This window comes from Haemaphysalis longicornis, unplaced genomic scaffold, assembly GCF_048455015.1.
Source record: "Haemaphysalis longicornis isolate Haplotype H1 unplaced genomic scaffold, Haemaphysalis longicornis Haplotype H1 scaffold_34, whole genome shotgun sequence".
In the NCBI taxonomy this organism is placed as follows: domain Eukaryota; kingdom Metazoa; phylum Arthropoda; class Arachnida; order Ixodida; family Ixodidae; genus Haemaphysalis; species Haemaphysalis longicornis.
The window spans coordinates 2,273,277-2,561,634 of record NW_027526351.1 but is presented as its reverse complement, the minus strand read 5'-3'; the positions used below and the strand labels follow the sequence as shown (position 1 = coordinate 2,561,634).

At 46.9% G+C, this 288,358-nt stretch overlaps 1 non-coding gene and 1 pseudogene across 1 annotated transcript; one reads left to right on the top strand and one right to left on the bottom strand.

Moving 5' to 3' along the window:
• Positions 1-109,931: 109,931 nt before the first annotated feature.
• On the bottom strand, positions 109,932-110,004 carry Trnas-gcu (transfer RNA serine (anticodon GCU)). Its single transcript has one exon. It is a non-coding gene; the product is annotated as a tRNA-Ser (tRNA).
• Positions 110,005-282,864: 172,860 nt separating this feature from the next.
• LOC144177927 (uncharacterized) lies at positions 282,865-284,139 on the top strand (annotated as a pseudogene).
• The last annotated feature ends 4,219 nt before the right edge of the window (positions 284,140-288,358 follow it).

Genomic DNA, 288,358 nt, shown 5'->3' with positions numbered 1-288,358 from the left:
TACCTCAATTGCATTATAGATGTGCCTAATCGCTCTTGCGCAATTACAAAGACATGCCTATTTTCAGCGTTGCTAATACCGCGACAGCACAATTGCTGAATTGAATAGGAGAACGACTTATTTATGTCGAGTGCAGGTGGCATGTGCAGTAGACGATACTCGAGGACTTGTACGAAAACATACAGCGTTCAATCCTGCTGACAGGTCATCTGTCATTGCAAACATTTTGTGTTCTGTTTTCGCAATCACTAATGGTAGCCTCCAGCATGGGTTGCCTTCTCTGGACGAGTTGACATCAAGGCAAAGCCAACCAGCTAAATGCACTCCTTATAACCGATATGCTGTAAGCACTTCATGCCACTGACTTTATAGAACCTACCCACGCACGACTCACAAAAAAAGCCTTGCCAACTATTCCCCCAATGTAATTCACTTGTATCAATGCCTCCCTGCCGTGCTTCTTGATGGTTTATTGATGCTCCTGGTTGGTAGCGCAGATGTATCGCATCTTTTGGACTTTGCCACTAGCACCTACAATTCTGAAGCAAGTCTCGGCAGTGAATAAGGCGTGAGAACGCACGAGCCTAGCTTTGAAGCAAAGAGCACGCCCGATTTTTATGTCTGATGGGCCTCATCTCGTTAAAAACCACTCACAAAAGCGTACACCCTCCTAAATTTACTAACACATTATTATTGTTGTTAGCTCTAAAACTGTGACGCAGTACATCCACAAAACAAGTTTTACAATATGAAGATTGCCAGGGTGATAACTAATGCTAAATGTTGTTTGTAATCACACGTGTTGCGTATTGTTAGAGTGATTTAGAGGGAGGAGAACCGGATCGGGACCTGCATTGTCAAATCTTCTCATAACGTTCCAAAAAGGATCTTTTGCCTCGTGTATTTCGGAAGCTCGTGGGTACTAAGTGCAACACCTGAAACATAAAAAAACTTCAGTTGGACGTTTTTGTCAGGCGAACTGTGTACTCCCATTGGTGTACTTAGATCCACCTGTTATCAATGCAGTGTAAACTGACTATGATGTGAGGTGGTGCTTTTCTGGGCTCTTTGTTTTCAGGAGGACAGCTTGCAAATATACGCAGTGTGCATAGAATTTCCTCTTGAAAACAAATTGCACTCCCATTCTTTTTGGTAGCACTGGTTGCAACATTCACCCAGCTACCCCCCGAATTTCCGGCCCGGCTGCCGCCAAGACGGAGAAGGGAGAGGTTACGCTCCTAACTGTGCCTCTAATCACCTGCACTAGCATCCCAAGAGAAGAGTTCGCTGAAGAAGAACGACGAGACCCGACCATCCGATTTGGCTTCTGGATTTTAGGGAAGACTTTTTCATCCGAAAATGGACAGACGTACTGGCTCCTGCAATCAAACAACATATTATGCCCCCAATACCAGCTTGCCACCGCAAGAGCATTTACGCAGGTCGTTGTCCCCATGAAACTGCGTCAGCGGAGCCTTCGTGTGGCACATGAGAATAACATGGCGGGGCACCAGGGGGTGCGAAAAACTACTGATTCTCTGTCGCAAGTCTATTTCTGGCCAGCCCTGCGTCGAGACATACGACGTTTTGCCAGGGCATGCGACACCTGTTGGCGTAATTCACTGAAAAACTGGCAGAATTTTGCGGAGGAGGAGGAGTGCTACCAACCCGCCGGACCCAATGCCAGGACGTCCCTGATTTATAAGCATTTGAGTACTCAAAGCCAGCATGCGAAGGCCACTGGTCCCCTACCAAGCCGACGGTCCAACGACCAGAATGTGAACCCAGGTTCAACAAGTTATTCACTCAGTTGCCGGCGTTTTATAATAGCTTGCCTGGCTACCGGTCGACGTACCTAGAAGGCCTAAACGCGATCCGAAGGCTGAACGTCTGCAAAGATGTGAGAGGGGATGACAAAACTTTCTCAGCTCAATCAAGTGCGTTTTCGCCTCTAACGCGGAGACCAGACCGCAAACGACACCGTCTGACCAGCGATGAAACGATCGTCCACACCAGAGTCATCGTTAGCCAGTCAGAGGGCCACCCGCAGGAAACCGCTGGTGAATACAAGGGCACCGACAATTCAGGGGCTGACTACACGAGTAGTGTTTAATCCTCGCCGGTCACCCTCACTTTTTGTACATAGTTTGGTCTTCAGTGATTATTAACGCGTGATCTTCATGCTTCAGTTGTTTAACTCTATTTTCTTTTATAACCTTCGTACTTGTGCTTTGCGGTGAACTGGGCCGCTAGGATTTATTGTGGTCTTGTGGACTATGCGCAAAAACTTTTCCATTGGTACAGCGAACTTCTCTCAACTCCACCATACCTTTTTAATCCTTACAATAGTTGTTGCTCCCCAACAACATTCTTAAACCCGGGGTCATCGTGATCAGGTGCCGGTGGATGGCGAGGAAGAAGACGACAACGAGCGCGCAATTAAAGCGTTCTGAAAATCGAATTCGGTTGGGGTTCAGTTAACGCCTGTGATGCGCTGGGCTTGAGAGCGCGGCCCTGTGATAGTGGTCGGGTGAAAACCAGGTTCGCAACCCTGGCAGTGTTCGTGAGCCGTCCGCCGCTGACCACGACAACCCTTGGGCTGGTGAAGGTGGTGGTGGCCTCGTGAAGGAATTGTTTTGAATTGATGAAGGCCAACGCCAGACGCCGGGATTGTCGCTGAAGCTCCTATTTTGGAACGTCTCGTAAAACATGTGGATTGCACATAACGACGTCACCGCACTTTTTGATCGATCGCTGTCAGCTTCATCCGCGTTGCTCAAGATAAGAGCTGCAGATTTCCACTGTGCAACCAACCCACCAACACGGCAATACAGTGACGTCAGTGCAAGCTATCACGCCTCCGAAAAACGCGTCTACAAACTTTGTTCTCGAGTACACAAAGCACAGCAGAGCAGTTCTACGCTGCTGTAAGTAGCGGCAGCAACTGGGTGCACTGCGGCCCTCGACTGCGACCGATACCCTCTCCACGCCCCCCCCCCCCCGAACACACACACACACACACTGTTGGGACTGGGCCATTCTAGCTCAGTCACCACTGTTCGATTCACTTCACTTTATTTCCTTAAAGACCCCACAGGGGGTGTTACATAAGGGGCGCGTTGTACAACATAGATACAAAAGCCACAGGTTAACAATACAGATGCATAGACGTTGCGACGTTGCCCTGCTCAGCCCGTCATCGACGCGGCGCAGAGGAGAGCGATGAAGTTGTCGAGCCGACGGTGATTTTAAGTTGCATTCATAAACAATATATACAAAGGTAGCAAGAGGGTTACATGGCTCGCACAAAGGCACTTCTCAACTCAGTGCCTCCGATGAAATGCCGCCGCACAGCCGATGCTTCAGGGCTGGTTTTATACCCCCGGGGTTCCGCCGCAGCCGCGTGCATTCGAATCTTTCCAATCAGGACTATCACTGGCCGCAGTTTGACTCCGGCGAATGCAGGCGAAGTGATTGCGTCAGCCGAGCCACGAATGGGAAAGGGGACGCGACTCAGCGGCGCCGTCTCCAGAGTCTACTCGTCGCTGCGTGTCTTTTGCAGGCCGGTCGTCCCAAGCATGATTTGGTGCGGCCGTCTCGATGGGAAAAGGAGAGTAGACTCGGCGGCGCCGTGTGCCGCCAGTTGCGGCACGTCTGCCGCAGGCTGGCTGACCGAGGCGCGAATCGGGCCCACTGTCGGCGCGTCGCCAGGTGAAGCAAATTTGTGTCGGGCGCTGTGGTTAACCGCACACACACGCATAGAAAAATTAGTAAGATCAGACCCGTGTGGGTTTTGGCCTAGCTGTTAACGGAAATAGACACAACGACGCGTAGTGCCCGTCCTGTCCCTTTTTCGCGGCGGGACCTCCCTCTTTGGCTTTTCGCGCGCTAGCCGGTTTTCGTCTTTTTGTTTATCTCTTACTTTGCGGGCTGGCGGCGGTTGCGAGGGGTACGGTTGCGCAATGTTCGCAGAATTTGGAACAGCGGCGGCAGCGTCTCTTTCCAGATGGTTTTAAAGACGATAGTCTTTCTTTGGCCACTTGAGCGCGACAATGTTGGCCTGTCAGTCTGTCTGTCTGTGTCCGTCATAAAGATAATTCATTATTGCAACCTAATATCACGCCCCGCTGTACACATGGGAGCTACTGGGGTGACCGTTAAGTAGCTTCACGTACATAATGCGCCCTCTTTACAACTGGCCAACTGCCCCACGATTCAGCCGCGATTCAAAACGCGAGTGCGTACGTCTCGTTTCGCTCTCTCCCGTGTACGTGCCTTCGCGCAGTGGGAAGCCCTACGACAATGCACCGTGTAAGACGTTTTGTTCTCGGGCTCCTCTGTCCTGATGTATATGTAATCTCAGTATTTCTAATTATTTAACATTTTATTTTTTTCTGTTTAGCCTTTCATTCGAGCCACGACCTAGCTAAGATGTTTCAGTCGACAGGATCATGATTTAAGGCCATGGGAGGACGGACGGACGAACAACCTGGACGGACCGCACCACGACTACGAGAGTGCAGCCCGCAGACATGGGGCACCGATGCACTCCACGCCAGCGGTGGTCGACACAGTGCTGACTTCAACGGAACGCTACGTCCTATGCTCTACGAAGAAACAGCAGTTCGTGAGCGCACTACGATTACGAGGACTACCCTGCTCTGGCCATAAGGACGACATCATCTTGCGTCTTCTAGAGGACAACGAAGAACGTCGCCATCTCTCCAAACGAACGAATGTGCCAACGCTACTTCAGGCTGCCTCCGACAACAAACGGCAGATGACCCTGCAAGCGGCTCTGTTTGAGAGCAGAAGGCTGCGTGATGAACGAGAAAGTTTTCAGAGACAACTGGCGAGAGTCGGCCGCACGTTTTCCCCTTATACCATGGACTGCACGAGATCTGAGCACAGGCAGAATGCACGACGGCACGCACATGAACGAGACGACGCATGCAAAATTGTGATTGCGTGCTCACCGGACCTTTACCAGGTAGTCGCCATGATTACGGAGACGCATCGAAGGTCAGTGCATTTCTGGTGAGATCACGAACAGACGTTGCTCTGCTACATCGCCCACGAGCTACATCGCCCACGCGCAGGTCATTCCAGCAACGAGCAACGAGACGCGCAACGTACGCAGCGCGCACGAGCCAGAAGGCACCACGTTCCTTGCACCCGCTCTTCCGCTACAGACGTACATGAACGGAACGCCGAGAGCACGGAACGCAACGGAGCCGGTAGGTACATTTTCCGCACGTGCTGTCACGGCGCGGGTCGACGAAACCAACGACATCGCATCCGGATTGGTGGATATGGCCACGACAAGCGAGCAAGACGCACGGCGCCCGAAATGCACCATACGTGGCGAACGACCGCACCCCCATTATAGGGGAGTGTCTTAGATAAAACGAGACGCACAGCGCACGAAACGCACCAGTTCAGTTCAGTTCAGTTTATTTCCCAGAAGCATCTGGACGACTTCCTGGCTAAAAGCTGCTCGAGCAGCTTGACAAAGGCGCAGGAAGCCGTTACAAGGCATGGAGGACGGACCACGTAACACAGAATGCACGAGAAGTGACGAACGACATCCAACTTGAACCAGTGGAGCTGACCACGGAGAACTAAATGCACAACGCACGGAACGCCACGAAGCCGCAGCACACACGGAGAAAAGTGCTGTTGGCGACATCCACCGCTCCCACTGCAGGTGCTATCCGGACTTGGCCAGCGAATGTTACAACCGCAGAAATCACCTGGCCACAAGCAACAAAACTCCCAGCGCACGCGGTTCAACCCTACCGGAAAGTACGAGCTCTCCGACACCCGCTGCTCCCGCCCGAGTCCAGCGGACGAACGACATGACACTCGTGCAAGAAGGTCCGTCAACGAGCAAAGACACGGCCAGCGCACGCGGCCTGTCCGAGCCAGAATTAACAAGATCACCGGCACCCGCGCTCCGATCGAGACTCACACGACAAACACCATTTCGTACAAGAGGACGCAACCGCGAGCAAGCGGACTCGCGATAAACGGATCCTGCTTGTATGGGAGAGATAGCGATTATAGCATTCTCGAAACAACGGGCCAAAGACGAGGTCTTGAGCGACAACACGGACGCGGCAAGAACGGCAACGAATGAACCCGATCCAGACAAAGCATCGAATGCCCTGACGATGAAGTCACGCTTGCGACGCCGAGGAATGTGGGACCGAACGGGCGGCACGAACTACGCCCGCTTCCCCACCACAACGGTTTCGCTTCCGAAACAACCACGGCGACTGCGAGCACGGAGCCGCAACGACTTTGACCGATCAGCCATGCCACCCTACGAAAACGCCTCGCTACCACACACTAAATGAAAAGCCAAACGGCTCCCGCACCATACGCAACGCAGGCGTCAATTCAAGCAACGTCCTCAACGCGCCGAACTATGCCATCCCTACACAGCGCAGCTCGCCACCGGACAAACCAGACGACTACGCCCCCACATGCATGAAGCACGCGACGAGCTACACGAACACAATCGCCGACGGAAGCGGCGCAACCAACGCAACGCCGTAAACACTGTCAAGTTCAGGTCTGACGAAGTGAATCCCATGGCACACACAATAAAATCAAGCAGATTTAAAATTCACCGAAACTCAACGAGACGAACACCCTCTTAACAAAGTTTTTAGTATCTGGAACAACAAAAAACAAACGCCAGCATCGAGCATCTGTGAACAAGCGGACAGTGATCTGGATACGAACGGACGTCAATCTACGCGAACGCTTCATTGTGCCTGGGGGCAGGCGCATTTCGGATTCAGGGCACGATTAGGATACGTATCAGCGCGCCCGGAAACGAAAACGGATGACAAAAGCTGCCACCCGAAGACACGCAGAAAAACGCAGTTTGTGGCCACGGCCGCACCGACAAGCCCGAGCTCCCCCGAGCCCGACCCTGCCTGAGAACAAGACGAGACGCCAGGCGCAACGCGAGTGCTTACGTTCCGTTTCGCTTTCTCACATGTACAGTATACTTGCCTTCGGACAGTAAGTCGCCCAACGACAGTGCACCGCGTCAGACGTTTTCTTCCTCTATCCTGATTTATATGTAACCTGTGTTTTTCTAATCAATTAAACAATTTATTTTTTCTACTTTGTCTTTCATTCGAGCTACGACCTAGCTAACAGTGCAGATAAGTTGATTATTCGTGAGTAATACAAATTGAGTACTCATGAGTACTGATTGAGTACTCATGAGTGTAGAATGAGTAGTACTCATGAGTGCAGAATGAGTAGTACTCGTGAGTGCAGAATGAGTAGTACTCGCGAGTGCAGAATGAGTAGTACTCATGAGTAGTACTCATGAGCAGTAGTACTCATTGAGTACTCATGAGTACAGAGTGAGTACTCATGAGTACAGATTCAGTACTCATGAGTACAGATTGAGTACGAATACTCGTGAGGACAAATGAGTTTGAGTACAAGTGAGTACGATTACAAATGAGTATTTGATGAGCGAGTACGAGTGATTTTGTGAACAGACGAACTTTTTGAGTCTAAGTTTGATTGAGTACGGCGTAAATAAAAAAAATGTGATTGAGTTTGAGTGAGTTCTTTCTGTTTTGCCGACCTATGGTCGCCTTAGCTTATGTGAATCTGGAATCTGTCGCCATTGTTCAATACACAAGAAGCGGAAACTGCATGGTTTGTTTTGCAATATAATGTTCGCATTGGGTGCGAAATACGTTAATTTGTGTGCCTTGGTGACGCCTGGAACCTGTGGATTCGTCAAGTATACGAACCTAAAATGTCCTCGCCGGCCCATTGGCTTTACTGGGAAGGCAACGCTTTGGGAAGCTAACGCGACTTCTAGGAGAATTGCAGGCTTGCAAGGGCAAATAAAAAATCAATTTTTTTATTTAGCTTCAGGTTTTTGCCTTTAATTTCTAAACAAAGGGTGTTTCTGTACAAATACGGCTACTTTACGAGAGGAGATATACCTCACTTGGGTAATGAACATTTAAGCATGTCCATCAAGGCCTTTTGGTAAGCAGGGCACAAGTGTTCCCCTTTTTTCATCCTACTTGAAGAAATTTACACAGTAAAAATGTAATGTGCAAAATTGTGCTCATAAACACTCACGAGTGCACCGATGTCTATTTTTATTATGGGTGATATTCTTGTATAACTGCCACATGGCTGATTCTTTTCGATTCTGTGCGTTTTTGAATTAGATTGGAGGATGAATCTTATGTGTAGCTGTGGTGCCTCTACTTTATGTACGTGTTTTTATTCCTGGCAATCTTGTTTTCTTAAACTACTCGGTACTGTTTCCCTGCTGTGTTATATTACTCATTGTTTATTGTTGCGCGTTTATTGTAGAGACTGGCGGCACTTTTGACGTGATTGTGGCGTTTAGTACAGTAGACTCTCATTAAACGGAACCTCTAGGGAGCGGGTAAATATTTTCCGCTTATCAGGAGTTTCCTTTAGACAGAGAATGGATCCAGCATCGTAGAATGGTCTTCACGACGCCTGGTCCCGAATTGACGTGAAGAGGCGACCCTTCACAGCATGCAAAGCTGTCTATGCTGGGGTGAAGGACGAATTCTCCTTTCGCACGAATGAGTGGCCGGCTTACGAAGACGTTCACACTGCAGGCTCTTTATAGCCAAACAACGAAGCGCTTCTCAAATTCTTTGTGGTCAGACACTCGCAGTCTTTTTCCGTTCAGGACCAAAGCCTGACTTTTCGAAAGCCTCTCGGAGCTTGTTCTTGTCCAGTTTTTTCTGGTAAGGCTACTCCCGGGGACACCGTACTTCGTCGCGAGCGTCTTTTTTGTGAAGCGGCCACTCTCGAAGACATTGAATACCTCAATCTTCCTGGACCACACAAGCGTATTGCGCCGTCGTTTTTGCGCTGCCGTCGTATGCTGGCTTCGCGAAAAAATGTTGCATACGACATCGCACGAAGTCGTAAACCGACGCACAAAGACAGGTACACCGCACTAACTCAGACAAAATCAGAAATCGCCGGAGTCAGAAACCGGAAAATATCCCGGACGAGAGGGGAGGACAGTGATGCGTACAGCGCTTGCGCTGCTCTTGCAGAAATAGTTGCGGTTTCGAGTCCGTTTTCGGTTTCATTTATGCGGTGGTCGGAAAATTTGAGTTCCGATTAACGAAATGTTTTTTGCATTGACCTAATACAAAACCAACCAATTGAGAAACGTTTGTTCCGTTTAAAGGTTTGTTCCGTTTAACCGATTGTCGTTTATCGCGATTCCACTGTACTGTGCAGTTGATATTTCTTCTTTAGTGGCATATCATTTATGTGGCGCTACTAGATGTTGAACAAACAGTAGAACTATAAGTCATAGCCGTCTGTACACGATAGTTTCAAATCTCAATTCCACGTTTCATTGGTTTATTTTTTCTGTCCAAGGCATGCAGTCACCAATATGGGAATGTTATATTAAATAAGCGCTCTAACCAAGACATGAAAGCTTCGGACTACCGTTCATATGTCCGTCGCCGGGATCAGCGCTTTCCAGCCATTCAGAGTGCCCGCTGAAATCGGTGTCCACGAAACCGAACCTGAAAGTTAGCAGTTATTTCTTTGTCTAGCTGCTCGATGTGCTGCCGTCAATTTAGCCGCAGGGTCCTATGGGAGTTTCCTTTCTTATTAATATTTCGGTCTCTATGGTTGCAGTGAAAGTGCTATTTTTCCTGTCTTAGCGTTCCAAACGAAAGTGTGCCTTTTCTGAGCAAAAAAAAACAGATTCTCGTATTTGGGGAGGTAATTCTTGTTTTGTGCGCGTCTTTTCCGTGTTCATTGTACTCAATTTAGAAGGCATTTAGAAGCTTTTAAATCATTCCTTCTAGTATGTAATACCTGTCTTTAGCTATAAACTTCCGAAAAGAAGTGTATCCTAATGTCTACAACTCGAATGGTCCACCTATCGTTGAACTTTTTTTCTTATTTACTTTTGAATTTTGTTTATTGTTTGTATCAGAACGGTCTTCTAGGACGAACGAGTGTTGTGATACAGTTTGTACCATGGTGTTCAATGTATTGCGCGCCCGTGCACCCCTTTACAAATTCAAACCGCTTCGACCACGTCCAATTGGAATGATTGAATATATGCCAGCTTCATAACGCGAGTGACCCAGTTTTGATTCTGGCTACGGCAAGTGCTCTTCTCATTCACTTCACCCGTTTTGGCTACACACGCCATCAGTGAGAGTATTAAGGCTTCGCTTTAACACTAGAGGAAATGCATCAAGCGTGAGAACAAATGCCTGTATAGCTATTCAACGACAATATGACGTCTAATGCACGCCCACTGCCTGTCTGGCTGAGAATACTTAATATATATATATATATATATATATATATATATATATATAAATATATATATATATATATATATATATATATATATATATATATATATATCTATATATATATATATATATATATATATATATAGCGAATCAGAAATGGGAAATGAGGGGCTCAGGGAATTAAGACAGAATAAGGATTGGCGGTAGTCAAGAAAACCTCGGAAAGTAAAGGGGAGTATGCAGTAGGTCATAAAAAGAGATGAAGAATTTTTTGAGTCAGAAAGAAGGTGGTGAAAAAATTCCGGCCGAGTGGGATGCGAACCCACGACCTCCAAAATACCGGTGTGGTGCGATAACCACTACGCTACCGGTGGGGCTGTTTCCCCACCACTTTCTTGGGAATTTATGTCAAGGTATTTTTTGTTTCCGGCACTTGGGGGTGGTAGCCAGCGCCACTCATACTACTCGGGGTGAAGATTACCTTCTTTTTAACCACGTCTACGACATGTCGAGAGTGGTCGACCAGCGTTGAACCCTCTTAGGCTACCTTTGGCACCAAGACTGCCAGAACAGAGGCCCTCGCTATGCATGTAGTGAATCAGAAATGGGAAATGAGGAGCTCGGGGAATTAAGACAGAATAAGGGTTGGCAGTCAAGAAAACCACGGAAAGCAAAGGGGAGTACGCGGTAGGTCAAGAAACAGATGAAGAATTTTTTGAGTCAGAAAGAAAGTGGTGAAAAAATTGCCGTCGGGTGGGATCCGAACCCACGACCTCCAGAATACCGGTCTGGTGCAATAACCACTACGCTACCGACGGGGCTGTTCAATTGTGTGGAGGGGAAAGTGAGCGAGGAGGTACGAAGTTCATCGGACGTGCAAGAAAAAAAGGCCTGAATTGCATTGGCTGTGCAATATCAACAATGGAGGGCTGAACCGTTTTGACATGAACCGGTAACCTTTCATTCTTTTTTTGGTTCAGTTCCGGTTCGGGTTCAGAGTGTTCAAAAAATAACGGATCAGTTTCGGGTTCAGTTCCGGAAAATACCGGTTCAGTTCTGGTTTTCGGTTCAGTTATGTTCCGGTTGAACAGCCTGATATAAAGATATATTTATATCTATATTTATTTGTATATAAATAAACAGAAATAAGAGTTGGCAGTCCAGAAAACCTAGGAAAGCAAAGGGGAGGATGTGGTAGGTCATTGAAACAGATAAAGAATCTGGAAAGAAAGAAAGTGGAGAAAAAATGCCCGCCAGGTGGGATTCGAACCCACGAACTCCAGAACACCGGTCTGGTGCGATAACCACTAGGCTGCCGGCGGGGCGATTTTCCCAGCCACTTTATAGGGTATTAAGGTTAAGGTGTTTCTGTTTCCTGTGGTTGGGGTGGTAGCCAGCGGCACTCGGACTACTCGGGGTGAAGGGGACCTTCTTTTTAACCCCCGGGCCGTGACTCGAGTGTCTACGACATGTCAAGAGTGGTCGACCAGCGTTGAACCCTCTTAAGCTTCCTATGGCACCAAGACTGCCAGAACAGAGGCCCTCGCTATGCATGTAGCGAATCAGAATGGGAAATGAGGGGCTCGTTGAAAATACCACAGAAATAAGAGTTGGCAGTCAAGAAAACCTCGGAAAGCAAAGGGGAGGATGTGGCTGGTCATTGAAACAGATAAAGAATTTCGAAAGAAAGAAAGTGGAGAAACATTTCCGCCAGGTGGGATCCGAACCCAAGACCTCCAGAATACCAGTCTGGTGCAATAACCACTACGCTACAGGCGGGGCGATTTACCCCGCCGGTAGCGTAGTTGCATATACAGGGTGTCCCAGCTATCATGCACCAAGATTTAAAAAAAGAGTACAGGCGTAACTCGAAAGAAACCAGGTGCATAATGTTTGCAGTACTGTGAAGAAGCGGACAGTATTTTTTTCTTTAATGAGACTTAATTAACTAATTGTAATTAATTATCTAACTCGAGAAATACTGTCCTAATCACTAAAGTGTCACTGAGGCACTTGTAGGTAACCACGAGGGGCATCTAACTGCGGTATTTTCAGCGACGGACTAATTGCGTACACATTTATTTTGACTGATAAAGGAAGCCCGCGAAATATGAAAAATACCACGTGACGGCGTCTCCGCGCGCACCGTACAGCAACGCCCTCAAACAGGCTGCCTCTGAGTTAGCCAGAATGAAATAGACAAAAGAAAAAAGAAGAAATCGCGACCGAGTTTGTTCCTTATCTGCACACGCGTCCCGCGAATCTTGCTGCTGCTGCTCCTTTCATGCATGCTATTATCAAGGTGATGCGCTGTCTCTTCGGTCGGGTAACACGCGAAGCAGTTGCTTTCAATCAACTTTGTTTGGGGACGCTGCTTTACAATGCGCGCGTAAGTGTCGTCACGTGGTATTTTTCATATTTCGCGGGTTTCCTTTATCAGTCAGAATAAATGAGTACGCAATTAGTTCGTCGCTGAAAATAGCGCAGTTAGATGCCCCTCGTGGTTACCTACAAGTGCCTCATTCACACTTTAGGGATTAGGACAGTATTTCTCAAGTTAGATAATTAATTACAATTAATTAATTAAGTCTCATTAACGAAAAAACTACTCTCCGCTTCTTCACAGTACTGCAAACATTATGCACTAGGTTTTCTTCGAGTTACGCAATTTCTCTTTTTTTAAATCTTGGTGCATGATAGCTGGGACACCCTGTATATAAATAAATATACATATATTGTGGTACCGGGGTTCTTGCACCCGGCCGCGGTTCCCAAGAGAGATACTGAGCCCCCTCAATCACACCTTTTCTGGCTCCGCCAAGGTCCACTGCTCAGCCGATCCGGATGCGCACACCTAGCCCAGCCCAGTCCGCCAAGTTCTGACCTAGCTCGTGTCACGCCACATCTTCCTCTTCACCCGGCACAAGTCCATCCTTTGGGATTGTCGCCCGCCACTGTTGCCCAATTACCACACTCTCCCCCCTCCGAAGAAAAGGTTGAGATACAGTCTTCGAGGATTCCGAGAAAGAGCCGAGAGTAACTGGACGGATTAGATATTGGGACACCAAGATTATGACCTTGTCCACGAAAGAGGTGTGGAACAGCAATGTGGGAACTTGAAGATGTCCTCTGCGAAAGTAGCCACAGGAGGATGCCAGCACAGGTATTGTCAGGGAAGCGTCAGGGTCGCTGGCGTGGCTGGAAGAACCCATTACAGACGAGGGCCTTTCCGACAGCCTCAGAGTGAAAAGGTAGGGCCTCCAACCAGCCGGGCGCAGAGCCAGAGGGGAGCCAAGAGCAGCACCAAAAAATCCAGTTAGTAGACCAGAGCACGCCCGCCAAGGTAACAGCACAGATGAGAGGAGGGAGCAGTGACGGCCTGGAGCAAGTGCTGTGGTGCCGGGAAGGTGGTCCCAAGGCCAGGGAGTCAGGAGCCCAGGATGCCACCGGGGCATGCCAATGCGCATGTTGATGCGGCAGTGGTAAAAGTTCTCCAAACGGTGCGGCGGTGAATGCGGGCGCAGCCGTAGCGAATGCCAAAATGGATTCTGGACGTGAAACAAGCAAAAATTAACACCCTTAAACGAACAATTCTATCTGGGAAAAAAATGAAAAAATAAAGAAACGCATCACGTGGGACTGACCAATCATGAAATTCAGGGCCAAGAATAGGTAATCCGAAACAAAAAAATGCTTAAAAAGGATGCTCTAGATACATCCCATAGAAAGTTAACATGACGGGTGCGCAGACGCCATTGAGAAACAAGAGGCGTTGCGGCCAAAATCAGATCAGTCCACTTGGTACTGTCTAAGGTGTGCTATATTAACCGGGCTTGCATGTTCACCTGTACTGCTGTGGCGTAAAAGATACGTTATGGAAGACAGCTTCTCGCTTACGGTAAAAGGGCCCTCCCATTTAGGGGCAAGCGACGCGGCAAACTTGCGTGAGGCATCGCTCAGTGGATGAGTGCGCCGGAGAACCATGTCGCCAACCGCAAACTGAACTGAGCTTGACGTTGCTCGTCGCCTGCTGGAGACGAGCAACGTCAAGCTGCACCCGGGCAGCCGGTATCGCGTCACGCAGTCGCTAGCAGACGGCCACAGCATGGGGCGACAGACCAGAACCCGCCCCCGTTTCTGAAAGTGTCCTGTCAAGAGGAAATGGCATTTCCCGACCGTAGTTCAAATAAGCCGGCGTAAACCCGGTTGAACGATTCACCGTGGGGCGAGTGGCAAATGCAATCTCAGTCAGCTTAGCATCCCAATACTTGTGTTGCTCCGTATGAGCAATTAGCATCGCCTTGAGGTTGCGATTTACACGCTCAGTTATGTTTGCCTGAGGGTGATAGGTGGTCGTACGTTTATGTTTCACGCCTACAGCTCGGCAGTTGTGCTCAAACAATTTGCTCGTAAAATACGTAGCATTATCGGTTATGAGCTGTGCGGAGAACCCAAAGCGCGAAAACACTTCCATTAGGCACCTCCATACATTCAGTGTATTGACGGTACGTAGTGGGAACAGCTCTACCCACTTCGTGAAATGGTCCGTCACCACAAACAAATAACAATTACCACGCGGGCTGCGGGGGTAAGGGCCCATGATATCGCAAGTAACGATTTGCCAGGGGCTCTTACTCTCAACAGACTGCATCAATCCGGGCGGGCAACCGACTCGGGGTTTCGCTGCCTGACACTCGTGACAGCTCCTGGAATACCTCAGCACATCCTGCCTCATTCCCGGCCACGTGACAGTCCGACATAACATCTCATAAGTTTTGCTGCCAGAGCTGTGACCAGCCAGTGCTGAATCATGAAAGTAACCGATGAAAGCCCTCCGAAGCTTACGAGGTACAACAGCGCGGAATGGTGAATTAGCTTCGTCGTCTTCCTGCGGAATATACCGCAGCAGGAGACCGTCTTCCGCCAACACATATGCATCAAACTCACCGCTGTTGCTGGTGGGAGCAGCGCCCTGTGCCCCAACGTTCTCAATGATCTTACGGCACAGTCCGTCGGCACGTTGCGCCGCGAGAAGATCTGCCCTGCTCACCAGCGTACCCCAGCGTGCATCAGCATCCACTGCTGCCACCAGCGCCGGTGCTTCCGCGTCCGAAGATGGTGGCAGGGGCGCGCGCGATAGCGCGTCAGCGACTTGATTCTGCGATCCCTTCCTGTGCTGGATAGTAAAATCGTAGCGCTGAAGCGCAAGCACCCAGCGCGCAAGACAACCAGCAGGGTTCTGCAAACGCTGCAGCCACGTTAATGCCATGTGGTCTGTCTGAAGGGTGAAAGAGGCACCGTCAAGATACATGTGAAATTTCTTAAGTGCAAACGCAATTGCTAGACACTCAAGTTCTGTGACCGTGTAATTGCGCTCAGCCGGAGTGAGCGTATGGCTAGCAAATGCGACCGGACGGAGAACGCTCTGAAACTCCTGCATCAGCATTGCGCCCAGTCTGTAGTCGCTAGCATCCGTCTGCAAGACAAATTGTTTGTTAAGGTCCGGTATCCTTAACGCCGCTGTTTCCGCGATTGCGCGAGACAGTGCTTCAAAAGCTTGTTGTTCAGCCTCCTCCCATTGCCATTTTACGGCTTTCCGTAGTAGCTGGTTTAGCGGACGTGACAGCTCAGCACAATGAGGGATGAAGCTACGGTAAAAGGCTATTATGCCCAAGAAGCGCTGCAAGCTCTTAACGTCACGCGGGCACGGATACTCTGTAATTGCCTCCAGTTTGGCATCGTTAGGACGAAGCTCTCCCTTGTCCACGACAAAACCGAGCAAGTCAACTTTGCTTGTCGCGAGTTCGACCTTTTTAGGATTGATGGTGAGACCGGCGCGTTTCATGCGGTCAAGCACATCTCTGAGATGCACGAGATGCTCCTCAAAGGTACGCAAAAAGACGACAATGTCGTCCATATAGGCCATCGCGTACGTATAACGTGCGTCGTCAAGAACGATGTCCATTAAACTTTGAAACGATCTCGGGGAGTTCTTCAGCCCAAACGGCATGCGCACAAACTCGAAAAGACCCCTGTAGCATGTGAAGGCGGTTTTAGGAATATCATCAGGGTGCATTTCAATTGGCAAAAAGCCGCGTGAGCAATCTAGAATGGTAAACACGCGGGCACCACCAAGCGAGGAAATGATGGATTCTACGGCAGGAAAAGGATATGCGTCTCTTACCGTTACGTCGTTGAGACGACGGTAGTCCACGCAGGAACGCACACTGCCGTCTTTTTTGGCGCCAACACGACTGGTGATGCATGGGCACTCTGTGACGGCCGCACAACCCCCGTGTTCAGCATCTCTTCAAGGGCGACATCCAGTTTCGCCTTCTTCTGGATGCTGAGCGGCCATGGATTGCAGCTCCAAGGAGGGGCGTCTCCCGTGTCAATGCGATGTTGAAGGACGGTTGTCCGCCCAGGGCCCTCCGTGAACATTTCAGCAAACGGCTCCAGCACATAGGCGATCTTCTCCCTCTCATAGTCACTGCAAGGACACTCCTCAAGCAACTGCCTGATTCGCTCAGGCAACACGGATTTCGTTGCGACTGCGGCTGACCTTGGCACGGTAGATATGCGTTGACGCCAGAAAAGGTATCAATTCTGCGTAATTGCCAAATCTGTAACCACCTCCCGCCAAGTCAAGCAGTAGGCTCTCGCGAATAATAAAATCCCGGCCCAAAATCATGGGTACCGCCAAGCCAGGGCAGTAGGTAAAGCGCTGCCGACACCTTCTGCTTGCGTAATAAATGTGCAAGCGCACAGCCCCACGCGCTTCAACCACAGCACCATTGGCCACTTGCAACCGGGTGCTGCATTGGCGCAACTTAACACCACGTGCTCGGCAAAGTTCAAAGACGGTATCACCAATGAGCGACAAACTGCCGCTGGTATCAACCAATGCAGAAACATCCGTCCCAAGAACGTGAACACAAAGATGTGGTGCTATGGGCTGTGTGCGTGCTTCAACACGGCAAGCAGTATGTAAAAAGCACCAGTCCTCGCCACCAGCCAATTCTTTGCCACTCGGTGATGGGATAGTTGCCATCATTCCCTCGGGCTGCATTCCTTCATCTTGATGGCTATTTGTATTTCGGCGACCAGCCATCACACGCGGACACTCACGACGGATGTGTCCTGGCTGTCCACATTGGTAACAGCCGCCAGCTTTATTTACATCAGGCACGTAGCCTCGCGACCCTCCCGTCTCGGCAACTGGACGAGAAGGACCTCTGCAGTTCAGGGGATTTCGTTGCCGACCCCAAAGGGAGAGACTCGGGTCGGGGAGCGGTGAACCTGCCAGTAAAGAGGGCCTGTTTTCCCAACGCAGGAACCCTGGCTCAAACCGCTGCGGGGTGTTCCCGCCATGGGCTGCACCATCTAGTGGTCTTCCGTGCTCCAACTTCCTGTCGCCAAGGGCAGAAGGATCTAGTGCACGGGGGGAATTCAAGCCCGCCGCTGCATTACGCGGCTGTGGACTTCGCTCTGGCGAAGTCTCAAGGGTGTCTCTCCATGCACAAGCTGCCTCGATTGCTTCCCCTACTGGCGGAGGGGCTACATAATTCAGCTCCGATATGAGAGTTTCCTCGATTCACCGGCCTGATCGTGCCATCTCCTCCAGGCTCGAGTATTCACGACCACGTAAGTGTAGAAAGCGCGGATGGCATCTACGCAAGACGTGCCTCACGATTTCTGCATCAGACGCACCCGGGATAGCTCGTTTGAAGAGCTCCTGGATAGCGCGGATGTATTCGAGCAAGCCCTCGAGCAGGTGCTGCGTTCGTGCTTCCAACTCACCGCGGAAGCGGTAGTCGTAGTCCGGAGGGAGGAACTCCTCGCGGAAGCGGGCCACGAAGTCAGCCCAGGACGCGAACGGAGCCTGCAGGCGCCACCAGCGAGTGGCGGATCCCTCCAGAGCAACCGGAAGGATGCGGGCCAAGACGAACTCCTCCGAGGCACCCGACGCCGCCTTGTATACGGTGAGGTCGCCCAGGAAGTCCGCCACTGTCTTGCGGTCATCGTATCCCGCAAACCGTGGTACCTCAATGTTCGGCTGGAACGATGGCCCGTGCTCGGACCCATCGCGTTCTAGCCGGAGACCTGCCACCCGGTTCGTGAGGTTCTCGCAGAGGTCCATGATTGGGCGGAGCACGCCGACGAGCCCAGTGGCGTCCGCATCCCTTGCGGGTTCGCGCGAGCAACCAAGGGCCTCTGACGGGTTGCGGCTCCACGGACAGGCATGTCCCTGGGACGAAATGCTCTCGCGCGCCGTGAGGCGAACAGATGAAGAAAAAATGGTGATAAACAACACAAGCCACTAAAAACGCGCTTCAAAATACGAGAAGGACTACCATAATCCCGGCGGTCACGAAAAAAACGCCAATGTAATTAGCCGCACAAAACGCCCACCGCGGAACACCAGAACAAGGAAGAAGACCACAATGCACTTCACAGGAACCACGATCGGCCCCACGTTCAGGGCGCCAAATGTGGTACCAGGGTTCTTGCACCCGGCGGCGATTCCCCAGAGAGACACTGAGCCCCCTCAATCACACCTTTACTGGCTCCGCCAAGGTTCACTGCTCAGCCGATCCGGATGCGCACACCTAGCCCAGCCCAGTCCGCCATGTTCTAACCTAGCTCGTGTCGCGCCACATCTTCCTCCTCACACGGCACATGTCCATCCTTTAATTTGGCGAACGCGCAGACGCCTTTAATTTGGCGAACGCGCAGCCAAGCAGCACTCAGCACAAGCCTCAGGGATGATAACGGTCATGTACAGGTGACGAAGATGAAGCATTACTGAAAAGGATGACAGGTAATGATGAGTACACATATGATTGAAATCAGCGAAGTATTGTGCCGCCGAGAACTACAGTGCTTACACTAATCACCCGCCGCCCTCACCCCCCCCCCGAGAAAAGCGGCCGCCTGGCCGCTGGCATTTAGGATGTGCGAGAGTGGAACTTTTTGAGACGGGAGTAATGCAGAATGTCGGTTTCCCGACAGCGACAGTCCGTGCTGGGAGGCACAGGGGTGACCCTATAGTTGACGGGCGACGTCTGCTTCAGAACGGTATATAGGCCGATGAATCGCCTAAGAAACTTTTCGCATAGCCCAGGCAGACGAACGGGAGCCCAGAGTAGAACCTGGTCCTCTGGGCGGAACTGGATACACCGATGAGAATCGTCGTACTGGAGCTGCCGGTCCTGCTGGCAGGCTTGCGTGTTTTCACGGGCAATACCGGGACAGCAGTGAAGGCGAGACAGGAATTCGTCAAACCCGGGGACAAATCCCGTCCCAGGTGCCGAGAACCGACAGGTGTCTACGATGAAGGAGGGACCACGGCCATAAACAAGGAAAAACGGAGAGTAGCCAGTTCGTTGGCGTGGCGTATTATACGCAAACGTTAGGAATGGAAGGATGGCGTCCCAGTTATTATTGCTTGGTCCGACATACATGGAGATCATATCCGAAAGTGTACGATGGAAGCGTTGCGTGAGACCGTTTGTTTTGGGTTGGTATGAGGACGTAATTTTGTGGATGGTGTGCGATGCACGAAGCACGTCTGCAATGACGCTTGAAAGAAATGTTTTTCCACGGTCAATTAGTAGAACCCGGGGGTGCGCCATGACGTAAGATCACGTTATACAAGATGAATTAGGCGACTTCTTGGGAGCAGCCAGAGCGAAGAGGGGCGGTCTCTGCATAACGCCTCAGATGGTCGACCGCGGTCACGATCCAACGGTAGCCGGATGGGGTGGATGGTAAAGGGCCGTATCGATCAATACCCACCCCGTCAAAAGGATCCGCCGGACAAGGAATGGGTTGTAGAAGTCCAGCAGACACAATGCACATGAGCTGACATACTTAGCGACGCACCTTGACATGCCAGGCCAGAATAAGCGAGCTCGGTTCCTATCAAACGTTTTTAAGTGCGAATGCACTTCTTAAGCGACCCTGAATCACGCGTCCACCGCCGTCCGTCCGTCCGCACCACATACCCACTTAGGGCGATTGGCCAAGAAGAGTTCCTAATTTCTTTAGCACATACCCACTTAGGGCGATTGGCCAAGAATCGGGCGTGAGAAGGGCTAATGCACCCGCTTAAAGGAGTACTGACACGAAATTTCAAAGCTGAGATCCGCTCTAGCAATCAAGTACAACGACAACACAAATAGGTGTCCGTGAATAAATGCATCTTTCTTTCTTTGTAGTTGTGTGTGTGTGTGTGATCTCTATTTCGCGAACATTACCGAACCGCGCAAATTCAACTCCTGCATTCGCACTTTCACATTCTTCCCCTCGGGGAAATGCGGGGAAATTTTTTGAAAGCCGGGGTGGCCAGCACCTGGGTCATCGTGAAAGGCTTCTAAAAGCTCTGGCTGCAAAGCCCGAGGAGCTACAGCACCCATTTTTCTCCAGCAGGGTAATGGTTGACGCGGCAGAGCACACCGTTGCGGAGTGTGTACTTTGCAAGCTGGGGTAGTAAACGGCTGTTAGGTGGCTGCGCCACCCTAGACAGTTGGTCAGTTGCGGTTCGGCAGTGCGGGTCCGCCTGCTGGAAAGACACCAGTTCGGAGCACCCAACGGATGGTGCAGGGTCGATGGGAGCCAAGAATGTAGCTCGTGCAGCGGAGGAAACATCGCCAGCTGTGTTTGATGTCGACCCGAGGGAACAACGTGACAAGGCATCCGCATCACGGTGTTTTTTGCCGCATTTGTACTGTAAAGGGTAGTCGTACTCCTGTAATCGCCAACTCCACCGTCCGAGCTGGCCGGAAAGGTTCTTCAGCATCGATAACCAGCACGAGGTGTGATGATCTGTCACTATGGTGAAGTGGCAGCCGTATAAGTAGGGACGGAATTTACTTACCGACCAGACGACAGCCAGACATTCTTGTTCAGTAATGGAGTAGCTGTTTTCTGCGCAACTGAAAGTGCGACTAGGATAGGCCAAAACACGCTCTCTAGATTGGTTATCGCGCTAGAGAATAACAGCACCAATTGTACACCCGCTTGCATGCGTATGTAATAAGGTTGGCTTGGTATCGTCGAATTGTGTCAAGACAGGGTCATAGGTAAGCGTGTACTTTAAGGCTTGAAATGATTTTTCGCAGTCCTCAGACCATACGAAAGGCGTGCCAAAAAGAAGAAGCTGGTTTAGCGGAGACGCCAGGGTGGCGAAGTTGCGCACAAAACATCGAAAGTAGGAAGCCAGGCCAAGAAAGCTGCGGAGCGACTTCTGTTTCTGCGGGCGTGGAAAGCTCATGACTGCGATAATCTTCTCAGGGTCGGGTCGAACACCTTCTTTGCTCACAACATGGCCAAGAACCTTGATGTTCTTGCTGGCAAAATGACATTTTTTGTGTTGAGCTGTAGGCCGGCGTTAGCGATACAGGTAAGCACTTCATCCAGCCACCGCAGGTGCAGAGAGAAGGTAGGCGAGAAGACAACGATGTCATCCAGATATCACAAACAGGTCTTCCACTTTAGGCCACGCAGAACAGTGACTATGAGTTGCTCAAATGTTGCAGGCGCGTTACACAACCCGAACGGTATAACGTTAAACTCGTCTAAGCCATCGGGGTACAGAATGCTGTTTTCGCCTTATCGGCCTCGTACATTGGTATCTGCCAATATCCAGGCTTGAAAAATATTCAGCTCCTTGCAAACAATCCAAAGCATCGTCAATCCTTGGCATGTTGTAGACATTCTTCCTCGTAATTTTGTTGAGGGCTCGATAATCCACTCAAAAGCGAACTGACCCATCGTTCTTTCTCTCCAATACAACAGAAGACCAGGCACTCTCGCAGGGACGAAAAATGTCTCGGTTAAGCATATCCGAGACATTATCTTCATTTATTTTTTGTTCAGATGCCGACACGCCATACGGGCGGCGGCGTATGATGTGAGGACTGTCTATCTGTATGCGGTGTGCTGCGGCAGTAGTCTGGCCTAACGTTTTGGAAAAAGAGTCGAAAGACAAACGGTGCTTGTCCAGTAAGGCCAATAAGGACTGTGCCTCTGCCTGCGTGACGTCGGGGATAATGGTGGCGGTCAGCGCTGAAGTAGAAGTGTCCGAAAAACGGAACGTGGAAGAGCCGACAACAAGCCGATAGGAACAACATCAAGGGCCTCTCCCTGATCAGTCGAGGCCACTGTGGTGCCTTCATGCAGCTAGATCAGTTCGGGGCTAGCGTTGGTCAAGGGAAGGGTTGCGAACCCATTTCAGAAGCGTATGAGACACGTAGCTATAACGACTACTTTAGAGAGTAGGCTGGCACAAGGGACGACAAAAATGTCCCCCTCACTAATGTCGGCCGATTGAACTGTAAGGAGCGTATCCAGTCCTGGAGAAAGAACATAATCAGCAGCCACTATGAGGTTCACTTGAGGCATACTGCAAACACTCTTAACTTGCTCATGGGAGAGTTTAATGGTTGGGCTATCACAAGAGATGACGGCTGAGGCTGAAGAGAAAAAATCCCACCACAAAATTAGCGAATGAGCACACGACGCCAGCACCGCACACGGGATATGATTCCGAAAGCCATCGATAGGAATGCGTACCATGCAGTGTCCAGAGGGTTGAACCAAACATTATTTTCGCCACACAAGTTCGGGCCAGAGTAGAGCGTTTGCACTTTATGAAGTCGAGCACACAAGCCTGCATGTATAACTTAAATACTAGCGCAAGTGTCCACAAGAGCATCAACAATACTACCTTCGACGGCGACAGATAAAATGTTCGATGGCCGCTGCGGAGGAATTGCACGTTTACCAGGTATAGCAGTTTTCCCTCCAAAAACCTAAGAGCTTAGTTTTCCGGGCGGAGGTCAGAAGCGTGAGACGCGGGGCGAAGGGCCGATACCGAGCGGTTCCGGACGGGAGATGGTCAACGACGCCGTGATGGGAGGGAACTTCCAGAAATGTCCTGTGTGTCCGCTGTCGACGGAAAAGGTCGTGTAGCGGAATGATATGTCCATTGACGAAAGCCATATGGAGGTCCGTAGGTGTTGCGGTCCGGTATAAGGCCTGCACGTTTGCCTTGCTGTCGCTGTCGACAAAATCGGGCAATATGACCCCTGATACCACAGTAGAAGCAAGTGGGTCAGGGGGGTCGCCAAGGAGCATAGTACTGGCTGTACGGCTTAGGGAGTCTCGTAAAAAGGGCAGACAAATGACTATGAGCAGGCGCAGGATGCGGAAAGACTGGCTGTAGTGGGCTGATCTCGGCGTACTGAGCCACGTGCTGTGGAGCAGCGTGCTCGGTAGAGGGCCCGCTTTCCATGAGACGCAGATCTTCTTTAACCAGGTCATGCAAAGTGGCGCCGGATGAGAACTGGCAATAACCAGAGAGTCCAGAGGTCTTCTGCGCCTGAAGTTCTTCCCTAGTGATACTACGTATCAATGAGCGCAGCTCCGTGTCGGGTGGAAGGCAGGCTGGTGGGGTATCCTGCTGGATGGGAGCGCACGGCGCAACATTCAAGCGCTGGCAAATCATAACTAATTCGCGTACGGTGGTGGGATTCTGAGCGACGAGAGCATTCAAGGCAAATGTGCTAATGCCTTTCAGAAGGTGTCGGAGTTTGTCGTTGTCCGACATGTCTCGTTCGCCTTACGACAAAGCGCAAGCACATCCTCAATGTAAGACGTGTACGTCCACCTACATGTTTAACGTACTAGGAGAGTTTCTTCGTGGCGCTCTCACATCGGCTCGTCGATGTGCCAAAAATCTTGCGAATCTCCTTCGTAAACGTATTCATATGTCCTAGGTGATGTGCGTTGTTATAAAACCCCGTCCTAGCCACTTTGTCAATGAAGAACGGGACATTAAAGAGCTTCATAGAGTGATTCCACCTATTAAACGCACTCACTCTGTTGTAATAGTCGAGCCAATCGTCAACGTCTTCACCGCGAAGACCAGCGAAGGATCGGGGGTCCCGTTGGCGGCTGGTAACGGTCCACGCAGGAGGCGCAGATGCCGTTGCAGGAGCGTTGCGAGTCGGGAAGTCCTGTTTTATTGGCCCGGTTGGCATTTGAAGGCGTCTTTCTAAACGTAGCTCCAGCGGTGTGCTAGGAGAGCCACAGGGCGGGATCGAGGTGCACCTACCACGTGTAAGAGGCCTTCAAGGAGACGTCGCTCGCTGATAGAGCGGAGAAGATAGACGCCGTTTATTTGGCGAACGCGCAGCCCAACAGCACTAGCCTCAGGGATGATAATGGTTATGTACAGGTGACGAAGATGAACTATTACTGAAAAAGATGACAGGTGATGATTACACATAAGATTGAAATCAGCGAAATATTGTGCCGCGGAGAAATACACTGCTTACAATATATATATATATATATATATATATATATATATATATATATATATATATATATATATATATATATATATATATATATATATATATATTGTAGCGTTGATTGTGGACGCGATTGATGTAATCATCATAGGCGCTCGTGCAAGGACAATTCCCCGTTGGGGATATTCGGCTTGGTGCACGCCCGACGACGAGAAGGCAGACGCTTGGCGCACGGGCCGATCGAGTATCGCGTCGGACACAGCTTGCTTGGCACGAAGAACCTCGGCTTCTCCGCAGGTCTAACTGCTCGTTAGTGGTCCAGTAAACCACGCTTCAGTTTGGTGGAGTGTGCGGGTTCGTTCCCAGCGTGACTCTACCTTCGCATCGCAAGACTCCGATACCACATCCTGGAGTTACGAAGCAGGCGGCTGCAGCCCGTGATGCAGCTGAACACCGACCGGGACATGGCACCGCAGCCCATCATGTGTTCGGGTGTGCTTCGCCATTGCGACCCCCCTAACTTCGATGGAACGGATGACAACGACGTGGAGGAGTGGCTGTCGCAGTACGAACGAGTGAGCGCGCACAACAGATGGGACGATCGCATGAAGCTTAATGACGTTGTGTTCCATTTGGACCACCTAGCCAAGAAGTGGTTCCACAACAACGCCGCCACCATGGCTACCTGGGCTGAGTTCAAAAATCGTATTGTCGAGGTCTTCGGTCGTCCCGCCGTACGGAAGCTTCTTGCTGAGCAGCGTCTCCGCACACGAGCACAGCGTGCTGGAGAGACCTTCACAAGCTATATCGAGGATGTTGTGGACCTCTGCAACCGTGTTGATTCAGCTATGGCGGAAGCAGAAAAAATTAAGCACCTGATGAAAGGAATCGATGATGATGCTTTCCAGATGCTGTTAGCGAAAGATCTGCGAACCGTTGCTGACATCATCACCCACTGCCGAAGCTACGAAGAACTCCGCAGACAGAGGGCGCTTACCCGGAACTCTTCTGCCCAGGGAGAGCCGCTGTCGAGCTTGACAGAGCCGGGGGCCGATGCATCCTTGATGCGGCAGCTTCAGCAGTTTGTTCGCGAAGAAGTCGCTCGGCAAGTGTCCCTTCTTACCCTGGCGCCTGGATCAACGATGCCACCGTCTGTTCCTGGCCCATCTCCACGATACGCAGTGCCTCCGCAGCCTACCGAAGTGACTCCTTCCGTTGTCTCGCCGACGCTTCCAGCGCTTCGCCACATGATCAAGGAACAGGTGGCTGAGGCACTGCCACCCACTCTATACTATGCACCCCTCACGTATGCCGAAGCTATGGGGAGACCGGTACAGCCAGCTGGGACGTCTTTTCGGGCCATGCCACCAACCCCACCACGCTCTGCGGTATACAGAAATCCGCCACCGGTGAATCCGTGGCGCACGGCTGATAATCGCCCCATCTGTTTCGCCTGCCGACTTCCAGGCCATGTGGCCCGTTACTGCCGCCGCAGCGTGCCCGAGATGAATGATGACGTTGGAAACCACAGATTTGGCTTTGGCTCTCCACACGGGTCTCCGCAGCTAATGACAGACGTGTCACCCAGGTCGCCGTTGCCTGCCTCCGGTTACAACGATTTTAGCCGTCGTGACGCCGATAGCCGCCGTTCAAGCTCCCCACGTCGCCGCTCACTATCGCCGATGCGACGTCGTTCAAGCCCAACTGAACAGGAAAACTAGCCGCCGCAGTTCGAGGGGCAAGAGCTGCGCGACTTTCGAACTGCAAAAGGCCTACGAATGTAATCGACGTATCTGTTGAAGGTGTATGTACAGTGGCACTAGTCGATACAGGCGCAGCCGTCTCCGTCATTACCGCCGATATTTGCCGCTCGCTTAGAAAAGTTACGACGCCACTGCCGCAATTTTCATTATGTACCGCAACTGCGCAACCTGTAAAACCTTTGGCAGCCTGCACGGCGCGTGTCACGATCCAAGACGTCGTGTACCCCGTTGAGTTCCTCGTGCTGCCATCCTGCTCCCATGACGTCATTTTAGGCTGGGACTTTTTATCTCGCCATCGCGCAATAATCGACTGTGCGCGTGCGCAAGTAGAATTTGATTCTCCCTTGGACGCGCCTTACGACGACCTTCAGTCCGCTGCCCCAGCAAAGCTCACCATGGCTCACGAAACGGACATCCCTCCCCGCTCGGCTGCTCTCGTACCGCTCTGCTGCTGTTCAATTCCCGACGCACCTGTTCTTTTTACGCCGTCGCCCTTATTTCTCCATCGAAAATCGCTGTCCCTGCCATTCGCCCTACTGACAGTTAATGCTGGCACGAGCGCCATAGTCGTCACCAACGAGTCCTTGGAGCCCCTTCGTCTCCTGCACGGTGAGGTCCTTGGCTGCGTCGAAGTTGTTCGGCCACACCTTGTCACCGCCGTACCAGACGACTTTCCGTCATGGGTTCCAGTGGCTGGACTGAGTCCTGCCCCGTCAACACCAGACCTGTCGCCTCCGGACATTGGCGCTTCGATCGATCCTACACTCAGATCGGACCAACGAGTGAGGCTCCTCGCTCTGCTATATCGGTTCCGCTCTTCTTTTGACGGCGCAAAGGCACCGCTGGGCCGAACATCGGCAGTTGCCCACTCCATCGACACCGGCTCGCATGCACCCCTGCGCAAACGACCGTACCGTGTGTCGCCGAAAGAGCGCAGCACTATTGACGAACAGGTGAACGATATGCTCAAGCGGGGAGTAATTCGGCCCTCCAACAGTCCCTGGGCGTCTCCCGTGGTGCTTGTCACAAAAAAGGACGGCTCCATCCGCTTTTGCGTAGATTATCGCCGTCTGAACAGCATAACGCGGAAGGATGTCTATCCTTTACCACGGATCGACGATGCCCTTGACAGTTTACAAGGCGCCGAGTTTTTTTCTTCCCTTGCTCTGCGGTCTGGATATTGGCAGGTGCCCATGGCGGAGGCCGATCGCGCGAAAACGGCGTTCATCACTCCTGACGGCCTGTATGAATTTAACGTCATGCCGTTTGGCCTGTGCAACGCTCCTGCCACGTTCGAGAGAATGATGGACACTATTTTGCGCGGCCTGAAGTGGAAAACGTGTCTTTGTTATCTCGATGACATAGTCGTTTTTTCTCCCGACTTCGACACTCATTTGAGGCGCCTGGAGCAGGTTTTGACTTGCCTTGCCAATGCCAAATTGCAACTCAACATGAAGAAATGCCACTTTGCGGCGCGAAAGTTGACCATACTGGGCCACGTTGTGTCGAAGGAGGGAATTCTTCCCGACGCCACCAAACTTCGTGCGGTCGCCGAGTTTCCTAAACCGACCACCATGAAGGCTCTACGGAGCTTTATTGGTCTATGTTCTTATTTCCGCCGCTTCATTCGCAATTTTGCCGCCATAATTGCGCCCTTCACGGCGCTTCTCGGCAAGGAAAGCGGTATTGGCGCTTGGACGAGGGATTGCGATGAAGCCTTCGCGAAGTTACGGCGACTCCTTACTTCCCTGCCTATTCTGCGACACTTTGACCCGACCGCGCCAACAGAAATCCACACGGATGCCAGCGGCGCCGGAATCGGTGCAGTGCTTGCCCAACGCAAAGCTGGTTTTGACGATTATGTCGTCGCTTATGCCAGTCGTACGCTCACCAAAGCTGAGGTTAATTATTCGGTCACGGAAAAGGAGTGCTTGGCCATCGTATGGGCGCTTACAAAATTTCGGCTATATTTGTACGGTCGTCCTTTTGACGTTGTGACGGACCACCACGCATTGTGTTGGTTGTCGTCGCTCAAGGACCCGTCTGGCCGCCTTGGTCGCTGGGCTCTACGCCTTCAAGAGCATGACATACGTGTGCTGTACCGCTCCGGCCGGAAGCATTCAGACGCTGACGCTCTGTCCCGCTCCCCCCTACCGGCGGAAGACTCGTGTTCCGTTCTGTTGATGCCGGCCTGTCGTCCCTAGACATCATGGACATGCCGGCCGAGCAGCGCAAGGACCCCTGGATTGCCTCGCTTATTGCCTTCCTCTCAGGCGTGCCCTCTGCTCAAGAGTCGCGTGCGCTGCGCCGACAAGCTGCCCACTTTGCAATCCGCGACGATATGCTCTTCAAGCGCAACTACCAATCGGGAGGTCGCAAATGGTTACTGGTTATACCTCGCCATTTGCGCATGGGCATATGCGCATCCTTCCACGCTGACCCCAGCTGCGCGCACGCCGGTGTGTTAAAAACGTACGAGTGGCTTCGCCTACGGTATTACTGGCGGGGAATGTACACGTTCGTCCGCAAGTACATCCGGTCATGCATCAAATGTCAGCGGCGCAAATCCCCTCCTACTCCTGCGGTGGGCCCGCTGCAGCCATTGCCGTGCCCCGAAAGACCGTTCGACCGCATTGGGATAGACCTTTACGGACCCCTACCCTGCACAGCCGCTGGCAACCGTTGGGTCATTGTGGCGGTGGATCACCTAACGCGCTATGCAGAAACCGCTGCTCTAGCTACTGCCACGGCACGTGACGTCGCGTCCTTCCTGTTACGCCGCTTCATACTTCGCCATGGTGCTCCTCGAGAGCTGCTCAGTGACCGAGGTCGCGTCTTCCTCTCGGAAGTCATCGAAGCCCTCCTGCGGGAATGTCGAATTATTCACCGAACTACGTCGTCTTACCACCCGCAAACCAATGGACTCACAGAACGATTTAACCGCACTTTGAGTGATATGCTTTCGATGTACGGGGCGTCGGACCATTCTGACTGGGACGTGATACTTCCTTTTGCACGTACGCCTACAACACGGCCACGCAGACGACGACGGGATTCTGACCTTTTTTCCTGCTCTACGGACGGGAGCCAGCATGCACTCTTGACACAATTTTGCACTATCGCCCAGATCAGACCGAGTTCGCACCCATTTCGGAAATAGTCAAGCATGCCGAAGAGTGCCGTCAGCTCGCCCGCTCGCTCACATTGAACACCAGCAACACCAGAAGCATAATCTCGACGCTTCCACCGCGGTTCCAACCTATAGGCCTGATTCACTTGTCTGGCTTTGGGTCCCATGCCCTACACCTGGTCTCTCACCGAAGTTTGTTGCAAAATATCATGGACCCTACAGAGTCGTCAAGCAAACTTCACCAGTGAACTACCTCATCGAACCGGTTGCTCCCGCACCCGACCGTCGACACCGTGGACGCGAAATAGTTCACGCCAACCGGCTGAAAGATTATTACGATCCTGTGGTCTCCTCGTCACCTTGAGTCGCCAGGATGGCTCCTTTTCCACCGGGGGCGAATATTGTAGCGTTGATTGTGGACGCGATTGATGTAATCCTCATAGGCGCTCGTGCAAGGACAATTCCCCGTTGGGGATATTCGGCTTGGTGCACGCCCGACGACGAGAAGGCAGAAGTATCGCTTGGCGCACGGGCCGATCGAGTATCGCGTCGGACACAGCTTGCTTGGCACGAAGAACCTCGGCTTCTCCGCAGGTCTAACTGCTCGTTAGTGGTCCAATAAACCACGCTTCAATATATATATATATATATATATATATATATATATATATATATATATATATATATATATATCAGGGTGTCGAACCGAAAAAAATACCCGTTCGGTTACTGTTCGGGTTCGGGTGAAATAATTTCGTTCCGGTTCAGTTCCGGTTCGACAAAATCACGTACCAAACCGGTTCGCGAACCGGTTCGGGAGCTTGAACCGGTTCGCGAACCGGTTCGATTAGTTGAATTATCACTAAAATTATAAAAAAAACAGTTACTAGTTTAAAACGACCGTCAAATCAAAACACAAACTGACATTCAAAATGGTGCTGCTCCCCAAGGGCAGTGGCGCAATTGCAAAGGAAACTTTTAACAATTAGGAGATATTAGAAAAACACATGAAGTGGCGACGATTTACCACCTTCTTTATCGCTCAGACTTTCTGTTGTCCTAGCAACTATTCATAAAGCCAACGCCAAGAGATATGATGGTGGGATATATTTTCTGTCCTTTCCTTTTTTGTTGAAATCGCAATTGTCGCTATGTAATCGCCCATCACGCTAACCTTGAGGCCTTAAATTTAATCCTGCGTACGGGCGTGTTCAAATACCAGCGCTTAATAACAATGGCGCACATTTATTATATTTGTAACAAAACAGAAAAATTCTACAACAGGCACATAAATACTACCAATGAATTAGATTATTTGGTAACCCTGAATAATTTGTTAGCTGTCACCTTATCGAATGTGTTAGCCACACTTTTGTTAAAAGTAAGCTTTAGTTACGCTCAGTCACTGCATTATTGCTCTGACCACTGCAATTCCTTTTGCGATACCGAAAGTGTGCATTACAATCAGTATGTCATCGTACCGCCTGAACCCCTACCATCGTTCCGTGTGCTACATTGCGAAATCTTATAACAGATAATGCGGTTACAAAATGAAAGGGACATTTGACACGTGGAGCATGAGATGGGACTTTTTGGGTAGACGCTCTTTAATTCGTCCACAGCAGTACTCCCCTCCGGAACGAGTAGCAGTAGAAGCAATGTAGCGAGTTGGGCAAACGGCTTAGCAAACAGCTTAGCCACTGAGCAGCTCCTGCGGTCACACTTGTCAAGTATTAATAATTTGCAGGTGTCGGACCTTTTCAACAAATTATGAAATGCAAAAAGTTTGCACACATCGGGTGTGAGCTTTCGCTGTTGCGCAGTGGAGCACTCCTGCAGCCTGATTTCTCCAATGAAGTCGCAGCTAGGGAAGGGCAAAGTCGTTTTATATCACCTGCAAGCTGCCGAGAATGATATTTCGTTTGGTCAGCTTGCACTACGCTCGCGCCTCCAGCAGCAACAGACCAATGCTACATTGGTGCTCATTCATTTCCCCTGTTGTTACATAAAGCGTGATAGTGTTCAATTGTCTGGAGGGGAAAGTGTGCGAGCAAGTACGAAGTTGATGGTACGGGAAAGAAAAAAAGGCCTGAATTGCATTGACTGTGCAATATCAACAACAGAGGGTCGAACCGTTTCGGCATGAACCGGTAACCGTTATTTCTTTTTCCGGTTCAGTTCCGGTTCGGGTTCAGCGTGCTCAAAAAATAACGGTTCGGGTTCGGGTTCAGTTCTGGAAAAAATACCGGTTCGGTTCCGGTTTTCGGTTCGGTTCGGTTCCGGTTCGACACCCTGATATATATATAGGAGAAGGGCTGTCTTTGGTTGCCGTACCAAATAGTAAAAAATGGGTATGGGTAGCCATTTGTTACTATATATATATATATAAATATATCTGTATATATATATATATATATATATATATATATATATATATATATATATATATGTATATATATATATGTATATATATATATATATATATATATATGTATATATATATATATATATATATATATATATATATATATATATATATATATATATATATATAAAAATATATATATATATATATATATATATATAAATATATATATATATATATATATATATATATATATATATATATATATATATATATATATATATATATATATATATATTGTCACGTAGACAAAGACGAATAGGCCTAATCAAACTGATTTATTTGGGGCGCACTTGGGCCCGTAGACAAGAGAACAAAAAAGTGACCTTGCTCGCTGCTAAGCGTCTCACATCGCGACCAGCGTCTTCGTCAACCTCCGTCCCGCACGTCGCGGTCCAGTCTACTTGGTGATCATGCGAGGGGTGGCCGGGTGTATAATTGATGGTTCGCGCGTCGCGGTAACACCGGCGTGCGCCTGTGGGACGCGCTTAGCTCTGAGGCGTTTGGCGAGCATGCGGCATTATTCCCCTCTTAAGGAAAGCATCGACCAGATTCTCAACTAATAGGCACGTAATCAATGGAAAGTGAAGAACGGGGAAAAAATGTCCCGACAGTTACTTGAGGTCGATAGGTGGTTATGACACGGCACAAATCACAGTTTCAGGCGCACACGATGCTAGTTGCCACTACTACGTAGATTGCAATGTACGATACACCAGACGCACACGCGCACAAGCACATCACACCGCAGGTTGTTACGTTGTTACCGGCGAAAGTACGGCTTTAGGCGGACTATGTGCACTGTTTTGGTACGCGGTTGACGGCGTTGTCCCACTGTTCCATCCGGGATAACTTCGTAGGTGACATCGGAGAGGCGTTGCACTATCTTGTAAAGTCCCAAGTACCTGTCCAATAGTTTGTCTGACAATCCAGGCCGGCGTATCGGTGTCCACACCCACACTCTGTCGCCTGGGCGGTAGTACACTTCTCTATGGCGAATATTGTAGCGTGCGGCGTCCGATAGCTGTTGTCGTTGGATGTGAAGTCGGGCGAGTTGGCGGGTTTCTTCGGCGCGCCCGGCGAACTGCTCCGCGTCTGGCGTTGCCAGATGCTCTTCTTCGAAAGGTAGCATTGCGTCAAGCATAGTCTGCACTTCCCGTCCATACACCAAACGAAATGGTGTGAAGCGTGTGGTTTCCTGCGTCGCCGTGTTATAGGCAAACGTCACGTACGGCAGTATTTCGTCCCACGTTTTTTGTTGTACATCTACGTACATCGATAACATGTCGGCCAATGTTTTGTTGAGTCTTTCCGTCAACCCGTTGGTTTGCGGATGGTAGGCTGTTGTTTTCCTGTGCGTGGTACGGCTGAGTTCTAGCGTTTCTTGCATCAGATGGGCAGTGAATGGCGTTCCCCTATCTGTAACGATGCGCGACGGAGCACTGTGTCGTAAGACGATGTTTTCGATTAAGAATTTTGCCACTTCAGCTGCTGTTCCTCGCGATAGAGGTTTTGTCTCGGCGTAGCGAGTCAAGTAGTCCGTTGCCACTACGATCTATTTGTTTCCAGAAGCCGATAATGGGAAGGGTCCTAGCAGGTCCATGCCTATCTGCTCGAAAGGCTTGGCGGGTAGTTCTATAGGCTGAAGTAAGCCCGCTGGACTTAATGGCGGCGTTTTCCGGCGCTGACATTGACGACACGTTTGGACGTAGCGTTTGACGCTTGCGGTGAGCCTAGGCCAGTAGTATTTCTGACGCACTCTGGCCAAAGTCCGCGTAAAACCCAGGTGTCCCACTGTCGGCTCGTCGTGACACGCAAAGAGGATGTCGTCGCCGAGGTCTTGTGGTATGACAAGGGGATATGCCCTGTCGCTGGACTCGCCGTTTTTCTTGTATAGGACTCCGTTTTGTAAAACGAAAGATGACAGTGCTCTAGAAAGGTGCTGTGGTATGGTAGCGCTTCTACCCTCAAGGTGGTCGATGAGCGGTAGGAGATCCGAGTCAGCACGTTGTTTGGCCGAAAGTTCGGACGTGGTTATAGGACACAGAGAAGTTGTTTCGTCCTCGGCGTTTTCGCATGGCGATTCGACTGGGGCACGAGAAAGACTGTCGGCGTCATTGTGCTTGCGGCCTGATTTATAAGCTATGGTAACGTTGAACTCTTGCAGTCGCAAGCTCCAACGTGCGAGGCGCCCGGAAGGGTCTTTCAGGTTGGCTAACCAACACAGGGAATGGTGGTCGGTTATTACTTTAAAAGGGCGGCCGTAAGGGTACGGGCGGAATTTCGTTATTGCCCAGATCACAGCAAGGCATTCCCTTTCAGTGGTATGGTAATTCGTTTCCGCCCGCGAAAGCGCACGACTTGCGTATGCAATGACCTTCTCGGCTCCTTCTTGCCACTGAACTAGCACCGCGCCCAGTCCCATGCTGCTGGCGTCCGTGTGGAGCTCGGTTTCAGCCTCCTCGTTGAAATGAGCGAGCACGGGAGGCGACTGTAGGCGGTGATGCAGTTCTCTGAAGGCTTCCTCTTGTTCCTCGGTCCACAAAAATGGGACGTCCTCCCTGGTTAGGCGCGTGAGGGGTTGAGCGATTCTTGAATAGTTGCTGATGAAGCGGCGGTAATAGGCGCAAAGACCCAGAAAGCGTCGCATGCCTTTCTTATCTCGTGGGGCAGGATAGGAAGCCACGGCAGCTGTTTTTTCTGGGTCCGGTCGCACTCCGTCTGCGCTCACCACATGCCCTAGGAACTTCAATTCGGTGAACCCAAAGTGGCATTTTTCCGGCTTCAATGAGAGGCTAGCCGACTGAACCGCTTCCAATACCTTTTTCAGTTGCTGTAGGTGTTGTTCAAAAGTTTCGGAAAAAACGACGACGTCGTCTAAGTAGACGAGACACGTCTGCCATTTCAGACCGGTGAGGACGGTATCCATCATTCTCTGGAAAGTGGCTGGAGTCGAGCATAGACCGAAAGGGAGTACTTTGAATTCGTACAGTCCATCGGGGATGACAAACGCTGTCTTCTCCCGATCCCTTTGGTCTACTTCGATCAGCCAGTAGCCACTCCTGAGGTCGATGGAAGAAAAATACTTGGCTCGCCGAAGTCTGTTCAACGAGTCGTCTATGCGCGGCAGTGGATACGTGTCCTTTTTCGTCACGCTGTTCAATTTTCTGTAATCGACGCAGAAGCGCAGCGTTCCGTCCTTCTTTCTAACGAGAACCACTGGGGACGACCATGGGCTGCTTGACGGCTGGATGATGTCATCTTCAAGCATTTCCTTTACCTGTGTTTCGATTGCCTCCCGCTCCTTTGAGGAGACGCGGTAAGGCTGTTGTCGTATAGGACTTGCATCTTCTGTTATGATGCGATGTTTCGTAATAGGTTTTCGACGTAGTTTGGTGGATGAGGTGAAGCAATCTTGAAACTTGGACAGCAGTTCCCCGAGTCTTGTTTTTTGTTCTTCAGAAAGCTCAGGATTGATGTCGACGTTTTCGAGCGTATGCTTCCTATTGCAATAACCGCGATCTTCTTCGAATGCGAAGCATTCTACAACCTTAGTAATTTCGTCGACGTAAGCAACAGTGGTTCCGCGAAAGAGGCGTCTGTTTTCGTAGCCGAAATTGGTGACGAGTAATTCTGACCGACCATCACGAAGCTGCACAATGCCCCTCGCGACACAGATGTGTTCTGTGATCAAAAGCGAATGGTTGCCTTCCGCAATGACTTCACCAATTTTCATTTCAGCGCGCTCAACCTGAACGAGCACGCTCGTTCGTGGTGGCACGTTTACCCCTTCTTCGATGACGCGAAGTTTCCGTCTGCAACCATTGTTGTCACTTCTCTCAGCTGCCTGCTCAGTAGCAAACGCGATTCGCGTTCCCGAAGGTTTATCACCGCAGCATGTTCGCGGAGAAAGTCCATGCCCAGTATCAGGTCGCGAGAGCATTCGGGCATTATGAGGAATTTGGTGACGAGCGTGGATTCACGAATACTCACGCGGGCGGTGCACACACCGAGTGGGGTGACTATGTGCCCTCCAGCGGTTCGAATTTTCGGTCCCCACCATGGCGTCGTAACTTTTTTCAGTCCTCTAGTAAGCCTACCACTCATGATGGAATAGTCCGCTCCGGTATCCACCGACGCATTAACTGTATGACCGTCAATTAACACTGGTATATCTAACGACAACCGACCATTGTCATCAGGTTTCGCCGTCGCCGTTACTGCGTGCTGCGTTAGATCCATCGGTGGAAGCTGTTCAGCAACTCTTCCTTCAGCGACCTCGCCTTCAAAGGCCGCTACCCCTAGTTTTCCTGGACACGGCTTGGGGACCGTCCCCGTGGGGCACTTGTATAACTCGAACGCCTTGGAGAGACCCGGCGTGGAGACGGCGACCTTGATTGATGGCGTTGAGGTGAGAGTATGGGGCGCTGTTGTGCAATGCACTCTGCAATGGCCTGGGGTCTTTGGCCGGGACGCGGACGAGGAGAGTCGATGGCAAAGCCCCGCAGTCCGAGTCGTCAGTAATGACACTCCCTTTACAAGTGTCCGGCTTCGCCACAATGGTAGCAGAGAGGCAGCAAATCCGGAGTGCGCCACACATCCGTCTTCCTTCGTCGGTCCCCAACGTACGCAGCCGACTACGCCGACTGCAAAAGCATGCGGGGTCCAGGTACAGAGTACACAGAAGGAGCTGCTGCGAAGTGCGCCGACTGCACGGGGATGATGGGTCCGGAGTACACAAGAGGAGCTGCTGCGGTAGCAGGACGCCGGAGAGCGTCTGCATAGCTCATGTGCAGAGGGTCGGGAACCATCACTGGCGGATCAGCATGGACAGGAGGCGCTCGCAGGGCTTCTTGCACCTCGTCACGAACGACGCTAGCAATAGAACCAATCGAGGGTTGGCGGATGTCGCGGAGTTTTTGTAGTTCCTCGCTGACTATTGAGCGAATCAGCTCTCGAAGTGCATCAGGGTTCTCGAGCGCGTTGCCAAAGCCACCGGAGTGCGACGCGAAATTAGCCTGGCGCTCATACAGGCTTGCATGCTGCCGTAGCGTTCTTTCTATCATAGTAGCTTCGTTAATAAATTCCCCCACAGTCTTGGGCGGGCTTCAAACAAGGCCTCCGAACAGCTGTTCTTTTACCCAGCGCATGAGGTGTCGTACCTTTTTTTCTTCGGCCAGGGCGGGATCAGCTCTTCTGAAGAGGCGTTCCATGTGTCCCGCGTACATGGTCACGCTTTCGTTTGGGAGCTGAACCCGGGATTGCAGCTGGCACTCGGCGTTCTCTCGGCGGTCGCTATTTCCATGTGCTTGCAGAAACACGCTTCGAAATTCCGTCCATGTCTTTAACTTCCGTTCATTGTTCTCAAACCACGTGCGGGCACCATTTTCTAGGCTGAAGTACACGTGTCTTGACTTCGCCGCGTCGTCCCACTGATTAAAGGCAGCTACTCGTTCGAACTGGTCTAGCCAGTCTTCCGCGTCTTCGAATAGTTGGCCATGGAACGATTTCGGGTTCCGAGGGTTCTGGAAACTGATGACGGGGGTGGCCATACCTTGCTGCTGGGTTTGTGGTGCACCGGTCCTGGCTCTGGTTTCTTGGAGAAGTCTAAACTCCTGTCGACGCTCCTTGAAGCCGCCGGCTCGCCCGGTGAACGGGAGTTTCCACAAGAGAAAGCTTCGAAGGGCTCGCGTTGCGGCTCTTCGATGGCGTTCGAAGCATGGGATAGGAGTACCCCACACCTCCACCAGTTTGTCACGTAGACAAAGACGAATAGGCCTAATCACGCTGATTTATTTGGGGCGCACTTGGGCCCGTAGACAAGAGAACAAAAAAAGTGACCTTGCTCGCTGCTCAGCGTCTCACACCACCCGAGCGCCCAGCGTCTTCGTCAACCTCCGTCCCGCACGTCGTGGTCCAGTCCACTTGGTGATCATGCGAGGGGTGGCCGGGTGTACAATTGATGGTTCGCGCGTCGCGGCAACACCGGCGTGCGCCTGTGGGACGCGCTTAGCTCTGAGGCGTTTGGCGAGCATGCGGAAATATATATATATATATATATATATATATATATATATATATATATATATATATATATATATATATTTGGCGGGAACATTTACGTCACACATTGGCGACTTCAGCCTGGGTACAAGTGGCACAGTGTTACGTACCATGTGTAAATGGCAGCTATCGCGTGGGGAAAAGGTCCAAAATTTTATTGACCTTCGGCGCCGTGAAATCCCTGTGAATTTGGCGCAGGCGCAGATCCCCACAGCACGGAGTTTAAAAGTTGTATAGTGAATGAAACAATGGTTTCGAATGTTTACAATTCAGCACGAACAGGGGGATAAAAAACACCTCCCGCATCTTCCTATTATGCTTGGCAATAAAATAGCAATTTGTGTGCGTGATACCCATATACCAATGCAGTTCAAGCCTCTTTGTTACAAAGAACCCAACGCAAGCATTTGTACACACTCCGCATACTAATCTGGTGGGTCACACGATCGAATTCAAGAAAACGTAACAAGTAAAACTTACTGTTTGTTAATTACTGCGCATATTGAGATCAAGCTTGACAATCGGGTGAATCGGCTACTTTAGCACGCTCTGCCGCTATCAGGGGTGGCATTTTGCTCTCCTTACCGCATCATGCATTCAATGGTAACGACCGCATTCTTCTGAGGTCATGTTATAAACTTCTAACAGCAGCAGACGACAGGGTGGTGGCCGTGACGTTCGGGAAGGCGATAGCGGAACAAAATTTGCATCCAAAGAGATAGCACTTTTACTAAAAGCGATTGAAAGAAATAAATAGGTACAGTAACAAATATTATGTGTTGCTATTTACTTTAAACCTCGCCTTTCCCTCGCTCTCAGATAAACGTTACTAGATAGGTTTGTGGTGTTGCCGCCAAATTTAACCTAAAAAATATTTTTGGCTAGTCTCAGTTCGCATCTTAATTTTTGTAAGGTATGTCATGTGTTTTTATATTTTTACTCCCAATATCTGACAACTTTGTTGTGATCTCTATGAGCTAAACGTCAAAAACAGAATATCGTCATATAGGAACGTGTAGACTTGAGTGATTGGTTACTGTTTTCTTTCAGAAAAAACATGGCGAATTCACCTTGAATTTTTGAAGTCGCGAACGGGGCCGCAGTTGTCGTGCTTGATAGTTTACAACGACTGCCTTACGCATTCCCGGCACTACAGGTTAAGCTAGACCTCGGCTTCGCCAAAATCGCCGCTGCTTAGTTAATGCACCGCGGCTGCTCCGCAGCATACGCCCTACTGTAGGTTTATTTTACCTGACAATTTGTGCAATTCAAAAGACCGTAGCTTTGTTCAGTCCCACCTCAATATAACAAATCCCCGTAATTACCGAATATCGTTCGCTATTTTGAAATTTAGCTGTAATGAAAAACTGCGGTTATCCAGTGCTCGAATCTAGCAATAAAAATGACGTACGTCAGCAATTGAGGCGTGTTCAAACGGCAAACTCTCAAACAAAACTGTCGAGCTCACTTCAATTATGGCTTATTTGTAAACATCTGTTATTTTATTCCCGCACGCGCAACACTCACGACCAATTAGGAATGCCTCTACATATTCTACCTTGAACAACACCCCAATGCGTACGTGTTTTGCACCGAGAAAGGAAAGTGCGGAATTGTTTCATAGCACTAAAATGTTAATGTTAAACACGATTTTATATTCTGCTGTGTTCGGCCAACCACAGCGGTCTTACTTCGCGTCACTATCGTGACTAAAGATAATGACTGATCTCGCGTCTTCCTTGCTTGATCGCTAGCTGCATTCATCTTTACATTTCTCACAAAGTTCGCAGCAAAATCACCCACAACAAAGAAATACCTGCTCACCGCCGTGGTTACCATAAAGAACTACCCACCGGCCACCATCACCCCACACAAGAGAGAAAATGGGCAGACGCAGCTAGGTCTTGTAGCCTACTAGCACTCGACTAGATGATGATGGTAGCTTTTGCACTCAGGCAAAACACAACGGAACGGCGGTTTCTGTTTTATGAGAGAATGGCGACAATGGGTAATTTAAATGCGCAATAAGCATTATGATTTGCCCTGGCAATGTTGATTGTGCGGTTTTACAGTGGAGCTTCTCTAAGTCGAGCCTTTTTGTCCGGATACTGAAGATCGTGCGAACGCAGGGGTAATTGCAGGTTCCTAGCACAGCCAGCGGCCTCAATTGGCAGGTCTGAGAAATGTTGCGCCCATGGTTTTTATACGTAAACATAAAGGGCACTCTGGTCTCGGAAAGAGCAGAGCCTTCTGGGAGAGATCGGAGGGCATAGAGCGGGGTTTGGGAGCCTACAACTGCAGCCGTTGTTTTGCTGGCAGTCCCTTTGCACAAATAACTGAATTTGCGTGGTGATTGAGCTGTCGTTTCTCGACGACCACCCGTCGACGTTCAAACCGATACATGAGAAACAGAGCTCCGCTGTTTCCACAGATTTTACAAAGCTATGGTACGGGGTTTAACGTTTTCGCGGGATCTATAAGCGTGCTGGATTTAACGTATAAGAGAGCATATTGTGTTTAGTTAAAACGCCTTCGCCTAAACAATGTTGGCTTGATGTAAAAGCGCCAACAATTGGTTCAGCTTGACCTAGTTGTGCAAGGCTAGATAAACAGCCGAGATGGTGGCTCCTCTCCCTTCATCGAAGACCTGGCTGTTGCATCATCATCATCAAAAGCAGGAGCCCACTAGGTGCACTGAAGGTCGAAGGCCTGTCCCTGTAAACTCCAACAGCTCCTGCCCCGCGTGGCTTGAGTGTATGCTTTGCAAACGAATTTCGTTGTTTCATCCCTCCAGTAAGTAATTGGCCTTCCTCTTTATTCAGAGCCACGTTTCAGTGTCGGCTCTATCACTATGGTTGTCAACTGATTGTCATTTCGCTCAAGTACGTGGGCAGCCCACGTTCATTTTCTTTTCCTTATTGCAGCTATTGTCACGAAGCCAAAGATGACGCGGTTGGTTTGAAGGAAAAACAAGTTTATTGTAGTGAACTCGTGCTCCCCTAACAACTCAAAAATTACACAATCCATAAAGCAGCACTCAACAAAGTGACGTGCGCAGTCTAGTGTCGCCGAATGGAATACCGTGACGTATAGGTATATTTTCCCTTTTCCTTAACTAGTCCTTTTAGGTTCATCTGTTTGATTTTATCCCCATATTCTACGCGGAATTCCTGGCAATTGTGCTGGAACTACGAAAGCTGGATGCGTCAATTACATATTCAATCATAACTTGAGATTATTTTTCTGTATGTTTAGCCCTTTCTTCCCGTAAAGACAATCCTCTTGTGTGGGCGTATCGGTCACTTTTGCCACCTAACCTCACTGAAATTCATTTTCTTAGCGTTCCTGGTCCTGCGGGCATCCCATGCAACGAGACTGCAGACGCTCTCGCAATGATCGCATTTTCTGGGCCTGATGTAGACATTGTTGAACCGACACCTCTAATAACCGCTGCTAGTTACTGTAGGATGCTGAAACTCCAAGAACAGCAAGAATAAGTTTTATTGCAGTTACGCGATTTTAATCATCTGAAATTCTCATGAAAACCTGAATGGTGCCCTTCGCGCAACATAGACCTGATCATTACAGCCCTGCGTTGTTGAGTGCCCCAGTTGAATACGTACTTACACAGGTCTCGTCTGGCGCCAACAGCTCTTTGCAGCTATTCTAACGAAGGCGAGTCTTTAGCACACCAGGTCTTGACCTGTCGAAGTTTTTCAAGTCTTAGACGTCAGTTCCTGGAGGTGCCGCTTTGCAGTTTGGGGATAACCCTAACAGTACGGGCTCCACTATCATTCGGGGTTTCCGCTATTTGGTTCTGCCCCCGAGATATAGGCTCTGCCCTCCTGCACGTCATTGAAAACTCCAAAAAATTCACCTCATGATTGCGATTGGCCACTCCCGCCTGGATTTCTGTTTTTTCCTGTCGTTTATGAAACCAAAACTCCTTTCAGACGTTCGAAATTATCTTTTCTAAACGCCTCGTAATTAGTTAAGAATTCATTTTATTTCAACCGTCCTCTGTTGATTGGCCGATCCCGTGACTGTGTATGTGCCATATCTGAAGAACCAACAACAGCAACAACAACAGCTGTGTGCGGGGCACAGCCAGCCGTGACGCAAGGTGGGCCGCAAGTATATAGTCATCCACCATTATGTAAGTATCGCTCGCATCTTCCATCGGGCATTTCTGGTGTCATGCCACCACGTAACATATTTTGGTAAAGTATGCGGTTTCGTACGTATCCTGACTACCAACCTGGCATCGCAACCGCGTGGGCGCAAACGTCAAGAAAAAAAAAGCTGCACAGGGAAGCCCCAGCCCAGGCGAGACAAGAACACCACGATGTCCCCCAGCCTGTGTCCCCAACCACATACACCAGAAGCAACACCGGCAGAGACGATCCGTACCCAGAGAAGCCGATGATGTAGTGTCCCCACCCTACCATCCGACGCGGCACCAAGACCTTCGACGATCACTCCGTACTGAAGCCATCGTTGTTGCGGGATCAAATATCATTAACGTCATCATCGTCATCTGCGGAGGCACCCAATTTGTCACTGGATTTTTTCATCGCAACAGTCATTGAAATGGAATCGCCAGATTGTCTCGGCGTCGACCGGGACGTGGAGGATAATCCCTGTGGAGCCATCAAGGCCGATTACCACAAGAGACAAACTATGTGCGGTGCGCAGCCAGCCTGGGATCAGTTATAGCTGCATGTAAAAAGTTCTTCACCGGTATGTAAACACATTGCTTCATCGCTACGTGGATCGCCTCACTTACGACCACATTACACTAATGCAATTCAACCAAAAGTAAATTGCTTTGATTAAATAGGGACCGTCTAAGCCGCGAAATTTGAAGACTCAGTGTTGTAGAAGTTGATAAGCTATGTTACAAGCTCGGAGGTCGTTGTTAAAGAAAACAGAAAAGCTAAATCCGGCATTTGAACTTCAGTATTTCTTGTGGCCCACAAAAGGTTCTTGTACAAAAAGCAATTATGCCCACATCCACCTCCGCCTTGCAGTTGAAGTAATCATTGTTAACCATAGAAACATGGTACTATATCCTAGATCGAACTTGATGCACATACAAAGGTTGTCTGCTTAACATAATTTAGGGATTTAGCACAAGATGGCGCCCAGTAAAGATGTGTGTGTGTTGTGCTCTTGCGTTTTTTACGCAAAACAGAAGTTCTTTCGCTGCGGGGAATGCAATGAATGCGCTCACGCGAAATGCATGACTTTGCCGGACGACGACCTGCACCTTATCAAGTCCGGCGCGCGACGCTTCATTTGTAATTCGTGCAAGAGTGTATCGTCACAGCCTAACCCTAACGACGACCACGGCACTTCTTCGGCAGCAGAATCTTCGCCTGTTCCTTCGTCCACCCCTCCAGACGCAGCGGCCGCCACCCAGCCCGTTGACCTTGGCGTTGAGCTCGTCTCCCTCCGTGCCCTTCTCATGGACGCCTTGGAGGGCATTTCTTTTTTGTCCGACCAAGTCACTCAACTAGCGGAGAACAATGAGCAGCTCCGCCGGGAGAGTGCAACAAAGGCCGAGGCCCACGCTGTCGCAGGGAAATCGCTGCGCCAGGAGGTGCAGTCTCTCCGCGGTGATTTGGCTCGTCTGAAGGGGCCGCCACGGCTGGCTCGTTTCCCGCCGCTCCTAACCAGGACAGCCGCGGAAACGAAACCCGCTGCCCCGCAGACGCCCGGCTTTGCCCAGAATGTTGCGTTTCCCCTCCTTTCCTCTTCGTCGCCCACTCTTCAAGCCAACAATGAGGACGGCGAGCGTGTCTCTTCTGAAGCCGGGGGCGCACGGCATCGGCGGGCCTGCAGGAGCCAGGCGTTGCTTCCGGCTCGACAGGAAAGACCCAGCGGACTGCGCGTTTTGGTGTTTGTGTGACCAGCGAACTGTCGGTGGTGGCATCACGACCTCGGCGGAAGGCAATGTTTGTCTCGAAGCTGTCTCCGGCTACCACACCGGCCCAGCTCCATGAACACTTTTCCAGCCTTGGAGTACAGCCTCTGGCCTGTCGTCGACTGAAGACGCGCTATGCCTCATATTCGTCTTTCCACGTTGCTTTGGAAGACGAGGCATTCCAGCGCCTTCAGGATCCTAACCTGTGGCCCAAAAATTGTCTGTTCAAGCCGTTCGAGGGGACCCTACACGACCATCATCTGCACCCATCTGAAACCAGGCAAGCTGTACAGGATACTTAGCGTGCTATAAGTACTAATCTCAGGCAGAAAAAAAAATGTCATTTCAAAATGTCGATGACTTTCTCAAGGCTTTCCAACCATTATGTTCCAGCTCATGCACTGTTCTTCACGTAAATATTCGGAGCATTCGAAAACATTGGGATGAATTTGCCCTACTCTCGAACCTTCTCTCTTCCTTCTGTCTTCCTCTTTACAGCAAACACTTCCTCACCCGAAAAAACAGCAGGAGTGGTGGCCTTGCCGTGTTCATTAAGCACAGTTTGTTAGTTTGAAATATTAACATTGTATTTTCATCGGCAGAAGCTCTGGCTTTTCAGCTAACCAAAAATGATCTTGTATGCCGTTTACTAGTTGTTTATCGATGATTCTGATTGTGGGGTTTAACGCGCCGACGCAACGCAGGCGATGAGGCGCGCCGTAGTGGAGGGCTCCGGATTAATTTTGACCACCTGGGGATCTTTATCGTGCGCCGAAATCTCGTACACACGGGCGTTTTTGCTTTTCGCCTCCATCAGAAAAGCGGCCGCCGCGGCCGGGAATCGAACCCGCGACCTCGTGCTCAGCTAGTTGTTTATCGCCCTCCCTCCGAAAGTGCGCTTTGTTTTATAGAAGAACTGCGGGAGTTGTGCAAAAAAACTTTCAGCTCAGGCAACTTGTGCATAATCGGGGATTTCAACATCGACTTGCTCCGAAGCGAGCGGTCAGCTGTTGAACAATACTTGAACGCCCTTTCCGAATTCGGTATAGAGCCTCTTATCTGGGAACCCACAAGGGAGGAGTTCCTAAAGGATAATCTCACCCGTACATGTATTGATCATGTCAACGTGCGAGCATCCGACCTTTCTTGTGCGGCCGGGGCTGTAATTATGCAGAAACTAGCAGATCACTACTTCATAGTAGGTCAGTTAACCAAATCCAACTCTTTACAAACGGATCATTCTCATACTGTCACCATCTTAGATAAAAAGAAGTTTGACAAACAAATTGCTAGCTTTGACTGGAATGCTTTCATTCTAGGTAATAACAACGCCACTGCATATGACAATTTTGTTCGCACGTTAGGCCAGATGAAGGAGGCCTGTAAGAAAACGGTAGTAATGAAAAAACGGAGAGCTGAGCATCAATGGCTTACCCCTGGTGTTTTGGCACTGATAAAAGAAAAAAATATGCTTTGGGCAAGATGTCGCCGAGCCCCAGACAATACAGCGCTGCGCGACGAGTTCCGTACGGTGAGAAATAGAGTGACCGCGCAGATTCGTTTGTCAAAGAGGCAATTCTGTAGCGAACATTTCAAAGCGTCTAGTCGCAATATGACTAAAACTTGGTCCTTAGTAAATCAATTACAAGGTAACGAACGCCTGTCTACTAAAAGCACAATAGAACGCAACTTTGGTTCCGCTACTTCCGACCTGGCCAACCAATTCAATGAATCGATTTCATTGGAACAAAACGATCCAGTGCAGTGTGCAAGTAACAATACACTACCAAATTTTGTGTCATCGTCCGCATTTATTCCGCTCTTGACAGAGCCTGATCTCCTTTGCATAGTCAGTAGTTTAAGCCGCAACAAATCATTAGGGCTTGAAAACATACACATAGGTGATCTCTGCAGAAATATTGGGTATTTAAAAGGTGTTCTTTTGTTCATACTGAACAACATAATTGAACATTGCTCTTGGCCAGACAGTCTAAAGTGCGCACGTGTGGTTCCCCTCTATAAAAGCGGCAAACAAAGGACCCTTTGAACTACTGCCCTATTTGAGTTGTATCTTGTTTTTCTCAAATTCTTGAAAAGCACATATTGGGTGTCATGACTTCCTTTGTGACAAAACATGAGTTACTGAGCGAACACCAATACGGATTCATCTCCGGCACGGGCACGCAGGTGTTACTTGAAAAGTTGTCTGATACCCTTCATAACAGCATAGATCAGAATGAGGTGTCGTTTGGGTTATTTCTTGATGTTAAGAAAGCGTTTAATACTGTGAACCATGGTATACTTTGTTCTAAACTATACCGTTATGGCTTCCGCGGACCATTTCTATCTCTGCTTCAAAATTACCTTCGGGATTGTTCTCAAGTGGTCTCACTTGGGTCAGTGCTGAATGATAGTATCAGACTTAAGAGAGGTGTCCCGCAAGGGTCTATCTTGTCACCTCTTCTTTTTAATTTGTATGTTAATGACTTAGCTACTGTTGTTAAAACTTCGAAAATCTATCAATACGCTGATGACACCCTGCTGGTATCTGGCAACTCTGGTTATTCTCTCGCTCTCTCAAATCTTCAAGACGATACCAGAAGAGTAGCCTATTGGTTTGAAGCAAATGTAATAACAATCAACCCTGTAAAAAGTCGGCTTGTTTGTTTCCGAAATCGACGGAAAACAGTGCCGAACGACTGCTTCATTACAATACACTCATCAAATTGTGCATCTTGTTCCTGTGCCCGTATTTTCTGTGTCGCGTCTGTTAAATACCTAGGTGTACATTTTGATGGGGATCTTTCGTGGAACACACACATGGCTCACATATGTAAAAAGCTTAGAACTATTGCCTGTATGCTGTATAACTTAAGAGTGTTTCTGCCTTTCTCTGTTCGAAAAATACTAGCTCAAACTTTGGGTTCTAGTGTTCTTCGTTATGGCATGTGCTGTTTTTTCAACTGCTCCGCTACCTAAAAAAAGAGGGTTAACAGTATTTTAAAAAACATTGCCAAGAGTGTTCTTTATAAGTCACACGTGCCGGATTCGGACAGTGTATTTAAGGCAAGGGGTCTACCGTTATTCGATACATTGTTTAAGCAAATCGTCGTGCTAAAATATTTCTGGTGTACGGATTACCGAACTCCCAATGTTAAACCTATACCTCTGCGGCACATACCTCGATATATGACGCCAAGGGTCCGTACGCATTACGGAAGGGCTGCAGGGCCATATTATGTTCCTGCAATCTTCAACGAATTGCCTGACGAATTGTTCTCTTCAACAACACAGAAACGCTTGCGTGCTGCTACGCTGGCATTGGAAATATTCTGAAGTATGCATGTGTATGTGATGATTGTTAGCTATTTCTTTGTTCTCTAATTGTTTTCTTGTGATGAGGAAAATGCCATCCATGTAGCTGAAACCCATGTTGATTTATTGTATCTCTGTTTGTATGTTTGTCTTTGTCTCTTCGGTTTGTCGGTTGTTGTTTACTTTTCTTTTTTCTTTCCTAGCTTTAATTTTCCGTCTTCTCTTTTTTTTAAGTGCGAATGCACTTCTTAAGCGAGCCTGAATCGTCCGCCGCCGTTGTCCGCATAGCAACAGCTGCGGGTGCACGCGCTCCTCCTCTTACTCTTCTGTGCGCGCGCTCCTTGTCTTCCTCCTCGTCTTCCCAAGCAACGGGGGGAGATGGGCGCGCGCTACTCTCCTCCTCCTCTCTCCGCTCAGTGACTGCGGGTGTTGGGCGCCTCCTCTCCACTTCGGGCGGGAGAGCTCTCGCTCGCTCCGCATTCCGACGCGTGAGGGCGCTCGTGTAGCCCTCGCCGTAACGGCGGGCGCTACTCTCCTCCTCCTCTCTCCGCTCAGTGACTGCGGGTGTTTGGCGCCTCCTCTCCTCTCCAAGATCACGATATCCACCGTAATCGCGCAATCAACAACCGTGCATTCGCACTTACACACTCTCCCCCTCGGGGAAGTGCGAGGGAATTTTTTCCCTTTCTCTTTTTTTTCTTTTTATCTTTTCTCGTTTGTTTGATTGCCTTTTTTTACCTTCCTATTCAGTTACCACTGTCAAAGAGTCTTTTTTGCAGAAGTGAAGGCCGTTGCGGCCGGGCGACGCCGCACAAGCCCACCTGTAGGCTTTGGCGACCCCATTTTCTTCTGTACGTACTCCTTGATAATAAACGATGATTATATTATTATCTATACACGCTCTTAAACTCTTTGATAGCCAATAAAGCAACTTATTACAATAGTGATGTTTTTGTCCATGTAAAAGATTTGTTAATCCACTTCAAACCACTCAACCATGTTTGATTTCTATCGAATTCTTGTTGATTTCCTCACATTTTACATAGCCATGTACACTTGACGTGATTTCTCTGCTCGTAGTTAAAGTATCTTTATTATAGCATGGCAACCACATAATATGGAAGCCCCTCTCGTACATTGGGAGTTCAAAGCGCAATGCGATGTGAGTAATTATAGGTCTCTTCAACACAAAAATGTACTTACCCAAAACTAGATCTACGCCGGCATACTGAGACCTGACATGTGCGTGCTTGATCGTGCACTTTGGCATGTGTGCCGCGAATGGGTCTGTGCGTGACACCTGTTTGGGCATTCAAAATCTACCAACTCATCTGCTTTTCCTAAAACCTAGACTCATTGTGTAAAGTGTACACTAAAAATTTAATACTTTTATTGCGAGGAAGCTCCTTTTTGAATGAACACCTTTTTTAGTTTGCTTTGTGGTCGCTTTAACCTTCAACGTTCTTGCCCCTACACGTTCAGCATTGAGAATAATTCCCAAACTGATTGAAATCTTCGAGAGCGGGTTCACAGATCACTTCGTGCCCTGTTTTTGTCTACTCAGAACTTAGTCGCAACGAAAACAAAATGCACATGAATCAGATTGGGAACCTCCTAAATACTATTTTGTTAAAAATGTCCGCAGAAAACATCATCTGTTAAGAGTTTCCTTTATTGACACTGCACTTCACAAAATACCTTCTTAAAATACGCTCCACAGTGAGCATACTACGATAATTGATAGTTTCACTTGTGCTGGTTGAAAAAAGGATTACCAGCGAAATTCGTGGTTGGTTTTCAGAATTGAGCATATCATAATTATGTTGTGATCAATGGTATATAATCCCAAATGACAGCCTACAACGGTTCAAGGAAGGGTACTTACCCACAGCACGCAAAGCATCCTGTTGCTGTTTGGTAGCCTGTGTGTCGGCAGTTAGTATAGCGCTGTTCACATTTGTTAATGGTTCTGTTGTAGTAGTACTTCAGAATAATAATATGATTACGGAGATTCTGGCACTGTGTCGGCGAGTCGTTGCCTTTATCATCGCACTTTGTGTCGCACCCAAAGGACAAGTACGTCACCCCTTATTACATGGGGGAATGTAGGAAAAGGAAACCATTCTGTATTTTTCATAGTGGATAAATGATACACGGACATCAGTAATGCAGTACTCTCTGTCATGCAAAACTAACGTACTGGTACTACATGACGAACAGTATTAAATCTGTACCACTACAAATTTAAACAACAACTATAAATATAAATATGAGCCCTGTAGTTTTGTGGTATGACACTACTGTAGTCAGTGTTTCGCGACATGGTTTCAATATAAAAATGCTCATGAAGCTATTTGGTGCCCTTTGTCACCTAATTTCTGCACGTCCTTAGGAGCTTCAGTGCGACAACTAAGTACCAAGACAGTGTAGCATTTGGTAATAGAGCCCATTTGATTGAATGCTAGTCACATACGAGAAAATGTGTCGTGCAGTCTTTGTATGAGCAACAAAATATTTTAATTCGTAGCAGACTTGACGTCTTACTGTCCTGTTTTAAATAACATGTGCAATGAAGCTAACGCACCCACACTGAGTGCCTAGACCCACAGCAACACTGATTCGGCTTCTGAAATTTTAGCCATAAGTGGTTTATAGTATTATTGTGATTCAACAAATGACGCCAGTTTTTGTTACGTGTAAAGCTGTCTGAAAAGATGTAGGGCACCGCAGTAAAATTTTAGAGAACAGAAGAGGCGAAGTAATCAACAGAGTGACACGGGCAGAGGAGGGTAGCAGAATAGAGTATCTTAGTGTTTAGCCTGCCTGCATTTTCGTTGAACACCTTTGTTCAGAACCTTGAAATTATATAAAGGCCCTTATGATTTCTTGTTGATACAATGACAGTAGAGGTTGTTTCCGAGAAGGTGAGACGCTTTCTCTATCACTGATGATTGCCCGCCGAGGTACCCCAAATAGGAAGGCAAAGGACGCTTCATATGATACGCAGGATAAAATAACCTCCGACCTGGTGTAGGGTCCTAAAAGTGCGCCTTCTTCATCGTATTGTTGTTCTTAAGCGTGGCTATGGGGATGCACGAAGCACTCTGTATTCGTATGTTTCGTGCCAAATATGTCATTGTAATGAGCTCCAGGAAGGAAACCAGCGCAGAAACAAAGAGAAAGAAACAGCGGAAGGAGACGAGGCCAATCGCTCGCTAATGAGTATGCGCCTCCAGAGAAGAAAAAGAGGTGGAGGAACGCGACCAGGCTCTAGGGCGCTCGAGCGTTCGGGGTGCCCCTGCATCAGCTGCGAATACACCCATCGACGGCGCCCGTGCGACCGCGCCGAGACATCGCCAGGTACCTTCTGATCACCAGCCGGATCCACTGCTGCACCGGGCAACAGCGCCGGGATCCCTCTCCTGCCGTTTTCGCTGCGCCTGGTCTCTTCGCCTTCCGTTCCAGTCAGCGTGGGACCATCGAGCCACTCGCGACCGAGTCATAACGGACTGCATCAGTGAGACTGTTGTGTTTTTCTTCACGCATGTGCTTTCTCTCACGAATCGCCACCGAACTGCGACAGGGAAGGCCTTAGTTGCGGTTTCCTCTCCCTTTTCGTTTCATTCCTTTATTTGTCAATTTTGTTCTTATTTTTCCATCGCGTTCTGCATAACCCCGTGTTTCCGCTCTCTGCAATATATTGCATCTACCCGCTTCACCTTCGTGTTGTCGCCTCTGTCGTCATTTACTCCGTGTGCACGTCTCGTGGTTCCCACCACCGAACCCTGAGTTCATCACAATTGGCGTGCGCGACAGGATCCCTTCAATAACGTCTCGAAGAGGTCACGAGGCTTGTCCAAGAGGCGTTGAGACAGAGAACCGACATGGAGGTGGAAAAGTTAGTGGCCAGCGGAAAGGAGCTAGGACTCCGCGATGCCGAACTGCGGGAATGGGTCAAGGCGGAGCAGGGTCGGTTGTGCGATGAAAGGGCGGCAGAACGGGAAGCTCTGAAGGCCGCAGCAGAGCTGAAACACGCAAAGCAGGAGAGCCTGAGGCTCAGCTTAAGGCTACAGGAAGGCGCGCAAAACAGCCCACAAGCTGAGGGCTCCGCGGCAGCCCAACATAACCTCATGCCTGTCATGTCGACGAGCCCACATAACTTTATCTTCCCATTTGATGCGCGCAAAGACGACCTGGACGCATACCTCCTAAGGTTCGAGAGGGTCGCTGCAGCTCAAAAATGTCCAGAAGATAAATGGGCCGTCGCATTGAGCACATGCCTCACCAGAGACGCGCTCTCCGTCATCGGGAGGATGACGCCAGAAGATTATCTGGACTACCAAAAAGTCAAATTGGCGCTCCTTCAGCGGTTTAGTTTTACCCCTCAAGGGTACAATGACAAATTCCGCCAGGCGAAAGCTGAGGACGGCGAAACCGGAACTCAGTTCTTTCCGGTTATTTTGACCGATGGCTCGAAACGTCTGGGGTTCCCAAGACGTTCGAAGCATTACGCGACAAGATGATCGCGGAGCAGTTCTCCAAGTGCTGCTCATTCCAGCTGGCCATTTTCTTTAAGGAAAGAGACTGCAAGTCGACCAAAGAAATGGCCGAAGCTTGCGATCGTTTCCTTGAAGCACAAGATCTCAAAAACTTGGGAAAGGCCCGAGACGAAAAGAAAGAGTCGCCAGTAGACCTTCCGTCCAAGAAAGGTCCTAACTACTTTTTATGCGGGAAGACCGGGCACTGTGCCCCAGACTGCAGGATCGCATTACGGAATGTCCGCTGTGGAAACTGCGGAAAACAAGGGCATGACGCAGGCAGCTGTCGCTCTAGCCTCCTGATATAGAGCAAGTGTCGGCTTGCGCTATTGAGAAGCGTCGTCACGACAAACCGCAACAGCACCGCGGGAATAAAGGCACATTGGCATTATCACGTTCCCAGCGTAAAACGCAACGCCAGCTCCAAACGGAAAGTGCTGCAAGGCGTATGGCAGTTGTAACCGGTGACATCTACGGTCAACCAGTTGCCGTTCTAAGAGACACCGGCAGCAACGCCGTCACCGTGCGACGGGACCTCGTCCCCGATAGTTGCCTTACCGGCCATGCATCAACCGTCCGATTTGTGGACAATACCACAAGGACACTTGAAGAGGCTTCCATCCACATCAATACACCGTATTTCACAGGACACGTTCTGGCGAAATGTATGGCCCACCCCCTGTATGACCTGATACTGGGAAACGTACCAGGCGTTAGGGACCCAAACAGTCCTAACCCTGCATGGAAGCCACAGCAACCAAGGCATCCAGCTACTCCAGCGGGGCTCGGTGGAGGAGCACAACCTTCTTCGGCCGACGAGAACACCAGCCACGTCCATCAGAAGGTACAGCATAACCGGCTGGCGAGTACCATCATGTTGGCTGGTGTTACAACAAAAGAGATGCGCCAACAGCAGGAGCTCGACAAGACGCTAGACAACTGCATGAAGATGGCATCGTCAGTGTCCTCTACCGACAAAGAGAACCCCTGCAACTTTGTTTGGCAAAACGAGCTGCTGTACCGTCGGTACGCCTTGCCGTCTGGCCGCCCCATTCAGCAACTTGTTGTTTCACATCCTTTCAGAGAAGCGGTCTTGAGGAAGGGCCATGAAGGAGTCCCAGATCATCACCGATTTTTAAAAACAACTAAAAGAATCCTCCGGGAGTTCTATTGGCCAAACATTTACGCCGACATCCGAAGATTTCGGAGGACCTGTCAGCCATGCAACACGGCAAATCCTAAAATCGAGGTGGGCATTGCTCTTTCAAGAAAGATGCCTACTGTTGGCCTGTGCGTAACGGAAAGTCTGCTTTCAAGCAAAACGACAAGCCCGTAGCACACCGACAGGCCACGCCGAACAGAAGCATCTGTGCTGTGAGGTCAACCTGTTCAACCTTGTTTTGGCGTCTCGGCAGTGTTCTGTTGTCCAGACGATGCTTACTGCCGGTTCACGAAATCTGTTGACTGTGCAAACACTGCTTCTGTTTTGTTTTCCTGCACCCCCTTTCACCCACCGGTGTCATCTGAAAGTGTGTGTGGCGTCACCCCAAAACACTTTCTAAAGCCGGGGGTAATGTGATGAGCTCCAGGAAGGAAACCGGCGCAGAAAAAAAAGAAAGAAACAGCGGAAGGAGACGAGGCCAATCGTTCGCTAATGGGTATGCGCCTCCAGAGAAGAAAAAGAGGTGGAGGAACGCGACCGGGCTCTGGGGCGGACTAGCGTTCGGGATGCGCCTGCATCAGCTGCGAATACACCCATCGACGGTGCCCGTGCGACCGCGCCGGGACATCGCCAGGTACCTCCTGGTCACCTGCCGGATCCGCTACTGCACCGGGCAACAGCGCCGGGATCCCTCTCCTGCCGTTTTCGCTGCGCCTGGTCTCTTCGCCTTCCGTTCCGGTCAGCGTGGGACCATCGACCCACTCGCGACCGAGTCATAACGGACCGCATCAGTGACACTGTTGTGTTTTCTTCACGCATGTGCTTCCTCTCACGAATCGCCACCGAACTGCGACAGGGAAGGACTTCGTTGCGGTTTCCTCTCCCTTTGCGTTTCATTCCTTTATTTTTCAATTTTGTTCTTATTTTTCCATGGCGTTCTGCATACCCCCGTGTTTCCGCTCTCTGCAATATATTGCATCTACCCGCTTCACCTTCGTGTTATCGCCTCTGTCGTCAGTGACTCCGTGTGCACGTCTCGTGATTCCTACCACCGAACCCTGAGTTCATCACAGTCATCAATGTGACGTCGAATTCATATCAGAGGTAACTCCCCAGTCGGAAGCGGTCGATGGGGATCTTGCAATTCCTGTATAGGTTCCTGCAATAATTTCTGTCTGCAAGAGAGTCTGCCTGTGAGTGCATGTTGTGTCCTAACGTATGGTATGTAGGGTGTTTCTTGTGGAAGAGGCTGTTATAAACTTCTTAGGTAACATCCCGAGGATGTTATAAACTTCTCTATCAAGCGACCTCGACATCCGTGCGAAATTATCCACAAAGAGAATTGTGTGCATTAACGTCACCTGTGAGGATGTATGATTCGGGCAGATAGACAAACAGCGCCTCCAAGTCGCAGCTGGAAAGTGCAAAATCGGGAGGAACGTATATAAAGCATACCGTTATCAACGTAAATATTATTGTGCGGTTTGCTACAGCCTCAACGACAGTGTTCAAAGTGACAGCGTGGCAAGCTAAAGATTTTTGGAGATTATGGCCACAAACCCAGAAGCGTGCGTGCAGCCTTCGCTGTCCTTTCTGTATACAAGGTAACTATTCAAAAAATGTCTGTGTTTGGAATTGAAATGTGTTGATGGCGATGATGATGTTTTGATTCTCATGGCGGTAGGCCGACTGAGGGCAAAGAACGCCAAAGGATGGTTAGTTTATTTCAGTTGTGTGGAAGTAAAAGTGAAGCATTTCAGTAAAAATAAACGACGTAAAACGCAAGCTAATGAAGATAAGTGGTGTAAAAGGCCAGATTGCCGTGATGCATGATAAAAGATGAGATGTAAAAAATTGACATCAGTAAGAAACTTAAAAGCACGCTTTATGGAAAACATGGGCTCGTCTCCTAAAAAATATGATGGGTGAAACAGGACGGTTCTCTATACTTGTGGGAAACGTTTGTGCCGGGTTGTGTGGAGCGCTTTTCACTGAAGTAGCACATGGATCACGGATAGGCGTTCTCCACACCTGCTAAACAGCGGTCTTGGAGATGCCGTGAGCAGGTAGGAATATGTTGCATGCGTGTGGCCTATCCGCAATCGAGCCAAAGTAACTTCGTTGTGTCTGTTGTGTGTGTAGTGGTGTATGCTCCCAAGAGTGGCTTTTTAGCGTGTAGTTTGTTGCCTGTCTGTTGATTACAGTGTGCTTGCCATGTTGCCCCGAAGGTGTTGTACAATGTGTAACTTGAGGTCTGTGTAGGGTATTGTTGTTATGTCAACTGTAGTTGTAAGTGCAGCAGCAGCAGCCATTCGGTCTGTGGTCTCATTACCTGGAATCCCAGAGTGCCCTTCCAACCAGCACACGGTCATTTAAGGGTTTAACGCATACACAGACATAATAGTACTAATGAGAGCACTGACCACATCGTTTTTAGACTTCTGCGAGGATAATATACGCACAACACTTAAAGAATCAGTATAAATCACTGATTTGGGCATTCGAATTAGCAAATTTGTTCAGCTACAAGAAGTATTCCATAGGCATCTTCCAAAGAGATACCTGTATTTCTATTCGTAGTTTTACAGACATTAAAGGTGCCACCAAGCACAGCACAGGAAATAGTTGTGGCAGTGTTTGAAGCGTCCGTGTAAAATTCAGCACACTTAGATTTGTGCTCCAGAGACAAGAAATGTTGCACGGTCGCGCTTCTAGGCACTGTTTTTCTCGACACTTGTGAGAGATACATGACATGATATCTCGCGAAGCTGCCACGGTACTAGAAATTCAGTACCGGAGGTTTTAGTAGTGTCTGAAAACATGACATCAAGTTGTGACGCTTGTTCTCTTACGCTAAATGGGAAGGTAGCAGAGACTGATGGATGATTAGAAAGGAGTTGAGATATGAATGTATCTTAAAAACTGATGTAAAAGGATGGTCAGGCATTGATGAGATTTTAAAAGCATTAAGCAGGTTCCTGTAGCTCGCTGACGTTCTAGGCTCTATTCGTTGCACTCTACATACAGGATTTGAACTGGACTAGTCCGGAATGCACCATACGACAAGCGGAGCCCTAGATGAAGCACAGGGTTCAGCATTCTGAGCGTTGTTTTAGTGGCTGACCTATAGGCAACGTTACCGTAGCCCATCGCGAATCTATTAGGCTAGTAAAAACACGTAAAAGAAGTTGTTTGTCAGCACCTAACGAAATGGGCTGAGAGAACCTTTTGAATATCTATTTCTTAAAAACATTTATGTTTTAGTGGTTTTATGTGTGGGATGAATGTGAGCTTTTCGTCAAATATTATACCTAAAAACTTGTGTTCCTTTTTGACAGGAATCGAGACACCGTGGACTTGAATGTCTACATCCGGCCGAATGCCACGCCTCTTGGAAAACAAAACACAAATCCACTTTCCTGAATTAAATTTAAAACCATGTGTATCTGCCCGGCCGGCAAGCTTGTTACCACCAAGCCTTCCTTGGCGCTCACAGACAGACAGGTTACACGACTTAAAGGAGAGTTGAACATCGTCTACATAGATTGAACCGAAAAGCGATGCTGGCAGCGCCTCCCTAAGAGAATTTATTTTCACAATAAAAATGGTGCAGCTCACAACTGCACCTTGCGGCACGCCAATTTCTTGCACATGAACCAGATAGAGTGCAGTTACAACTCGCCCGCGAAACGTTCTTTCAGACAAATAACTGGCAAATGTGTTCGTCATGTTACCCGACTTGCCAAAGGACTTCAAATCGCTGATGATACCATAACGCCAAGCAGTATCATACGCCTTTTCAAGATCAACGAATACTGTCATACCGTACTGCTTATGTAGGTAGGCATCTCTAATGTAGGATTCTACCGCTACTAGTTGGTAATTTGTAAATGGCCCCATCCTGAAGTGAGCCTGGCAGCTCTCGAGAAGACCATTGTACTCTAAGAAGTACACGAGTCTCCTGTTTATCGTCTTTTCGAAGAGCTTACGCAGGCAGGTTGTTAGGACAATGGGACGATAACTGGCAAGGGAGGAAGGGTGATTTCCTTCCTTGAGGAAAAGCCACTACAATAGCCTCCCTCCAAAATATTGGAATTTTCCCCGAAAGCCATATTTTATTCTATAGGTGTAGGAGTGTTTCAACAGGGTCTAGGTGTAGGTCTTGTATTATGACATATGTAATCTTATCTGCGCCTGGAGCTGAAGGTTTACATGTGCTTAGGGCAGCCCTCAACTCATAGAGTGTAAATTCAGAATTGTATCCAGATTTTGACCTGTTGTTGTCATGTAAATACTTCTTTTCAGAAGCGGTTTTATATCTTAGGAAAGTGTTCGTGTAGTGTGCAGAGCTGGAAACGTGTTAGATGTGTTGTGCAAATGTGTTAGCCTGGTCTTCGAGTGTGTCCCCTGTTGTACTGACCAGGGGCAGACAATGTGTATGTTTTCCTTTAAGTTTACGTATTCTTCTTTATACCTGGTGAGCGTCTGTGTATGAGTTAATAGATGTAAGGAAAGCGCGCCAATACTTTCTTTTCGCCTCACAACGCACACGCTTTCCAAAGGTCTTTGCCCGTTTAAACGAGATGAGATTATCCCGCGTGGGGTACCGGCGAAGGAAACGGCACGCCTTATTCTGGGCCTCTCGCGCCTGCCTACAGTCCTCGTCCCCAACAGGGTCTCGTTGATTTGCACGACACACTGGAGGCCTGGGGAATAGACTTTTGGCAAGCGTCGAGGATGTGCGCCGTGATGAGTTGGGCGTCTTCCTCCACGTGTAGATGTTTTATGGATGTGTGGTGTATTTGAGATGTTTGTGTAAATGGGCTCCAGTTTGCTTTTGATTCATTACACATTTTATGGGAAGATGGACTGCGTGGGCCTGTACCCACATACGTTAATGAAGTGGTGAAACGCTCACTACCTAATGGGTCCGTGCAAACACCTCACTCAAGACATGGAAAGAGAACTGTGGAGCCAATAGCCAAGTCAAGATGTGAGTATGTATTGTGTCCGAACTTACGGTATATAGGCAGTTTTGTATTGAAAAGGCATGCTCCGTTTAATGTAAAAAACTTGTCTATCCGGTGACCTCGGACATCAGTACTGGAGGAGCCCCTAGGTAAGTTGTGCGCATTCAGGTCGCTTGTTAGGATGTATGGTTCGGGCAGCTGGTCAACCAGTGCGTCGAAATCGGAGCTCAGAAGTGCAAAATCAGAAGAGATGTGAATGGACCATACCGTTATCAACCTAATAAATATTATCGTACGGATCGCTACAGTCCGAAGGATAGTGTTTATAGACCTTGGCTTGATATTGATTTCAAGGCGACAATGGTCACACCACCGGATGAGTGGGTGCAGCCAACCCTGTCCTTTCTGAATACCATGTACGTATTTAGGAAATTTGTCCGTTTGAAATTGAGGGGAGTTTCTTGGAGACACATCATACTTGGCTGACTGATATGCAGCATCTCATACACATCGTCAAGATTTTAAGGAGCCCTCTACAGGTCCATTGCATAACGTTTTCTGTTCCCATTTTTTACATTTAAGAATGACTGGAGTGTGCGTCTGTGTTCATGTGTCATCTTTTGGGCCTGTTACTCTCGGATACTGCTTTTTGGACCTTTCTGTAGGCTTGGACGTCGGAGGCCGCTCCCTGCGCAGCGTAGCAGGCAAGAACGGCCCGACATCCATCTCCTCGTCGGATATCAGAGGGGTGCCCGACGCGCCGGGCCCCCTCGACTTATACCCCCTTCTGGAAACCTTCATTTGACTTGCCACCGCCGAGGGCGTCGAGGGCGCCAGATGTGGCATGGACGGTGCGGTGGCGGTGAGAGCCGATGAGGGGCCCCCGGTGTCCATCCCCTCGGCACCCTCCAACACACTGGAGGATGGGAATGCAGCGGTGGGAGCGGCATTGGTCCCTGGGGGGGTGGTTGCCACCACAACCGTTTCTGCCTCAGCAAGCGGTGTGGTGATGGTGTGGTCTGCGTGAGGCAACCCAACTGGTTGGAGGAGGGACTAGGTAAGACTCGCCTAACTGGGTCCCTGTGGAGACCAGACGACGCTCCGCCTCCTGCCTAGCTGCGTCGGCTTACCACCCAGGGGGAAAGAGGCGAACCTCTTCCGCGCCTCTGAGAAGGTGATGTTCTCGGTTACCTTGATGTTTATTATCTTTTTTTCCTTGTGAAATTTTTCACATTTGCGAGGGTACGCTGCATGCGGCCCCTGCAGTTCACACAAGTGAGGCTGTAAGATGGGCAGTTGCCGCTCGGGTGGCCATGCTCTGCGCTTTTTGCACACGTCGTTAGGCCACGCCAAGAGTTCGTACCGTGCCCGAAATGCTGGCACTTAAAACAGCACCGCGGGTTCAGGATGTAGGGACGTTTTGAGCACCGGATAAATCCTGCATTTATATGTTGTGGGAGATGTGCGCGGTGGAAGGTCAAGATGATGTGTTTCGTAGGAATCTCCTTGCCGTCAATGCGGATGAGGATGCGTCTCATGGCAGTGACGCCCTGATCCTTCAAGCCGGCAAATAGATCCACATCCGTTTCGTTCAGGAAATCTGGCTCGGGTATCACACCCTCCGAGCTGTTGAAGCTCCGATGGGGTGTGACCCTGATGTGTAGATCAGCCAGTCTAGTCTGAGCTTTGTGGACTGCTGCTTGTCATTTATTTTGGTGAGGAGTTCAGCAGACCTTTGTTTTTTTTGCACTGTTACGATTTTCCTATTAAGGCTTTAAGATATTTTGCAATCAAGAAGACTGACTGAGATGCAAGAGGGTGGGTTGGATTGAGGGATTTAATTAAAAGAAATCGAGGAATATGATCCGGTTCCGGAAAGCTTACCGACGGCAATGGGGGAAAGGATACTTCGGTACGGCCTCTTTTCAGGCGCCGATCACGTTTTTTTGGGGGGGGAGTTGAAAATACCATATGGCATACTATAAAAGCAGGGGACGCGGGTACTTCCTTTGTAAGGCTTACCCTGATAGCTGAACAGGTGCCGGAGCTCCCTGCCAGGTGAACAGACAGGGAGCCCCTCCACTGGAGCTCGACCACAACTCCGACGGCTACCTTTCCTGGTTTCTCACCGTCCACCTATAAACACATCGCCACGGTTGAATACATCTTATGTTTGGGGGCTCGGGGTCCGCGGTGTCACCCATACCGTCACCAAGATTGCTGAAGGTACCCCGTGTGGGGTATGCCTACTTGCTTTGCTCGATCTCGGACAATAGAAAAAAATTATTGCCTCTTGTCTATACAGGCTCTACAGACCGTGACTTTGGCTCGGTCTTTTATTTGTGGTTGGGTTTTTCATTTTTTGGATTATTCCTCTCTTCCCCAGATGCTTCCCATGTCCAACCTTCACCTTTGGCTGCATCAGTTGGGGATGCTTCTGCCACTTCCCATGTTCGGAGTATGGCCATGTTCACCTTAGTAGCGTGTGTGTTGACAGGTTTGTATGAAACATAATCCTCTCAGTTAATTAAGAGGTACATTTTAATATTGTGGAATAACAGGGAGCTAGTTTGTGGTAGCCAAAACCAGTCTTGCTAGGCTGTCTAAAACCGGGGTTTTATACTTTGCCTTCCAAATATCATGACTGCTGGAAAAAACTGTAGCCATTAGAAACAACACGTCAATCGTGACACAAATGCACTTTCTTTGCAAAGCAGCAGGCTACGGGAAAATAAATTAGATTTTGTTTGATCTCTCATGGGATTGGCGTTTTGTCATGAAGACACTTCTAAACCAGATTTTTATATGCTTTGTGCTTTTAACTTTATTGACGTTTTATTTCGCTTACCAAAATAGATTGTACTACGCAGAAAGGAACTCATCATTGTGCTTCACACAAAAGCCAAATTTTATTTAAAAGGAAGGTACATGCATAGAGATTGGGACATCCTAACGAGCGGTAAGTAATGTGTGAACCCATTAGCTTCATGCTTAGACGCCTTGGAAATTGTGTGCGTCTGAAGAATGCTTCCGCTCTAAAGTGGGCATGCATGCCTCATCGACACTCTTAAGGGCCTTGGATGTAGAAAGCTATACCTTCCATTGAAGTGTCCAACGTTCAGACAGATAGATTTCTAAGTGGGATCACAGTTTATCAGTCAACGATCTTAAAAGCCGTTTTTCAAGGAGCACATCACTTTGCCAATCCCGGCATCTGAAAGGCTTACAGTTGAAACCACAAAGTTTGTACAGTTACAACTACGCCTATACGCGGTAAAACAGAAATTCCCACAACCATGGCGCGACGATCGCACGCCAAACATTCTCAGTACCATGAGCGTTATTACTTGCTTGTACATGGGGCAAATTATTCGTAATTTTCAATTAGGCAGCATCAGAAACGTAAATATGAACTCCTTACCCAGCTAAGGCAAACAAATAACGTATTATTGTTAAAATGGTATTCGTAATCTGGTAGAAGACAAGCTGAAAAACCTCCCTTTTTATTTAATGTCATCCGCAACTAACCAGTTTTACAATAGGTAACTATGACTACTCTGATCTGTTTTTGTTGTCAGTCACTTCATTTTTCTATAATCTGTTAAATCTGTTAGTGCAACCTGCTACTCAACTGTTGATCAGACAATAGAAATTGGTAAGGACGATGTTTAACATTTTATGGTGAAAGGCCGACTGAGGGGAATGAGCGTCAAAGTATAATTAGTTCATTTGAGTGACGTGAATACAAAAGTAAACCATTTCAGTAAAAATAAACTAACTAAAACACATGGCAATGAAGATGACGTGTGTAAAGGGCCAGGTTGTCATGACGCATGATATGAAATGAGATGTAAAAACTTGACATAAGTCAGAAAATAAAAGAACACGCTTGATGGAAAACATGGGCTCGTCTCCTAAAGAGCATGAAGGGTGAAACGCGATGTGCTGTCTGTATAGATTTGGGAAGTGTTTGCGTCTTGTGGAGTCAAGTAGTCACGTGCCTTGCATTTGATGAGTATGTGAACTACGGATAAGGCCTCTCTGCACCTGCTGCACTGGGGTCTTCAAGATCCCGTGAGCCGATACGAGCGCGTTGTATGGGTGTGCCGTATCCGTAGCCTAGCCAAGGCGACTTTCGTGTGTCTGTTGTGTGCATCAGTTGTGTACCGTCCAAATTGTGGTTTTACTACGTGTTGTATGTGATCTGTCTGTTCATTCCACTGTGCTTGCCATTTGCTATGAAGGTGTTGTCGAATTTGCGGCTTTAGGTCACTGTGTGGTAGTATTGCTTTGTCTACTGTGTTCCTGAGTGCGGCAACAGCGGCCCTCTCATCAGCAAGCTCATTGCCAGAAATCCCGGGGTGGCCTGCAACCTAGGAGAAAACCAGAACACATTTTTCGGCGTATATAGACATTATGGTGTAGGAAACTATAGTGACAATACCGTTCTGGCATGGCTTGTGAGATTACATTGCGCTCACAACGCTCAAGAAATGTGCATATATGATGGACTTTGAAATTTTGTGTTCAAGAATGTGTTGTGCAATGAGTAAGATGCCATATGCTTCAGCTGAGTAAATTGTGGTGTACGTGCTCATGGTTCTGTATGCATCAAAGTTCGGCCCATGAGCAGCGCAAGACACTATGGTTGCAGTTTTTGTTGAGTCACTAAAAGACTCTCGACATTGATACTTCTACTCCAAGGACAAGAAGTGCTGCAAAAGTGCATTTTGTGTAACCTGGTTTTATAAGTTTTTATGAAAGACAAGTCACAACGTACAGGTTGAACCTTCCAGGAGGTTAAAACATCAGTCAAAGATTATGTGTACATGTTTAACAGAGATGTTGAAATCCGAAGCTTCCTGTCTCGCTGTAAGTGAGAACGGCAAATGAACGGACGGGCGATTTACCAACAGTGGCGATTTGGATCTATCATTAAAAACAGTTTTCAAAGGATGGTTATTCAGCGGTGAAATTTTAAAAGCGTAAAGCACGCCCATGCACCTTCGTTGGTTCTCAAGGAATTATTTGTTATATTCAACCTGTAGATTCTGGGCCGGGCTAGTGCGGAACGCATCCGATGTAAGGCGAAGGCCCAAACTGAGTACTATATCAAAAATCTTTAGTGTTGTTTTTGATGCTGTCCCATAACCGACATTGTAGTCTAAGCGAGACCCGAATAAGGCGGTATAAACCAAGGAGGAGTTTTTGTCGGCACCATAAGATTGGTGAGAGAGAACCTTGAGAACGTTTAGTGTTTTGAGGCAGTTATGTTTACGTTGTTTGGTGTGTGGGATGAACGAGAGCTTTTCATCGAATAAAACTCCTTAAAACGTGTGCTCCCTTTTCACTGCAATAGATGCACGGTTAAGAATACTCTCAGGGTCCGCATTAAACCCGCGATTGCGGGCGAACACAACACAAGTACTTTTGCCCGTGTTTCATTTAAAACTGTTAAGGCCCGCCAAGCCAGCAAGTGTCTGAACACCGAGCCGTACTTGACGTTCGCAAATTGAACGGTTAAGGATTTAAAAGACAATTGCACGTCATCGACATACATGGAACAGGAAATGGTTGGTGGCAATGCCTTTCGGAGGGAGTTAATCCTAACTATAAACAATGTGCAGCTTAAAACTCCACCTTTTGGCGCACCATTTTCCTGCACATGTATCGTGGGCAGGGATGACCCGAAGATATGAACTAGAAATGGTGTTCAACATGTTACCCGACACACCACAGGACTTAAGGTCACGAAGGAAGCCGTACCGCCAGGCTGTACCGTAGGCTTTTTCAATATAAAAAAATACAGGAAGGAAGAACAGGTTATGGACAAATGCATCTTTTATGTAAGATGCCAGTGCAACAAGTTTATCGTTGGCCGCTCTCGAGAAGAGCATTGTACTCCAGAATGTGCATGAGCCTCCGGTGACTCATCTTCTGGAGAAGCTTGCAATGGCAGCTGGTTACCCCAATGGGTCGATATCTTGCGGGTTATGTAGGTTCCTCCCCCTCTTTCAGGAAAGCTACAACTACAGCCTCCCTGCAACAGTTTGGAATGCGCCCCGAAAGCCATATCTTGTTATATAGGTACAGGAGTGTTAGAAGAGTGTCTGGGTGTAGGTGCGGTATCATTGTATATGTGGTGTTGTCTGGACCTGGAGCTGAGTTTACAAGTGCCCAGAGCAGCCCTGAGCGCATGCAGTGAATACTCGGAGTTATAAAAGGAAGTTGACTTTTCGTTATCAAATAGGCTTGTTTTTCGCCGATTGTGTCTCATGAAAGTGGTAGTATTGTGTGCTGAGGTGGGCACGTGATGGAAGTGTTGTGCGCGTGTGCTAGCCTTGTCTTCCAGTCTGTGCCCTGTTGTACTAAACAGGGGAAGGCCGTGTGTCTGATGTCCGATGGGTTTTCGTATACGTGTCGAGACCTTGCGTGTATCAGTGTAAGAGTTTATGGATGTCAACAAGGAACACCAACAGTCTCGCTTTGCCTCACGGTGCACACGTTTTCCCATCGCCTTTGCCCTTTTGAAAGAAAGAAGGTTATCCAACGTGGGTTACCAGCGAAGGATACCCCACGCCTTGTTCTGAGCCTCTCGCGTCGGCCTACAGTCCTCATTCCACTACGGTCTCCTTTGGTTGCGCAGGGCACCTGGGGCGTGGGGAATGGACTTTTCGGCAGCGTCGAGGATGTGCGCAGTGAGTAGTTGGGTTGCCTGTTCAACGTGTAGGAGTCTTATAGTAGAGTAGTGTAGTTTAGTTGTATCGGTAAATCTATTCCAGTTGGATCATCCTTCATCGAACCTGTTCTGGGATGGACTGCCTGGGCCTTTACCTATATATATTATAGAGGTGGAAAAGTGATCACTACCACATGGGTCCGTGCGCACGCCCCACTCAAGACAAGGAAAGATAACTGCGGAACCAATAGCGAAGTCAAGATATCAGTATCTGTTGTGTCCGATATTTCCGTTTGTAGGCTTATTTTTGTTGAAGAGGCATGCTCCTGAAGAAGTAAGGAATTTCTCGATTGGGCCACCCCGAGTATTTGTGACAGAAGAGCCAAAAAGAGAATTTTGCGTATTAAGGTCGCCTATGGGAATGTATGATTCGGGCAGCTGGTCAACCAGCGCCTCAAATTTGGAGGTTGAAAGTGCACAATTGGGAGTAATGTAAGGGGAGCATACCGTTATCAACCTATAAATATTATTGAGCGAGTTACTACATCCTCAAGGACAGTGTTCAAGGTGATAGGTTGGCATTATTAGAATTTCTGGGCGATTACCGCCACACCGCCCGAAGAGTGTGCGCAGCCATCCCTGCTCTTAGTGTATACCAAGTAAGTTTTCAAGAAATTTATTTGTTTGGAATTGAGGTGAGTTTCTTCAAGACACTTGATACCTTGTTGATTGGCGTTGTTGCGACCGTGTCATCCCAGCTCCGTGGCCTCCGACATACGAGTGGTACCATGTATGATGCGAGCGGCCAGCCGCTGTTGCAGCTGTGAAGAAATGGAGAAGCTGTAGGCTAACGTAACTGTTTACTTTATAGCGAGAGGTGAGCCGAAGCCAAAGAACAATGCCCCGACGGACGAGGTTACAATGCAGGACTCGAGCAGAGTCACAGCATAGATTCGTTGCTCAAACAGGAATGGGTTACAGCGCTTGCGGGGGTCTATTTATACCCGAAAGTAGTAGCGGTCAAAACAGCCTTCCCTCTACATTTTGCGCACACCACGAGAATCACAAATACACACAACGCTCTTTCCAGAATTCGTAATCAGTCGGTAACGTCCGCGCACGTTGAGTACGAGAGAGGGAAGAGAGGAGGAATCCGCTGTGATCGCGGGGCCTCTGTGTCCTTGGGACGGGTCTCGACGTGCCGCTGGCAACCGCTGGAGTTTGAAGCGTGTTGAAAGGGAGGCGTCTGGCCCGGCTTGTCAAGGCATGAAGGTATGAGTCACCGACACGGTGGCGCCTTGGTCGAAAAGCGCGCGTAGTGGCTTCGCCGCCCAGCCGAGGAGTGATGCGAGAAAGTATGGCGGCGCGGGCCGATTCGTAACAGCTTATCCGCCGGGGGTCCGATATCCCGATGGAAAAGGGTCTTCAACCGTTGTCCGGATCGATGCTTTCGAAGTGAAGTGCTCGGAAGGCGCTCGACTGCAGGCTTGGGCTGCACGACACCGCGCTGGAGCTTCACCGGGCCGGTCACTGGACGAGTAGTGGCTCCCCAAGAACGTCTTTGGCTTGGTCAGGCAAGCAACAGAACAACACAAGAAGACACAACCGCATCGCCGGCAAGTGCGAAGACAAATCCACACTGAAGGTCTACCAGGCTTTTAGTTGCGAAAAAATACGCGAATAACTAACTACTCTAGTTATATTTTAGCCCAGCAGTACTTTAGACAAGTGCACTAACTTGAAAGGTGACATTTCGCGTGATTGGAAATGTTCCACACAAAAAAAACGTAATCGTAAAAGGCGAAACCTGATTCAGGAAAAACAATGCAAGTGAGAATGTCAGGCGTCTACAGGCCACTCCTCGCGCCGAGAGCTGCGATTTGAGCACTCGTCATTGCCCTGAGCTTTTCCCTTTTTGTACCGTACTTTAGGTGTCCCTGCTTTCTGAAAGCGACGGTGACCGGTCGAGAGGACATCGGCCTTCTTCCGAGACGTGTCTCGAGCGCGCGGAGAAAACTGTCCTATATTCCACCACTCGAGCAAGGCGTGCGCTTTCGTTCTCGGCCGCTGCGTGGTCTACTTAGACCCGGCGCCAAGCGGGCGTGTGGCACTGCCACTCGTCAAGCCCGCATGAGAGTTCTTGCCGCATTTGTTTTGCGACACTGTCGGCAAGCGAACACCGCTGGGTGTTTTCGCTTTTTTTTCTGGCTGTGAAGGCAAATTTAGGCGCGGGCGGCCCGGTCTCACAAGACGGGTCAACCCCAGGCGACACCAGAATGGCTGCGTGCTCGGCTGGCCGTTGCCTGACATCGAGTATCTGAGTTTGCGGTGGAACGCGAGCGACTCGCTCCGTTGCGACGCCGTCACTACGCTTAGCTGCACCGTGAACATCGTTCAGTGCCTCGACTGCCGGCTCTGCCTCAGCATTGCTAGGTTCTGAACTCGCGTACGGAGAAACAGCCGCCTTTTTGACAGACTCCAGTTGCCTCCTTCCGCTAACGTCCAGGTTTAGGCTTTCCCGCGGAACGCTGTTAGCCCGCAAACTGCGCGCGTTCGGGTCCACAGCCGTGTTCACGGCCTCCGTGATCTTCGCACTTCGCACACGGCAATGAAACATCTCCCCTCACCGTAGGGGCCTTACACACAGTGTACTTACGCTGCTCTCTGTCGTGAGCCCTCGGAAATGCCCAATCATCGCTTTCTGTCTGAGTTTCGCCGTTCCTTACATAGGTGGCGACCCTATCGTTACTCAAGCTCTTCGCAGCGAGCCCAGCTGGTTCTTTCCTCGGCAGTTTCTCAAAATTGTACCGCTTGTCGCTTAACAGCTGATCCGACCTGTTCGAGAATAGGTACCTGTAATAAGGAAGACGTTGTGGGGATACTGCTGCCCGCGTCACAAGTTCACCAAACGTACCTCCGATGCTAACCTTAGCAATCGTAAGGCGCACGTTCGTGCTCCTACGGCTGGCTTCACCCAATTACACTGCCCGTTAGCTGATCCGGTTCAACGTATGAAGGGTGGATCATGTCTACCGTCGCCGCAGAGTCACGAAGAACTCGGCATGGTTTACCGTTGACGACAAGTTCACGTACGTAGGGCTCCAAAAACTTCCTGCTGTCATCACTCTGATGAAGTACGTGAAAGACTAGTTTTCCCTTTTTGCAACTAGCGGCGAAATGTCCCGTCTCGCCGCAGTTGTAACACCCAGCCTGTCTGCGGGCTTCATAAGCTTTCTTACTGCGCTGCTCCTCAGCATCTGCTGGTCTCTTTTCTTTATCGTGGCCAGTTTCTCCATTCACCACAACTTCCCTTGCTCCACCATCTTACTGGGGAGCTCTGCCTTTCGGTCCTGACTTATCAGGCTTTGGCCTGAACTCTTTTTCCCGTCTTTCGGCCCCTGCGCACCTCGTCGTGCGACGAACTCGTCGGCTCGCTGAGCTGCCTGATCCACAGTATTTACCCCTGGCCTATCTTGCACCCAGAGTCTAAGGTTTTCTGGTAGACGGCAGTAAAACTGCTCAAGACCGAAGCACTCGACTACCTTGTCGTGCTCTCCGAAAGCCTTTGCCTCTTTGAGCCACTCTTCTATGTTTGCCCCCAGATTGTAGGCGAACTCAGAGTACGACTCGCCCTTAGCTTTCTCGGCTTCGCGGAATTTCTGGCGAAACGCCTCTGCTGACAGCCTGTACTTACGCAGGAGGCTCGACTTGACTTTCTCGTAGTCCTCCGCCTCCTCCTTTGCCAAGCGGCCCATCACGTCGGATGCCTCACCTGGCAAAAGCGTAAGCAGCTTTTGCAGCCATGAGTCTCGGCTATACTGGGCCCTCTCACAGATACGCTCGAAGTTGACCAAAAAAAAAAAGACTGATGTGTTTTCCCACTTTGTAGGGTCGCATTAGGTCACTCATTCGCAACGTAGGTCGCTCAGTCGCCGCAGACAGCACGCTTGGCGCGTTGCTGTCACTCTCACGCCTAGATCGACGTGCCTCGACGTCTAGACGCGTCATTTTCAGCTCATGCTGTCGCTCCCGTTCTCGTTCCTGTTTCTTCTCCTCGCGCTCCTGTTCTCGCTTTCTTTCCTCGCATTCCTCACGCTGGCGCTCAACCTCTTGCTCTGCGGCCTGACATTTCGCGGTTTCCCTGCCATTTATCAACTCAATGCATCCCGACAGCTCCTCATCGTCAGCCCCGACAGCGAGTATAGCCTGTATCAGCGCCGGCTTTCTCAGCGCATCCGTAACATCAAAGCGGAACTATTTGACAAGCTCCAACAACTGCGGTTTTTTCAACGCCTTCAAATACATGGGCAGTCTAGAGTACTGCTTTCCCACTGCTCCAAAAATGTTTTGTGCGAATAACCCACGCGACAAAAACACACGCCCTACCAGCTATCCTCAGAAGCCTGGTAAACTCAGTGAAGAAAAGTCCCGCACTCAACATTGACTGCCGTGAATTCTGCGAAGTCCGAAGCCGCCTTGTCGTCCGTAGTGTTGGATCTTGCACCGCTGGCTCCAGGTGTTACTAAGTTGCCATCCGACCGCTGCCAACCAGTTGTTGCGACCGGGAAGGCCGACTGCAACCAGGAAGATGTCCAGAAGCCGTAGGCTAACGTAACTGTTTATTTCATAGCGAGAGGTGAGCCGAAGCCAAAAAATAATGCCCCGACGGGCGACGTTATAATACAGGACTCGAGAAGAGTGACAGCATGGATTCGCTGCTCAAACAGGAATGGGTTAAAGCGCTTGCGGGGGTCTATTTACACCCAAAAGCAGTAACGGTCAAACAGCCTTCCCTCTACATTTTGCGCACGCCACTAGAATCACTGACACACACAACGCTCTTTCCAAAGTTCGTAAGCAGTCGGTAGCCTCGGCGCACGTTGAGTCCGAGAGAGGGGAGAGAGGAGGACTCCGCTGTGATCAAGGGGCCTCTGTGTCCTTGGGACGGGTCTCGACGTGCCGCTGGCAACCGCCAGAGTTTGAAGCGCGTTGAAAGCCAGGCGTCTGGCCCGGCTTGTCAAGGCATCAAGGTATGAGTCACCGGCACGGTGGCGCCTTGGTCGAAAGGCGTACATAGGGGCTTCACCACACAGTCGAGGAGTGATGCGAGAAAGTACGGCGGCGCGGGCCGATTCGTAACAGCGTGCTGCATCTCATAAACATCGTCAAGATATTTAAAGAGACTTTTGCAGCTCCTTTGGGTGATTTTTTCTGTTCCAATTATTACATTTACGGATGACTGGAGTGTGCGTGTGTGTGCGTGTGGTGTCTTTCGGAACTTGTGCTCTCGGAAGGGCCTTTTTGGGCTTTCTGTTGGCTTGGACTTCGGAGGCCGCTACGTTGCAAGCAGGAACGGCCCAACATTCATCTCCTCGTCAGATGGCAGACGGGTGCACGACAGATCGGGCCTCCTGGAGTTGGGCCGCCTTCCGGGGCCCTTCGTTTGAGCCGCCACAGCGGAGGGCGTCGGGGGTGCCATAGGTGGCACGGACGCTGTGGTGGTGGTGGGAGCTGATGCAGGGCCCCCGGTTTCCACCCCTCGGCACCCTTCAACGTCCTGGAGGATGGGGTTCTAGGGCTAGGAGCGCCACTGTTGCCAACGGGGCCGGTTGGCACCACCGCTGCTGCTGCCTCAGCAAGCGGTGTGGTGAACGGTCGGACTGCCTAAAGGCACCCCAGGGTGCCGGGGGCTACGGCGGGACAAAGTCCGACTCCCGGTACTGAGTCCCTGCCGAAACCAGACACTACTCCGCCCCCCGGCGAGCTGCGTCGGCGTACTTCTCCAGAGAAAAGAGGAGAACCTCTTTTGTGCCTCTGGGAAGGTGATGTTCTCTGTGGCATTCAAGTTGATTATTTGTTTTTCCTGTTTGAACTTCTCGCAAGCCCTGGAAAAGGCGGCATGATGTCCCTGGCAGTTTACACAAAGGAAGGTTGTGGAGTTGCAGTTCTATGTCGGGTGGTCTTGTGCTGCACATTTAGCGCATGTCAGGCTGCCACGGCACGAGTTTGTCCATGCCCAAACCACTGACACTTGAAGCAGTGGCACGGGTTCGGTATGTAGGCTTGGACTGGACATCTCAAGAAGGCTGCATTCACCGACAAGGGAAGTGTTCAGCGGTGAAATGTCAAAATTATGTGTTTGGTCGTTATTTTTTGGTTGTTTCGACGTATGGTGATACGCCTGACAGCCGTCACACCCTGGTCACGAAGGCCCTCGAGCAGATCTGTTTCGGTCTCATTTATTAGATATTAGGTCTCAGTTTATATATCACACCCTGGCAGCCATTAAGACTGCGATGGGGCGTAATCTTGATGTCAACATCGACCATGCACGTTTGTGCGAGAAGGTTAACGGAGTGCTGTTTGTTGTCTACCACAATCAGGAATTCTCCCGTGTTCAGTTTTTTAGCCTTGTACGACTTGCCAACAAGCCATTCAAGGTACTTGGAAATTGCAAACACGAACTGGGAAGTGATGGGCTTTGTCTTATCAAGAGATTTCATGATAAAAAAATGTGACAACTTATCGGGCTTTGGGAGCAACATCGAAGGCAAAGTAGGAAAGATTTTTCGGTGTGGCCCCATTTTCAGGTACCGATCACGTTTGGGGGCGGAGAGTTTAAAAATACCATACAGCATAGTATATAAGCAGGGAATAGGGGTACTTTCTTCGCTCTGGTTACCCTGATACAGAGAGAGGTCCTGGAGCTCGCTGACTGGTAGACAGGCAGGCAGCTACAGGCAGGGCTCCCTGCCTGTCTCCCTGCCAGGTAGACAGGCAGGGAGCCCAACAGCCAGGGCTTGACCTGGGCTCCGACGGCCACCGTTTCTGGTTTCTACCATTCACCGTACAACACATGGCCACGATTGGTTCCAGCTTGTTTGGGCGCTCGGGGTCCGCAGCTTCGCCAATACCATCACCAAGATTACTCAAGGTGCTCCGTTCGGAAACAAGAAAAAGTTTGCGCGACGTCCTTTTATGCTTTTAAAAAAACTTTTTTAAAGGTCGTGCGTTTTTGCAGCCACCCCTTTACATTGGGGCGATTTCCCGTGCAAGCCGCGTGAATTTTCGAAGCGTTGTGGTCCCACACAAAGGCCGAGTGCCAGGCCGGGGAGTCGCTTGTGTCTATTTTACCAGTAGCTGCCCGGGGCCACGAATCCACACGAATGCACATGGTGCCTTCTACAGCCACGGTGGATGCTCAACTCACAACTGCCTGTGGCAGTGCATGCCACCAGACTCTTTCACCCACGGCAATGGCGCAACGTGGCATGATGGTCAGGGTCCCAGCCGGATGAACCTGGGTCAGAGGTCTCTTGCAAGGGTAAAAAAAGCTTTCCAGGCGTGGATTCCCCTTTCAATGGTTTGCACTTGAGCTGGGACGCCTGTATCTATTACAGAAACTTTTGAGTGCCCGGCGGTACCAGGATTTAAACCCAGTACCTCCCGCATACGAGACGAGTGCTGTACCTCTGAGCCATCGCTGTGGTTCTCAAAGTTACGACCCCTTCAACCTGGTTATTTCCCGACATATTCGGGTAACTTCCCAAGCACGAAATCCCCTATTGCGGGCGTGCTTGTGACAATTATTTCTGGTCGGTGCACTCCGGTGCCGAAGTACCTACCACATTATCATCCTCATGGTACAAACCGACGTGGTGAAATGGTTTCCAGGACGCTGGATCCCCCGTACGGGGTGCGCCTGTCCCCATTTTTATTGTAGAGGGTGACCAGTGGCTCCAGAGGAAACAACCCCTTCTGCCGCAGTGGTAGTGTTTTGACCGACGGCGATGGTCTAGTGGTAAAACACTCGTCTCGTAAGCGTGAGGTACAAGGTTCGAATCCTGCCCGCCAGATACCCACCGGTTTCTTTGGAGGGCACCACCGTCCCCGTATCGTAGCTCGTCTCAACGGTGGATCTAACGCTTGGAGTTTGACCACAGCAGCTATGCGAGGCCATGTGGTAGGTCCCTCAATCCCTTCGGGCGAGGTCCCGGACTCCTCGGCACCAACCAGTTCAAAGGGTACAAGCGCCCCCTTTCTCGGCGGGGATAAAGGGCTTGGACACGCACTACCACTGTGCCCGACGTGGTAGGTTCCTCTGGAGCCGCTGGTCACCTCCCAGAGCAAAAATGCGGACAGGTTCCCCCCGTACGGGGGATCCAGTGTTCTGGAAACCGTTCCACCACATCGGTGTGTACCATGGGGTACGAGAATGGTAGGTGCTTCGGTACCGCTGGGCACCAACCACTAAAAAGTGGTACAAGCACCCCCTCCAAAGAGGATCTCGTTCTGTGGATGTTACCCGACCTAGTTGGAAAATGCCGTCGTGAAAGGTGCCATAACATTTAACCGACGGCTATGGTCGAATGGCAAAACACTCGTCTCGTAAGCGGGGGGTACCAGGCTCGCATCCTGGGCCGCCGGATACCACCTGTTTCTTTAAACGGTACAAGTGCCCCCGTTCCGTAGCCTGTCTCGACGGTGAAGCAAACGCTTGGACCTTGACCACAAGCAGCCATGGGGGGCCATGTGGTAGGTTTCTCCAACCCCTTCAGACGAGGCGTAGGACCAGTTCAAAGAGCACAAGCGCCCCTTGTCTCGGCAAGGGATAAAGGCAGCCGTGGTGGGTTCCTCATGAGCCGCTCGTCTCCCGCCAGAATAAAAATGAGTACAGTCGCCCCCGTGCGGGGGATCCAGTGTACTGGCAACGTTAATACCCCATCGGTTTGTACCATGGGGTACGAAAAAGTGGAAGGTACTTTGTTACCGCTGGGCACCAACCAGTAAAATTGGTACAAGCACCCTCTGAACAGGGGATGTCGTGCTTGGAAAGTTACCCGACTTAGTGGGGAACGCCCCGGGGGAACGGGTCGTAACTTTTAGAACCGCAACCATGGCTCTGAGGCACAGCACTCGCGTCGTATGCGGGAGGTACTGCATTTGAATGGCGGTACCGCTGGTCGTCCACCGTTTTTTTAATGGTACAGGCATCCCTGATCCATTGCGGGCCCTTGAAAGGGGAATCCACGCCTGGGAGCTGCCTTAACTCTTGCGAGGAGTCCCTGACCCTTGTCCATCTGGCTGGCCCCCCGGCCATCATTCCGCGTTCCGCTATTCCCGGGGCTGAGAGAGTCTGGTGGCATGTTCTGCCAAAGGAGGTTGCCGGTTGAGCGTCCACCGTGGTTGTTGAAGGCACGATGTGCATTCATTCGGTAATATTTAAAAATATGACAAAAATTCATGAACGTTCCAAAATGATGTCGAAATGTGGCACATTTGTATGAATTTTTTTTGTCCCAAATGGCGAGCATTATTTTGGAAATTTACCTTTCTCCAGGAATGAGCAGGGTATGAAGGGATTAGCAGCCCCTGAAAACATGTCTTAAAAACTACACAGCCTCGCCTTGGTGTGGATGTGTAAAACGTTTTTTACAAGTGCAACTTTTGAACCACATTGCACTCGCTGCTAAAGTTTGTGAAATATTTTCTCAAAAAAATGTAGGAATGGTTCAATTTTTCTATATCCGGAGGCAAGATTTGCAAATATTTGTTCGAAAAATTAGGAAGATTTACACACATTCTTTTTTTATGTTGCAGGTCCTGAAAGCTGCCACACCATGCAATGTGGAAAGTAGCGGTGCCCCATCGCATTTAAATGTTTTTTATTAAACCAGCTATGTTGTTTCTCGCTAAAGTGTTTTCAGTTCAATGGTGAGGGTATACTGTTCTGCACAATATTAGAGTTTTATTTGAAATATTTGTTGGAAAAATTAGGAAGATTTACAAACATTCTTTTTTTATGTTACAGGTCCTGAAAGCTGCCACACCATGCAATGTGGAAAGTAGCGGTGCCCCATCGCGTTTAAATGTTTTTTATTAAACCACCTATGTTGTTTCTCGCTAAAGTGTTGTCAGTTAAATGGTGAGGGTACAGTGTTCTGCACAATATTAGAGTTTTATTTGAAACAAGAAATGATCATGGCACTGCTTTGGCTGATCTGAACCCACCCAAAAGTTCTTGGTCGGGAGACCTCCAAAATAATGATAAGTTGGCATGGCTTGCGCGGCAGAAATTGCAGTATTTCTATCTTCGCTGGTGTCATCCAATGGGGGAACAGTCTCGGGCGTAGATGATGATTTCGACACATTTCGGCACATGGTGCTCAAGTAACACCAGTGTGCTGGTCGCCGCATCACCGTACTCCAAGACTGAAGCGTAGTCTTCTGCTACTTGTTCGTTAGTCATGTGGGCTACGAGCACGGCGTAAAGTGCGGACAATGCTCAATTGGCAACCCTAATTTGCCCGTGAACAACACGAAGGGTCGAAAGGTCCAAATGCTGGTACTGGAGCACCTGGTCCACCTCGCTCGTTATCTTCGTGCTCGTAGACCCCCATTATGCGCACCTATTCTTTATTCTACTCGTGCTCCTCGTAGACTTGAAGAAAGGCTTCACACAACTCGTCATGAGAAAGATCGCCAGAACGCGGGCTTGGTTCATCTGGTTTCGCCACTAATGTTACAGAAGGAATAGCTGATCTTCAGTGTTTATTGGCGTCACTCAAGAGCCAGGTTACGCCGAGCCTCTTTATATCAGCGCCAGCCGTCCTAACTCGTGCGTTTGCCTGTCGCAATCCTCGTCCGTGCGAAAGTACAACTTTCTTGTCTGCGCCTCTATTATCGTGAACATATTACCAATACATTACAAATCTGCAAGACGACTCACATAACACTCCAAAGTGAAGCACGTCCTTTGACACCTCCTCTGGCACTGCGGGGTCCTCCTTCAACTCCGATCCCGACAAACCACAGAGGTGCCATCGCAAGAAGAGTGGAGGATATCAATGAATCCCACCCATGTCAAGGAAACACCACTCTACCTGTTGATGTTTGGAAAATAATCAGGCCTAGCCCATCAAACTGATGGGTTATTTGCTATGATCATGAATTTGCTATGATCATAGCAAAAAGCAGAAGCTTTGTGCCCCTTCGTGTTAGCGCCCATGGCTGTTTTTTTTTTTTGTTTGGTTCCAGAATCTACGTTGTTTATTCAAGCATAAACAACATCCGCATTGTGAACATTCCGTACATTGCGGGAGAAGCACTTGAAAAGGTACAAGATTGGGTCGGTGCCCGAAGTTGGTACCGAATGCCAAAAAAATGTGGCGGTCTTTTTGCACGTCGAGAAACGGGCGAATTTTACGCAGTCCTAGAGAACGACCACCGTTCCCAACCTATAGTAATTAGCTGGTTTAAACGTGCCTGCCAAGTTCTTACAATCGCCAGATTTAATTACCTGAAGTGATCTTAGCGGTGACATGACAATCCTTGCCAAACAGAATTACCTTAAACAATGCACAGAAAAGATCAGAGCGCTTAAAATAATTGCCAAAGTAAAAACTCGCAATAAACAAAACTCGGCAGCAAGCGCACGTCCATCCAGTGGCTGCTCTTTGAGTCAATTTGAATTTTCGGACGCACCAGTAACATTTGTTTGAAGAACGCGTTATTTGGCTACAAGATTTCTTTATTGCGAGGAATGAGAAAAACCCTTATGCACGGCTATAATGGCAGTCGCAGTTGCACAAATACTATTACCTAATTCGCGATTTAAAAAATGCCGATTTACTCTTGCATTTTTGTGCAACAAAGGCATGCGCTCTACTTAATCACATGCACCCATTCACAAACCTATTAGTAATTTAGGTACCAACCATTTACGCAGTCTGCCCAGCTCCATAAACTACCATTCGCTCGGCACATTTCAACGGCCAAAAGCTTCTCACATGGTTTCCGACCCGTACTGCATGCGTAAACCGACGTTTTTTGCTATTTAACGCCTTCTGGTGCAGCAGAAGCCGTTAAAAAGTACCGCCTCGTTTTCGGAAACGGTTCCTGCGCTCTACACAATAAGCCCTGGAAAAGTGTTTCCAAATGTATGTAACGCTTTCACTGGTTCCTCACTCGTATTTACTACTGCCTATCGCCACTGATAGGATGTAGCGATGGCGTAGAGGTAGAGCATCCGCCTCGCATGCAGAAGGACCGTGGTTCGAATCCCGGTGCCGGACAATTCCCGCCGGATTAAAAAAAAATCTGCGTATTCATGGAATTGCACAAAGGGGCTTCGGGTGCGGCCTGACCCCGGCAACCATTGCCGGCAATGCACTCCCTCACCAGAGCAGGATAGGCCACCCTGGTGTAGTAACGGCCACAACCTCCCATGAATACGCCAATTAACCCACGGCCCTCCGTCCCCAGCGGCTGCGAAGCAACTGACCACGGCGGCGGTCAGACCTGCGACGCAGCAGAGGGTGCAAGAATCCCTGGATCCGGACAGGCCGCCAATCGAATCTGAACCTGGCAACGTTTACCGTGTGAACCTTATCTAGCGAAGCGAGTCTCGAGGTGTGGTTCGAGGAATTAGAGGGCATTAAATTGGATGCAATAGGGCTTAGCGAGGCTAGGAGAGCAGGCGAAGCATTTACGGTGCTGAAAAATTGACACGTCTTATGTTACCGGGGCCTAGAGGACAGAATAGAACTGGGAGTGGGACCTCTAGTCAATAAAAGCAGAGCTGGCAACATAGAAGAATACTATAGCATTAACAAAAGGGCAGCAGGTCTTGTAATTAGGCTCAATAAGAGGCACAAGCTCAAGATGGTGCAGGGCTACGCGCTCACATCCAGCCACGATGACCAAGTAGTGGAACGCCTCTATGAAGATGTGGAATCGGAAATGGCTAAAGTAAAAACACAGTATACCGTAGTTATGGGGGACCTCAATGCCAAAGTAGGCAAGAATCAGGCTGGAGAAAAGGCAGTTGGGAACTATGATCTGGGCTGAAGAAATACTAGGGGGGACCTACTAGTTGAGCTGGCAGAAAGGAATAACCTACTCTTAATAAATACATTCTTCTGTAAACGGGAGAGTCGGAAGTGGAACTGCAGGAGCCCGAATGGGGAGAAAAAAATGAAATAGACCTCATATTACACGATAACCCTGGCGTCGTGCAGGATGTGGAAGTACCCGGAAGGGTAAGGTGCAGTGAGCACCGTATGGTAAGATCTCGAATTAGACTAGACCTGAGGAGGGACCTCAACAAGCTAGTACGAAAGAAGCCGACAAATGAGCTAACAGAAGACGTAAAGTAGAAGAATTCAGGATAGCGCTGCAGAACCGATATTCAGCTCTTAACGAGGTACCCGAGCTTACGACACAGGAAGCCAGCGAACACATTACACGTATTATCACGGAGTGTGCAGTAGACGTCGGAGGCACTATGACTAGACAGGATACTGGAAAACCTTCACAGGAGATGAAAGATCTAATTAGAAAACGCAAAACCATTACAATCTCTACCGCAGCTGACAGAATATAACTAGCGGAGCTTTCGAAGTTAATCAATAAGCGTAAGACAGCTGACATACGGAAGTATAATATGAAGAGGATCGAATACGCTGTAAAGAACAGAGGTAGCCTGAAAGCTGTAAAGAGGCGTCTTCGCGTGGGGAAAAATCAGATGTATGCACTTAAAGTTAAGCAAGGCAATGTCATCACAAATAGGGATAAAATAGTCACAGTGGCCGAGGAGCTCTACAGGGATCTGCACAGTAGCCGGGACATCCAGGATAATGCCGAACGAGACAGTAGCTCAGAGGAGATAGGCATCCCACCAGTAAGGACCCGAGAAGTAAGGAAGGCTTTGAAAGAAATGAAAGGGGGCAAAGCACCTGGTGAGGATCCGATAACAGCAGACCTCTTGAAGGATGGCGGAGAAATTGTACTTGAAAAACTGGCAAACCTGTATACGCAATGCCTAATGACCGCAATGGTACCAAAATCTTGGAAGAACGCGATCATACTAATCCATTAAAAAGGCGACTTGAAGCACTTGAAAAATTACACGCCGATCAGCTTACTGCCGGTCGTCTACAAGGTACTTACCAAGGTAATCGCTAACAGAATTTCTGCAACCTTAGATTTCAGTCAACCTAAAGAACAAGCAGGGTTCCGTCAAGGTTATTCAACAGTAGACCATATTCACACGATCAATCAGGTGATAGAGAAGTGCGCTGAGTATACTAAATCCCTATATATAGCCTTCATAGATATATGCGAAAGCATTTTACTCGGTCGAAACCCTAGCAGTCATTCAGGCATTACGGAAACAGGGGGTAGATGAGCATTGTGTAAGAATATCAGAGGATATCTACAATGGGTCCACAGCCACCATCATCTTTCATAAGGAGAGCAGTAAAATACCCATAAGGAAGGGTGTCAGGCAAGGAGACAATCTCTCCAATGTTATTCACAGCATGTTTACAAGAAGTATTAAGAATGTTAGGTTGGGAACAGGTTGGAGTAAGGGTTAATGAAGAATACCTGAGTAACCTCAGATTTGCTGATGACATTGCCTTGCTAAGTAACTCGGGGGACGAATTGCAAAGCATGCTTTCCGCACTAGGCGAACAGAGTAGAACTCTTGGCCTGAAAATAATATGCAGAAAACTAATGATGAATAACCTCCGGACAGCACAGCGGTTTCAGATAGGTGCGAGGCAGCGGAAGTGGTAAGCGAGTATATCCACTTAGGCCAAGATGTGACCCCAGATCCCAACCATGAGGCAGAGATAATTAGAAGGATCAGAATGGGGTGGGGTGCATATGGCAGGCATTCTCAGATAATGAATAGCAGCCTACCATTGTCGCTGAAGAAGAAAGTGTATGACAGCTGCATCTTACCGGTACTCACCTACGGGGCAGAAACTTGGACGCTCACTAAGAGGGTTCAACTTAAATTGAGAACGACTCAGCGGGCAATGGAGCGTAAAATGATAGGTGTAACATTAAGGGACAAGAAGAGAGCGGAGTGGGTCAGGGAACAAACACGTGTTAAGGACATTAGTAGAGATAAAGATGAAGAAATGGACGTGGGCAGGGCATGTAATGCCAAGGCAAGATAACCGCTGGTCATTAAGGGCAACAGAGTGAATCCCTAGAGAAGGCAAGCGTGCAGGGGGCGGCAGAAAGTTAGATGGGCAGATGAGATTAAGAAATTTGCGGGGATAAATTGGTCACAGTTGGCACAGGACAGAGGTAATTGGAGAATAATGGGAGAGGCCTTTTTCCTGCAGTGGGCGCAGATAGGCTGATAATGATGATGATGACGATCGCCACTGATGGCCCTCGATAACCCTGCAAGCATTTCTACTGCCTCAATACCAACCAGTTTCTTTTATAGATTACACCAATTTGCATTTTCTACTTGTCATGCGATACCTTCAATTAAGTAAAGAATTTATTTTTTTAAATATAGCCTCAAACGCATAACCAAAAAGAGGATGCGCATTGAAAGCATACTGAGCGCTATGGTTTTGCTTCCTTACTGGATGCTTTCTACCTAGCCCTCAAACCATTTCTGCTGTCACAAAACACAACCGCTAAAATTACTCACGTCGAAATTGACATTTTCAATCCTGAGCATTACAACATCCAGACGTGTATTCTACCTTTTCTTGCCTTCGTTGGATCCCCCAAATTACTATCACTGCTTCCTATTACTGGTGTTAGGTTGGTTCACAATAAAAAGCCACTCATAGTATTTTGAAAGCTATGATGGTCGTTTTGACTTTCAAGAACTGGGCACAAGGCCGCCCGAAGACTCAGGATATCAGTGAGTGGTCTCCACTGCTCAAAGGGTATGAATTTCAAGTATGTTAGCCTAAAATTATTAATATGCAGCGTGCAAACTCATAATTCATATTTCAAAATGTAAAACATTAACATTGTGCGACCTCGTTCAGCCCAATCGATAATAGTGTGGGGCCGATGGGAGAATGAACACGGGTGTTCCGCAGCGGTTAGACTTCGTGTTTACAAACCACCATTTATAGCTGGTTGTTTGATGCTCTGCTACCTCGGAAGAGCAATAACCAACACACAACGCAAATCATTATGCGAGAAAGACGGAAGCTCCTAAATATTAGGAGTAGACCATTACAGTAGGACCTGCACTGAAAAAAAGAAAATTGGCGCTCTGCTTAGCGGCAACGTCCACAAAACAAGCACGCCGATGAGCGAATAATATAACCTGCACAAATTTAAAACTTTTTCCGCATCAAAAACAAATAAAATCGTTGTACCTGGCATTCCGACGACATAAATAATTTTCAAACCGCTTGCATTTGACCTGCTTACCTGCAAAAACGCATACGACGAAGTATACAGCGCAAGAAAGCCGCATAACGAAGGCACGTTATTACAGGAACACTAACACCAGAAGAATATGGAGTAAAGCCGACGATATTTTGTGGAGGAAATCGCGTTGCAACATTTTTTGGTTCTATTTCCCGTTTTTATAAGTGCGCGAGTCGTTGAGATTGGAGGGACACGTAGAATTTTGTTTCAGTGCGCACTTTGGATTCACCAATCGCGAACACCTAATGAGGACTTTGTAACAGCTTTTGAGGGCTTTTTTCGGAACAAAAATACATTGGGTTGACATTTAGAGCGAACGTGCGGGGATGGCCTGCCATTGAGGTTTTGCGTACATTACTGTGCTAATGTTTGCTACCACAACGGCTCTACAAGTATCTGCTTCAAAAACTGAAACGTACAATGAAAACACAGACCCTGTATGTTAATCGTGAAATATGAACACAGCCCTCATTTTTCAATATAAGTTTGAGGGTTTTATTTTTAATAGAACGAATTTTTTATGTAGCAGCACTCATGGAGCTAGAATGCATTAGGGTGTGTTTTTGTTCAGAATGGGAGAAACTAAACATTACTAATACATTTGCAAAATGAGCGAACAGAGGATTGAAATGTTTAGACTACCTAGGCCTAGTGCTTTAAAAACAATTTGTTTGGCCCATAAAACTGAATGATGAATTCCGAAAATAAATTTCTCCGGTATTAGAACGACAACACTAAAAGACGAAGAAACCATACCATGGTGATAATCTTCGGAATGGCGATCAGGTGCGTCCACCGCCAGATGCTCATTAAAGTACTCTCGTAGCCTCATATTTCTGGCAAAAATTAAATTCATTAACCAGCACTAGCGGGGCAGAAATTCAGGCCCATCGACAAGGCCTTCAGCTGAGCTAGCGAGAAGGTATGCTTGAGAGATATGATTTAACAAAACTTCTTGCTGAGCTAGTTGGTTGATACTTAAAGAAAGAAGAAAAAAGAAAATGAGGCGCAAACTAGACGTGGACGAAGAAAACAGGGTAAGACAGATACAGCGCCAATTTCCAACTGTTGATTCAAGGGAAACCACAGGAATTTATACATGACTTATCTAAACAGAAACAGCAAAGAAAAGAAGGAAAGAAAAAAAACACAACGAAAATTACCAAACAAGGTATAATTTTACTAACAAGTGTAGAAGGTGGTGACAATGGCTAGAATGAATAAGTATAACACGGCTGAAAGTGTGACAACATAGCTACTCCAGCTTCAAGAGCAATCAAGATGCTCCTAAAGCGCGTGCGTGCATTCCGGGCGCAGACCAAACGGAAAAGAGTGAAAGAGAACTGCGAGTTCCAAACTACCCGCTGTGATTAAGGAATGACATTTCTTTGTCACTTAACGCTATTGACAGCGTGCTCACGCACGTGTCGCCTGCACTTTTGATAAAAACCACGTGAATCACCTCCCTTTCCATTTTCTTTCTTGCTCTCCTCAGAACGTTCGTCTTATCCCGGAGTGGGTCACAACCACAGCGCTTGCAGTGGTCTGCAAGGTGCCCACCCATGTTGCTGCTCACGGCCAACCGGTGTTCTCAGGCACGTTCGTTGAAGCCATTTCCATTATGATCAATATACACCCTTTCGCACTTCAAGGAGATACTGCACATGACGTTGTTAACACACTCCGCGTAAAGCGTAGCGTGCTTCTTTGAGAATGACTCAGGTATCTTATTGGCCATCATAGGGCCAACTTTATCCAGCTTGCACGGGGCGGAACACACAACGCGCACATTATACTTTGATGGGACCTTCTCGACATGGTTGTAAAGGCTGTGGATGTACAGTATTACGTGCGTTTTCAATTTCCCCTTCTCCTCTTGCATTTTTTACCGTAGTTATCATCTGCAGGCTGCTTTCACACACACTTGTAATAACAGGGGGAAAAAATCGGGCTCTTTCGAAGCGGCTGAACTGATTGCTACAACTTGCAATTAGATTGTGCTCGCCAGATTTCGTTGGTGCCGAATTAAGGCACGTGGGGCTATTTTCCTCTTTATCAGCTTGAAATGGGCGCTGTCCTACAGAAGAATGCTTTTTTTTTCTTCCTTTGGTTGCACATTGAACACGTGTGGTACTTTGCAAAGGCACCTATCTGGTTAACTCTAGCCCGCCAGATTCAGATAAAAAGCTATTATGCACATCTGCAACGGCAACGTCAAGGTTAAAATCAGTCACGTGTAAACGCACAAGGTATTCATTGACGACGACCTTGTCGACAACATTGAGCTTGTAAACTTGACTGACACCAACTAATAACTAGAAGGGGATTAGATTTCCTTCATGAGCACGGCGCGATTAGTGATTTTTGGGTTACTCGTGACGTTCTCGACACAGGGAGTTGTCCGAAACGAGGGGGAAGCACCCACGCCGCCGTTACGTAATTGTAATGGGTACGTAACAGTACCGCCCCGAGCTAGCCTGTTTGTAAGGATAGAAAGTTAAGGCCTTGCCTCCTGTGCGATCGCTTAAGACAACGTTCCCCACTTGCTAGACCAGCACGTTTGCGTAGCTCGGGGACTAGTGGAGCTCTGTGACCACCAGACAGAAATTCTGATAACGAACTTCGGTAATTCACAACTCCCAGTGAAAAAGACTGCCGTAGTACATGTGGACGAAGTGTATGACTGTACGGGTAACTTTCGTTCTTTGCGATGGAGACTAATGATCTGCAGCACACCCCGACAACGGCAGCTCCTGAAGCCGCTTCCGAATCAGGCAATATTGTTGAGGTTAACCGGGAATAATCGGCACACCAAAAGCACCGACTCCACATCATCATCACTTTCTTGGCCGACCGTTTTGGTCCTTCGTCGAGGTTTCCACAGACGGCAGTCACTAAGCACCCCATTGTTACCGAGGAAGGGGAAAGATCTGTTCCTCAACATCGGTACAGGTCTTCCCAAAAGAGTCAGATGGAATACGTCGCTAGGTCTAGTAAATGTTGCAGGACGACCTTATTCAACCATCCCTAAGTCCACGGGCATCACCCGTGGTTCTGGTGGTAAAAAAACGGCAGTCTACGATTTTGCGTTCACTGCAGAAGGTTGAACAAAATTACGAAGACGTTTACCCTCTGTCTCGGAATGACCACTCGTTAGACCGACTATGCCATGACAGGAACTTCTCCATCGACTTACCCAGCGGGTATTGGAAATTCGAACTTGGTGATGGCGACGACAAAAAGACAGCCTTTATCACCCCAGATGGGTTATACGTGTTCAAGGTGCTCCCGTTCGGTCTCTGCTCGGATGCTTTCTTGATCATCAGAAAGTAGTTCGTCCGAAATTGGAGAGTGCAGCCAGCGTTTAGGATCCGAACATGGCGTCCCTCTGTTCAGAGTTACGAAGCGTTCAAAATTGAGTCTGGTCTTTAATACTTTCATATTATCACCGCACGTCCTGTGTTGCATCTATGAAAGCAAGCTTATCTTCGTCTCTTTTTGAACATCGCAGAAAAGTGTTTTGTTTATGCTTGTTCCACAAGATTTATCATTGTAATCTCACCCTCAGAGCAGGCTTTTGTCCAGTCCATCTGACATTTCTTCCCGAATCAACCATCAGTACAAATTTAACGTCCCATTGTGTCATACAGAGCTATTTCAGGATTCTTTTGTCCCCAGCACTTGTGCGAGTTGGAATAGACTTCCTTTGTCCGTAGTTGAAATCGGCACTGAGATTGTTTAAGTTGGAATAGACTTCCTTCGTCCGTAGTTGAAATCGGCACTGAGATTGTTTTTCGTTCAGCCATTACCAGCCTGTTTTCATAATAGGCTCTTATTTGTAATGTATAACGTGGTTGTTTCGCTGCTTTTGTCGGTATTATTGTGTGATCCCCACTCCCCTCTTTAACGCCTTCGGCACTAAGCGCAACACAAATAAATAAACACTACAATGGACACGGCGTACCACAAGGCTCCATATTATCAGCCCTGCTCTTCAATTTACTGATCAAAAAGATGGAATTTGACATACACAAAACGGGCGGCGCGCGCCTCACCGTCTATGTGGATGATAACACGCTGTGGACGGAACGAAACGATTACTCGACGGCCCAGGAGTAGGGCATACAGCTTCAAAAAGCACTTTTCGCCTTGACAAACGCCATCCAGGAAGCTGGCCTTAATCCCTCACCACAAAAGTTCATTCTACTGCTTTTGGGTGGCACAGAACAAGAAAAGGAAAACGTCTATCTTTACGTTGAAAATCAATAGGTTCAGATATCCTCCCAAGGTGGGATCCGCCTTTTTGGCGTTCCCATCAGTCAAAAAGCCAAGGGCAAAGAATGGCTCAACCAGGTCCGGCAGGGCTGGAATGCTACAGGCCACTTTATCCGCAGAATCGGCACAAACTTCGGTGGCGCAGGCACCACCCTCAACCGGAACATCAGTAGAGCCATTTTTACACTTCCCGGCTAATATATTGCGGGACCTGCTCCTACGTGACCGAAAACCAACTATGGCAAGATCGAGCTTTCTTTTACGTTCTTTAGTTTATTTTATTTTCTTATTTTCAATTTTTAATTTTTTATTTTGAATTCACTTAATAAACTTTCATTAAGTTGAGTTCGGGTGCAACACCGCTGCGACAATAGCGCGTTCACCATCTGCCTTAACGCAGGTCATCCTGCTATGTGCCTTCCCTTTTTGGGCTCCTGAAATAGGTACCAACCGCTATGGCCAAAACTGGACAACTGGAAAATTCGACAACAAAAACTGACCAAAACTGGACGTCAACGCAGCTCTCGCATGGCACAGTGCTCAGCCACTTCCACGCACCCAAGCGGAATCGGCACGGGATATAAGTGCCAGGCTGCTGCTCCACTCTTCGGGCACGACACCACTTGCCTTCACCATTTGCCTTCATAAAAATTAGTTACTTGACTCAAGCCTGTTGCTGTAAGAGTAAGAATTACTGTTTGATTGCAGTGTCGTGTCCAACCGAAGTGTGTGATTCATTCAAGCGAGTGTTTCTCTTCCGACAACGTGTATGTGCTGTCACACTAGATGTACTGCTTGTGCTCTCAGGTTATGTTGAGACTAACCTAAGGCCTGATATGGTCAAAGGTACAGACTCGCTTAATTATGAAATCATCTTAAGTACTGACACGCTTCGTTCTCTTTTAAGCACTTTTCGACGAATCGAAGCAGGGCAAGAAACAATATTGATAGAACTATACGTTTTTAAAGAAAAGCAAAAAGAAATATATACTCATATAAAACAACTAACTGATAGGGCAGCTACGTTTTAATCAGGCCTCGCATCGAAGAATCCTACCGCACCCTTTTTTCGCCATAACCTTTTTTCGCCATAACCAACCTACTTCGTAATATACAATCTAGGTGCGAAGGTGCTTAGAATAGGCTACGACGATCTAATCTGTTGTTTTTTGGCTTTGAAGGCGAAGACAAAGAGCACTAGAACAGCTCTGAGGCAAAAATTATGAAATTCTGCTCAGATAACGTAAGCACTAAAACTACTCCTGCCTAATTTGAGCGTGTTGAGAGATTGGCTAAATTTTCTGCTGATAGACCGACGGCCATAATAGCTAAGTTATCTTGATTCAAAGATAAACAACGTATTCTCAATTAGGCACCAGCTGAAAGGATCAACATTTGCAAATTGGTGAGATTTTTTATTATCTACGCGGCAAGCGAGGAAACGGCTGGTCTAGTTCGCCAAATCGCAAAAAAAAAGCCTTTCACTTTGACAGTTGATAAGCTACGCATGAATAAGAAAACCTCTGTATTTGACCCTGCTTCCAACGCCGTGGTGCAATCGTCCATATAGCTAAAGAAACGTGCTTCCCCACGTGCTCCGCATCAGCCGCAATAATCTGACGTAGCAGCATCACTAACGCTATCCTGCACTAACATCCGAAGCCTGATGCCGAAACGCGACCACATTATCTCGCTAGTAGATGATAGTGACACAGATGTTCTCGCGCTAACAGTTACATGGTTGCAACCAGATATAATACCAGTCAAAGTTTTTATACTGATGCTTACAATGTCTATCGACACGGCCGCGTAAACAAAAAAGGGGGTGGAGTGCTATTGGCGATTACAAAAACAGTATTTTCATTCGCTATTGTTACTAACAGTAGGCTCTAAATCACTTGGGCTGCATGCTTAACCCACCCTGGTCAAATATTAATAAGGTGTGTGCTACCGTCCACCGGACTTTTCCAATTAGTTCATAGAACAATTTGGCAACAGTATCACTATTGCTACCCAGTGGTGTAAGTATGGCGATATTTACCTTTTCAGCGACTTTATTTACTCCCTAATTGACTGGTTTAATCTATCATTGCATTGTCGTACCCACGTGAATTTATCAGCCTTACATTAGATTTAATTTCTTCCGTGTTATTTTTGAAACCATTAGGGGTTTTATTACTTTACACCTTGTTTTACCTGTCTCTCCAGAAAACATGCAAACCATTTCGTTCATTACGGCTTTAGCGACCACAAATTATTCCAACTACCCATTTATGTCCTGTCCACATTCAATGGTTCCACAACAAACAAAATTTGATATTACAATAGAGCTAACTATTTGAATATGAACACTGAACTAAATGGTTTTTTTAACAAACCTTTTAAAGTTGTTCTTTGCCTGTGTGTCGATGAAATCTGGATGCTGTTCAGGAATAAAATATCAGCGATGATTGATAAATAGGTTCAATACGTAATGATAAAGCAAACCCGTGATTTATTAAGCAGCTTCAACGTTTGAGGAACAAAAAGAAACCCTTGTATTTGAACGCAAAGCATGCTTCTTTCCCGAGCTTTTTGGCGAAATACAACGAGTGTCTGAAAACCTACAAGTCTGGTATTACCACTGCTAAGCACAAATATTTTCATTGCGAGTCGCCTTCACCTCTCAAATCTAATCCGAGGACGTTTTGGGACACAATTTCCTCCCACAAAGCTGATAACATTTCTATACTAGGGGACAATGAAATGCTTCTTAGAGTCGATGAGTGTACGTCAGCATTTAATACTATTTTCGTCGATTTCTCCGCATGAAGCTCATTCCAACATCCCCATACTTCTAGATTTTGACTGGTGATTCACATAAAGCATCGACATTACAGTTCAGCGAATCGCACAACTAATTACTAACCTCAAAACTTCAACTTTCGCTGGAACAGATGATATTAATTCTAAGGTGTTAAAAATACGATATCTATAGCAAGTCAGATTCTCTTTCACATCTTTCGACAATCTTTATCATCCGGATAGCTACTCAACGACTGGAAAACTGCAAATGTGCTTCCAGTCTTTGAGAGTGGCGATAACACTTCCTCCGATAACTATCGCTCCATTTCACTGACTTGCAGTTGTTGCAAGCTTCTCGAGAATATCATCGCCCCCAACATTTACGATCACCAAGAGTATAACAATTTCTTTTTCACTAATAAACACGGGTTTAGAAAAAGGCTTCTCATGTCACACTCAACTTTTTGAATTCACGACTCACTTGCACTTAAGCATTGATAGCAATACACAAATCGAGTGCATTTTTAGACTACTCTAAGTCTTTTGACCGTGTCGCCCACTGCTGTCTCGTATTCAAATTATCATGCCTTCGATTACATTCCCTTACTCTATCGTGGCTCCGTAACTTCTTATCGTTACGCCAGCAATCGACAGTAGTCAATGGCTTCATCTCCCCCTTCACTGCGCCACATCGGGCGTAGCTCAAGGTAGTGTTCTCGGCTATTTACTCCTTATAATTTGCATTATTGACCTACCTACCAATATCTTGTTTTCGATGTGGCTTTTTGCACATGATTGCATCATATATCGCCCCATAAGCACTCCTCATGATCATATCGCCCTTCAAGATGACCTAAACATAAGTAAAAAATGGTGTAACACCTGGCGAATCAACGTTCACTTATCAAAGTGTAAAATAATTTGTTTCTATCGCAAACAAAATATTTCTAACCACACATATTCTATCAACACCACTGAATTGACAAGGGAAACGTCGTACAAGTTCCTAGAGTAGAGCTGCGCGCTTCATTTCTCTAAATTTTGACCACTTCACTAGTATTGCTCGAATTAAAATAGATATGTCAATTCAGATATAAGAAGCTCGCCGCTCAATCGCTGTTCTCTGTCTTCTGCACAAATATATAAATTCAGCTACGCCATTCCCAATCCCTCTGGAAGTAAATGTACGCATGTCAGCACATGCTCATAATCTATTCAGTTGCAAGCAAATATTTGGTAGAACATATTCATTCAACCTATATGCCCTGCCACGTGCCATTACATTGTGAAATGATCCTCCAAACGCCATCGTCTGCTTACCGAACCATTATGCATTTTATTAGCGGCGCACCAGCCATTTTACTTGAAGCTGATTCACAGATCGAAATTTTGTCGTCATATTGCCAAGCTTCCTTTTTTTCTTTTTTCTTTTCTTTCCATCAAATTGATTTCGTAGTCTACTTCAACACTTGCTCAAAATTGTATATTGATGTTGTCCCATAATATATCTGTGTCATTTCCGGTTGCTTCTGTTTTAATTTTTTACCCTACCTGATACCAAAATGTTCATAATACCGTGCATTACCAAATTCATGATACTTCATTGTTGTTTCATTCTTTACTCCAATGAAATTGCAATGTACTGCACTGTGTACTTCGGTTTTAATTCGTTCCCCCATCACGCGATGCACTTTGGAGCCTGTGAGGTACTGTGAAATAAGTAAATAAAAAATAAAAGAGCTTTACATCACGAACTACTTGAGTTATCACCGGACTCTCGGCACAGTGAGCTAAATGACGTCTATACTTCTGCTTCGCTGCCACCGATTGAAGCAACACTAGAAGCAACGCCCCAATATAAATTTTCCCTTATAATTTTGCCTGTTTCGCGTGGTTGGCGTTTCTTCTGTGTTCGAATGACGTTATTCTGGAAGCGTCGTGGAAACTCTTACGCTTCATTACAGTTGTAGCAAGAAACGCATTTTGTAGTCACTTTCAAGAAAATTACAAAAAAAACTAGCACCAGCTTTTGTTACGACGACGTCAGGGGAACGCGGAGCTCTCCCGTGAGAGATTCGTGAGCTGTCGTCTGAATTCGGTCTTTGATTCATTGAGCTGCTTTGATATTGACTCGCATAGACTTTGGACTTTATATCTCTGCGGCTTTGACGTCTTCTTTTGGCTTTTTATTTCCCGCAAAAAAGTTACAGGTCCGCCCTCCTCGTCTTGAGACAGAGGTGCGCATGCGTTTTCCGCATAACTCTCCAAATAAAGACTTATGCAACTCGGTCCAAATGGCGCAATCGGATAGACATCGGCTTCATAGTGCCAGAAACCAAGGTTTTATGTAATCATGCAATGCGTTTTTTTTTTCTTGGGGCACTACCAGGGTAATATTCATCGCCAGAGAACGCTGCGTCTCCGGTATTGTGTTTCCGTCTTAGCTTGAACGTTGAATTGTTGATCTTTCAGTTTAACTCGCAAAGAGTTTGGACTTTTTATCGCAGCGAATTTGTGTTTGACTTTTCATCATTTGTTGTCGAACGAAGAAAGCTTCGCCTTCAGCCATCTTCGTCGTTATTTGGATTGGTGTATGATGTTTCGGTGTTTTTCGCATGTACATGCACCCCCCTACGAATTCGCACTGCTTTTACCGGTGTGGGAATGTGTAATCGGAGGGACGTGCGCTTGATAACGCGTAAGACGGAGTTTCTATTCTGACAGCCGGAAGCAGTTTTTCTTGATGAGCTTCAATATTGTTGATCATGGAGAGAACGTTTGGGCTTCACCGCAAGTCATTTCTGCCGCTCACGGATGAACCAGAGAGACATACGAAGCTTTGCTTTAAACGGACCATGGAAGACATTAGGCAGATACATGGGTGTTTACATTCTCAGATAAACCAATACTCTAATAATCCCTCTCTTCAAGAATTTCGTTAAAGCGGTGCTTTAATTGAAACTATAAGTAATCAAAGCGGCACAATTTCTCCTGCGGCGCGTTTTCTTTTTTTCAGGTTTATTGGAGTGCACGATCGCTCCGCTCGGATATTACCAAAGATGCCTGGCTTATCCGTGATGTCTGCAACAACACCAGGTTGCACGCGTCTGCTACTGCGATAGTCGCAAACACTACTTTGGCCCGGGGTAGTCTGACTTTCTGCGTTCTGTTCACGCTTTTCTTGTATTTTTGATTCCTCTTATGAATAACGCATTCCGCTCGTAGCATGAGAAACTGACTAAAGGAAGGGGGTGCGATGTTGGCGCTTCCACACGACGCAAAATCATCACAGCAAAAGCAAAATAACTTGAAGGGTTCGCTGCGCGGACGCCGCGATGACATGGGTTGGTACCACGGTTAGTTTGAAACCAGTGAGCCAATGGCTAAAACTCGCTTCTAAATTTGAAGGGTGAGCATGTACGTGCGTTTCGAACCAACGTCTGTCTCTTTATATATTGATCAATGATGATGATGATGATGATTATGATGCTTAGTGCCTTCCCCTTTGTAACGGGGTGGCGTTGCACAGCGGCCTTAGTCGCAACGCCACGTACAATCACCTCGCCAAAAATACAAACAAAATAAATAAAAAATAATGTCAAAATAAAAAGAAAAAGCTTTTATAAAATTTTGGTGCTAGTCTGACTTCTTTGTTCGCATGTCTTCCCAGATTGTTCTCTGCTCTTTTCCCACCAACATTCTAACCTTCTTTTACTAACCTCTACTGCTGTCCAGTTCACTTTTCCGCTAACCTTAAAGCCAAGGGCTTCCGGAAGCTGGATGGCTCCATCACTGAGGACTGGACGGATACTTTTGCACTCCGTTACAATATGTCGCATGGTTTCTGGCTCATTTCCGCAGCCTGCGCATAGTTCTTCCTGTACCAGCTCGCGGATAAGCGTTTTTGTCCGCAAGCAACCCGCTCGGGCTTCACAAAGCAATGCACTCCCTTTGGTATTATCGAATAATTTTTCCCTTGCGATCTCCTGCTTCCCGATTCTGTAGATATCTAAGGACTTCTTCGCATCCATCCTCTTTTGCCAGGTCGTTGTTTCTGTTTCTTTCACTTCATTTTTTATTGCCTTGTTCGTTTCCCCTGCACTTCCAGGTTCCATATACTTTGTCCTGAGCCTTCTCCTTGTTTTCTTCCATTGTGTGTCCATGCTTTTCGTGTAAAGATGCCGTAACACTTTGGCCGCTCATCTCTGATCATCCAGATTTCTAAGTCGTTCTTCAAAACATATTTTGCTCTGTGCTTATCTCACTTCCTAGGATGCCCATCCCATATCTCCCTGCACTGCCTCATTTGTTGTTTTGCTGTGTGCTCCTAATGCCAATCGACCCACGGCCCTCTGATTTACTTCTAGCCCTGATTGAATCTCTGATTTGGCACACACTACTGCGTTTGAAAAGGTGAGTCCTGGTACCATTACTCCCTTCCAGATTCCTCTCACTACTTCATATCTGTTATATCCCCACAGTGCTCTGTGCTTTATGATAGAGGCGTTTCTTCTGCCTTTCATTCTCAAATGTTCCTGATGACTTTTTAGATACGCCTGACCTTCGTTTAACCATATGCCCAGATATTTGTATTCCGTTACCCACGGTATTGCTGCTTTTTGAACGAATACCGATTCGTTACGGGCGTTGTCATTAAAAACTAGAACTCCCGACTTTGCTGTGCTAAACTCTAACCCCAGTTCAGTGGCTTCTTCCCCGCAGATATCTGTGAGCTGTTGCAGACACTGTTTGCTATCTGCTAGGAGTACTATGTCATCTGCATATATCAGTCCCGGGATATGTTGTTCCACTTCCTGTCCTTTGCGGCTATAACATAGATTGAAACCCATTTTACTGCCTTCAAGCTTTCTTTCTAGTGTAGCCATGTACAGCATGAACAGCAATGGCGACAGAGGACAACCCTGCTTTAAACCTCTATTTGTGACTACCGGTTCCGTGCACTTTTGGTCCTCCCAGGTAATTTGCACCTCGCTCACATTGTAAATGCCCTGCAACAGCTGTATAAGGTCCTGGCCTAATCCCTCCCTCTCAAGTATGCTCCATAGAATTTCTCTATCTACGTTGTCGTAGGCTCCCTTTATATCGAGAAATGCTATTCATAGTGGTCGATCCTGAACCGTTGACACCTCTATGCATTGGGTTAGGACAAATAAATTGTCCTCTAAGCGTCTGTCTTGTCTGAAACCGTTTTGTAGTTCTCCCAGTATGCTGTTCCCCTCTATCCACGCCTGTAGTTCCGCTTTTATAGCTTGCATTGCCAGCCTGTATGCCACTGAGGTAACTGTAATAGGCATGTACGAATTGGCATCAGCCCTGTCTCCTTTACCTTTATATATCATCTTCATTCTGCTCTTAAGCCAATTGTCCGGTACGTGCTTAGTTTTTATCACTTTTTCGATTGCTCGAATCATTTGTGCCTTGCTTTTTGGACCCAGTAGGTTGACCAGCCGAATAGGAATTTCATCCGTCCCTGTTGCCGTATTTGCTGGAACATTTTCTTCGGCTTTTTTCCAGTTTAGATTCTCCAACTTTAGCTCTCTATCTGTACGAACTTCGCTTGCCCCACTCCCTGAATGCTGTAGCCCTCTCTCCGTCCTTCTGAACTTCTCTTGTATCATTGAGCGTATGTGAAATACCGCTTCTTCCCCTTTTAGTACCTGGCCTTCGCCGTTTATGACATGACGTTGTACTTCTTCGGTCTTTTTCCTTAGTTGCTTTACGTGATTCCAAAACTTTCTCGGCGCGCCTTTATCCTTTGCCCGTATATTCGAGACCCATCGCTCACTTTCTCGTTTAAGTTTTTGCTGTACAAGTTTTTGTACTTCCAGCTTCTTAAGGTGATACCAATTCCACCTCAAAGTTATTTCCTCTGTTTGCATTCCCACGCGCTTGGCCTCCCTGTCCTCTCTCGAGGCTTGCTGCCTTTGTGTTATAGCTTCCTTGATTTCCTTGTTCCACCAGCTTCTAGGTTTTCTTTTTCCTTTCCAGTAGTTGCGTTCTTTCGCGTTCCTTATCTTTTCTTGAATGAAACCAATCAGTTCGCTGTATTACCAATCTTTTGTAGGTTGTCTCTCCATTTCCGTCTCCAAGCTTTTCGCAATATTAGCCATTTGCTCATCGTTTTTTTTCAAGTCGTGTACCACCGTTTTCTGGTTTTGACCTTCTATTTTTCCAAAAGTCAATGTTATCCGTTTATGGTCACTTCCTAAGCTGTGGGCACCTATTTCACCTATTTCCATTAGAGTCAACCTTTCATACACTCCTTCTGAAAGGAGGCTGTAGTCTATGCTGGACTGCTTTTCCCCTCGTTCCCAAGTAATTTGTCCCTCACATTTATTCTCTCTGTTTACAACAAGAAGATTATGTTCTTCACAGAAATCTAGTACGAGTTTGCCGTTGCGGTCTGTGTATCCGTCCAGGTTCTCAATGTGGGCATTCATGTCCCCACTAGAATCACTTCTCCCGATTGTCTTAACTGATCGAGGTCCCGCTTAATGCATCGTACCAATTTCTCATTCTTTTCTCTAACCTCCCTGTCATCACTTGACCACAGATAGGCAACTCCCAACAGCGTTTCTCTTCCCGCTATCGTGCGCTTAACCCAGATATGTTCTTCGCAGCTTTCGTTTACTGTGTGCCAATTGGCTCCCTGTTGAATAAGCATGCCGACCGCTCCCCCCTTCTAGTACCTACCGTTCTGTTGCAGCCTTGCCATATATATTCATGCATTGCTGGGGGTTCTTCTAAATCTCGAAGAAAAATTTCTGTAAAGGCATATACTTCAGTTTTTTTTCTAGTTGACCGTGAACTTCTAACCATTTTTCCCGTGATCTGCCACCGTGCATGTTTATGTAGTTAATCTTAGTCACCCCACGCTTTTTCTTTCGGTAAATTCTTTTCCGATGTTTGGGTTAAGACTCGGTCACCCGGGGGGACGTCGCTTGCCTCCTCGCTCGCCTGCATTGCTACCTCATGCCCCTTTCTAAGCTTTTGTGCGCCCTGTGTGCTAACTTTGGTACTTTCCTTTGCGCTGTACATTCGACCTCGATCTCAATCGCTCGTCCCTGCCGCATTTTCACTGTGCCTGTTACATAATCCAGCTTCCGGGATGCCCTTGGCCCCCCTAAAAAAGCTACCGCCCGCGCAGCTAGTCGCCTCCCCACCGGCTCCGCTACGCCATCAGTGAAATGTACTCCGTCCGTAACAAACGCCCGGGCCGGGCACGCACGGTGCACTTCCCGGTTGAGGTCAACCACTTCAAAATTCATTGCTTTAGCGAGCGTCCAAATTTCCCTGTTGGCTTCTACCACTTCCCTTGCTACGTGGCCTCCTCTACCCTCAACTTCCGGCACCGTGCAGACCGCGATCTGGACGTCGTCCGAAACCGCCCGGAGTTCATTGACCCCCTTCGCCAACTGCTTCGCTATGCCTCGTCCTCTTCCCTGAAGCACGTCGTTTAAGCCCCCCATTATCACCACTAGGTGCTTCTCTGTCAGTGTGTCCCACACCTGCTTATTCGCCTTCTCCATCACCACGCCAATCGTCTTTCCAGGGAGCGTGCTAGCCTTAAGTCTGTTGTCCTCCTCTACCCTCTTTGTGATCACCTGCTCTGCCCTGCGCATGTTCGAGTCGCCCACAATGGTGACTCGCCGCTCCCTTGGTTCTTTTGGCTGCGCAGGTGTTTTTGCCGCCGAGGCTTTCGCGCTAATTGCCTCTGAGTAGCTCTTGCCCGGCGGCGACCCCTTCCCTTCTACCACGACAGCATTAGGCCCCTCTCCGTGACCAGCGCTGCCATGTCCGCACGCTGCCTCATGCTCGGCGGCCCTGGCCTCCCCTTGTCTTCCCGCCTCGGAGCCAGGCACCCTCGGTGCGCTGGCCCCGTGGCGTACGCCATTGCTTTCCGGAATGGCATCCCTCGGCACACACACGCTTTCTACCTGGGCTAGCTTCCCTTCTAGCACCTCCCGCTGTTGCCTTTCGGCTTTCAGCTCCTCGACTAACCCGTCCACCTGTACCTTCAGTTGCTCCTTCTCCTGCTCTAGCCGGTCGAGGCGCGACTCCATTACACACATTCTACACATAAAGTCCTGCCCTTCCGCATCCTCAGCTGTCTCGAACCTTGTATCCTCGAGTGGATACTCCCGCTTGCACATCATGCACGCAACGCCCGGCTTCTTCTTCGTCGGCATGTTTTGGAGCTACCTGACTGCCGTCAACAAAGGTATTACTACAGCTTTCTCCCGCACGTGCTACGCTAGAAAAGAAAAGACAAACACCGTGCGATGCTTGCCTACAGCATCTTCCTTTGTTGGTGCACTGCCAAAAAGGTGCTTAAACACACTACTAACACTAAACGTTACTCGTATTTACTCTACAGCATTACCTCCCTAAGAGAAAAACAAAACAAAGACTTATCCCATTCGCTGTCTGGGCCGTCGTCGCTGCGCTGGGCCGTCGTCGCTGCGCTGCGCGGGGAGAGGCTTCTCGTACGCTTCTTGTACGCGCCACTGTCGAGCTTCGTCCCGCTGTGTGACGCTAAGCATACGTGTACACAGGAAATAGTAGCATTCTAGTCGGTTATTACAATCGGTTCTAAACATTTATAACTTCAACAAAAAACGTTAGAAGGATTCTAAGATACCGCGCATGGCCTTTTATAGACAGGGTGGTGCATTACCGCCACCCCCCCCCCCCCCCCCCATCCCACTTTTCGGAAAGTTCAAAGCGACCCTGCGTGCATCGTAGAATCAAGTACACTGTAAACAATACTTCGACTCGTCCCGGAGGAATAGTGTGGGTTTTGGGACTGCACCTGCCCCTTTGTTCGCCCACGCATATGATTGCCCAAAACAAATCCACCCGCGCTCATTCCCCTCTCAGCCTAGAAACACCATGTGGACTTTTAACGTGCGCGGAAGTCTCGACACACTGGTGTTTTATCTTTTCGCTTCCATCCCAAAAGATGCTAAAAAAGTCGGTATTAAAACCGGATTGTTGGGCTCAGCGGAGCACGACACCTTATCACTGAGGGTAAAATGTTTTTTGCACTATAAGCGGGTTGATTGCGCTTAGCTGACCGTTTAACACAAGCGCTGAGCTCGCATTGCGCTGGGCTTTTCCCGGCAGCAAGAAATAGAAACTCTCACGTTGTTCACTAGGTAGAACTCACACAATACAGAGACATAGGGGCTTCGGGTGTAGTGTGAATGCAACTCGGTTGGACCTCCAAGAGCTCTGCACTTTTATGAGCCAGAACAGCAGCAGCCCCGATATATGGAAGGGGCAGCTAAGCAGCATGAGGCACCAGGGCAGATGCAAAGGTGTAAGGGAGAAGACGAAAAAACAAGAAGTAACAGAAATGAGGCGCCGAAACCAGCTACTAGGAGCATGAAGTATCCATAGTTTGCACAACGCATGGTCAAGGGGTCGGCGGAGTCGAGGAAATGGGCCCATGTACGCCTCAACAGCCCGATGTACCACCTCTTAGGAGAGATCCCCTCTACCCAACAAAAAAGGTGTAAGTTATCTGAAAATCAACGCACCTACCCAATATTTGCTTTTGTTTCGTCCGTTAGATGGACGGGATGATTTTGCACCCGCTACTAAGATATGGGGTGTGCATGAACTTTACCACGCAAACAACAAACTCAAGAGCAATCAACCCTGACTTTTCTACGCACAGTGCTGCACTTTTTTAGCATATATAAGTTTCAATAAGGCATGTTTTCCTTTTACTCAATATTTACGTTATATATGTCAGAAGTTTAGAGATTTGATTTCACTGTACGCGAGAGGAAATGTCTCGCATGTTGTGTGCTTGGCTGCCCATTTTTTGCAGTGTCTGTAATTGTAGTGGCGACATTTTTAGATGCGAAGCAGCCTATGGTCGAGCCTGTTTCCTCCGCCGTTGTTTCGGTGCCGTTGTGCGGCTTGCACACCCGCACTGCGCATGCCTGGCCAGGCACCGCTGATGATTAGTCTTGCAGGATGCCTCTAGGGATTGCCCAACCAAAACATTCATTACGAGATTGCTTCGCGTTCAACCACCGTTGTCATCTTCCCGTAGGGGAACCCTGAATACCATACCTCCCTTGCGCTTGCCTGGCCAGACACCGCTGATGATGATTGTGGCAGGATGCCCCTAGGTATCGGCCAACCAAAGAATTCATCACAATATGAATACTCTGGTGATGAATTCTTTGATGATGTGATGAATTCATCACAAGATGAACCACCTTTGTCTTCTTCCCGTAGGGGAACCCTGAGTAGTATGCGAGGCATTCCTCCTCTCCTCACCGACGCTCCTCTCCTCTCCGGTATTCCTCCTGCCCTCTCCGTAGACCCTCGCCTCTCCGGGATTGCGCAACGAATGGCAACACCTGCGGCTCCGAGCGCGATAATGCGTAGCAGCTTAGGGTTAGAGACGCGACGGTAGCCGCTGCATACTCCTCTGGGGGCGTCACTGTAGCTCCGCGGTATAAATGACGAGCGTGCGTGCTCCGCTCCCCTCATTCTCCTCCCGCAACACCGCGATCGAACTGAAAACTAATGGGAACTTAAGTCAACCCCATGGCTGCTCTTTGGTTTTCAGACCTTCAGCTGAATTTGATTTTCTCGTAAACTGGGGTCGTTTCTCGTCGTATCGGGCTGCGAAAATTGACACATATTGCTGCTGTTTCGTATATAAAAACATGGTAGGTTAAACCGCGTTTTCCCGCATCCACATTTCTTAGCGGAACATTATTGAATAATTCCAAACTTGCGCCTAACAACACGTGCGCACACCGTTGAAGCTTTTGTGAGTGGCTCGACCTTGTCTTAACGGTTTTTACAGCAGCCATACCTAATGCGCTTTTTTTTCGCTGACATGACACCCTAATGTTGCAGAACTACACCAATTGCAAACACGTTAAGATTTGGTGACATTCCAAGACACGCAATATAGAAGCAAAGAAAGACATTGTGGAAATAACGCCTGGTGCCTTCAAGAACTTGGCGTTCCAAACTTTGCGTCTAAGGCTTATATAAATTCAGCATATTGAACAAAATACTTTACCGGTTAAAAAAAATAGTATATGGCACAGGGGAATTCTGAGATGACACTGCAAGGACTTTGACAACACGCACGTTTCAACGGGCAACAGCATTTTTCTCTCGTACACACACAATTTTTTTTCTTTAATGGCTTTAAAAAAAGAAATCTAGAAATCCAAACATCCACAAAATTGAACTATACATGTACGCTCAAAAATATTATCCTAACCAAAGCAAGAAGACTAGAGCACTTTATATGCCATTTTACTTCAAATATTTGCTGAATGACGCTAAAACGGTGTCTGAAAGACGCTCGAGCATTATTACACGCGTGGATACCCGAAAAGTTTTGCTAAACAAAGTGCTCCTTCTGGGAAGCATCTAGGGTATATTTCGTGTGGTGTATCATTTTAGGGATAATCATAATGTAGGGGAAAATTTTGAATTTGCCTCACTAATTTTATTTTGGAGATATACCAGTGTCAATTATACATAGCACCTGCCACCCTCTGAACTGATGGGTTAATTACGCTTTGCTCAACTACATTCAAGTCTTGCGTAAGTGTATATTTGGCGCTATATCATATGGTACCTCAAGCATAGGTGATATGAATCTGCGTGTGTGGTGAACTCTTGCCTCTTCCAGTTTTTTGTGGAATTACTAGAGATTACTGGGGTATCACTGTTCCGGGGCCTGACTTTTCTTGGCATTACTGTTAATCCGTGCAAATTATCTTTCTTGCCACAATACGGAAAGTACAATTAGACTTACGGAGATTTACTTGCGATATTGTTTCTCAGAACAGTACAGGTATGGATGTGTGTGTATGTGCACTAGTTTGGTATTAGTACCAAATGATTTTAGAATGTATGGTGCCTTTATTATCTTCTTTGCTGGAATCAACTTGCCTGTTCAGCATAAGAGCAGAATTTTTGTTGCATGGGCTGCCACTAGCTTATGTCTGTATTGAAGATAAAAAGAAACATGTAGAACATACTCTCCAACGTTCACATAAAGAGAAGTTGAGTCATGGAGTTTCACCTGCCGCTGCTTTGACAGTTTTTAGCAGCAAAGGTATTGAGAAAATCGTTTGTGTAAGCTGCCCGCAGTTCAAAATACCAAGAAAATGTCGAGCACTCGGGTACGCATCCCTCGAGCGCTCTCTCCTCCTCGGGTCTATTTGCGCGTCCGCTCTGTACCGTAGAAGAGCCTCATCTGAAATGTAGAAGAAAATGCACGTGATCATTGACTCCACATGGCCCGCCCGTGGATAGTTGGCACGGCCGAGTGGGAGGAGGTCGCTGTGGTTCGAAAGGTTCGACGTGCAAAGCCTGCGCAGCAGACAAGTCATGCTTGCAAAATGGCGTACGCAAACGTCAACAGAATGACGAGCTCACTCTGGCGTTGCTCAACATAAGGTCATTGAAACGCCATACCGCTTATGTCAAACACGACACAACAGCGATACTGAAACTCAACTTTCTGTCCGTGAATGACTACTTACAACAGCTTCATCATTTTTTTCTTGTGCGTGAGTGCAAGCTTTACTAAAATTTTTCATTTCGGGACATCGTGACTGCGTACATCTTCCACCAGTATGCCCGTAAAAAAGAAGGTTCGGAAGTAACGGCCCCGAAATGAAGATACTCGTGGACACCAAAATGAGTGGTGGTATGCCGACGCCGCTGCTGAAGCGACCACTTCTAGGATAACGGTGCTAAGCGCGTTTGGCATGGTGCGCGAGGTATTTGCGAGAAAGACCTCCTCAGACGGAAAAACGTGCGCTAGGGTTGACCCGGAAGTTGGAAGCGAAGATAAGAAAATACCTATGCACTTTTATAGATCGACCAGCGGTATTGCAAATGATAGTTGGTGGCGTTTTGTACCGCATACAGTCTGGCAGAACAAGAGACGACTTAACAAATCTATGCGGAGGGTAAGGATGAGGCTTTTATACTTTGACATGGAGCTTTCTCTAAAGCTCCCTTTCAAATCCACACTTTTTGCCCTATTTTTTTGGTTGGGGTTTTGGTGTTGCCTGCTAATAATATTCCGATATTTGTAAATTGGTCCTCACGCGCATATCCATGAGCTTGTCTGCCAGTGAAGGTGCCTACATCATGTCCTTGTTTTTGCCCTTGAATTTGCATAGGTGCAAATACAATTTCCCATTTATAAAAATTTCACTGCAAAAAGAAATAAAAACAAATGCTGTTTATATGTTGCGATTCTCTAGCCGAATTATGTGTGAATGATTCACTCCCACCTATAATTATGCTGTTTGAATACTTGTGGGAGTGAATGATTCACTCCCACCTATAATTTTTGCTGTTTGCATTGCGATTTCTTTGAGCTTGACCCAGTGCACACTAAACTTTTTTACACCGTTTTAGCCAAAAAGGGTGTAGCATAAGTGGGAAAAGGGTGTTTGGATGCCTTTACACCCTTTTTCTTGAATATCAACACCCTTTTCCTAGCTCTATACCCTTTTTCTGCGAACAAAAGGGTGTTGATCAACTTCCACACCCTTGGATTTTCTGAGGGTGTTGAAAGGGCGTGGAAAAGGTGTTCAGCTGTTCATTTAATAAGGCCATGCTTGGGTGCATAATAGCACTGTAAAGAACAAGACATCCCCTCATATAGTGTTCTACTCGCAAGGAATTTTCAAACACAAAAAAATAATTGCTCGTATGCAATTATCGCTCCTTTTTCATATGCGGTGCACCTCATGCCTGAAATTTAGCTTTGGCACGTGAACCACCAATTTTAACCTTTAAAATGAAAAAGACTATAGTCGTGTGGTGAAAAGGGTGTTTACCGACTGCAACACGCTTGGCTTAATGTAGGTTGTTGAAACGGTGTGAAATAGATGTTCAGTTGCAAAAAAAAGAACAGCGAAGCTGGTGGTCGACCTAGTTTCTTCCGGTGTTGCTAAGGTTTTTTGTGTTTGCTATTGCTAACCTTTGCGATGGTCTTGCTAAGCTAGGATGACCGCTCAGGGGTGAGGCCAAGTTTAACCGGATTTTACAAGGCTGTGCCAGTGTGTGCCCCCCGCCCCCCTCCCCACTGCCTGGGGATCCAAGGAGGAAACAAGCTAGGTCGGCCCCCAGCTATGCTGTTTCTCCAGCCTTGCACTCCTACTGCAAGCTGCGCCAATTTGTCTGCCTTTTAGAATGCAAAACAACCTAGTACCTTTGAAATGGTATAGTAAGAGGTGCGCAAACGCATACGGCCCCTGTGCTCACACTCTAACAAGCTCGAAAGCTGACTTCACTGTTATAATACCCTATCTGCGGTGGTGCACCATTTACAGGTGCCGCAGTTCTTTTTCTTTGTATTTTTTTGCTAACGCCACCGAAAATAGCTCAAGCTTAAAGAGCTCCACTGGTAATAAATTATGCCAATTCATATTGCTTTAAACATTGTGAGGCACAAAACGCCCACCGCTTGTAGAAAATGTTCAGTCCATCCGTGTTAACAGGTACAAAATGCCTCCAAAGTTGGATATCTCTTTACCTTTTTTCTTAGTTGACGGTCTTTTCTTACACCCTTTATCTTACAACCTTTTTCTTTACCCCCTTTTTCTTAGGTTCGAACACCCTAATTTGTAGCTTTACGCCCTTTTGGGAAAAAGGGCGATGAAATAACGAACACCCTTTTTGAAGGGTGGTGAGGTGGCGGGGAAGACGTCTTTGGTGTTTAATAAAATTCCGTAAGTTATGGAACACAAAAACTACGCCGTAATTAAAATGTTTTTTTTTTTGCAAATTCATGTGTTGATTTGTGTATTGTCATAGTAAAATCCATACTTCCAAAATATGCGCTAAAATATCTGTTTTTTGCGACAAGCGCACCGATTCGATTGGGGGGCTTAACTCTGCTGGATATAAAAGCGAGAACAGCACATGTATTACTGAGTAAGTATGGTCTCCCTGTACCGCTTGCAATCCCTTGGTTTGTGTTCCAACTGTAACTTGTGCGTATTGACTGTTTGTGTTGAATGCTGCACGCTCCGCCGTTTCACATTGCCACTGAGCATGCCGGATGCTCAACACCCTTTTGTTAGGGTGTTGAGCATCCTCAACACCTTTTAGGGTGCTGAGCTCAACAGGCATTTTTCATCCGTACACCCTTTTTTTGCCAAAACACCTTTTAAGGGTGTTAGCCATGAGACAAGATTTGTACACTATTTTCGGCAAAAAGGGAGTAAAAAAGTTTAGTGTGTAGATGTAAAAAGCCATGCAACAGACCTAAAACGGTGCGCTGTAACTATGATGCCAAAACTAAATTTTTACGATACAGGCGTTTTTTACAGTATCGTAAAATTACATTCGAACATGCCCTAATTGCGTTAGGGCTTATAACAATATAAAAAGGTGAATAGGCTGGTATAACCAATATTGGTATTCTCAAAATCGCAATTACCTTGGCTCCTGAAAAGAGCAGTTTTCAGTAATGGAGAACTTACAATCCCTTTGGAAACGTCCATGCAGACTCGATCAGAGTTGTATTGCGTTGAGACTTGAGCGAATCTAAGCGTGAAGGCGCTCCCTACCACTCCCCACAGTGTATCGCCGTGAAGCACGATTTTTACGAGCAGACACTTCATAATTGCGTTCTCTAAATGTGGGCTTACTTTCCAAGGTTGCGTAAAAAACGTGTAACATCGCGGTATTAAGGATAGTCGTAGAAATGACGGCAGTGCTTAGACAATGTGCATGTAAAAAACAATAACTACGAGTTGAAAGTAAAAAAAACAGAGGGTTAATAACAAGGCAGAAGCCATGTTATTTTTCACGGTGACATGAAAATAGGAATTCTGTTAGCGTTTTTCTTCGTACACGCAACGCTTTACATATGTGGACCACCGATGGGCGGGGCTTTATGCACACATCACACACCACTAAACAGAAGATTGTTTGATGCCATTGCTATTATCGATTAGCATAACCTGAAATTCTAAAATTGTTGTTCCTGTCTTTGTCGAACGAGCATAATTCTGCATTCCTCGCGAAATTAACCCTTCGGCACGAGTACTTCACGTTCGTATAATAAAATCGATGTTCGAAACATGGTGAGTCTATAGAAAATAATGACTCATCCCATGTTTTACGCTTTATAATAAAACCTATTTGGTTACACAAAAAACCTAATTACGAAATATCGCGCCGTCCAGGAACTTGTGGGGAGAGGTGTGGACAAACGATCAGTTTCCAAATGATAGACGCAAGATAAACAACCAATAACTATCACCCTCAGTACTTGCAAGCAATAGCCACAAGGGCCGCGGGTCGTTCCCATGACTTTTCGGACTTAATCAACCTACAAGTTACTGCCGCGACGACAAACAAACTTTGTGAGAAACGCAGATGATGTCACAGCTTAACCGCGATTTAAAATGCGCGTGCACTGACGTCGTGGTCCCGGCACTTCGGTGAAGCGATACACCACACGAGACGTTGCTGTTCTTAAGTTGTACATGAGTGCAGGTTGGCGTAGACCTCGGTATATTAAAAACGGATCAACTACCTTAGCCAAAACATGACAGACTTTCTGTGTGTATAAACACATACCTATTTTCTTCCTAAAAACTGTGTTCCAAATGCGCTAAGGATCGTTTAGAGCACTTAATTGCATGCCAACAACCGTACATGTACCCTAACGCACTAATTTCAGTATTGTAAAGGTACCTAAGCGCAATGGTGGTGGCTCAGTCGGGGAGGTTTATAAACAATTTATTTATTTGTCACAAATGGCATCATAGGCATTGCACATAGAAAAAGGCCTCCCCTTCTCCACCCCCGCAAGAATAAGGTGCCGAGCAGTAGTACTGTGTAAATACGTAATTAGGGTGAAATGTGACCGACTGCATTATTATTCTTGCAAAAATTCTTAAAATCTTTGAGGATGTGTTGTATATAAACACCTGCTTCTCCCTTTTTTTTATTCCGTTATTGGCACATCCGCTCTCCTCACCATTTACAGGATGTACTGTGTGGCATACCTGCACACATCGCATCCTTGTTGTCGCTCTCCCTTTAAAAACAGCAGCCCGTAATTCCAGCGAACAGGTCATTTATTTGTGTACGCAAATGCTGCGCTGACAGAAGCGATTCTATGAAAAAACGCTACATGGCAGAATTCGCTGAGGACTGTCGCAGGTTTCTTCGCGACTGCATTCGGTTTCAGCATTTCCTAACCACCAGCGCGGTATTAATCATAATACTTTTGGTTCAAAGTGAGCTTGTAGAGTAAATTACAATCGGAGTGTAGCAGACGCGCAAAGAAACTATCGTATTAAACCACAGATATCCATAAGACGTCCGTTTTACAGCCGAACGTCCGAGTCCCGGGCTCGACGTGCAGTGGACGTTACTACGGGTGTATTTTTCTGAGAAACGTGAGAGTCCGATCCAATTTGGTCCGATGGACATTTTTGCATGGACATTTATATTGCCCTGTAAATGAAATCCGCTGGACCTTTTTCGTACGTCTGGCTTTGAGCGCTGGCTGTAGGCGCGCCACTAAAATTCGCCAAGCAGCCCATTTCGAAAGCAGCGGCGGGAGTTTGCAGCCCGCTCACGACTGTCGCCTTTGCTTTTACGGCACGTTCGCAACTGATATTTTCCATTTGTACGCATTTGAAATACAGCAGTCAGTTCGTTCGCAAATGTGGTGTATGTACGATAATATAACTGCCTTCCGTCCGCATAAGCACAAGGTGTGTGTCACAGGCCGGCGTCGCGAATCCGGGATTTGCATAGGGCTGATTGCAAGTCCTCGTCTTGAAATTTACTAACAGTACCTCCGTAAGCATCGTTCATGAAGATGCTCATGCTACGGTTATACACTACGATGCTTACATAATCTAGCAGAGCACTCCGTACCTGACACCACGCCAGTTACGTATGCTTCACATCTCAGATATTGATCATTATCCTGAAGATTAAGATAATGTCGCATAAATTTCATTGACATTCTCCGCAACAAGTACAATGAATAATACGAATATATGTGCGGGAGTAAGCACACGACAAAGAATTTACTTCTGGCTCATCTTGTCACGAGGTGAGCCCTCGCAAACATTCATTCGCTACATATTGCCGCGAACCATGTATGGGCTTGCTTATTTATTGTTTGTTTTTACTGCTGGGCCACGCCTGGCTGTGTTATCTGCGTTCCAAGCAAAGCGCGTCTTCCATTCTTTATTTTTATGCCGCACGGGCTATCACATTCAGATAAGCAAATTGTTTCGCGCTAACGTTGCTAGCCCAGAATAATGGTCTGTGGTCTACAATGGTCTGGATGTCCATCGACGGTTCCAGAAACACTCGCGCCGAAAGATAAAAAGCCTGCAGAGCAGACGCTTCGGCCAGGGGGATGAAACTCCGCCGTTTTTCTGTCCTGTGACTGCAGCGATCCTAACGTTTGGGGGCTGTACTGCATGCGAGCATAAATGAACCTTGTTGTTGCATTTTATATTTATTACTAGGTTACTTATTAATTACGGAGTTTTTAATATGCAAGTCAACTTAAAAGTTGCAGTTCGAGATTGCGAAAATACGAGCGCCACCCGGAGTGGAAAACAGGAACCGCGCCTTTCTGCTTCGCTCCGCTGAAAATGGGCGTTTCTTGTCGCGTCGCGCCCATAGGTAGGCTACGATCCACGGTGTTCCGAGGGCCGTTTTTACCACCGTAAAGTCTGTTTCATCGAAACAGGCGCATGAATGGATTCGCGCCGTCATCACAAATCGTGCTCTACTGAGTGGTGTCAAAATTCTAGACGCCAGCCCGGTATAAACTTCTTTTGGATCCCGGCGGACGAAAGGTACGGTCTGCATGCTGCTCGTTTTGCATTTCTACGCTTGCACGAGGTAGCAGGATGCAGTTGCAGCAGTAGCTGTATAATTTAACGGAGCATGCACGTGCACTATCTATTTATTACATTCTGATTGTCACCCGCCGCGGTGGCTCAGTGGCTAAGGCGTTGCGCTGCTGAGCACAAGGTCGCGGGTTCGATTCCCGGCCGCGGCGGCCGCTTTTCTGATGGAGGCGAAAAGCAAAAACGCCCGTGTGTACGAGATTTCGGCGCACGATAAAGATTCCCAGGTGGTCAAAATTAATCCGGAGCCCTCCACTACGGCGCGCCTCATCGCCTGCGTTGCGTCGGCGCGTTAAACCCCACAATCAATCAATCATTCTGATTGTCTTCTTTGACTCTTGAATGAAGCAGGAAATGCGGGGAGAGCATCTGGTAATTAATCCAATCACTACATTAGCTACACACGTTGGTTTATACGTGCGTTATTGATTTAATGCGTTTCGATCGCGTGTTTTGCATTTTAGCGCAAGTGAATGCGCGGTATGCAGCAAAATGTATATGACGCAACATATACAATAACTAATGGAACAGCGTGAGCTTATCTGCACTATTTTTATTATCTTTTGATTGTCCGCGTTTAGTTTGTTTTCGTAGCAAGCGTTGCTGTTATTATTACAAATATTATTGTGATTATTATAATATTACCAGTATTATTGTTATCGTTATTATTATCAGCCTGTTTATGTCCACAGCTGGAGGAAGGCACCTCCCATACACTTATGGCTCAAAGGCTGGGTCCCCAGGTTCATATCGTGTTGTTAGCACTATGTTAACTAAGTAGTGACTACATTAATTATTTTATTGCGTTTCAATTGTGTGTTCTGTGTGCTCACTGTTCTGCATAATGTGGTCACTTGAATCAATGGCACATAGCAGAATAAATTTGTAGCAATAACTATACAAAGTAAGCAATTACTTTATATGTTTATAATACAATCATAACTATAATTCCGCCACTTATAATTTTTAATTTAACCTTCAGTTCCGTGCTTGCAGTTTCAGCTTTAGCACAAGAACGATCGATATATTCACAAGAACGTAGTTACAGCTATAGGCCGATAAATAATTAGACAGTGCAGGCTTAACCTTTGCTGGGAATTTATTAGAAGTGTTTAAATAAGGTTTTTATAACCGGTTTATTGCAGCGCCCGAGAAATGCCTCATGAATACATTGGGCGCCAAAGTACATATGCATGAATAATTGCTTAGCGATTCTGGTGTGGCATGGCTGCTTTTGTCTGCAGAAATGTATTTTGGGTTAGGAGGAAAGGTGGGTCGTTGCCACCGAACATCACCATCGCACAAATAGAAAAACGTATCTGCGTCTCTTAATAATAAGTGCTGATTTTAATTTAAAATGTGCCTTTACGATTGGTCACAAGTCGTCTTTGTAGCCAAAATCAATTTAAGAAAGAAAGATTCATAATATATCAGATAACGTTTATTTCGAATACAGATGCTAGTTTTCACTCAAAACTATGTGCGCCTGAAAGCAGCAGTAAAGCTAGTATTCAATCTAACCCAAATATATACACGTGCTTGTTGATGCTCCAGATGTCGCATTTGGTTCCAGTGTGCGAGAAGGCAGAAGCTGGCTCATTTACCACCTCGACAGATCTACAGCAGCTACCGGGTGTGTCCTGCCCATTTCACCACCAGACACTACGCGGACCTTGGACAGACAAGGCACTGGACAGATATGCACTGGCTGGATACCTAATTAGCATGCGGCCATGTGCCATACACTTTTGTTTGCGACTAAAAGTGTAAAATATCCAAGTTGTGTTTTTACTGTATGAATGGTACATTTAGCAATAAAAATGAAAATTCCTGTGCTCTTTATCCTTGTCTAGAATGTGTGTACTAATAAACCAGAACAACTTCGTACTTAGAATAAGTGGTGCAAAAAGAAGTGGACGCTAAACCTCCCTAAATCAATCAGAACAAAACAATTGCCTTTTCGATAATGGGAGGGGGGGGGTTGCGCAACAGGAAAAAGGTCGTGCGCTTGCCATCTCAATATCTTCCACTAGCTCAATTTACCTTCCATATGCGTCCCAATTGAATTTGGCGCTAATTTGCCCCCCTCCCTGCTCTCACCCCCCTCGGCTTTTCAGTCCTCTTCAAGATGGCGTTTCGCAGTGCATGTCTGCAACGCGCCGCCATGTTTTTAGTACCGCCCCCAAACACCAGGGGTTTGTCCGGCGCTTCGAGCGAATATCGCGTCCCATGCAAGGTATAGTAAGTTTCATTCCCCTGCCTCGGCATTCGATTCTGCGACGCTCGCCGACGCAAGTCACTTTGTTGACCGCTGCTTCGCCGCCTATGTATTCTTTTGAGTTGTTAGGGGAGCACAAGTTCGCTCCAATAAACTTGTTTCTCCTTCAAGAGAACTGCGTCGTCCTTGGCTTCGCGACAATATATATCCTCCGCGTCGTAACTTAAAGCTTCTTCGAAATATTGTCATATGATACAGGGAGCCCGCAGAATCCAGTACAAAAGTAAAATAAGAGGGCCTTATCAGATAGCACAATCTTCCAAAACGGATTTTCTGTCGCTTTAGAACTCGCAGCTTGTGTGTGTGAAGGCTAACACAGTCATTCCTTGATATCGCTCCGCATTTCTACACAACGATTGTTAACGCCCCTACCCTTTACAGCCCTGAAAAATTCAGAGAATTTCGTATCATGTTTTTCTAGTCGAGTCCTACCTTGCTTTTGTTAAGTCGAACAACGTTAGCATTTCTAAATCTGCGTTTTTTTTATTCCCGTACCAACTATTACATTGCTTCCAGGTTTGGCAGACCATTTATTTTCCCGTGGTTTTATAACCTCTCCTTCGTCCTTGCTATTAGGCAGGAATGAGCGCATATTTTACGACCTGCATACTTGGAACATCCTTAACATGTTCGCGTGACCTGTATTCCTTTACAATACTAAGTTGATTGATTGATTGTAGGGTTTAACGCGCCGACGCAACGCAGGCGATGAGGCGCACCGTAGTGGAGGGCTCCGGAGTAATTTTGACCACCTGGGGATCTTTATCCTGCGCCGAAATCTCGTTCACACGGACGTTTTTGCTTTTCGCCTTCATCAGAAAGGCGGCCGCCGCGGCCGGGAATCGAACCCGCGACCTCGCGTTCAGCAGCGCAACGCCTTAGCCACTGAGCCACCGCGGCGGGTTACAATACTAAGTTACTGTCAGGTCATAGGTATTCACATCCCCGAGTCACAATTTTCTACGACGAATATATTCGAAGATAAGCCGCATTCGTTATCCGGGCTGAAGAGCGAAACCAATCTCTCTCTGTGCCAGCATCAGGTCTAACGCTACTACAATAAAATTCACTTGTGACTAGCGTATTCGCAAGTGACAGTGCTGCGTCCGTCACCGAAGCCCGTAAGAGCAGCGAATAAGCGCACTGTACCACGGCCACTCTATAAGGACGAAGCTGCTTTTTGAAGTGCCCTAAACGTACTATCTGCTTACAGAGATCACCATAACAAGTTGTTTAGAGTGCGGAAAGGAAAAAAAAGCGAAAGAGAACCAAAACACTTCATGTGCCGCTATCAGCTGCGCAGCGGTCATCCCATAAGCGCCGCGAAGAAGCGGCGGCAGGCGGCGCAGAGATCGTGAAGCCCGAGGCGTACAGTTATAGTAGAGTGTACTCTACTTATGGCACAGTCCTTCACTGCTTTTCTGGTCAATAAACTCCGCGGTCACGCAATAGGAGAGCTTCGTGCGCTGCCCAAGGGGACCGCACCACGGCGCAGGCGTTGATAAGAGAGCAGCCGGGGAAGCGGTTACAGGGCCTTCGGCAAAGATCGGACGCTCCCCGCATTCGCTTTATTTGTCATGTGCGCCTAAAATGGACTTGGCATTTTGTGATTGCCGAAACATTTCCTTGGAATATCATCGGTCATGCTGTTACTGAATTCCTGCCTGCTTATCTGGCTACGGAGGAAACGCAACAATTAGAGTATCGCTATTTCGATCTCCTTCTGACGCTCAGCTGCGCGAGAATAGGCGCGTGGATTGCCTGAAAAAAGTTGGCGTATTGAGATTTTATTTGCTACACGTCCGCTTATGTAAGAAACCATTTTCAAACCAGCTTGGTGAACGCGTCGTGAATGGAGATAAATAGCGAGTCAATGTGTGCGCAGTCACATCAGAGAGCATACCCCCGGCAACGGAACTATGCACGTGCAATTCTGGGATGCACGTTGCATGTCGTGACCACAAGAGCAGAAGGGTCCAATCTCGTGCATTTTTCACTAGAAAAAAGAATGAGGCTTCGATGACAGCAGTTCGCTCATAATGCCCAGCAAGTGAAAGTGAAGCCGAGCCAGTGAGAGCTACTTCGAAGAATCCCGTCTTAAGCAAAGCTTTCTGCCTCTATGAGCCAACGATTGTTTACTGGCTCACGGGAAAAGAAACTGCCAACGCGGCTGCGGAGAGTCAGGCCTGTTATCACTCACGGAGCAAAGTGTAGGTGGCGCGACGAATTTACCCAGTGTTCCCAACGCGGTCACACCGGCGGTCGTATCGGCGCGACCTGGGTTTTTTGTCTGCTTTAGCGACAGTTATTTTGGGCCTGTTTTGGCGCAGCTTGGCGTCCAATTTGCGCTTCCCTCGCACGGCTCGATGAAAGTGTTCAGCAGCACCTCTGGGTAACCTGAACACGGCGGAAGTAAGTGGACGTACACCAAAGCTACGTTAGAGATGCGTTGGCAGGGCCGGAAAAGAAAATGTAGAGACCACATACAGACATCTCGCCGCGTGGGCACTGCTTGACACAAACGGGACTACCTTGTCTAAATTGGTGAATACGTATTCGGTTGTGCCTTAGCAGGTATTACAAAAGGGGAAAGGAGCAACTGGTTCTAATAAATGGCGATTACAAGAAATCCCTCAGCTCTCTCGAAATTCTCAAACTTACAAAACTGACTCGTTGAAATCGGTATAAATGGGAATCACTAAACTCACATGCCGAATTCTTTCGGTGTCCGCGCTTGTGCCACGCGGTGGTTTATCCCCAAGCTAGCACATCAGGAAGGCTATGTTCCGCTGTTTCACCCTTCCAAAGACGCTCCTATCTGTTTTCTCTCACTTCCGAGTCACGGCGGCTGTACAGCGGCGGTGTCATCCGCAGGTCTAGCTCGTCCGTGGCCGACGCTTCTGCACACGGCATGCCGCCCCTGAGAATTATAGGTAACGGCAGGCAGAATCTTTGGTTTCACTATTTCAGGAGCCACGTGTGTATGTCCAAGTGACGTTGAGTGGCCAGTTATTGTGGGTGTCCTATCTAGCTTTTCTTTCCAACAATCTTCACAGCGTGCATTGCAGCCACTTTTTTATGGCACTGTCTTCTCTAGAATATATTTTCCTTGGGGGTGGAGGGGGTATTGATTGCTTTGTAGTCAGGCATATTGCCGGGCTGTAAAAGGACCTCTCAAAACCACCGCTTTTTTCTTTTGCGAACACTTTCCTTTTTCACCCCCCGCACGAAAACCTTTGTTTCCGCGGATTAATCGGCCAGAAATATCCTCCCTCTACAAAAGGCCCCATCACCACAGGCTCCGTCACCATAAGCATGAGATACAGTTGTAGTAAATATAAATACCCCAGAAAGTGAAGCATAATACACACGCAGAGATAGCCGAATTGTTAAGGCATTCGAGAACGAATCCAAAGCCATTGGTTTGATCTCCACTCTGCGCGCGTTTTTTTCGTTCTTCATTTTGTTGTTACACAAATTTAGAAAACGTTACCTTCCATAACCGTTGTAAAAAAGCCATATCATTACCATATGCCTATTTTGGCGTTGGAGGCTGCCGACCTATCTGTCGGTATTTCCTCGTCGAGCCCCTCATGTCCTAAACCTATTATTCTGCGAAAGCCAAGCGAGGGTGTCGGTACTGGCAGCCTTAATGCCAAGGTGGCCTAAGAGGGTTTCCCGCCAGTTGCGCGCTCCTGACAGGCTGTAGACGTTCCAATCTCGCCCCACGTGTTGAAAAGAAGGTCCCCTTCTCCCCGTGTAGTCAAAGTGGCGCTGGCTACCACCCTCAAGCATGAGATTCAGTTGTAGTAAATATAAATACCCCAGAAAGTGAAGAATAACACAGTCGCCCCGATAGCCAAGCTGGTAAGGCATTTGAGACTAAATCGAAAGGCGTAGGTGCGGTCCCAACTCTGGGCCCGTGTTTTTCTTTCTTCCTATATATGTTAGGAAAATTTAGAAAATGTTAGCTTCACTAACCATTGTAACAAAGCTAATCAATCACCTATGCCTGTATAGGTCTTGAAGACTGGTGACCTATCTTTCTGTATTTCGTCGTCGAGCCGCTGATTTCCTAACCATCTTATTCTGGGAAAGCCTATCGAAGGTATCATAAAAGGGTTTCCTGCCAGTTGCCCACTCCTCACAGGCTGTAGATGTTCCAGTTAGTCCCCGGGGGTTGGAAAGAAAGTCCTATTGTCCCCGTGTAGTCAGAGTGGCGTTGGCTACCACACTCAAGTTTCACATCCAGTTGTAGTAAATATGAATCCCCAGAAAATGAAGGATAGCACAGTCGCACTGATAGCCGAATCGCTAAGGCATTCAAGATCAAATCGAAAGCCGTGGGTTCGCTCCGCCGTCTGGGCGCGTGTTTTTCTTTCTTCCTTTCCGTGTTACGAAAATTTAGTAAAGGTTGTCTTCACTAACCATCGTGAAAAAGCCTAATCATTCCCCTATGCCTTGTTAGGCGTTGAAGACTGCCGACCTAACATTAAGTATTTCCTCATTGAGCCCCTCATTTCCTAACCATATTATTCTGCGAAAGCATAGCGGTGGTCCCGGTTGTGGCAGCCTTGATGCCAAGCAAGCATAAGGAGGCTTCCCATCAGTTGTCCGCTCCTTACAGGCTGTACACGTTCGAGTCGCGCTTCGGGGATTGAAAAAATGGTCCCCTTTCCCCCGTGAGTCAGAGTGGCGCTGCATACCACCATCAAGCATCAGATACAGTTGCAGTAAATGTAAATATCTCAGACAGTCAAGGATAACACAGCCGTATAGATAGCAGAATTGGTAAGGCATTTGAGATAAAATCGAAAGTCGTGGGTTCGGTCCAAACTCTGGGCGCGTGTTTGTCTTTCTTTAGTTGTTACGAAAATTTATAAAACGTTAACTTCAATAACCCTAGTAAAAAAGCCTAATCATTCTGCTATGCTTCCTTAGGCGTTGAAGACTGCCGACTTAACATTAGGTATTTCCTCATCGAGCCCCTCATCTCCTAACCAAATTATTGTTCGAAAGCCTAGCGATGGTCTCGGTTCTGGCAGCCTTGATGCCAGGGTAGCATAAGATGGTTTCCTGCCAGTTGCCCGGTCCTGACAGACTGTACACGTTCGAGTCACGCTCCGGAGGTTGAAGAAAAAGGTCCCCTACTACCCTCAAGCTTCAGGCATAGTTGTAGTAAATTTAAATACCCCAGAAAATGAAGAATAACACAGTTGCCAAGATAGCCAAATTGGTAAGGCATTCGAGATCAAATCGAAATGCGTGGGTTTGCTCCCAACTCTAGGCGATTATTTTTATTTCTTCCTCTATTTGTTACAAAAATTTAGAGAAGGTTAACTTCACTAACAGCAGTACAAAATAGGCCTGATAATTCCCCTACGCCTCCTTAGGCGTTCAAGACTGCTGACCTGTCTGTCTCTATTTCATCATCGACCCCTCTTTGATAACCATTATATTCTGCGAAAGCCTAGGGATGGTCTCGGTTCTAGCAGCCTTTATGCCAAAGTAGGATAACAGGGTTTCCGGCCAGTTTCCCACTCCTGACAGGCTGTACACGTTCGAGTTACGCCCCTGGGTTTGAAAAACATGTCCCCTTCTCCCTCTGTAGCCAGAGTGGCGCTGGTTACCACCCTCAACCGTCAGATACAGGAGTACTAAATGTAAATACCCCAGAAAGAGAAGGATAACACAGTCGCACAGGTAGCCGAATTGCTAAGTCACTTTAGTTCAAATCGAAAGGGGTGCATTCGGTCACAATTGTGGGCGCGTGTTTTTCTTTATTCCTATCACCCTTACGAAAATTTAGAAACATATTTTACTAACCGTCGCCAAAAAGCCCTAATCATTCCCGTAGGCCTCCTTATGCTTTGAAGACTACCAACCTATCTTTCTGTATTTCCTAATCGAGACCCTCCTTTCCTAACCATATCATTCCACGATGTTTGCTGTACGAGCACTTATTTCTGTCGGGTGCGGGTTACCCTGGAGGTGCTGTCGTGCAAATAATTAAGCCATGTGAAGGTACCGCGCAATGGACGCCAAGCTGCACCAAAACAGGCCCAAAAAAGCCGCCGCTGAAGCAGACAACAACGCCGTACCGCGGATGCCACAGCCGGTGAACAGGCTCTCCCGCGCGAGGAACGCTGGGTAAATTTGCGACTCCATCTCAAGTAGTGTTCTCTGTGAGTGAAACCCTCCGCACTTGCCCCCCCCCCCCCCATCCCTCGTCCCGCCGCCGCCTCCAACGCCGCGAAAGAACTGCTGGCTGGTAGAGCTAGAAAGCTTTGGTTTAAAAGCATTGATCGGGTGCTTTATCTTATGTGACCATGTTTTTTACGTTTGTTACATGCATTCCTGCTGATATGGTGCAGAAGAAAACATTCGCATATTTGTACATTATTCTTTCGTACGTTAACTTCTACTGAAGAAGCATATAAGAGATGCATGGTACGCGAATAAAATGATGCCTGTTGATAGTTTACAAAAATATCATTAAAACGATAACTAAAGTGTAAAAAATGCGAAATGATTGACCTGGGAATAAAAACATGTGAAACTTGGACACTCGCGTTATTATTGTGCAACTCCCTCTTTCAAGTTAATTCCTATGGCACATCGCTTCTTCTCTGAGGTGCGCCCGAGGACCAAACATGAATTGGTTAGTCGATTATGTGCGACGACTTTCCGGAACTTTTTGTTTCCAAGTTAAGTGAGCACATGCGATGGTGTTTTTCAAGGAAAACATGCGCCACGCAGCTACAAAGCACTAAAGCAGCGAAGCAGCGACGGGTTGAAAACAGCACAGACGCTATTAAAGGGACCCTGCAACACTCTTTGAGCAGTGCAAGTAAACCTGCGCGACGTTTCGATTACATTGCCAGGAATACCTGAGCGAAATATTACACGCGCTCGTGCAGCGGTGAGCGCGCAAATCGGTGTGAAAGACGCGGAAAAACCAACCGCTCTCTCTTCAGTTGTCCTCATTATGCAACCCCTGGCATGGTTTAAGGGACGTCACATAGGCCATGGCTGCTCGATCGGCTGACACTGGTCAACTTCGCGGCTAGATTCTCCCATTTGTGTCGTCGTCATCGCTGTGTACGACCCTCTTCTATGCCTGAACCTGTAGGCACAGTTTTACCGTTTCTTTTGTGTTTTGAGTGCGAGCGGAGTTTGAGTGATGAGCTCAATACTTCCCTTTCAACGGGACCACTCGACTACAAAGGTTTCTTGCTTCAAAAACGCCCTACGAGCCCGAGCGCGCACTTGCGAGCAGGCACCCATGCCTGCTTTTTTGTGGCACCAGACCGGAAATAGGCCCCTCTGCGTTGCGGAGAAAAGGACAAAACTACACGGCATGTGATATATCGAAGGCCGCCGAAGAGAACGCCGCGAGCCGCACCCCTCTCCGGGAGAGAGCACGCATATGGTCCCTAGAAATATAGCACGCAGCTTTCGTCGCGTTGTCTGCGGTCGAGTTGAGAGGGAACGATTATGCGCGATTTCTCATCGCGCTTAGTTTCGTTAATTGTGAACGGATTTTCATAATTCTTGCGGGAGGAGATTTCTGGGACAATAGACTTTATCCCAAAATACACTACTAGTAGTCGATGGCAAGTGTTGCAGGGTCCCTTTAAATGCGGCGTAGAAGCCGGCCCGTTAGCGGGCCTGCCGTGCCGGTAGCCCAAAGCGCGCGTAGCGCCTCGGCCGGGCGGCCGCGGGGACCGCGCGAGGCCCAGCCGAGCGCGCTGCATGAAATATGACTTCACGGTAAAGAAAGGACGAGGACAAGAACCTTCCTCCTCCGTTGCGCTCCTCGCAGTGTTGCCATGACAACTGTAACTCCTCCGAGCGCAAGATGGCGGTGACGTTGCTATGGTAATTATAGCTTCCTGTTGCTCGCCCAGGCTCACCAAGGGAGGATTTGGCACTAGTGCCAGAATCGATGATGATTGGATTTTAATGGCGCTATGCCGACTGAGGGTAAAGAGCGGCCAAGCATGGTTAGTTCCTTTAGGGGACATGAAAGTAAAAGTAAACCATTTCACTAAAAATAAACGAGGTAAAACACAAGGTTACGAAGATTACTGGTGTAGGTTTTTATAATGCATGATAAGTAATGAGATGTAAAAACTTGACATCAGTGATAAACTTCAAAACATGCTTGATGGAAAATGCGGGGTCGTTTCCTAAAAATATGATGGGTGAGAAGGGATGTGTTGTCGGTATAGTTGTGCAGTTATAGTTATAGATAGCGCAGAACAAGTACCCGAACAGGAGGTGCCCTTTCTTTATCTCCGAAAGCTATCGTATTACTCCAGTATAAAACGTGTTCTGTATTTTACAAAGTCTTTGAACACATTCCAACATCCGGGCAGTTTAAATTATAAACACCGACAGCCGATTTATTTTAAAGCGGAGCTTCTACGTCTCACTCATGGCGTATGTCACGTCGAAAACGCACTGCAGGAAAGACAACTTTCTCTGGCAATGATAATGATCTTGGGAGAAGTGAAATTGAAAAAAAGCGCTTTCAGATGTCAAAATTAAACCCGTGTCCGTCGTGTTTTAAAACCAGTGTCTATCCAATTGCTCCATTCCCACACGGCCAAGGCAATTTGTATTTAGAGAGGGGTGCATGGACGTGGAAAGTTGCGAGGAAAAACCATGCGCCCCTTGGTGTAAGGAAGACGATGACTAAGCACAGGGCTTTCGGTGCGCGAAATTAAATGGCAAACACTCTCCTTCAGAGCCGGTGGGATAAAAAGTCATAATTGACCACCTGCGAGTAAAGAATCGACGACAACTAAGCAATGCCTGACGAGAAAGCTTTGCGTTTAACTATCGTTCTCTTTAGAGGAATCAGTGCTTTATTTTTCTAGCTAACCGACAATGACAATGCACGTACCTATTTTTTTGTTTCGGCAATGTTGTGCGGCCCCCGTATATTTGAGCAGGATTGCTGAAAATCGCGTTTGTCTTCAATTACGCGGTTACCCGTCTCTCATATACACTCCTTACCTAACACCTACATCAAATAAATTTAGATTTACAAGGTCTTGACATGTTTCTGCACAGTTCTTCATTATTTTTTATTGCATTTGACATTAAAGGCTTTCTATAAAAATTCTCTCAAAGAACGTGCGCCCTACAAAGTCCTCTTGGCCGATTTGTGTTGTTGTGTAGATTGAGGCTTTCGCAATTAAAAACTGATAAGAATGCTTTTTCAATTCTTGAATTCTTTATTTTCATTTCAGAGGAGGTGGATGGAGCTATAAGCTATGAATACAGCTTGACCAAGGCTCCGGCCCCGTATACAATGGCATCAGTGTCGGCGGTGCGACACTCATCATAGGTAAAACATAATTAGAATAACCATACACAAAAAAACTCAACATAACCAAAAAAATTCATTAAACATATCGTAAGAAGAACTACGTAAAACTGCTTTTAGGATAATATAGAATGTTGTTGACAACATTTTGAAGGCGTATTACAGGCGTATTAAACACTCTTACCGTTAACCAAAAGCTCAGGTTCTGTTTGTGCAACAAAAAAGTATTGAGCATCAGGATAAAAATTATTCTGGGAAATCCAGGGAACACACTGATGTCACTAGAACACGTGAGTTCAACCGGTGCTACACAATTGCTGGCAATGCAATCTAATATGCGAGTTGGGATGGGAAGTTACATCAAACGTTTCTGAGTGCAGCCTGTAATCAGGACCGGCAGAGTATAGGTTAGTGATTGTGTGTCATAAGTTGTTCGGGGAGTAGGTACAAACAATTTCTCTGCATGCTTTGTCGGAAGACTTGAACTTTTTTCTGTCAATTTTGACAAACATCTAATCAAGTTATCATTTTTATGGTGTAATATCTATACCTCTTATCTATTCATCTTATCTATTTTAATAGTGAACGATGTATTCAGCTCTTACCGAAGAAGCCAAGCTTACGACAGAGGAAGCAAGCGACAAATTTACATGTTGTATCACGGAGTGTGCAGTAGAAGCCGGGGGCACGATGGCTAGACAGTGTACTGGTAAACTTTCTCAGGAGGCGAAAGATCTAATTAGGCAAGAGAAAACCATGATAATTTCCAGCCCATCTGACAGAATAGAACTAGAAGAGCCTTCGAAGTTAATTAATAAGCGTAAAACAGCTGACATGCGGAAGTATAATATGGAGAGGACGAATACGCTGTACGGAACGGAGGTAGCCTAAAAGCAGTGAAGAGGCATCTTGGCATGGAGAAAAATCAGATGTATGCACTTGAAGATAAGCAAAGCAATGTCATCACAAAGAGGGATAAAATAGTCAGAGTGGCCGAAGAGTTCTAAAGGGGTCTGTACAGAAGCCGGGACATCCAGGATAATGCCGAACCAGAAAGCACTTCAGAGGAGATAGACATCCCACGAGAAACGACCGAAGAAGAAAGGGAGGCTTTGAAAGAAATCAAAGGGGGCAAAGCACCTGGTGAAGGTCAGATAACAGCAGACCTCGTGAAGGATGGTGGAGAAATTGTACTTGAAAAGCTGGCAAACCTGCATACGCAATGCCTAATTACCGCAAGTGTACCGCAATTTTGGAAGAACGGGAACATTACCCTAACCCATAAGAAAGGTGATATGAAGGCCTTGAAAGATTACAGGCCCATCAGCTTACTGGCAGTCGTCTACAAGGTACTTACCAAGGTAATCACGAACAGAATTTCTGCCACCTTAGAGTTCAGTCAACATAAAGAACAAGCAGGGTTTCCTTAAAGGGTATTACCCGCCGCGGTGGCTCAATGGCTAAGGCGTTGCGCTGCTGATCACGAGGTCGCGGGTTCGATTCCCGGCCGTGGCGGCCGCTTTTCTGATGGAGGCGAAAAGCAAAAACGCCCGTGTGCACGAGATTTCGGCGCACGTTAAAGATCCCCAGGTGGTCAAAATGAATCCGGAGCCCTCCACTACGGCGCGCCTCATCGCCTGCGTTGCGTCGGCGCGTTAAACCATACAATCATTCAATCATAAATCCTTAAAGGGTATTCAACAATGGACCATGTTCACACGATCAATCAGGGGAAAAAGAAGTGGTCTGAGTGTACTATACCTCTATATATAGCCTTCATAGATTATGAGAAAGCATTTGACTCTGTAGAAACCCTAGCAGTCATTCAGGCATTACGGAGCCAGGGGGTAGATAAGCATTATGTGAAAATACTAGAGAATATCTACAATGGGTCCACATCTACCGTCATCCGTAATAAGGAGAGTAGTAAAATAGCTATAAGGAAGGGCGTCAGGCAAGGAGACACAATCTCTCCAATGTTATTTATAGCCTCTTTACAACAAGTGTTCAGAAGGTTGGATTGGGAGCCCGTAAGAGTAAGGGTTAATGGAGAATACCTCAGTAACCTTAGATTTGCTGATGACGTTGCCTTGCTAATTAACTCGGGGGACGAATTGCAAACCATGCTTTCCGCACCAGACGAACAGAGTACAACCGTGGGCCTGAGTATATTATGCAGAAAACCAAAGTAATGATCATTAACCTCGGAACAGCACAGCAGCTTGGGATAGGGGGCGAGGTAGTGGAAAGAATATATCTTCTTAGGCCAAGTTGTGACCCTGGATCCCACCATGAGGCAGAGATAATTCGAAGGATGAGAATGGGGTAGAGTGCACACGGCAGGAATTCTCAGATAATGAACAGTAGTCTACTATTGTCCCTGAAGAAGAAGTGTAAGACTGCTGAATCATACCGGTACTTACCTATGGATCAGAAACTTGGAGGCTCACTAAGAGGGTTCAACTGAAATTGAGAACGACTGAGAGGGTAATGGAGAAGAAAATGATATGTGTTACATTAAGGGCTAGAAAAAAGCGCAGTGGGTCAGGGAACAAACGCGTGTTAAGGACATACCAGTAGAAATTAAGAAGAAATGGACGTGGGCAGGGCATGTAATTCGAATGCAAGATAACCGTTGGTCATTAAGGGTAACAGAGGGAATCCCTATAGAAACCAGGCGTAATAGGGGGCGGCAGAAAGTTAAATGGGCAGATGAGATCAAGAAGTTTGCAGGGATAAATTAGTCACAGTTGGCACAGGACCTCGGTAATTGCAGAACAATGAGAGTGGCCCGGGTCCTCGAGTGGTCGTTGATAGGCTGGGGATGATGATGATTTATACATAATTATACCTGGAAATTATATAATGCAAACACAGAAAGAATGTCATATTTTAGAAACGGCTGGCCGGTAGACAAAAAAGGGTATATTTAAAATGCATAGAATAGCTCTCTTTTGAAGCAGGTGTAGTTTTTTAAAGTTAGGGATTCCTGTCGTACCCCAACTAAGCTGCAGTATTGCAGAATGGAGTATACCAGTGCATTGTAGAGCAGTAGTTTGATTTTCTCGAAAAGAATATGTCACGTCATATTCATTACGCCAACCGCTCAAGACATTTAGGATTGGACATAGTCAACATGGTCATTCTAAGTTAGATTCTTAAAAAAACATACCGTAAATTGTCTTTACGTTGTCCACAATTTCTATTATTTAGCTGCCTAAACAAATGTTGATGTCTCTTAGTGCTTTCCTCCTGGGCAGGTATAACACCACTTTTGTTTTATCGCTGTGTCTAAAGGTACTTCGGACGTACCCGCAATATTTCTTAAAGATACGTCGGACGTACCCGCAAAATTTCTTAAAGATACTTCGGACGTACCCGCAAGATTTCTTAAAGATACGTCTGACCTACAGGGCCCAGAGTGGCTCGAAAGCGGCGTTGCTCGAAACTAGCGTGGTTATCTCGAACCATCGACGACAAAACCATCACGCGTTTGCTGTATATAAACCAAGAATCTAACGATGCCTAACCTGACGCAGGATGTATTTTTTTTCCTCGTTTCTCTAGTTGGACCTTATTTGAAGGGGCGGTTAGAGCCTTCGCTGAGGTCAGAGATCGAATGCGGACCACTACGGGTTCTCGCAAGAGGGAAACAAAATCATGTGCGACGCGAGTATCTTTCTTTTTTCCCCCTCATATGTTTTTGTTTAAAGCCCTAACCACATGGACGCGAAATCACGCGTCGCGGGAGCCACGGGAGCTACGAATAGAATGGAATGCGCCAGAATTCTTGCGTTGATAACGCTTGCTCTTCACGCACCGATCTTGCTGACAAGCCACATTATGCTAATACTGGATGCGATGTAACCAGAGCTCCCTCCTTTAACTCACACAAAGCTATCGCAGATCCCCGATCTCCCCGATGAAAGCCGAACAAGCCACAAATGGATGAGCGCTTGCGAACAGAAATAGCTTGCAATTTGTCTCAAGGCAACCGATTACCGTAAGTTAAAAATAAATTGATTGTTTTCTGCTGAAAGGAACGACCCCAAACCACGCGAAGGCGGACGCTGCCGCTCGCTTTCCGATGCTGTCTCGCGCTGCGTCGACGCCGATATCTGGCGAGCGTAGACATCGGCGTCGCTCGAGTTTCAGCTCGCGTCGCCAGCGTCGCCATGCATTTCTGGCGACGTCACCGACGCGACGTCGACACGACAAAACACTGAACGTACGCTGCATGCTTGGGCAGAGTGAAACCGAATACACCGACGTACTTAAAAAAGTTTCGCGGATACGTCCGAAGTATCTTTAAAAATCTTGCGGGTACGTCCGACGTATCTTTAAGAAATATTGCGGGTACGTCCGACGTATCTTTAAGAAATTTTGCGGGTACGTCCGACGTATCTTTAAGAAATGCTGCGGGTACGTCCGACGTACCTTTAGACACAGCGTTGTTTTACGTAGTTCTTTTGCTCGGACCCTGTCCCGGCCGTACACGGCACATTGTACACGGCACATTGATATGATTGTGGCAGGACACCCCTAGGGAATGGCCACCAAAGATTGGCCGAACAGGTCATAACGTTCAAAGCGTTCGTTGCTACCCAACAAGGAGGAGAGGAAGAAGGAGAGGTTGTCGTTCGTCGCTTGCGAGCTCAAGACTCTTGCTAGGGCCCTGTCCCGTCCCTCGTTGCTGCCATACACAGCGGAATGATGATTATTATGGCATGAACCCCCTAGGGATTAGCCAACCAAAGATTGACCGAAGAGGTAAAAACGTTCAATGCGTTCGTTGCTACCCAACAAGGAGGAGAGGAAGAAAAAGAGGTTGTCGTTCGTCGCCTGCGAGCTGAAGACACGTACCGGGGGTACGCGACGTAAGACGCTCTGCAGAAGGCGACGGCCAAGGTGGCTAAAGTGTCACACACCGAATTCGCCAGCTTACCTATGGAGATTCTCATCGTCCCAAACAAGCCCTACATAATCATCACAAACATCAACGTCGTCGACGGGCTTATCAACGGAGTGGTGGAAAGCTTGCTGTGTCGAGTCTTTATATGTTGTGTGGGCGAATGTTTCACGGTTTTACCGACAAGCATTTTAGCTTCGCCCCTCTCATCATCATTCATTCGTGGATATGGCGGGATGTTTTCGACTGAGAAGTTGTGAGCATGTTTACGTTAAGGTCTTCACCTACAACTAGATCGAATTTTCGCTCTGTCGCATAACTGAGCAGCCCATCATAAAACGAGACAAATTCCTGAAAGTTACCGGACGGTGGCCTGTACATTACGCAAAAAAGGCTTTTGCGACTGCGTACAGTTAACACCTCGTAGTCTGGAGCTACTGAGGTAAATTTATCAATAGTCCCACATACGATGTGTTCATAGTATACGAGTAAGGCTCCGCCCCCTCTTTTATCCTTGCGCCCCCTTTTTTATTTTAATGCCTTCGTTGTATTCCTATAGACCCATTTGCACATATTTTGCTCAGAAATATACGTTTACAACTATGAGTGAGGTAATTATCTTTAAATCACCCGAATGGCTGCAAACAAAAACTTGTTAAGGGTATCCTCTTTATCGCTGTCTTTCTCGAACACGAGTCCAATATCCCCTTTATCACAGCCTTTCTCGAACGCGAGTCCACATTATTCTGATCCTTTTTGATTAGCACAAAATGCAGGTATGAGTGCGTCTTTACCGTTGGGACCGAAACGCAGGCCAAAAAACATCAGTTAAATGCAAATGGGGCCATCGCATAGCTAACGCGAAACGGCACTAGTTGAAAATAGTAGCAAGGGGAGAAGGGGCTGCAAAGAGGATGACGAAGCAGATAGCACGTCGCTAGCGCTGGGTTCATTGGGCCGTGGTGCCAAATAAAAACTTGTAACGGAAAGGCGTCCGGAAGGACTGTAGCAAGCCGTGTCGGGTGTTTTCCCATCGCCTCCTGTATTTTTTCAATGCCAAACGCATCAGCCGGGGCCGGCCAACCAAGCCCCCTTCCTTCTACTCGGCCACTCTCTCCCAATCGGTAGCCTTTCCAGCGCTTCAGTCATGTGACCAGTTCAGCTTGTGGTGAAGCGTGGTGGTGAGCGGCAACGTTGGCAAAACATGCTCCGCCGCGGCTCTGAGCTTTCTAGCACTGGTGTGAGGGCTATTAAATTGACAATGTGAAAAATCAGTTGAATTGGCAACAAGCACAAGCCGCTCTCGAATTCAGTTACGCTTGCCCGACCCCGGTTCAGCTCGCGGCCCCACCTTGCGACATGCAGGCATAACACTCACTCCCATTGGGAAGCGCCCGATGCGTTTGGCATTGTAAAAATACAGGAGGCGATGGTTTTCCGCTCCTAATATTTGGTCCATTGAAACACGGGGGACGGTAAGCATCTTGCATGGCAGAATAGAAAGTTTTTGTCGTCAGCGGGCGCTTTCAGTAGATGTTTTACAACGCTGCTGAATTCAGGCGCAGAGTCTTCTATACAATTCGATTCACTTTATTTCTACACAAATGATGTGGGTGTGCATAGACAAAAGCCATAAAGAGGCTTGACTGGTTCGATTACACTGCATGTCGGAGAGTAGCAGCTATAAAAGGAGCGTGCATCTTTTCGAGAGTAGTTCTTATAATTTTGTATGAACATTACGAACACACTGTAGACAAATGAGGAACACTTTTCTCTACACAATTACAAAGAAAGCTATTTTTCACTATTGCCTGTCAGAAAACACGACACATAGCAGCTAAATACCAAACGTTTGTGAAGGAACACATGATTAGGTAAGTGTCAGTTTCTCAATACGTGACCCATTTGCCCAAAAAGGCAACACTAGCAAGAAAAAAAAGATAAGACAATAAAAGCATATAGCACAATGTAACAAAATATTCTAATAAGAAGCACGCATTCTACAAATACTTCAACAACAGCGCAAACATATTGACGTTTGCTTTAAGGTACAATTCGTGAACCATGTAGGGTAAACAAATTTTAAGGATTTGTTTTTCGTTGTGAGTCCGGCACATATCCACTTGCATTGCTCCTTGCGAGAGATGTAGCAGGTATTAATAGTTTCGTGGAGTTTCTTAACTCTTCCTTTCCCGTCTTTTAAATTTAGAAGCATGATTAGATTTTTTCGACCAGAGTGCACATGTGACGGGAAGTGCTCTTCACTGATAATACGTGCCATAGCTCATTCTAATGCGACCTGTTTAACTAGATTTTCAAGCGGGGTTGTTCTCTAAACTGATCCACTGCAATTCAATTCAAGCGAAAAAGGCGCTCATATATTATAACATGAATTAAAACTACAAAACTAAAGCAGACTTGTCTCAGTACACGGTGCACACTGGATGATTTTCCTACTGAGGTGGCCCCGCCGGCCGACTTGGCTGCGTCGGTCGGTTTCGGCTGTGCTGCTTTGGTCCGTCGCAACGACAGGAGTCAGTGGTGCGCCAGGCCCACTGTATTGGGCATTCAACGCCCACGGGAGCTTGAGCAACTGCCGAAGAACTTTGAGGGCAAGTTCCTTGCAAGAACACCGACGCGTTATGCGGACGCAGGCCCGGACAGCCGGGGTGGCTACCGAGGTGGTGCTTGGAATGGTAATTCGATCAAAATTCGCGTTCGCCAATTAATGTGGATCAACTATGATGCTCTTTCGCGGGGTTGGTAACGCGCTCCTGTAATGCAGCATGGGTGGAGGCCGGGGGGGGGGGGGGGGTCAATGTTGCGAAGTGTAACTGCACTCAAGCGGTACAGTTTGTGTTATAGTGGTGCACGGTTGCTGAAGCAATGTGAGCGCTACTATGAGGCCGGGGGAGTTGCGAGCCCCTGTAACCGCAGCTAGGAAGGGGCGTATAAACACGAACCGATCTGCTCGCCGAGAGAGGTTACGAGCCCTTGTAACGCAAGTAATAAGGGTATATGCGGAACAGTTCGTTTTATCGTGCATGCTGAAGCATCGGTGCACGCAATAAGGCTGGGGATGTAGCGAACCTATGTAACCGGAGCATAGAGGGGGCCCTTAGTGCGAGCTGGTCTGCTGACCGATGGAACTTGCCTTGCCCTTGTAACCTTCAGTCTTGGGGGCGAGAGTGCGGAGCTACTAGGAGTTCCTCAGAGGATCCCTTGTATTACGAAAGATGGTATTTTTGGATCAACTATGACTCTCTTGGCTAGGGGAAGTAGCGAGCCCCTGTAATCCAGTGTGGGAGGCGGCCAAAGGCTGGGGGTGGTAACGCGCCCCTGTAATCCAGCGTGAGAGGAAGCCAGCGGGTCAATTTTGCGAAGTAACTACTGCGCTTAAGCGGTACAGTTCGCACGTAGTGTTGGCGTAACATTGCCGAAGCGATGGGTAAACCACTACCGAGCCGGGAGCGTGCACACCCCTTTAACCATTGCTTGGGGCTCGTTCGGTTGAACTTGCGAGCTGGTCTGCAGGCCGGGGGTGGTGACAAACCCTTGTAAACTAACGTCATAGGGGCCAGAGCGTTGATGTACGGGGAGTTCCACTGGACCTCCTCGAGGGATTGGAAAGGCCGCACAACTCCTTCCCGGGGAGCGTGCAAAACGGCCGCCACTGCGGAGGTTCCTGGTGAATTGGAATCAGGTCCTACGCGGAGGTCGGGCGGTCGGGTGTGAACCCGAATGCGGTTGAAGTAGGAAGGCGTGTCGAGATCGATCAACTATGAGTTTCTTTGGCTGGGGGAAGTAACGCACCCCTGTTATTCAGCGTAAGAGGAGCCAGGCGAATCAAGTTGCGAAGTAGTGAGTGATGCCCGCGTACAGTCGTTTCTAGTTGGCAGTACCGATCTCAATGGTCGGGAAACCACTACGGGCCGGGGATTGGAAGCCCTTGTAACCGCGAGCTTTGCGGGGCCAGCGACCTGATGGACAGAGGTGTCGGGGGGAGTGACAGACTCCGGTAACCATGCGTCTTGTGGGGGCTTGATGTTGTACACAGTCCGTATGGGGCCGGGGGGGGGGGGGGTCGCGCACCCATGCAACCTTGCTGCGAGGGGCCTATAAACTGATCTTCTCTAGCGGAGGCAGTTGGCGAGCCTCGTCACTCAAACAAGCCGCAGGGACCAGCTACCACGAGCTACTTGGTGTCGCGCACGGGGAAAACGAGAAAGGCGGAGGTGAGTACAACGATCGGGGAAACTTTCCTGGCTTAGTAACGGCTAGTAGGCCCGGACCGATCTCCTCTGCCATATACAAGGCAATGCCCGAAGACTCATTCATTCATTGTAGGGTTTAACGCGCCGACGCAACGCAGCCGATGAGGCGCGCCGTAGTGGAGGACTCCGGATTAATTTTCACCACCTGGGGATCTTTATCGTGCGCCGAAATCTCGAACACACAGGCGTTTTTGCTTTTCGCCTCCATCATAAAAGCGGCCGGCGCGGCCGGGAATCGAACCCGCGACCTCGTGCTCAGCAGCGCAACGCCTTAGCCACTGAGCCACCGCGGCGGGTAATGCTCGAAGATTCTTGTTCCTATGAGCGACAGTGTAGGCAAACAGGATGACATCAGAAAAAGGTTCTCACACCGCTCTCTGTGGGTACCTTGCGAACGTGGAGTTCAGTTAACGTTCGCATACAAACTTCAGGGGTCCGAAGACCGTGAAAAGCAGGTGTTGCAAGTACCCGTGTATAGTGAAAAGCTTCACTGATGAATAGTTAGTACCTGGTGCGGGACCGTCGATCGAGGACGTTAGTACGCAACGGCCACAGAGCTGGGGGTCGGTGGGGGGGGGGGGGGGGGGGGGGGGGGCTGGCCGTCGCCACCAAATAGGGTACTTCCTGTCTCCGATGGTTGGGGCCCAGTTAACGGGCCCTATGGGTGAGCGGTTACCCGTGGCAGGTACCGCATATTTTGGCAATTGGCACTGTCTGATGTCCTCGCTGAGCAATCAGTCTTGAATAAGAGTCATACAACAGGATCAGAGCAAATTGCTGCTCCCATTCCCTTCCCTTCTCCCAAAACCCGTCACGATGTCCAAGTTCCCGTTCCCAACAACCCACCCAATCCGGCTTCTTACTAGGGGTGACACAGGGGGTCCCCCCGGACCCGTCCCTCGTGCGGTGGGTCGCAAGGTAGCTTTCGCCGTTAATTTCTCTCCACCTTCGGGTGGACAAAATTTTCTTTACTGGTTGGCCTTTTTTCGTACTGTTGCAATTGGGTTTAACCGGTTATACTACGGTGGTACCGGGGAGCTAATGAAATCTCCATTTACTCGATGACGTATTTACTGTGCTTATTCCAAGACATGTTTTCTGTGATATATAACCTACAGTTTCGAAACACAATACTACATCGATCTTTCTAGTTGTATTATGTATGAGGTGAACCCTAAACATTGTGAGCCTCGGCCGAAACAAAATGGCCTTAGTCTTATATATATAATTCTGCTTGCATTTATGAAAGCGAAGTTGTTGAAAGGAGCCATGAAGACAAAATACAAGTTGGGGTTATTAGAAAGACTGCTTAGTCCCGATAAAATTGATATCAATATCATCTCAATCTTCTAACAAATAACAGAGATATTAAAGAAAAGTGTGAAGCAGTGGCGACCCCCTAGCCAATTTCCCGCAACTTTTCTATGACGTAACGAAACATTGTTTGTGCGATTGGCGGCCGCCTAACTGACCTGTCGCGACGACACATGACAGGACGTTTGTAACGGGGCCTCTAGGTCCATTTGACCGCGTCACTTGAATGCTAACGTGCAGTTAACGCACTGAAAATTTTGTTTTATTGTTGGCCCGTATGACGTCACTCTTGCTCATAACACGTCACTCTGGCGGAAAATTTGAAAGTTCTTAAATACTTCTTGATTTTTTTCGTTAAAAAACATCTTTTGCGGCTGTAATGGAGCTGAGTGAGATACCGAATCCTAGTTCTTTCAAATTAACCGAAGTTGTATTTTCTCTTCATGGCTCCTTTAAAAGTTCAACTGGTTTGTGTTCCCATTTACTTAAATCAACTTGTCATACACCTACAAAAATAAACGAGTGTTTCGCGTACTCGGGGGACTCATCAGTATAGAAATTTCATTTATATGAAGGAAAGAAATGAGCGGAAAAGTACGCTCTATTGAGGAACCCCGGATTCCACAGGCGGTATTTTAGAAAGGTTGTGATCACCATCAACGTACCGAGAGCGATGTTTCCAGTACAATGATAATAAAGTTAATAGGTTACCACGAAATCTGTAGTGCTCAAGTTTTCTAAACTTATCTGAAGTCTAAGAGATGCCGAGAAATATATTTTCGTTTGCGAATTTCTTTACCATATATTTTTGGCCAGCAGCACTGATTCAGTGAACTTGTGTTTCTGTTAACACTATTGGGCGGAGTTTAACATTTTCAAGAGATCAGTTGAATAATCTAAGGGTTTCATAAATCATTTTTACACTCTAACAAACACGTATAATAAAATTTGTGCGGTGATTTTAAGAACATGCCATACTGGTTTGCTTTATTGTGCGTTACTTTTATTCCTCCAAGTTGCATGCTCGCTGCAAATATACCATTTCTTCTACAAGCGTTGGAAACATACGCAAAGCCGTCTGTTATGACATTAAACAGATTTTAAAGCGTTATTCCAAAAACCGGAGGCACCTTGCATTTTGCCGTGTTTCGAGTCCTTTACAACTGTATTGATTTTTATTTTATCATTTGGGTGTAAACGTTTTATTTTCATCCATTCATTTCTTCATATACTGTTAATTTGTTTTACCTGTGTATATGGGAGGCTATATAGGATACATATTGAATAACCGCGTTAGCCAAATCTCTTCGAGTTAGTTAACGACCGTCCATAATTAGGTGGCTGATGGTGTTTAACGAAAAAATTTAGCCACCTACAGATGTTTTCTGACAGTATTAAAATAAATTAAAGAGATTGAAGTAAAGCATATGTTAGCAGACGTACGTTTTGCGGTAGCGTTGCTTATCAAGTGTTTAAAAAGGTCAATGCTGGATGACTTCCGGTTTAATAAATGGGCCCTACAATCGCTCTTGCTTGCTAACGAGTTTTAAAATACCTTTTGTAAACCACGGCAGTCGCGCACCACGTCCCTGACAGGGAAACAACCGAGTGAGGACAACGCGTACCTGTCTTATACAAGCCGTGGCCCAGCAATCTTGCGCTGTACGCCTTCACCATATTCATACGGATCAGCGTCCCGCCGCAGCAACGCTAACTTTATACGTGAAAAGTCCCGTTGAACAGGAACAGGAGCTAGAAACAGAGACTCCTGGCTGCGAATTTGTATTTTGGCTCAAAAAGAAGAACACTCCAATGATGCAACGGCGCACCAAAGGCAAGATTCACAACGCACCTGTGGCCCGACGCTTCAATATCACCCTGACATGAACACCAAAATGGCGGCAGCTACACCCCGCGGCGCATACCGGACGCTGCCAAGGCTGCAATTAATACGTGATGACAGTGGCGACACTTAGCCACCAACCAATAATGTAAACCAGCTGTAACATGACACTCCGACAAACCTGAAACTCAAAAAGGACCTAACAACGGCAACCGCAACGCGCAAAACGAGACATGGCCACCGTGCTAGCCGCTCTAAAATGACACACCTGCCTTATCCACCTCTACGACGTCGTCATATTTGCATGAAATTTTTAAAAACTCTTTGCGATGTGAGAATCTGTGCTCAAAGCTTCCTTTAGGTCTGAGTTAATCCTGAAACGGAAAGTTTTTGGGCCAAGTCATCCTTGCCTAGAGAGTCGTGCCCGACGGCGCGAAATATTCAGTCATAGTCAACTTTCCCAAGCCAAACTACAACAGGCGTGCGGAGATTCCTCGGCATGACCTTCAAAGCAACATCAAAAAAATTGCGCAGCTTGCACTAGTGGTGCAAGGCGGGAAAAACAGCAGCGCTGGCGCCCCTCTTCCTTTGCTGGAGACCTGACTGTTGCATCATCAGCAGCAACAGCAACCGACTAGGTCACCCGCTGGACGAAGGCCCCTGCCATTGACCTCCAGCCCCTCCTGTCGCGAGCCGCTCGAGTTCATTCATTGCCTCCATATTTCCTTCTTTCGTCCGTCCATCAAGTAATTAGCTTTCCGTCTGTTCTAGACTCAACCCACGGTGTCCAATCTTTATATTTACCTCTGGCAGTTCACCGATTGTAATTTGGCCTAATTACGTGGCTAGCTGAAGTCCATTTATTTTTTTTTGAACTATGATATCTTCTACTTCGTTTCTTCCCCGATTCAGGAAGATCATTTTCCGTCTCTTAGTGTTACTACGAATATTCTTTCTTCCATGGCCCATGGAGGCGACGGACGTTTGCCTCCAAGTTGTTAGGTAAGGCATAAAGTATTCGGTCCTTATGCAAGCACCCCACATTTATTTTTGATCTTGCTGCTGAAAATTCACCATTACTGACTGCCCGGAAAGCGGACGGCGTTTGCACCCGCTAGACACTGCGGCCAAGTCGAAAGCCAACGCTCGCGCTGCAAGCCCAGAGGTCATGCTGGCACCATGAATGTGATCATTTCTCAATTGTATATACGAAGGTTTCACAGCGCGAGGAACTTAGGTTCGATTCATAACTCGGCAAGCTTGTTTTTTCTCTTTCCTGTCGTCAGCACATGGTATTGTTCATAGTCTTGACTCTTGCTCACTCGTACTTCTTTTGCCTTTACGGTGGCCCAATGGTTAGGTTGCTGGTTTTACGCCTTAAAATACCACCTTCGACCCCGCGGACCTCTCAAAACGCAGTTTTTTCTAGCTGTTTTTGCGTTTACTGTCTACGACAGACGGACTTGTGTCGGCCTAAACAGCTCTGCAGTTAAAAGAAATGGGCCCATCTCCCCGCGAGGGGGAACCCGAGTAAATGCGTCGCATAGGGGGTGGGTGTATTGCGTTAACGTTTAGTGTTTGGGGGGTTGGTGCTATCAGGTGTACACCACGCAGCTATCACGCCGCTAGCACGCCGCTGAGTCGCCAGCGCACACCGCTGACGACGTAGTTTGAATTAGTCAAGGATATAAGGCGCGTTCGTAGCCTTCGATTCTGTGTCGGTTTTGTGGCGCAGTGGGAAGAGCACCGTGTACCTCGCGCTCCGCCCACAGGTAGTGAATGCGTTGTATCAGCAGCTCCTTGACGTAGTTTGAATGAGTAAAGGATATAAGACGCGTTCGTAGCCTTTCATTCCGTGTCGGTTTTGTGGCGCAGTGGGTAGAACACCATGTATCTTGCGTTCCGCCCGCAGGGTCTTGGGATCGAAACCAGGCGCCGGTAACTGTTATTTCTTTTTATAGTGTAGGGGGAGGCTAGCTGCTGCGGACGCCGACGCACGGGTAGCATCGTGAGTTATACAAATGCTCTGCATTTATAATTGCAGGAATTGCCAAACCGATCATACGCTTTACAAAAAACGGAATCTAGTTCTGCTTCTAATACGTGCCTAGGAACGCATTTCGTGCGCTGCCAAATCACCATAAGGGCCCGCTTGTGCTTGCCCATCTGTACGAGTATGACGAGGCAGAAACGCGCAGACGCAAGAGACGTACGACTGCGGGCTGTCCGAATAAAAAGCAAAACGGCTGCAAAAAGAAATCACTCATGCCAACCGTCGCCTTTCAACGAAAGATAAGATCTGTTCGGCCTCTGAAAAAGACTGGCTTGCCATACCATTGCCATTTCAATGTTTCGCCAGTACGTCTACGACAAACCCTTTATAGTATGAAGGGATAGTCCTGCCTATCTTGATTCGCTAATTTAAGGGATCACTCTGGCTGTCTTGGCCGTGGAGCCTGTGCCCGCAAGAATTCAACTTCGAGTTGTTATAGAGCATTTCATACATACAAATACAAGGACAAACACAATGAGCCGCAAAGCTCCAGATTCACAGGGTGTGTGTCCCTTAGGTTGACATGGCACAATAGAAACAGCAGTTTAAACATTAGAACGTAAAAGCACAGAAAATGTTCTAAGAAATAAATATCGCGTTAACAGATCAATATTGCATTGAAACAAAAAAGCAACGAATATAAAGCACTATAGCTAGGGTTTCGAGTTTTAAATTATATACCTACAGGCCTTCACACACCCTGTTCGTGATGCTGAAACTGCGCGTATTTGAAAAGTGTCTCCCTTTTAAAAGAGGGGAGCGATTCAGCCATCTGCTTGGTCCCATGGTGTAAGACAAAAAAAGAAGAAACTGCCCCTGAGGGAGGCGCTCAAAATACCTTCGCACACTGGATTTAGCGGAAAAAAAAATCCCCAAGAAATTCAGAGTATTCAGAGAGATGTTCAGGCAGAAAGTCAGAGTATTCTTTTGCCGCTTGTCTTGAGTGTGATTTATTTACAGCAACAGTTTTTGGTTTTTCTCATTCTTTCCGACCAATTATATCCAATTGCGCTCTTATAATAATTACAGCTGGAACTATTCGAAAATTTGCATTTTTGTGTAAATACCGGGGGCTACACGGCTCGCCATTTTCCCGTATTTGCATAGTTTTATTTTTCTAATTTAGTTGGACCAATTATTTAAATTGACGCTGTCATAAATATTACAGGTAGTAGTACCTTTGCTAAATTTCCATTATTGTGGTTTATAATATAAAATGTGTCATAGGAATTGCCATTTTTTGTAATTTTTATACATTTCTTTTTGTTATTCCTCCAAAATGGCGTTAGAAAAATATCTCCTTTTACACTAAAACAACGATTACGTGTGAACTCACGCAAAACCTACTTTATTGTGGAAATGCGGGCGTTTTACGGGCGTTGTGTGGAAATGCGGGCGTTGTACGTTACACCGAAACTTTCGTTCCGCACCGGCCTGCTGAAAACACTGATATACAAAACATTAGTTAGGCGAAAACCTGAATACGTAGCTTCTATTTGGGACCCCTGCTCTGAAACCCTCATTTAATCATTAGAACTAGTCCAGAATAACGCCGCTCGTTTCATTCTTCACAATTACAGCAGAACAGTTTGTGTTACATCCATGAAAAATTCCTTGCAATTACCTCATCTGGCTACTCGTCGCAAATACAGTAGACTTTCCTTGTTCCAAACATTTCGAAATTCGCCACAGCAACGAGAATAGATCGTTTTGTTTCACGAGCGGCGCCGCAGCTGCGAATTCGAAAGCGAAATCGCCCCATGTAGAACGGGCTTAACGCGGCACTTTATGTACCAAAACACATGTTTCAAAAAGATCAACGATACTTCTAGTCACGACCGAACCAGGGCCCCCCGCATTATTAGGATGATTTAAATAACATTGATCCACGAAGGAACAAGTTATACCTACATGCGCAACGTGCTCTTGGTGATGTTTGTGCTGCGCCGTGGCCACGGTGACTGCCGTTGCCAGGCCGAAAAAGGGTACACAGAAATATAAAATACAAAAAAACCATATAGCATTAGCACATAATTAACCCAAATTAGTGAAAACTCCATCCAGTGTGACTTTAAAGGCGGTCCTAATGGTAGTGTTACCCTCTGTTGACCACGTTCTCTATCAACTCAATGCTAATACTGAAAATAGTGAATAGAGCGGCCCACAACCCCTCTATACCGTCATTACTCTGCACTTGACAGCGTTCACATAGAGTGAAACTGTTTCAATTTTTGTGGTTTATATCAATACGGCCCGCCAGAAAACTGTTGGATGGTTTCCTCAGAACCTGTTGGCTTTCAATGCAGAAAAATAGTTGTGAATTTCGTAGGTGCAGGAATGAACAAAGCCCACAGGAATGGCTCTGCTCGGGGTTTTTTGAGCAGTGATCGGGTCACATGGATGGCACTGGTGTAATGGCGATCGAACGTTTCTATCCCGTCGCGGTTCACCGTTGAGCGCTTTAATATAGCACCGGCATGCAGTATCTGCTGCCCGGGAAGTCAGCCCTGCTCTGACCGGGGTCGCGTGATCCTCAATCCATCCAAGCGGGCACCGCCACTTCGGGCGAAATGCCGGTACGGTCCAGCCTGTTTGAATGTTTGTGCCATTTGTGATGTTCCTGCCGAGCCAGCCTTGCTTGCTACTCCAGAATGCCTACCGCTCCAGTAGGTGTATACTGCTACGGGGCTATTGCAACACATGCCAGAACTCCTCCTGTTATTAAGTGCGAATGCACTTTATAAGCGATCCTGAATTCCGGCGACCGCCGTCCGTCCACATAGCAACAGCTGCGGGTGCGCGCGCTCCTCGTCTTCCTTGGCAACGGGGGAAGATGGGCGCGCGCTGCCTGGCCGCTGACATGGCACATACCCACGTGGGGGATTGGCCAGGAATCTCCTCGTCCTCCTTGGCAACGGGGGGGAGATGGGCGCGCGCTGCCTGGCCGCTGACATGGCACATACCCACGTGGGGGATTGGCCAGGAATCGAGCGTGAGAAGGGCTAATGCACCCGCCTAAAGGAGTACTGACACAAAATTTCAAAGCTGAGATCCGCTCTAGCAATCAAGTACAACGACAACACAAATAGGTGTCTGTGCATGGCACATACCCACGTGCGGGATTGGCCAGGAATCGGGCGTGAGAAGGGCTAATGCACCCGCTTAAAGGAGTACTGACACGACATTTCAAAGCTGAGATCCGCTCTAGCAATCAAATACAACGACAACACATGATTTCATTCCCTCTCGAACATACACTTTAATTCACCAAGACTTCCAGAGAGGGACTAACGGGGTGTGTGAATCCACACTTGATCACGCGGGGTGTTAAATGCAACTAACGGGCGAATGCCAACACAGTTCAACATAACTCCCCCTCATAGCATCACCCATGCATTCGCACTTCCCCATGCTCCCCTTCGGGGAAATGCGGGAGAATTTTTTAGATCGGCGGGGGAGACCAGATCGGCGTCACCCGTTTCTGCTACACAGCAAAGTACCGGCCACAACTGAATAAAACGTGTGCCCTTTCTGATCACCAGGCTGGCGCGTTTTAAGCGCAGATCACTTTAATGAATCGCCTTGACGTCGTAGCTCGCTCGCGAAGGCCAAGTTGAGCCACACTGCGTTGCGTCATCGCGGCGTAATCAAGAGGCTTCGAAAGCCAAGCGGTTTAGATAGCTATAAGCGCGCGAACATCGTGCACCACTGGTGATACATCTCCCCATTGTTTAGCACAAAGAAAACTGTAGGAAATTTTGAGGCAAATTATACGTAGTCTACCAGCAGCGGCAGCGCTCATTTAAAGTTAGGAACGCTGGTTGGTTCGGCTTTTATGATAGTAACCGAAAAAAAGTGTCAGTGCAACGTCGGAACGTGTGGGAGGAAAAGCAAGCACACTAAGAACAGAACTGCTGCTGGGGCGGTTTCAGGATGGGAGCGCGCGGGCACTGCGAAGGCGGGAAATTTGAAAGTGTTGGACTTACCTCCGTTGAATTGATTATGAGAGGAATGAGACAAGGCGGCGAAGAGCATCATGGGCGGTAAGATTGACAGCATTACGGCGCCACAGCCCATGACGGCGAATCCTTTCTCTTCACTTACGACAGCTTTCACATTGAGCAGAACGGTTTTAATTTTTTTGCTTTTTTTGCAATACGCCCAATCTGGGGCTTGTGGATATCGCTACGTTGGACTCGTCCACAATTTTAAGACCTAGGTGTTCTTCCTTTACGGGGTGCATTTTAAAATACCTTCTTAGTCCCGTCCATTTGCACCATACCTGGATCTATGTAGTTTGCAATGTCACAATTTAAAAATCCTGGTCTTTGTGTTCAAAGAGTTCGAATGCAAGTCTCGTGACTTTTTTCCTCCATCCTGGCAATCGAACCACAATCAGCATAGGTATAGGTTTGCCTTCATCATTCATAGGTAATGACAAAAAAGCTCACTAAACTTGCTTTTCCAAATATTACAAGGCAAAAAAGCGCGAACTTAGTGCATTTCGTCCATTTTGTATTACCAGTGCATTTATTTCATATTCATTTCAATGTTATCGTCCAACTACATCTATCAAAACCGTTTTGCTGTTTTATGTTGTGTCGACAACAGGGAGCTCCCGTTCATAAACTCTTAGGAGGACGCCTGGAGGCATTCTATTTTTCTAAACGAAAGGTAACAAGTAATGACCGGTATAAGGTACCGGTTCACACACCCAGTTTTTCGTGCGTTGTGAAAACAACAAAATCAAAAAAAATTTTTTTGGCGTTCCTTTTCAGGTTTGCCCAGTTCCCCAATACAAAAAATATTATTTTGCTGCTTCGTCTCTATTTTCAGCCCTGTATAATTAGGACGAATGTCTCTGAAATTAAACTTTTATTATTATTAAGGTGGGTCCCCATCGATCCTCCAGACGAAATGTTTAACGCTTAACCTTTGCTAATTTTTGCGCGCTTTCCCCATAGTCCTTCTTGCACCACAAAGACTTTATCATCATCAATCTATGCCGAATTTCACATTCAATTGTGTTGACGTACGTACACACTATATCCGGTTATTTTCAGTGGTCTTGACATGAAACTTCGTATGTTTACACTCCCTAAAACAACATGTTGTTGCCTTAAAAAACCAATTGACTCATAGATTGCATGTCATGTAAACAGTCATTAGGAAGCACAAACAACAGAGAACGTTCTTCAAAACTCCCGGTCACCATTACAACAAAAATTGCAACTTCAAATTATTCCAGACATCCCCAATTGTGTTTTTCGACATGTTTTTCCAACATGGCGCGCCCGAGGTTTATTATAAAAGACTGCGGCACTTTCACATCGGCACTTTTACAGCTAACTCCGCTTTCACATCAACCACAGTTTCTTCAGGTCGCTTACCGCTTGGTCCACAGGACTCACCGCGAATGTAGCGCCTACCACCGTCAATGAAACTGCTTGGCAGAAAGCCTAAATCGAACCGTAGTGTGAATAGTGCGTATGCAAGTGGACCTTAACCACACTATCTGCGATTAAATTCTCCCGTGCACCGCCTTCACTTACACTAAGGCTGTGCGTTAAACTACCCTTTCTACTCCATTTGAACTTGTGTACGGCGGACACATGACTAGTATGGTAGACGCAATGCTGCTTTTGCAGAACAGCACAATAACAGACCAAAATATTGATTGAAAACCTTACACGGACATCTCAAGAAGCACACGAGCCTGCACGCAATAGAATTTTGACACAGCTAGAAACTATTTCTTGACAGTTGGAAATGAACGTCAGAATATGGACAATACCCGCGATCTCGTTAGGCTGTGAACACCTGTACGCTTCCAGGGAATTTCAGAGACACTATTCCACCGTTACTACCAGACCACAAGGTTCTGCCCTCTTTATCTGTCGCTAGCATGATCGGGCTACCACAAGGAAATGCGGTGTCTTGGGTCACGTTGTTCAATAGGCCACATTTGTTGCAACACGTTTTAAGACAATGCCTTACGGGCCTCACTCTGGGTAACATAGGCGCTGCTGTTTGCTGAATGAAATTACCTCTGATGTAAAGAGTATTCAAAGAGGTGTGTTCTGATGAAATTTCAACCTGGGTCTTTAAAGTTGCGACACAATGTACATCTGTCTAATGTATATATATTCGTTTTTGACCGCAAAATTTTGATGCAATCAGAAACGGCGGCACATGACAACACACGACAAAATGATATAATGCTATGGCACAACCACATAATCTTGCTGCAGCCGTTGGAGATAGCACATTTTCAGGGTAAGGGCATTGTCAACACCAGAACTGGCTATCTTAGCACGTTGCACTGGTGAATGAAAAGTTGTTTTTCTTGTTGCCTGTTTCTTTGACACAATCTCACCCAACGAATCAGCGAGCAATTGGCAGCTCTCACAAGCTAATATTTTCCCACCGCAGAAGTGACAAAACTATAAATTGGAGGAATACAAGTTGTAGAATAGTGCGTAGAGTATGACCCCGGGAGTTAATGGCACGTGAAAAGATGACACAAAAACTGATTGTACAAAAAATAGGGCAGCATCTCCGCTCCGTTTATAATTGCGAGGGTGCAGAGTACAGGGACTCGAAATGACATCCAAGTTGCGCTCCGAATGCCACCCGATTTGCCCCCCGACCATCATTGAATTCGAGCCCTGAGTTACACCTTCATTATTCTCTAACTGAAACTGCAACTCACGGCTCAAATCAAATTTGGCTTTTTTTTCGCTTGAAGGTGGTGTGCGCACGAGTGGACGCGGGCGGACATTGGGAGGTCCTGAGGCAATTCGTAACGTTACAAGCGAGGAAGAAAGCCTTTTGACTCTCGGGTACTAACTCACGGTCGTAGCCCAATGGGTAAGACGACTGACCCTAAGACGGGCTCGAATCCTGTCGGCGCCTGTGTGATTTTTTGCGATTGTAAATGCTATGCGCATGGATGCGGACGGACATTGTGCGGTCCTAAGGCACTCCGCACCTAACAAAAGTGAAGGCAGAGACGGAAACACAGTGTAGCCGCAAGAAGGGGAAAAAACTATTGGGCATGAAATAAAAGAAACGCAAAAGTAAATTTCCAGACGCATATTTAAGGTGGCAGCATCAAGGTTGTTTATATGTACTGCCAGGCTTTAGCCTTCAACACAGGTGCGGACGCTCAAGAACCTTTAATAACTGTATGTTCCGCATTTCAATCGGCTTGCCCGTGTATGTGGCTTTTGGATAATCCACGTGTGTTTCCAGTATCCTGTGCATGACTTTATTTAAATGTGAGGAATTTCAATAGCATTTGTCAGATAGATTTTGCATTATGGCCTGCAAATAATCGGGGATGTATTCGCCCGGAGTACAGAATTACCGTTTTCATGGTCTTACAAAAACGATTTCACCACCGCTGAATGGTACATTATCACGTTTTCGACGACAGCTGCCTTTCTCTGATTCTGTTCGACGTGTGGAGCAGTCCATTTGTTGACATGGGTTTGGTTTTATTATGTAGCGTGAAGTGTGGGAAGGTTTTCTATTTAAACTGGGCCGGTCTGTGAAACGGCATTTCTAGATAACTGGCAGTGTGTAATGGTTGATACGGGTGCTTAATGTTTTAATACATTTTTTGGTCAAGAGTAATGCCTCCATCTTACATGAAGTGTAGAAATGGTCGTGGATCTCCAGCATCGTCTTCTCTGTAGCTACTCAAGTGCGAGCCCTAGCTCGTCCACCAGCCTTTTTGGGAATTATTCCTAGAGATGGCTGCTGATTTAACACCATTGGCGGTACCTCTTATCAGCTGAGTACATTCCTAGAACGCAATGGTTTCTTCCAGTCTGCAGAGGGAGGAATACGTGTCCTCAGGACGTGGCGTTTTCATTGGTTTTCAATATTTTCATTGGTATTTATGGTCATTCGTTTATCACTTCAGTTACTGAACAACCGAAGAAAGAGGGGCGGGCATGCAGTCTGAGAGAATCATTATTTCTTAGCCGCAACAATAAAAGAGGGCGGCAATTCAGTGATAGGGCTACTAGTAATTACCTCCTGGTACCGTTCACGTTATTGCGTCAGCGGTTTATTTAGCAATGGTAAACAAGAGCTATACTGTCTATGTTTTTCATATCCACCAGGTGTCAGTACAATAACCATTACACGCTCCATCCCACTGATTACGCGACATTCTGAGAAAGGAAGGGCAGAAGCTGGCACTTTCGGTGCAGAGCAACACGTTAAATAGAGTATTTATGTGGCGCGTGACACCTGCGAACTTACTTAAACGATACAAGACCGCTTTTGTTATCAAAAATATAGCGCTGACCTGAGTTAGGACAACAGTTACAACAACAAAAATTTACTTGTCATGGAAAAAAATGTGCTCATTGCTGGGGCTCATAGCCGGGGCGTTCATTCCAAAACGCACAATTCTGCATTTAGACTACTTAGGCCAAACAGCGGCGCTCGTTCGTATAAAAGAATGGAAGGAGTGTTTTATGTGAACCAGTAGGCGGCACTGAGTGGACACTGGAAAAGTCGAACTTTGTACCCAAAAGGAAATAGAATCTCGCCACTAGTCAAAGACTTGATCTTGCTTCAATCTCTCGATGCCGCCATCTTCCGCTGTCAAATTGAATACATTATGCAGCGAGAGGTTCAGCTCGAGTAAAATAAGAAAAATGGACTGTCCAACATATCCCTGCTGCTTGCAGTTTTACTTAGAAAAAGGAGGAGAGTCATCATCAAACACAGCATAATAAGGCTCTTTACCGGGGGAAGACGCCTCCTAATCATGTTCAACCGCTCCTTCCCTTTGGTGCTCGAGTTCATTCTTTGCCGCCGCATTTCCTGATTTCATCCCTCCATTGAGTAGTAGACCTTCCTTGTTTTCTAGAGCCATCTCGCGGTACCCACTCTTTTATCCAGGTCGTTCACCAGTTTTCAGTTGGACTAACTACAAGGCCAGCCAAAGTCAATTTATTTTTATTTGAACTAAAAGATGATATACATGCGTTTGTTCCCTGATCCAGGAAGCTCGTATCTTTCCATAAGTGTTAGACCGACGATTAGTCGTTCCGTTCATCCGATCTATAAATTCGTTTCCCGTTGTTTCGTAATGCGCCAAGTTGCCACTTTATATGCGGTTTCCAAGTACAAAAGGGTTGGAAGTATATTCTTATTGCGAGTGTTATGTATACGAGGCTAGTTTTTTTTTGTGAGTGCTTGCCAACTCCACACCAGCTAATGCCTATGTTGATCCGGACTTTTCATCGTGCCTGGGGTCAGACTGAGGCTATTGCTTTGTGATTTTAGTCCCTCAAGCAGTGTTGGGAAGTGTTTTGCAGGCTCATTATCAAGAGTAGGTCGTCTGAAAACCTCAAATGGCTCCAATAATTCCCGTTTATCTGTATTCCGGTGTTTTTCGAGTCGCAATTCCTGAATACTTCCTAAAGACATGATGTGAGATATTTTTGCCACATGGTATCTTCTCGTACGCCCAATCGGATTGGGAATAGGTCGCTTTGAGGTGAAGGATTTTGCCGCCCGTATATGCCTGATATGTGTCGTCTAGACGACTTCTAATGACTGAACAAATCCACTTATGGCCTTTAGTCTCCAGCCGCTGTAGAGACACCGACCACGGCGGCGGTCAACCTGCGATACAGCAGAATGTGCTAAAATATCTGGGACCAGACACGCCTCCTTTGGAACTTGAAACTGGGCAGGTTTAGCAGGCGAATAGTATTCATCTAGTGACGCTTAGCTGTCATAATAAACACGCTTCCAGACATTACGGGGTATATTATCAGGTTAGGCGAAGTTTAAAAAACAGGAGGAAGTATCATGGGTCTGACATTAACACCTATTGTGTGCTACCACAGAGCTCAAGGAAAGTGAGCATCGTGTGGATATTGTATTCCACACATAAGTAGCAGGGCAAGTTGAGCACTAGTGAAAACTCGGAGTCGTTGTCATCAAGGATAATATACAATACATGTTAAATATAGCTCAAAGCTAAGCGCCGAAAGCTAGCTAGAATACTGAAGCTATGTGCATTTTTAATGGGACGTCGAAGCAAGAATGAAAACCAAACTCAGTCGACGATTGAGACGGGAAATTTTATTGCAAAAGACAGTGCGATCAAAAAGACGAAATTCCAATGTGAAACTTAAGAATAGGCGGTCCCCACAGTTGAGTAGATACACTGGGGGGATTTGCAGAGAGAAAAATTAATGGTAATGAACACTTTATTTTGAAAGGCAGGAATTGAAAATGAACACGAGAAAGTCGAAGAAATTGAATAAAATGAAAGAGACTTTATTTTACGTGACGAAGCAAGTTACTAGAAAGACGCCGAGATGCTAGCGAAAATTTACAGCAGCATCCATGGAATGGTTAGGTGCAAAGATTGAATCTCCGAAGACAAACAAGGAAACATCTCAAAAGCAAGAAACCCAGAACAGAGCAACTAATAGCCCCAACGTTAAAATTTTAAAAACCTTTAGAAACAATTTTGCGCTTTTAAACGAGAAGAACCAGGATGGCGCAGAACGGGCAAATGACGACCTAATACCACAAACTATAAAATCACCAGAAGCTGTGGGAGAAACAGGATGTAGAATCATAACTTTAACACCAACTTAGAAAACAATAATTGCGAAACGTGAGAACATAGAAGTTTCGACTACGGCGGATCAATTGTGGCTACCAAAGCTGTAGAAGTTGCATAATACCAGGAAAACGACCGGCATTTGTGCGTACAATATGGAAATAATTTAGGAAACACTAAAAAGAGCAGGAAGCGTAAAAGCGACTAAGAGGAGTTGGTCAAATGTTTCTCTGTAGAATCTCATTTTGGCCTCATGGCGGAGCGCTATGCGTAAGGTTCAACAGACATGTTGCAAAATTTCATGTAAGTCTTGTTTTCCACACATTTGAAGGTAATGGCAGGATGGCAAATGAATATAAACTTTATAAAATCTGCCACCTCACGTTTCAGCAATTGTTATTGTCTTCCTATTTTACTTTTTCGCGTCATGTCCCTTGCCAACAGCAGATGATACGAATAGGAGTGCGTAGGACCTATCTGAAGACGTAACATGTAATAGCGAAGACGCATTGTATACACATGAAACAAAGTACCAAAAATCAGCCTATATAAATTGTAACTTGCGCAGAAGAAGCGAATAGGTTTCATGCTCCGTCATTCTGACTAAAACCTTTCACCAGCTTGTCACTTTTTCCAACTAGTACAGCATCCTTTGTCCGAATGATCCCTTTATAAATGCCTTAACTTGATATAACAACTAAGTACTGCCTAGCGATACACATTACATCAACTCTTTGTTCCTTTTGTGACTCGTCGCACCGATGCCTGAGGTCGCCTGATAAAAAAGTTTTTAACATCCTCGGGAACATGCCGTTTCAACAAGGAACACCCTACATATTATACCATAAGACACAACACATACTCATATCTTGACTTGGCTATTGGCTCCGCAGCTCTCTTTACTCTTCTCGAGTGGGGCGTAGGCACGGACCCATATGGTAGTGACCACTTCCCCACCTCGCTAACATATATTGGTAAAGGCCCAAGCAGTCCATCTTCCTATAAAAGGTTCAACGGAGAACGAGCAATCTGGAACACATTTACAGAGACATCCAAACAATGCCACACATTCATAGGACACCTAAAGTTGAAGAAGCTACCCAACTGCTCACGGTGCACATTCTCAATGCCGCCGGCAAATCTATTCCGCACGCCTCTGGTGCCCGCGTAACCAGAAGAGGCAGGGTGGGCGGAATGAGGAATGTAGGCGGGCGCGAGAGGCCCAGAAGAAGGCGTGGGGTAACCTTCGTCGGTACCCTACGTCGGGTAACCTCATTTTGTTCAAACGGGCCGAGGCGTTAGGAAAACCTGTGCGCCGTGAGGCAAAACGAGAGAGTTGGCTCACCTTCTTAACATCCATTAATTGACACACAGACACACGAAAAATATTGACACTAATATGCAAACACAAAGGACAAAAAACAAGCTGCCTGCCCCTGGTTAGCAGAACAGGGGACACACTCTTATAACCAGGCTAACACGCCCGCACAATTCGAACACGTGTCCAGTTCAGCCCACAACAAAAACACTTTCATGACAGATCAGCCACTTCTTCTAATTCTGAGTTCACACTTCATGAGCTGAGGGGTGCTCTGAGCACGTGTAAACCCTCTGCTCCATGCGCAGACAACGTCATATATACAATGATACAGTACTTACACACAGACACTCTTGTTACACTACTTCACGTTTTCAACAAAATATGTGTTTCGTGGCACATTCCAAAGTCTTGGATGGATACCATAGTTGTAGCATTCAAGAAAAAAGGGAAGGACCCTACCTCTCCCGCTAGCTATGTACCCATTGCCCTGACCAGCTGCTTGTGCAAGCTTCTCGAGAAAAAGGTAAACCGCAGGTTTGTGTACATTTTTGAGTACAAAAACCTTCCCGAGAGCTGCCAGGCAGACTTCAGGGCTGGGAGATCCACAAGTGGTCCACTTGTGGCACTAAAGTCATGCATTAAGGATGCCTTCATTCACAAAAAGTTCTGTTTAACTGCGTTTTTCTGCCTCGAAAAGGCCTACGACACCGGTTGGTGGTATGGGATCCTTAGTGACCACGAGTCATTCGGTGTTTGTGGTAATAATTTTAACACCCTTGCTAGTTATTTTTCTGAAAGGACCTTTCGCGTCAGAGTTGGTTCTGCTTTGTCAGTAGTTGATGTGCAAGAAAATGACGTGCCGCAAAGTGGTGTGTTGAGCTGCACGGTCTTCATAGTAAGATGAACTTTCTTGGAAAGGCATTCCCAGGCAGCACAGCACTGTTCGGCCTTAATCAAGCCGGTGTACTTTGGCCGGTGATTTTCTGCCCGGCCTTTCTTCGGCAACCGTGTTCAGCCCGTGTCCAAATGTGGGCCTTTTGGCCGTATACGCCGTACTCCCATCACTGTCCAACGGCCAGTGTCCGTCGGCCAGTCGACCGGCTTACGTTCATACGGCCAGATTCCAGCCGTAGCGCTCCGGCCATCCCAAATCCACCCGTGTGCGGCCGAAGTGCGGCCACCGGAGGACAGCCGAGATGCGGTCATCGGACTCCAGCCGGACTAAAGCTGCCGGAAATCCGGCCATGCTACGGGCATTGTAGTTCAGCCACAGTACCTTAACTATACTGAGGCCGGTGGACGACCACTGCATGCAGCGCAAGCAGATGACTCAATCGCACAGGCCAGCAGCCCAACCCCCCAATTTGGGTCCACTGCACCCACATCCAAGTGAGCCCGCGCGCAACCACCAGCCGTCCAGCCTTCAGCGCAGCCTGGCTTAATTATCACCGTCAGTTTACACCAAAATTACTTCATTCAACAGTGCTCACAGATGGGCGTTTCTTTAATTGCTGTGCCTCTTTTACTGTCGAATAAAGCAAATATTCATTTCTTTGCAGAGCTGGAATAGATGTATTGTCCAGGTCCTGATATCTTCTGTGGGGCGGCTTACCTGTAATAAACAAGGAAGGATAGGGGGGAGGCGGCGGCAGAAAGCGCATACTTTAGTGGATTTAATTTCACAAAGATGAAAGTGCCGCTTTTAGGCAATTTTTTTAAGACAATACTTTCATGCTCTGACTAAATCAACTATTTTTACAACAGCTGCTTGACCAGTTTTTTTGTATATAAAACCGGTGCGAATGCCTTTACGAAGCGGTTCGGTACTCCACAAAACACTCAGCAGCATTCAATATAATTTACTTCACACATTCGTATGTCCAGTATTTGCCCATTTTTCTTGCAAAAAAAATTTTCTACTTGATCAACTTTTCTGATGATCTTTCACAGGGGTGATCCTAGAAGAGATCAAAAAAGTACTTTCAGTTTCAATATATTTTATGTTGTTTTCATGAGTTACATGCACACTCCTTAATAGTCCAAAAGAACTTAATTTTCCTCTACAGTCGTACTACGTTAAGAAAATTCTAGACGTGTTGCCAATGACGCCCTTCTTCAGATGGCTGCAGTTGTATCCCTCTGTGTTCACGCAAGGAAAGCAAGGAAAGGCGTAAGACAAGAGTTTCATATTTTCTTTCAAACAAATAACTTAGCAATTGTAGTATTCATACAGCAAACTTTGCGTGCTGCAACGAATAAAGCAATAAATATTTCATTGGTCAAGTGTAAATGCGTACGGTTCTCAACCCGTCGGAGGCGAACCTGCGGCTCTGCAAGTTTATTTATTTATTTATTTATTTATCTTTATTTATTTATTTAATAATTTATTTTTTTATTTATTATTCATTTAATTTTTGCTTCAAGCTAGCGATCCCACTTTTGGATATGTAGAATGGCGCTTGGATATACTTCTCCCCTTCTATTCCAGTTTTCGAATGATACATATTACGAAGAAATTTCAACATCAGGTTTCGTCTATGATCTTTCCCGTCTTACCATTTAAGTTTACTTTTACTTTCCCTCACCCGAAGTTGACAGTGCCAATAGCGAATACGAATCGCACTGCCCTATTCTGTATGTTTTCGAGCGTATCAAACATGGACCTCTTTGCTATAGGGATCCCAGAAAACACTTGCGTACTCCTACATTGAGCGCACATGAGTGAAATACAGTTGTTATTTTAAGTTAAGGTGCATGTTCGCTGAAATTTTATCTCGGAAAGCCAAAAACACGTGCAGCCGTAACTTTTATGTTGTGAACGTGCCTATTTCTCTAACAACTCGTTAAATAAACTCCTCGTTATTTATATCCCCGGCCGTTCTTAAACCAGTGTAATTTACTGTATACGCATTCAATTGAAATGAAGGTTTTCTTGTAAAGTTGATGTTAACACAATTTTTAAAATTCCACGACTTTTCTGAATCAGCCAACTAGGATGTTATTAATTTGAATCATGCTGCAAGTAGTTTGAATCACGTTCATTCGCTATAGTCCTGTAAATTACACAGTCATTCGCGAACATTCTTAACAAAGATTTGATGCCACACAAACAAAAGTGGGCCCGCAACTGAGCCTTGGGGAATTCCTCAGGTCACGGGAACATATCTGGACGAACAACCATTGAGAGCGACCAGCTGCTGTCTTAGAGAGATATACTCGGCTGTCTATAAAATAACCGATTCATTCAGTTTATTGCCTGCAATGTACTAACAAGAAGGTGATATGAAACACCGTCAAATGCTTTTTTGCCGCACAAGAAAATAATCAGCTACTTTAAGCTGATCTATTGCTAGAGCCAAATCGTGCGTGAACTCAACAAGCTGCGTTGAGCAAGAAAAACCCGATGAAATCCGTGTTTGATAGGATGCTGGCGATTATGTTTAACCAAATGAGTCATATCCCAAGTGTAGCTAATCTCAATTTCAAACACCGCAACTAAATTAAGATCCAGGCTTCGTCGTTCACAAGGATCTGTTGTTATGGCAAATTCAAAATAAGACTTGTTTCTAAATAGGCAGTCATAAAATCCCATAAGTAACATAGTGCAGGGCACGACCTTGAGCCTACCAATGCACGAGCTTAGCCTCTTCTACGTTTGTCACAAACAATATATAGTGCACAATGTTTTTCGCAGTATTATTGTAAGAAGTATAGCCGGGAACTTGCGCTTTTGCGCGCTCTTGCCTTTCTTTGGTAGGGAGTCCTTGACATGGCGCCGGTTGAGCTCCTGCGTGGTGGCCGCTTGCTCGACACCCTTTAAGGCCACTTATTTTGGTGAACCACCGCCATCTCGGGTACGACATCGCTGCCGGGTCGATATCTCCAATGGTCTCCATTTCTTGAGGGGGCGAACAGCCTCGAGCTGATGCGTCGACGAAGCCGACGGGCGAGGCGTTGTAGCCGCTATGACTGGCGAGGCTTAGCTCACCCATCGGTGTGGCACAGTCTTCTTGTGGCAATAAATGGCATTTCGATGGCCTAAACGTTTCCCTGGTAATGTCCAGTGAGTCCTTGCACCTTGCCCGTTCACCTAGAACACTCAATACTGTTTGACAAACGTAGTTCGTTCATTTAAAATGTAGAAACACCGAGCGGATGAAAAACATGGCTGCGCCATTCGACTCCCTCACGACACTTTCTTCACCCAGGGAAAAACCGGTCCCACATCGGCGGGTCTTCTTCCAAGCACGTCTGTGCATGAATACTCGGCGCCCATGATGATGATGATTTAGGGTTGTATGGCGCAAGACCGACGAGGGCAAACAGCGCCATGACAATGGTGGGATGCTGAGAGGCGATATTAAAATGGAATCTAAAAAATCCACTACATAAAAATAAATTATGGAAGTTGGTGTATAGGGCCATAATTAAAAGTAAGAAATATTGGTATGCAAGTTGTTAAAAACCCCACAATACCGCCATTGTTTTGTGGCGGAACATGAGGACAAGTGAGATCATGGGGAGTATGTTATGTACCTTAAGAAGTCAACATCGGCAAGGTAATTAAAGACACTTCTGTAAGAAAACATGGGACTATCTGATAAAAATAATGAAGGGTGCAAGGGTATGCATTGAGTGTATATTTCATGAAAGTGACGTTTTCTTTCTATGTTGCACATCTCGCATTCAACAAGCACATGAAGAACTGAGAGCTGCCCCCCACACCGATGACAGTGTGGCTTGTTTGCGTCTGTTAAAAGGTACGAGTGTGTGATGTGTGTGTGGCCAATTCTCAATCTGCATAGGGCTTTTCTATTTTGGGTTTAACGACATGTAGTTTATTCTCTGCTTCTCTGTCCCATTGTTGCTGCCAGTGGTCCCGCAGCTTCCTTTTTACAAAAGGTTTCATGTCTTGATATGGGACCTTGTTTATGTCTATGCTGCTTCGAAGGGCGGCAGCTGCAGCACTACGATCAGCAGCTTCATTTCCAGGAATGCCGCAGTGGCCAGGAACCCAGCAGACTGTGACAACGAGTTTCAGGCCATAAGCAGAGTGAAGAGCTCTTAAAACATAATTAAAAGTAGGGTTTCTACTGACCTTCCCAAATGAAAGATTTGAGACGACACTGAGAGAATCTGTGCATATAACTGACTTCTTAACTTTGTTTCGAAGAATGTGGTTCAAAGCCAGTAGAATACCGTGCGCTTCTGCAGTGAATATACTGGTGTTCCTGTTGATTGTTTTCGATATATTAAGAAGGGGGCCATTTGCAGCACAGGTTATGGTTGCGGTAGTTTTTGAAGCATCTGTGTAAAATTCCGCTGCCTTGTATTTGTCACGGAGGAACAGAAAATGCTGAGTGATGAAAAGTTTGGTACATTTTTTTTAATTTTTCTAAAGGATATGTCCCAGTGAATTGGGAAAGTGTCCCACGGAGCGACCAAATCATAAACTCAGGCACAGTAGACATCAGTGAGAGGAACTTGGAACTCGCTGACGAGGTGTGAAACTGCCAGCGGGAAAGGTGGAGCTATGGATGGTCGGTTTTCAAAGAGATGATCAGTTGTTTTATTTTTCATTATGGTATTCAGAGGGTGTTCCTTCAAAGAAGTCATCTTTTCGGCATACATCACAGCAGTGTAGGCACGCTGGTATCCTACAGACCACTGGTTTGATTCGACATAAACGGATGGAATAGGACTTGTTCGATATGCCCCTGTGGCCAAGGGAAGCCCCAAGTTGTATACTGGGTCCAACATTTTGAGTGCTGTTTTGGTTGCAGACTGGTATACAATGCAGGCGTAGTCTATTCTTAACCTAAGAACACTATTAAGAAGTGCTAGCAGACATTTTGTATCCGTACCCTAGGACTGATGATATAGTACCTTTAAAATGTTCATAGTTTTTAGGCATTTTACTTTTAGTAATTTAATGTGTGGTATGAATGTGAGCTTGTGGTCGAGCAAAATACTTAGAAACCTGTGTTCATTTTTCACTGGTATCGGCTGACCTCCTAACGTGATACAAGGAAGAGGTTGTACACCGCGTATCCTAGAAAAGACAACAGCACTTTTATCAGCGTTAAACTTAAAACCATTTCTTTCAGCCCATGTAACCAGCCTGTTGAGACTTAATTGGAATTGACGTTCACATATCGACAGATTACAGGATTTAAAGCTAACTTGGATATCGTCAACGTAGGCAGAGGATAAAACAGTCCAAGGCAGCACAGTTTTAAGAGAACTTATTTTAACAACGAACAGTGCACAGCTCAGCACTCATCCATGGGGTACACCATTTTCTTGAACAAATGTTCTAGACAGGGCATCCCCACACGAACACGAAATGTGCGATCAGACAAATAAACTTGAATAACATTGAGTATATTGCCACTATGGCCAAACGACTGCAAGTCCAATAGAATGCGATGTCGCCACGTTCTATCGTAGGCTTTCTCCATATCAAACAATACAAAGAAGCAGTGCTGTTTATGGACAAAAATGTCTTTAACATACGATTCAAACGCAACCAGATTATCTGTAGTTAATCTCCCAGACCTAAACCCTGCCTGATTTTTGTCTGGAACACCGTGAAACTCCAGAAAGTAAAAAAGTCGCCGGTTTATCATTTTTTCCACGAGCTTACACAAACAGCTGGTCAGGGCAATAGGCCTGTAACTAGCAGCAAAGGATGGTTCTTTCCTCTCTTTTAGAAGAGGTACAACGATTGCCTCTTTCCATGCTTTTGGAAAGCGGCCTTTCTGCCATATTTTGGTAAAGAGAGAGCGTATTATGTAAAGTGTGTCAATGTGTAAGTGCCTGATAATCTCATAGCTGATTCAGTGAGCTCCAGGGGCTGACTTACCACATGTGGAGAATGCAGTAATTAGTTCGGGCATCGTAAATGGTGCATTGTATCCTTCATTTGAGCGTTGGTTCACACAAAGGGGCTGGCGCTCAGATGCTTTCTTGTGCTGTAAAAATGTTTGTGTGTAATGAGAGGAACTGAATACGTGTTCAAAATGTTTGCCGAGAGCATCTGCTTGGTCTTTTATTGTGTTACCCACACTATTCACAAGGGGAGTAGGGTTGGTCTCTTAGCCTTTTAGTTTCTTTATCCTAGTCCATACTTTGCGAGAGTCTGTGTAAGAGTTTATAGACGATATAAACTTTGTCCAACTTTTGTTTTTTGCTAAGCGCCGTGTGCGCTTTCCTTTGGCTTTTGCCCGTTTAAACTTAAGCAGGTTGTCTGCCGTAGGATAGCGGCGTAAGAGTGCCCATGCTTTATACTGTTCGGAACGTGCACACTTGCACTCCTCATTCCACCATGGTCTAGGTCTGGGGAGGGTTTTAGGAGTGGTCTCTGGAATGCTCTTTTGAGCACAGTCAAGAATATGGGCCGTAATAAGTGAGCTGGCTGCTTCAACATCTAAGTGACTTATTAGCGAAGGGGTTAGTCTCGAAAGTTCTTTGAATGTTTTCCAGTCAGCTGCATGTTGTTTAAAAGTTCGAGGCGAATCGGTGTCTTGGGAGTTATTGCTTATAGCTAGTAGTTTCACGGGGAAATGGTCGCTGCCATAGGGGTTGTTAATTACTTTCCACTCACAGGTGGGCAGTAAAAATTGCGGAGCCAATTGCCAGGTCTATTGCAGAATATGTGTTGTGGGCCGTGTTGTAGTATGTTGGATGTTTCTTATTAAAGATTGAACTGCCGGATGATGTGATGAACTTTTCAATTACCCGCCCTCGCGCAGATCCCCAGAGTGGGTTGCGGGCAATAAAATCCCCAATAATAAAGTAGGGTTCAGGTAGCTCATTGGTGAGGTTTTCGAATTCGACGCTGGATAGACGATAGTCCGGTGGAATGTGAAGAGAACACACTGTTATTAGTCTATCAAAAATTATGGCTCTAATGGCAACTGCTTGAAGTGAAGTTTGTAGCTGCAGGTGTTGAGTGAGTGAGTGAAACAACATTTATTGAATCGAGCTACTACGACGTCTTCTTAGACGCCGTCGATGGAAGTGGTTCCCTCTTCACGAGACCCATATGCTTCTCTAGCCGCCTGGCCCCTGGAGATCAGAACGAGGCGGTCTTCCAGGGCGGGGCTGGTTAAAAAGGTCTTCCATCGCTCGGTAAGGGTGGATGATGGATGGGGTGGGGTAGTGGGAAAGGTAAGAGGTGGGGGGATTGGCTTGTAGAAATCGCATACTCCAATGACGTGTTGGAGCGTGCCTAACTGAATCTTGGAAAAATTGCATTCCTTGTACCTTTCCGGGTACATCTTGTTTTGAAGGTAAGTGTGCGGGAAGGATCCTGCTTGCATCTGCCTGTAAATCGCTTGCTGTTCTCTGCTAAGCGATTTGTGAGGATCGGGGTAACGTCGCCTCTCCGTCCTGTAGTGGTTCGTAATGTCTTTATAACTAACTATGGACTGTGGCTCACCTTTCTCTACCCGGTGTTCCATCTCTCGTGCGAACTGGGGGGCAAGTTCGTTGCCCTCCAGCCCTGAGTGAGCCGGCGTCCATATCAATTCAACTTTCCTTTCAGATATGTCGCATTTACTGTTGAGAATACCTAGTGCCGCAAGAGACACTCACGCTTTTCTATAGCTGTTATACGCCTTTTGGGAGTCGGTGACAATTCTTCCTACGTTGGGCTGCGCGAGCGCCAGCGCTATTGCGGCCTCTTCTGCCACCTCCGGAAAAGACGTTTTGATGGAGGCGCAGGTTACGAGCACCTCCCGTGTCGTAACTGTCAGCGTGGCTTTCGAGGAAAACTTGGGTAACGAAGCGTCTGTGAAGAGAGTGACCCCCTCTTGCTCTTCTTCTATTTGACCCAGAGTCTCCGTCAAGGCCGCTATCCGAGATATTCTGCGGCCGTCGTTACGACCCGGCCTCATGTTTTGAGGCAGAGGCTTACTATTGATTTTATGCGCCCATAACCTGGGTAACGGCCCAGTTTCCTTCCGGTCTGCCTCTTGCCAGCCCAACTTGGCAAGAACACGACGTCCCGCCGACGTTTGAGAGAGCCTAACTCTTTAGCTTCTCGGCATGGCTGAACACAACGTCGTTGAAGAGTTGATAGAAGCTCATTTGCAGGTGTTGACAAGCAACATATTTTTGTATTATTATTGCCACACCACCAGACAGATGGTGGTAGTTAAGTCTGTCTTTACGAAACATAGTGTATTGTGTTAAAAAGTTTGTCTGAGATGGGCGTAGGTGTGGTTCTTGGAGGCACAGTATGTTTGGTTTGTGATTCGAGAGTATGTCATATATATCGTCAAGGTTGTTCAACAGCCCCCAACAATTCCACTGGATAACACTTTCAGCCGCCATAAATACCAAGAGAAGAGAAATACAGCTCATGAGATGTTTTTTTTCCATTAAAAGGGTCATTAGGGAGGGAGTTTTGTTTTGGACGCTTTTTGAGTAGTCTGCCTAGGTCGCCGAGTTAGTTCCCGGTGTAGTGATCTTGGACGACTTCGGTTTGTTTGATTTACCCCGACCAGCGGAACTACGGCGCTCCTGTTGTGTTTCAGAAGCAGGTGTGCTTGGAGAGACATCCATGGCCTCACCCAAGGTTTCTGAAGGAGAAGTTTCAGTGGAGACACTGTGCTAGAGGCCGCAGCCACAGCACTGGACATTGCTGCAACAGCAGTGACCGCAGGAGCAGCCTTCTGCTGTTTTGCAGATGCCCGGGATGAAGCCAGATCATCACTCATCTGGACTGAGCTCGTGCTTGAGGCCTTAGGCACAGCACAAGAGCTCGTGCTGGAGGCCTTAGGCACAGTACAGGTGGCGCGCTGGAACCCTTAGGCACAGCACTAGAGTAGGGTGTAGTAGCAGAAGCCACGGGAGCAACTTTCTGCTGCTGAGCGGGGGGCTGTGGCGGGACCATGTTGCACTGGTTGCCCGCATCCACCAGACGACGCTCCACCCCCCGGCGAGCAGCGTCTGTGTAACTTCTGCCTGAAAGCATGGCATTCTTCAGGCGTGCTTTTGCATAGGTTAGGTTTTCAGTGACCTTGAGTTGAATTATTTCGTTTTCCATTTTGAATGCGGGACATGCACGTGAATACGCAGGGTGTGGTTCCCCACAGTTTGGACATTTCACTTCTTCTTTTTTGCAGTCATCACTGGTGTGGTCAGCACGTGCACAGTGAGCTCAGGTGGGTCGGCCACGACAAGACTGAGTTCCGTGGCCATACATCTGGCATTTGAAACACCTTCGAGGACTAGGTATGTAGGGGCGTACTGGACAGGATATGAAGGCAGCATGAATGGATTCAGGAAGCGTTGGACGGTTGAAGGTCAGAACAGCATGCTTAGTTCGAATTTCCTCACCTGCGCGACGCAAGGTGATCCGCCGCACAGCTGTGACGCCCTGGTCCCTCAGTCCTTCAAGCTAATCCTCATCTGTCTCGTGAAGCAGTTCCCTCTCAGAGATCACGCCTTGCGTTGTATTCAGGCTACGATGTGGTGTGAGCGTTACTTGGAGTTCAGCCAGGTAGTTCTGTTTTAGTAGGTTCTGACTTTGGTTTTTTCGTTGCACCCATACCAGCAAATCACCAGAGGCTAGTTTCTTAGCTTGGTAATCCCGGCCGACAACGCATTCAAGGCCCTTTGCAATGAGGAAGACAGATTTTTTGGCAAGTGGTGCATTTTCGTCTTCAGAGTGAATAACCAGGTATTTTGTGAAAGTTTCACCTTGGGAGACTGGTTTCAGTTGTGTTACCTTGGTGCGGCCTCTTTATGAAGGCCGATCGGTTTTTTTGGGGGGGAATAAAAAAAGCCATATGAGCATGGAATCTATTCGGCGGCACAGCCGGTCGCCCACCACCGAGCCCAACAAGGGAACGTGACTTTAGAGTACACGCTAACCGTTACCCTGCCGCTATAACCATATACTTGGTACCAAGGTTGATATCCTTGCACAGGGTTAACCCTTGCCGCCAGGAAAAAATGTAGAAATCAGGAAGGAAGGAGATGACAGGACAGGGGTAGGAGAGGAGATAGGAAAGTGAAAGAGTGGAGAGAAAGAGAGGAAAAGGCGACTGGCTGATTCCCCCGGGGCGGGTCAGACCAAGGGTACCGTTTGCGAGAAGCGCGGGCCAAAGTGGAGTGCTGCCGCTGCTGGGGGGCCGTAAAGGTCCAAAACAACCCCAACTTTGGCTCAGCCACCAGGTTTCCCTTTTTCCCGGACACGGCAAAGCCACGCACAGCCGGGACGTGGGTGGGTGCAACCCACATGTGCTCGGGTCCGTGGTGTTGCAAGACACCAAGTGCCTACGGCAGTAGGCACCCCTTCGGAGCTCGGGACCGTGGTGGCGCTACTCACCAAAACACCTTGAGTACACAAGGTGCCCCGTGCGGAGTTCTCGGCGGCCAGACGCGCGCCGTTCGCATAATGACGTATAACCTGATACCTTACGAAGGCCGGTCTCCTCTTGAACACCGGTTGCCGAAAATTCTGCGGCCGTTCGCTTGCCGCAATTCGGCCGAGGACCACTAACCAAATGAAAAACGAACATTCTGAGGCCGTAAGTCGTCCGGTGTCCTTTATAACACCGGCTGCCCGAAGAAAACGAATATTCTGCTGCCGGACGCGCGGTTCACCATTGAAAGAGGGGATGCGCGGCAGCCGCGCTACGATCGGTCTCCTTTCGAACACCAACTGCCACAAGAATACGGATATCCTGTGGCCGTTCGCTTGCCGTGCTTCGGCTGAACACCGCTTCCCGAAGGAAAAACGGACGCCCTAAAGCCGTACTCCGGCCGATTTCTTTCTCAACATCGGCAGCCGAAAGGCAACTGAATATCTGGCAGCCGGGCAGCTGCCGTTGTGCGTCATAATACGGGCGGCCAGAGAAATACGGAAGCGCTGGTTGCCGAATGTCGGCCGTTCATCGTATGATCAGTGGCTGCCAGAACCTAGATGCTGGCCGGACATGCGAGAAACCGGCCATAGATGGGCCGGTCTTGGGGCACATTTTCTGTGCCACCTGGGATTGCCACCTGCAATCTCTTATTCTATGTATGTAGATGTCGTCCAGATATCCTTTAAATCGTGTAATATGTCCATCTGCGGTTGTCAAGTCCAGCTCGGCATCAAGGAACTTCCCGGCTGGGCAGACAAGAATGGTTTTAAAGCTAATCTTGGAAAGAGCTCTTGTGTTGTGTTCTCCAGGAAGCGCAGGGTCCATCCGGGCCCAGACATTACTCTAATGGCGTGTTGCTTCCTGTGAACAAGGAGCACAAGTTTCTAGGTGTTGTGTTTGACCCCAAACTCGCATTCATTCCACACATCAAAAAACTTAAGTATAAATGTCTGAAAACAATGAATATCTTTATTGTTCTCTCTCACCAATTGTATGGGGCTGACAAAGAACTCCTGCTGCGCTTGTATACTGCTTTGGTTAGCTCTCATTTGGACTATGGCAGTGTGGTGTATGGGTGGGCGACTAAAACAGCGTTACAAATGCTTGACCCAGTCCACACTTGGGGCTTCGTCTTGCGTCGGGTGCTTGTCGCACTAGTCTGGTCCAAAGTCTGTATGTCGAGAGTACCAAGTGGAGCCTTGAGAACCAAAGGACGTACATGGAATTTTTTTATGCTTTTGAAAATGCCTCGCTGAAAAACCATCCTTTTTATGCAGTCTTTAACAATACATCCACATCTCTGCTGTTTTTAAATCGCCTATCAGTTCCTCTGCCCTTTTCACTTAGAGTGAGAGAGCGAGCCTCGGATCTCAGCGCTTCGTTTTTAGATGTGTACAGATCATTATTTTCAGACATTTTGCCACCTTGGAACGTTGACCTTGTATCCTGCGACCTTTCTTTTATAAAACTTGACAAATTTGGGTACCACGAGCTCCAATACTGCAGCACTTTCGGTCTCTGCAGTTTAAATACCGATGTGCAGAATTTTCAGTGGTGCTTCTAAAACCTCTACTATGGTGTCCTGCGCAGTTCATGGTCCAATTTTCAATGAAGCCAGAACCATGAGCGAACACACAACCATTTTTTGAGCAGAAGGTTATGGAATTTTACTCATCGTACAGAACATTCTTGAAAATCAAATTCTCAATTCCGCCATCTATACAGATTCCTTGAGTGTTGTTCGTGCACTATCATCGCACAAGCCCCCAAAACCCACATAGTTAATCTTGTGTTCAACATTATTATATTCTGTGTATACGCAAAAGCATAAGCTGCTGCTGCGTTGGGTCCCACGACATGCTGGGATCGCTGGGAACGAGTTGTCAGACGAGATGGTGCTGCTGCTGCACTCAGGAACACTGTAGATTACAATGGTACCCTATACAAACCTCAAGCCACACATAAGAAAACACTTCCGTAGAACATGGCAAACACACTGGAGTGCATAAACAGACAACAAACTACATGTAATAAAGCCACACTTGGGACGGTACACCGCTGACTCACACAACAGATACACGAAAGTCGCCTTGGCTAGGCTACGGATAGGGCACACGCATGCAACACACTCGTATCTGCTCATGGGGTCTTCTAGACCCCAGTGCCACAGGTGCGGAGAGGCCCTTTCCATAGTCCACGTACTCATTCAATGCAAGGCACATGACACAACACGACGCAAACATTTTCTTGAATTTTACTGACAGCATATCCCGCTACACCCATCACACTTCTTGGCCGACAACCCTATGTTTTCTAACAAGCGTGTTTTTCAGTTTCTATCAGACGTCAAGCTTTTACAACTTCTTTCATATAATGCATAATCACACTGGCCCTACACACCAGCCATCTTAATGCATTCGCTTCACTTTTTTACTCGACAATTTAGTAATTAATTCCACATCTGTCCTCATCAAATAACTTTATCTTTGGCGCTCTTTGCCCTTGTTCGGCTTGCGGCACAACACTCACACCATCATCATCATCATCACAATTTATGCGAGGTCGTCAACCACCTTTATATATTCGTTTCCCCTGTATTATCTTTACGATCACTGCTGGAACTCTATAGGATTAACGCTTTTTATAGAAGCATGGCCAGACAATCTACCGCGGCATTTGATTCGCAGGAACCATATACGAGGAGTAAAACCTTTCATTGCTGCGCACGCAAATATTTTGGCACCTTCCTTGGAAGCCCAAATTCAGATTATTTAGATGAAATCTGTGCAAATACTTTGTGTTTTTTCTGACTGTGAGAGTCGACTCCGGATTCAAATACAAGAAAAAAATATGTAATCTCACCGATAATCACAGAAACCGTCTCCTTTCTTTAAGGAAATACAACAGTTACGGATTTGTTTTACGGGTGACTTCTTCTACAGTGACACCAAGTATATTTGGGTACTCCGCGCTTCTTCTAAACTTATTGCAGTACTACCAGGATTCATACCTTGGTGACGCACTATTCGCGCCGGTTATTTTGTGGATCCCGTCACCTGCTTAGAGAAATACAAGAAAAAATGTTTCTTCTAATGAAAAATTGCGAACATCACTGTAAGTGACAAGTGGTGTGCTTTTCACTGTTCTCAATAAGACCATCATCATCATGTGCCTCCAAAACGTGACATTGTGTTATCTAGGACTGAAACTTCCTTGTTCTTTATACCGAATGAGTGGAAGTTGTATCCACGTATAGCTTATAAATGGGATCACAATATTGGATCCCAATAATGTTGTCATGTTTAGAAATACCCCTGCACCTTTTCGTAGTAATACATTATTAATAAATATCTCAGAGTGAAATTATGGCTACCTTCCAGGTACGTGGTTTCAATGTGGTTATAGCACCATGCGCTTCCGTTTTGTTGCATATTTGGTTGCAGACTTGGTTTCGTTGCATACCTAAAAAAACCGCTGAACCCTTAAAATGAACCGGTTCAATTCAGTGAACTGAGCAGTTCTGAGCGCTCACTGCAGTGAGCCGTTTTGCCCATCTCTAGTGGCAGACGACCTGGGAAAACGCGGTGTTTTTTGCGAGCCGGTGAACGATGAACCACCTGTGTCCCTGGGCACTTTAAAAATACCGTGCTTTCGGGGAAGGGCGAGCGTGGTGGTCACTTTTATCTGATCTTTTTCCGACGAAGCGACGAAGTACCTCCGGCTCCTTTGCTTTGAATTTTTTTTTCTTGTTCGCGACGTCTAACGGGCGTGCATCATTGCGAATAGTGGTGTTTCCTGCATAGAATGCAGTTGGATCGTCAGCCGCGCCTCTCGCCTTGTTATTAGCCCATTCCTTTCGTTGAACATGCGCGATGACGGTTACCCACACAAGTAATTCTCGGGATAAGTTAGGTTGACAGTGTAAATCATCGAAAGTCATGACCAAGTCGCCGAGGATTTTCGCGCATGAGGATGCGGTTCAGCTTACTCGTATGCAGTTTTTATGCGTAAGCCAATACGACGAAAACCAACCTTTTGCGTGTAGGTTGCTACTGCAAAAGACCTTTGGAACCACGGGGCAGAATAAGGGCCAGTAACCATTCCAACAAACGTTCTATCCATGCTTGCACTACATAGAAGAGATGCGTTAGTCACGCAATGACTCGTGTCAACACAGGCAACTCTACAAACGGGCTTTGGGTATTTTGTTCCTTCGTGGTATCACTTCTGTCGGCAGCAACCTCTCTGCCATGTCTGCGTTAAGGTTGATTTCAGCGATTGCGAAATCGTTCTGGCTATTACAACTGGCGTACTTGAAACGTGTCATGCTTTTTAATCGCGGAACTGTTTATATTTCAGCTTAGTTAATTGGGAAACATGGTTAGGTAGCACCGTATAGCCGGGAAAACTAAGCAGAGACCGCAAAGAACTAGCGCTAGAGCTCTGTGGTCTCCCCTTTGCTGTCCCGTGTATACCTCACCACTTAACCATGTGTCATACAGTTTAAAGCAACTTGCCTACATTTTTGCATGGTTGGTTGGCTTTAGCACAAAAATACCAAGAACAAACTACCCCGCTGTGAGGTGCTCAGCATGACCTTCGCACAGTGGCTTTAGGAAAAAATAGGCTTTGTCCACGCTGGCAAGGGGGTTTAAAAGCAAAGCGGATAACGACACCCACAAAAAATGCCCATGCGACGACCCATTTATTTACACACGGGCCTCTACAAAAAGCGAAACCAGAGATTCTGCCATCCGTTACCTGGGATTCATGGAGGCGGCTTCCCGAACGCTGCAGCATCAGTCACGACAGGGCTAGAGCGGCGAAGAGCGCCTTTCAAAAGATGCTCAGGAGGGCGGCACCCTCAGCTATTGCTTCATCTCTCTCACTGCCTTCCCCTCAATCTGATTTTGTGTGTTGCCTCGCAGAGGTGACCTCTTTCTTCCCAGCCGCTGAATCAAAACCAGCGCCTGTCTCTCCCTCTCCACGTGTGGGCGAAGCTTAGTCCCTAAGATTCCGGGATCTCGCTCCGCTTTTCTTCGGTCAGCAAGTTCGTCCCCTTCTCTCTTGGACCCCCTTGTGTTTTGCTAAGAATGCCATGGCGCATCGAAACGTGACCTTCCAGACCTCGTCTGGTCTACCCCGGCCATTGCCCATCTTCGCGCCCCACATCGCCCGACGTGGGTACACTTAAAGGAAGAGTGGATTCAGTCATCTTGGCGCGTGAAGGATACATTTACGGGCACTCTTGAGCTTCTTCTGACTGGCCTCCATGGCTGGTCATTATTAGCGCCCTCTCTGCCTTTTGCCCTTTCTCATGCAGCATCAGGACACCCCTTATTATTAAAGTTTGCTTTCTTGCTTCTCTTCCGGCCGAGGTTCGATTCCTGGTGGTGCGAGTAGCTTTATTTAGCCTGGTTAGGATTTTTTGTTTCGCACGCCTTGGTGAAACCGTTAGGTGGGTTAGATAGAAAGCTTTTGTTCAAAGTACCAACAGTACGTGAGCGTTGGCGTCGTAAGGAGGCCCGGCGTCGGGAAGCCTTGGGTGTAGGCTTGCGTCAAGTGGAGAGCTGCCGCCTTCGTCACCGTGGTCATTCTTGGCGCGGAAAACCCATAGGGCGCCGCTCTCTGCAGCCCTCCCCCGGTCAACAAGGAGGCGCTGGTGTTGCGCACGTTACGGTATTGCTCCGTTGAACTTGGGGATTCCGAGGCGGGTCCGTTTGGACGGTGAAGCCATAGGGGGTCGTAGGGAGTTGTGATAAGCAAGGGCTGACTCGGTTGGCGGTAACTGCTTCTTGGTAGCGGTAATGTCTTGAGTTGCCGCTCACAATATGAAGAAGGTGCACAGACTAGCTGTTTAGCATTCCTCTCTTCGGGAATCCGCTGTCAGTGTGAGTTGAAGCTACCTCTACCCCCAGATCTGCCCTTTCTGAAGCTTTGCATCACCAGTTCAAGCTGTGATATTTATTTAGTTATGTGTCTGTGGTCCTCCATGGAATTGGCGTGGGTTACCATCCGACAATACAGGCCTTATGGCGGACAGGGCGGTTATGAAGTTAAACCAACAGTCATATTAGCTGATATTTCAAACTCACGTAACCTGAAAAGTTCACACGTTTTCCTGCGAAGGTGGTGGCGGTGGGCTGGGAGCATTTCCGCTGATCCCAAGAGAACGTTCATGCAACCGTGCAGCTCTACTTCACTTTGGGGTGTATCCTGGCAACCCGCTAACATTGCTAATTCTTCCGGGTTAATCTTCTCGGCTTGCCTTCGTTTGAGTAAGGACATGATAATTGTAAGCGTAAGCGTTGTAAGCTTAGACATTGCGGCACTTTAGTGCCCCTATGAGCTGCCGCGACGCCTTGTCCGTCGTGCCCCAGTTTATATCTAACCCTACGAATGAGTGCTTGAATTGCCGAGTAACTTCTGTTTCCCGGAGAAGGTTCAATGCGCGCAGCAATTGAAGGCCCTGGCTTGTCGTATGTCGTAGAGGGTAACGGTATCTAGCCACCTTAATACGGTGTAGCGCGTCGTCACTCACCCAAACAAAGGCATCAAAAAGATCACCGCATCTAATGGTTGTAATCGAAACTGGTCCACCCGCGCTACGCAGCCGATGCCAATGCTATTGCGCCACCGAGGCACAGGGTATACACACGAGAATTGCTGAGGGCTGTGTTTGTTATGCGCGGTCGCCATGCAGGCAGCCGTTGCCAGGATGCAAATAGGTACACAATGTTATAAAATAAGAGAAAATCCATAATAAACAGAATATTACCAAAGCAGTATGAAAACTCCATTCAGTGCATCTCTACTTTCCTTCTTAGGGGTGTCGGCGCCGTCCCTTGACTACTGTCTGTACCAACGTAAGACTCATACTGAAAATAGTGAATAGAGCGGGCCACAGGCCGTCTAGCGAATCCCTGTTCTGTAAATTACTGCTTTCACGCTGAGTGTAACGGTAAAAGTTTTTCCGTCTACATCAACATAGGCAGCGACTATTTTGTTTCATCGTTTTTCAGAACTAGCTGCTTTTCCGTAGAGGCGACAAATATTTGTGGGTTTCATAGGAACAGGAACGAGCCAGGCCAAAAAGAAAGGCTGAGCTCTGGGTTTTAAAGACGATACCCAGTCTAAAATCACAACAGGAATACCACAAAAACCTAACAAGAATTCCTATCGTACGAAACAAAAACTTTGTTGTGACATCAGAAGTCCTGTTGTTACGACAAGGCCGCATGTTTTATGACACACATCTAGTGGTAACCGATGTGTACGCTTACAACTATCATGACCTTACTCAAACAAGGGCTAGTCGAGAAGATTAACCGGGAAAGCCATAAGCAATGTTAGCGGGTTGCCAGGATACACCTCGAAGTGAAGTAGAGGTGCACGGTTCCCTGAAAGTACTCTCGGGATCTCGGGATGACAGCTGTATCTTACCGGTACTCACCTACGGGGCAGAAACTTGGAGGCTCACTAAGAGGGTTCAACTTAAATTCAGAACGACTCAGCGGGCAATGGAGCGGAAAATGATAGGTGTAACATTAAGGGACAAGAAGAGAGCGGAGTGGGTCAGGGAGCAAACTGGTGTTAAAGACATATTAGTAGAAATTAAGAAGAGATGGACGTGGGCAGGGCATGTAATGCGAAGGCAAGATAACCGCTGGTCATTAAGGGTTACAGAGTGGATCCCTAGAGAAGGCAAGCGTTGCAGGGGGCGGCAGAAAGTTAGATGGGCAGATGAGATCAAGAAGTTTGCGGGGATAAATTGGTCACAGTTGGCACAGGACCGAGGCAATTGGAGAATAATTGGAGAGGCCTTTGCCCTGCAGTGGGCGTAGATAGGCTGGTGATGATGATGATGATCATGATGATGACTCTCGGGATCAGCCGAAATGATCCCAGCCCCCCGCCACCGCCTTCGCAGGAAAACGTGTGAACTTTTCAGGTTACGTGAGTTTGCAATATTAGCTAACATGACCTTTGGATTAACTTCATAACCACCCTGTCAGCCGTCCGCCATAAGGCCTGTATTGTTGGATGGTAACCCGCGCCAATTCCATAGAGGACAACAGACACATAACTAAAATATGTACACAGCTTGAACTACTGATGCAAGGCGTCAGAAACAGCAGATCTCGGGGTGGATGTAGCTTCAACTCACACTGAAAGCAGATTCCCACAGAGACGAAGGCTAAACAGCAAGTCCGTGCACCTTCCTTGTATGGTGAGTGGCAACTCAAGACATTACCACCACCCAGAGGTCGTTACCGCCGACCGAGACAGCCCCGCTTATGACAACTCCCTACGACCCCCTAGGGCTCCCCCTTCTAAACGGACCCGCCTCGGAATCCCCAAGTTCAACCTAGCAATACCTTAACGTGCGCAACACCACGGCCTCCTGGTCGACCAGGAGAGGGCTTCAGCGAGCGGCACCTCATGGGTTTGCCGCGCCAAGAATGACGACGGTGACGAAGGCCGCAGCTGTCCATGTAGCGCAAGCCCACACGCAAGGCTTCCCGACGCTGGGACTCCTTACGACGCGAACGCTCAGGTACTGTTGGTTATTTGAACTACAGCTTACGATCTGACCCAGCCAACGGTTTCACCGAGGCGTGCGCAACAAAAAAATCCTAACCAGGGTAAATAAAGCTACTCGCACCACCACGAATCGAACCTCGCCCGAGGAGAAGCAAGGAAGCGAACTTTAATAATAACTGGTGTCCCAATGCCGCAGGGGAAAGGGCAAGGCAGGGAGGACACAAACAATGCCCAGCCGTGAAGGCGAGACACACGAAGCACCAGTGTTCCCATCAATGTATCCTTGACGCGCCAAGATGATTGAATCCACTCTTCCTATAAGTGAACCCACGCCGGTCGATGTTGGGCCCGAACATGGGCAAGGGCCGGGGAAGATCAGACGAGGTCTGGAAGGTCAGGTTTCGATGTGCCTTGGTATGCGCAGCAGAACATAAGGGGTCCAAGAGAGAAGGGGAGGAACTTGCTGACCGGAGAGAAGCGGGGTGAGATTCCTTCATCTTATGGACTAAGCTTCGCCAACACGTGGATAGGGAGACACAGGCGCTGGTTTCGATTCAGCGGCTGAGAAGAAAGAGAGCACCTTTGTCAGGCAACACACAAAAGAAGATTTAGGGGGAGGCAGTGAGAGTGATGAAGCAGTGGTTGCGCGTGCCGCCCTGCTTAGCATCTTTTGAAAGACGCCCTTCGCCGCTCTAGCTCCGCCGTGACAGATGCTGCTGTGTTCAGGACGCCGCCTCCGTGAATCCCAAGTAACGGATGGCAGAATCTCTGGTTTCGCCTTTTGTAGAGGCCCGTGTGTAAATAAAAGTGACGTCGCATGGACATTTTTTGTGGGTGTCGTTTGCTGATTTGCTTTCAAACCACCTTGCCAGCGTGTACTGGTCGAATTTTTGTACTAAAGATACTGCGCCAAGGTCATTCTGAGGACCTCACAGCGAGTAGTTGGTCCTTGGTATTTTTTACTAAAGCCAACGAACCATGCAAAAATGTGGGCTTATTGCTTTGTACTTTGTGACACATGGTTAACTTGCGCCGTATAGACGGGACAGCATAGGGGAGACCACAGAGCTCTAGCGCTAGTTCTTTGTGGTCTCAACTTTGTTGTCTCGTCAATATGGTGCTACAATATGGTGCTACCACGTTTCCCAAATACCCAGCTGAAGCTTAAACAGTTCAGCTGGTAAAAAGCCTGACACCTTTGAAATACGCCAGCTGTAATAACCAGAACGATTTCCCAATCGCTGAAATCATAGTTAACGCAGACATCGCAGAGAGTTTGCTGCTGACAGAACTGATGCCACGACGGAACAAAATACCCAAAGCCCCTTTGTAGAGTTGGCTGTGTTGATACGATTCATTGCGTCGCTAACGTATCTCTTCTATGCAGTGCACGCATCGATATTACGTTTGTTGGAATGGTTACTGGCCCTCTATTTGCCCCGTGGTTCCATAAACTTTTGCACCAGCAACCTACCACACAAAAGGTTGGTTTTTATCGTATTGGCTCGTGTTCAAAACTGCATATGAGTAAACAGAACCACATCCTCATGCGTGAAAATCCTCGGTGACTTGGTCATCAATTTCGATGATTTACATTGTCAAACTAACTTATCACGAGAATTACTTGTGTGGGTAACCTTCATCGCGCACGTAAAACGAAAGGCATGCGCTAATAGCGAGGCGAGAGCCCCGGCTGAGGATCCAACTGCGATCTACGCATGGAACACCCCTATTCGCAATGATGCACGCCCGTTAGACATTCAAACAAGATAAAAAATGCAAAGCAGTGGAGCCGGAGGTACTTTGGTGCTTCGTGGGAAAAAGGTCAGATATAAGTGACCACCACGCTTGCCTTTCCTCGCAAGCACGGTTATTTCAAAGGGCCCAGGGACATTGCTTAACCGGCTCGCAAAAAACACCCAGTTTTCCCGGGTCGTCCGCCACTAGAGATTGACAAAACGGCTCACTGCAGTGAGCGGCTAAGAACGGCTCAGTTCACCGAATTGAACCGGTTCATTGAACGGTTCAGCGGTTTGTTTAAAGGCCAACTGCAACAAAATTTTCGGCTCCTTAAATGCACCATTTTTCGGTAGTATTGCCTTAAAAGTTGCTACCTGCAAAATTTGGAGGCCCAAATGTGCGTCGCTGCATCGTAACCGAAGATCAAAAACGCTCTTTTCAAATCGAAACTGGAAAAAAGGGCGACCAGTACGGACGACCGGAAGTGACGTTACAATAAGGAATCAAGTGGGCGCAGCCGGCGGATTCCCCCACGGCTTCCTGTGAGAAGAGGACGCAGATTATATGTGTTTCGGGTCGTCTGTTTCTTCAAACATTTAAAACATGCGCGAAAGGGGGTTGGGAAGTTTGTGTAGCCATTATTGCTTCTCTGTGAGCTCTTGAGATGCGCCTATGGTCGTTCGGTAAAACGAAAACACAGCCATCGGGAGACGTCGTGGAGAAGCTGGGAGCTAGGAAATAGGTACACAAAAGGCAGTGTTGAGCGCTAGATGGGCGCCGGCACAGCTTAAATGTCCTGTGCCGATCGAACCATCCTGTGTTGGTGAGAGAAAAAAAAAGCTACCGTGGGAGGAAAGCGTCGAAACATGCCCGTTAGCGTTTCATGTTTCAAGAATTCGGTTTCAGCGCATGTTATCAAAGTTCAAATTGAGCATTTTATTTTTTTTTTACATGGACAGTTTTTTTTGCTGTTAGCAGGGTGCCAGCGCCGAATATTTAGATAATTATTTCATGCAGCGACGAAAGCATTGCAGTGTCTTCACTCGTCGTGAAGCAGTGGCCTTTTCCGAGGCTCAATGCTGCGAAATGTGGCCTCTTTTTTGTCTGTTTTTTTCTAACTGGCGAGAGCAATGTTACCAACAGCGGCTAGTATTTTTTTTTTACGAAAATGTTTGAACTGAATCGATTTTGTGCAGTGCGCCGTGTGCTGTACTTGTTCGCGCCCCGGCCGGCGCGATAACAGTGACAACTGCGTATCACCTCGCGTCGGCGTACTCCCGCTCTCGAAGAGGCGACCCGCCGGTGGTGCAGTGGGCTGCACAGTTACCTGCCGTACTCGTTCACGCCCCGACCGGCCGCGACAACAGCGTATCGTCTCGCGTCAGCGCTTCTGCGTATTGCGGACTCGTAGAGACGCTCGGCCGCGAGCTTGCAGTGCGCAGCGCAGCCGCCGTAGTCGTTCGCGCGCCGACGAACCGACCGTCCGCGACAACAGCGTATCGTCTCGCGCCGGCCGATCTACGTACTGCGCACTCGTAGAGACGCCCTAGCGCGGCCACGAGCATGCAATGCGCCGCAGACGCCGTAGTCGTTCGCGCGCCGACGCAACGGCCGGCCGCGACAACAGCGTATCGTCTCGCGTTGGCCGTTCTACGTATTGCGCACTCGTAGAGACGCCCGGCCGCGAGCTTGTAAGGCGCCGCGCAGCTGCCGTAGTCGTTCCCGCGCCGACGCACCGACCAGCCGTGCCAACAGCGTAGCGCCTCGCGTATGCCGTACACGGGTTTCACGTGCTCGTCGAGTCGACCGAGAGCCTACTGCCGCCGTCGCGACCACGAAATCAGCTGTTGTGCTACTGCCGTACTCGCTCACCGACCGGCCCCGGCACTTTTCGAATATGCTCTTTATGTATCGGCAACCCAGAGCTTCTTCAGCTTCTCGTATTACGGAAACGCGTTAAAGCAATTGTTCATGCAAGAGGCACGAATTACATTGCTCGCTCGCGTGAGATCGCACTGAAAATGGCTACTGAGAAGAGCCGACCGCCGCTCGGGAGTCCTTACTGGCACGTCACATCCGGAAGTTCACCGCAGTGGCGACAAGTTGCGGCGACACTCCGCTAGGTGCTGCGTCAGCTTAAGTGGCGTGTTTATGAACAGTTTTATTTAAAAAACTGTGCGTTTGTGGAATTTATAACTAGGACACAAGAGACTTTAGTGGTGCATACCACATTTTTGAAGCAGACTTTAGGGCACGTAAATTTTCGTTGCAGTTGGCCATTAAGTCGGTAACCTGTGTTAGGCATGCATAATTAATATTATGGCTGAACTGTTATTAGACATTTATTTTGTAACAACATTTCGTGTATTTGTACTGAAAAGAGTTGGCCTCACCATCATTACAAAAGATGTTATGTGTCAGTGGTATTTTAGTCTCACTCTCAGTCGATATATAAAGAAAAAGATGCACTTTCTTGTGAACTTCATTACCTCGCAAATATCATCTCTACTAGTGTGCTGTCCCCACAGAAAAAATTATTCTGGAAAATACGGTGCAAGAAACTTGTTTTAAGGTTGTCTTTTGTGAACAGCACTCTCTTCAGTTTATTGGAAGCGAGACGGGTCTGCTTTTTCGTAGCGACAATAGATGAGGCGAAAGTTGCGCACAAGACCCAGCTGGGTCGGCCGCGACCTTTTCTTTCCTCCATGGACGACCGATACGCCTCTAATAACTGTACGGGAACGTGCCGACACGACTTGTCCAGAGCCATGTTCAGCACGATTTTCTGATCGAGCGAGCAGTCGCTGAGCGCCGGTTCTTAGGTGATCCGCTCTGCAAAGGACCGCCGGGAGCCGAGAATCGCTGTTGAACTGAGCAGCTCAGAAGATACGGCTTGTTCATGACTCGGACAACAGCTGAACATACAAACACAACTGTGGTGAATAATATGGTCACAGGAATTTATTTCCCTTTTCCTTGAAAATACAGACGCAGTTCGTTCACTGCTACCATTGAGGCCTCACGATCTGTCATTCACCGCCGCTGCCGCGGTCTCTCAACCGCTGTTCCCAAATGGAGCCTCAGAAGATTAGTTTCCCGAAGACCGGTTCTCGAAAAGACCCGGTCAGAAGAACCGAAGAACTGTTCAAAAGAACCTGCTCTCCTTACAAGGACTGTCAGTTCACACTCGGACTGTCGGCTCAGTAACTGAGCGGAAGAACCGGAAGAGCCAAAGAACGGGTCAAAACTGCATCCGCTTCTCCTGGCTCGTATTGTCTGCTCCCACGACAGGAGGCGCGCTGGAGGAATTTGGAAAATTAGCCCCAGCTTGCCTGGCAGTACAGTTGCTTCCTCGCGCCGGCAATAGCTGGTGCAGAGGGCTTTGACCCGGCTATTCGGCTCCGTTGCCTCTTTCTCCATGGTTTGCTGTGCTGCGGCTCGTCCCGTTCGACACGTATCACTGAGGGGGCGAGAAGGGGCTCCCTCTCTCCAAAAGAAGCACCGCTCACTTTACTGAGCCACGGCTCACTCGCTATTCAAAAAGAGCAGCTCAAGAGATCCGGATCACTCCTGAGCGATGCCTCTCTATCCGCCACACATTCTTTGGCGACGACCGAACGACCGAGACAGAATGACTGTGTCTGCGGTGCCGTGTACGTGCGACTCCCGCTCTTTTACCTTAGCCGTGTTTTTGCTACGTTTGCTTACTTCATCGCCTGCTGTAGAAGCTATCTCAAAACATCTATCTTGCGACGTACTTCAAATGGGTGCTCATTCTCATGTCGGACATGACCATGCTGTTTTGGCTATGGACCTGTCGTACCGAGTTTGTATGCGACAAAGAGGACCCGATGCGGAAACTCCATAGTTATATATCCATTCCTCCATTCAACATGCCCTCCCTGAAATCTTCCCCGCGCATTACAGGCCAGCGCTGAGCAAACACTTACACTATTTCAGTTTAAAACTGCAATACACCATGCATTTATCTGCCTCCTCTATCTCCTTTCTTTCCCTCATCATGTCCTTCCATTCATAAAACATACCCACGTCCAAAATTACCCGTGGCTAATGCATGTCCGCCCTCGACGTTTTTGTGGCTCGCGGCATCATCTCCTCACAATACTGTCTACCATGCTTATGCCTCGAGTAATTTGGCTCGTTCTGGTTCCCCAAAATAACACAGGACACCGTTTTCACAGGTGTTTACGTCGTTGACACGCCAGGACTACAATATGTACAGCATGTTTGTGACGGCTGCAGTTGGATAATGCACAAAGCTGCCACAAATCATACAACACGGGTCAAAATCTTTTCCTACGAAAATAAGGAGCGCTCAGGTATTCCGAAGCTCTAATAATGCACGGGGCATGCCTGAAGATTAAGAAAGGAGAGCCTTAGTGGAGTTTGCTCATCTGTTTGCCTGTAGGCACATTTTGTGACCAAACAAGGCTCGGAAAGAGGTGTGCGCTAGCTCCTCTTCTGAGAATTGTCAGAAACAATAATAAATATTAAAAGTACCTGAAAAATACTTTCATCTTACCAAATATGCAACAAAACCGAAGCGCATGCTGCTATAACCACAATGAAACTACGTACCTGGAAGACAGCCATAATCTCGCTCTGAGATGTTTATTAATAATGCAATACTACGAAAAGGTGTAGGGGAATTTCTAAACAAGACAAAAATACTGGGATTCAATATTTTGATCCCATTTATAAGCAATACCTGGATACAACTTCCACTCGTTAGGTATAAAGAACAAGCACGTTACAGTCCTAGATAACAGAATGTCACCTTCTGGAAGGCGCGTGATGATGGTGGTCTTATTGAGAACAATGAAAATCACACTACTTGTCACACACAGTGATTTTCACAATTTTTCATTAGAAGAAACATTTTTTCATGTACTTCTTTAAACAGGTGACGGGATCCACAAGATAACCGGCGCAAATAGTGCGTCACCAAGGTATGAATCCTGATAGTAATGCAATAAAGTCAAAAGTAGCACAGAGTACCAGAATATACTAGGGTCACCGTAAAAAAGCAATGCGTAAAAACAAATCCGTAACTGTAGTATTCTCTCAAAGAAAAAAGACGGCTCCTGTGATAAGCGGGGAGATTACATATTTGTTTTGTGTATTTGAATCCAGAGTCGACTATTACAGTCAGAAGAAATACATACTATTTGCACACACTTGATCTAAATAAACTGAATTTGGGCTTCAACAGAAGGTGCCAAAATATTTGCGTGCGCAGCATTGACAGGTTTTACTCCTCGTTATGGTGTCTGCGAATCGAATGCTGCGGTAGATAATCTGCCTGTGCTTCTATAAAAGGCGTTAATCCTATAGGGTTCCAGCAGTGATCCTAAAGATAATATCGGGGAAACGAATATATAAAGGTGGTTGACGACCTCGCATAAATGATGCTGATGATGATGTTTTGAGTTTTATGACGCAAGCCCAACAAGGGCAAAGAGCGCCAAAGATAAAGTTATTTGATGAGGACAGATGTGTAATAAATACAAAAAATTCGAGTAAAAAAAGTGGAGCGAATGCATGAAAATGGCTGGTGTATAGGGCCAGTGTGATTGTGCATGACATGAAAGAAGCTGTAAAATCTTAACGTCTGATCAAAACGGAAAAACACGCATGTTAGAAAACATTGGGTTGTCGGCCAAGAAGTGTGATGGGTGTAGCGGGATGTGTTATCAGTAAAATTTAGGAAAATGTTCAGGAAAAGTAGGTACAGAGAAGACGAATATGGAGATGCAAGAATATTTCTACACTTCATGACGGATGGACGCAATACTGTTGACCAAAAAATGTATTCAAACATTACGCACCCGTATCAACCCTTCCCCACTGAGAGTTATCTAGAAATTGCGTTTTAGAGACCGGCCCCGTTTAAAAAAAAAACCACCCCACAGTTCACGCTACGTAATATCTCATCAGAACACACCTCTTTGTTTACTCTTTACATCAGAGGTCATTTGATTCACCCAACAGCAGCGCCATTGTTACCCAGAATGAGGCCCCTGAGGCTTTGGCTTAAAACGTGTTGCAACAAATGTGGCCAATTGAACAACGTGACCCAAGACACCGCATTTCATTGTGGTAGCCCGATCATGCTAGCGTCAAATACACAGGGCAGAACCTTGTGGGCTCGTAGTAACGGTGGAATAGTTTCTCTGAAATTCCCAGGAAGCTTACAGGTGTTCACAGGCTAACGAGATTGCGGGGATGGTCAATACTCTGACGTTTATTTCCAACTGTTAAGCAATAATTTTTAACTGTGTCAAAATTATATTCCGTGCAGGCTCGTGTGCTTGTGGAGATCTCTGTGTGAGGTTTTGAATCAATATTTTGGTACGTTATTGCGCTGTTGTTAAAAAACAGCATTGCGTCTTTTATAGTAGTCATGTGTCCGCCGTACACATGGTAAAATGGAGAAAAAAGGGTAGTTTAACGCACGGCCGTACTCTAGGCGTAGGCGGTGCAGCGGAGAATTGAATCCCAGATAGTGTGGTTAAGGTCCACTTGCATACGCACTATTCATTCTAGAGTTCGATTTAGGCTTTCTGCCAAGCAGTTTCATTGATGGTGGTAGGCGGTACATTCGCGGCGAGTCCTGTGGACCAAGCGGTAAGCGTACTGAAGAAACTGTGGTTGATGTGAAAGCATAGTTTGCTGTAAAAGGGCCGATGTGGAAATGCCGCAGTCTATTATAATAAACCTCGGGCCCGCCATGTTGGAGAAACATGTTGTCAAGAAACACAATTGGGGACGTCTGAAATATTTTGAAGTGGCAATTTTTGTTTAATGGTGACCGGGAGTTTCGAAGAACGTGCTCTGTAGTTTGTGCTTCCTAATGACTGTTTACATGACATGCAATGCATGAGTCAATAGGTTTTTTTAAGGCAACAACATGTTGTTTGATGGCGTGTAAACATACAAAGTTTGACGTCAATACCACTGAAAATGAATTTAATGTGAAGTTTGTTCAACAGAATTGAATGTGAAGTTTGGCATAGATTGATGATGATAAAGTTTTTGTTGTGCAAGGCGGACTATGGGGAAAGAGCGCCAAAAACAGCAAAAGTTAAGCATTAAAAATTTGGTCTGGGTGATTGATGGTGACCCATCTAAAAGGTACTCATACTTCAATTTCAGAGACATTCGTCGTAATTATACCGGGCTGAAAAAGAGACACACCAGAAAAATATTTTTTTCCATTGGGAACCCGGTAAACCTGCAAAGGAACGCCTAAATATTGTTATTTTTATTTTGTTGTTTTCACAACGGACAAAAAACTTGGGTGTGCGAACCGGTACCCTTATACCTGTCATTACTTGCTACCCGTCGTTTGGGAAAATAGAATGCCTCCAGGTTTCCTCCCCAGAGTTTATGAAAGGGAGCTTTCTGTTGTCGACACAGCGTAAAACATCAACACGGTTTTGGTACATGTAGTTCGACTATAACATTGCGATGAATATGAAATAAATACACTGGTAATACACACTGGACGAAATGCACTTAGGACTCCGTTCGTGCCTACTAATATTTTGACAAACAAGTTAAGAGTGCTTTTTTGTCATTACCTGTGAATGATAAAGGCAAACCTGTACCTGTGCTGATTGTGATGCGATTGCCAGGTCGGAGGGAAAATGACGACACTTCCACTCGAACTCTCAGAATTGGGAGACCAGGATATTTTTAAATTATGACGTTGTATTACATAGATCAAGGTATGGTGCAAATAGATGGGACTAAGAAAGTATTTTGAAATGCACGCCGTAAAAGAAAAATACCTAGGAAAAAAATTGTGGACGAGTCCTAAATAGCGATACAACAAGCCCCAGTTCAGCCGTATTGGGAAAAAAGCGATTAAATTAAAACCGTCTCACTTACTGTGAAAGCTTTCGGAAGAGCAGAGAATGGATTCGCCACAATGGGCTGTGGCGCCGTTATCCGCTCACTCTTCCCACCCATCACGCTCTTCGCGGTCCTGTCTCGTTCCTCTCATGATCAATTCAACAAAGGTTTGTCAAACGCATTTCAAATTTCCCGCCTCCGAAGTGGCAGCGCGGTTCCCTCCTGAAACTGCCCCAGAGGGAGTTCTGTTCTTATTGTGCTTGCTTTTCCTCCCGCACGTGCCGACGGTGCACTGGTACTTTTTCTTCGCTTACTATCGTAAAAGCCAACCAAACCAGCGTTCCAAACTTTAAATGAACGCGGGCGCTGCCGGTTAATCACGTACAATTCGCCTCAAATATACCTACAGTTTTCTTTCTGCTAAACAATGGGGAGATGTAACAGAAGCACCAGCGGTGCAAGAGTTTCGAGCGCTTATGACTTTATAAACCGGTTGGATTCCTAACCGTCTGGGATACGGCGCAATGTCGTGTGGCTCAACTTGGCTCCTGCGAGCGAGCTACGACGACAATGCGATCCCTGAAAGTTCTCTGCCCTTAAAAGGCGCCAGCCTGGTGATCAGAAAGGACACACGTTTTATTCAGTTGTGACCGGTACTTTGCTTTGCTGTGTAGCAGAAACAGGTGACGCCGATATGGTCCCCCACGCCGATCAACAGGAGGAGGTCCGGCATGAGTTGCAATAGCCCCGTTGCAGTAGCACCGACTGGAGCGGTAGCAGCACGGGTGGCTCGTAAGGACCATCAGAAATGACACAAACATTTAAGCAAGCGTGGCCCATCCGGCATTTCGCCCAAAGTTGCGGTGCTCGCTTGGATGGTTTGAGGACCAGGCGACCCGGGTCAGAACAGGGCTGGCCGCTCGGGCAATAGAGACCGCTTGCCGGGGCTATACTAAAGCGTTCAACAGGGTACCGCGACATGCTTGAAACGTTGGATCACCATAACAAGTGTGCCATACATAGGAACCGATCACTGTCCAAAAAACTCCAGGCTCAGCCTTTGCTGTGGGCTTGGTTCATTCCTGCTCCTACGAAATCCACAACTATTTTTCTTCTGTATTGAAAGCCAACAGGTTCTGAGAAAACCACCCAACCGGTTTCTCTCGGGCCATATTGATATAGACGGAAAAAATTGAAACAATTTCACTCGACATGAATGCTCTCAAGTACTAAGTAATGACCCGTTAAAGGGGCTGTGGCTCGGTCCATTCACCATTTTCAGTATTAGCATTGAGTTGATACAGAACGTAGTCAAGAGCGGGCACAACTACCACAAAGGACGCCTATTAAAGGTAGGGTTACTCAATATATACAGAGGCGAAACTCCGCTTCATGATCCGGGCGGCGATAGCCCCCCTCGTCCGTGGAAGCTGAGTGGCAAGTCGACGCACGCGGCACCTAGGCGACAAAAAATGAACTTCGCTAAACTATTATTAGATTATCACCCGCCTAAACTATTATTATCACCCGCCTTGCCCCTGCATCCGGCGTCGTCGGCGTCCGCCCCTCCCCCGGTCTCCTCGCCGCTCCAGCTGCGCTCTCCGCCGCTCACCCCCTCTCCTCTCCGGTAGCGAACACTCTCTCGCGAGGGGCATTGGATTGGATTGGATTGGATTGGATTGAATTGGCCTGGCTTGGATTGGATTGGATTGGATTGGCTTGGATTGGATTTGGATTGGATTGGTATAAAGTGGATTGTGTTGGATTGTGTTGCGTCATAGCCACGGCACGTTGCGTCATAGCCGCGGCAGACGCGCTGGGGCCGGCGCATGTGCAGTACTCTCTCTTCCGCGGTTTCCTCTCCTTCGGGCGCGCTGCGCATATAACCGGCGTGCCGTTCTCCGGCGAAGCAACATCCACGCTTGGCTCAAACACCTAGAGGCCACGCCGCTTTACAAGTACGCCAACGTCGTCATCGACTGGGACCGGCTTACGCAGTCCCCTCAACGTTATGCGCGCTATAAACCGCGGTCCCTTCGCCGCTCCGCCTATGCGTCGCATCTACACAGGGGTTCCCACGAGGGGAGGTGGGAGTTTTTCACTTTTCAACCTATTTGCTTTCTTTTACACCAAGGTACGCTCGAGAAGTAACACGTACCTAGTGACCAGTGTAGCTAAATTACATTAGCTGCGGCCGTACACGAAAGCCTACACGAAAGCCTACACGAAAGGCTTGGCTTGGCTTGGCTTGGATTGGATTGGATTGGATTTGGATTGGATTAAAATGGATTGTGTTTGATTATGTTGCGTCAATGCCGCGGCAGACGCACTGGCGCCGGCGCGTCCCCTCACCGTTATGCGCGCTATTAAACGCGGGTACCTGCACCGCTCCGTTCCATCGTTCCAGCGCCGTTCCTCCGCTGTCCAACGCTGCAACGTGAACCCCCTATGCGTCGCATCTACACAGGGGTTCCCGCGAGGGGAGGTGGTAGTTTTTTATTCAAAATTTTTTGTAAAATAAAAATGCGTTTTTAAATTCGAATACATTAATTACGTGAAATTTCATTGTATTTTTGCGGCTTTTCTTTTTATGACTTACGGCAGTAGCAGCAAGCACTTGTGTACTACTTCAACGTCCTGCCGAAAGACAAAAGGCTAGTCAACTTGCCCCGGGCTTGCCCAGGCTAGAGTGTACTAGAAGTTTTAGAGTAGTCCGACCGGCGGCCCCGGGAGGTGCTGATTTGGCGCATAAAATAGCCGCGGGGCTGTAGTCAACGACCACTGAAAGCGGCGGCTGGCCGCGCGAACGGCCGCCCGCCCGCCGTATTGTCGGTGGCCGGAAAGCGCTGCTGCTGTACGCGCGGAGCGCTTGAAGCTTGTTGTGAGGGACGTCCAACTGCTTTAATATACTGTAGGTGCAGTGTACTGTGGGTAGCAAAATGAGAAATGAAAGCTGCGGTGCATTAAGAGTTAATTTTGAGCTTTCCGCTCGACAACAACGAAAAAATCACGTTTTTTTGGTGCTGTGTTCGTACCGGATTGTAGATAAAGTAATTGCAGCGAAAGTTTGGCTATTCAATTTTCCACCAAAAATTATTTTGCGTGAAATCGCCTAATATAATCGAGTTCATAATTGCTCTATGATCCTATCCTTATTGTGACACAAATGACATGAACAAATATATGAAGCCTGTAATGGTAATTTTTCAGTACATCGTTTTATTGGGTTGTAATTTATCCACGTATCAGTCGGATTTATTTTTTTATTGCGTGAGTTGTTATTATAGCTGTGAGCAGGGGTCCACTTGTGATAATTACGGATTAGCGTGGTGCAATGTTGTCGCCTTGTCGAATAGAAAATGACACGCGCAAGTGAGAAACTTTTTTTACTAATAGAGGTCAGCCCAGTGGTTAGCTTGTCCCCAATACCTTTTTTATTTTAACTATTCCCCAACAATCGATTGATTGTAGGGTTTGTCGCGACGGCGACAGAGAGATGAGAAGACACACGTCTGCACGCTACAGCGCCGTGGGCCCAAACTGGAGGACCCGCTTTATTCCACGCTCGTGCCCAGCGCGCACCGCAAGTGCGTGGTCAGCACTCGCCACTCGTGGCTCAGCCCCAGCGTCATCGTTCCTGGAGCGTGCCCGTTTGCGGCAGCAGACGAAGCAAGCTGCTGGGGCGCCGCCACATAGCACCCCCCTCTTCAGACGGAGTGTCGGCAAAACGGACAGTCTTTGCGCTGGGATGTTCGCGGGTGGGGCTGCGAACGGAGGGGAGAGTGGTGGTGTTCAGGGTGGAGTGGTGGATGGTGGTGTCGAAGGCAGGCGGTTCAGCCTCGGTGAAAGCGGGCTTGAGGCGATCGATGGAAACGACAGTGTCGCGGCCGTTAACGCGAACTGTAAACGTCTTTTCGCCGCGTGAAATGACGAGATGAGGGCCGGTGTAGGGCGGTTGAAGTGGCCGGCGGGCACTGTCGACACGGATGAAAACGTATTGGCTGACAGAAAGACTTGGGTGAATAAAAGTGGGTTTTGTGGAACACGGCCGTGGCGGTTGGGGACGGATATAGCTGAAAAACCAGGTTAAATCCTTTACGTAGGATGGGCCAGGAGAGGAAGGGTTATCTTGAGGCTGTGGAGGGACCAGGAAGTCTGCCGGTAATCGCAAAGACGTGCCGTAGACCATTTGGGATGCGACACAACCAAGATCATCTTTGATGACAGTGCGCAATCCTAGCAGCACAAGAGGAAGGTGAACTGCCCACTGCTCAGGTGATTCGTGAGCCATCAGCGAGGCCTTGAGCTGACGATGAAACCTCTCGACCATGCCGTTGGCTTGAGGATGATAGGCCGTTGTTTTTAGGTGAGTAACACCGAGTAGGCATGTCAAGTGGCGAAAGAGTGGGGACTCAAATTGGCGGCCACGGTCTGTGATAATCTCCGACGGCACGCCAAAACGGGCGATCCACGTCGACATAAGCGTGGAAGCAACAGTCTCAGCCGTAATATTGTCGATTGGAGAAGCCTCCGGCCAGCGGGTAAAACGGTCGATCACTGTCAAGATGTAGCGGCAGCCCTTAGATGGTGGTAGTGAGCCAACAAGGTCCACGTGAATTGTGGAGAACCTTGAGTCCGGTAGTGGGAAAGTAGCCAGAGGCGATGTGGTATGCCGAGAGACCTTGCATTGTTGGCAGGCGAGGCAGGAACGGGCCCAGGCGCGTACGTCAGTATTCATGCCCGGCCAGACGTATCTCTCGGCAATCAAACGCCGTGAGGCACGAACTCCAGGATGAGAGAGACGGTGAATAGAGTTGAAGGCAATGCGCCTGAGAGACGCAGGAAGGTACGGCCGTCTGCGGAGTGAGACGGGGTCAATGTCGCAAACGATGCTGATTCCCGAATCAAGGCATAGAATGTCCTCGAGTTGCAGAGAGGAGCTGTTTGAAGAACGTGGAGTTCGGAGCTCCTCGTCATCGCTTTGGGCTTGGGCAACTCCTGAGAACTGAAACCGGGGCGCTGTATGGCGGAAATACGGCTAAGGGCGTCGGCTGGAATGTTGTTAACTCCCTTGACATGCCGAATGTCCGTCGTAAACTCTGCAAGATAAGCCAAATGTCGCGTCTCTCGGGGAGAATATGTAGTCTTCGACGACTTGAAGGCGTTCGTAAGAGGCTTGTGATCGGTGAAGATCACGAAGCTGCGGCCTTCGAGGAAAAAGCGGAAATGCTTCACAGCGAGGTATGCCGCCAGGAGTTCCCGTCCGAAAGTGCTGTACCGTTGTTCAGTGGGAGAAAGCTTCTTCGAAAAGAAACCGAGCGGGTGCCAGCTGCCGCGGATGTGCTGCTGAAGTACACCTCCAATCGCACAGTGGGAAGCATCTACCATCAGGCTTGTGGGAGCGTTGTGGCGCGGGTGCACGAGGAGGGTAGAAGAGGCCAGGCGCTCCTTGATGGTAGTGAATGCGCGATCAGCGGCTTCAGACCATTGAAGACTGCACCCGGGAGACTTGGGAGTTTGAAGGAAAGTTTCGAGAGGTTGAACAATGGCCGCACATTCGGGGATGAACCGTCGGTAATAATTCACCAGCCCTAGGAAACGGCGCAGTTGGCGCAAGGACTCAGGTCGGGAAAAGTCGATTATGGCCTTCACTTTGTCTGGCAGAGGGCGAATTCCATTGCAGTCAACGAAATGACCGAGAAACTCCAACGACGGCAACCCGAACGCACACTTGTCGCTATTAAGGATGAGGCCATGCTCTGCTAGGCGTTAGAAAACTATCCGCAGATGGCGCAGGTGCTCAGATAGCGATGAACTGGCGACAAGAACGTCATCTATGTAGGCGAAAACAAAAGGTAGACCACGGAGGACGACGTCTATGAAGCGCTGAAAAGTCTGAGCTGCGTTGCGTAACCCGAAAGGCATTTGAGTAAATTCGAAGAGGCCAAACGGTGTAATGATGGCAGTTTTCTTGACGTCATCCGGGGCTACGGGGATTTGGTGGTAGGCTTTTTGGAGGTCAAGCTTTGAAAAGATGGTACATCCACTGAGGTTATTGGTGAAGTCCTGTATATTAGGCAGGGGGTACCTGTCGGGTACAGTGGCCACGTTCAGGGAGCGGTAATCACCACAGGGTCGCCAGTCTCCTGATTTCTTCGGGACCATGTGTAACGACGAGGACCAGTTGCTCGATGACGGGCGAGCAATGCCGATTTCAAGCATGTGGTGAAATTCCTGTTCCGCGATTTTATGTTTCTCTGGAGCCAGTCGACGCGCCACGGCGTGCGTAGGTGGACCGGTGGTGATGATCTAATGAACGACGTCATGCTTCACTGGCTTTGTCCAGTCTGGAGGTGCAGTCAGGGAAGGAAACTCGTTCAGCAATTCCCGGTACGGAGAAGGTAGGTCGCAAAGAAGCGTGAATGTGAACGGATGGACTGGAGACGATTTGCCGATGACAGAAAGGCCGGTTGTGGCGTCCAGGATTCTTTTTCGGGCCATGTCAACCAGGAGGCCGAAGTGCGAAAGGAAATCGGCTCCTAGAATGGCGTGACTCACGTTGGCCACGAGGAAAATCCAGCGGAACGCACGGCGTGGGCCGATGTTTACCATCAGGGATTTTTTTCGGTACACGGGAATGCTGGACTTGTTAATAGCTTGGAGATGGCACAGTGGTGCTTGAGTGCGGTCACAGGAATTAGCGGGGAGCACACTCACTTCAGCACCAGTGTCAATTAGGAAACGTTGACCACTGGTTGCATCTGTGATGTAGAAGAGGCGACTGTCGCTGGCTTGGGAATCGGTCGCCGCCGCTAACGATCCCTCGCCTCGTTTCCCGGCCAGCCGCAAGGACGGGTGCAACGTTGCGCCGCTGCACCGAAACGGCGATGGTACCAGCACAATGAATCAGGGTGTTGAGGTGGCTGGCGCGTTGTGCCTTCCTGGCGAAATACTTGCGCAGACGGGGTACGGCGAGAAGGGCCAAGCCGGCGAGCTCGAGGGTTGCGAGGCGGCGGCGAGCTGTAACCAGCCGAGGCGACAAGCTCCTCCAAGTTTTGCATGCGGTCTCGGAGAGCGGCGAGGTCGTCGAATAGCGGTGAGGGCAAAGGAGTAGCAGGCGCCGCCACGGTGGTATGGTCGGAAGACTGAGCGGATGCCACCGTGGACAAAGGCGGATGCAACGTGGCGACTTCCATTATCTTGTCAGCATGCGCGGCCAACGCGGATAAGGGAAGGTCAGAAGCAGTCGCGAGGATCATCTGCACGGAAGAGGGGAGCCGTCGCAGGAAAAGTTCCTTCAACAAACGGGAGTCCGTGGCAGAAGGTGCGTCGCCGAGCAGGGTTTGCAGTTCGTGAAGGAGCTGCGAAGGTCGACGGTCACCCAACTCCTCTGCAGAAAGCAGCCCCTGGAAACGCTGCCGTTCCGAAGGGCTCGTGCGGCTCAAGATGGCAGCCTTCAACGTGTCGTAAGGGTTCGTGGTAGGCGGGTTGGCAAGGATGTCACGAACCTCAACCGCGATCTCAATAGGCAGTGACTCCTGTAGATGGTTGAAGCGGGTCTCTTGCGACGTGATGTGACTCACTCGGAAGCTTGCCTCGGCTTGAAGGAACCACACGTCGGGGTGCTTAGCGCTGAAGGGGGGCAAACGGCAAGCGACGGCGGAGATGCCAGGTGAAGAGGCAGCGGAGGACACAGAAGGACCGCTGGCGTCTCGGGGAGGGTCCATTCTGAGTACGTGGCTCCGCTGCAACGTCCGGGTCACCAAATGTCGCGACGGCGACAGAGAGATGAGAAGACACACGTCTGCACGCTACAGCGCCGTGGGCCCAAACTGGAGGCCCCGCTTTATTCCACGCTCGTGCCCAGCGCGCACCGCAAGTGCGTGGTCAGCACTCGCCACTCGTGGCTCAGCCCCAGCGTCATCGTTCCTGGAGCGTGCCCGTTTGCGGCAGCAGACGACGCAAGCTGCTGGGGCGCCGCCACAGGTTTAACGCACCGACGCAACGCAGGCGATGAGGCGCGCCGTAGTGGAGGGCTCCGGATTAATTTTGACCACCTGGGGATCTTTAACGTGCGCCGAAATCTCGTCCACACGGGCGTTTTTGCTTTTCGCCTCCATCAGAAAAGCGGCGCCGCGGCCGGGAATCGAACCCGCGACCTCGTGCTCAGCAGCGCAACGCCTTAGCCACTGAACCACCGCGGCGGGTATTCCCCAACAATCAATTTTTCGTTCCACCTGTCACCTGGTTCAGTCAAAAAAGGAGTTGAATCAAATAAACACAAATGCTATTCACAAGTATACAGAGAGACCAACTAGACGACACATAAAACCAAAGCAAAACATAGATTAGCAAATATATTTTAGGTTAGATATAAATACATTGATTAGCAAATTTAGTTTGCAGTTATGAGGCATTGTGACTAGTTTCAACTAATCCGCGAGCATTAAACCTTTCTTTCCTCCCCACGTGTAACAACGCCTCGCACGGGAAAAGTAAACAAACGGAAGAGTCGAAGCTTGCATACCTTTCACCCCTGGGTAATATCATAGTTAAAGCCAGCCTGTGTACACTGAAAATTTCGAACACATTATAAATAAATTTGCGATTTCTCTAAGGCAGATATAAAAAAGGTACCCGAGTACACCGCCCTTTAATTATCTGATTACAGTGCCTCGCACGCGCCAAACGCGGCGTCGCAGAAGCAACGCTATTATTGTTGAATTATTTCTGCGCCATTATGCATTATTGCTGTGCCATTATTGTTGAATAAAATAAAAAAAAACAGCCCACTAACTACAGTGCAAACATCACCGGTAGGGCAAATCCTGAAGAAGGCTTTTGATATTGTCGTTCGAAGTAAGAAAGCAAAAAAACAGTAGATTGATTGTAGAGTTTAAGGCGCCGATGCAACGCCGTCGATGAATAGCGGAGGGCTCCAGATTAATTGTGACCACCTGGAGATCTTTAATGTACGCCGAAATCTCGTACACCCGGGCGTTTTGGATTTTTGCCTCTATCAGAAAAACGGCCGCCGCAGCCGGGAATCTAATCCGCGACCTCGTGCTCAGGAGCCCAACGCCTTAGCAAAAAAAAATATATAAAATTATTACCGCCTACAGATTGCCCTCCACCCCCCCCCCCCCCCCCGCAACTTTTGTTTCATGCACAGGGTCAACCGGGGGTGGGGGAAAACTTTCCCGGTGCCATTTCCACAAAGTTTAATTCGCCTTCGGATATCTCGAAATATCTGTTAGGTAGAAACTTTTATCTCAGTTCATTTAGCTCCCATATGCACTACCCATTTCCCCCTTCGTCTCAAAAAGTTTTTTCGAAGGAAAACGGATTTCTCGAGTTGTTGACAGAGAGGACAAAAGGCAAAGTCGGCTACAGGCAGCAGATAAGGTCTTCGTTCGAATACCTATAGCTCCCACTACTCGCCGAACGCGGTCGTGAACGGCAAATTTACGCGGAGTACGCTCTGTGTAAGGCCGACATCCCGCTAGCGAAATGTTGTCTGTCGCTCACATCGTTGAGATAGCTGTGGATGAAGCAGCCGGTCATGCGGGCGACCAGGAGCCTCCAGAAGCTCCTACAACGGCAGAAACAACAAACATGCAGAGCCTGCTTCGCGATCAAGAATCGATGTGATATACTGAACAATTGAGAACGCCTTTTTGGTATGCAGAGGTGAACGCAAAAAAAACGCGAGCATCACGCTGTTCTTTCTTCTGCAAAATATAAAATTTTTCTTTCCCGCGATTTATTTTACCTTTATTACGAAACCCATTGGCAGTGGACCTTCTCTTAGCAGCCATAGCTTTTTTTCAGTAACTTGGCCACAAATTTTTGGCATTTCACTTAATTCGAAACTCCGCTTCGAAACAAAAAACAATATAAGAGAATTACAGGAAATGGCGAACTGTATAACACCCTACATGTCCACAATAATGCCGATTTCGCAAAACTTCTGAATGTAATCGTTATAATAGCGTAAATGGAGATAATTGGTCGAACGAATGAACTGAAAAATAAGAAAACAAGTACGCAAAACAGCATACCGTATAAAAACCTGCATATCCACAATAACGAAGATTCTTAAAGGTCCACCTGCAGTCGTTATAATAGCGTAAATGGGAATCACTATTCCAATAAAATTTTGAAATACTAAAACATAGAAAAAATATAAATAGTACGGGAAAGCTCCAAACGTGTAACGCTCTGCATGTCCACAATTATGCGAAATTTCGCGAAAGTTTGAAATGTAACCCTTATAATAGCCTAGATGGAGATAATTGATCGAACGAAATATGGAAAAACAAAATAATACAAAAAATATAAATAAAAAACTTGTAACGAGAACCCGGAGTACGCCCGGCCTTTCCACAATAAAGCAGGTTTCCCGTGAGTTCACACGCAATCGTTGTTTTGGCGTAAATGGAGATAAATAGTCTAACGCCATTTTAGAAGACTCAGAAATAGGAGAAATATAAAAAAAAATACGGAAAATGGCAAACCGTATGACACATTGCATACCCACAATAATGGATATTTAGCGAAAGTAAAACCTATAATATTTATAATAGCGTCCATTAGGATAATTCGTCGAACAAAATAAAAAAATAAAACTCTGGAAACACGGGAAAGTAGCGAGCAGTGTAGCACCCTGCATGTCCACAATAATGCAGATTTCCCGAAAGTCCCACCTGTAACCGTTATAAGAGCGCACATGGATACAATTGGTCGAACGACATTATTAAAAACAAAAAAAAATGTTGCTTTAAATAAATCACACTCAAGACAAGTGGCTTAAGAATGCTATGCTTTATTAGACAACACTGAATTTCTGGATAATTTTTTTTGCTATATCAACGCGCGAAGATCTGTCGCGCGCCTCGTCGCTCAGGGGCAGTTTCTTTTAAGTGCAAATGCACTTCTTAAGCGAGCCTGAAGCGTCCGCCGCCGTCCCCATAGCAACAGCTGCGGGTGCGCGCGCTCCTCGTCTTCCTTGGCAACGGGGGGAGATGGGCGCGCGCTGCCTGGCCGCTGACAAAGCACATACCCACGTGGGGGATTGGCCAGGAATCTCCTCGTCTTCCTTGGCAACGGGGGGAGATGGGCGCGCGCTGCCTGGCCGCTGACATGGCACATACCCACGTGGGGGATTGGCCAGGAATCTCCGCGTCTTCCTTGGCAACGGGGGGAGATGGGCGCGCGCTGCCTGGCCGCTGACATGGCACATACCCACGTGGGGGATTGGCCAGGAATCGGGCGTGAGAAGGGCTAATGCACCCGCTTAAAGGAGTACTGACACGAAATTTCAAAGCTGAGATCCGCTCTAGCAATCAAGTACAACGACAACACAAATAGGTGTCAGTGAATAAATGCATCTTTCTTTCTTTGTAGTTGTGTGTGTGTGTGTGACCTCTCTTTCGCGAACATTACCGAACCGCGCAAATTCAACTCGTGCATTCGCACTTTCACATTCTTCCCCTCGGGGAAATGCGGGGAATTTTTTTTTGTTAGTCGGACACCAACGGACAAAGCTGAAGCCTGAATAGTTCGCCTATATCAAAAGGGAGACCCTTTTCAAATGCGCGCAGTTGCAGCATCACGAACGAGGTTTGTGAACGCCTGTATGTATATAATTTAAAACTCGAAACCTCAGCTATATGCGTTGTATCGGTTGTTTTTTTTTATTTATATGCAATATTGGTCTGTTAAAGCAATATTTATTTTTTAGAACTGTTTTGTGTTCTTTTAAATTCTAAGGTCTAAACTGCTGTTTCTATTCTCCCATGTCAATCTTTAGGGACACACACGCCTTTATGCTGCACCTTTGCAGCTCATTGTGTTTGTCCTTGTATTTGTATGTATGAAATGCTCAATAACAACTCGAAGTTGATTTCTTGCGCGCACAGGCTCCATTGGCCAAGGCAGCTAGAGTGATCCCTTAAATTGGCGAATCAAGACAGAGCATGACTATCCCTCTTTACTTTAAAGGGTCTGACGTAGAAGTACTGGCGAAACAATAGCGAGTTTTAGCTGACCGTCTTTCACGGTCCGCTCCGCTCCGATAGCAAGCCGGAGCGCCATTGCGCATGCGTGGCGCGCTTGGCCGCGAACGGCATTGGCTCCGGTTGCGCTGAGCGCGCCGCCGATTCGGGACCGGACCGTCGAAAATGGTCAGCTAAAACTCTCTATTGCAACGGCAATAGTATGGCAAGCCAGTCTTTTAAGTGCGAATGCACTTTATAAGCGACCCCAAACCATCCACCGCCGGCGGCGGCGGCGGCGGCGGCGTCCGCAGTGCTCCTCTATATTTAAAAAAGAAACAGCATCCGGCGCCAGGTTTCGATCCGAGGACTTTGCGGCCGCAGCGCGACGCTCTACCGACCAAGCCACGGACGCGACGCTGATATAAGTGTTAGTGACGCGCCTTATATCTTTAACGCATTCAAACTACGTCGTCAGCGGCGTGCGTTGGCGTCTCAGCGGCGTTATAGCGGCTTGATAACTGCGTGGTGTACACGTGATACTACAAACCCGATGGAAGAGATGGAAGAGAAGGCGGCGAGGCGGTGGGCTGCGGGGGCCGAGCGCAAGCGCCGCAAGCGGGCCGACAACCGTGCATTCGCACTTTCACATTCTCCCCCTCGGGGAAATGCGGAGGAATTTTTTCGAGAGGCCGAACAGATCTTATTTTTCTTTGAAAGGCGACGGCTGGCATGAGTGATTTCTTTCTGCAGCCGTTTTGCTTTTTATGCGGAAAGCCCGCAATCGTACCTCTCTTGCGTGTGTGTGCGTTTCTGCCTCGCCATACTTGTAGAGCTGGGCAAGCACAAGCGGGCCGCGTAGGTGATTTGTCAGCGCAGTAAGCGCGTTCCAAGGCACCTATTAGAAGCACAACTAGACGCTGTTTTTGGTCAAGCGTAAGATCGGTTTGGCTATTCCGGCAATGTTTTAACAGCAGAGCTGTTTAGGCCGACACAATTCCGTCTATTGTAGACAGTAAATGCCAAAACATCTAGAAAAAAATGCGTTAGGGGAGATCCGCGGAATCGAAGTTGGTATTTTTGGGCGTAAAGCCAGCAACCTAACCATTGGGACACCGTAAAGGCCAAAGAAGTACGAGTGAGCAAGATTGCGAACGACACCTTGGCAGCCGACAGGAACAAAAAAAAAAAACGTTTGCCGATTTCGGTATCGAACATGAGTTCCACGCGCTTAGAAACCGGAGTATATACAATTGAGCAATCATCGCATTCATGGTGCCAGCATGTCCTTTGGGCTTGTAGCGCGAGCGTTGGCTTTCGACTTGGCCGCATGGCCTAGCGGGTGCTCACGCCGTCCACTTTCGGGGTTGGCCAGTAATGGAGAATTTTCAGCGGCAAGTTCAAAAATAAATGTAAAGTGCTTACATAAGGACCGAAAACTTGATGCCTTACTAAACAACTTGGAAGCAAACTTACGTTGGCTCCACGGGCCATTGAAGCAACAATTTCGGATTAACACTTAGAGACGGGAAACGATCTTCCTGAATCCGGGAACAAACGGAGTAGAAGATGTCATAGCTCAAAAAAAAAAAGAAGTGGACTTGAGCTGGCCACCTAATTAGGCTAAATTAGAATCGGTGGACTGCCGGGTAAATACAAGGAGTGGACACCGATGTTTGAGTCTAGAACAAACGGAAAGCCACTTACTTGATGAAGGGACGAAAGAAGCAAATGTGGAGGCGATGAATGAACTCGAGCGGCGCGCGACAGGAGGGGCTGGAGGTTAGTGGCAGAGGACTTTGTCCTGCCGTGGACCTAGTCCGTTGCTGCTGCAGATGATGATGCAACAGCCAGGTCTCTGACAAAGAGAGAGGGGCGCCAGCGCTGCTCCTTTTCCCGCCTTGCACCACTAGTGCAAGGTGCGAATTTTTGTTTTGATGAGGCTTTGGAGGGCAGACCGAGGAAATACGGCACGCCGCTTGTAGTTTGGCCTCGAAAAGTTGGCTATGGCTGAATTTTTCGCACCGTCAGGCATGACTCCCCCGGCATTGAAGGCTTGGCCCAAAAATTTGCGTTCCTCGCACGCGAAGCTCGAATTGTAGGTTTCAGGCCTAAAGAACTCCGACTTAAAGAAAGCTTTGAGCACAGACTCTCACCTCGCAAAGAGTTTTAAAAAATTCCAGGCAAGTCTGACGACGCCGTAGAGATAGACGAGGGAGGTGTGTCATTTTAGGCCGGCTACTATGGTGGTCATGTCTCTTTTTCAGCGCTGCGGGCGCCGTTCTCGAGTCGATTTTGACTTTCGGGTTTGTCGGGGTGTCATGTCCCAGCTGGTTTAGATTATTGTTCGGTGGCTACGTGTCGCCACTGTCATCGCTTTTTATTGCAGCCTTGGTCGCGTCCGGTATGCGCCTCGCCGTGTAGCTGCGGTCGTTTTGGGGGTCATGTCAGGGTGATATCGGAGCGTCGGGCTACGGGTGCGTTGTGCATCTCTTCTTAGGTGCGCCTTTGCATCATTGTAGTGTTCTTCTTTTTGAGCCGTAGTACAAATTCTCACCCAAAAGTCTCTGTTTTATTTCCTCTTCCTGTTTAAAGGGACCTTTCACGTATGAAGTCGGCGTTGCTGCGGCAGGTCGCTGATCCGTATGAATATGGTGAAGGCGTCCCGCGGAAGCGCGCTGGGCCACGGCTTGTATAAGGCAGGTACGCGTTGTTCTGACTCGGTCGTTTCCGTGGCAGGGGCGTGGTGCGTGACTACGTTGGGTTACAAAAGGTATTCTGTAACTCGTTAGCAAGCGAGAGCGATTATAGGGCCTATTTATAAAACCGGAAGTCCTCAAGCATTGACATTTCATACACGTGATAAGCAACGCTACCAAAAAAAATAACAGCTTCTTAAATATGCTTAACTCCATCTCTGCACTTCGTTAAAAGACGCTAGGAAAACGTCCCTAGACTCTTAAATATTTTCGTTCAACACCATCAGCCAACTAATTAGGGACAATCGTAAACTAACTCGAGCAGGTGTGCCTAATGCGGTTATTCACCATATGTCGTATATAGCTTCCCGTATACACAGGTCAAAAAATAACCAGTATATCAAGAATTGAATGCATCAAATATAAACGTTTACACCCAAATGGTAAACGAAAAGTCTTTACAGTTGTAAAGGACTCAAAAATTGCAAAGGGCAAGGTGCCAATGGTTTTTAGAATAAACCTGTAACATCCGTTTTAATGTCATAACAGACGGCTTTGCGCATGTTTGCAACGCTTGTAGATCAAATGGTATATTTGCAGCAAGCATGCAACTTGCAGGAATAAATCCAGTATGACGTGTTTTTAAAATCACCACGGAACATATATTCTACCTGTTTTTTGGGCTGTAAAAAATTAATTATGAAACCCTTCAGTATTATACTGATCTCTCGAAAAGGGTGAACCCCACCCAAAGCGTTTACAAAAACACAGGTTCAATGAATTGGCGCAGCTTACCCAAATATATATGGTAAAAAAATTCACAAATGAAAATATGTTTCTCGGCATCTGTTGGACTTCAGAAAAGATTAGTAAATTTCACCTCTACAGATTTGGCGGTAACGTGCTAACTTTATTATCATTGTACTTGAAACATCGCGCTCGGTATGTTGATGGTGATCACAACCTTTCTAAAATACCGCCTGTGAAATCCAGTGCTCCTAAATAAAGCGTACTTTGTCCGTTCCTTTTTAGCCTTTATTTAAATGAAATTGCGATATTGAGGAGTTCCCTGAGTACGCGACATACTGGTTTATTTTCCTAGATGTATGACAAGTTGATTTAACTAAATGGGAAAACAAACCAGTTGAACTTATAATCAATTTCGCTTTCATAACTTAAAGCAAATTTTATAAATAAGACTAAGGCAATTTTATTTCACCAAAGGCCTACAATTTTAGTGTTCTCATACCGATTTAAGCTAGAAAGATCGATGTAGTGTTGTGCTTCGAAACTGTAGCTTATATATCACAGAGAAAATGTATAGAAATAAGCACAGTAACTGCCTCAGTAGGAAAATGATCCGTGTGAACCGTGTTCTGAGACAACTGTGTTTTTGTTTTATAGTTTTAATTTACGTTTTTATTGATGAGCGTCTTTTTCGTTTGAATTGAATTGCAGTGGATTAGTTTAGAGAACAACCCCACTTGAAAATTCAGTTAGGCAGGTCGCATGAGAATGAGCTATGGTACGTATTATCAGTAAAAGGCACTTCCTGTCGCATGCAAACTCTGGTCGAAGAACATCTAATCATGCTTCTAAATTCCCTTACATGAACAGATTAATAAGTCAATTTAAAAGACGGAAAAGGTAGAGTTGCGCAACTCAAAAAAACTGTTAATACGTACTACATCTTTCGAAAGGAGCAATGCAAGTGCATATGCGCCGGACTCACTACAAAAACAAATGCTTAAAATCTGTTTTCCCTTTACGGTTAACAAATTTTATCGTGCAGCCAACGTCTCTATATTTGCGGTTTTGTTGAAGAATTTGCGGAACGCGTGCTTCTTGTTAGATGATTTTGTAACGTGGTGCTATATGTTCTTATTATCTTTTCTCTGTTTTTCTTGCAAGTGTTGCCTTTTTGGGCAAATGTGTCACGTATTGAGAAACTGACACTTACCTAATCATGTGTTCCTTCACAAACGTTTGGTACTTAGCTTGTTATAGCTATGTGTCGTGTTTTTTGATAGGCCATAGTGAAATATTGTTTTCTTTGTAATTTTGCTGAGAAAAGTGTTCGTCATTTGTCTACAGTGTGTTCGTAATGTTATCATAAAATTATAAGAACTACTCTTCAAAAGATGCACGCTCCTTTTAGCTGCTACTCGCCGACATGCAGTATAATGGAACTAGTCAAGCCTCTTTATGGCTTTTGTCCATGCCTACCCACATCATTTGCGTAGAAATAAAATGAATTGAATTGAATAGAAAACTCCGTGCCTGAATTCAGCAGCGTTGTAAAACATCTAGTGCAAGCTCCGGCTGACGACGCAACTTTCCATTCTGCAGTGCAAGATGCCTGTAGTCCCTGGTGTTTCAATGAACCAAATATTCAGAGCGGAAAAGCATCGCCTCCTATACTTTCACAATGCCAACCGCATCGCACGCTTCCCATTGGGAGTGAATGGTACGCCTGCAGTGCCCACATGTCGCAAGGTGGGGCCGTGAGCTGAACCGGCCCGCGAGCTGAACCGGATCGCGTAACCGTAACTCAATTCGACAGCGGCTTGTGCCTGGTTGCCAAGGCAACCGATTTTTGAGATTCTCAAAGTAATGGCCCTCGCGCCAGCGCTAGAAAGCCCAGAGCCGCAACGGAGCATGTTTTGCCAGCGTTGCCGATCTCCACCACGCTTTGCCCCAAGCTGAACTGGTCACATGACTGAAGCGTTGGGAAAGCTATCGATTGGGGGAGAGTGGCCGGAGTGGAAGGAGAGTGCTTGGTTGGCCGGTCCGGGCTGATGTGTTTGACATTGTAAAAATACAGGAAGCGATGGGAAAACACCCGACACGGCTTGCTACCGTCCTTCCGGACGCCTTTCTGTTACAAGTTTTTATTTGGCACCACGGCCCCATGAACACAGCGTTAGCGACGTGCTATCTGCCTCGTCTTCCACTTTGCTCCCCCTGATACCCTGCTACTGTTTTCAACTAGTGCAGTTTTGAGATAGCTATGCGATGGCCCCAGTTGAATTTAACTGATGTTTCTTAACCTGCGCTTCGGTCTCAACGATAAAGACGCGCTCATACGTGCATTTTGTTTTAATGAAAATGGAACAGAATAAAGTGGACTCGCGTTTGAGAAAGGCAGTGATAAAGAGGATATTGGACTCGCGTTCGAGAAAGACATCGATAAAGAGGATACCCAGAACAAGTTTTTGTTTGTAGCCATCCGGGTGATTTATAGATTAATTACCTCACTCATAGTTAGCAAAATAAGTTCTTGAGCAAAATATGTGGAAGTGGCTATTTTAGGAATACAACGAGGGCATTGAGCTTTGAAAAAGCATTCTCATCAGTTTTTTAATTCCCCATGATTCACTTTATACGACAAACATCAACAGGCCACACGTTTTTCGAGTGCATTTCTATAGACAAACTTCAATGGCAAAATCACTAAAAAATAATGCAGAAGTGTGCAGAAACGTGCCTCAAGACGTTCTAAATCTAGAATTTGTTTATTGTAGGTGTTACTAATTGGTGTATGAGACAGACGGGGAACCGCCCTAATTGAAGAAAAAAGCGATTTTCAGCAATCCTGCTGAAATATACGGGCGCCGCACAACATTTACGAAATAGAAAAAAAGAGGTACGTGCATTTTCATTGTCGGTTAACAAAAAAAAATAAAGCACTTATTTCTGTAAAGATCACGATCATTAAACAAAAAGCTTCCCTGTCACGCATTCCTTCGTTGTCGTCTTAGTTTGAACTTTTACTCCCAGGCGGTCGACTTGAACTTTTTACTGCACCGGCTCTGAAGGAGAGTGTTTGCCATTTAATTTCACACACAGAAAGCCTTGTGTTCAGTCGTCGTCATCCTTACACCCAGGGGTGCACGGTTTCTCTTCGCAACTTTGTACGCCCATGCACCCCTCTCTAAAAACAAACTGCCTTGGCCATGTTGGAATGGAGCAATTGGATAGACATCGGCTTTAAAACACGAGGGACCCGGGTTATTTGTGACCTCTGGAAGCGCTTTTTTTCAGTTTCACTTGACGAAAGATTATCATTGTTGTCAGAGAAAGCTGTCTTTCCTGCAGTGCGTTTCCGACGCGACATATGCCATCAGTGAGGCGTAGAAGCTCCGCTTTCAAACACAGCTCCTGTCGATGTTTTTAGTTTAAGCTGCCTGGTTTTTGCAACATGTTCAAAAATACAGGACACGTGTTACACTAGAATGATTACTTAGCTTTCGGAGGTAATGAAAGGGCGGCTCCTGTTCGGGTACTTGTTCTGCGCAACCTGAAACACCAATGCATCTACCGGGGCCATAAGGTTTCAAGAACTGACGAGTAAACGTCTTCGGAAAACATAATCCACCGCACGCAGTAACAGCGTAAATGTTTGCAAAAAATATATTTAAAAGAATAATAAAATGATGTTTCTTCATTGACATGTAGTAAAAAAATGGTGTTTTTTCCTTAACACGTTGATATAAACAGAAAACCTTTACCTGACGCTGATATTCACTTCCCTGCCTAATGCTTTACTTATTCTCGTCTTTTTGTGTGCCACCATTATCCAGGACATCATTCTTACACAGTGTTGTACACGTTCATCTATAATAGGAATGAAAGCTCGTTCCTCTTTCCTTCCCAATTTTGAAACGAGTTCCCGGTGCAAGTTCCTATATTGAGAAAGGAACGCGTTCAACTTGCACTTCGAACATTGTACCCTGTCGTTGCATTAACGTTACATGTGACTTCTAAATTAAAGTGTGGTGTCGGATAATCCTGACGCGAAATGAGGTGAGCAATTTAACACTCACATCAAAGTACGTTTATTATACGAATATGAACACCGCCGACAGCAGATTATCTGGAGATGAAAAGAACTCAACATAGCGCTCGTAGACAAATTATTTCAGGGAGCACCGGACATATTCAAGACATTTTTATCTGCAAGTGTGGTGCTCCTCTATTACATGCGCCACACATATGGTGCATTCTACTTTGGTCTTCAAAGGCGCAGTCAGGATATTGCGCTGCAGATGGTAAAAAAGAAAGTTATTCACCTGCACGAACACAAATATCTTGGACAAAAAGCTGCATCGAAAGGAACAGTATGTAGCCGTTTAATGAATTCTCATTCAATATTGCAGTATGAGTGAAAAGAATGTCCTGAATACATATTCGCAACTTAGTAGAGTCCTTTGTTTGAACTGAGCAAGAGCTGCATCTCGATGTTGAAGACGGACAGACGAACCCGTTTATTTCGTCAACACCTCGTTGGCAATGTTGAAGAGCCCTAGCAACGAAGCCCTTCAAAGTACTACAGTGTTGTACTTGAGGATAAGTTGGTTCAGTCCCTGAGCCTCAGCAGACTGCCTCCGCATGCGCTCACAAGCTTGTGCTAGCTCAACCGGCGCTCTCAACGGACAGTAATTGTTTCGTGTATATTTTGTTTGACGGCCGTTAAAACACTTTATGGGGCCGTGAGCTTAAATTTGACCGTTGCGGTTTGCTCCTTGAATTCTCGCACGCGCGAGCATCGGAGCCAGTGCGTCGACAACAGACCTTCAGAGTGTTATTTTGCCGGATTGAGAGTTCATTGTTGCCTTTTTGCCGCAGCCTTGTCTGCTGTAACTTTATGCTACAGTTTTTACGTTTGGCCTCCGGCTTCTCGTGGTCGGAATGGAGGAACTCTACGCACGGCAGGAGCCACCAGCTTAGTGTTATTATTTTTCAATGACGGAAGTCGGGACCGGGGTGTAAGGAGGGTGTAGCGTAAACTAGCCTAGGGAGGCAATGAAATCAGTTTTCTTAATGGCGTCATCTTCTAGACAAGGTTTTGCTCAGCAAGGTTTTTGCTCCAGACAAGATTTTGCTCCAGACAAGGATTTGCTCCAGCAAGGTTTGCTCACGTACTAAGAAAACTGAATTCCCCGGCAAAGCGAAGAAGGCTCGACTAGCGGCTGGTGCTATCGGCTTTCAAAGCCATCCGGAACAGCTTGTGTACGTGAATGATCACCTGACACCGGAAAACAAACGCCTGTTCGCTCAAGCTTTGGCCAAAAAGAACGAGATGAACTGGCAGTTTCTTTGGGTTGAAAACTGCCGCATAAAGGCCAGAAAAGCGCCGGGCGATCGCATACACCGCATCTCGAAAGTCAGTGACCCGGCCATTTTCTCGTAAATCGTTTGAAGTTCCTAGCTTTCCATGCAAGATATGGATTATTACTCGGCTGACTAACTAAAGCTGCTCCTTCAAAGCACCTGTTTAACACATAGGTCGCTCATTCATTTCAACATACGAAGCATTTCTAAGCATTATAACTAACTAGTTAATTTCCTAACCCTCGCGGAGAGAAACGTCTCTCTTATCTGCCTTTCCGAAACTTGGCTATCACCTACTAATGACCGACTGTTCGGATTAGCTGGTTATACAGTCGAACACGGATATATCGAACTCCAAAGGGATCGCGAAATTGTTCGATATATGAAAACTTTGATATAAAAAATATGGGCTCTGAGACCTCACCTGTAGTGGACGGCCACTTACCGATCGGCGAATTCAAGAATGACAACTAATTCCGCACTAACGACACAACAGGATGCTTTATTTGCGTGAAAAGAAATCGCTGATCTTGGCCTGCTTCTTCGTCCTGTACATAGAATTAAAGACGCTGGTCTCCATATTCTCGACGCTATCCAGGTGTGACAGCCCAGTTCCTCCCATGTCGCCGCAACTATGTAGAATCAAGCTGAACGCAGCCGCCAGTTCACCGGCGTAGAACGATCGTGTAGCCGCATCGTCGTCCGGACGATCTTCGCCACTCCAGCTATCAGCCTGGGTTCCTGCAACCGCAGCTACGATATCCTCGTCACCGACGCTCGCAACAGCCTAAACATTGCTGTCATCGTTCACGAAGTCGCCAGCAGAAAGTCCGGCTGGAACAGCAGCCGGGGAAAGGTGACGAGAGCTCGCGAAACGTGTCGTCCATGCCCTATTCGTCGTCGTCGCCGTCTTCGCAAGCTTCCGAATGTTCAGCCGTCACGAAGCCTGCCTTCCGGAAGCAGTTGGCCACGCTCTACTTTACGCTGTTCTAGGCACCCGTCATCATGTGTACGGCCCCCGAGTGGTCAACTTTAAGCTCGGTGCCCACGCGGAGGTTCATCAAAAGCCTATTGAGGAGTCGCCTCCTGTACCCAACCTTGAACGACTTAGTCGAGCGGTCGAGCGGCTGCAGCCTGGCTGTTGTGTTCGAAGGCAGAAACTTGAGCTGGATGCTGTCGAGCTCACAGGTGGTTTGATTGGCCGAGCAGTTATCCATGAGAAGGCAAGCGTGACGCTCCGACGCCCCGGCTTCTGTCTCTGTTGGGTTTCGGCGAATGCACTAAGCGACTGCGGAAATCGGGGGTGCAGCGACCGCCGAAGAGCACCTTCCAGCTCGGGCGGTGTTCGATACACCAAATGTCGGGAAAAATACCGTTCGATATAAACGTACGAATTCCTATACTTTTACACAGAATTTTCAAGGGGATAATTCATGATTTCGATATAGACAATAATTCGATATACCCGTGTTCGTTATACCCGTGTTCGACTGTATATCCGAATTTTCCCATCACCCAGACAGCCGTCATGGCGGATGTGCCATGTATGTTTCTAACTCACTGAGGTACTCTCGCCGCTATGACTTAAAATTTTCTACTGGTAAGTGTGAATCTGTCTGGCCTGAGTTTGACCCGTCTTTCCTGCGAAATAGGCAAACGGTTGTTGGTTCAATCTATCGCTGCCCCGCTTCATCTTATTCTGACTTCTGCAATGAACTTGCAAACATTTTAAACTGTCTTACGTACCAAAAAAAAACATAATTATTACTGGCGATGTTAACATAAACATATTAGACCTCACTGACAGTTCATGCTCGGAATATATTAACTGCATTCTCGGTCATGGTTTGCAGTCGTTAATAAACTTGCCGACTCGTTCTTCCGGTCATGGCCTGGGCACAGTAAGTGATTATATTCTGTCCAATGTTTCCTTCTCTCAGAGCGCTGCAGTCGTGGACTGTGACATAACAGATCATTGTGCCGTTTTTATGTTAATTGAAAGCCCGATTGAAATTACGCCAAAAATGTTTCACAAGAAATACTTTTATAAAAGTAAATTTTGTCGATTATTCATTTGTGCCGAATGGAGTGATGTTTTAAGTAACAATGATCCCAATGCTGCCTATAACAACAGCCTGTCTGAGAAAATAATTGATGCGATTACAGCATGTACGACTTTTAGCTGCTACCAAAAAGCATTTAATATTCCTAGAAATCCCTGGTTAACCGACGGGCTTTTACGCTCCACACGCAAGCGGTCTAACCTACGAAAGAAAGTTCGGCGCCAACCATTAATTATGCCTCTATTGAATCGGATCAAGCTTTATTCAAATAAGATGAACTTGCTATTAAAAGAAGCAAGAAAAAGTATTATCGAGACCAAATAAATAAAAGTAGCAACAATACCTATAAGAACTGGAAAGTCATAAAGGAATTTCTAAATCAGTCGCACCACACACCTGAAGTAAAAGAGGTTAGTGATGGCACAAATGTTTCAATAACCCTGCTGAAATAGCTAATGTTTTTAATGACCATTTCTGTTATTACAGTTCTACCACAACATAAAATTTTGCACCTTGCACTCGCTGTCTCCAATCATTCTACGTGCAGCCCACATCACCCGTGGAAATAGTGCAAGTGATCAAAGCCCTAAAATGTTGTGGGGCTGGATTGCATGGTATCCATGCTGCCAGGGTAAAACTTGTCGCCAACGAACTTTCCATTCTAATCGCCCATGTCATTAACAATATTTTTAGGTCTCGCGTTTTTCCGCCTGAACTTAAGAAAGGAAAAGTAGTACCCGTTCATAAGAAAGGTGATCGTGGTATGTTAAATAACTATCGCCCCATAACCATACTGCCCTTTTTCAGCAAGTTAATAGAAAAACCTTTTGTAACTAGGCTGTGGAAATATATCTCCAAATTTCAACTACTGACCCCTGTCAGTTTGGTTTTCGGCCTAATTTTTCTACTGATGATGCTCTTATCAAGATAACCTTTTTTATGAAACAATCAATTGATTGCGGCCTATTTGCAGCAGCTATATTTGTCGACCTCACAAAGGCATTTGATTCCATTACTCACGATATCTTTTTTTCAAAATTAGAATCATTGGGTGTCTGTGGGCCAACATTAGCCATACTACATTCATATCTGTCTGATAGGCTTCAGGCTGTGGAATGGAGTGGCATACTTTCCGATTACAAGACAGTAAATATAGGCGTCCCCCAGGGGTCCATTTTGGGACCACTGTTGTTCTTGTTATTTATAAATGATCTCCCATCTTGTTTCAATTTTTCGAAATGCATGCGTTACGCAGATGACACCACGGTTTATTTGGCTGATCCTGACCTCTCGAACCTAACTAAACAATTAAACGACGATTTATAAGGTTATCGGATTGGTGCCGAAAAAATAGGTTAAATATAAACCCTAGCAAAACCAGTTTGATAATTTTTCCCTCCCATCATAAGCAAATTACCTCAATCCCGCATCTCCGTCTTGGCACGCATTTTATCTGCCCTTCAGATTACACCACATTCCTAGGATTGGTCGTCGATATACATTTAAAATTTTACCTGCACATCAAGTCACTTATTAGTAAAGTTGCGTTTGGTATTCATGTACTAATTAGAACTCGCGCATATTTTCTTCTGCCTGTTCTCCGTTCTCTTTACAACTGTTTTGTACACGGTCATTTAACATATTGTTTAGGTTCGTGGGGAAGCACCTATGATGTTCATCTATCTCCGCTTGTTTCTTAGCAAAACCGAGCCATCCGAAGTATTAATTACAGCCATCTGAGAGGCAGTTCTCCGAATTTATATTTTGACCTTCGAATCTTACCCCTTCTATTTGAATATAAAATAAAAATGTGCATTTCCCTCCGTCTCGCTAGAAATAATGAATCCATGCACACCTGCATCGACCAGTCGTTACTTTTTAACGCCAACAACACCCGCTTTTCAGAACACAATAACCTAATTCTACCAAAAAATAGCTCTAACTACGGCAAACAAACTGCCGTATTTGATTGATTGATTGTGGGGTTTAACGCGCCGACGCAACGCAGGTGATGAGGCGCGCCGTAGTGGAGGGCTCCGGGTTAATTTTGACCACCTGGTGATCAAAACTGCCGTATTCGCCGCAATTTCAATGTGGAATGAACTACCGACCCCCCTCAAATCAATTTTTTCCGATTTTTTCCGAAACCAATTAAAACGTTTTCTATTATCTACCTTGGCCTAATGTATCAACGTGTTTTTGTTGTAGCGCCATTTTTTTGTGCTTCTGTTCTTACGTCGAATCGTTTTTACTGCAATTTTTATGTGCATATGTTTGTATTGCTACAAATGAATGTATATATGTGTGCGTATGTATGTATATACCTATATGTATTGCTTTCTCCCTGTTTTTGCTCATTTTTGTTTGATGTGTTTTTTACTTGATGCCTACTCTACGCTGTTCCGTTGTGCACTTTGCCACAGGAGGCCCCCCTGACAGTTTTTTTAACTACGAGACCTCCTCTGTATTACTATTTGTACGCTGTTTTAAAACGTGAAAATAAACTTCAACTTCAATAAAAAAAATAAATTCATTCTTTCTTTATTGTCCCAACCTCTTGAAGCCGTACTTCATCTGGCTACATGATGCTCGCGAATTGCTCTCGCCGGAGAATGTACTCGTAAATGTTGTCGCACTTCACCTTCACTTGGAAGTTCAGCTTTTCCTGAAGCTCTGCCTGGACAAGATCACGCTAACTTTGTGTTCTGGAGCATGATGCGCATTGTTGAGCCTGCTTTCGATTACAAAAAGTCCTAACTGGGCGGTCCGGAACAAATGCGGGAATTATAGCTGTCGTGAGAGGGATGGCGCGGGAATCTGGACGTTGTACGATAAGTCGGGACAGTCCCGCATAATCGACGGTTGGTAACCCTACGTTAGTAATGCTACTCGGCTCACCATCGGTGTACGGCTGAAGCACTGGTCAGAACTTACCTGTAACAATATGCCACAGTCGTCGCACTGCTATCATGCGACGAAAAGGTGACATAATAATTCGCAGCAAAACTCGAAAACGAATCGTCAAAGCAAAGCTGGGAGTGGGCACATCACGAAACGGATGGTCCGCTCGGTGCGTGAGGAAGTTTACGGCGGCGCATTTGAGCGCCATGTCCGTGTCGTAGGGCAATAGAACGTCGGAGGTCAGATTAGGCTTGCAGCTCTCAGGGAATATAGCTGTTTCGCATGAGATCTGAAAGCTCTCACCTCGCTTTCGGCGGCAGCGGAAATATTTCAAAAATCTTAGGCGGAGAACTTGACGTCTAGTTTTTACACGCAGTGAGCGCAACGCCGGTGACCCAGATGTCCATTGACAGACAGCAGAGAAGCCTCGTACGGTCCTTCGATTGGTACGGCTACCTGTACTGTAGATAACACGAGGTCGATGAACACGGTACAGTTGAGTCTTCTCATGCTCGGCTTGGGCGTTACACTCATGCAAAAATCAACAAGTCATGGCAGAAGACGAATCAAAGGGGAGCTGAAGCCCTTGTCTCATGCGCATCTGCAGGCGATGTAGCGACAAGGTCGTGCGTACACGGTTCAGCCTGCCCGACAGTCTCTGACCCGCTGCGTGGTTATTACTCTGTCTTTGACCGTCGAGGAAGCACGTTCTGCGGAAGGGCAGGAAAATGGGGCAGCTTATAGGAAGATAAACACAGTAGTGGTGTGTGGCCTTTTGTACCAACTTCAGCGCCATAAAGCCTTCGTATCAAAAACAGCCAAATACTCGCGATGGAACGTTCACAAAAGGAACGCCGTTTCATCTGCCGTTCTTTTGTAAACGTAACGAGTTTCCGTTACAGCTCCACCCACTCCTAATGAAACGGTTCCATAAAACGGTTCCATGAAACGGTTCTTTATGAAACAGTTTGGAACTAGTTCCAAAAGGAACTAGTTCCAGGAACGCCGTTCCGTGCAACACTGTTCGTACACATGCATACAAGTCTGACATGCTATGAACTTCAGTATACAGTAGGGGGCTTGCAAGTGTGGCAGATAGAAAGCGTTGAAAGCCGCCTTGGTTTGTGCTGATTGCCTAATGTCCCCGCAGACAAAAAAATTGGGCCCATCTCCCCGCGAGGGGGACTCGAGTAAATGCGTCGCATAGGGGGTGGGTGTATTGCGTTAACATATAGTGTTTGGGGAGTTGGTGGTAGTGAATGAGTTGTATCAGCAGCTTCTTGGCGTAGTTTGAATGAGTCAAGGATATAAGGCGCGTTCGTTGCCTTTCATTCTGTGTCGGTTTTGTGGCGCAGGTGGAAGAGCAGATGTACCTCGCGTTCCGCCCACAGGTAGTGAATGCGTTGTATCAGCAGCTTCTTTACGTAGTTTGAATGAGTCAAGGATATAAGGCGCGTTCGTAGCCTTCCATTCTGTGTCGGCTTTGTGTCGCAGTGGGAAGAGCACCATGTACCTTGCGTTCCGCCCGAAGGGTCGTGGGATCGAAACCAGGTGCCGGTAAGTATTATTTTTTTTATATAGTGTAGGGGGAGGGGTGCGGACTACTACGGACAACTAGAACGGGTGACATCGTGAGTTAAAGAAATGCTCTGCATTTAAAATTTACTTACGATTACGGTACTTCAGAATGCGCAAATTGAGCGCAACACCAAGTGCAGTCTCTTTGGCGATGGCGCATATGTGCTTTGTCTCAGGAAGACATTGAGTCACCCCAAAAAGTACGACGGCGCGAGCTACTCTGGCGGACCATACTCTGGCGTTATCTAGTAGTTCGTCGGCGTACCGGAGCACGCTTCGCAATAGAGGCTCTGCATATCGCCCTCCGCTTGAGATTTTCGCCCTGGTCTCCTCTTCCGCTGTTAAAGCAGATCTTTCTATTTCTACCAGCCTATTTCTACCGGCAAGAAACTCCGAACGCGGCTGCGGAGGATGAGAGCGGTTATCCCTCACGCAGCAAACTGTAGATGGCGCGGTGAATTTACTTAGCGTTCCCCGCACGATTTTGCCAGCGGGCGCATCGGCGCAAATCGGCTTTGTCGTCTCCTTTATCGACGGCTGCTTCGGGTCTGTTCGGGCGCTGCTTTACGTCTATTGTGCGCTTCCTACGCACGGTTTGATTAAATTATTCGGCAGCACCTCCTGGGTAACCCGGACACGACGGAATTAAGTGGTCGTACGGCAAAGATGTGTTAAGGATTCGTTTGCAGGGCGGGAAAATAAAATGTAAAGACCACATACAGACATCTGGCCGCAAAACAAACACTGCCTTTTGCGCACTCCTTGCCACTCCGTTTTCTAAATTGGTGAATGCCAATTCGGTTGTGTTTTAACTGGTATTACAAAACACGAAAGCAGCAACTGGTTCTGATAAATAGCGATTACAAAAATTCCCTCTGCTTCTCGGAATTCTCAACCTTACTAAAGTAACTAGTATGAATCGGTATAAATGATAATCACTAAGGTCACATTTCGAAGTGCTTCGCTAACCGCGCTTGTGTCACGCGGGGTTGTAGCCCCGAGCTAGCTCATCAGGATGGCTAGGCTCCGCTATCTCAACCTTCCAATGATGCTCCTCGCCTTCTTCTTTTTGGCAACGCACGTGCGTGCTACAGCGGCGGCTCCCGCCGCTCTAGCCCGGCCGTGGCCGACGCTTCTGCGTTCGAGAAGCCGCCCCTGCGACGTCTAGGTAACTGCAGGCAGAATCTCTGCTTTCCCTCTTTGTAGATCCACGTGTGTGAATTCAAGGGACGCCACATGGGCAATTGTTGTTTCCAGCCTTGCTTTCAAGCTACCTCCACAGTGTGGATTGGAGCCATTTTTTTGTCCGCTCTATCTATCGTGTCTTCGTTCTATCGGGCACAACAAAAAGGACGGCGACGCGAACCCACAAGAGCGTATAGAGGCGAGTTTTAAAAATATCAGCCTCAAGGGAATTTTAGCTCAAGCAGAAAATCATACTTCAAAATGCCTCAAATATACAAATGGGGGGGGACACGAGGAAGGATTCTATTGAGTTTGTTTGAGATTATATCAATTTTCGAAACAAGCATCTTCTTAAGTAGTATCTGCTGGCTCTTATACCAGAGAACTCTAACGCACATGGTAATTTTACAACAGTTTTTTGGTAAGAACTTCGCCTACAATGCGAGATATTGAAACCTCATGGGAGCACATGCCCCCGCTGTCACATTCATAGAATTTATTTCAATTTCTACCATACTCCCGCATTCTAAATATTCATGAAGACTTTTCTATGGAAAAGATAGGTTATTTGGATAAGCCTCAACAATTCGTACCCCACCCACTGACCACATTTGTAGGAGTAGGCCCTGGCCAAGGTCGGTCCGTAGGAGTTGCAAATCAGCCTTCCTATTTCTTTATGTCACATAATTGTCCTAATTTAAATATATATTCATATCATGGCCTTTAGGCAGGGCAATGTAGATTACAGTACTCGACATTAACTTTGACTTCGGAATTTTTTAATTAGAAAAATACATTTGATCCGTTTTGGATAACTTCGTAAAAGAAGCAACAGGAGACATGATGACACGCGCAAAGACCACGTCGTCTTGTTGACATCAATCCTGATTTTGCTACCATGAGGTAGGAAGTTACGCAAAGTATCCACGCAGAGTAAACGTCACCGTTGAAATGTGTCCCCATGAACACAAATTTCTAACGGTGGTAGTCTTTCAAAAACAAAAAAGAAACACAAGAGCTGCTTGATATGCGTTGCGGCAACGTATTTCCCTCAGTGTCCATCCTATATATGCGAAAACTGAGTTGCTAAAAAAACATATTTCCGCAGGCGCACCTTTGTAAAACGTGATGCGTGCTCGAAAATAAGGTAACAAAAATATAACACTGGAAGGTATAGCGGTGGCCTCGACGTGCCCACCATTGCATTATCGGGGTATATCGTCTGTCTATGTTTTTATAAGAGCTATGTTCGTTCCATACAGTTAGATCACAGATATTGTCGGTAAATTGATTGATTGGTTCTAGGGTTTAACCCGCAGACGCAGCGCAGGCGATGAGGCGCGCCGTAGTGGAGGACTCCAGATTAATTTTGAGCACCTGGAGATCATTAGCGTGCGCCAAAACCTCGTACACAAGGGTGTTTTTGCTTTTCGCCTCCTTTTGAAAAACGGACACCGCGGCCGGGATCGAACCCGCGTCCTTGTGCTCAATAGCAGAACGCCTTAGCCGCTGAGTTACCGGAGGCGGGTCATATGGTCGGTCAAACCAAAATGATGTGTGAGTGACGAGAACAATAAAGTGTTTTACTAAAAGTTGAATCCAGGAGGGCTTCATCCCGCAAGGAATACGGCAGGTGCGTCGTTTGTAGAACACGTTGAAGTTATAATTCACCCTAGCGCTTACCAATGATGAATCATAATAATGCACAACAAACGCCTCGCAAATGTTTACTAGCTCCATTCAAAACCAGCAGAAAGGCTACTGGGAAAAATATTATTAATAGATAACTACGGCCTACGCCGAAGCAAAAATAGCGCAATTTTAAATTTCGTCAAATGTTTAGTTAAATACGAAATATACAAGAGCACACTTGTAGAGGTAAAAATAGCTGAACAAAATTCTGATATGTATAAAAAGATGAAAAAAAATGTTGAAACTGTTTATGTTGAGCTTTACCTCGTAAATGTTATTTGACAGATGCTAATCCTTGGACCGACATCTTCGCACTGCTGACTTATAAAGCCAGTGGTTCACGACGGATTTTCGGTATCGCCTGTGAAGAAGCAAGCTAGGGGATATTATGTGATGCTGGGTACCAAGGTAATGTCGCAAGGCCAACGAACGGCACAGGCAGACAAAATAATAAACCTACTGCGTAGCCGTGATGTGAAGTATGACTACTATGCACGGATTGTTAACGCTGAATCGTTTAAATGTATCGTACAACTAGTGTATATAGTTAGGTTTCGATATTTTGGTAAGATAATCAGCGAAAAGTTTAATCTGCTCCAAACTCAGGAAAAACGCACTGCAGATCGATGAAATCAACGTCGGTTAAAAATAATGGGATAAGAGGACATTGTTATTTGCTTGTTGCGACAAGTTGATCCAATTCTGTTTAAGCGGGAGCTTTCGTAGAATTTGAAGCGTGAGTAACGAATAGGGCCCCGCCGTGATCACTACGGAGGTGTCCTGAAGGTCATGTGCGCAAAGGTAAATTTTGCCTGTGTGGGCTTTAGCAGTACCCTATCCGACGCAAATTTCGTGAATTTGCTGTGTGTCAGTATACTGTCCTTCAAGGTTTTTTGAACCTACCTTGTCGTCGGCTTCTTACTTTATTCAGCTACCCATGATTTAAGGAATTCTCTGACGTGCGGCCAAAACTCAATATATTAAAGTGTTTTTGCACTCTGGTTAGGAGTGCAGCAGTTCCGGTCCCAGCCTTTTTCTCCTGGTTGGAGGCGGCCTCGAATACAGCGCAACGTAAGTTCACATTTTACAGCGGTACTGTATAGCTCCGGTTTTTCGCCATATCTTGGGCGTGAAAAAATCTACGTATAGCGAATGTTTCTCGACCCGGAAGTTACCTTTGGTGTTTCCTTCTTCAAATACTTTTAAATAATAATGTGGCCGGTATCTTTTCCTTCAGCTTGAAGGGCTTCTGGCTTGTCATTATGGCCGCTTTTTGACGCCTGAGCATACGCATCACGGGTTGCCTCCTAATGCTGCTTGGGTGAATGGAAATGGAGGCCCAGCTAGGATTTAGGCGTATACTATTACAGGCTATTGTGCAGGTGAGAGAGTCCAACGGGAATATGAAACTGTATGATGCGACGTTACTGCTCTACTGGTTGGTGTAGTGATTTCAGTCTGTACGGCACATATGCAAAGAGTTGTGCTCAATCGCAAAATAAAAGTGTTAGCTATGCAATATCTGACATCGTCGATTACGAACGAACGTGTTCTAGTTTCGTGGGCTCATTGCACCGCGCCCAGATTCGGTGGTAATGTATAATCCCAGACTGGTGGACCTGAAGTATTCTGCCTTCTAACCCGATTCGATGTTCAATTGTAGTTCGTGATTATACTTTGGCAGGGCTTTTGGCATCAAAATGCTATCCAAATGCTGATAAAATATGAGTATATCATATGTTTACCAATCGATTTAGAAGAACATCCTTTGCAATATCAAAAATGCATAATGCCATCCTTAACATAACAAGGTTATATACATTCGTTGTATCAAATGCAAAAGTTTTGGTGCGTGATCAGCAGAAGGCACGGTGATGGACCTTTTACAGCCAAGCTAAGTACCTATATTCACAAAAGGTTCATCGCTGTGGGCAGAACTATCTCCGTAAGAAAACGCCAAGGCGCCAAGGCTTCAGACACGGATCGCATCCGTCAGGCTGATCAGGCATACAGCACGGAGCTCGACGGTTGTTACGGGAAGCCTTAAAACAAGCGTAAAAACCACATTATGTGTGCCAAGGCGCCTGTGAACAATGGGACACACCCACCATGTGTTCCTGCTGAAGACTATCGTTGAAGATAATCTTTGAAGGCTAGGCTGGACTAGGGTGACTAAACAGAGCAGTTCTTGGCCGATACGCCGAGCGGATGCGTCAGGCTACGCATGATTCAGAATTCGCGGCATCTTTGGACACAATTCTGCTGCTAAAATGCTGTTACACGCGTTATATTTTTTCGCCTTCGAAACTACGTGAGTCCGCGCAGCAGCCGAAGAGCAGGGAGGACAAACCTAAGCATGCAAGACTTGATCGACTCAAACACATAAACAACAAAACGGCGGTGCCATGAACCGTCGCACTGTCAACAAATGGCACTGCGTCGACCAATGACGCAATGCGGGCTGTCAAATTATCATGGCGGCGGCACAGAACAATAGAAGAAAAGTGTGCCGATACTCTGTATCTTTAGCTAGTGGCAGTAGCCGAGCGCAAGCGACAAGCCCACCTAGACGACGAGAAACTTTGCATACCCTTCTTCATTACCATTTGTACTGGTTTACAAGAGCTTTACTTGACGTTCCCTGTCGAAGGGTGTGATGGCGACCAGTTTTTAAAGCAAAGCGTTCTACCTCTACCAGCCAACGGTTCTTTCGTGACGTGCGGGACAAGATACTCCCAACGCGGGTGGGGAGGCGGAAGGCGCTTTTACTCACGGAGCGCAGTGTAGAAGTTGCGGCAATAGGGCGCTATTATCCGGCGTTCCCCGTGCTACCCCCGCGGGTGCGTCAGCGTGACTTTTCCGTCGTCTTCGTCGTCTGCTTTAGCGACGCTGTTGGGTCTGTTTTGGCACAGCTTCGCACGATTGCGCCCCTACTTCCCACGGCTTGATTAACTTGTTTGATTGCACCTCCTTGGTAACACGAACCCGACGGATTTAAGTGGTCGTACGGCAAAGATACGTTAATATTTGTTGTGCAGGACGGGAAAACAAAATGTAGAGACAACTTACCGACATCGGGCCATCAGAGAAACGGCACCTTTTGCGCTCTGCTTGTCAGGAATTTGACTGTTAATACGAATTAGGTTGTGTTTCACCAGCTATTACAAAGCACGAATGAAGGAACTGGCTCTGATAATTAGCGATTATAAAAGTTCCGTACACTTTCTCCCAATTCTCGAGCTTACGAAACCATTTACTTTAAATCTGTATAAATGTGAAACACTAAGCTTACGCGCCATATTTTTTGGTGTCAACGCTTGTGTCGCGTGGTGGTGTAGCCCCGAGCTAGCACATCCAGGTCGCTAAGTTCCGCTGTCTCACCCTTGAAAACACGCTCCTCTGCGTTTTATTTCTACCGACTCACGGCTGGGCTATAGCGGCCGCGTCCGCCGCTCGAGCCCGTTCGTTGCTGACACTGCTGTGTTCTGGACGGCGCCCACACGAATCACAGGTAACCACTGGCAGAATCTCTGGTTTAACTCTTTCTAGAGCCACGTGTGCGAATTCAAGTGATGTCGCATGTGGAATTGTTGTGCGGGTTGTTCCGAGCTTTGCTTTCCAACAACCTTCAGAGTATGGATTAGAGCCAATTTGTTTGTAATCGTTGATGTAAACATCCACACTTTGGTAGTTTACTTCCAGAAAGAAATGCGTCGACATCACATTCTCTGCCACTTATTCGCCGTAAGATACAGGACGGATATGCCATTATGCATTAAAACCATAAGCGCTGTTTTCTAGGTATACAGTAGGACACTTAAACATAAAATTAACGGAAACCTGCACCAACCTATAGCAGGATTCGCATCTCGCGTCCTCGTAGAGTCGATCAGCCGCACCAAAAGCTTATGTATGGCGTCCGCCTTACTCGCGTCTTGCGTCGCCGTAGAGTTGACCGTGAGACTTCTGCTGGCGTGGCGACCACAAAATATGCCAGTCTCAAAATACCGTACTCTCTCGCCAATGACAGCTGTTTTTGAATTTGCTTTGTTTGTTTTGGCAACCAAGCGCTTGCTCAACTTGTCGCACTTCGTGAACGCGGCAGAGCAATTATTCATGCAAGTGTCACGAATTACTCACGTCACTCCCGTGAGGCCACACTTAAGAGGGCTACTAAGGAGGGGTGATGGTAGAAACGGAAGCTGTGAAGCCGTCTTATCCGGAAGTTCGGAGTCGTGGAGGCCAGGTGTGGTCTGGCGGCCAGGCGGCCAGGCGCACCAACCAGGTGTCGGCTGGTGCGCCTTGTTTTCAAACAGTTTTAATGAAAACACGGCACATGTACCGTGAATACACTTAGGTGCCGAGAGACATTAGTGTTGTATACCACCCGTCTCAACGGAGTTTGCGGCTAATAACTTTTCGGTACAGCTTTGCTTTCACGCACAAACAGCTACATTACCATCTGCCTTCACACAGTGTAATGACAATAACCTTGTTAACGCTTGTTTTGTCCCTCACTTATGCATGATATTCTCAGAGTTCCACCCTAACCCTAACAACATAAAACGGCGGAAAAAGTATTTTCACCACAGGAGTTATGTGACAGTACAGTTAACTTGTTCGGCAGTTTTTCTTTAGGAACGACACCTAGAAATGTGTGTGCAAGTAAAGATTAACCAAATTATCAGCGCAATGTTTCTGTTTTTCAGCGCAGAAACACTTCCAATTTGCATATTTAGGAAAGTGCTCCGTGCGAGCGTTGCTAGGAAAATAAATGAAAACACAATCTTTCAAACACTGCTCTTCGATTTTGGAACCTGGACAAAAAACAACCATAAATCATTACCTTGATTGATCTGTTACGCCTAGGATTTTCTACCACGGCTTCTCTTTAGGGCATTACTTCGAGAACCAGAATTTTGCGGGCTTTGAAGTGGTAATAATGTTCCATCGTGAGTTATTTTATAAACTCAACAAAGTTCGAAAGATTTATGATATAACTGAGAGGTCACCGGACGCCTATATTAATAGTTGCATCTTTTGCGTGGCTCTTAATATCACGATGATTCATATTCTGAATTCGACAAAAATAGGGGTGAAATAAAATAACCCATCTAACAGTAGCAAAGGCATACGCACACATTTGCTCTTTTCTTGTCTTCGGGCCGGACAGTTTGACACAACTGCCAAAATCAAGAAAAGGTGGGTGGACAACAAAAAATACTCAAGCAAAAAATCTATTATAGTAGGAAATGCAATCACTTTGTTGCCTGTCTCGGAGATGGCAGTTAGCGGCAGTAACAAAATATAAATGTGCCTTTAAACCTAGAGGTATAATTTAGCGACATTGTTTCAACGCTGTATAAGGGAAGTACAGAACCGATGCGAGAGAACAAGCGCTAACTATCCATTTATCTTATTGGAAGTTAAAGCCATTCATGAAAATACCACTCACAGGGTGCCGTCCTAGTTTGGCTACATCAGATGTTGGTGCAAAGTGCCAGAGAAAGCGACTGTATTCAAAAGAGGTTGCCTTCTAATCAACGGATACGATAGTGGTTTCGACAGATATCTGATAGGGATATCTAGACGGTACGACGCATTTGACCGTGGGTTGGATAAGCCATTTACATGTGAGCACGTTTCTCAGGGCAGGCTACCAGCAGTGTACGGTCTTTATAGAGAAATGTTTACTACTTTGTAGCATGCTTATTGTAAGTGTCCTTACCAGTGCCAGTTACGTGGGAAAATGAAGCCTCAGTACTTGTATTCAGAGAGCCGCTGTAGAGATCAGGCAATCAACAATACTAAACAAAATGTCAATACGCTTGCTGTAAGATAATGTGAAGTATTTTTTTAACTTGATATCTAAATCGTTTTTATCACCGGCAGAAATTGCAAAAAAAATGAAGCCTGAAGTATGGTCATAAATATTTCTCGGTGCGTTGAACAGGCACAGTCGTTAGTATAGGGAAATATTTTTAGTGTCATATATTTACATAAAAAATTGGCCCCTTAGGGTCCCGCGAACGTGGATGTTCGCAAAGCTGTTGTAAACCACTACAAATGTTAATGGAGGAGGGTAGCAAAAGTTCCTCGTCGTATCGGCGGGCTTGTCACTTGCGCTCGGCTAGTGTCATGAGATAAAGGTACAGAGTATCGTTATGCTTTTCTCCTATTGTTCTGTGCCGGCGCCATGGTCATTGGTTAGTTCGCACTGCGTGACATTTGTTTACAATGCGACGGTTCATGGGCGCTGCCATTAGGCTTTTTGTGCGTTTAAGTCGGTCAACATTGACAGGCTAGCATGTCCTCCCTGCTCGGCGGCTGCGCCCGACTGACGTCCTTCCGAATGCGAATCAAAGATAACGCGTGTAACAGGATTTAGGCTGCAGAAGTGGGCTCAAAAATGCCGCTTTACAGCATCTTCGGTAGTGTTGTTAACAAATGACCCTGTCGAACTTAAGGGCGAGGCCTTAAAAGCGGCAATCTCGCAACCCTGATGAATGCCAAAATGTCGACCGTTGCTGACGTGCTCACCTCAGTAGCGGTACCCTAATGTCTTATCAACTGACACTACGCTGGGCTTCTCTGGCGGCAAATGCTGCGTCCTGCCTAGCTTGAAGCAGTCGATTCGCGTCACGGGCAAGAACTGCAGAAAGTGACACTAGTCCTGTCTAGCCTTCAAAACTCTTCTGGACACATAATCTTTACCAGGAACACACTGGTCGTCCGCAGCCTTCAAAAATCACGGGAAAACATAATCTCTACCAGGAACACATGGTGGCGGGGTTCCTGTTGTTCACAGGCGCCTTATCATCCAAAATGCGGTTTCGATGGCAGTTTTGCGGTCATCGCCTTGGGCAAAAACAACCACTGTGGGCAGAAACGCGAAGGCACCAAGGCTTCAAATGCCGAGAGTGAAACGATTCTGCTATAAAGGTCTTTCAAAGCGCAGGAACTTTTAGTTTATATTAGCATGCAAAGTGTTAAGTCACGACAAGTGGAAATCAGACGGATATAAGTACGCGTGCGTCAGTATATCCTCGTTACAAACTCCAGCTGAGGGTACGTGTTAAGAATTTCGTTTTGGCAAGAGATGTCAAATCACCTAGAGGGGACGACCGAGATGTTTGTGGAAAACATGTGGTGAAATATACGAGAAGCGCACAACTACTTTAAAATGCAGAAAAAAAAACTGCTCACTTTGGGTAAGATTTAAAGGTCAACAAAGATGCGCGGGAAGGCAATTTAAATTTTACATGGCTTGGTTTTACACTCTCGGTACAGATGGCGAGGGGGGTGTATTACGAACATTAATTTTTTTCTTTGATTTTTGAATAGAATGCCTGCTGGTTATCCCTTAAAATATTATAATCACCTGTTTCATGTAGCAAAACATTACCACCGTTGCCATGCATAAAATTGAGAGAGGTCGTAGCAACAACTGAGGAATATATTTCTCCGGTAAATAAAAATCCACAAAATAAACCCAGCGTTTGTTTTCGTGAAAAATAAATGTTTTGGAAAGCACACTCAAATTTCTTCATATTCTGTCAACAAGTGGTTGATAGGCGCATTTTTTCCGACTTATATTCCCACATCTGCTTGTTCCTTGACTGCTTTCTTGTCTGCCACAATATTGGAGGCACTACATTTGCACGTATAAGGGCTTCGGACACACAAACACTGTAACGTTGAATCAGTCGTTTGTAAATGTTGCGCCTAGAAACTGCACGACGTAGCCTTCACATGAAATTTTGTCAGTGTTTCTTTCCTGAAAAATTAGTCTTTTCCTAAGGAAATATGGTTAAACACCGTGCTTCCCTGTATCCAACTTCAGTAAAACTCGAAGCCCAAAATAAAATCTGCTTCGACAGTGTTGGAATAGCCCCATCGGATATACGGCGGCTTGATAACGCGATGGACCCAGGTTGTATTCCTACCACCGAAATCAATTTTTTCTTGAGCCGTTTCATCCGTTTTTGTATATCAGCATCATCATTCCGTGAAAGCCAATCTGTGAAGTTCTTTCCTTGCAGTGCCTTTTTACATGGATGACCCGCACCATCAGCGGGGCAATAAAAGCGCTGTTTTAAACTACGCAGTCTTTGTTGGTTTAAATAGCCAAAACTCTTAAAAATAGCGAGGCGCAACGCAGGCTGCATCGCTTTGCGAATAACTGACGTGGTCAAGCACGCCGCTAAAAAATGCTTAGTCTAGCTGCTTCTTAGAGGACTGTTACACAAAAAAAAACAAATAAAAATTAAGGCGAAGAAAAGTATGTCTGCCTTACAAGAAGAGAAAAATGATTTTTGTGGAGTGGATGTCTTCTCGCTCTTATGAAAGCCAGCTTTCTATACATAGGGTTCGCTCTTATGAAAGCCAGCTTTCTATACATAGGGTAATCAGCACTAATTTTAAAGTTAATTAGAAGCAATCATGTTAATTTGACACTGAACTTCAGAAAGGTGGCCGAATTTGGTGTCGCTACGGGATACGCCTGTACGCATAAAAACAACTCCTTCAGTTTCAACTTCTGATTCAAAAACTGCCTGAATCAATATGATATACCAAAATTTGTAATTGTTTAATTTCGATACAACTATTTATATTCGTCTTTGCATCTCATGTACACAAAAAAGCAGATAAAAGTGTTGCAGCAGAACTCACTGTAAAGGTACCCAGCTACGTAAAACAAGCAGATTTTAAAATGCGACTTTCAATCTTTCAAGGGGCAGAAAAACCGTAGATTAAGTCTGTCTCGAGTAATGCCCCTTAATATAGAAATGAGAGCGGATACTCAACAAAAAACGGTTCTCTGTATCTCTAACAAATACCAGAGCTCAGGAAACATGTACCCGTGCTATGGGCATCACACTGAGCGGCGACGCTGCAGCGCGTACCGCGGGGTACTACTAGAGCATCTAACGGCTGCGAAGCTGCACACGCTTTGAGGCACGCTGTAGTGAAGGGCTGCCGAATAAATTGTACTGCCTAGGTATTCTAAATGTGCGCCGAAATCTCGATCCATGGGCGGTTTCCCTTTTGCCTCCATCAGAACACCGGCCGATGCGGCAGGGACGAGAGAGAATACAGATCTTGTCATGCACATCGCGTCATCAGGAGACAGCACGTCAGCGGCTGGATGCTATCCGCCGGTTTTGAAGAAGCAGTCGACGTTGCCAATAGCCGTGAAACACAACCAAGAATAGCATTGCGTCGAAAAAGCATATAAATTTCTTTACTGTGCAGGCAAAACGGTTGATGCAGCGAAGCATCAAAAACTTGCGGTATTTTCTTCTGACCTGCAGGGCCATTCTGAAGCCACCAAGATCGCTTACATATTACATCACTGCGATCTGCGAGTCATGTCGCAGCAAAACACTACTGCTAACATGCATTAAAGTTGCATTGACCTACGATATAGCAGTTTTTCGACCGTTTGCAAGCAAAGAAGCATCGCTCCCGCAATTGTCTGTTGCTCAAAGGCGCAATGCTATGGCCTTATATTTTCCAGAACACAGCGCAACACAATAATAGGGAGATAAAAACAACGCGCTTTATAGAGATTTTCTCCGGATTGTGACCGTAACCTCTGCGGTTCCAAGCCAAAGCATGAATGTCAGCTAATGAAAGCGCCCTTGACGGCGAGTGACATCACCATGGCATTATACCCAGGCGGCACAGAAAGTGTGCCCTAAGACCGGCCCGTCTATGGTCGCTTTCTGGCATGTCAGGCCAGCATGCAGGTTCTGGCAGCCGCTGATCATGCGTTGAACGGCCAACATTCGGCAACCAGCGCTTCGGTATTTTTCCGTCCGCCCGTGTCCGGACGCACAACGGCAGCTAACCGGCTGCCAGATATTCAGTTCTATTACGGCTGCCGATGTTGAGAAAGAGAACGGCCGAGGCACGGCCTTAGGGCGTCCGTTTTTTCTTCGGGAAGCGGTAATCGGCCGAAGCACGGCAAGCGACCGGCAACAGAATATGCGTATTCTTACGGCAGTTGGTGTTCGAAAGGAGACCGGTCGGAGCGCGGCTGCCGTGCATTCGTTGTTTCAACGGTGAACCGCGCGTCCGGCGATGTTTTCTTCGGGCAACCAGTGTTATGAAGGATACCGGCCGACGTACGGCCCCAGAATATACGTTATTCATTCGGTTAGCTGTCCTCGGCCGAATTACGGCAAGCGAATGGCCACAGAATATTTGGCAACCGGTGTTCAAGAGGAGACGGGCCTACGTAAGGTATCTGGTTATACGTCATTTTTTCGGCAAACCGCATACAGCCGAACAATGGCACGTGCCTGGGCGCCGAGAATTCATCCACAGACGTGTTTGGAAGGAGACCGACCGGTTTGTTCCTGCGGGCAGAAAAAGCCGTTAGTGAGCCGAACGACGGGGACGCGTTTTTCATCCGCTCCGTGTTTCTACGTTTTAAATGAACGAACATCGTTTGTCAAACAGTAATGAGTGTTCTCGGTGAACGGGCAAGGTGCAAGGACTCACTGGACATTAGCAGGGAACCTTTTAGGCCACCGAGATGTCATTTATTGCCACAAGAAGACTGTGCCACACCGACGGGTGGGCTAAGCCTCGCGAGTCATCGCCGCTACCACGCCTCTGCCACCGGCTTCGTCGACGCATCAGCTCGAGGCTATTCGCCCCCTCAAGAAATGGAGAGCATTCGAGACATCGACCCGGCAGAGATGTCCGATCTGAGATGGAGATGGTTCACCAAAATAACTGGCCTTAAAGGGCGTCGAGCAAGCGGCCACCACGCAGGAGCTAAACTGCCACCATGTCAAGGACTCCCCACCAAAGAAAGGCAAGTGCGAGCAAAAGCGCAAGTTATTCTGCTAACAATTAAACTGCGACAAGCAATGTTGCACTATGTCGTTGGTGATAAACGTAGAAGAGACTCACTCGTGCATTGGAAGGATCAACTTTATGCCCTGCACTGCCTGCACTATGTTACTTCACGGGATTTTACGACTGCCTATTTAGAAAAAAAAATTATTTTAAATTTGCGATAACAATAGAGGCTTGTCACTGACGAAGCCTAGCTGTTAATTTATTTCCGATGTTTGAAGGTGAGCTTAGCTACTCTTGGGATATGACTCATTTGGTTAAACATAATCGCCAGAATCCTGGCAAACATGGATTTTGTCAGGATTTTCTTGCTCAACGCCGATTGTTGAGTTCACGCACGATTTGGCTCTTGCAATAGATAAGCTTAAAGTGGTTGACTTTATATTCTTGGACTGCAAAAAAACAAATGATGGTGTTCCATATCACCTTCTGCGTAATACATTTCTTCCTATGAACTGAATGAATCGTTTTTTGTATTGTTATTAGTATTGGCCCGATAGCTTTGCTCAAATGTACTGTGTAGTCTACCGGACTATAGCGAATGAACGTGATTCCGTATACCTGCAGCTTTATTCGAATTTAATAACATCCTGGTGTGCTGATACAGAAAAGTTTTTGGATGTTAAACAGTGTGTTAACGGCACCTTTACAAGAAAACCTTTTTTCCAATTGAATACGTATACCGTAAATTATGCTGCTGTGACAACGGCCGAGGAATATAAATACCTAGGAGTTTATTTAGGGAGTGGTTAGAGGTTAAATAGGCAGGTTCACACCATAAAAGTTACGGCTGCTTATGTTTTTCGCTTTCTGAGACGAAATTTCAGTGAACCTCCATCTAACTGAAAAGAACAACCGTATTTCACTCATGTGCACTCAATCTTGGAGTACGCATGTGTTTTCATGGATCCCTACACCAAAGAGATGGTTGATACGCTCGAAAACATAAAGAATATGTCAGTGCAATTCGTATTAGGTAATTGACACGGTCAACTTAGCATGAGAGAAAGTAAAAGTACACTGAAATGGCAGGACGTGAAAGATCACAGACGAAACGACAGGTTGAACTTTTTTTCGTAATATCTATCATTCGAAAACTGGAGTAGAAGGGGAGAAGTATGACCAAGCGCCATTCTACATATCGCAAAGTGAGACCGCTAGCTTAAAGCAAGTTATTAACTTTCCTAGCACGATTCATTTTATTTTACATCAATACTGTAGTGTAATTATCTTCCACGTATGATTGCAATAACTCTTTATATTGACGATTTTCAGCGCGCTTTGTAGAATTATTTTGTTATTTTGTCTCATATTTAATGTTTAGTGTTATGTATCTCCCGTCTGTAATGCATGCAAAGGCAAGCAGGCAGCAAATAAATAAATAAATAAATAAATAAATAAAACAATGAATAATAAATGAATAAAAATAAATAAATAAATAAATAAATAAATAAATAAATACATAAATAAATAAACTTCAAGAGGCGCAAGTTTGCCTCCGATGGGTTGCGAACCCTACGCATTCAACCTTGACCAATAAAATATTTATTGCCCTATTCGTTGCAGTATGCAAGGTTTCCTGTATGCATGCTACCATTGCTATGTTATTGGTTTGAAACAAATTATGTAACTCTAATTTTACGCCTTTCCTTGCGTGAACACAGAGGGATACAACTGCAGCCACCTGAAGCAGGGCGTCATTCGCAACGCGTCTAGAATTTTTTGAACGTAGTATGACATTAGAAGAAAATTAAGTTCTTTTGGACTATTAAGTGGTGTGGACGTATACTCATGAAAACAACATTAAAATAGATTGAAAATGAAAGTACCTGTTCGCTCCTTCTTAGGATCAGCCCTGCGCAAGATCATCAGAAAAGTTGATCGAGTAGAAAATGTCTTTGCAAAAAAAATGGGCAAAAACTGGACATACTTTCTTGTGAAGGCGTTATATTAAATGCTCCTCAGTGTTTTGTTGAGAACCAAAACGCTTCGTAAAGGCATTCACGCCGGTTTTATATACATCAAAATTGGTCAAGCAACTGTTATAAAAATAGTTTATGTAGTCATAGCATGAAAGTGTTCCGGAATATTGCCCTAAAAGAAATTGGCTAAAAGCGGCGCAATTTATCTGTCTGAAATTCAACCCACTAAAGTATGCGCCCTCCGCCTCCCCCCTCCCCTTTCCCCGTTTATTACAGGTAAGCCGCCCCACAAGGATAGCAGGACATGGACAATACATCTCTTCAAGCTCTACAAAGAACTGAATATTTTCTGTGTTCGGCAGTAAAAGAGGCACAGGAATTAAAGGAACGACAATTTGTGAGCACTGCTTAATAAATAAATTTTGCTGTAAACTGCGGCTGGTAATAAGGCAAGGCTGCGCTGAAAGGTTGACAGCTGGTCGTTGCGCGCGAGCTCACTTTGATGTGGCTGCATTGGACCCAAAATGCTGGGTTTGTGCTGCTTCTGCACTGCGCGAATGAGTCACCTGCTTGCGCGACATGCAGTGACCGGCCTTAGTACAGTTAACGTACTGTGGCTGAACTCCAATGCCCGTAGCACGGCCGTATTTCCGGTAGCTTTATTCCGGCTGGAGTCCGACGACCGCATCTCGGCTGCCCTCCAGCGGCCGTACTTCGGCCGTACACGGGTTGCTTTGGAATGGCCGGAGCCCTACGGCTGGAATCTGGCCGTATGACCGCAAGCCGGTCGACTGGCTGATGGACACTGGCCGTTGGACAGCCATGGGAGTACGGACGTATACGGCCAAAAGGCCCACATTTGGACATGGGCCGAACATGGCTGCCGGAAAACGGCCGGACAGAAAATCACCGGCCAAAGTACACCGGCCTGTTACGGACGTATACGGCCAAAAGGCCCACATTTGGACATGGGCCGAACATGGCTGCCGGAAAACGGCCGGACAGAAAATCACCGGCCAAAGTACACCGGCCTGTTTTAGGCCGAACAGTCCTTTGCTGCCTGGGCCTACCCTCCCTGTCACCAACTGGGGCAATCAGTTGCGAGAGCAGGGCTAGAAATCTGGAACGGTGACCATTGGTGCCCTGGTCAAGTTCCGGCCGATGGGCTTTCCGTTTCTCTACAATTCAGGAAGCTCCGGGAACTTCCAGAGCATCATGGTACATCCAGTCGACTATGCACTACCCATTCACTGCTTTTAGATGCGACGCATCTCTTGTTCTCGGGTATGTCCCTCCAGCGTCGTCGCGGCATCCGCACACCACCTGCGCAGGCGCAAACTCTCCTCCGTTCTTCTCGCCAACAGCTGTTTGCAACGCGCTCTCTGTCTCATTATCATAACGGCTGCGCGTGCTTCGCTCACGCTCCTCTCTCGCATTTGCTCTCGCTGCACATGCGCAACTCTCCTCCGTTCGTCTCCTCTCCTTCAAGTGCTGAATATAAAGCGGTGAGCGCGCTGCGCCGGTTCAGTCAAGTGCGTTCGCTTACTGCGCCTGGCTTTGCTTGTGCTTCGCTTGACGACGACGACTCCGTTATTCTTCCGATGTAGTGCGATGGAAGCAACAGTCTCGTCAGCGAGTGGTTTGACACAATCGAGTACCAGCGTCAATCCAAACGCTGATGGCAACGTTACTTCAACTGAAGACAATGCTGCGAAGCGATGGGCACGTGACGCTGAACGTTTCACGCGATTTAGAGAATCAACCCAACGGAAACGCCAATTGAACCGCCCGATGCGTCGCATCACATCAGGGTTCCCTCGCGGGAAGATGGGCGTAATTTTTTGTATATCATCATTATCATCATCAGCCTGTCCCGGTCCTATGGTAACTGCGACGAATTTATCGCCGCAAACTTCTTGATCTCATCTGCCAATCTAACTTTCTGCTCCCCCGGCCACGCCTGCCTTCGCTGGGGTTTCATTCTGTTACCGTTATTGACCAACGGTAATCTTGCCTTCACTTTATATGACCTGCCATCACCCAATTCTTTTACTTGCTTTCTACTAATACGTCCTTAACACGCGTTTGTTCCCTGATCCACTCCGCTCTCTTCTGCCCCTAATGTTAGACCTATTATCTTCTTCCGTTCCATTCCAGGCTCAGTCGTCCTCAATTTAAGTTGAACCCTTTTAGTGATCCTCCAAGTTTCTGCCCCGTAGGTGAGTGCTGGTAAGATGCAGCTTTCATACACTGTCCTGCTCAGGGAGATTGGTAGGCTGCCATTCATTACCTGGGAGTGCCTGCCGAATGCACCCCACCCCATTCTTATCCTTCTAATTATCTGTGCCTCATGGTTGGGATCCAGGGTCACTACTAGGCCTAAGTAGATATATTCGCTTACCACTTCCACTTTGTCGCCACCTATCTTAAACCGCTGTGCTCTCCCTAGACTACCGAGCATTACTTTAGTTTTCTGCATATTATAATTTACGCCCATGATACTGCTTTGCTTGTCCAGCGCGGTGATAAATCTTTGCAATTCGTCCACCCAGTTACTTAGCAAGGCAACGTCATCAGCAAATCCAAGGTTATTAAGGTATTCTCGGTTAACTCATACGCCCACCCGTTTCTGATCCAAGATTCTGAATACTTTTTGCAAACACGCTGTGAATAACATTGGAGAGACTGTGTCTCCTTGTGGGACGCCCTTCTTTATGGCTATTTTAGTGCTCTCCTTATTGAGCACAGTGGTAGCTGTGAACCCATTGTAGATAGCCTCTAGTGTAATTATGTAATACTAGTCTACACCACGTTTCCGCCATGCCAGAAGGACTGCTGAGGTTTTGACCGAGTCAAATGCTTTGTCATCATCAATGAAGGCTATATACACGGGTTGATTGCACTCCGTGCATCTTTATGTCACCTGGTTAATCATGTGATAATGGTCCATTGTTTAATAGCCTTTACAAAACTCGGATGGTTGCTTAGGTTGACGGAAATCTTTGGTGGCACAAATTCTGTTAGCCATTACCTTCGTAATTACCTTGTAGACGACTTACAGTGCGCTAATCTGCCTGTTTTTGTAAGTCCAACATGTCACCTTGCTTATGGATTAGGATGATGTTCTCGTTCTACGACGATTCCTGTACACTCGTGGTCATTAGGCATTGCGTACACAGGATTGCCAGTTTTTGTAGTACAAATTACCGGCCTTCCTTCCACCGCCCTGCTGTTATATGATCCTCAACACGTGCTTTCCTCCTTGCATTTCTTTCCAAGCCTTCTTTACTACTTCTGTCGTTATTGGTGGGATTTCTACCAGCTCTGCAGTGTTTCCTCGTTCGGTATTATTCTGGATGTTGCGGGTACTGTACAGATATTTATTGAACTCATTGGCTTCTATAACTATTTTATCCCTATTTTGGTGACATTGCCTTGCTTGTTTATAAGTGCATATATCTGATTTTTTTCTTATGCGTAGAGGCCTGTTCACTGCTTTCAGGCTGCCTCCATTCTTTACAGCATGCTCCATCTTCTCCATATTATATTTGTGTATGTCAGCTGTCTTGCGCTTATCAACTTTGAAAGCTCTGCTAGTTCTGTTCTGTCTTATCGGGTGGAGATTGTCATGCTTTACCGCTTCCAAATAATGTTTTTTTTTTCAAATCTTTCGTCATCTGGGAAAATTTACCCGTATCATCTCTATCGATCGCGGATACGGCATATGCAAACAACAGGTGTTGTTTGTACATACCGTATGGTAAATTCAAATCCCGCAGAAAGAAATAGGTCCCTGAGTAGGGGCCGCACCGAAGGGTTCTTTACAGTGTTGTACGGAATGGCGTTACAAGGAACGGCGTTCCTGGAATTAGTTCCTTTTTGGAGGAACGGAGGAACGCCACCGTTCCATTAAGGGTTGGTGGAACTGTAACGGTAACTCGTTACGTTATTGAAGGAACGGCAGGAACGGCGTTCCTGCCGTTACATCGCTAGGATTTGGCTGTTTTTGATGCCAAGGCTCGAGTACAAAAATCCACAAAGCGCTACTGCGTTTCTATTCCTATAAGATGGTCAGTTTTCCCGCCCTTCAGCCGTACGTGCTTCCTCGAAGGTCAAAGGCAGAAGAATAACCACGCAGCAGGCCGCAGCTTGTGCTTGCTTTCATGCTGGTTGCTTACGCGGGGTTCGACGGGTGAATAGCATAGCCGCAAAAATGCTTTTCACCCTTAATCGTTTGTCTGGGGAGGCCAGACTGCGCGTCTGGCCGATAGAATTGTTCCCTGGCGGGGAAAGAATAGAGAGTTTTAGCAGTCCGTCTGTTCTGTCGTATGCGTTGTTACTGGGTTGACCGGGACCCGGCTGGGCACTTGGGCATTCGTCGCGGTAGGTGGATTAGTTCCGCGGGCCTGCCTTCTCCATGTCCGTGCATCCGCACCCTTCCTACTCGCCCTTCCGCGCGCTCAGGAGCAGACCGGTCCCGGTCACCCCTGTAACAACGTAGCCAACAAAACGGACGGACGGCTAAACGGGATCCGGACATTTCGGTGTCGGACATTTCGGTGTCGGACATTTCGGTCCAGGACGCTTCGGTGTGCACATTTCTGTGCACGGACATTTTGGTGCACGACGTCTTGGCCCAGACATTTTGAGTGAGTGGATGTCCCAGGCATTCTTTGAACATTTTAGCTTTAATATTGAAATTTCGTGACTTGATATGATTTTACGTTCGAGACTTTGCTTGCGCCGCCGTTCGTGGAAACGAACGCTAAACCCTGGCGGAGCATTGCCACGTGAAATCCAATTTCTGTAGCAGATGGTAAAAATTAACGTTGTTAATTTGGATCCGTTCAACCATTTATTGTTATTTTAACATTCATGCGAACAACCCTAATACTTTAAGTGTTACCAAAGCGCTTTCCTTTCACTTCACCCAACGGAGCAAGACGCTGCTGCTTTTAGTGTATTCCCCCCCCCCCCAGCAAAACTTCCGCGAAAAAACAACAGAAAAACGAGGTCGAGTAGGCGCGTGTGCATTTCCTTTGAATTATTCTCTCAATCAATCTCGCCTTCGTTGCATTCGGTGTCAGTTCTACTTAAAACTAACAAACCAACGATTGCACTTACGGTGGCTAGAACAAAGAATTAAAATGTGGTAAATGTAGGCTTGTAAACATTAAACGAAGGTTGGTTGTCCCGAACACAATTTGTGGAATTTGTATGCACATCCGGTACGCGAATAATCAGCATTTAGGACATAAGAACCTGCGGCTGTTTTCCAAGAGGCCCGTGTTTCCTCCCCGACAATATCCTACACCAGTGTTCGCGAATGCATTTTAGCAAGGCAGCCAAGCCTACGTAATACTCTTCATAAGGTTTTCTTCTTTCGGGGGGCTAGCTAATGTTTGTTACTTTTTGTATATTGAGAGTGTACATGTAATTTATGTAATTTGAGGGTGTGTAATTTAAAAAAAAATACAAGAGAGGCGGAAGACCATAGTAAACACGGGCAATTGTCTTTGCTAAAAAAGAGCGATATAAATTAACAACCTGTCATAAATGAACAAAAAAAAACGTGTGCTAAAGAATTCAATCGGCTGCATAACAGGTGTCCCCAGGAAGAGGTATTAAACAAAAATATATAAATGTAGAATTTCTCAAAATACCTGGCGAAGATCGAACATGGCATCAATCACAAAAATAAATTCTTTGCTCCAGATTGTTGTCCATAACCCACGTTAAGCGGAAATAAAAATATAATGGCTGTCGCAAACAGGCAAGCACCGGATAATTTGATCGCCGAAATGTCCGTACAACAAAATGTCCGTACACCGAAACGTGCGTGCACCGAAACGCCCGTACACCGATATGTCTGTACACCGATATGTCCGTACACCGAAATTTCCGCACCGAAATATCCTGCACCGCAATGTCCTCGAGCCGTCTGGAGTTTCTCCGGTGCTCCCTGAAAAAATTAGCCTAGGAGCGTTTCTTTTGATTATCTTTATCTCCAGATAATCTGCTGCCGGTGGTGTTAATATTCGTGTAATATACGGCGTTCGGTGTGAATTTTAAATGTATCACTTAATTTCGACCCAGGATTATCCTACACTATAATTTAATTTGTAACCTAATTGTAAAGAAGCTAATTGTAACGTTAATGTAACGACACGTTCCAATTTTCGAAGTGGAAATGGAACGCGTTCCTTCCGCAACAAAGGAACTTGTAACGGGAACTCATTTCAAAATTGGCAAGGAACGAGGAACGAGCTTTCGTTCCTATTTTGGAGGAACGTGTACAACACTGGTTCTTTATACCACTTTCTACAACCATATGTTTTTAAGCCTGGCAACTACTTTCTTTTCCTCGTGATCGATTCAGTTGCCTCAGCCAGATCTGTCAGTTCGCAGCTGGTGTTTCTGATTTTAAAATTTCTTGAAAGAATCGTTGGTGGCTCATAGAAATACTAAAAGCTCAGAAAGAGAAATATTCTTTTGAAGGTGAACAGTGATCATGAAGTCCGAAACCTGCTTAAACCAACCGACTTGATCAATCGAGAAATCAAGGGCACAATCCAACGGAATCGTTACAGCTCCCAGTGGGTGACCTCTGAGCCAGATGTGATTACCGAAACAGATGCCGATATACTGGTAGGCCTGGAGGATGAGGGCGTTACAAATGTAAGGCACACCGCCTTGTGCGGAGAGGATAAGGATAATTCGAACAACCTCTAATTCGGGATTTCAAAAGCTCGGCACTTCCTCAATCTATAATTGAAGTTCGACCATACATACCAAACCGCTGTTTAAAGTTTCAGCGTTTTGGCACGGGACCAACTCCTGTCGCGGCAGAGCAGTTTGCCCGAATCATATGAAAAAGTTTCGCCCTACTGAAATCTCGGATAAAAAAAGCTTCACCTGCGGTAATTCCCTGTAGGTACACCTGGCATGCTCGAAGAATTGTCAAAAGTTGAAACCTGAGAACATATTATGTGCTTCAATGTTTATAAGAACATTACGTACGCAGAGTTGCGAAAGAGGCCCGTCCTGTCCCTCTGGGGACATACGCCGGGGCAACTAGCCAGGGGCGGATAGGCGTCTGCTATCAGCGGCTACACAGTGCAGGCCAGCTGACTTTTTCCCGGCGCGAACCAATATTGGCTACCGTCGGCAGCCGCACCCGTTATCCTGCTGCATATAGAGTTTGCAAGGGTTGCGATCGCTACAAATAGTCAGAAGCAATGCGGATGCGTGCGTGTCTACTCCACCAGTCCCCAGTATATAAGACGGTTCGGAGAAGGCGGACATGTGGGGACTCTGCTCCAAATCTCGCCTTACCACCTGTGCCTCCTGTTGCGTTCCGTCCGCTTGCGTTGGCGTCGGCGCAAGTGCACACGAAATAATTTTGATATAGGGATCCTGGTTTTTACCAGTACATCCGACGATGAAATTGACGTTGCTCCGGACCCGCCTGCATCGCATCGCCGGTAACGGGTTACGGCGTTCAAATCTACACAAGAAAAAAGAACCCCTTGCAAGAAAAACATCCTTGCAAGACAAAACACACTCCACACACAATACACAAGTACTCCTCTCGTTTATAATGTAAGTGAGGGAAAGACAAAACATCATTCAATGGAACTGTAGCGACCGAATTCGAAACCTTGATGAAGTGTACGAAATAATGCATGCTACTGAGCCCAGTTTCTCGAGTATGCAAACGTGAAAACAAACTTTCTCAACGGTTATATTGTATAGAGAAAGGGCAACGATGCCTGCATACACTCTTTCAGCAGTGGTCCCAACATTCGTCACGTGTCATCGCAACACTTGAAACGCTGTCCGCGAGGCCGTAGCAATTCGTACGATAATATTTAATAGTTTATTACCGGTATGCTCCCTTTACACCCCTCATTTCCAGCACCCAAGAACTGAGTTCGGAACTCTGATTGATCAGGTGCTGTAAACTTTCATACTTATAGGATACCTCAATGCCCATAATTGACTGCGGTGCACTTCCCGCACTGACGACCGAGGTAGCCTCATCGCAAAATACCTAATTTCATCGCGAGCATGCCTATTTAAAGAGACAGAAAACCAGTTTTTTGTCGGGTATATTTTCTTTAACTCAAATGAACGTGCATCAACGAAAACCGCTTCACCCAAAACGGCTGAGCTTATAAAGCCCTAGTACCTCTGTAATCGAATTTTTAGATGTAGCAGCCATATGTGCCCTGCAAAAAGAAATGCTGGCAACCAAGACAGTAGGTCATAAAGGAACAAACTTTTAACTGCCCGTGATAAATAAGAGGTGTCTGAAAACTTGTTCCTGGCTAAAACAACAATAATGTGCAATCTTTCCTATTCCTTCATGCCGTTTTTCGGTCACGCATTAAAATCGACGAAGTTATTTTGGCACGTAACGTAGTGTCACGTTTACACACTACGCCTCACCACTTTTCAGACTTCAGGCATTTTTGTGCATAATTAAAATTATTTTCGGCTTTTTATTTAGAAATTTCTTGCCGTTACTCCAGCATATAAAACGCTGACTTTGCTATGAGCTAGACGACATGCACTCAACAAGCTGTCTGTGCCATCAAAACACAGCCTACATACCATAATATAGGAGACAACACTAACTCACACTGTCAGGTGGCAAATGGCCCGGCGTTTACGTTTACATCTCTATAATGGGAGATGGCCACACAACCGTACAGCATGGACCACTTCCCCACAACCCTAACAAACATAGGTATGGAACCATATAATTAACCTTCCCGCAATCAGTTCCACAAATGAAGGGGGAGATCGAATACATTGACAGAGTTCTTAACTATACAACACATCTATAGCGGACCTCCACGCGGAGGGGAGACCGAACTGGTCACGGCTCATATCGTGGACGCCGAAGAAAAAGTACACAGGTCTCCCGCTCCCCGTGCCGCCCACGGAGGCCCTGGTGAAACAACGAACGTAGGCGAATGCGATAAGCCCAAAACAGGGTGTGGGGTATCCTTCGTTGGTACCCCACGTCTGCCAACCTCATCATTAAAATGGGCAAATGCTCCTTGGAACCCTGTTTGCCTTGGGCCCAAATGAGAGAGATGGCGCGCCTTCTTGCTATCCACAAGCTCATAAACAGAAACACACATAGTATGGATACGAATACTTCAGTTTAAAGCAAAACAGACATAGCCTGCGCGTGGTCAGGACAACAGGGAACACACGTGGATACCATGCTAAACCACTCCAAAACACTGAACGTGGGTCCAGCTTTTGTACACTACACGAACACGTTCATGGCACATAAATTTCTTCCAAAAACAAAGCCAACACCAAAACAAGTGTAAATTGACCTAAACATTCTGTTCGACTTCATGCTCTCAGGGCTCCCCTCATCCCAAGGTATATCCTTCAGCTCCAGCCGTAGACAATATTACTTACACATTCACACAACACTCATCCACTTATGACAGCAAAATTTGGATTTCGGTGCATCATCCTAGGAATTAGAGGCAGGCCATTGAAATTGTCTTTTTAAAGAAGTTAAGGACCCACCTTTACCCACAAGCTATTGCCCCATTGTCCTGACAAGGTACATGTGCAAACTTGCCCAGAACATGATAAAGGAGACTTGTGTACCTTTTAGTGTAGTACAATTGTATTCTCGAGAGCTGCCACGCAGACTTGAGGGGGCGGGGCGATGCAAGAACAGCCAACTCGTCACCGGTTAATCGTACATCAAGGATGCTTTATTCATGAGCAGTTTTGCTTAACGAGGTTTTTTGGCTTAGAGAAGGCCTATGACACCGCTTGGCTTTACGGCATACCCAGTCACCTGAGGTCACTCGGTTTATCAGGCAATATGTTAAACACTCTTGCAAGTTACATGTCGAAAGAACCTTTCAAGTAAGAGTTGGTACTGCACTTTCTAATGTTTATAAGCCTGCAAGCGGCGAACCTTGAGGCGGCGTGTTGAACTGCACACTCTTTATTCTTAAGACCAATGTCATTGGGGAGGCATTAAAACACACACTTTCTAATGCCATGTACGTAGACGACGTCAGAATATGTATTACAGCATGGAATATACCAAGCTCTGAACATTTAGTCCACCTTAGTACCGGAAATTTGGCAGCCTGGGCAGGCGAGAATAGTCTTAAACTCAACCCCGAAAAAAATGTGCAGGTTTCACTGGTACTGCAAGGCTGGGGAAACAGAAGAGCTGGGCTCGACGCAGCTTCTACATACACTGAGAGTTAATCGGACGAGTTATAGAGCAGCCGGACCCAAAACGTGCCCAGCCGTTTTGGGGGCACTGTAAAGCAACCATCATAAGAGTGTGCGAAGTCTTTATTCAGTAGCAATAGTCGCCATCCCTTTCGTAATCCTCTTCCAATGGCAAAGCAGCGTAGGGCAAATCTTCTTGTAGCGCGCCATCCCCTTGTTGGATCTCCACTTCGGCCGTTGGTCCAGTGGCCCTCTCCACGTGTGATATGTGAAGGATGGCTTGACAGATTGGTCGTCATTTGCTTCAGCGCGGCGGACCTGTTGCGCGCCGGTCACTAAAAGACGGCGATGACGAAGGTGGGAGCTCCTCATCTGCCGTAAACGTACGTGCAAGCCTGGATGATACCAGAAAGTCCCCGCGTTGCAGGCGCTAACTTGGCTTGGTATATCTTGCTAAAGCAACTGCGCGAATATCGCGTCCGGTGCCGCGCGTGGGGGACGCCGGAAGGTCGCCGTGAGGCAGGCACTCTCATGCGCTCAGGGTTTTCTGTCTCCCCAAGGAGGATTTTATCTTCCTAAACAAATCTTCTGTTCAAAGTACTTGCGTTTCGTTCTTCTGTAAGCGCGTGATCCATCCGGATGCTCACATTAATCTTAATTCCTGTGTTAATTCCTGTAAAAAACACACATAATTAGGCATATTACTCGGTAACATACAAACATTCATCCCGCGCCTCGAACAGCCTAAACAAAAGTTCCCAGAAACAATTGCACTATTATAGTCCTCTCACACCAATCCTACGTCACCGCCAAAGAACTACACCTTCGTGTTTACACAGCTTTTGTATGATCTTGATTGGACAACGGCGTTGTCGTGTATGGCTCACAAATAAAAATGCCGATAAAATTATCGGCCCAGTGCTGGATTTAAGGCTTCGCCTTGCTTGTGGTGCTTCCCGCACTATCCATGTAGAAAGTCTGCAGGTAAGGTGCGATAAATGGTCCGTATATCAGCAGAGGATATACATAAATTTTTGTATGTCTATAAGTCAGATATATGACAAACCATCCCTTTAATTCCACCAATACCGAGACATAGCTGCAGCAACAAATGTTTGTTCGTAGATCTACTTACGTGCCTTTCCCCTTTAGAGTAAGAGAAGAAGCTTCTGATCTGAAGGTATCCTTAGCTGACATGCACAAGACACCAACCATCGCATCTCCTCCCTGTGTCGTGCGACCTGTTTTATGCAACGTGGGAGAAACTGGAAAACAGGAATTGTGATTTTGCAGCATATCTTGTTTCCGCATGAGAGGTCCCAGTGCGCGAAATTTCACAGCAACGCGTCGAGGACTGCTACAACGGCGTCATGTACTGTGCTTCGACCGAAGGGTCATGTCCTTGAAGCAATGAAATTAATATATGATTTTCACAGCCGAAGCGTGCAGTATCTTAATTGTTTTAAATCACATTGTCCAACATCAAATTCCAAAGTTGGCGTGTACACAGGCTTTCTTGGTGTTATACGCGCACTGTCAATATCAACGCCTTTCAAAATATGACGTGAATCTTCCTTCTGAAGTTATTACGTCCTTACATATCTCAAAACTTGGAATATCTTTGCTGGATTTGGAGCCAATCTCAGAATGCCGGGAAGGATACCGCGGACAAAAATGGCCGCTGCTGCTGCAATCACGAATACAGCCCTGACAACTGTACCCTACACCGGCCTCAAGCAACACATCACACAAGCCCTTTGAAAAACTAGAGAAGCGTACTGGAATCAATAAACAGACAACAGACTACACATAGTAAAAGCCACGTATTGGACTATGCACAACTGACTCACGCAACGGTCACACAGAATTTGCAGCATCAAGTTTACCGATAGGTCCCACACATGTAACACACCCACGCCTGCTAACAGTTTACTTAAGACCGTTGTGCAAAAGATGCGCTTTTGGCGCATCTGTATCCTCATTCAATGCAAAGCAGTCGACACAACACGGCACAAACACTACCCACAAACAATACAGATAAAATTCCACTACACCCATCATACTTGTATTTTGACTACCCGATGATTTCTCGTAAACGCACTTTTCAGTTTCTTACCGGTGCTAAAGTTCGACACCTTATTTGTGATCGTACAACCCATCTTTATGGCGTTTTCGCAGGCGGCAGAGACAGTATGTCCCAAGACCGGCCCGTCTATGGCCGCGTTCTGGCATGTCCGGCCAGCATCCAAGTTCTGGCAGCCACTGATCATACATTGAACGGCCAACATTTGGCAACCAGCGCTTCGGTATTTCTCCGGTCGCCCGTGTTCAGACGCACAACGGCAGCTACCCGGCTCCCAGATATTCAATTCACTTTCGGCTGCCGATATTGAGAAAGATAACGACCAAAGTACGGCCTTAGGGCATCCGTTTTTCCTTCGGAAAGTGGTGTTCAGGCGAAGCACGGCAAGCGACCGCCCACAGAATATCCGCATTGTTATGACAGTTGGTGTTCGAAAGGAGACCGGCCGGAGCGCGGCTGCGGCGCATAACGGTGAACCACGCGTCCGGTGGCAGAATATTCCTTTTCTTCGGGAAACCGGTGTTATAAAGGATACCGGCCGACGTACGGCCCCAAAATGTACGTTTTTCATTCGGCTAGCGGTATTCGGCCGAATTACGGCAAGCGAACGGCCGCAGAACATTTGGCAACCGGTGTTTTAGAGGAGACCCGCATGCGTAAGGTCTCAGGTTATCTGTGATTGTTTTGGTAAGCGGTGTACAGCCGAACAACGGCACGCGTCTGGGCGTCGAGCATTCATGCACAGACGTGTTTCGAAGGAGACCGGCCGGTGTAGGACCGTTTTTTCCCTGGGTGAAGAAAAATTCGTTAAGGAGTCGAATGGCGCAAACACGTTCTTCATCCGATCGGTGTTTCTACGTTTTAAATGAACGAACTTCGTTTGTAAAACAGTAATGAGTATTCTAGGTGAACGGGCCAGGTGAAAGGACTCGCTGGACATTACCAGGGAACGTTTTAAGCCATTGGAATGCCATTTATTGCCATAAGAAGACTGTGCCACACCGACGGGATAGCTAAGCCTCGCCAGTCATAGCCGCTACCACGCCTCGCTCGTCGGCTTCGTCGACGAATCAGTTCGAGGCTATTCCCCCCTCAAGAAATAGAGAGCATTGAGACATCCATCCCGGCCGACCAAGCCGACCCGAGATTGCCGTGGTTCACCAAAATAACTGGCCTTAAAGGGCGTAAAGCAAGCGGCCACCACGCAGGAGCTCAACCCGCGCCATGTGAAAGATTCCCCACTTTAGAAAGGCAAGGGGGCGCAAAAGCGCAACTTTGTGGCTATTCTTCTTAAAATAACACTGCGAAAAACAATGTTGCAGTATTTCGTTGGTGATAAACGTATAAGAGGCTAAGCTCGTGCTTTGGTAGGCACAACTTCGTGCCCTTCACTATGTTACTTGATGTGCATTTATGACTGCGTATTTAGAAACGAATGTTATTTTAAGTTTGCGATAACAACAAAGCCTTGTCAATGACAAACCCTGGATGTTAATTTAGTTGCGGCGCTGGAGGGTGAGCCTACCTACACTTGGGATATGACTCACTTATTAAACTAATTCGCCAGCATCCTAGCAAACACGGATTTGTTCAGGTTTTTCTTGCTTAACGCAGCTTGTTGTGCTCTCGCATGATTTCAATCTACCAAAAGATATGTGTAAAGTAGCTGACTGCATTTTTTTGGACTGCAAAAGAACATTTGATGGTGTTCTATACGACCTCCTTTTTAGTATACATTGCGGGCTATAAACTGAATGAATCGGTTATTGCATGGATAGCCCAGTATCTCTCACTAAGAAAGCAGTCGGTCGCTCTCGATGGTTGTTCTTCCGGATATGTTCCCGTGACCTCAGGAATTCCTTAACGCTCAGCTGCCGGCCCTCCTTTGTTTGCGTTTTATATAAATGATAATACTATAGACCTCAAATCTTTGTTAGAAATGTTCAGGAATGACTGTGTACTTTACATTTCTATAGCGAATAAATGGGATTCCAAATACCTGCAGCATGATTCCAATTTAATAACATCCTGGTGTGCTGATTCAGAAAAGTCGTTGAATTTTAAAAAGTGTGTTAACGTCACCTTTGCAAGAAAACGTTCCTTCCGTTTGAATACGTATAACGTAAATTACGCTGCTTTAAGAACGGCCGGGGAATATAAACAACTAGGAGTTTGTTTAACGAGTGGTTAGAGGTTCGATAGGCACGTTCACAACATACAAGTTACGGCTGCACGTGTTTTTGGCTTTCTTAGACAAATTTCTGCGAACCTCCATCTAGCTTAAAAGAACAACCGTACTTCGCTCTTGTGCACTTGATGTTGGAGTACGCGTGCGTCTCAAGTCGGCCCATCGACATCGTCGACGCACCTCTCTAATAGTTCAGCGTCCGAAATTTGGCAGGTTAACCAGGCAAAACAAAAACGGCAATGACTTTTAGCGCCAGCCCGGTCTCAACAGGTACGCAACGGTGCCTATCCCAAAAGAGCGCACGGCACGCCAGTTTTCAGTTCTCGGTTTCAGTTTTCGCGCCGCCGTACACGCACAGGACTGCGGTGTTCGCGTATACCGCTGCCATGGCAACAGTGGCAATGGCTTTACAAAAGCCATTTTTTTGGTCTATGAGAAAACTGAGTTTGAAGTATATATTTTAACACAAGCATGTTTTAAGTTTACAACTTTAATTTTAACGCTAGCCTAATAAGCGAACTGGATGTCACGTATAAAAGGTCACGTGGGGTGCATCTGGGCGGCCAGGATTCTCATTCACGCTACCGGGTATCCAGCTTGTTAGGTACAGATGGAGAACTGATGCACGGCGGGAGGCGGTAAAAGATATTATTGTATAGTGCACCAAACCAAAACCGCCTATCTAAAAATTGAAATGATCACCGCTAACTTTTTATTAAAATTCGATAAAGTTAGACAATGTCACCGAGTGAATTGTTTATATTGTTACCCGTGTTACATCAGATGACACGAGCGATGGTTGATGATGAAGCGATGTATTTAAAGCAAGATACAACTTATTTGCAGGCGGCCATACCGGAGCCTGCGCTTCCGGCGCACGAAAACAAGGCTCATCCTAATCGTCATCCTCGTCCATGGTGGCACAATGTTCCATGGGGATTCTCTACCACGTCGAGTAACAATATAGACTGGCTAGGGAAGACGCAGTAGTTTTATTCAATAATGAAATAAAATGCCCCAACCGAAAGCCTCAGCGAAGACAGTCTCACCCGCAGTAACGGCTCCGCAGAAGAACCAAATATTTAGAGGCGTTCCCGAAGTACCATGCTAGGCAATAACGCGTCGAACATTTCCGTACTAAGCATAGTCAAAACTTGTGAGACCTATTGGATGGTACCTATTTAGCGGCTCATTGGGAACGTTCGTATGACTGAATTTGTTATGTGAATGTAAATGACGTTTTCTGAGCTTTTCGGGTGCTTTTTTTGGTGGGTTTACCGACAGCCGTTTTCCTGAAGAAGAAACAAATGGTCGTCACCTGCTCCTTACATGAAATTCTAGTGAGTGTTAAAGAGCATATTTCCTTTTTCTTGGCAGTGGCGAGAAAATAGAAACAATAATATGACTCCCGATGTGCTTAAACAATTGCGAAATTGGCTAGCTAACTAAGCGGTTTTGAAACCCACCAGCCTGAAGCGGCGACGGCGATATATTGCAACTCGAGACTGGCCGCGCACTAGCGGCTGATGGTTTACTTCGTAGTGCATCCTGACCTATAACAACGTCTCGAGCTTCGGGACGCTACCAACAGATTTCCTGGCTGGTCTCAGCTTCAACTGTGCATTGCGCACGATGGTGGGATATATCATCTCCATGTCCCTGCCGAGTGGCCTCACTGCGACGGCAGCTCTTGGTCGTAGTCTGTCGAGGAAGCGACCACACCTCGTGCCGAGGCTTTTCCAGCCACCTGCACCACTGAGAATTTCCTTCCTCCGGAACATCTAACATCTTACAGACCACACCGTGCAAGCTTTCATGTCACGGACTCTCTTGTTCACTTGAGTTCAGCTAAAATGCGAAGTTGTGAGGATGTTGCACTATTCCACGCTTTGTTAAACGTGTGCCAATAGGACAGCTGGAAGGCGGCGTCCATCTGGCATGAAATTTGGCTTCTGTCTCACGTAAAAACGGCGGGGACATCTTCAATAACGTGAAACAAGGGAAGGGGCGATGCATACAGAGTATAAGATCATTCTGGGAGCCTTGGCGTTTTTGCCAATGGACAATAAACCATTGGGGGGTCGATGTATACGTCATTGTTGTAGAATTATCTTGTCTTTTAAAGAAGAAGCCCTCTAGCGTGAGGCATACACGACTGTCCCGGTGTATTTTAGTAGGCGTTACAACGCGCTCTAGCTCGAGGTGTAAACGAGTGTCCCGCCCTTTTGTTGGTACGCAGTACGTTAGTAACACGTCAAAATTTACAGTATGCCGTCATAGCTCTGTCGGAAACTTGGTTGAAAGATAAAGAGCTTATTAATTTGCCAAACTACACGTTTGTATCACTTCCCAGAAAAGCTGATGCCAGAGGCGTTGGAGTTGCTCTCTACCTATATACACAAATTTGCTACAAAAAACTCAGCTTAACCGAAACACGTTTAGGGGAACATGGAATGTTGTTCTTTGAATTAGAAAACAAAATTTCTTTTGGTGTAGTCTACAGGTCACCAGGGTCTCAAGTTAAAATATTTATGTCAAAGATGGAGGACGTTTAGCAGTACTTTGCTAACAATAGCAGTAAAGCTATCGTTTGCGGTGATTTAAACCTAAACACGGCCAATAACATTACCGCGGAGTACCAAGCGTTGCTGTCATCCTATAGCCCTTTCCTGCCCAACAAAAAGATATTAGAAAAAATGCCCACAAGTAATTAAATTTTGTTCATTTACCCCTCCCTAATGATTCTTCGACTAGTCAAAATAGAAAGATCAGAGTATTTCCCACAGAAAAAAAAACCCCATATGTGCGGGCTGGGCTATAGTTGTATGATCTGTGGGTAGTAAAAATACCTTAAAAACGGCCTGAGTGTTATTTATGTTTTATATTGTTTTCAGGAGTACTTACATTATAAATACGATATTGCGAAAAGAAATTGTAAGGAAGTTCTAAATACTATAATTAATAATTGTAAGTAGCACTATTATCCTAAGCAATTACGGAACTAGTTCAAGGTTAAGGTGCAAGAAAACACTACCAACGGGCCAGCACAAAACCGCCAATAAATGAGACGCCAAGAAAGAAAGCAAAAATTATTTATCGCTAGCGCTGCAGCGCACGAGCCCGCAACCCTGTACGGACCAGCAAAATTTTCGTGAAAACGAAAGCCCAGCCCATACATATGTGTGGGTGTATTTTTCAAGCCTGATGACGTAAAGCACACGAAGGGAACGGGTGTATTTTTTAGCGATCGTGTTTTTTGAAGTCCTTCAAGTCGTATATTAGGCTTATTATTTAGAAAATACGAGAATAGCAACACGACATATCAGTTTTCATCTTGAAGGTGGCTAGCGTAATCGCGCCAGGTGGGGCGCTGTTTTTAATGTGCGATTTCTCGCCCCCTGGTGGCTGAATGAGTGAGCAACCAAAACCATTCACGGCTGGGCTGGAGGAGCGGCGGGCGCGCACTTTCATACGGCCTGCGCTTCGGGTATAGTTCCCACCTTTCACCGCAGCTAGTTCGTGGCGCTGCGGACCAACCCTTGCCGGTTGACCTACAGCACGGGCGGGGTAGAGCGGCGGAGTGCGCGCATTTGCCACTGCCGTAGCCCTGCCGTGGCTGCAGGTGATACCTGTCCGAATAAATTTACATGTGCGTCATTAATGTAGGCGACTCCTTCCCCCCTTTTGAATTTTCGGTCTAATAGGCTCAAACAGCCCAACATTATCACTCGGAAGCGCCTAATCGAAAAATTGAAAGAAACATTTTAATTGGGGGCACATGAAGAAAAATATGTGAGGCCTTCATATATTATCAGTGACTGTATTATATGAAAATGGTGAGGCAGGCAATAAACGCGGAATTTTCCGTGACTGAAATATCAGTTCTTATTTTTTCTTTCAGATGATGCCTTGGTTTGCACACGCACAGAGCACGACCAGTGACGCGCATGATTTCCCGCCAAGGGAGATACGGTTATAGCTTAGCTAAACGTGTTTCTACTGCTCACGCTCCCGTCGGGCTGAGCGAACCGCTGGCAGCGAGCGCACTGTCAAAAACATACAGCTAAAACTATTAATCATGCAACTGAAGTGCACAACGAGTCTTCTTTTTGGTGAGATATAGCAGCGAAGGCATTCATTGGTACCGGTGATATTCCGCGGCAGATCCAAAACACGTGCGGCAAGCGTTAATTGTCGGCTCGCTCGGCCAGAGGTGATGCGTCGGCTAACAAAAAAAAGAGTTGGGAGGCTAGAGGGTTGGTTCGAAGCGCCCTCACTCTGTCAAGAATCTGCTGTATCGTTTCCTTCTTGGGTGCGCAGGCCGTATGAAAGTGCGCGCTCGCCGCTCCTCCAGTCCGGCCGTGAACCATTAAAGTCTCAGAAGCGTTCGCAGCGATTAGCCAGGGCTGTGAAACTGAAACCGAAACAGGCGCCACTTAGTAAAGAATTTGTCGACCCACACGTTTGTGTGTGCTGGGCCGTAAAGGACTTCGAAAACCATGTAGTAAACCCCACGAGCGTATCTGCAAATACGTCTTCCACAATTGACCACATACTACCAAACTACGATGAGAACTTGTCCAGCCAGGATTAATAACAGAGGATATTGCCGATCACGATATGAAATTTTTGTTGTCAACGGTTGACAATCGCAAAATGGAAAAACAACCGACGTAATTGTTGGAACAATGGGATTATAAAAAAGAGGCCAGAGTATAAAAGAGCAAGACTTCTCGTTGGTTTGTGAAGCAGATGCAAACGTAGCTTACGATAGATTCTCAAAATTGGTTTTGTCAGCCTGTGTTAAGTTTAGGACGCATTCCCGCCGAGCGACATATTTTTCGGTTCCCGTTTGTGCGTGGATGACGGAAAGTTGTCTTTGTTTAGTAGACGACAACCCTTACTATCAAGCACAATATCGGTCAGCGCGAAACTTATCGCTTGCCCTCATGCACAAAAAAATGAGTACTGCAACAACGTGGTCCTTAAAGCAAATGGCAATTCCAAAGAAATCTGGCGTATAATCAACTCTGTAACAAAATAGTCCCAAAAATGCAACCCTCTGCCACATTTCCGTATATTAAATTGCAGTCCGGATGGTGTCGCGGAAATTTTTAGCGATTTCTTTATTAACCTAGCAAAGTAGCCCCTACCAGTAAGTGTTATGAAAACAAGCATATCTTACCTTTCATGCAACCCAACTCATTCGTATTTAGTGAGATAACAATAATGGAAGTCATAAGCACGGCAAGACAGATGAAATCAAATAAGGCTATGGGACATGACGCGATTCCTGTGAATATATTAAGCGCAACATTGAAATCGTTGCACCAGCGTTAGCGGCAATGTTTAATCAGACATTTCTTTCTGGAACTTACCCAGCACATTAAAAAATTTGAAGGGTTGTGCCCATTTATAAAGGAGATGATCCTAATGACCTGGCCAATTACCGCCCCATAACAATTTTGTCCTGCATCAACAATCTATTTGAGAAACTAATACAAAACGTGTAATGAACTTTCTAGACACATTTAGCATATTATCGGAATACCAACACGGTTTCAGGAATAAATACCAAGCTAGTACCGCTGTTAACGCAGTTACTAAAAAAGTAAATGAGGCCCTTAACGGTAATAACTTTTTCGTTGGTATATTTCTGGCTATCAGAAAAGAGTTTGATGCCGTGGAACTTACCATACTAGTAAACAACTAGGACGCTGCGGATTTCGAGGTCTATCTATTAACGTTTTCCGCAGTTATCTATCCGACCGGAAACAATTTGTCCCGATAGCATTTAATAAATCTTCACTCAATGATGTCAAAATGGGCGTGCCTCAAGGCTCTGTATTAGGCCCCATTTTTTTTTACATTAAAGACCTTGCGCGCTCGTTTAAATACTCCAAGGCTGTTTTGTACGCAGGCAATACAGCCCTTATGATCTCTAGTCAATCCTATCAAGAAGCAGAGCCGCTCGCTAACCAGGAACTCCGAGACACCTTTAACATGGTTTAAAGCGATTCAGCTCGAAATAAACACTACAAAACCTAGTTTATAATATTCGCATCGAACCGAAACATACAGCCCCCCCCCTATGCAGCTTGAACGTTGGAGAAACAACAATACAATAGGTTACCACCCATAAATACATAGGTAGAACTTTAGTTTTGTATTGGCACTGGGCCCCTCATATAGAACAACTAACAAAGGCCTTTACCTATATCTATTAGTGAAGTGGGGAAGCGATCCCTAACATACGGGCCAGTGCCGACGTCCCACTCAAGACAAGGAAAGAGAACTGCAGAACCAATAGCCAAGCAAAGATGTGAGTATGTATTGTGTCCTAAGTTATGGTATGCAGGCTGTTTTTTGTTGAAAAGGCATGCGCCAGAGGATGTAAGAAACTTCACTATGAGGCGGCCTCGGGCACCCGTTCTGGAGGAGCCCCAAAAAGAGTTGTGCGCATTAAGGTCGCCTGTGAGGATGTAAGGTTTGGTTAGCCGGTCAACCAGTGCCTAGAAATCAAGGCTCATAAGTGCAAAATCAGGAGAGATGTAAATGGAGCACACCGTTATCAACCTATTAAATATTATCGCGCGGACTTTTACAGCCTCAAGGACATATTTAAAGAGAGAGGGTGGCATGCTAATGATTTCCGGGGGATAATGGCCACATTGCCCAAAGAGTGTCTGCAGTGAACTCTGTCCTTTCTGAATACCATGTACGTATTTAAAAATTTGTTTGTTTGGAATTGAGGTGTGTTTCTTGGAGACACATGACACTTGGCTGATTGGCATGCAGCCTCTCATACACATCGTCAGGATTTTAAGAAGGCCTCTGCAGTTCCATCGGACGATGTTTTCTGCTCCCATTCTTTAAATTTAAGGATGACTGGAGTGTTTGTGTTTTCATGTGTTGTCTTTCAAGGCTGTTACTCCTGGGTTGGGCGTTTTGGGCCTTGCTGTGGGCTTGTAAGTCGGAGGCCGTTCCTTGCCCTGCGTTGCAGGCAAGAACGGCCCGACGTCCATGTCCTGTCGTCAGATGTCCTGGCGGTACCGGACGACCCGGGCCCCCTGGGCTCGGCCCACTTTAGGGGGCCCTTCGTTTGAGCCGCCACCACCGAGGGTGTCGGGGCGCCAGAAGAGGTACGGGCCGTGCGGTGCCGGCGGGAGCCGATGCGGGGCCCCTAGTGTTCATCCCCTCGGCACCCTCCAAGGCAATGGAGGACGAGGAGGCAGTGGCGGGAGCGCCATCGGTTCCGACAGAGACGGTTGACACGAAAACCGCTGCTGCCAAAGCAAGCGGCGTGGTGATAAGTTGGGCTGCCTGATGCAGCCCAGTGGGGAGCAGGGCGAGACCAGGTCAGACTCGCTCAACTGGGTCCCCGTGGAAACCAGACGCCGCTCCGCCCTCCTGCGAGCGGCGCCGGCGGACCTCCCCACGGGGAAAGAGGCGAACATCTTTCGCGCCTCTGGGAAGGTGATATTCTCTGTGAACTTCAAGTTGATGATTTGTTTCTTTTTGCTTGAACTTCTCGCAAGCTCTGGAAACGGCTGCATGAGGTCCCTGACAGTTTACAGAAGATAAGGTTCTGAAGTTGCAGTTTTCTGTCGGATGGTCTTGTGCGGCACATTTAGCGCATGTCATTCTGCCTCGGCAGGAGTTTCTGCCATGCCCGAACCTATGTCACTTCAAGCAGAACCGCGGGTTCGGTATGTAGGTTCGGACTGCACATCTCATAAAGCCGGCATTGACCGAGACGGGAAGTGTTGAGGGGTCAAATGCCAAGATTATGGGTTTGGTCGGTATTGGTCGTTTCGACGTATGTGATCCGCCTCACCTCCGTCACATTCTGGTGACGAAGGCCCTCGAGCAGGTCTGTTTCAGTCTCAAACAAGACTGTATTTGTCAATAAAATTCCGGCCTGGCTGCTCTTGTCAGCGTTACTTGTAAAATATTCTGGAAGTCGATTTTGGTTAAACACAATGAGAGGGTCGTGAAGAGATAAAACGTTGGGATGGCGCTGTATATGACGAGCAACTGAATGCAGCCACCTTCCCTCTTCGGACACAATCGTCCTCAGGGGTGCATCAATCTTGCGGGGTTTTTCTCTGAAATAGAAATTCAGACAATTGTTCTTGCTCATATCGATCGCCTTTACAACGTCAGGAAGGTGTAACATGTCACATAGTTTCTTTGCGCTAGACTTCAGTTAATTAGAGATACGGTATGGTGAGAATTAAACACAGAAGGAATAGCTTCCCTCCACAAAACCAATAGCTTCTCCTTGGAAGGTCTGCAAAATGACTGACCCGGAGCCAACCTAGCCAAGGTGCTGCGGCAGAAAAAAATGGGTAACCGTTTGTTGAATGCGCAGAAGGCGTTCTTTCCGAAAGTTTGTTAACGTGCGGAAAGTGTACAGCTGCCTTCAGAAGTATTTGGAGTACGGGAGCAGTGGCCAACCCACATAGCAGCGCCTGATGGCCGCACCGGTAGTTGACGAAAGCAGCTGAGAACACACGCGCACCTGCTGACGGCAACAACCCATGTATGCCAAACTGAAAGAAGTTCCTTGATAGGTAAATAACATTGTTCACAGCATACTGGTCTCAGTGACAGCGCACAGAGCAGAGGCACATCTGGCAGCGTACCTGGTGACGGCGACAACCCATGTATGCCACGTTAAAAGAAGTGGTTTTAGAGATAAAGAGCATTGATCATAGCTTACTGGTCTCCGTGGTAGCCCAGAAAGCCGAGGCACATCGGGCTGCGCCTCCAGCACACTATCAGCGCCCACAGCTGCTGGAGAAGCGGCGCTATCACAAATGTCTGCAGTGACAATTTCTCTTTTCAAGTATTTTTATATAAGCCTGCTGTCAGCGCTATCGTCGATACCGGTATCTTGGGAACTATGTACGAAATCAGGTTTAAAGTGGTGTGAGAGGTAAAGATGGGCTATCACCTTCTGAAGGCAAGCATGCGTGTTGTAATCCTTTTGGTAACCACCGGAGCAGCTATACGGCACTCCGATACGGTTTGGCTACACCTACGGTGTTCGAATTACTACTGGCGGCACCATTGCGTTGGACAAACAGCGAGGTGCATCAATGGTAGGCAGTGGGCGCACGCAAACAATCTAAAATGCGGAGGAGGGTAGAGTTGCGGAAATCTTTCCGCATGCCGACGGCTCCTATATGGAAGCTAGCACCTACCATAAAGGACAGCATCAAATACCCGCAGTCGTAACTCGTAACCTCGTAAAGTAACCCCGTAACTTCTGGGACAATTGAGACGTTGTAAACATGGATTGCCGAAGAGTTCACCATCCCTCCATCCCTCTAACTCTCTCGTACGAAGAGGGAAGGAGGGATCTTACGCTATTCTTCCTTCATACGTAGAAACCCGCCATAATTAAAGGTTCTCAAGCAGACTGCAGAAGTTTCCTAGCCAGGTCCGTTGCCCGCTCAACTTTGAAACTACTGTCGCAGCAGCTATCCTACCGTTAAGTTACCCTCATCTAGACTCCTGGCCATTCCTCACTTACGGGCAACAACCTTGCTCACCAGCAAGCCTGCGGCTTGCCCCTTTATGCGACTGAGGATACTGCACAGCCCGTCCCTCCACTTACTTTCCAAGATATCACTCAATATAACAGGTCTGAACGACATTACGTGCTTCCTCCACCTCTAACAAAATTAAAACAAAACAATCAACTCTAAAAAGAAAAACAATCAACTCTAAAAAAAAATCAACCTTTAAAAAAATAATCATGACTTCGCCGAAGCCAGTGCAATACCTTCCTTCACCCAGTCCATCTCCATCGTATGTTCCCCACGAAATCTCCTGGGGAATGTAAGTTCTGTTTACATTCCGGCACTCTTCCTCATGTCAAATTAGAGTGCCAGCAAACCCCCAACTTTTCCCCTATTCTATTCCACGTTCCTACTCCTGAGCTGTGGCAGAACAAGGTGACCACAGTGATCTCGATGCGCAGACCATTTTGGCATCTAGAGCGATGGGTGCCTGCTCATCACTGGTTCAGCGGAATAGAGAGCAACTCCCATGTCACCAGTGCAATAAAACCTTTCTCACTCACTCACTCACTCACTCACTCACTCACTCACTCACTCACTCACTCACTCACTCACTCACTCACTCACTCACTCACTCACTCACTCACTCACTCATCAACTCAAAAGTTCAGATGAGACGTCTCTTTAACGCTTGCTCAACTTGCCTATCTTATTTCGGAATACTCTACTCCAAACGTCACGCGAGTTGTGCTGCAATAACGCAGGAACAACCAGATCGACGGTCTTGCCACGAGAAAAAACTGCAACAACTTTGCAGAGAAGATCCAACCACGTTAGCAGAATACCGCTTCTCAACACAGTGAGCAACTATAAAACCGATTAAGTTCAAGACAGCCAAGCTCTTTTCAGTGGAAGCAGTCACGAGATGAACAGAATGGAGTTTGGTTGTGCCAATGTCATTTCGGTGCGGGTGCTAGCCACTGCACACAGCCCTGTTCATATTATGAAAACGCTCCGCCCAGTCTAATGGCCGCTTCCGACATCAGATTTTCACCAGGACGTCTCTGCCTCTATGTTGGCAGCGTAAACAACAAGCGCTGCTCACCTACTCGGGAGCCGAAATTTCTATTTCCGTGGCAGCCCCCAAGGGTCTCTGCCAACACAAGAACATATCTTCGCTGCCGGTGGTGAACGCGTTTTACATCTATACGTACGGCGTCCTCTCGTTGACAGTAGACGTCGGCTGGCTCTTCGTGGTGACTGACAATAATTTTGGAAAACTTGGAGGAGTTATTTTTAGCCAGTTTGACCAGGATGTAACTGTACGTGACCATTACCTCAAGGATAATAGCACATACTTGAGGATTTCTGGCAAGCTATTTTTGATTTGCAAAGTCTGCTCGCCAGAAATACAATACACGTCCATCATTACAAGGTGCAAGTCGCGGCTCTGACGTGAAATTTTAGCGTAAGAACGAATGTTAATGCTTGGTGACGCATGCGTTAGCAGGACGTTTACCACCTTGTCTGGGAAAGAAATAAATTTTCTGCGCATGCGCAGATTACCCTTCCGTTGGACGGCTCTATAGGCCTGTGGCGGCGCCCCAGCAGCTTGCGTCGTCTGCTGTCGCAAACAGGCACGCTCCAGTAACGATGACGCTGGGGCTGAGCCACGAGTGGCGACTGATGACCACGCGCTTGCGGTGCGCGCTGGGCACGAGCGTGGAATAAAGCGGGGACCCAAGTTTGGGTCCACGGCGCTGTAGCGTGCAGACGTGTGTCTTCTCATCTCCCTGTCGCCGTCGCGACATTGGTGACCCGGACGTTGCAGTGGAGCCACGTACTCAGAATGGACCCTCCCCGCGACGCCAGCGGTCCTTCTGTGTCCTCCGCTGCCTCTTCACCTGGCATCTCCGCCGTCGCTTGCCGTTTGCCCCCCTTCAGCGCTAAGCACCCCGACGTGTGGTTCCTTCAAGCCGAGGCAAGCTTCCGAGTGAGTCACATCACGTCGCAAGAGACCCGCTTCAACCATCTACAACAGTCACTACCTATTGAGATCGCGGTTGAGGTTCGGGACATCCTTGCCAACCCGCCTACCACGAACCCTTACGACACGTTGAAGGCTGCCATCTTGAGCCGCACGAGCCCTTCGGAACGGCAGCGTTTCCAGGGGCTGCTTTCTGCAGAGGAGTTGGGTGACCGTCGACCTTCGCAGCTCCTTCACGAACTGCAAACCCTGCTCGGCGACGCACCTTCTGCCACGGACTCCCGTTTGTTGAAGGAACTTCTCCTGCGACGGCTCCCCTCTTCTGTGCAGATGATCCTCGCGACTGCTTCTGACCTTCCCTTATACGCGTTGGCCGCGCATGCTGACAAGATAATGGAAGTCGCCACGTTGCATCCGCCTTTGTCCACGGTGGCATCCGCTCAATCTTCCGACCATACCACCGTGGCGGCGCCTGCTACTCCTTTGCCCTTACCGCTATCCGACGACCTCGCCGCTCTCCGAGAGCGCATGCAAAACTTGGAGGAGCTTGTCGCCTCGGCTGGTTACAGCTCGCCGCCGCCTCGCAACCCTCGAGCTCGCCGCTTTTGCCCTTCTCGCCGTACCCCGTCTCCGCAATTATTTCGCCATGAAGGCACACCGCGCCAGCCACCTCAACACCCTGATTCATTGTGCTGGTACCATCGCCGCTTCGGTGCAGCGGCGCAACGTTGCACCCGTCCTTGCGGCGGGCCGGGAAACGGGACGAGGGATCGTTAGCGGCGGCGACCGATCCCCAAGCCAGCGACAGTCGCCTCTTCTACATCACAGATGCAACCAGTTGTCAACGTTTCCTAGTGGACACTGGTGCTGAAGTGAGTGTGCTCCCCGCTAATTCCTGTTACCGCACTCAAGCACCACTGTGCCATCTCCAAGCTATTAACAAGTCCAGCATTCCCGTGTACCGAAAAAAATCCCCGATGGTAAACATCGGCCTACGCCGTGCGTTCTGCTGGATTTTCCTTGTGGCCAACGTGAGTCACGCCATTCTAGGAGCCGATTTCCTTTCGCACTTCGGCCTCCTGGTTGACATGGCCCGAAAAAGAATCCTGGGTGCCACAACCGGCCTTTCTGTCATCGGCAAATCGTCTCCAGTCCATCCGTTCGCATTTACGCTTCTTTGCGACCTACCTTCTCCGTACCGGGAATTGCTGAACGAGTTTCCTTCCCTGACTGCCCCTCCAGACTGGACAAAGCCAGTGAAGCATGACGTCGTTCATCAGATCATCACCACCGGTCCACCTACGCACGCCGTGGCGCGTCGACTGGCTCCAGAGAAACATAAAATCGCGGAACAGGAATTTCACCACATGGTTAAAATCGGCATTGCTCGCCCGTCATCGAGCAAATGGTCCTCGTCGTTACACATGGTCCCGAAGAAATCAGGAGACTGGCGACCCTGTGGTGATTACCGCTCCTTGAACGTGGCCACTGTACCCGACAGGTACCCCCTACCTAATATACAGGACTTCACCAATAACCTCAGTGGATGTACCATATTTTCAAAGCTTGACCTCCAAAAAGCCTACCACCAAATCCCCGTAGCCCCGGATGACGTCAAGAAAACTGCCATCATTACACCGTTTGGCCTCTTCGAATTCACTCGGATGCCTTTCGGGTTACGCAACGCAGCTCAGACTTTTCAGCGCTTCATAGACGTCGTCCTCCGTGGTCTACCTTTTGTTTTCGCCTACATAGATCACGTTCTTGTCGCCAGTTCATCGCCATCTGAGCACCTGCACCATCTGCGGATAGTTTTCGAACGCCTAGCAGAGCATGGCCTCATCCTTAATAGCGAAAAGTGTGCGTTCGGGTTGCCGTCGTTGGAGTTTCTCGGTCATTTTGTTGACTGCAATGGAATTCGCCCTCTGCCAGACAAAGTGAAGGCCATAACCGACTTTCCCCGACCTGAGTCCTTGCGCCAACTGCGCCGTTTTCTAGGGCTGGTGAATTATTACGGACGGTTCATCCCGGACTGTGCGGCCATTGTTCAACCTGTCGAAACTTTCCTTCAAACTTCCAAGTCTCCCGAGTGCAGTCTTGAATGGTCTGAAGCTGCTGATCGCGCATTCACTACCACCAAGGAGCGCCTGGCCTCTTCTACCCTCCTCGTGCACCCGCGCCACAACGCTCCCACAAGCCTGATGGTAGATGCTTCCCACTGTGCGATTGGAGGTGTACTTCAGCAGCACATCCGCGGCAGCTGGCACCCGCTCGGTTTCTTTTCGAAGAAGCTTTCTCCCACTGAGCAACGGTACAGCACTTTCGGATGGGAACTCCTGGCGGCATACCTCGCTGTGAAGCATTTTCGCTTTTTCCTCGAAGGCCGCAGCTTCGTGATCTTCACCGATCACAAGCCTCTTACGAACGCCTTCAAGTCATCGAAGACTACATATTCTCCTCGAGAGACGCGACATTTGGCTTATCTTGCAGAGTTTACGACGGACATTCGGCATGTCAAGGGAGTTAACAACATTCCAGCCGACGCCCTTAGCCGTATTTCCGCCATAGAGCGCTCCGGTTTCAGTTCTCAGGAGTTGGCCCAAGCCCAAAGTGATGACGAGGAGCTCCGAACTCTACGTTCTTCAAACAGCTCCTCTCTGCACCTCGAGGACATTCTATGCCCTGATTCGGGAATCAGCATCGTTTGCGACATTGACCCCGTCTCACTCCGCAGACGGCCGTACCTTCCTGCGTCTCTCAGGCGCATTGCCTTCAACTCTATTCACCGTCTCTCTCATCCTGGAGTTCGTGCCTCACGGCGTTTGATTGCCGAGAGATACGTCTGGCCGGGCATGAATACTGACGTACGCGCCTGGGCCCGTTCCTGCCTCGCCTGCCAACAAGGCAAGGTCTCTCGGCATACCACATCGCCTCTGGCTACCTTCCCACTACCGGACTCAAGGTTCTCCACGATTCACGTGGACCTTGTTGGCCCACTACCACCATCTAAGGGCTGCCGCTACATCTTGACAGTGATCGACCGTTTTACCCGCTGGCCGGAGGCTTCTCCAATCGAAGATATTACGGCTGAGACTGTTGCTTCCACGCTTATGTCGACGTGGATCGCCCGTTTTGGCGTGCCGTCGGAGATTATCACAGACCGTGGCCGCCAATTTGAGTCCACACTCTTTCGCCGCTTGACATGCCTACTCGGTGTTACTCACCTAAAAACAACGGCCTATCATCCTCAAGCCAACGGCATGGTCGAGAGGTTTCATCGTCAGCTCAAGGCCTCACTGATGGCTCACGAATCACCTGAGCAGTGGGCAGTTCACCTTCCTCTTGTGCTGCTAGGATTACGCACTGTCATCAAAGATGACCTTGGTTGTGCCGCATCCCAAATGGTCTACGGCACGTCTTTGCGATTACCAGCAGACTTCCTGGTCCCTCCGCAGCCTCAAGATAACCCTTCCTCTCCTGGCCCATCCTACGTAAAGGATTTAAGCCGGTTTTTCAGCTATATCCGTCCCCAACCGCCATGGCCGTGTTCCACAAAACCCACTTTTATTCACCCAAGTCTTTCTGTCAGCCAATACGTTTTCATCCGTGTCGACAGTGCCCGCCGGCCACTTCAACCGCCCTACACCGGCCCTCATCTCGTCATTTCACGCGGCGAAAAGACGTTTACAGTTCGCGCTAACGGCCGCGACACTGTCGTTTCCATCGATCGCCTCAAGCCCGCTTTCACCGAGGCCCAACCGCCTGCCTTCGACACCACCATCCACCACTCCACCCTGAACACCACCACTCTCCCCTCCGTCCGCAGCCCCACCCGTGAACATACCAGCGCAAAGACTGTCCGTTTTGCCGACACTCCGTCCGAAGAGGGGGGGGGGGGGGGGGGCTATGTGGCGGCGCCCCAGCAGCTTGCGTCGTCTGCTGTCGCAAACGGGCACGCTCCAGGAACAATGACGCTGGGGCTGAGCCACGAGTGGCGAGTGCTGACCACGCGCTTGCGGTGCGCGCCGGGCACGAGCGTGGAATAAAGCGGGGACCCCAGTTTGGGTCCACGGCGCTGTAGCGTGCAGACGTGTGTCTTCTCATCTCTCTGTCGCCGTCGCGACAGGCCTTATGCAAAAGTGCTGCCCTCTGTCGCAGCTGAATCGAAGCCTCGCTTCGACGCCATGTTTAAGGATAGCGCCGGTCGGGAATACGTGTGCTACAAGGTGCTGCGCGTGCGTGTTACCGCTTCTTGGTGACTCGCTGCACGTCTCGTGCTGTGTTGTCGCACGTAATGACTGATGAATGTTGTGTGGACTTGTCTGCGTTGCCCCGCTTCCCGTCCGGCTTCGCGGAGACATATTACGCATACAAAACGCAATCGCAACGGCACCAGAAGCGCAGTTACAAGTTCGCCACCGAATCGTACGTTTGCCGGCCGACGATGAAGACAAAACGGTGCGCCGGGTAAGTACTCTTGGTTTGTTGTTATTTGTATGTACTTTTGAGTTTGCGCAGAAGTTCTTTAATGGTGCCTAGAATGAATTACATTCTAAAGCCTACCGAGCCATCAATGGTGCCGCACGCAATCGAAGTTTTGAAAAATCAGTAAATCAGTCGCTCGGGAAGCCGCAACACGCGTGTTCCGTTTCACTTCTTGTGCGTTTCTTATTTTATGCAATAAATATTTCGCTCACGGCTCTTGTTTGTTCAAGTAGCGCTGGGGTATCGTGTTTTGCAACAAAAAGTGCGGTAAATCGTCCTTATGAAAGCGAAAAAACATTGACGAATGCTCGCTCTTCCGCGATTCAACTTTGCGCTTGTTTTTGTAACAGCAATCCTGGGTCGCTCGCAAAAAAAATCCCGTTTTTAAGAAATCAAATAGCACTGCAATGCTGCAGCCCGGTGCAGAGTAAATTTCCGATTGATGGAAGCGTTTTGAATGAAAAATAAATACTAAGGCATTATTGCAACGATAATGAATGTGCAGATTACAAACGATCAAACACAGTTGGTGATTAATTTTTATAAGACTAACGCTATGGACTGCGGGTTGCGCTTTCTGTCACGTGAAAGCACACCTGAACGCATCATGCCCAAGCGCATTGTTTGTGCGAGGGTCATAAAAAGCCTGTCATATTTTTGTCACCTTTCCTAGTCACGCTCTTTTCATTTATTTTGTCTGTGTGAAGACTCTGTTAATTTATTTTACCCACGCTTGTTAACGTGTATACTACTTATGGAGTGTGTAAGGACTCTCCTGTTATGCAGAGCAGGTACTGTAGTCTCTAACATGGTGAAAGACCATGGTGCTCTAGTTGCACACTACGTAAATCATCTTGGATTATTTTTATAATCGTCATAAATGCTTCAACTACCAGCCGTCCTGTTTATTCCCAAGGTTCTGCATTAAAGGCCACGTCACACCGTATTCAAATTTAGGTCTAAATGACGGCTTTCTCGCCTTATCTTATTTGTAAGCACTAGGCTAGTTCTTGAACAGGTAATGTTTCTGTGCCTGTATTGAATTTCACGGGTCTGTTGTTTGGTTTCAGTGTCGCTGGTCCTGCTGTTGCTGTGCGTTGTGCGTGCTACCGGAGCTTCTTCACCATTAGGAATGCAGTGGAATGACACCTGCAAAAATGAGATTATGTGATGATTGCCATGGAGGGAAAAAACAACCTCTTTAGCTTGTTTTCCGTACTAAAAGTGTGTGCTAGCTTGTAATCGCAAGTACGATACGATAGGTTCACCAAAGGAAGGTAGCAAAGAAATATTTGATAAAATGAGAGGGTACAACGGTGGTACACCCCAGAGAACAATGTCTACGAAACAGCTACCCCCTCCTCCCTTCTTTCTACCTCCTCAATTATGCACTGAAAATGCTCAATAATCATTTCTTGCGCTAATTGCAGAACTAAGGCATACAATAAATGTACCTAAACTGCGTCTTTTTCCATGTATCTTTTTTCGTTAGAAGGGCATCTTTTTTTGCGCAGCGTTTTTTTTTGCGTGTGCTTTTGGCCAGATAATCGTCATTAATGGCAAGAAAAATCGCGGATCAAGTGATGGTTCGTGTTCGGCACGGAGTTCGTTCACGCGACCACTCGAACTCATTTTGCCCTGCATTTGGTGTGAACGCAGAATGCTTACATCGCGTGCAAACTTCTCTTCGTTGTGAGAAAGTAAAAAACGGAATCTTTCAAACAGTACATAAAGTACGTCCGGACATAAACTGTAGCAGCGAATTCGCCTTGAACTCGCAAAGCATGTAAACGCAGTGGTTGCACACTCTATGTTCAAGCCAGTTGACACTCCTGCCTTCCGAGGGATCAAATAATTTCAAACACCGGACCAGCAAGCACGAACGCTAATTTATCAGTATTACACACACGAGCGCAGGCCGTTCCATTCAGCAGTCGCTGTAATTCTTTTTATAGCTTCGATCGCGTTCGCGCCGATCACCGAAGTAGTATAGTCCGCAATCGCCGCTGCGTTAGCGCGAGGTAATTCTGGCATATTGAGACAAGCAGGCAGTTCTTTGGTAACCCCTTTCATATCACACGGACATAATTTGTTGTTGTCATTGTTACATGAACGAATTTTACACGGATACGATTCGCTGCGCGCGCGACACGCACGCGCGGCACGCACACACGCGCGCGCGACACGCAATAAACATTATTACTTTGACTTCTAGCATTCTTACCTTTGCCCCTTGAGCATCCTTGTTCCCACTTTGTGTGCAACATGGCAGACAACAGTATGTAGGCATCCTGGACGACAGGAAACGATACATCACCGGGAACTCGCTGCAGTTCGATGCTCCGCTTTCCAGTTAAGCCCTTGGCGGTCGCGCTCGCGGTGGCCGTGAGAGGGCAGCAGATGTTGCATAAGGCCTATATAGTGTGTCTCTTTCTAAAGAAAACAAGTTCATAGTTCGGCGCAGTCTTTGTTGGGTGTCTCTCTCTGTCTTTGTCTTTTTTCGCGCTGTTTTGCCTAGTAATTCCACTACAAATGAATAAACCAATGTTCATTGCGCTGTTTATTATGCAATTACAAATGTTTGGCCTTGAAAGTTATAGAAAGATGAGTAAATTCCTGATGTCGTTTCTGCAAGAATATCGTTGGACGTCCACTCAATGTGCTGTGAACGTTTAGGTGAACAGGTAAGCCTGGAATCACTTGGGCTTCTTCTTTTCTCGGTGTAAACTTCCGGATGTTAGCATAGTGACAGTGCTGGATATATCGCTACCTTCCTTTGACAGCGAATTTACTGTAAATAAGCAATGAAAAAGCCACAAAAGGAACTGTAACCAAATTTGCCAAAAACATGAAATCGCAGGAATACACGGCCCGCCTTGTCATTGTGGTGGTGCTGCCTAACTAACCGATCTCAAATAGTAAAAAATAATGATTCCCTTTCACAACCGCTACGTTTCAAAAAAAGTATCCCACATAGTTTCATTTTGGGCCCAATATTAGATTTATTATATATAACAACCTGAGAGAAGGTCTACGTATTACTAATAGGTATTCGACCAATAAATCATAATTTAAGATGTCTATCAGTAACCGTTGAAAGACCCAAATCATGGTTTTCACACGCACCTATTGAACTGTCACCGCTGTTACTGTAAAAAAACTGTTTCATTATTCACTTATCAAATGTAATATTTTAGGCGTGCTGCTAGACCGCTTCTATAAATTCAATCTGCACACTGAACATTGTCTAAAATATTGTATTTAGGTTGAGTATACTTATCAATACCCTTCACTATTTTTCCCGTCACATGTTATCTTTCTATCACGCTTTCATTCAAACCTATTTGCAATACTTCTGGTCTGCCATGGGTAACGCATACGCCACTCATCTCACGCAAGTGCAACATTTACAAAATCAAGCGCTGCGGCTTATTACGTTTAGTTCTTTCACGGCTAACGCGAAACCGATATTTCACAGCCTAAATATTTTGCCTCTCATAACTATTTTTCAAAAAAAGTAATCACACTGATCCACGGTGCTCGTAACCAGGTCTTTTTTATTGACAGCCTTACAGCCACTACCATACATAACTACCACAACGCCAGGTTTTCTGAAAATAACAGAGTTTTACTACCGAAATCCAGAACAAACTACGGTCAACTTATTGGTTTCTTCCTGGATATTTCGGTATGGCATCGCTTCCCCAGCCGTCTACAATTCGCTCGCTTGTCACTACAGTTCAATGGAACAGTGAAGCAATATTTATTACACTCTATTATAGACAGATTGGTGACTTCACAGCACTCATAAAGCCTCTTAGTTTTTTTACTTCCTGAGTAAGTCGTGATTCCTTTAATATGCTTGTTTTACGCATTTTTTGCGTAAACTTTGAATTGACAGTGAAACCCTGAATTATGCCCTGGGTATTATGACGATGCTATCGCTGCAGTCCTAATGTGAAGTATAACCTTTGTAAAATGTCCAAACTAATCTCTCTATGAATTGTTTTCTCGTACTAATCAGCCGCTTTATTCAGCAATGAGTAATCGCGGCGTTTTTTGTGCAAACGTGTTTGATATTTTTTATGCGAAGTCCGCTGGACAGGTCTAAGAACTTCGGGACTTCCTCCTGTAGTTCATTTGAACAATAAACGTAACGAAAAAAAATAAAATCACGGATGCATATTGATATGAGATGGTATCACACAAATTAGGCGAGAATGAATGTTTTCTGCATTACCATCATTCAAAACAATATGCTTTGCCCAACCAACCGAAGATTACCGAACGAAATCTGCTTACCTTCCTCCGTATAATAACGGTGTGCAATTACCCACCCCAGGTGTTTTAGTCCTCGGCAATTTAACGCTGCAATTTAATGCTGCAATTTAACGACAATTTAACGCTGCATCGGTATTCTGACCACCCCCACGCATTTGTTCTAGCTGATCTTGGCAGTGTTCGCGCCTTAAGTAAACGATTGACAGTTTATTGATATCTTCGGCCTCCCGCGAGAATGCACTAAGTATTTTGCCGCGAACCATGCATGGGATTGTATATTTATTCTTTGTTTTTAAAGCCCGGCCACGCCCGGGTTTCTTATCTGTGTCCCAAGCGAAGCGCGTCTTCCATTCTTTATTTTTATGCCGCACGGGCTATCTCATTCAGATAAGCAGACTGTTTCGCCCTAACGTCACTAGCCCAGAATAATCTTCTTTGATCTACAATGTTCCGGATGTAAATTGACGATTCCAGAAACACTCGCACCGAAAGATAAAGTCCCGCAGAGCAAACGCCGCAGCATTCGAAATCCCGACGCTCGCTTGCGCACATCATTTTCCTGACTACTGCTTCGCCGCATGTGTATTCTTTGAGTGGTTAGGGGATCACAAGTTCGCTCCAATCAACTTGTTTTCCTTGAAGACAACTGCGTCGTTTTTGGCTTCGTGACAATATAAACCTCTGAAAAGTACTCTGTGAGTAAATTTTACCTCTGCTCGAGCATCAGCTGTGGGGCATGCGCTAAAAGAGATATATCTTTTGTATTCAGGTTTTACAACGTCTTCCCGTAGCGCCACTTGTCCCCGCACTAGTACTTTTTTTCCCTAGATGTACTGTTTGATGACGTTAGTCCTGAAGTTGTGACCCTAGGCTCAATCAGCTATATGGAAGTGTAACGTTTAGGTATTCTTTTGAGGGTTACGATGTGTCAAGCAGACGTACGTATTGTAGGGGTTGCTGCATGTTAGACCTTAAGCCATTATGCCCGAACGAACGTCAGACAGTCTGATACCCTGGTCGCCCCCTATCTCAGCTGGGAATAAACTTTGGCGCAAGCCAGCTATAACCTGTAAAGTAATGGAGAACTCAGGAGAGCGCCCACATGTATATTCCGTTTCAAAAAACGTGATAAATGTCCAGCGAACCGAAGAAAGGTAACATAAGGGTGATTTCACACAAAAATTACGAATCGATAAAGCAGAACATAAGCTTACGACCGCCAAATACCATTATAACGTTAGCTGCCTATGCAACACAATCTTTTTCTGTATAGTACACCATATATGCTACAAAATATTTTTTCCACTGTTTTCCACCACGAATAAACCGAAAACGTAGGCGTGGGGTTGTTTCTATGTTACAGCAAAGGCATACATTTTATAACGTAACAGAAAAATAATGTGGCCAAGCACTTGTGCATCATGCAAATACAGAAAAAATCTAAGAGAAAAAGATTTACTCAATAAAAATTGTTGTTTTGCCACGACAGAAGACTACTCTTGAAATTTGAATTGTTTTTTGGCTATCAATACGTTGCCCCGTAATATGATCGTATCGTGTTGCGGAACAAATGAAGTCATGTTGTATTCATTTACACACAGTGTTCTAGTTTTAATTTCAAATTTTTTGTTCTAATTTTATAGTTTTTAAACTATATACTACTGTTGTTCAAATACACTACTATAAAATAATATAACCGCGACAACTGCGCGAAGAGCGAACACCGGAAAAATTATTAAAATTTATGGTATTTAACTTTCAGAACAAACGCATGGCCTATGCGTCTATGCGTATGGGCATACTTCGGAATATATTTGACCAGCTGAGGGTTCTTATAACGGGCCCAGATCTGGGCAAACTCGATTTTCTACTTTTTATTTCCATCGTAGGAGCGACTGCCGTGAGGGGGATCGATCGTGCCTCCTCAATATTTTTTATTATAATATGTACACTCTAGGCCGAGAGGTTTTTCAGAGGGGAGTTCTTTTCAAGGTTTTATATCAAAATAATGAACCTTACAGAAGTATTAGGTAGAAAAGAACAAGCCTTGATGGGCCCGAAACCTAAAATGTTAGCTAGTAGTGCGTAAACCTGATGGCTGTTTTTGATTTCCGCTGTAACTCCAGGAAGGTGGTTACAATGTTGTAACGTCCCGGAAATAAATGACCCAAAGAAGGCGCTGGTGTTACACGATATTGTTCCTACTCTATTTCGGTCTTCAATGCGAGAGTAAATATACGAGGTAGAGGTTATTACCTCGCTGTAAGATGGGAATTGCGGTGATAAATTTTGTAAAACCGACACAGGCGAAAGTGTTTGCGACTTGGAGCTTGAGATGGTATCTGAATGAAGTTTTCAATAGTCGTCACACTTGCCTCACGACTGAAGTTGCCCTAAATAAAGCGTGCTTTGTTGTTCTGCACTGTTTCAAGTGATGCCACCGGGCTTCAGCCGTAAAAGTATTTTGTGTCATTGGCGGAAATTTAGAACGAAAAAAGCATTTGGTCCTAATGCGTGCCAAAACTTTTTGCATTGGTACTCCGAGGGCATTACTGAGTATCTCTACCCCATTTCTAATGCACCTCATCATGAAGCCTTTCTACCAATGGGCTGGTTGTTGGTAAAGCTTACACCTATATTCAAGGCAGGGTATAAGTTGTCTCCTACCGTATCCGGATAATTTCTGCGATTTACAATTGCTGCGAACTAATTTAACACTTTATCGGTAGTCATATATTTAACTATTTAGAAGCCAAGAGGTCTTTTGTTGATATACTGTTTATATGTTGGTTGAAAGAAGCGGGTATCCCACAAAAGTTGGTGCGATGGATTGATGCCTTCCCGTCTAACCACACGCAGCTTGTTGAATGTGATAGTTCCCGGTATAATGTATTACCTGTTCTGCCGGGGGTCCCACAAAGATCCGTACTAGGAACATTATTTTCTGACATTCATAAAAGTGCACATGAGAAATTGTTTGCTGACGGTAATTGGGTTCTTTATACTGTTCTTCAAAACTGCGATTCCCAAGTTCGTATGGATAAGAACCACTGCAACCTTGCGGACTGGTGCGGACGCAATCGAACAATGATTAACTTCTCTAATATTGTGTCTATGACAATCCTAACGCAAAAGAATCCGTGAACCTATTGCCATAAAATCGGAACGCAGTACATTGAAACTGTATAGTGTGCTAAATAATTAGGCATGACAATTACCAATAAAATTTGCTCGGACACACATTAGGAGGACATTTTCCACAAGCTGTGTTTTCTGCACAAAAAGCTGAGCCACTCACCCAAAACAGTTACACTAAACGCATGCCGCACTTTATCCCGACCAGTCCTCGAGTATGGATCAACTGTATGGTGTCCGCTCTACAAAAAAAACGTTTCAAAACTAGATCGAATCCAACGGCCCGCGGCACGGTTCATTCATCGCCTGCAGTCATCGCCACAGAATTGAAGCTAAAAATGTATGGCCTAAAAACGCATGGGTTTGGTTGAGGCCCACCGGGTGCTTTGCGCATCACGTCGCCGGCGACAAGGCTCATTCACGTCGCCGCAGCCCTGCTTTGAGAAATTTTAGACCCTATCGAGAATATCTTACTATCACCTCAATCACAAAACGAATATGACACCATTAAAAAGATGGTGTTACATCACGTTTGGCGTCTGAAGAAAACAGACTCTATGAGGGTATATCCTGGAAAAAGCTGGCTTTGCAGCACCCGTCCCAATTACTGAACCGGAGACGGATACTGCTGGGCGTACCCGAACACTCGCATGGCAAGCTGCCACTTCTTGGAAATGTTTTCCGACAACAGCTGCTGGTGTCGGTGCGTGTGGTTTTTGCAACGCGGATTCAGAACTTTTTGAAGGCAAATTACCTAGTCGACGTCCTCTATCTTACCGAAAACCTGCAGATCTAGCCCTCCTGAAAAGTCGTCACGTCCCTTGTCAGCCCACCACTTTCAGCCCCTTTCTGATCACTGGAGAAGTGTTATCCGCGTTCGCCCTTATGCAAAAAATATGCACCCTTACCTACATCTCTTCCGCCATAAAGTGCGAAACCAAGCGCACGCGACCCTCTATGGAAAGCGTGAGAAGACGTCTCCTATACGGACGCTAGCACCTACTCCAACGGACAGCATCAAGTACCCGTAAGTAACCTCGTAACTTCTGGGACAAATGAGACGTCGTAAACATGGATTGCCGAAGAGTTCGCCATCCCTCCCTCACTCTCCCTCCTTCTTACGAAGAACGAGGGAGGGATGTTATGATACCCCTACCTCATACGAAGAACCCCGTCATAATCAGAGGCTATCAAGTAGCCTGCAGATGTTTCTTAGCCGGGAGCGTGGCCCGCTCAACTTTGAAACTACTGTCGCAGCAGATACTATACCGTAAAGTCACCCTCATCTGGACTCCTGGCCATTCCTCACTTACGGGCAACAACCTTGCTTTCCAGTAAGACTGCGGCTTGCCCTCCATGCTACTGAAGATACTGCACCGGCCGCCCCTCTACTTACTTTCTAAGGCATCCCTGAAATTACAGGTTTGAACGACATTACTTGCCTCCTCCACCTACAAAACTCTCCAAAGAAAAAGAATCAGGACTTCGCCAAGGCCAGTGCAATAGCTTTCCTCACCCAGTCTGCCTCCATCGTATGTTCCCCACGAAATCTCCTGCGGAATGCAACTTTTGTTTACAACCCGGCACTCTTCCTTATGTCAAGTTAGAGTGCAAGCAAAAGCTACCTTTTCCCTATTTCATTCCCCGTTCTTACTCCTGAGCTGCGACAGAACCAAGTGACCAGCAGCGATGTGGATGTCCAGACAGTTTTGGCCTCCTGAGCGATGGGTGCCTGCTCGTCACTGGTCCATCGCAATAGGGAACCACTTCCACGTCACCGGCTCAATAAAACGTTTCTTACTCACTCACTCTCTCTCTCTCACTCACTCACTCACTCACTCACTCTCTCACTCACTCACTCACTCACTCACTCACTCACTCACTCACTCACTCACTCACTCACTCACTCACACACTCACGGGTTCAGATGAGACGTCCCTTTGACACTTGCTCAACTTGCCTAGCTTATTTCGGAATACTCTACTGCAAACTTCACACCAGTTGTGCTGCAATAACACAGAAACAACCAGATCGACGGTCTTGCCGCAAGAAAAAACTGCAACAAATTTACAGAGAAGATCCAACCACTGTAGCAGAATGCCGCTTCTCAACAGAGTGAGCAACACAAAACCGATTAGTTGAAGACAGCCAAGCTCTTCCCAGCGGAAGCAGTCACGAGATGAACAGGATGGAGTTCGGTTGTGCCAATGTTATTTCGGTACGGGTGCATCTGCACACAGCCCTGCTCATTTTGTGGAAACTCTTCGCCCAGTTTTTAATGACCGCTTACGACATCGGCCCTTCATCTGGCTTCCTGTGCCTCTATGTTGGCTGGCTCTTCGTTGTAACTGACAAATATTTTGGCAAACTTGGAGGAGATTTTTTTAGCCACTTCGACCAGGATGTAACTGCACGTGACCGTTGCCTCAAGGAAAACAGCACATACTTCACAGTGCCTAAAGTGGTGTCAACATCTCCTCATTTGTCATCTACACCGTTCACTGAGTATATGCCAGCCAACACGTCTTGGCCGAGTTTCCATCTCTCAACAACCCCCCCAACACGAAACAGGCTGTGAAACATAACGTGACTTACCATAATTTCACCACTGGAAGCTAGTCATGGCGCGGCCGCGAAGGCTGTCTAGCAAGGGGCTTCTCGAAGCTTAAAAAGCTTCTGCATTTGGAGCCCTAAATATCAGTACCAACTTTTGAGCTCCCTACCATGTGGTTACCCCATATACTAAACGCCAAATATTTCTTCCTCCACAAAAATATTGACAGTCTGTCTTTATTTCTTTCTTTACTAGCAAAGAAACAACAACTTACAGTCCGGAAAATTATTTAGAGAATAAACATTTTGAAACATTGATACTGTCTCCTTACTCAAGCTAACCAACATCCCGTAGCGGCAACCTCTTTTACGGTCACAGTCACATCTTAAGCCACAGAAGCGAAGAAGTGGTCTATTATTCGTAGGATGGTTGAAATAAACCCTTGCTGCTAGTTTTTTACTGTTCGCTGATAATGAGTGCTCGTAAAGCATGGATCGTAAATGCAGCAACTCCGTTTGAAAACTCCCTGGGCATCGAAATAACGCTATGGCGTCCTACAATTTACCACCCAAGCATACATATAATTTCCATCTTTTTATTTATATTTTTAGATTAATTGCCTAGTTATCGAGTGATGACTGCCCATGGTTTTAAAACCTACAATGCTTCCCATCTGACCAGGCCTCCAACTACATAGTGGCAACTCAACCGGGCAGCCTCGTGTTGTGAGGGGATACTTTGCGTTCAGAAGTTTACCAAGGAGAGCTCCCCTGCTCTGACCACACCCCATTAGAGCGCCCCAAGTATATTTTCCTAAATGAAGATACAGCTATCCAGCTGTTTCAAAGAACCTACACTGGGAAATGTCACCATTCTGGCTTGATCCGGACTCAAATCTTTATAAAGAAACACTGTTAAAAAATCGGAGCCTTTGCTAGAAGGTGTTGTGCCGACCGCTCTCATGCACCAGCTTCTACAGGACTCCTTTATTGTACCGTGCTGAAGTCGCCAGACAAAACAAATAAGACGAGGCCACTAAATGATCCATGTTATACTTCCCCGTAGTCCGATCTCGGGAAACCCTCATGGCGACAGCTACAAGGTCGTTTCGACCACGCATAAGTCAGGAAGGAGCCTTTGCAACTGCTTCTTTCGTTCGCTTGAAAATCAATTCGACGTAGTCTTCTCCACGCCGCACAGTGAACAACACTATGGTACGAGGAACACGTGAACATTCCAGGATGCCTAAATTGTTGTGAAGTTGAATTATCGGGAGCGCATGTTGGTTGTCGATGTTCGTGGTAGTGTTGGGAACAGATTTATTGATTGCGATTGATTGAGGATGTCGTTCTCTCTTTTTCTCAGGAATATTTGTTGTGATCAATAAGAATTTCTCAATTCAGATCCAAGAGCTTGCGACGTGGTCGGATGGTTGCATATTGATCTGTTATATCTTTACCTCTAGGCACGTGCTGCGTGCATCAGAGAACATATAGAGTGGGCATCTGAGGAGTGCGGGGTTAAGAGCAGCGCTATGTTTCTTTGCTGAATTTAGCGGAGCTTCAATATGACTGACAGGACACTGCGCTGTGCCGTTAATATGATGCCTGTATACTTCGCTCGATGTTCCCATCGGTATATACGACCGGTTTTAGTCAGGATGCCTACCAAAAAGCGCGTCCATTCGCAGAAATTCTTTAGCGTGGTATTGACAACGAGGGGATATGTCGCGACTCTTCAATACGAATGCCTTGACTTCACAAAGTTTTTTTATACCGACCTTTGCTTTTAAATTTCCAAGTGCACCATTAACTATAACTACTTACTGATTCAATTTATTCAATCGCCTGAGTCTTAATCCTACCGGTTAAGACAACATGTGTGTTCCCTGGATTCGCAAGATTTGGTATTTTATAGTGCCCCCAGCACATGTCTGGCTGGAAAGCGCCCCTTTATTCACTGAAAAATAAATCGATTTAGGTAAAAATGTTGAATCTGTCATCAAATGATGTGCTTCATAACGTCTGTGATGAAGTAACAAGGACAGGCCTTCGAGATAACTCTAGTGCTCTGTTTAATCTGCACTGGATTCCGGAGTCTTGTCCTTCTCGATAGCGCTACCATAATACGGGGGGCGCCGACCGCCTTTGCTTGGTAACAGACCGCATTTGCACCTGGCTTGTTTTTGTTACGGTTGACAGCAATCGTTTCGTGAAACATGTGCTATACTCGAAAAACAGGGTCACTTACGAAAATGTCGCCTACGCGAGTAAGCCAGTGTTGTGTGAGACAAATCCAAAGCGCTGGACTGCTGTGCAGCTATAACAAGCATAGTGCTTGCCGTACCAACAGTAGTACGTAATGGTACTTTTATGTTGGCATTTGCTTTTGTAAATTCCATTGTTTACCTTACAATTGTTACGGCTTTAAATGGAATATATTCTTCACTTAAGTGATAATATCTTGTTCTGCAAGCCTGCAAGCCGTGCCTAACTTGCACTTGTTTTTGCCGGCCTCCACCAATTGCGCTGCCCCGCATATTACGTCGTATCTTCTAGAACGGGAAATTAGTCAGTGATTCGCATGGCAATTTCTTTTTTTCCTAGTTATTTCAGTTTAGTTGAACAATGTTTACAATAAAGGTGTTCAAAGTATTAACCTAATGGGGAAATCTTTCGAAGGAACCAGACTTGTGTTTTCTCTGCATCGCCTCTTTAAGGAACAAAAATGCCAAATTTTTTTTTGTCAATCAGGCTTCAGGGTACTTCAACAAACATTGCAAAGAAGAGTCCTGTCGCTAGCGAAAGAAGTAAAATTAATTTTGCGATGCACTAAAGCCAACCAGTATGAATATATGGTAGCACAGTTAGCATGGCTCAACTTGTATGTGAAATTACTTCATTCTAGACTCACTTGCCTGCCTGGTTCATTACCAAGTTTTATTGAAAAATGAGAGATCGTAAACAATGAAGAGAACAATTCCTCGGCAGCAAAGTGCGAATACGCCAGATCAATTGAATCCAAATGGTTGGTCTTCGCTGGATTCCGCATACCGCGTATGCTCGGAACTCGTTCCGGAATTCGTCTGCCCGGTGACTCTGTCTGTGACATCTGGCTCATCATAGCCACCGACTAATGTCGGTCGTGCCCAGAGCAGGAATCTACAGAACAACGTGCAGTCCGGGTGCATATAAAACATTTTCTCTGGAGTTTAGAAGAACTATTGGACTCCTCCATGGCGCATTCGTTTTATATCTTTACCGGTCTTTTTTGCTTTGTACAGCTTCTTCAAACCATGCGCTATCTGGTAGCCTGATTCCCCAGTTGAGTGAGGGAGTTTAGCTTCATTTTCATGGAGACTGCAAGTTGGGGGCTGAAGCACGAGAGAAACTACTCGGCCACAATTTTTTTCTCTGAGCCGTTTCTCTGAACGCCCAGAATCAGATACCTCGATCAAGCATTCAGTGTAATTGATCAGTCTTGCAACGATCTGCTTGTCTATTTCCAAGGCTTGTGGTCTGCATGTCCTAAACCCATGGCAAAACCCTCCTCCTTTTCCCTTTGTGATAGTTCATTATATCGGAACCTGGCATACGCCCGAAAATCCTTCCCGCTTCCCCTGCCAAACTTAGACTTAGTGTAGTATCCCACACACTCTTTTCACAACCCATTCCCATATCTATGCGCTCAAAGCGTTGTAGATATGCTTGTACATCATCGATTTTTTTTCATCAAATTGTACCATTAGGCTGCGCGAACCGAGTTTTTTCTGGTAGTGATGGTTCAGTTACGCTTGATGGCAACCATCTGTGTTGTACCACACGGATTTGCCGAGTCTCTGCTGGGCCTATCTTCAGCTCCAAAACAAGCTTCCCCCGGGCGGATTGCCCCTCATCGTCTTGTTTTCTTCAGTCGTATGATCTCAGCGCCTCGTTCTTACTCATACCTACTGTGCTGGCCAACAATAAAATCTTCTCTACAAATAATCCCCTAAGCCGGCATGAATCCTGGCATGGTTGCCGATTGTTGTCACTTGTCTCACCAGGCCAAGGGGCGAAGCTTGAGTAGCTAACTCCGATGCAAACACCTTATACATTAAAAAATAAACAAAATCCAGCACGGCGATTAAATTGGAATAAATAAATTGGGCATTTACAAAACTGACGAAAATGACTACTAGTCTTAAAACGTCCCCTGTTTTACAGTTTGGTCGCTTTTTACATGTCTCGTCCACTCTCTACCCTTGGTAACAATCGGAGTCCTACCGCGATTGCACTCAGCACTTCTCTAACGTGGATGAGGATATTCAGATGCGCAAGGCGGCTGGGCGATTTAGGTGACCATCGAACCTGGCAGGGCGTTTGACACTGCGTGCTGGTTGCTCGCCCAGAGGTGGCTAGGCTTGCGGCTAGGCTCCTGTTTAACCTTGATCGCCTCTCAGCGTTCCCGTGCTTCCTGCCCACGAGGCCCACGGAGCAAAGCCCCTGGAGCGTTGTAGAGCACGGTGCAGCAAGGCCAACTAATCACCTCCGGGTCGCGTGCCACACTGCTCTCGCTAGATCCTCTTTCTCCACTTCAATTTGCCTTTTCCGTGTCTGCCTCTCATTCGTCGCCACTTGTTTTCTGTTCTTTTCTGTTTTTCATTACGGCGGGGCTTCTTTATTGGTCTAATTTAAGATGCGTGCTTTGCAGTGATTTATTGCAGTGAAGTACACGAAATCTCCTTACGAACTTCACTCCAGTTCCATCATTTTCCTCAGTCATGCACGGGGAGAGGACGCAGTGAAGCTTAATCCAAAAGCGAAAGAGACGAACCAGTCTGATCGAATCTGGACGAAATATTTCATCGAGGCACCTGATTCTCCTAACGAGCTTCAAGACGAAAACCTTAAGATAGCTAGTAAGAACGTCTTACTGCAACATCGTAGTCGCGTGTACTTCTTTGCGTTCATTTGTTTTATTTGGCGGAAATACCATGAACCGGTTTCAACTCTCCTCTACAATCTGTGAGTTTTTTCATTCGCATCAGTTTCTTTTTACATTAAAATCGCGTTTTTTTTATAAAGTGGCTTTATTGAATGTTTCTGCGTAATAATACAAGAAGTGTCTGTACCAATAGCCAAAGTTGCGGACGCTTTTTTCGTCACTGCCGTTCTTTGGCGCTCTTGGCATGTGCCACACACGTCTTCCATCAGCATGACAAAGTCGAAGGATACCTGCCCATCTTGAAATGAAGCTTTTGTTGGCCGGCAGCAATTCCTGCATTTCTGCGGCCCTTGTGGAAGCCGCTTTCACAGCAAATGTATTAATGTGGTGGGCCAAGACTACGAGTCCTACATGTCCACCGGGGAGAGCGCCTACATGTGCCATTCCTGCACGCGGCGAAACGATAAGAAAGATTACGGCCGCCTGGAAAGCATGCGTCGTTAGCTGCCGCCGGCGGTGCAGCCGTGGGTGACGACGCTTGGCTGCGAGAACTGGTCGTTGCCCTGTTCGAGAAGATAGATGCGCTGTCCTTGGATGTGCGACGACTCAAGAGTGATGAGTCATTGCGCCTTCACCTCGTCAGGAACACTGACTTACTGCGCAAGCATATTGGTTCATCGTGTGCATCGAACACGCCTTTGGCTGATGATTCGGCACTTCAAACAGAGGAAAGCTGCAAAGAGGGTAGTGCTGTGCACACGCCCCCAAACTCAATGGAAAACGCTCGCTTTTCGGTGGGTGTGTGCCCGCCGGAAAATCACGGTTCGCATGCTTTTCGTTCTCGTCCTTCGTACTTGGATGCTCTACAAAAGTCGGGTGACGCAAGGGTTTCGCTCCAAAACGACGCTACATAAAAGCCAGGGTGGGAAAAGCAGGAAAGAGCAAGCTCCTTTCTGTTCCCCGTGTTTTAACAGAACGAGCTCTCTTTGTGTCAAGGCTGGACCAGGCGACGACTGCTGCGGACATCCGTGATGACCTCGCTGCAACGCTTCGAGAAATTGAGGTGACGTGCACAAAACTGCCATCGATGTATGCCACGTAAGCGTCTTTTCATGTCTCTGTGACAGCTGAGCAGTTTGATTTGATTAATGAGGGAAATGTGTGGCCTGTGGGCTGCATCATTCGGCCTTTTTGGTGTAAGCTGCGTGCCAAAGAAACAGTTGAGGACGAATAATTGAGTCCTTCCTTGTTTTGTTTTGTCACAAGCATAAACTGTTGACTTTATTATCAAAATTTACGTGGCATTCGGAGGAAGTCTAATCAGTTCTTGGAAAACGTTTTAACAAATGAATATGATGTTCTTTGCCTCACAAATACGTGGTTAAATCGCAATTTTAATTCTGCTGAATACTCCCCGCTGTAGTACGATGTGTTTAGGGCTCACCGTGACTATGACACGCTTTCTGTCAAGTATGGGGGTGGTGTCCTAATCGCTCTAAGAAAGGTGTTTCAAGCAAGACATCGTCGGGATTTGAAAGTATATGCAGAGAGGGTGTGGGTAGAAGTAAACACGACAGATCAGATAAAACTTTTGATTGGTACGTTTTAATAACCCCCAAGATATTCTTTCGTCTTATTCAATGAGTAAATGACAGAACTTGGTGATTTTAACAAGCGAAGTTGCCGACTGATGATAGCTGGAGACTTCAATATTCCCCTGATACGATGGAATTCTATTGAGATACAATTGCAGTGCGGAGACGCAAAAGGTGAATCGCTACTACAGTTCACGCACTTGCGAAATCTTACTTAACGCAAAATATAGAAATTCCAGCGGGTAATATACTTGATCTTGTATTGTCAAACTTTCCTTTCAGCGAATGTTTGCCGAGTGCAGACCCACTCGTCCCGCCCGACGCATGGCATGTTTCCTTTTAAAGCAAAGCTTTTTACCTATACCCCCCAAGGGTTCTTTCGCGAGCGTTGGTGTCACCAGAAAACTCCCGCGAACAAATAAAAGAATTTACTGCACCGCCAGAAATCGAACCTGGAACTAACGGGGTAACAAAGCAAAAGCCCGTTATCTTACCGATATAGCTACGAGCCCATGCGGAGATTGGGAAGAGAAGGGGTGCACTCAGCAAGCACATCTACTGGTTTAACCCCTGCATTCTTGCTGCCACGCGATAGCGATTAAAGGAAGCTCACACCAACCCATGGCACCTCACTTCTAGTACGCCGGTGTGCTAAAGCCTGTGGCTTCCAGTACACACGTAAAAATTATCAGCTTCTAGTCGTCCGCCCTCACGACAAACGACACCTCAAGGAACACATTGAAATACCCCTTGATGGCCAGGCCATCACTCCAAGCCCCAGCATCAAGATCCTGCGCCTACATCTTCAGACCAACACCAAGAGTGACAGATCCTTGCAGCGCCTCAAACGCACTATCAATAAAATCATAGATCAGGCAAGTTGAAACCAAGAACCGAGGCCTCAAGGAATCTGATACCTTTCGATTACTTCAAGCTTTTGTCCTCTTGCGAATCACTTACGTCAACAGCCTGCCTTCTTCACGGCAAGGAGGACATAAGATGCTTTATATAATGATTAGAAAGGCGGTTGAGCAAGCCATTGGTCTTCTTATGAGTGCGTCCACCGAAAGGCTGCTTAGCACGGGGCTCTACAACACGGTGGAAGAGCGGTTAGAGGGCCATCTTTGTGTGCAGAAGCACCGAATGATCAGAACTGCTGCGGGTCGCAGCATCCTTCTCCAGATTAGCTGGGCAGCACAGAATGTCAATCCGCTTGATATACTCCTGGACGTTTGGTGACAAGAACTAAATATGCTCCCTTTGCTTTGAAATATAAACCCCTCACACGACGAGGATCGCCGACAAGCACGGGCTCAAGCGCTCAACACCAGCCTCGGTGGGCATCAGGTCGTTATCTACACATACGCCTCCCAACATCGAGGCCAGCCGTACGCCATCATTGAGGCTACCTCCAGAACCAACATTCTTGCGGGTGCCTCACTAGAGACCGAAGAAATGACGGCAGCAGAAAAAGCAGCCATCGCCTTGGCTCCACTCTAACAGGGGTTCATAAGGTAGTCACCGATTCCCAACGAGCCTACCAGAATAACCAGTCGGTTTTGGTGTCCCGACCTGCACTGCGCGTGCTAAAAACCACTCACGAAACGGTTCCATTCAGCTCATCTGGACACCCGCTAACGCTTCCATAGGGGGCAACGAATACGACCACCCAGCCTACACTTTTACCCCCCCCCCCTCATCCCATGGAGCTGCACGAGGACAGTCACCCGCTTCTCTCGTTCAGGGACACAACCGAGCATTATCGCCTTCTGAGACAGACCCTACCTTCGCCTTACCCTGACCTCTGCATAGAAAAACAAACTACCCTACGGCTCGTACAATCCGACTCCTTCCCACACCCGACGCGTCTTCACTTAATGAACCCCAATCGCTACGACGCTGAATGTAAATTTTGCTCAGAAGTAGAAACACTCTGCCACATAATCGGGGTGTGCGACTTTAGCCCTGAGCACCCTCCTCTCTTTCCGTGAACCACCGAACAAGAGAAATGTGAGATGCTGCTGTCCAGCCCCCCTCTGCCTACCCAGTTTCAGCTGGTGGGCAGAGCACAGTCGGCGCCGACTGAATATGTGCTACAGTGGACAAGGAACCACTCCCCTGGGCGGCACTCTGTGCCGTTCAAAAATCTGAATTTAAGTATTTACTGATGCTCTCCTCCTCTCTTGCTCCTCCCCCATCTCTGCAGCCGATCTCATCACCCGTCCGTGAAGGCCGAGACTGAGAAGTGACATCGTCTAACACCGGGTTTGAGCTATAATTTCTTAAAAAAATGAGTTTCTACTCATGTGCCCAAACAACTCAACCAACCACTGTTCATGCATCGTGCATTAATTTAACCTTACCAAGAATATCTCTTACAGTAATAGAGGGTGTGGTTAAGTGCATTCCACTTCTCTCTGGTTTCACTATATGTAGAGGGACGTGAGTGAATTTAGGTGACGTCGCATGGGTAATCGTTGTGGGTGTCGTTTACAGCTTTGCTTTCCAACCACATTCACAGTGTGGATTGGCGCTAATTTTTTTTTTCACCTTTAGAATTCATCGTCCGCAGAGGAACTATCTTGAATGTGAAAAATTTTTGTTTTACTAAAGGTGATTATTTAGGCCTGTGTCCGTATTTGCGTGATTGTGCTTGGTAAAGTGTTCTTAATATCAGTGATGTCAATGCAGCTTTCCATGCCCTCACAAGCGTTGTACATGAAGCAATGCGGTTATTTATACCTAAACCTAAATGTTTTAGAAGTAGCTATCCTCCATGGTTTTCACATGAACTGAAACGCTTGTTCCGCAAGAAACTACGATATCACCGAAAGTATAAGGTTACGCGAAGCGAATATTGGGGTCAAAAATTCCGTGAAGCCCGCTCCCTGGTAAAAGTAGCCTACAAACGTGATAAAAGTAGATTTACATTCAGTTGAATCTAATTTAAATCGTGAGCCAAAACTATTTTGAAGATATGTGAAAGATATTTCAACACCTCGAACGAGCATCACGTTAACCCAGGGTGGAAAGGTGGTAGAAAAACCTAAGGATGTGGTTGACTGCTTTGCGTATTATTTTGATTCTGTCCTGTCTGAAAACACCTTTCCTTCGAACTCGCACTGTACCTTTTTCCCTTTAAACGACAGCGGTAATGTGTCGCACACGTTTTCTTTTTCAGAATGTGATATCGAAAGGGTGATATCAGCACTGAAACCAAAGTTCTCGCTCGTTTTCGATGGCATTCCTAGCTTCATAGTTAAAGGATGCAGCGCGATGTTTGTGCCGCTTTTGACTTATATCTTTAACGTTTCTCTTTCAAGCGCAATTCTTCCTGAGTTGCTGAAAAACGGCGTAATTGTTCCTGTACATAAATCGATTGATCCATGTGACGTCACTAAATAACGACCTATAACTTTGCAGAGCCCTTTTGCGAAAGTTCTTAAAATTGCCCTGTTTCATCACATATGGGTCTTTTTTAAACGTCAGGTCGGGACTGCACAACACGGTTCTATAAAGGCCGACCCGTAGAAACTAATCTCTTGACATTTTTGGAATACACAAGTCATTATCTTGAGAATCATGGTCAGGTTAATGGCTGTACTTTGACCTGTCCAAACCGTTTGACTTAGTTGACCACCAGAGACTGGTTGAAAAGTTATGAGCGTTTGGCGTGTGAATCAACTTTGTACTTTCATTATGTATTATTTGTCCGGTAGATGTAATTAGTGCGCTTTAACGGTGTACTGCCAAAGCCTTTTAGAACCGAAGTATCGCTTAGTCCACCCTCCGTCGTCCAGCGTCCGCACCTCTCCCCTTACAGTATAAAAAAAGAAATAGTTAGCGGCGCCCGGTTTCGATCCCACGACTCTCTGGCCGCAACGGGAGGTACGTGGCGCTCTTCCCACTGCGCTACAAACCCAAGACAGGAGCAAGTGCTACGAACACGTCTTATGTCCTTGACTCATTCAAACTACGTCAAGAAGCTACTGATACAACGAAGGCACGCGAAGCTGAACGTCCACGGAAACGACGAACTGAAAACTTTAGAGGAGGATGTTGAATTTCCCGTGGGAAAGCTGTAGCGGGAAGCGCCACGCGTCTTGCAGCTAAACGAGAGAAGAGGACGAAGAGGGCGGGAAGCGGGGAGGAGCGTGAGCACGCAATAAATAAAGTCGAGAACCAGGAAGTGTTCGATCAGTTAACGCCGGCGTCGGTCTCTTCACTGTCTCTACATTTCTCTACATTTCTCTGTCTCTACAGGGGGTTCACACTACGTTCCCATTCGTGCTCCGATAAATGAAACATAACGGCAACACAATGGAACCTACACGGAACCTCTATGATGCTTCGCATCCTCCTCATGGTTCCCTAAAGGAAGATGGTGTAATTTTGTTCTACTTCCCGCGTTCCACAAGGATCTATTTTGGGCCCTCTCTTGTTTAATGTATTTATTAATGATATTACATGCTGTGTCGAAACTTCCCGCACCCTTTTGCATGCAGATGATATTCAAATTGTTTCGAAAAATTAGCACGCATGATTAATGCGTCCTACTTCAGTCTTACATATAAATATAGTTAATTGGTGTGCTGAAAGTAAGCTATTGATTAATGTCCCCAAAACCTATGTATTGAGTCTCATTAGAAGAAGTATTCGTGTGCTACATGATTACACACTAAATGAAACAGTGCTCAAACGGGTTAAAGAAAGTCGCGATCTTGGCATTGTTGTAGATTCAGAACTGCATTTTCGTTCGCATGTTGATTCTGTTGTGAACAAGGGCCACAGCCTCTTGGGAAATTTGTCACAAATTACAAGACCATTTTCTAATCCTTTTTGTTTTGTTGGAAAATTTAAACTATGGTGATCCCGAAACTTCATTTTGTGTCGGTTGTTTGTATCAGGTTGGGCATAACAAGTAGCGCTAAGCTTGAAAATGTGCAAAGACGTTTTATTAGAATTGTATACGGCAGGCATTTCCATCCCCGAGTTTACTATCCGTATAAAAACATGTTGGCGAAATTGCAATTGGGTAAATTGTCAAAACAGAGGCTTGACGTGGATTTGCTTTTTTGTTTAAGTCTTTACACAGCATCATTCATTGTGAAGACCTTATGTTATAAATTGAAATTAGAGTTCCCTGTAAATCTTTTCGTGAATTTCTTTTATTACGAATCAGTTCTACTTGTTCTCCTATGCAGAGATTGTTTAGACTGTATAATGAAAAGCCAAGTCACCTTGATATTTTTAACAACAATTTGCATTTGTTTAACCTTGCTTTGTCTGAAGATCGCATTTTTTTTCTTTCTCCTTCTATTTATTTTTCCTTGTTTCAGGCTACATATTTAAATTGTTTGTGGTTCATCCTGTGCACCACCGCTTAAGGCCATTGGCTGTTGGTGGGCACATAGAAATAATAAAGATGATGATGATGATGAAAGTTTAGTGTCCCTTTCGCTTCCAGAAATGCGTTGTTGGATTCCAAAACAAGACAAACCGGTGAAAAGCATAGAATAACAAATATGTAACTACAGAAAAATAAGGATGTTGATAGAGAGCTAGAATATTCTATACGTCAATTTAAATTCCTTGCAAGTACAGTTTTCACTAATAACCCATTCTATAATTTTGCACCAAAAAACACAATAAACCATTCACCATGCACAATTTCAGAAAATGAACGGCTGAAATTTCTATTTCAAGCTTTCGTCGTATGAGACGGCAGAAGAAAGAAGGTTAAGCGCAGGAGAGAGTTACAAGTTACTACGCTATTGATTGATTGTAGGGTTTAACGCGCCGACGCAACGCAGGCGATGAGGCGCGCCGTAGTGGAGGGCTCCGGATTAATTTGGACCACCTGGGGATCTTTAACGTGCGCCGAAATCTCGTACACACGGGCATTTTTGCTTTTCGCCTCCATCAGAAAAGCGACCGCCGCGGCCGGGAATCGAACCCGCGACCTCGTGCTCAAGTTACTACGCTATTGGCCAAAAGGGCAGGCATTCACAGAAGGGCACTCGAAGTTCGTCGAATAATATGCTACTTCAGTGGTCAAAGGGAGATTATGGTATTGTTCTTAACTCCCGTTTTTGTACTCACTGAAGAGGAGCTAAATAGATCGCATTTGTTACCCCTTACCTTTCATTAGAGTACCTTATATGGCAGTATAATAGCGAGAAATATAGGCACTGGAGAATGCTAAGTGGAAGGTGTTGACGGGCCTTCATTAGTGTGTAGCAACCAAAAGCAGGTTTCTCACATACCCTATTAGTTGCTCCCTCCAGTGCAGGTGCTGATCAAGAGTAACTCTTAAGTATTTATTTGAAGGCACATTTTTAATTCAAAGATTTTCAAGATAAACGAAATGTGCAAGAGTTGAGGTTTTTTGATTTTGAAAGAAAATACATATTTTGATTTATCAGTGTTACAGTTCATTTGTTATGAAAAAAAAACAATTTGAAAGGGCTGATGCCAGAATATTAAATCGAATGATTGACAAAGCTTCGCCAATTGCGAATAAAACAGTTTCATCTGCGTACATTAAAACTTTTGAAAAAGCAACGGACTTAGGAAGGTATTTACGGAAAAAGCAAATAAAATTGGCCGCAGCTCCCATCTTTTAGGTACTCCAGACGCGATTTTTATATACACACAATAAGAGTTACTAATTACTATTATTTGTTTCCTGGGTAATAAACAGATTTGAAAGAACTTGTTTGAGGCTGTCACGAATCCATACGTTTCCAACGTCTTCAACGAAACTGTAATACCAACCGTTTCACATGCTTTCTTAATATGTAAGAGGTACCTACGGCGACTTTCCTCTCCTGAAGGGAGGAGATAAGGATCTGGGATAGGGACAGAATGGCTGTGGCCATATACCTATGTGTTACGAAATCGTTCTGTTGAGGGAAGAATATTTGGTTTGTGTGAATAAATGGATTTACCGGAGCGGAGATAAGCTTTTTCAAAAGGGTGTTTATTATGCTTAATATGGAAATCGGTTGGTAACTACAAACATGGCTTGGAACCCCTGATTTAGACGCCAGTAGGACCTTCCCGAGTTTTAGAATATGAGAGTAATAGTGGTATTTCAAGAAATTCGTAATCAGGTGACACAGTGGGGTGCAGAGTGCGGCAATGTTGTACTCTGAAACCTTTGGAAAGATGTCATCCTGGCCAATTGCTTTGTTAATTGGCAATCCGCTAACCACTGAATATATTTCATGATCTATTACGGGGCAAAAGGGAAAGTCTCCATAATTTGAACGGCAAAGCGACGCCACCTCAGTTCAAATTAATTAATGTTCGAAATAACAAATGGTAAATACAAAAGGGCTACAATAAGATTATGGAGTATTAGATCTTGTATGCAAATGAATGCTTGAAAAGGCCGCCATTGACACCTTCCTTTTATACCTAAGCGCAAACGCCAACACTTAGTGCTTAAACACCGATTGTAGCGGAAGACTTATGTTTTATCGTACTCCAAAACTGAAGAAATGGGCGGCATTCCATCTGTCCATTACTTCCCAGTGATGGAAACAGTGGCGCTGCGTCACCCGCTTGCTCGTGTCAGCGACAGGCTCGACGATTTCGGCCTCAGGAATTATGCCACCTGTCAGCACGCCCCACAGGCTCAACTCCTGCGTAAACCGGCGGAGTCCGCAGAGAAAGTCTTTCAAACGTCAAGAATTGAAGAATTGAGATTGCGTTTACGCGATCTACCTTTTCCAACCGTGGTTCGCATTTTTCCAGGCAGAGGGGCATGTCTCATGCAGGTTGCCAGGCCTCAAGCTTCCGGCGTGGTTGCGAATAGTTGCAGTTATCCGTGGAGCAGGCCCCTCGCGTTCGAATTAACGGGCTTACATATATAGGCTTCTATAGAGACTTGACGGGCCAAATTGTGCAGTTCGAATTATCCATGAATTTCAATTATTGAAGTACAAATTGGCGATCTTTTACTAATGCGACGTGAGTTGCGTCAGTCAGCAAACTTCCACCAGCTACATCTTCATAGCTTACTGCTATACCAGGCTGGTGTGCGCGTTCAACTCACGTGTAGTCACGTTCATAGGTCGCACGACACGCACTACTCTACAAATACTACGTTTCCAATTCTGAATATTGTCAATTTTGTAATGTGGGCACAATGTCTCTAAAAGCTATCTTATCTAGCCTGCACCCTGGGTAAGTATTCGCCACAAAAAGTATACAGTTTTGGCAACGTCTGGAGATAGCACAGTGACAGCGGGCCGGACTGCTTGTGTGGAGAGCAATGTTCAAATTCAATGGAATCACTCGGGTGCTTTCCTTCGCCATTTGACGGGGGCGATTTCATCGGCCGAACAACAGACCGATCTAACACGTTTTGCAGGAGGGAACAATATCACTTATATTAATAAAGTAATAACAGTACAAATAGTACTAGTCCGCCTAAGACAAAAAAACTTAAAAATTGCACCTGAACGCTCCATTATTAGAACGCACCACTTTTAATAATTCCAGTAATACAAACAGCTTCAATATTTCAAGAAAACAGTTTCCGTTTTTGTCGCTGAAGCATTATCAATCCGCCGTAAAATAATGCTTCAAAATAAATGGTTAGTGCTTACTCCATTTAAAATGGTTCAAAAATGAATACTCATTCTATTCATGGCACGGCAAGGAATTGACCAAAAATCAAGTATGTCCAATATGTCCAAAAAGTATACTCACTAACAGCACCCAGGGCATCCAGCATAATCATTAAAGCCTATACTGTAGCAGAGAATCTCAACACTGAAGCAAGACCGACCACTTGCGTTGAAGAAATACTGCCGATGGAATCCTCCGTCTGGTGCGTATATTTCTTTGGTACAATCAGAGGGCTTGTGGTTACAGGCTCCGCAGCCTTCAGATGGGAACACAAGCCCTAAATGAAAACAAAAAAAAGGGGGAAACAAAAGCAGTATAAAACTTCCATGCTCGCAACCGGTTCAATGTTTTCACTGTCGTATGGCCCTTATCATATAATAAAACTACATCCCTCTTTTATCGATAAACGCCCATCTGTATGTTAAGAGAACACAACAATGAGGATTTAAAGCCTGAAACCATCAGTAGGAAAGTGACCGTGTTATATTGCGGCCGCACGTACAACGCTTGCCGCCGGCTTGGAGCGTGTGGTGTATCTGTGCGTTCGAATGCAGCGTTTAGAAAATTTCCTTTCTTCAACCAACAATAATTCCAGTACTCTAGAAATTGCGGAATGCGTAAAATGTCAATGAATTGGTCGTAAAATAAGGTGTCATTAGGCTCTCACCTAGCACCCTACTGCTGAATATTGCGAATCAGAAGCAGCCAATTTTATGAGATGAGGTACACATTAAGAAAATTACTTTTAAAGCAGCGAACATTAATAAATTGTATGTGTTACGCTTACCAAATCTCTGTTTTGGATGAAATATTTACCGCAATGACTTCGCCCTTCCGACCCGCCTTAGGAAGGGTGTTGAAAGGGACGCCATCACGTACGCCTGCAACGCCCCTTAACTCGAAGGGAAGCGACTACCCCACAGCCTCGGAAGTAGCATAATATTGTCCCGCAGCCACGGATGACGAAAGTGTCTTCAGGAAACAAAGCAACTAGATCGAACTTATGCTCCAGTATGTACTCAAGGTACACAAGCGGCGACGAAGCAATCAACAACAAGACGTGTCGGCGAATCGAATGTCGCGGTATTTTCTTGCGATCATTTATTGTTGGCCGTTAATCGTTCGAGAACCATTGCATCAGATCCTGAACAGCTGCGATCACATACGGACATTGTATTCTTGTGACGGTAGGCTTCTAAACTCTATCAAATTAGATCACCTGAGTGTCTTACTCAAAACCACGGAATGGCGCGCTTCACCTGCTAACTTATATAGGCAGCTAAGTTACGGGCCATACGATGACAACTAAACAAAAATACCCGTGAAAAAGATACAGTTCGCAGCAATAACTGCTCTAAAAACGCATCGACCAAATTCTAGCAATAAAACAATACTGCAACCAATAAATACTATGTCATTTCGCGTAGTAAGGCTTGAGGCAAATCACGTGGACGAATTCGGGCCGCGTGCGTCGTCGTGATGGGCCCGAGTTACCCTAGGGGACAACTTCGTGAATAGGTTGGCCAACACGTTGCTTAATTCTGCCAGGTCCGAAATACCGTTGTATAATCTCCTCGCTGAGGCCGTGTCGTTGGTCTGGAGTCAAAACCAGCACACGTTCACCCAGCTGATATTCGGTGAGTCGACGGTGACAAGGGTTGAAACGGCTGTATCCACGAGCTGCCTGTCCGTTCTACTAACTTGTGCAAGCTGGCGGACTTGCTTCGCCATTGCATCTACCTTTGGACGTCGTTTTTGAGGTAACCGTCTTATACGTCAGGCAGCATGGCGTCGAGAATAGTGGTCGGTTGTTTTCTGTAAACAACCTCGTACAGGGCCATCTGCGTGGTTTCCTGGATAGTTGTGGGGTACGTAAACGTTAAAATAGGCAGGACTTCTTCCCATATCTGATGTTCAACGTTGACGTAAATGGGGAGCATACCTGCGATTGTCTTGTTCAGGCGTTCCTTTAGTCTGTTCGCTTGCGGTGATACGCTGTGGTTCTTCAGTAATCTGTATTGATGTAGCACAAGACTTATTGCATAAGCTGGAGAGTAAATGCAATTCCGCAGTCCATGATTAGAACTTTACGGACTACATTTCGCAATACAAGTTCGTTGGTGAAGAACTTTGCGACTTCTTGTGCAGCCGCTCCGGTACAACGGCGGTCTCTGCGCAGCATGTTATGTAATCTGCGCCACGAAAATCCACCTGTTCGCGGCTCATGACATAGGAAACGGACCTAGAAGGTCCATTCCAGTGTGTTCAAAGTGCCTGAAAAGACGGCGACGTTTAGTGGGTATCGTGTGCAGCCTCCGTGACAACCATGGATGATCCAAAATTACTAGGCGACGTCGGGTTTAAGGCGGGGTTAGTAGTATTTTGTTTCGATCTGCCCCAGCCTGCGTCATGGCGAGGTTAGTTGATGATGGAACGTCGTCGTAGGTTTCGAATATTTCGTAGTGGATGCTGGCGAGGTTAACGAGAAGACAATTCTTTCTGTTTGTAGGTTCGAAGTTCTCTAGCACAGACGTTTCCAGGTAGGTAGCAGCTGAGTTGCGCTTCAATGTCCTTGGCACAGCGACATTGCGTATTTCGAGGTAGTCGATAAAAGTAGTTCGGGGTAGTCAGTCAAGGCATTTCGGTCGTCGTATTGTGGCTAGGTCGCTTTCCATCCCTTTCTTTTAACTTCCGTTTATCGCTTTCCTTTAAAATTGTGGAAACATAATGAAATTTCCGCAATCACCATATTTAAAAATTCAAAATTGTGCCCCCTGTCACTCAGGATTACCATCCCATTTCAATTTTGCTAGCGGTAGGATTGCGGGAGTTAGTTGGTTGAATTAGTGGACTAAGTTGAAATCCATACGCGTGCACCTGCCTTCTTTTATCTTTCTTTTCATGACTTGTTTGACCCTCTCTATTTACCTCCTTTTCTTTTCACCTGCTTTTTTCTGCTTTTTGTATACGAATGTAAAAGAATTTCCTGTCGAAACTGCCTGTCTTACTGCTTTTGGGCGTGCCCCTTACCTCCCACCAACAGAAGGCAACTATAGTGCTGTGATGTTTGAATCACCTGTCTCTGATGCTCAGAACGGGTGTGTATGGCCAGATGTGCGCCCTTCGCGTGCATGGGCATATTTTCTTTACACCCCTCACTTGCCCCCAGTTGCCACGGGACACTGGGAATACCAATTACGCTGTTAATTTCTTTTTCTTCGTACTTATTTCTCATGTTCGTACCAGGCGACTGTGATTTCTTTGTTTATGCTCATGCCAAATGTGTGAAAGGGCATATCTTGTTTTTACAACTCTATTTTCCCCCCTTTTGCCAGAAAGAGTAATTACCTTTTGAAAATTTTTTCTCGGTCTGTTTCGTGTCTTTTTATTTTTTCCGTGGTTGTTTTCTCATGTTCATTCGGCGTGACTGTGATTTTTTCCGATGTCAAATGCATTGACCCCTCAAAATTGTTTTGACCTCTCTTTCACCCTGTTGCCACGGGGGAAGGGGAATTACCTAGTTAATTTTGTTTGTTTTTTCGTTCTGTTTCTTTTCCTGTTTGGTTTTTTTCTCATTTTTGTACCGCATGGCTGCGGGTTCTTGTCATCATTTGTTTCTTTCTCTTTCCCTTTTTCTCTCTTTCTTCTCTTTCTCTTCCGTCCTTTTTTTGCTGCCCACCAACCACGATTCCATTGTACAAACTCCACCTTCCCGTGCCCTTCTTTGCGGAGGTTTGCGGAGGCGGTGTCTTGGAAGTTGCGCCTGTGGATGACCTCTTGGGGCACGGCACGGGTCTGGTCGCCCGCCCGCCGCACATACCGGTCTCGCTCTCCCGTTCACAGTCTCTCCTCTCACTCGGAGTTCTGCCCTGGCCGCTTTTCCACCGCCAGCCGCTGTCGCTGGCCGCTTCCGATTGTCCGGCTCCCGAGTGAGGGGTGAACGACCCCGAAAGGCGCTGATGATGATGGTGACCTCGGGGTGTTTAAAACATACCCCGTAGATCGCGCCTTCGTGTCTTCGTCATCGTCGTTGTCTTTGTTTTCACTCATGACAATATCCCCCCACTTAAGCATTTCTCTCTGAAAAATGTTCACACCCCATGCACAGTTCAATACCACTTCACAGAAATGTCCGCTGTCCACCGGTAGCAGAGCACACGCACACTTCATGAATCTAAGAGTCACGGGAATACACTTAAAGAACATCATGAAGAGAGCTAGCACGTGGTTGATCAAGACCGGACAAAACTCATTGCCTATATTTACAAGAGCATGCGCTAACTGGAAAATCACGGACAGGTAACAATCGAAAAGTCTGGATGGCGCAGTTTTTCCCGTTTTCTACAGTGACTACGGTGCCACCCCCTGCCTCTTCCATAGGCGCTACTGGCATGGTGGTGATCGGGTTCCTTCTCGCTCCTATCAGCTGACAACTTATATATGCATTCAAGGGAAGTGTGTAAATGCGGTGCGGGCGACCTTGTGGTACCACTTGGCGATTCTTTGCGTGAACAATGAACGACCAAGTTTTACCTTAGTTCTTTTTCCTGCCCATCAAGCTTTTCTCTTGGTTCTCTTCTTCCTCAACTTACGCCGCCCGAAGCATCTCCTTCGGTGCTTACGCGGCCCGTGCGTTCTACTCGACCCATGGACACTCTAGATTGAAATATGGGGCGGTGGAAAGTCTCTGTCTCTGATACGGACCTCTTTTGGTACAGAGCTCCGCTTTTGAGACGGGCTGTCCTGCAAACACGGTTTGTGGTCAACATTAACCTCAGCAAACCCCAAAGGGGTCAAGTTCAATGCCGACACTTGCGGACTAAGTAAAGTTACTTTATCAGGTGAAGGAAGGGCAGCCTAATGTTTCACAGTTCCATCAAGTTCCCTACGTTCATTGGCATCCCGTGACACTTCAAGAGTGGGCGACAGTTGATCTGCACTAGAGCGCGGGGGTGAGAAAGCCTGTACTTTATCAAAGCTTTTCCCGCCATCCTTAGATTGACGGGCCTCACTTCGCGTAGCCTCAAGCTCCGCCAGTCGTTGCCGCAGCTTCAAAGTTTCCCTTTCAATTGCCGCGCGCGGTCGCGCGTGCTCATCACGCTCTTTTTCTATTTCGGCTAGCTCTTTGGCTGCCTCGAGATCTAGAGCTATTTCCTCATGCCAGAGCCTTTGCTCCTCGAGTGCCCACTCTGACAGCTCGTCGCCGCTAAATTCCAATCGCTTCCCCAAATCAATCAGCTCTGCAAGTTCCATGTCGGGTGTTTAGGAGTATACACAAATAAACTAGCCTCGTCCTGCCGTGGACGCGAATTATTGTCAGGTTCTGTGGACAATAATAAATAGAAGGAGAAAGTTTAAAAACGAGACTTTTGTTCATATAATCCGAAACCCAAATCTAGATCACACGACAGACAAGGACAAACTAAAGAACAATGTTGAAATAATGAAGAATAGGGGAGCGGCGACAAAGCCGTCTAGGAAATGGCAAAGAGTTTGAGCAAACTGGAAAAAGTCACAGACGGGAACTAAAGAATCAGACGCAGTACGTGGTGTTTACGAGCACAGGTTAGAAGAAGCGTTGACACGTCCAGTTAGTGTCGTGTCGAGGCCGCAGGTGTAGGATGCGCTCCAAGCTCCCGTTGCGTAGTAGCCGACGCAGCTCTCTTGGGGCGTCGCGTTCCCCTACCGCTGTCTAAAGACCCGACGTCTTTGCGGAGGTTGGCGGAGGAGGTGTCTTGGAAGTTGCGCCTGTGGATGACCTCTTGGGGCACGGCACGGGTCTGGTCGCCCGACCGCCGCCCTTCCCTTCTCGCTCCATCATTCACAGTCTCTGGTCTAACTCGGTATTTTGCCCTGGCCGCTTTTCCGCCGCCGGCCGCTGTCGCAGGCCGCTTCCGATTGGCCGGCTCTCGAGTGAGGGGTGAACGACTCCGAAAGGCGCTGATGATGATGGTGACCTCGGGGTGTTTAACACATACCCCGTAGATCGCGCCTTCGTGTCTTCGTCACCATCGTTGTCTTCGTTTTCACTCATGACACCCACCTCTACCACAGCCTCTACACAGACGATATCAGCCTCTGGATGGACCGGGGGAAGAATGGGCACATTAACGAAACACTGCAGAGAGGCATAGAAGTGGTGGTGGAGAAGGGCCGGAAAGCGGGTTTGGCCTGGTCTCCAGCCAAGTCTTAGCTATTTGTTATTCCCCTGAACCGGAAAAAAATGGCTTAACTCCAGCATCAAACTATATATTGAAGGTAGAGAAGTCCCGGAGCTCCCGGACGTCAGTCCTAGGACTGCACATACAATCCACTAGAATAAATCACAAATTTCTCCGAACAATAGAGCAGCACATAAACCAAACCGTTGGTTTGCTCAAAAGGGTCACCAATAGGAACTCAGGTTTGACCGAGCAGAACAGCGTTCGCCTACTCCAAGCCTTCGTAGTGACCAGAATTATTTACTCGATTCCATACCTTAATCTAACAGCTGCTGAAACCAACAAAATTGATGTCCTCATTAGACGCGCCTACAAGGCAGCACAACGCCTACCCCCCGACACGTCCCCTGCCAAACTGGAATGGTTAAACCTTCACAAGAAGGCCAGCGAACTAGTTGAAGCCCACCTAATGGGACAGCACGAACGCCTCGTTCGCAAACCCACAGGGCGACATATACTCAGCAAACAGGGAATAGGATATCACACACTATATCAGGGTGCGAAAACAGTTCCCCCTAGTATTCACTCTTATATTCTATATAAAGACACCACGATTGTTGCAAACGTTTTATCAAAGAGACTTGCCTTCGTCAGGGCAAGTCTCTTGCTCTCTCTCTCTCTCTCTCTCTCTCTCTCTATTATATATGTATATATATATATATGTATATATGTGTGTGTGTATATATAAATATATATATTTATATATATATATATATATGTGTGTGTGTCAATTTATATACTTGTGTCGCCTGGATCAATGTCAAACGCTTCTCATTAAAGTTTGCGCTACTCTAACACGGAGCATGCACTTTCCCCACAATGTCACAACAACCTGAAAAAAGGGTTCCCGCAGCTTCCTCAGGTGGCAGTGAAGCAGAAATCGATACCTAAACCCAGGGTGAAGCGGTCCGGCTGCTTGGAGTGATAACACATATCCATATGTTCCGCCCACGTACTTGGCAGTTCCAAGCCTTTTCATACATCCGGACTTTTCCTAACTAAACCGCAGTGGACCGTATTCTAATACGCCCTTTGCGATGGTGCAAGAACCGTTTGAGGTTGCGTGCTTTGACTGGATTGCTCTAACTGAACCGGCGTCAGCAGGCAGTCATAGGCATGCCCTTTGCCTCATAGACCTTTGTACTAGGTGGTCCCAAGTGATAGCTCTAAGTTCTTTGACGGCGCAGGCCATAAGGCAAGGATTTCTGAAAACGTTTGCGTGGTTTGGTACCCCATACTGCATCTGCTTCGACTAAGGCACAAAGTTTACGTCTGCCCAAACATAGTAGCTAGCCGAGCGTCTGGGAACACGAATGGAGTTTTCAGCGCCTGGACATTCACAGAGTAACAAAATAATGGTGAGGAGCAGTCGTACCTTTAAGGCTATGCTAAAGAACGCAATGATCGACACGGCTCGCTAAAGAAACCGTGTGGTTCTTCACCTAATGTGGAAATATAGCGAAGTACCGCATGAGACGACTGGTGCCTCATGGTTTCAGATTATGCATGGCCGCATGCCGCAAGGCCCCCGATGATACTGACAAAAACTTGATCTGGGGAATGGTCGCGGCCTATCGGGCTCAAGGAAGCAGCTGCGGAATTTCTAGTGGCAGCGCGAGCAGTGGACGAGGGATTGGAACTCACTTCAGCTAGCATGTGTAAAAAAATACAACCTGAGACCTCGGTCGAAGAAGTTTCGCAAGAACAAACAGGGTTTGGTAATAAACGTTTGGTATTAAACAGGGTTTGGTAAAACCCGCAAGGCAAAACACACTCCAAACAGATCGGGCATCTCAGAAGTAAGGAGCGTAAGCGTCCTGACAGCTATGTCGTACAGTTTCAGTATGGGTCGAAGCGCTGCGTGCACGGAAATTGCTTCAGAAAGTATGGCACACGCGCGAACAATTTAGGCCTGATATTTTAAACAGACCCGCATTTTAGAGACGTAGAAATTACCCCGTGCCTACACAAAGATGGAGGAGGTAGACTCTACGTGTTGCGAGGGAGCACTGAATTGACGCCCGAACTAATCGTAGAGCGTGGGCAACTCGTTGTGCGTTTGAAGCGGACATTCTCGGAAAAGCTAGATAGGTTGAACGATTGGCGAATGCATGTTTAGCCCTTTAAGACCGGTTGTCGCGAATTCGCGACATACTGAATGAAGCTGGCCAACCAACTCGGGAAACCTTTGCTGCCTTCAGCGGCGGCTGTGATGTGTTTGCGGCAACGATGGGGTGGTTGCGCTCCAGGCATGTAGCACCTTCTTGTATAAGGTGTTAAAAATTAAACCCAGTATGTCCATGGGTTGGCGGACTGCGCGCGGCACGTGCGATAGCTCTCATTTCGTCGTTTTCTGCCTAACCATAGTGAGTACAAGGTCCCCCAAATTTGTTTCTATTTGTAGGCATTCAGGAGACTTCGCATGAGTTGTCACATTGTCTAAAAATACCCTTTCGTGGTATGTCGCAAATGCGCGACACTGGGCAATTTAGGCAAATTTCGGTGACTGCAGGTATGACAGTTTTTTTTATTTTGTAGCAGAGAATGGATGTTGGATCGTTGTATGGAAGAAAAGGGCTTCGCACGCGCCTGCCAACTGAGGATAACAGTGACGATAGCTGACTTAGTGACGGTGATGATGACAATGTTGACTACGATTCTCATGCACAAGGACGAGCTGCACCCTTGGGAGAGCCTGCGTCAAAGCAGAGATGATGAAAACGGTGACGTAGTGCATTTTCTAACTGCCGTTGCACAACAGACAGTGAAGTGAAAAAAGAACAGACTGTCAAGAACAGCGGGAAATATCATCCTGGAATACCACTCTTCCTGACAATGACACTGTGAGAGCACATAATGAGTATTTAAGAGTTTTTTGATGACAGCTTACTGGATCACATCGTCCAGCAGACCAATCTTTTTGCAACGCAAAAAAATCCAAACAGAGGGATGGCCCAAGTAGGCGATAAGGACCAAGTAGGCGAGAAAGTTGCGTTCCAGACATTGGCTTAAGTGCCTGTTGTCGTGAGTTCGGGACAAACCTTAAAGTCAGTGATTAAGTTGAATCCCAGACAATACAACTGTGGAATGTAATCACGGTGTCTGTTTAAAGCCGAAATACGGAAAAGGAATTTTTTGTGCCCTATTTCAAAATTCCGGCATTAAAGGGTTAGAGTAGCCTCGGGTGAAGTTCTTGGCAGACAGTATCCATACAGAGGTCTTGTTGCACTTCGAACGGAGGATGATAGGCATATCCAAGAGCTCACAAAATCGGAGCAGGTGTATCCCGTAACCTGCAGTTGCGCACACCCGATCGCTTCTGTAGCTAAAAAATACCGGTCGGTCTGCCTCTGTATTGATTGTCACCCACTGAATTCCATCTCCGAGGTTGGAAGTTTTTAATTGGAAATTGGGATGAGTTTCTGTACGTCATGCAACGTGCGTCATGATTCCAGATATGACATGGGGTTATTGGTATGTACCGGTCAAAGGGAGTTCGTAAAGCTACGCCACTTTTGCTACGCCCAGGGGCTGTTCACCTGGAAGGTTCGTGCGTATTAACAGCGCAATTCGCCATCTGCCTTTCAACACATTGGGAATGAAACCTGAATGATTATAGACGTTACGCTTCCATTTATATTCATGATGTGGCAGTGTATTTTGGAAACGTAAGTGTATGCAGTATGAAGTGGACCGGAGCGGCCGCCACAATGGTCTCATTCAACTACTTTTTGCTTTTCGTCCAGTTGTTCGCAGTCATCAGCGCGAGCTTGCCGGTCTGCGTGAAACCACGTGCGAATGGCACGCCGTATGGCACGTGTCCTCTCCGAGCCCGTGTTGCACGGTGCCACTTCAACCTCCCGTTCCGGTAACCCCTCACGCTGCAATCAAGCAAACCGTATCGTCATCATCAAGCCATCCAGGAAGCTAGAACTACAGCCAGCCTTGCACCGCGCACCTCAGCGGGCAGTGGAACGGAGCGTCCGCTACAATGGACTCATCCAACTACTTTTTGCTTTTCGTCCAGTTTGGTCCCTCCCAATAATATAACTTTAAGCGATCTAGTAACTATTGTCTGCTGCTCCTTCCATGCCCACATGAGTTGCTTGATATAATCGCAGATTGTATTGTTGTAAAGCAACTTCTTTGCGGTTATATAAAACAGAAACCTGGTCCGAATAGCGAAGTACTAACTGCCATCACCAATCTAACCACACACTGGAATGACTGTCATGACAACTTGCACAGGCCTAATAACGAAGGTAAAGAAAATCAGTTGCTACTTGATTCCAATGTAACAGATTTAACTGCTCGAATAACTGTACTTGAACAGAAGGTTATTTCCCTCGAGTGCATTCCAGAGAGATACACAGATGCAAGGTTTCGTAACCGCTGCAGTGCAAAACGAAAGTGCCGCTATTAGTTCATGGCTAGATGACTTCGAGGATCGCTCTCGTAGGGAGAACCTAATTTTTTATGGGCTATTAGATTCTGCCTCAGAAACCTGGGCTGAGTCTAAGCTAAAAATACGTGAAATCCTGTCTGCGTCCCTTAAAGTGGAACTTCCTAATGAAGCCATCTGCCGTGCACACAGCCTTGGAACCTTTGTACAGAACAAATTCCGACCCTTTATTGTTCGTTTTTGTTCTTTCCAAACAAGAGAAAGTGTCTTTGCTAAGAAATCAATGCTTCGTAGCAGCCGCGTGTGAGTTAGCGACGATTTCTGCAAGGCCACGCGCAACAATAAGAAAAAGCTTTTAAACTGTGGGAAAACCATTGAGCAGCCACATTACCTCAAGTATAACAAGATACTTATTAACAAGAAAGCTCACGCTTATGGTCCGGTCATCAATCGTGTAACTCAGGCCGGGCCTATTTATGATAACCCCGTGCACGTTGCCCCCAAAGCAAGCAATGCAGAAAGCACAGGGGCCAGCGCTCCTCCTTTACCACCATAGCTAGATATGCATTTTAGACCGCATTAATGTTATTTTTTACTATGTAATTCTCGAAGCGTTATTAACAAGTGTGATGTCCTATCTGTACTAATACACAAAGAAAGCTGTAGCTGCTGTCGTCATAGTAGCCGAAACCTGCCTGTCCGCAAAAATAGAAAATCACGAGATATTTGACTGTTCAAAAAAGTTGTTCTACCGCTGTGACCGGGTAACAGGAGCGGGGCGGTGTATTGATTGCTATTAGCAACGAGATTAGCTCGTTCAATGTGCCTGTTGTTTCGCCGCTTGAAATTGCTGTCGCGTCTGTTCGAATTACCCACAAAGATATCGTTGTGTCTGGCTGCTTCCGGGCTCCTATTCTTACTACCGGCTTTGCAAAGAAATTACACGATGTCCTAAATAAATTGCGAATAATTCCGACTGCGCCTATGTTTCTCCTAGGTGACTTTACTTTCCCTAATGTTTCGTGGTCCCCCCATTCCCAACAATATAACAATTTTCTGCTCACAGTGCTGCTTTTCTTAACTTATGTTCAGACCTTAATCTTACCCAGGTTGGTAATGCTCCAACCCACAATACCTTGTCCACCACCACAGTTCTTGACTTGGTGCTGACCCCGCATCCCGACCTAATTAAGTCCCTGTCAGTTATTGTGGGCGTAAGCGACCATGTATATTTTCCTGTTAACATGACTGAAACAACTAGAAGTGAAAGGACAAAATGTTTTAGGGACTACATTACAGCCAACTATGTTTCAATTAATTATGATCTTCAGGTTTTCTTAAGCAATTACTTTTCGCATTTTCTGGAACGATCCGTGCAACAAAACTGGAGTTGTGTAAGCAGAAGATAGCAGAACTTACCAATCGTAATAATCCACTCCGCAAAATTAGGCAAAACAAAAGTCCCCCCTCTTCACGACTATACCAAAATGACAGCTAGGTAACAAGAAACAAATTTTTCGAAGCGAAAAGCTAACAACGTGGAAAGGTGGTCCGGTTAGCTTCACTCAGCTGATGAGAACGCTTGCGCATTATTCTTTGCAAAAGAAAATTATTATTAACAAACGCTTCTCTCCCTGCTTGCAACAAACCCACAGAACGTTTGGCAGACGATTAGCGGACATGAAAAAAGGCGATAGAATAATTCCATGACGATCACAGCTTTGTACCCAAAGAAGCGGGATGTGTCTTTTTAGCTCTGTGTTTTCATCTTGGTTTGTTAAATCCACAGCACTTTCTTTTCCCGACACCCTCTCCCACAATTTTGTTCACATAGAATGAGTTACATTTGACTGTGTTGGCATCCAAAAATATTCAAACATAAAAATTAGCCAGTGCGGCAGGTGAAGATGGTATCTGTGCAAAGTGTTTGCATGATACAACTGTTTACTCATCCGTTATTTCTCTAAGCTTTTCACGCAGTCTTTCGAAAATCATTGCCTTCCGGGCGACTGTAAAGCGGGAAAGGTGGTTCCTCTTCATAAATCAAGTGACGTTCGCACTTACAGGCCCCTATCGTTAAAAAGTATATCGTGTCAGCTCATGGAACCCGTCATCTATTCCCACACATTCACTTTTTTAGAAAACAACTCCTTCCTTAGCGATCATCAGCATGGATTCCGGAAAAAGCTCTCGTGTGAGCCCCAGCTTCCCTGCTTTATCAATGACTATTTCTTGCCACTGTATTTTCCCCGACTTTGTTAAAGCTTTTGACGTTGTATGCCACAAACTGCTGGTGCTAAAACTAAGCAAACTTAATGGTGATGCTACCATATTAAAAGGGATTGAACGCTTTCTGACAGACCGCTGCCAATTTATAACTACTAATGAATCCATTTTCCCTCTCTCACTCTGTAACCTCTGGCGTCCCCCAAGGATCCGTCCTTGGCCCACTACTTTTCCTAATTTACATTAACGACTGGCCAAATAACATCTCTTCTACTACAAATCTTTTCGCCGATGATTACGTTATTTACCGCAAAATAAACGCCTTCTGACCACCTTGTTTTTCAGTTGACTTAGACAAAGTTTCATCCTGGTTCAATACTTGGCTAAAGAACCTTAATATCACAACATGCAAGATAATTATAGTTTCACGTCGAACGTGTGATATTTTTACTAAAAACGTACTTATTATTTCACCCTTACTAAATTTAGCTCATAGAAGTACCTTGGCGTTACAATTTCTTACAGCCTTTTCTGGCAGATGCACGACCTAATTTTAAACAATGCTAACCGAACTCTTGGTTATTTACGCCGTAACTTCTGACTTGCCACGATGCACTTGAAACTTCTCTTCAAAGCACTAGTGCGACCTAACCTCGCATATTCATCATCTGTATGGGATCCACGCGTAAAGATTCATATCATTAGCCTGGAAGCAATTCACAATCGCGCCGCTCGATTCATTTTGTCCAATTATTCCTGCACGGCAAGCGTAACTCATTTGAAGTCAGCTTTAAATCGACTTAGTTGTACCACAAGTTGTACTATACCATGCACTCATTGAGTAACTCGCTTTTTTTCCGCCATCCTACATTTCATCCCGCAGCGATCGGAATTCCAAGCAGCCGTAGAAATCTTTCTACTTCATTCGTCCCCACAAGCTGGGACTGGAAGCACCTTCCGGCTTCCATCGCATCAATCACTAACCCGGCCAACTTCAAGAGTACCATTAGCGCATACCCTTTTAAAACAAACTCCATTTGTTTGTACAGACTGTTATTTGTATTTACACTAATCCTCTCTGTAACACATTGTGAATTGAGAGTAAATTGAGATGAAATGAAATTAAAAACATGGCAGGAGCACCTCGAACATTTGGGCAAACTCCTAGCGACTATATCGAAGGTCGGCTTCACAGTCAACATTGGCTAATTCAGATTTGCTGAGTCAGAGGTCAGGTAGCTAGGGCATGTAGTAGGATCCGGTGTTCACTCTCCCGGCCAGGAAAGGGCAGATGCTATTGTGCAAATAAAATAACCCCTGACAAAAAAAGACCTGCACAGTTCACTACGTCTATTTAACTACTACAGCTAGTACATCCCCTCTTACTCATAAACGCTGCTCCCGTTGACTCAGTTGAAGAACCGGCCAGTGCCAAAAACAATCCCTTGGGTTGATGAGGTAGGGAGGGCATTCACGGCTGCCAAGCTGCTTCGTCTATTTTGTCAGCTCTTACCATACCCGAGGTCGACAAATACTTTATTTTGACAGCTGATTCGTACGAGAAAGCTGCAGGGGCATGCTTAGCGCAGAAGAGCGAGAGATAGAAAAATCCCATTGCTTTTCTGAGTATTAAGGTTCACTCCCTGTTGTTTAGAGGGACCCAGAAAACAGTGCGGTGACTGGGCTTGCAGGAACGGGTCGGATGCTTGGGACCGGGTAGCGCGGGCCATCACCGTTAATGTTTTTATAAGGCGTTTAGCAGCTGAGGACGTAATAATGTGGCCTTCTCGTAACGTATCCCGCTCATCTAATTTCATCTGGTACCGTGACCAGGATGCTGAGTCCTACACTTGAACACCACACCTACCAGTAAGCCTCCTGATGAGAGACAGGCCTACAACAAAACAGGGGATAACGACCAGCGAACCCATTGACAACAACACCAGATATTCAGCATTCGCCATGGAAGGACGGAAGCAAACATGTGTATGAATTTGAAGAAATGGACACACAACCCATCGTCCACGGAGAGCTCAAGGAGAATTGTGGACTTTTATTGCTTAAAGAAGCGCCACTCACTGCGTTGACGAAGAATTTGAACATATTTTTGAGTATGGTGATTTAGAAGAAATAACCTCATTAACCAGGTATGAGGAGTCTAATGCCCTTTCTAAGTTTAGTGATGAACGTCTTTTCTCCAGAGTTGCACCAACCACGCAAGAGTCAAGTGGTCATCACGCGACAGGTGCGACGGAACACGAGCGAGTTCAAGCGCGGCAGCCCAAATCAAGCTCACGAAATGTCAAGGAGACATTTCACAGTGATTTGCTTTTGGACCGACTTTGACTGTATCATTTATAACAATGATTTCCTTGAAAATGTAGGTAAATTAAAGTACTTCCTGAGAAAATCTAAAGTAACAGTCTACAGTGTCTTCGGTAGACTACAAACTTTAAACAAAATCTACGGAACCGAACGACATTTTACCTGTTAAAGCAATAATTCTGCAAGAAAGTACCTAGAGAAACAAGCACTCTGCCAAAGAGTAC